At 39.6% G+C, this 238,223-nt stretch overlaps 10 protein-coding genes, 1 long non-coding RNA gene and 5 other non-coding genes across 18 annotated transcripts; 11 read left to right on the top strand and 5 right to left on the bottom strand.

Annotated features, from left to right (window-relative positions):
* The first annotated feature begins 19,028 nt into the window (after positions 1-19,028).
* LOC131226015 (uncharacterized) lies at positions 19,029-19,760 on the top strand. Its single transcript, XM_058221664.1, has one exon. The coding sequence runs from the start codon at positions 19,029-19,031 to the stop codon at positions 19,758-19,760; it is 732 nt and encodes a 243-aa protein (XP_058077647.1).
* Positions 19,761-22,138: 2,378 nt separating this feature from the next.
* Positions 22,139-26,949, top strand: LOC131225594 (uncharacterized). The gene is made up of 6 exons (XM_058221145.1): positions 22,139-22,585; positions 23,457-23,690; positions 23,781-23,954; positions 24,062-24,168; positions 25,079-25,383; positions 25,700-26,949. The coding sequence occupies exons 1-6, from the start codon at positions 22,394-22,396 to the stop codon at positions 26,305-26,307; spliced, it is 1,620 nt and encodes a 539-aa protein (XP_058077128.1). The 5' UTR covers positions 22,139-22,393; the 3' UTR covers positions 26,308-26,949.
* A 3,505-nt stretch (positions 26,950-30,454) lies between these two features.
* Positions 30,455-30,526, top strand: TRNAH-GUG (transfer RNA histidin (anticodon GUG)). The gene has a single exon. It is a non-coding gene; the product is annotated as a tRNA-His (tRNA).
* Positions 30,527-35,759: 5,233 nt separating this feature from the next.
* Positions 35,760-54,356, top strand: LOC131225329 (DNA replication licensing factor MCM7). The gene is made up of 15 exons (XM_058220852.1): positions 35,760-35,861; positions 35,953-36,020; positions 36,150-36,209; positions 36,293-36,519; positions 37,692-37,869; positions 39,578-39,700; positions 40,195-40,284; positions 41,043-41,185; positions 48,533-48,710; positions 49,269-49,460; positions 50,444-50,616; positions 51,279-51,482; positions 52,451-52,616; positions 53,030-53,251; positions 53,958-54,356. Exons 1-15 carry the CDS (start codon positions 35,831-35,833, stop codon positions 54,060-54,062), a joined length of 2,160 nt encoding a protein of 719 aa, XP_058076835.1. The 5' UTR covers positions 35,760-35,830; the 3' UTR covers positions 54,063-54,356.
* A 15,069-nt stretch (positions 54,357-69,425) lies between these two features.
* Positions 69,426-69,532, bottom strand: LOC131226470 (small nucleolar RNA R71). The gene has a single exon (XR_009161852.1). It is a non-coding gene; the product is annotated as a small nucleolar RNA R71 (small nucleolar RNA).
* Positions 69,533-93,081: 23,549 nt separating this feature from the next.
* Positions 93,082-148,276, top strand: LOC131225699 (uncharacterized). 2 transcript variants are annotated; one of them, XM_058221275.1, is made up of 25 exons: positions 93,082-93,374; positions 93,478-93,597; positions 97,037-97,406; positions 100,282-100,436; positions 100,693-100,932; positions 101,088-101,197; positions 101,297-101,374; positions 101,482-101,588; positions 103,418-103,512; positions 103,602-103,717; positions 103,843-103,946; positions 104,030-104,107; positions 104,310-104,388; positions 108,619-108,787; positions 114,410-114,480; positions 121,801-121,881; positions 121,971-122,041; positions 133,016-133,112; positions 133,748-133,807; positions 138,131-138,185; positions 138,695-139,077; positions 139,155-141,068; positions 141,686-142,252; positions 142,521-142,579; positions 147,745-148,276. In XM_058221275.1, the coding sequence occupies exons 3-25, from the start codon at positions 97,051-97,053 to the stop codon at positions 147,938-147,940; spliced, it is 5,241 nt and encodes a 1,746-aa protein (XP_058077258.1). In that variant the 5' UTR covers positions 93,082-93,374; positions 93,478-93,597; positions 97,037-97,050; the 3' UTR covers positions 147,941-148,276. The 2 variants fall into 2 exon arrangements, with proteins under 2 accessions (XP_058077258.1, XP_058077259.1); XM_058221276.1 differs by lacking the exons at positions 93,082-93,374; positions 93,478-93,597; positions 97,037-97,406; ... (1 more) ...; positions 100,693-100,932; positions 101,482-101,588.
* Positions 105,863-107,900, top strand: LOC131225700 (uncharacterized). The gene is made up of 2 exons (XR_009161490.1): positions 105,863-107,642; positions 107,687-107,900. It is a non-coding gene; the product is annotated as an uncharacterized LOC131225700 (long non-coding RNA).
* Positions 148,277-152,169: 3,893 nt separating the features above from the next.
* LOC131225443 (ribosomal RNA small subunit methyltransferase) lies at positions 152,170-154,546 on the top strand. Its single transcript, XM_058220976.1, has 2 exons — positions 152,170-152,589; positions 153,622-154,546. The coding sequence occupies exons 1-2, from the start codon at positions 152,260-152,262 to the stop codon at positions 154,387-154,389; spliced, it is 1,098 nt and encodes a 365-aa protein (XP_058076959.1). The 5' UTR covers positions 152,170-152,259; the 3' UTR covers positions 154,390-154,546.
* Positions 154,547-157,228: 2,682 nt separating this feature from the next.
* On the bottom strand, positions 157,229-175,675 carry LOC131225440 (peptide chain release factor PrfB2, chloroplastic-like). 2 transcript variants are annotated; one of them, XM_058220972.1, is made up of 7 exons: positions 175,114-175,675; positions 173,558-173,770; positions 171,628-171,729; positions 159,317-159,454; positions 158,716-159,020; positions 157,847-158,000; positions 157,229-157,746 (listed from the first exon to the last, which is right to left on the bottom strand). In XM_058220972.1, the coding sequence occupies exons 1-7, from the start codon at positions 175,519-175,521 to the stop codon at positions 157,612-157,614; spliced, it is 1,455 nt and encodes a 484-aa protein (XP_058076955.1). In that variant the 5' UTR covers positions 175,522-175,675; the 3' UTR covers positions 157,229-157,611. The 2 variants fall into 2 exon arrangements, with proteins under 2 accessions (XP_058076955.1, XP_058076956.1); XM_058220973.1 differs by lacking the exon at positions 171,628-171,729.
* A 95-nt stretch (positions 175,676-175,770) lies between these two features.
* LOC131225441 (RNA pseudouridine synthase 1-like) lies at positions 175,771-180,654 on the top strand. The gene is made up of 2 exons (XM_058220974.1): positions 175,771-176,755; positions 179,439-180,654. The coding sequence occupies exons 1-2, from the start codon at positions 176,323-176,325 to the stop codon at positions 180,137-180,139; spliced, it is 1,134 nt and encodes a 377-aa protein (XP_058076957.1). The 5' UTR covers positions 175,771-176,322; the 3' UTR covers positions 180,140-180,654.
* A 1,278-nt stretch (positions 180,655-181,932) lies between these two features.
* LOC131226568 (U2 spliceosomal RNA) lies at positions 181,933-182,125 on the bottom strand. The gene has a single exon (XR_009161941.1). It is a non-coding gene; the product is annotated as a U2 spliceosomal RNA (small nuclear RNA).
* Positions 182,126-190,548: 8,423 nt separating this feature from the next.
* On the bottom strand, positions 190,549-195,368 carry LOC131225445 (peptide chain release factor PrfB2, chloroplastic-like). The gene is made up of 3 exons (XM_058220977.1): positions 194,860-195,368; positions 193,302-193,514; positions 190,549-191,458 (listed from the first exon to the last, which is right to left on the bottom strand). The coding sequence occupies exons 1-3, from the start codon at positions 195,265-195,267 to the stop codon at positions 191,228-191,230; spliced, it is 852 nt and encodes a 283-aa protein (XP_058076960.1). The 5' UTR covers positions 195,268-195,368; the 3' UTR covers positions 190,549-191,227.
* A 531-nt stretch (positions 195,369-195,899) lies between these two features.
* LOC131225442 (RNA pseudouridine synthase 1-like) lies at positions 195,900-200,386 on the top strand. Its single transcript, XM_058220975.1, has 2 exons — positions 195,900-196,510; positions 199,209-200,386. The coding sequence occupies exons 1-2, from the start codon at positions 196,078-196,080 to the stop codon at positions 199,907-199,909; spliced, it is 1,134 nt and encodes a 377-aa protein (XP_058076958.1). The 5' UTR covers positions 195,900-196,077; the 3' UTR covers positions 199,910-200,386.
* A 1,302-nt stretch (positions 200,387-201,688) lies between these two features.
* LOC131226556 (U2 spliceosomal RNA) lies at positions 201,689-201,884 on the bottom strand. Its single transcript, XR_009161930.1, has one exon. It is a non-coding gene; the product is annotated as a U2 spliceosomal RNA (small nuclear RNA).
* A 16,962-nt stretch (positions 201,885-218,846) lies between these two features.
* Positions 218,847-230,007, top strand: LOC131225439 (pyrophosphate-energized vacuolar membrane proton pump-like). Its single transcript, XM_058220971.1, has 8 exons — positions 218,847-219,386; positions 224,551-225,125; positions 225,687-226,066; positions 226,192-226,278; positions 226,787-227,117; positions 227,592-228,002; positions 228,528-228,587; positions 229,590-230,007. Exons 1-8 carry the CDS (start codon positions 219,158-219,160, stop codon positions 229,794-229,796), a joined length of 2,280 nt encoding a protein of 759 aa, XP_058076954.1. The 5' UTR covers positions 218,847-219,157; the 3' UTR covers positions 229,797-230,007.
* Positions 230,008-234,461: 4,454 nt separating this feature from the next.
* On the top strand, positions 234,462-234,657 carry LOC131226544 (U2 spliceosomal RNA). The gene has a single exon (XR_009161919.1). It is a non-coding gene; the product is annotated as a U2 spliceosomal RNA (small nuclear RNA).
* Positions 234,658-238,223: the final 3,566 nt, after the last annotated feature.

A 238,223-nucleotide genomic window follows, 5' to 3' on the forward strand; every position in this document is an offset into this window, starting at 1 on the left:
CTTTGATATTCATTATCCTATAGATATTGAATACTTAAAATCACTGGCGCTTGAGAATATATGTCAATGGTGCAAATCCATTATTTTCTAATCTTTTTTATCATTTATTAAAATATTTAAACTATTTTATTTTCCGATTAGGATGACCATAGTGCTCAGATCCTAGTTGTGCTATCCAAGTCATCAGATCCTAGATAGGAGATGTTCTTAACATGTTATATTTCTTTGATATTCATTATCCTATAGATATTGAATACTTAAAATCACTGGTGCTTGAGAATATATGTCAATGATGTAAATCCATTATTTTCTAATCTTTTTTATCATTTATTAAAATATTTAAACTATTTTATTTTCCAATTAGGATGACCATAGTGCTCAGATCCTAGTTGTGTTATCCAAGTCATCATGATTTTGGAACATTAACCTATGTGTGAAACTTTGAAGCTTGGGTGTTATTTTTTTCAGTTGAATTACATCCATTCAAAAATCTCAAAATTAAATTATCAGATTAATTTTTATTACTTAGTTTGTTTTGCATTTGATTTTTTTCTTCTCATAATTCATCTCCCTGTGGGATCGACCCTGTATTCACAGGATACTACTTACGAACCTCTGCACTTGGAGGTAAGCAATCAACATGCAATGTAGTAGAAAGTAAAGTGAAATTCAATTCACAAAATAATTTGATATATAGACAACATCATTGTAGTAAAGGTCTCAACTCATGAACGATTATACCATAAAATGAGTTTTCGACTGAATGAAAAGGACACATAGTAATGAAATTTGGTAGAATCGTAACTATAGAATCTCAATCTTAGCCATGTTTCAAGCAGACATGGATCAATATGAAGCATGTTTCTTATATGCGTTGTCCATCTATTCTTTCACCTAATTTTATGGGATGAGCCTAAAATTAAAGCATATCCTAAGCTCAAGTGGACAACACCACAAGAAACAATGGGAATCGAATACCCACCATTGAAAAGTTTTCCCTTGATATTTGTGTTTTCCCTTTCATGCACATTTGTGTGACCTTATTAAAAGGTTGGATGACAAATAAACATCACTGTGGGCCCTAAAAAGGTTTCTACGATGGGTGTCATTACCCCCACTAATTCCTATGTCGTGGTCCACTCTAGCTTTGGATATGCTTCAATTTCGTGCTCATGCCCTAAAATGAGCTGGAAAAATGGATGGACAACATGAATAAAACAAATACATAATGGTGCGCCCCACAAAGCATAACATGTTGAGTTACTCCGTATGGAATCACTCTCGGTTTGTCACAAAGTTCATTATTACTTGAAATGATATACAATGCTTTTGATCCGTTTTATTTTGTTTTGTTTTTAGAGTTTTTAGAGCCATCTTTAATATATGCCCAATTAATTATATAGGAGAGATGCATAACAATCTTTTGAAAATTGAAAAGCAATTTCAACACCTGTAACAACTCATCCCCACATCTACGTCATATCTTCAAGTACAGAACACCAAAAAACGCTTATTCCTTGCAAGTCTGGTATTGATATGAGAGCATGATGAGGAGAGCATGATGAAAATTTGGAGAAGATGTTCGTGGTTAAAAAACAGAGAGAACAAGAATGTAGCGTGAATAACCTTGACAGCTCTGATACTATTAAACAATACGAGACTTGTGCTTCTTCCTCACACACATGCTAAGGTAGGATCAGTGTTCGAATTATCTCCGATTTTATTGAAATATCTCTGATATTATTTTTATCTCTAGCTTAGCGATACCGATAACACTAGTAGCGATACCGATAACGCTGGTAGTATCAGAAATTTCAGGTATTAGCAACGTATCGCTAAGTATCACCAATGTATCAATATCGCTAATGTAATCACCTATGTAAATTCTAAGTGTCACTCGAATTGCCAATGCATCAATATCGCCAATATTTTAGACTGCGTAAAGTCTAGGTAATGTTTGTATCATATCATAAGTGTATCGTCGATATTTCAATAATATCGCCAATATATTGATATCATCAAAATTTTGTGTATTAGAAAATTTTTTATTTCAATTTCTTTTCATAGGCACATGATTGTGTGTAGTGTGTAATTTGTTATTGATAATATTGATAATATTTCAATATTATTGATATCGAAACATGCACAATATTGAGACCGCAATCTTTCATTTCCTTTCCAACTGTTGATGATTTCTTGGTGAAATATCATGTGTTGTTGATATTTTGCAATATTGATTGATGTTTGAATAGAAGGTTAAATGGTTAAATAGGCCAGATGGGATGGTTGGACTGATTTCTTACAACAACACATGCTTTAAAGGCCCCTTTTGTATTTATTTATATATATATATATATATGGGAAAAGGTACTATGCGCTTGAGTTGACAAGACCGTCCCATGAGGTAGAGCTGTGTGGGCCCCATCGTGATGCGTTTCGAACATCTACCCCATCAGTCAGATGCACCATTCCATCGTGGGCCTAGGTCTCAAAAATCAAGTCAATCCGTGACTTGTGTGGGCCACACCACATACAGAAGTGGGGAGGGGCCGTGCACCATTAAAACATTCATAATCATTTTTTGGGCCCACCGAGTTGTGGTTTGCGAATCCAGCCCATCCATTATGTGTGTCCCACTTGTATGAGGGTTCAGACCAAGTTTCAGCAGCATTCAAAAACAGGTGGGCCCCACCAAGTGCTTTTATATGTTTTAACGGTGTCTTCACATGATTTTAGATGGTATGGCTTATCTGAGTTCCGTATACGGCTGATTTTTGGGATATCCCATAATTTAGAGGGGACCCATCAAACGCACAGTGTTGATGGTCGACACGCATGGATCTTATGTATATTTGGGATGTACGGCTGATTTTTGGGATATCCCATAATTTAGAGGGGACACACATTTTTGGGATATCCCATAATTTAGAGGGGATCTTATGTATATTTGGGGATTGGATTATTACAGGTGGTTTTTCAATTTTCTAAATATTTATGGTGAGAAGAAGATGAAAATTTGGGGAGGACATTTTCATGGTGGGTGAAGAGAGAGAGAGAGAGAGAGAGAGAGAGAGAGAGAGAGAGAGATAAATCTGATACCCAGAACTATAGAGTGAAAGTGCTTCTTTTGTACACACATGCTTCATTATGTAGGAGGTGTTCTATATTTATAGAGTTGCAAAAAATTGTTAAGTAAGATCTAAAGTACATGTGGGGATTGAGTTGTCCAATTAAAAAAAAAAAAAAATTGTTATGTTGTTATAAGAAATTTGTTATGCTGTTATAGACTGAGAATGGATATTAGAGTTCTTTTCAATTTTGGAAAAAATTGTTATGGTATTATAAGGATTTAAAGAGAAAATATGCTGATTAACAATGAGAGAAAGACGACGGAGGGAGAATATCCATATAGCCTCCTATTCACAGTACACATGGTAAGGTGATGTGGTAATTAGAACTGTACATCTGATAAGTGAGCCATCTCTATATGGGTGGTGGCAGAGTGATGTGTCAATCACAACTGTCCATCTGAGTCATCTCTCACAGTGTGGCAAGGTGATGTGTCAATCAGGACTACCATCTTATAGAAGAAATTAGAAAGGTGATGGGTATAGTCACTGAATAAGTGTGATTCTCGAAATCTAGATCGTCGATAATGAGGCCCAACAGATGGACAGTAAAGATTGACATCGCCATGCCACTTTTCATCTACAGAGATGGTTGTATCATGTTCGGGTACTCCCCGCTCTACCGTATCATCGGCGGATTGCCTATTGAGTAGCTACTGGACGGTTCTCTGTCGACCCACCATGATATATGTGTTTTATCCACGCCATTCATCCAATTTGCCAGATCATTTAAGTCATGGATCCAAAAAATGAGGTAGATCCAAATCATAAAGACCATAAAATGATCCTTTGGTCAATCCGAACTTGTGTTTCTACAGTCAACTAAGGTCTAGTTTAGTCGACCAAGAGACTCTCTTGAATGCTCCGTCAACCGAGGTGCGACCGGTGGATTTATGCAATTTTGCACAAAGCAGGGTATTTAAGTCTGTTTTAAGGTTAGTGCTTAGATATACACGATCAAAATTCAATATAAAGAAATTTGCTGGGAAGAACAACTTTAATTTGTGGTAGTAAAACGTCAAAGATATTCTAATTTCATAAGGGTTCAGGAAAGTGTTGTTAGAAACAAAACTGAAGAAGATGTCGAATGATGACATGAGCGATATATGAGAGAAAGCTTCGAGCACCATCTGTTTATGTCTATCGGATGAGGTTATGTATAACATCTTATATGAGGAATCTCTCCGGAATGTGAAAGAAGCTAAAAGACCTATATATGTCAAAGTTCCTAATGAATAAGTTATTTGTGAATAAACGACTTTTTGAGTTGAAATTAAAAGAATAATCAAATCTCCTGAAACATATGAATTTATTTACAAAGTCATGTTACAAATTGGTAAGGTTTAAAGAGACAATCAAGGAATAAGACAAAGCAGTGCTACTTTTAACATCCCTTCCCGCGTTATAAGACCATCTCGTTACTACTTTATTGTATATGAAAGAATACAATGAAGCTTGAAGAAATCAATACGGAGCTCATTTCCAACGAGATGAAGAAGTCAAGTGATGAGACTCTCAGGCAGAAGGACTAGTCACGAAAGGGGATTAGGGACGTGGGCGATCCATGGTACGATCATGGTTAAACAATAAGAAAAAATCAAGATCGAAATCGAAGGTAAAGACAGATACTTCTATTGTGGCATAAAAGAGATATTTTAAGAGAGACTGTCAGAAACAGAAAGATGGCATGAAAAACAACCAAAAAAAAGAAGAAGAAATGAAACAAAAGTGAATTAGCCAGTGTAGCAGAAAAGAGCTCGGAATGAGACCTCCTCTCGGTCTCATTCGGGGTAGGCTATCTCTCAGAAACATGGATTCTATATTTAGGATGTTCGTTTCACATGTTTCAGAATAGGACTTGGTTCAATTCCTATAAGTTATATAATGGTGCAAGTGTTTTGATGGGAGAATATTGCAGCATGCAAGGCCATCAAAATGCGGACCATTCAGGTAGGAATGTTGGACGAAGTCATTAAGACTATAAAATTGAAAAGGCGTATCTCATCCCTGAGATGGTTAGATTTGAAATTTAGGCTATTATAATCATTAGGCATATTAGTAACTTGAAATCAATTGATAATTGATGACTTGATTTACCATACATTTTTTAGTAATGCTATAAGCATATCTAAAACCTCAAGTGGCCTTCACAATCTTCATCATGGAGACAAAATTTCGACGGCCTGAAATTCCTACACGAGTGATGCATGAGTCAAAGAAAAGTTGTGACACACTGAAATTATTATGCTTAAAAGAACATTAGTCTCTTACTTTTAAGAGCTATTTGTTTTTTGAGTTACCACTATAAATGATGGTAAATAGTTAATAATGACTTTTGAAGGGTGTTTGAATGAGAGAAAAATACCTATATAATTAGGATTTAAAACAATATATAAATGAATGAAATCAGACAAGAATTGGGTACTATTAAAATTTGTGAGACCCACCATGATGTATGTGTGTGAATGATGTTGTCCATCCATTCTACCATATCATATGAGCCAAAAATGAGGCAAAATGGAAGTTCAAGTGGACCACACCTGCAATTTGGGATGTGTATCTATCATCCAACCCGTTCATCAGGTCACATTGGCATGTATGAGTGGTGTACGTCAGTATCGATTTGAAAATGAGTTGGAGGAGCGGTGTACATGTAACGTCCCGTCCAACCAGCACAGTGTCCTAGGGCGTCCACGTAGGATTTTCCGCAGGACCATTCGTTTAAGCCACTTGCGGTGGGGTACCACAAGCTAATTAACCTAGAATTAGCCCATTAGAATAAACCGGACGGGTCATGACAGGACCCGATGCGGGCCGTCAAGCCAGATGGCTCGTCTGCACTTAGCAACAGCCCGTACGGGCTATACCGCGACGCAGGAAGGTCGGAAAATTATAAAAATTTAGAGAAGCATAGATCTCACTGGGCTTGGGGACCATCGTGGACCACGGACCCGGTGGACACCCAGAAGTGGGATCTGGCACTGGCTAAATGCACCCCACCAATGCCAGGACCGGAGTCTGGCACTTGCAAATGAAACCGAGATTCCAGGCTATCCAGCCGTCGGATCTCTTCTATATTTTTCGTGAAGGTCTAATAAATTTTTCAACACTCATCCACAAACTCTGGGACCCGATCGAGGAACGGTGACCGCTGATCACAAATCGGACCGGTACGACCAAACCCCAGATCCGATCGTCCCCAAATTTTGCATGGCCCGTCATCGGGCCATGGAGTAGTTCTCCTATGAATTCCATGGCCAGAGGGCCACCAGAATCACTCCAATCACCAAAACCTTTGACTCAAACCCCATAACCGTTCATCCGTTTGTTCCCAAATTTTATATGGCCCCTCATTGGGCCATAAGGCGCCTACCCACCAAATTTGGTGGCCGAAGGAGTGTTAGGGCCGCCCCTACACCAATAGGGAGCCCTAGAGGGCCATTGTAGGCATTTAACAAAACTTAAGGCCAAAGGGCCCAAGTCTAGGAAATAAAACCCTAGCTCTCTCATAACTCCCTCCTTTACTACAACCACCAAGGAGTAGAGAGACAGAGAGAGAGAGAGAGCAAAGGAGAGAGAAGAGAGTGTGAAGGAGAGCTAGGAGGACCCTAAATCAAGGTGAGGCCTAACAAAATCAACCCCCACAACTCCCTACATCTTCTCCAAAAGGAACCCATCATCCTCGGCCACCCTTTTCACTCCGTTAATCATCTAGGTAAGACTCATCCCTCATTTTCATGAAACCCATGTAAATGAGAAGGGATTTGCTTGGGTTCTAACGTATAAATGTTGTTTCTAGGGATTCCGGCCGATCAACCCCCGAAATCCACCCTCCTAGGTCGATCCCATGCCTTCTACAAATTCGAAGGTATGGACTATTGTTCTTAGGTGGCCTAGCACCAATTTTAGTATGAACTTAATGATTTTGATTGCTTAGATGTTGTACTTGAAATTCTAGAGAAAATCCTAGGAATTATATGTTCGTTGGAATTGTATGGATGTGCATGCTTAGCTCTCAAATTTGGTGTTCATCTTGCCTCTTACATGATAGTATATATAGATGATAGTATGCTCATGTTTGCTTGATTCTTTTCTCTCATATGTGGTACTTCATTGTGTGTATGGTTTATTACCCTTGTGCTCATGATTTCTTAAGATGGAGGAAGTGCTTAACTTCCTCACAACCCCACATACTCACACGCACCTTGTTTATTGACAATGTTTGCTTGCTTAGTAGGAGTATTCGTTTTGTATGGTTGAGATGTATGAGAACATGTTGTTGATATGTTAGTGGATAACCTGGTTAGTTGGCAGGTTATGAACCACCCTCACGCTCTTGAGATTGGTCAGGAACATAAGGAGAGACGGTAGTCCCATCAGTAGGACTATGCCAGGGCTAGACCCGTGGGTTTGGGCAAATGTGTTCGGGTGGTTGTAGTTCGACTACATGGGTCCTTTGTGCCCGATGTCACTCGTCTCACGCTCGCCTGACTCATGCGGTCTAGCCTACTATCTGACTAACCTTGTTTGTTAACCCTGTTTGCTCACATATGTACGGAACTTGATCCACCCTACAACTGTTGTAGCCCATCAATAACCTACTTGAAATTGGTTCACAGCCTCGTGAGCTGGGCATGGTGGAATGAGACACTATGTCCGAGCTATCAGCCTATGATGGGATACCGCGCCTCCCCGTAGTGACCACGAGCGATCCCTTTCTCTCGGCACTCCTCATATGCTTGAAGTCGGGGATGAGGAACCCGACGGGATCACGGACCACGGGGTCTCGGCTTCACGCATTGGGGCGTTTTGGCCTCGTAACCAGTTTAGGGCATTAATACGTGGGGTATACCAAATTTTCCAACCTACTGGATGAATGGACTTAACTAATAACTCAGCTAACACGATCGCATTGCATCGCACTAGTTAGGGTGGCGACTCAGCAGTCGAGGTCGCTCTGAGGGAGTGTTGTCATACGTGATCGTTAGATGGAGTCGCTCGAGGGAGCGTCATGGCGAGGGCATGCATCATATTATCCTGCATACATGCGCATTAATAAGATTAGTTAGATGTTTATGATTGATTGTTTTTCATTAAGGTTATATTATAATTGATGTCTGTGATAACTTAAGATTAATAACACCTACTGAGTTGATCACTCCCACTGTGGGACGGTGTTTTAAAATACCAACCAGACCCGCTCATAGATGCAGGTGACTCAGGGCTGGAGGAGCCTGGCGAGGCGAGCTTCGACGAAGAGGATAAGCTATCTTATTTCCAATTGATGGACGGCTCTCCATCAGCTTGATGGGTAGGATTGGGATTGCTAAGCAGTGGGCTCAGCCCTATTATTCTTTTGGACATAGCATGCTTTTGTTGTTTTGGTTGGGCAACGTCTTGTGCGACCCATTTATATTTTTGGACTTGTATATATGATAGATTTCTTTCATTTCAATAAACTTTTGTGGTTGTGCTTCATATTCCAGGAAATTTCAGGTTGCGCATTTGAACCTAATTAAACGCATTAATGAAAGCGGTTATCAATGACACTCGGGAACTTGGGAGTTGAGTGTATGCACGACCCCCGATTTCCAGGGTGTTACAGTACACTGGCATGTATGAGCAGTGTACATCGGATCCTTACTCTTGCTCCGGTGGTAGACTCTCCATTTGCATTAGACTAGATTAGATGGGATGGAATTACATATAATGTCATCATAGCTACTGTCAGCGATTGTGTGGATTTAGAAAGGCAAAGATGTCACTTTATCTTGTTTGGGAACACATGGATTTATAGTGTAATGGTAAAGTTGCATAGTGGGCGTGTTTGATATACGGCCGTACTGGAGGGTCATGGATTAGCTACGGAGCAGTTATTCGCGGTACTCTACCACGTAAGTGACGTTGCCAAGTTCCGTGGGTCCCATCATGATGTATGTTTTATATCCACACCCATCATCCATTTGGAGAGATGATTTTAAGACATTATCCAAAGAATGAGTCCGATCTAAATCTCGAGTGGACCATACTATAGAGAACAGTGGAAAGAGTGACGCCCACCATTAAAAACTTTTAAGGGCCACAAAAGTTTTCGATCATGCTGATCTTTGTTTTTTCCCTTCTTTAGTTTCTGTGTTAACTTATGTACAGGTTGGATCTGCAAATAAACATCACGTTGGACCTTAGGAAGGTTTCAACGGTGGGCGAAACTCTAGACGGGTTTTGACGTGAGGGGGTGTTCTCAACCCACCGTCACCTGTAGTGTGATCCACCTGATGGTTCGATCGAACTAATTTTTGGTTTCGATTTCAGGAGTTAAAATGACTGGGATAAAGAGGTAGATGGTGTGGATCTAACGGATACCTCACGATGAGTCCCATGAGTGGAAACCCACTCCAAAACTCTACCCATGCAACGGAAAGAGTCGTTGACGCTGGAGCTTTCTAGTACTTGTACCTCACGCTGTGGCCCACTTGAGATGAGTATCGACTTTATTTTTGGTTTCGAAGGCTAAACTAGTGTGGAGAATCGGATGAATGGCTTGGATGAAACATATGCATCATGTTGGGATCCACAAGTGGAGGCCCCACCCTTCTGCTGTAACTCCCAAGGTGGGATTTGGAAAATCTTGGAGAGGGAAGTGAAATCTCACGGTTTAGGCACGAAACTCGAAATAATTTTGTATTTGATGTTCTTCCAAACATGCCAACACCATCTATCAGATACCATCTAATAAGGCTGGCCAAACAGGCCCTCAAAGAGTTTCAACACTCTCGTCAAGGGTTGAGTATCCATAGGTGGTGAAAATCCACTACGGCGTGAGTGTGTGGGGTGTGTGTGCGTGTGGTTTTTTTTTTTTTTTAGCATCAATTTAATTCAAACTTTTCTGCCCCAAGAAGATTTCAACATTAGGCGTTTAACTCCCATCATTTCTTGTGGGGTGGTCCACTTGAGCTCTGGAACTACCTTATTTTTATGCTCATCCCCTAAAATGAGTTGGAGGAACATTTGGACATTATAGATAAGATACATGAATCACACAATGTGACCATAGATTCGGATGGTCTGGATAGCTGCACACACGTGTCGCGCGTGAGCAGAATGAGTCACCACCACTTTAACAAGGATGATAAAATATTATCGAAGTTGCTCTCCAAAACAAAAATCTTTCTAGAAGGAATTGAGCTGTGCTAATATGCACGCAACTGCATAGAGCCTTATATGCATTTCCCTCCTCACAGCACAAGTCGAAGACATTACTGGTAATCAGGACCGTTGTTTTGGTAGACTTGCATTTTAATTGGACATGCACAAAAAATAATTACGATTGGACTGTGATAGCCATCTTTTTACTGACCTACAAAAATAATGGTTTGATCAGCAATCAACATGAAACCAGGAAAAATCATGACCGTTGGATGATTACAGATGTCTAATCACTAAAAAATCTTTAACCTACATGATTGATTGATTGCGGAAGCGGATTGGCTGGTGTACCACACACCAGCTATATAGCTGATGTATTGACGTCAGCAAGTTCTGTGGGTCCCATCATGAGGTATGTGTTATATCCAAACCGTCCATCCATTTTTTGAGCTCGTAGTAAGGATTGAGACGAAAAATAAGACATATCTAACTATCAATGGACCACACTGAAAAAGCAGTAGGGGATTAAACTTCTACCGTTGAAACCCTTTTTGGGGTCATATAAGTTTCCGATCAATATCAAATTTGTTTTTCCTCTTCATCCATGTATTTGTGACCTTATTAACAGATTGGATGGAAAATAAACGTTATGGTTATGGTGGACCCTACTAATTTTTTAACAGTGAAAATCATTATCCTCGCTGCTATTTTTGGTGTGGTCCATTTCAGCTCTGGATATGATTCATTTTTTGTCTAATGCTTTAAAATGATCTCAAAAAAGGTATGAACGGTGTGGATATAATAAATACATCGTTGTGGGACTATGTAACTTTGATCTCCTTTGAACCGTTAGTACAACTCGGAGCTGAAGGAGCGTCGCCGCTCGTCTTCGCACGACACGCATCTACACCATCTCTATAGCTGGCGGCTGGTGCACCAGCCAATCCGCTTCCATTGATTGCGTGTAGTGTGGGAAAGTAAGTGTACGAAACTTTCATTTTCCCGCGTACTCTGACTCCTTTGAAAAAAATATTTTTTCTCACTTCTCACCACGTGTTGAGTGGAACCCACCAACCATAACCCAGAATTAGTGGGACCCACAAAATCCACGCGTGATCTAGATGGCGACGTAAGCGAGTTGCCGGGCTGGCTGGCGGCTGTAGGTAAGAGCACGTGAGGCTGGCAACAGCCAATGTAAGTATGACACGTGGATGCTTGAGCTGGCACCGACCCTTGTGTTTGCAGGAAATAAGCCTCCTCGATTGCTGAGATAACTAACCGGGTTTTTTTATTCGGTTGTTAACAGTTCTAAAAATAAAATAAAATAAAATAAGCTGCATGCACCTGAACTCAGTGTACAAACTACTTCCAATTGATGTACGTGCCAATCGATCCAGACCATCCAACTCATGTCCCACGTCCTACATCCATCATAGATTTATAATCCCATTGGTCAGATGTTTCAACCATCTTTCTCAGCCGCTTATTTTTGCATTGATTTAACGACGGCTAGGATTACATAATTTAGTGCAATGCTTTTATACCTAAATTGCATTCAGTACCGAAATGAATCTGAGTCCACAAGCTGAGCCAGGCGGATCAGTGTAAGACCCACTTCAGGAGGTGGGCCACACCACACGCTGTTCTCTTTTCCGCACTAAAAATGGACTTGAAAACATTCATTTTAAACCGTTCAATAAATATCTACCAATACTATAGGTAAGAACAAAAACTAAGGTATTGTTTTTGGGTCACCTTACATCTAAATGGGAATCATGATTTGGACAGTTTAATTTAAATTATTTTTACAACTGTGCAATTTTGCAAGTGCATGTGTATTATCTATTGTACTCTACTGGAGTATCAATTTTTTTCTTCTGGAGAAGTAAAAAGAAAATTTTAGGACTGTAGACGTCTGTGTTTACATGTATTTTTTGTTTCCAACAGCCGCTAGTTTTTACCACCAAAGTAAATTTTTAAGGTGCAGAGATAAAATATCATACAAATATATCCCTAATTTCAAATAGTGCAGGGAAAAAAGAGGAGTAATTGCGTTCGAAAGTAGGTTGTCAGAACAACAGGAGTCTACTTTGGTATGGTATGTTTAGGGTCGGCTAAAAAAAGGGGGTAAGATAAAAGGTGGTGTGTATATTAAAAAATTACCGCACGCTTTCAAGATGGGTCATGCATACTGCCACACGTACTAGTATGGCCCATAGGTACGAGATCCAATCCATCCATCAGAGAGGCAACAGTTTATTCTGTCCTTGGCCCAAGAGTCAGATTGATCTATTTGTTAGGTGGACAACAATTTACAAAAATTACACCATCAGGCCAATTAGGTGGATGGGGATTGGATCTAGAACATATGATATTTAAATCATATATAGGTGTGTACATGAGATATCTTGTACATGCGTGTAGCCATTTAAGGGCTGGTTTATTTAAATCACAAGGAAACAAATAATATTTATTTATTCTTTAGAAAGTCTATTTTTCACATTATTATATTATTTTAAATAATAATGTAAATGATTTTAATATACAAATTAACGTGTGTATGAAAGTCATCATACCATTGACGGATGGCTTTCGTATCATCTAAGACGCCGCCAACCTTAGCAAAATTGATAGTTTTGATGTTGATGTTTGCCTAGTGTTCACGTTAGCAGTTATGATCAGCAAAACATGTGTAAAACCATCTGAACCGCCGATTGAGTGGACTAACAATTTTGGACTGTTTAAATAAAAACTTAGGTTCTTAAGTTGTTGAACGACTTAGATATAACTCTCAAATGTTTCTGGTTAATAGGCTGTTGAACGAAATCAGATACATGTCACAAACGTCACAAAAACAATTGGAGAGTGATTTATAAAAACATGAGAGTTGTGTAGGCCATCTGGTAGCTTTTTTGAAGGTGGTCCAACTTGTTAGGACATAGAAAAAAAATGAGGTTGATCTAAAATTCAAATAGGCCACATGACAGGAAAAGGTGGGTATAGGAAATGCTTATCATTGAAAACTCACTTAAGTTGACCGTAATGGTTATATGTCATCCATAGCATTCGTAAGATCATTTCTATTGAGTTGAATTGAAGACACAAAAATAATATCCCGACTCAAAACTTTTGTAACCGCACAAATGTTTCTACCATCAGCATTTAATCTTTTGACTTTTGAATCTGCCTCATTATTTATCCCATGATGTAATATGAACTGATAAAATGGATGTACTGGATACATTTCTCACAAACTAGCAGTCTCAAGCTGAAGCAGACTACCTACCATTCTTACAAGATGGAACACCAGTTGATATAGTCTTCAACTCATTAAGAGTACTACCTTCATGAATGGATGTGGTGGTAGACTGAGTAAAGATACCTTCAACAATGAGGTCTTGGTATTGATTCCTTAGTGGAGGTGGCTAACAGTGGGGTGTGTACCAACAAGCTAACCTAAATTTTTTTTAAAAGCATAGTTTCTCATCCTAAATAACCTCTCTGGTAGTAGAACACATTAGATATTTACCTTATTAGTAGATTCTTGAGCCAATCCCACATTGGAATTCACAACCAAATGTGCCTTTGTTACAACCATAGCGTAAGTCTCGTTACATGATAGGCTGTTTAAGTCGCTGGCTTAATCAACTCACAGTTTCATGTTATATTTGACTTTTCGTGAGGGTTCTTTTCACCTCTTCCTTGCGGTTAGAAATTTTTGTAGACATCAGGCAGTGACTTTTCACAACCAAATGTACCTTTGTTACTTCTCATGGTAGGCTTAAAAAATAAATTAGATCCAAGACTCAAGTAAGCCATGTAGCAGATTGGAATGCCCACCATTAAAAATATCTCGGGCCACCATAAATTTTTGACTGGCTGACATTTGTTTCTTCACTTCATCAATATCAATGTGACCTTTTAAGAGGTTGTATGGCAAATAAATATCACGGTAGGCCCTACGAATATTTCGACAGTTGGTGTCATTATCACACCTAATTCGTGTGGTGTGGTCCACTTGAGCCTTGATCTGTCTATTTTTTGACATATAGACTAAAATTATCTTTAAAAAAAGATGGACGGCATGGATAAGACCCATACATCACGTTGGGCCCATAGAGCCCATGTACCAATTTCGGTGCCGGATGTGGAGCAGGCAATCCGATTAAGTCGCAAGCAAACCGCGCATCGGATATTATGGGATGCAGTCCGGAACGTATGTGTTGAAGGTACGTGGAATTCTTGTTCGGTAACTTCTCATTGGTACAAGTCATGGCCGATCGTACCAGATCGCAAAACAACCAGATTTTCTCTCTTCCTGATAGATTTAGGTCCTACACAAAACAAATATTAACGTGGGAAAGTTCTGTTCGAACATGATTTATGCATTAGATCCACACCTTTCATAAATTTTTTAAGTTCATTCTAGAGGATAAATTCAAAAACATGAAGGTCAAATGTACCACACCACAGGAAGCAGAGGGAATAGAATGAACTACTGTTGATAATGATATGCATTAATTCCTACTACTTTGCGTGGTGTGGTTTACTTTAGCTTCCAATACGCCTTGTTTTTTAGCTAGTATTCTATAATGATATGAAAAAATGGACAAACAAACTGATCTAAGAAATAAATCATCTTTGGGCCTACGTAAATTTCCCACGCTAAGAAATTGAGTTGCTTGAGTGGAACACATTCCTAGGGAGAGAAGAAAACCGCACCATGTTTACAGGTGGAACTAAGTGTGTCCACTATGATGTATGTGTCAGATCCAGACTGTCCAGCTAATTTTCTATATCATTTTAGGGTACGAGCAAAAACTGAGGTAGATCTAATTAAGGCTCTAATGGGGCCATTATATGAACGGTGAGAATTGCAAAACTTTTTGTGCTAAAGAAAGCTACCATGATCAAGCTGATATTTATTTTTTTTCCAGCTTTATCTTAGTCTATGTAACCATATGAAAGGTAAGGCTAGTAAACCTCAAAGTGGACCTTACAACGTTTTAACTGTAGTCGTTTAACACCCTATATTTTCTGTGGTGTGTTCTACTTAAGCTTTAGATGTGCCTCATTTTTGGACTCATATTCTAAGTATAATCTTAAAATTTTAATGAAAGGTGTGGTTCTAACATACAAATCATGGTATAGCCTAGAGAAGTTTAATAAGTTATAAGTTGTGTTGTGTATTACCACAATTTGACAGAGAGAAAAATTAATGTTTACAATCTCAATTGTCTGCTTTTTTTTTTTTTTTTTTACACACGCACCGTGCACACCGTAGTGGGATTTCACCACCTGTGGGTTTCAAACCCAAGACATCGTGTTGAAACTCTTCAGAATCTACCACTCTGGCAAAGACTGGAACCCAATTGTCCGTTGGTTTCTCCAGGAATTGTTTGACCGCCTAGTGTCAATTATTATTAATAGAAAACTATTCATTACTACTTTGGGTGAATGTACTAGATTGGCATCCGGTAACCATCTTTATGTAAAAATATAATATAGTATGTTTTTTTTTTTACCTCTCTTATACTTGAGCTGCACTTGTTACTATATTGGCTTTATAAAGCTAACAATATCCATAACGTCCAACTATTTTGCTATATCATTTTAGAATGTAATATATTTAAATTTCAAGTAGACCACACCACAAGAAATGATGATCTATGTAGATCCCGGTGGTCCATATAGTCAGGGATCCTTCGACAACAGATCCACCGAAAGCGGCATCCGATATAATGTATGCCATAGAGTGCGGCTGTGCACGGGGTATACGGTCGTTAATCCAGACCATGCAATTTTTAAACCCCACCCCCAAAAATCAGGCCAGACGGTTGATCCTTACTTTCGATTGATGGACACTAGTTTATTGAACTTTGACTATTGACCGTCCATTTAACCGATTAGACAATTGAGATCCTAGCTCTCAGTTTGATCTAGTTTCCCTGAGCTGGGCACTTCAATGGCTTGGACTGTGGTGCATGTCTATGTTTAATTACATGCACGTACCATTAATACATTGCCAACTCATCACTACTAAAAAACTATTTTGCTCCCACACAAAGGTGCAGGAAATTAGTAAAACTAAATCAACTACGGGCAACAGTATCACAGCTTATGCTACTGACGTACTGTACTATTTTTCCAGCCAAAACATGCACTTGTGTGGGAAAACATTCTATGAGAATTACAAACATACCTTAAAGATTGCCCTTCTTGAAAATTAGGTTGAATCATTTACTTAGATTGTTGGGTCAGTTAGTTGAGTCCAACTATATCAATTGTCCATTTATTTCAAAATTTCAGCCATATGACCTCTATGGATGAAACCTCCTCTCTTCTCTCATAACAGATGTAAATGAATGAATGTTCAAATCAATTTCACAGTAGTAACCACTACAAATCTCAAAAGGATTATGATTGTAAGCTTTATAAATGAGGCAATCATGATAGACGTACACAAGAACACAAACAGAGAAAAGATCAAATAATTTACTGTGAAAAATCCTTTTATTGGTGATCCATTGCTTTATATGACCATAACTTCTTTCTCCGATCTCCTTTGCACAAGATCTTAGACATTCATCTTCATGGTGGGGCCTACATTTTCACGGCACTATTGTCATGCACAAGTAGCATGTAGGCAAGGAAGATGTTACAACAGCATAAGTTATGGATCCTTGCTTGTATGTTAGGTGACAGGTCTCTACTCTGAGTGGACTCACTAGAGTTTCAACATTTAGGTCATGGGTTCCAGTACCCATTGTGGTGTATATGGGTGTGAGGGTATGTATGTAAATTTTTTTTTATGTGATCAATTCTATTTTTATTTTATTTTTCATTTTTTAGTTTAATTTTCAAGATTGAAGAATTTAATTCAGTGTATACATTTTAATCAGAGGGCTGAAGAAACCATCTTTCTAATGCATACATTTTCGTGTTCTTCCGTATTTTTAAAATGCTATGAGATAATCTTTTTCAAATCATATTTAACCATTTTATTTGCGAAAATGCTTGTGTACCTAGCACATGAATTTATTAAGGTCACTTTTTCCTAACATGGAGGAAATGACTTTTTGTGCATAAAATCTATCTTATCTATCAAGTGCATTACCTTTTTTTTAGCATAGTTTCCAAAATCAGGCTAATTCAACACTCAGGTGGGCCACCCCATGAAATTATATCTAAAAGCTTTTAAATTGCATGGTATGCCTCTTGTAGCTTTGTAATATTACTGAAACTTCTGGGTAATTAATTCCCTCCTACTAATAATGGATGGCATATTATAAACAAAATGGTGCACCCTACATAAAATAATAATGGGTGTTTTATCATTACATTTTCGTAATGTGTGACTTACTTGAACTATAGAAGCTCATGATTTTTAGGTACACCAAAAAGGCGTATTTAAATTGACACAACAGAAATCTCTCATAAAAGGTATACTATGTTGACGACTTTCCCATTTAGTGACTTTGGCACTAGATGTTTCCAAAATAATAATATTGGGTCAGGTGAATTAGATAATAGATGTCTGTATGTGTTCCTCTCGTTCTCTTTTTAGAATCTATTTTGAAAGAGAATTCAATATTTAGTGGCCATGAATATCTAACTACAGTGGACCAGTTATCTATATTTTTAGTTAGACCAAAATAATTTGAATTAAGCTTAATCAAGTACCTACCAGACAACACCCTAATCCATAGCTCAAGTGGTAAACTGAGTGAAAGATACCTCATTTCAAAACTAAGGTCTTGGTATCGATTCCTATTGGGTGGCTAACAGTGATGTGTGAACTGACAGTGGGGTGTACTAATTAACAAGCTAACAGAAAGATTTAAAATAAATTTTTAAAAAAGCACCTAACCATGGGAAACAAGAAGATAATGACATGTATATTTTACGTGCATTAGAGTTGCCTCATTTTTGCAATTAGGCCTTAAAATGAGCAACTGATAAAATATATGGACAGCATGGACCAGAAACATAGATCATGGTGGACCCTACAAATTTTACCTATTTCTTTCTTTTACTCCATTTTAGCAAAACTATCATGTCTAAAATACCCATTGCAGTTTCATTAGCTCAGGTTAAGATGAGAAAAAATATTTTCTTTTTTAAATGATGTAGATCCAAAACCTAAGTGGGTCACATCACAACAAACGGTTGGGATGAAATAATTCCAGGGCTCATATCAACGATGGCCATTCAATCTCTACAGTTTGTTGCAGAGTGACCCATTACTTTTAAGCTCTCATCTTAACATGAGCAGGAAAATAACTGACGAACAGAGTGGATTACACACGCAAATATCGATCGACCCGCAAATCTTTGAGTTACCAGAACTTCTCTTCGATGCCTATCGAAGGAGAGTCATTTCCGCCGTTAAAAGGGGGCCGGGAAGCACCTGGATGCAGATTCTCTACAGACTCACTGGCTGACACTCTTTGGGCCCACCATGATTTGTGTGTTATATCAACACCATCCATCTATTTTCACGATCATTTTAGTGCAAGACCCAAAAATGAGTCAGATTAAGATCTCAAGTGGACCACACCACAGTAAAACAGTAGTGATAGAAGGTCCACCGTTAAATTTTTCTTAATGTCCATTATAATGTTTATACATATATATACATCTACACACACACGTGCTACCGTGTTACCGTGCTGCTCTGGGCACTTCAGCGTGCTGTTGTGCTGCTCTGAGCGTGCTAGCGTGCTACCGTGCTGCTGCCGTGCTGCCCTGGGCATGCCAGCGTGCTGCCGTGCTGCTCTGGGCGTGCCAGCGTGCTACCGTGCTGCCCTGGGCGTGCCAGCGTGCTACCGTGCTGCTCTGGGCGTGCCAGCGTGCTACCGTGCTGCCCTGGGCGTGCCAGCGTGCTACCGTGCTGCCCTGGGCGTGCCAGCGTGCTACCGTGCTGCCCTGGGCGTGCCAGCGTGCTACCGTGCTGCTGCCGTGCTGCCCTGGGCGTGCCAGCGTGCTGCCGTGCTGCCCTGGGCGTGCCAGCGTGCTACCGTGCTGCTGCCGTGCTGCCCTGGGCGTGCCAGCGTGCTGCCGTGCTGCCCTGGGCGTGCCAGCGTGCTACCGTGCTGCTGCCGTGCTGCCCTGGGCGTGCCAGCGTGCTACCGTGCTGCCCTGGGCGTGCCAGCGTGCTGCTGCTGCGCGCGCGGAGGCTGGCAGCGTGCTGCCGTGCTGCTCTGGGCGTGCCAGCGTGCTGCTGTGCTGCTGCCGTGCTGCCCTGGGCGTGCCAGCGTGCTACCGTGCTGCCCTGGGCGTGCCAGCGTGCTACCGTGCTGCCCTGGGCGTGCCAGCGTGCTGCCGTGCTGCCGCCGTGCTGCTCTGGGCGCTCCAGCGTGCTGCCGTGCTGCTCTGGGCGTGCCAGCGTGCTGCTGTGCTGCTGCTGCGCGCGCGGAGGCTGGCAGCGCTGCAGCGCTGCGGCCGCGTACGGGCCGCGTACGGGCCGAGGACCACAATATATAGCTGCAGAGACCTAAGGTAAATTTTTCTTTCCAGATAATGTCGTTAAAAGAGGTAATCTTATAAAGTTTAGATAAGAAAACATTTTTATATTAACAAGTCTGTTAAAGTCTGACATCTTAGGTTCATTAATTATTCTTTATTTTTCTCAGACATATCAATGCTAAATAATATTAATAAGAAGAGCAGTGATTTGGTCGGCTATTTCTCTTCTGTGCTCATCAAGGATTGAAGTTCCTCTTGCGTCAAGTTTGATGGCATTAAATATTTCATCACGCTGATTTTGAAAAAGATAATCTGTCCACCAACCGAATAGTTGGCCAGTAAATCCTTGGATTATGGTCATAGCTATGTGCAGGATTGAATAGTGATAGACAATACAAGCATCTTGGATGAAGAGGAAGAAGAATTGTTAGATTCTTGGCATGAAAAAAAAGAGAATGAACATTTGCAATTTTGTAATTTTTATTTAGAGAGATTTATGGATTAGATTTATTTCTCTAACTTTCCGTTTGGATTAGATTTATAACATCAATTTGCATAATGACTTGAAAGGCCACATTTATAACATCGATACTATTCTTTTTTGGTCTAATGACCTGAAATTAGTTCACAAAATGGATGGAAAGAGGGATTTTTCACAAAAGTCAGGGTGTCCAGAAGGAAAGCGGAGTAAACTCTATGAGGCCCACATTGATTTATGTAATTTATTAGTTCTGTCCATACATTTTCTCAAATAATTTTAGGGCTTTAGCCCAAAAATGTAGCATATATATACAATGTTCAAATGGACCACATCACAGGAACAGTTGAATTGAACTTCTAGGGTTGAAAATTTCATAGGGCTATAGAAGTTTTGGATCAAGCTTATATTTGTATTTTCTGTTCATCATGTCTTTATGAACTTATAAATAGTTTGGATGACAAATAAACATCACTGTGGGGCCTATCAAGGTTTCAATGGTGGAAATCATTATCCCCACTGTTTCTTGTGGTATGATCCAATTGATCTTTGGATATGCTTCAAATTTAGGCTCAACCCCTTAAATTTGATGGAAAAACGGATGAATTGCATGGATAGACCACATACATTTAAGGTGGGCCCAACTGAATTTACTCAGTACGATGGGAGCGCACTGATTAACTCAGCGGGCAATCTGATTTCTCTGACAAGGATTGGGAAGCAGATTTGGCTTGTGTATTGACGGCAGCAAGTTATGTGGTCCCATCCTGACGTATTTGTTATATTCAAACCTTCCATCCATTTTGCAAGCTCTCTTAAAGCTTTCCGGACTATTGCCAAAAGCAGCGGGAGATTGAATGTTTACCATTGAAACCTTTAGGGGATCACAGAAGTTTCTGGTCAATATAAATTTTTTTTTCCCCTCTTCATTTAGATATTTTTAACCTTATGAATAGATCAGATGGAAAATAAACGTTATAGTGGGCCCTGCAAATTTTTTAACAGTGAAAATCATTATCCCACTGCTATTTTTGGTGTGGTCCATTTAAGTTTTGGATATGATTCATTTTTTGGATAATGCTCTAAAATGATCTCAAAATTTTGATGAATGGTGCAGATATAATAAATACATCATTGAAGGGCCCATGTAACTTTGATCTCCTTTGAACGGATAGTAGAACTCAGAGCTCGAGTAGCGCCGGCGCTCGTCTTCGAGCGACAATCTACATCAGCTATATAGCTGGTGTGTTATACACCAGCCTTGGGACGCAGATTGCGTCCTACCCTCGCCCAGACGGTAATCCGTCCAGGCAGGGCCATGTGGGCCCACATTTGTGTAAGTGTTTTATCCAAGCCGTTTATCATTTTTCTCGTACCATTTTAATAGGTAATTTACTAAATGAAGCAGCTTCACAGCTTCAATGAACCACACCAAAGGATGCTGCAGTGATGATAATGAAATCCACCGTTGAAACCTTTCTAAGGGCCACGGTGACATTTTTTTTTTTACCATCCAACCTATTCATAAGGTCATGTAGACGTGGATGAAGTGAAAACACAAATATCATCTTGATCCGAAACTTCTCCAGCTCCCAAGAAGTTTTTAATGGTGGACGTTCAATCCCCACACTGTGGTCCGATTAATATATGGACCTGATTATTTTTTAGGGTCATACCTTAAATGATCTGAAAAAGTTGATGGGCGGTGTGGATCAAACACATAGATCATAGTGAGGCATAAAGAAGTTTCACCATTAAGCCAGACTCCTATCGCGGAAAGAATTCAATGAAAAATCACTGCTTTCCGACTTCAGCGTTAACAAACAACCCTGGATTTTCTAAATTCCGCGTTAAGTGCTTGTTTTAAGATTTAACAAACAGGCCCGCAGTTTTTAAGGTCAGCGACGCGGCGCCAGGATTAACACGTGGCAGAAGATGACGTCATGACAGCATTAACGTCCGTCGTCGTGGGAAAGGAGCTAGAAAACGGCTCTTGTTAATAAAGGAGGGATGATTGGGGCTGTCAAGCTGTTGGAATTCAAACACGTCACTGTGGAGGGTTTAAGGCGTCAAAATTCTTTTCGGTTTTCAGTTTCTGTTTTTCTTTTTTTGGGTTTTTTATGCTATCTTCTCTCTATTTTTCTTCTTCCAAGTTTGTTGGATTGAAGAAAAAATGGTTCGGAGTATTGGGTTTGTTGGGAATTCAGCTTTGAATGAGAATGATGGTGGGATGGAAGGGGATTCAAGTCCTCTGATTCCTCCTGGTTTTGGTTATGATGATTATGAGAGGGAGGATGGGTTTTGTGGGGTTTATGGATTTGGAGCTAATTGTAAAAGGATGAGAATGATGAGTTCGAATCAACAGGTTTGGGATTGAATTTTCAGTTGATTTGGGTTTTTTTTTTTTTTAAATCATGGGAGATTGGTTTTGTTGGGTTTCTGGTTTTGGGTGTTTTGAGTTTGATGGGAATATAAAGTTGCGTGTGTTTGTTGGTTGTTTTTTTATTGGATGAATGTTTTCTGCATGGTTTTGGGTTTTGGAGTTGTTTTGTGCATGATTTTAAGGTGTTTTTTGATGGGAATATAAAGTTGCGTGTTTGTTGGTTGTTTTTTTATTGGATGAATGTTTTCTGCATGGTTTTGGGTTTTGGAGTTGTTTTGTGTATGATTTTAAGGTGTTTTTTGATGGGAATATAAAGTTGCGTGTTTGTTGGTTGTTTTTTTATTGGATGAATGTTTTCTGCATGGTTTTGGGTTTTGGAGTTGTTTTGTGTTTGATTTTGAGGTGTTTTTTGATGGGTTTTAAGGAGTTTTTGTTGTGAATCTTTAATCAGTTTTTCGGTGGAATTTTGGGCTATTTGGGGAACGGAATTGTTTGTTTGTTTTGTTTGTTTGTTTTTTTTTTTTTTTTTTTTTTGTGTGTTTTTGGGTGTTTTTAGTTTGATTGGTATGCAAGATTTCATGAGTTCGTTTAGTTGGGATTTTTAAAAAAGAAGATTTTGGGTGATATTTATTGAATTTGGATTTTCAAGCTGTTTATTACATACAATCATGTCTCTTAGAATGTTTTTCTATAGACTATTTCACGGTTTTCCTCTCTCTCTCTCTCTCTCTCTCTCTCTTTCTATAGCTGGTTTTCTATTTTCTATTAATTTTATGTTCTTGCAGTAAAGAATTGCAGAATAAATTAATTTATTAGGATTCTTATACCTATTCTTCTTTTTATATTTTTGCAGACTGTAACTCCTCCAAATCCACCTGTGGATTCTAGTCCGCTTGGTTTAACACTGAGAAAAACGCCATCTTTTTTAGATCTCATTGAAATGAAACTCTCTCAAACCAGGAAGGTTTCTCCAATGCAACATTTCTATTCCAAGAAGGCAAAGGAAGATTTTGCTGCACAGCCCATTTCAGAAAAATTGAAAGCTTCTAATTTCTCTGTATTGGCACTCAGAATCGGCTCTTGGGAGGTACTGCTTTGAATTAATATATTTCCAGTGGATTGAAATCCCTTAATTGGAATTATCTTTTCTAAGTTTCTAGTGTTTTTGAATTTGAAGAGAGTTTCTCGATACGATGGAGACTTGGTAGGGAAATGCTACTATGCAAAGCGTAAATTAGTTTGGGAGGTTTTGGATTCTGGATTGAAGAGTAAAATTGAGATTCAATGGTCTGATATTTCCGGCATTAGGGCGAATTTTCGAGAAAACGAACCTGGAATTCTAGAAGTTGAGGTTTGTATTGATTCTTCGGTGTATTTTTTCAACAGAAGTGGGTTTTGATTCTAACAGGTTTTAAGATCAATTTCGATGTGGATAATGTTCTTGTTCTTTTGGTGCAGCTGAATCATGCGCCTCAATTCTCCCGTGAGACGAATCCCCAACCACGAAAACACACTCTCTGGCAAGCTACTTCTGATTTTACAGGAGGTCAAGCACTCATCTACAGGTAGGAGACAAACTCCATTTGCTCTGATCTGATTCCTTCTGAAAACACTGCACTTCCTACGTGCTTACTAATTGGATTGAAATTCAACTACATCTGATTATATTAGCATTTTGCTTAGTTAATTAGGAAGAGAAATGCTTAGGCGATTTGCACAGAAATGGACTAGATATTTGCAACGTGCATGCCGACATGAGATGGTTTGCCACAATTCAGGCCATTCATCAAGTGGGACCATTGATGTCCCAGTTCCGGCCAATAGTCTACCTTAAATTCACACATGTAGTCAGCTAATGAGTTGGACCAGCCAGAGATGGTGGGTCGCACACAAAGGATTGCCACAATCTCGCACATGGGTCACGTTGGCACGCATGTGGCAAAGATGGTCTTCTCACAAATCTCCTTAACAGGGCTCCATTGCAATTAGTTTTCAGAAACAAGCAAGTTGGATCCAATCCAAGTACTGAACATTGATAGAAATCCATATACAAATATCTAAATTCATATGGCCTGTTTGTTGTTGGTGGGTGCATCTGTATCGTTCAACACAGATGCAGACATGGGTCACTTTGACACAATTCAGTCCGTTCATCAGGTGGGAGCCATCAGTGTCCATGTTCCGTGCAATAGTCTACCTTAAATTCACACATGTGCCCAGCTAATGAGTTCGACCAGCCTGATATTTTAGGCCATGGCATGTTCAATAGTCTACCTTGAATTCACACATGCGTGTTAACAGGGCTCAATTGCAATTAGTTTTTAGAAACAGGCAAGTCAGATCCAATCCAAGTACTGAACATTGATAGAAATCCATATCCAAATATCTAAATTCATATGGTCTTTGTTGTTGGTGGATGCATCCATTTCCTTCCTAATTCAGCTTGATGATTGTGGTTGCATCGATGTTTTTTAGGCGACACTATCTTCAACTCCCCCAGGGAGCCCTTGAGAAGCATTATGAAAAGCTCTTGCAATATGACAGCCGGTTATATGAGCTGAGCCAGAGCCCATTCCCTACAATAAACTCTCCCTACTTCTACTCATGCGGTGGACCGGAATTTCCTCCTGTTTTTGATCGCACGTTCAAGAGCGGCTATCCATCTCGGTTTCCCCTACACGGCATAGCAGGGCCTGTTGGAGTCCCTCTTCAGCAAGTTCAGAAATTCAAACCTCCTACAAGAGCCATTGGAGCTAATGATTCGACTTCGCCATGCTCAGGTACCGCAATCTCATCTCTCTCTTTCTATTTGTATCTTTGGATGTGTTTGGATGCTTGAATCAAAATTCGAGAACCATTTCAACGGAGAGCACATCTGATCACACTCCATTCAAATTGCAATTGTCGTAGTTTCAAACCTAACTCGAAATGCATTGAATTGCAATTTGGGATTTGGGGATTTGGGTCATCGTTACGAGCGAGTATGGTTCAACCTGCCATGAACCAAACCAGACTGCAAATTAGTTCAATTGAGCATCCGAACACCCCACTCAAGAAAAGATTGTTGATTGATATCATTCTTCCATTCCAATTCAGTTATCGATTACGCTCCAATAGAAGCACATTGTGCCAGGGAACACACCAAGCATCAGAAGGCTTTGTTTTGGGGTGAAGGATTCCGAACTCAAGTAAACATTGGCAATGTGAATGGCAATCAGATTGAAGAACTGCCCTCGATTGCTTCCGCACATCAAACCATTCGTAGACAATTTTCATCTAATTTATGTTCTTCGATTTCTTCGAACGATTGGGATCTCAATAAGATTGCAACACACCTACTCAACGACCCGGTTGCAACCGGATGCTCCGACGACATCAAGATCCTTGAGAAAGTGAAGTCCATGTACTCCCTCCTCGATGCATCATCTAATTCAGAAACAGTAGCAGAAAGCATTAGTATGAAGCAGGAAGAGTATAGTGAGGAGATGAGTGTAACTGACTGGGTGAAGCTGGAAAGCTCCAAGCCGTCCGATGACGATGGCGGTCACCCGTTCCCGAATCCATTGAATTGGTGGCCCCCAACAAACCCAAATGAGAATTCATCGATCCATCTCCCTCGAATCCTATCATATCCATACTTGTTCTTAGACCAAATGAGGGATGACCCAGATGCATATGATCATATTCACATCAATGAAGAGTAATGTTGTTGTCCAGATTGCATAAACGTCAAGCCGAGCCGCTCGTCAAGTGGGCTGCGAGTGCATTGATTTGATCCATTAATCCCACCCCGATGAACGGTTCGGCCTGATTTTTGTACCAATGATCTTCAACTTGGGGCCAAAATTTTGGACGGCTTGGATGCCGTATACGCATGGCACACTGACCACACACAGCTGTGTGGTCATTCATCTGAGGTTGGATTGAAAGGAGATGATGCATGAGTAGTGTGACTGTAAATCTCCAATGCTGTGATTTTCATTTATTGGTAGGTAGAGTAGAAATTGAAGTTTCCTTGTGAAAAATCCAATGCTGTCAATAGATAGATGACTCAGATCATGGTTTTTAGACTCAGTGACTCAGATCAACTTGTTCGGTCTCAAGTCGTGACTCGCGACCCACCTGAGCCTGGGGGTTGCATTGGCCCGGCCGCCTGAGCCGAGTCAACTTGGGGTGCAACTCATGAATCGACTCGGTCGAGTCAAATCAATCTTGTCTGAGTCTTAAAACCATGATATTATAGATGTGCTTGTTTGATGAAAAATGTTCCAAGGGTTGTAAGTTATGTAGTGTTACTAGTTGCATTGGGTCATTTAAGTCCACTAATTCCAATCAATTGATCTCAACTGTCTATTTGTTTGGGGCCCATTTTTGGTTTGTATTGATCTGATGCTCCCACCCATGAATGAACATGTCCAAAAAGTTTCCCCAAATTGGAAGATCCCAGCCGTCCTTTTTTTTCCTTCATAAAATGAGGACTATTGGTGTTTTTCTTCTTAACCATAGGTTAGAGTTGAGCAAATTTGGAGATTGTCTACATATGTTTCATCCATGATGGGGGCCACCAGATCAATGGCTTGGATAAAGCAATTATGGGCCTCACATGTACCAAACAGGAGAGTTCCCTGTTCGGTAGGGGTCTAAATGGGCTGGGCCCAGCCCAAAATGAAAAGTTCAAAAGGGCCCACCTAGCCTCTTCATATTCCAGGCCCAAACTAGCCCAATGGTTCAGATTCCATGTGCATGTGCCCTGCCTGATGAATGGACAGGGATGAGTTTAGGATCAGGTCATCTACACGGTGGCCCACCAGGCCCATGGCTTGTGAGGGCAGTGTTGGGCTTCGTTGGCCCATTGTAGTAGGATCTTTAACCTCCCACAAAGCTTGAGTTTGGACACGTGGAATGCATCGGAATCCAACTTACAAATTACACCGGAATCATCATGTTTGGGAGCTCGTATAAAATGAGGAAATTCGAGGGCCTTGGGTGGGCCAGAAGAGTAAGGATCACAGATGAGAGACTCAGTGACGTCTATTAACCGTTCATTTAGATGGCTAATGTTTGAGCAGTTGGGGTCATTTTATCGATGTGATTAGTGTTGCAGCCGATCAGTGCCGCATGAATACTGGATTATTAGCCGGCAACATCTTTATTACCCATGTGACTCTCCTTCTTATATTTTAAAAATGAATTTTTCCATTGAGCCGCCTGCCTTTTTAGCTATGGACATTAAACCGCCTGCTGTTAAACTATTTCTTAAAACCGGGCTACTTATTTTATATACATCACGCAACCGTTTACAATAAAGGATGATATTTAACTGATCGGTACGCTGTTAGTATAATTTTAAGGTATGAACTAAAAAATGAGGCAGATTTAAGGCTCGATTGGACTACACAATGGGGATTAAAGTCTTACCGTTGAAAACTTCTTGTGGGCCACAAAAGCTTTGGATGAAGCCGATATTTGTGTTTTCTCTTCATACAAGTCTATGTAACTTTATGAATAGGTTGGATGGAAAATAAACATCAAAGCGGGCCCTAGAAAAGTTTCAACAATGAGAATCATTATCACTGCTGCTTCATATGGTGTGGTCCACTTGAGCCTTGGATCTGCATCATTTTTGGGTTTATTCTCTAAAATGATGTGAAAAATTGGATAGACAGTGTAGATAAAACCCACACATTGTCACTTAAAGCTGTTGGCCGTTCCCAACTGGGGACGAGTACCATCGATTGTATGAATGTCATTGCACGAGTACACATGAAAATAGGTGGGGGTAAACATTAACATCTCTGCATAGAGATAGTAGCAGCCCACCGAAATACTGCTTATTTATGCAGGTTTATGTTACCTAAAAAACAAGTTGGATGAAAAATAAACATTATAAAAACATTGCAATGGCCCCTAAGTTTTTAATGATGGCGCATTCAATCAACATTGTATCTTGCTACATGAGAATTGTATCCACTTCATTTTTCATTCGATGCGCTCAAATGATATGAAAAACAGATGGACAGTGTCGATGTAGAATATATGCTTAAAGGTGTGTAGCGCCTAATCCACTTTCCCCAAAAGGTGGACCTGAATTTTTATTTTTATTTTACACACGCACACACACCCCCACACACTGACGCAGTAGTGGACTTTCACCACCTATGGATACTTGAACCCTTGACTGGAGTGTTGAAACTCCTGAGAGTCTACCACCCGACCACGAGGAAGGATCTGAATCCCAAGTAAGCCACGTGATAGAAAAAAGTGAAATTGAATGACTACTGTTAAGATATCTTGGGGCCATTGCGAGGCTCATCTTTAGCTTATGATCTTTCTTATTTTTGAGTCCATGCCCTAAAATGAGCTGGAAAAACAGATGGACCGGGTGGATTTCCAAGACCATCAATAGTGGCCCACGCATAGTTGGAGAATGTTAGACTCACAGGCTTGGTGGACATTTAAGTCCAAAGGTAGCTTAACTTAGTTGGAGCCCAACATGATGTTTGCGACAAATCCACTGTCTATCTATTTTACCACATCATTTTATGGCATGGTCCAAAAATTATATTGATATAAATCTCAAGTATGCCAAACAAACATGAAAAAGTGAAAATTAAATGCTCCCCCTTAAAACAATAATGAAGCCACGTGATTTTTTTACAAATCTAACCGTCCATCTATTTTTTTTTTTCCAGATCATTTAATGACATGAACCCAAAAACTAAATCACTATCAAGATCCAGTGGCCTATATGACAAGAAATGTTGAGACGGAAGGGCACCTTTGAAACATCTTCTGGCCATACTGGCACCACTTTTAGCTTTTGATCAGCCTTAGTTTTAGACCCATTCACTAAAATGAGTTGAGAAAATAGATGGACAGATGGATTTCTAACAACATAAAAGTGGGCCCACGTACGGTCAGGGCTAGGTTTTCACAACATTAGATACATGGGTGAAAGTTGCTCCATCATTGGTGGGCCATAATAATGTTTGTGACAAATCCAATCTGTCCAACTGTTTTGCCACCTCATTTTAAGGCGCGGGATAAAAAATTAAGGCTAATCAAGAGCACAAGGGGTCCAAATTAACACGAGAGATTAAGAATTAAAATGCCTGCTATTGAAATATTGGTAGGGCGATGGAATGTTTGTGATAAATCCACCTTATCCATCAGTTTTTCCAAATCATTTTATAGAATAAGCCCAGGCCAATACCAAGCTCTAGTGAGCTAATTGACAGGAAACAATGGGGAATGAGAATCACCGTTGAAAATTCCTGGGGCCATCGAGGGCTACTTTGCAATTTTAATCTGCCTCTTTTTTGAGTCCGAAACTGAAGTGAACTGGAAAAATATTTGAACGGCGTGGATTTTCTAATAAACAATAAGGTAGGCCCCATGTAGAGTCGGGGGTTGGTGTATGTAAATCTAATGTAATGAGGAGAGATTGGAATTGAGGTAAAGCGAGGATAGTTTTGTTAATATAAAAATATAACATTCGTATAGGTAACTAATAGCGTGTGGTTTAATGTCCAACGGTGTAAATTATTATTGGTGGGTTTTAAGAAATAGTTTAAAGTGTGAGGTTTTTGGTCCATAGCAGAAAGAGTAGGCGGCCATATGGAAAAATCCCAAAATATCAAGGCACATCTGCCAACTCAGGGGGCTCGTGTCATCTGGGCCATTGGTGCAGGCCTTTACAATCTTCGCGTGGGCCATGTTTGCATGCTTGTATTCTTTAAAAAGAAACTATGACGAAGAGTACATTCAACGGCCAAGATCTTTTGGTTATTATATATTGGTACCAAAAATTATAAGTTAATAATATTATAAGTGTATATAATGTCAACATCAGTGGCTGTAGTTTAGTGGTAAGAATTCTACGTTGTGGCCGTAGAGACCTGGGCTCGAATCCCAGCAGCCACAGTTTTTTATTTATGATTTTTGTGGCTGGGACCCACCCCATAAGGTCCCGGATGGAAGATCGCAGCCGTACAAAGCTGTGACCCACCACCCCCTTTATCCGTCGAATGTGAACATTCGCTGCATCTCTCTCATTCCTCTGCTTGCGGGCTACCGATTGAAGGGTCAAGATCTACGGTGGGCGGACCACATCAAAACTATTATAGGGGGGAAGATCCCGGCCATTAAGCCAAATCATTCCATGCATCTGCAGGCTAGTCCTCGAATGATTGCCATTGTTCATTTGGGTATCATAGGACATGGCCCATCCATATTGGGCCTACTGCATCGACGGTCTGAATGGCCAAACATGGCCCCACCTGTATGAATAGAGGTTTACGGGGTACGTGCCTTCCACGTGACCCGTAAGAACAACACAAACACCCCTGTTTGACACCTTGGATCTGGTGATAGAAGTGCGTATTTCAAGTTCAAACAGCTTTTTTTTTTCCTTTGGGCCTCTTTGATTTGAAGGTAAATAAACACAGGCGTATTTCTGAGGGTGTACATCAGCTTGACTCGGCTCGAACACTGGCTGACCTCAGCTCAAACTCGGCTTGGCTTAGCTCAATCCTCGAGCTCGATTAGCCACCTCAGCTCGATTCGGTCAGCAACTCAGGCCAGCTCAGGCCAAGATTGAGCCGAGTTCACCATTGAGGCATTTCTACAAACACCTGAACTGTAACTTCAAAAACCCTCTGTTTTACAAACAGAGTTAATGGTTTTACAAGTGTTTTATCAAACACCTTTTAAGTAACATAATAAAAAAAAAAAAAATTAAAAAAAGAAAAGGAAAAAAAGATATTTGTTTAATGTACATAACTTTATTGCCACCAACCACATTTCGTTAAGTTATTTTATCAAACAGTTGGTAAGCAACATCAATGGCAAAGTAATCGAGTCACCAAACTAGTTTGATTCGAGCTGAATTCGATTCGATTCGAGTTGAGTCGAGCTGGGGCCTACTCGAACTCGGCTCGAATTAATTTTTGAGCTCAAAAATTCAGCTCAACTCGGCTCAAACTCAACTTCGAACTGAGTCGAATCGAGTTGAGCAAGCTAATAGAGCTAGCTCGGTTCGTGTACACTCTTAGGTATGCCAAATCTCTCTCTCTCTCTCTCTCTCTCTCTCTCTCTCCGCGCGTGTATGTGTGTGTGTGCATCAAAAGAAATGCATCTTTTTACTGCTTTTCAGAGGTATGAAAGCCGCACATATTATAATGGTGCCTCTAGGTTATTAATCTATTGAAAAATGATATGCTAATGATAACTTAAAATAATTCGATCATTAGCTACAATATTAAAATAGTATCAATAGGATGGTTTAAATAATCCAAATGTTGGACATTTAAAAGGATAATTAGAAAATGCCGATGAATTGCTTGTTTGTGATCTTTGCATTTGTGGTCCATGCAAAGCTTATGATTTCTTCTTTTATTGCCAATACATATTTTAATAGACTTATTACAATAATTCTATCAAATATCATATATATATATATATATATATATATATATATATAAAACACTAATTTGGAATATGAAAACTGATTTAATTAATTAAATTTAAATCATGTGATTATATCGGAGAATTCCAATGTCCTCCAAATACAAGCTTTCAAATGAAATATCTGCATTTCAGTGAATTTGAACCAAACATGAATGAGGATTTGGAATCCTAAATCCAAGCTCCCAAACAGGGATGTCAAAGAACCTAGCTTGGGTTTGTTTAGGCCCAGGTCCTCCTTAAGCTAGTCAGGCTAAGCTGAACAAAATGATTTTGCTTGGAGTGGGCTGGTCAATAACAGCTCCATGAGACCCTGGGCCATGGCTCCAAGTGGGTTTGCCTGGCCCGAACCACCTGCTCTTGTCATGTTTGGGCTGGTGGTAGATTCCCGAGCCTGACTCATAAACCCAAAACGAATGGGATGGGACGGTTGTTTACTCGTCTGGCTAGTTAATCTGATGGCCCACCATGGATGGGCCATGGTTCTGAAGTTTCCATAACAGGAAAAATCCTAGCCCTTGAATCCGTGGCTGAAAATGAAGAGTCAATAAAAAGATACGGTGGTCAAGACCTTGGATGGTTAGGATCTCCCGATCCCAGTGATTTCTGGGGCATGATCTATCTATGATGGGTTAGACAATTGAGTAGATCATCAAACCATTGGACAAGGCCGAAGACAGCAGTAGCTAGCATCAGATCGGAGACACAGAGTTTCTAGTCCTTATATGGGCCGATCAGGGAGTTAACGGCCCATATTCTAGGTCCAGCGTGGATGTGGATATGAAATACGGCCCATTGCCACCTTTAAGCTCATGGTACTGAACTGGATCATCCGAGTCTGAGTTGACTCGGAGGAGTAGAGCCGTACAGAAGTCGAGCTAGCCGTGGTCAGCTTTCTCAACTTGACTCGGAAATACTCGACTCACCTTGGCTCAAAATTGGATTCCGACCAAGTTAAGCTGGTTTTTGAAGCATAAAAAAAATATATAAAAATTCAAGCCAAGTTTGAGCTTGACCTAGCTCAACTCAACTCAGCTCGAACTTCAACTCAAATCGACTTGGATCAAATTGGCTCGGGGACTTGATTGTTTTTATCTTAGTGTTCCTTGTCGAGTGCTTGATGATATTTTTATCTATGTTCCTTGTCGAGTGCTTCATGAAATTATTCAACGTAATGTTGTTTCATGTGCATACATTCTCTACATAATTGGCTAGTAGTGAGGAAGGAATGGATATAAAACAAATCACTAACATAAAAAAAACCCTTACACCATAGACTACCGTTATACCTTGTTTTTTATGTTGCTCACTGTGAATTTGAAAAAATGTGTATAAAGTGTTGTTATTATTTTACATTATGTGAGATATTAAAATACTTTTTATATGTTTGAGAAAATATTACATAGGTTGTTGACCAAACTCAAACTAACGTGAGCTGTTGATTGAGCTAAGTTGAACTGGTCAATTAAGCTTGACGGCTGAGCTGAGCCGAGTTCAAGCTGTGGTTAGCTACTTGCCAAGCTGAGCTGTACCAAGCTTGACTCAGTTCAACTCGTGTACATCTCCAAGAAGAGTCAGATCCTTTTCATCCCGAGTAGGGTTTGGGCCCATCTATCACTGGGATTGGGTTTGTGCCTACTCTTTAGGCCCATCCGATCTCGGCCCAGAGACCTTCTACTCTTGAGCGGTGCTGGGCCCAACCTGGCCTACCCTAATCCTGGCCCATTGCTGGATCCACTTGTGATTGATATATATGGTGGAAAGTAAGGTGGGTCCGGGCCAGGCAATACCAATGTTTTACTAGGACCATCCTTGTAAAACTAACGGTCCTGATTATTCACTGCAAAAAAAGTGAAGTCGTGGATATAGGGTAGCTGTCGTCTCGGAGCCCATCTTCCTACCAACAAACCACATAGGCGCGAAGGTTCTGATCCACTAAGTGCAGTCGCGCGCGTGCTTCTTTTTTGCAAATTGCTCATACACGTGCCAATTTTTACAATCTATGCTGATCGCCGAGTGGACCAAAGCATGTATACACCTATCGTCAGAAACGAGGCCCATCCGATCATCAACGGTCCAAATGCTTGAAGGATAAAAATGGACGGTTAGAAGATATTGACCATCGGTCCACATCCACACAGAAGGCCTACCCCATCAGATGAGTAAGTAGACCTGATTCTTCTTTCAAAGAATGTACAAAGAGGGACCAATATGATCGGCTCGGGAATTTCACACGTACGATCGCTTGGCACGTGGAGGCAGCAAGTACGAAAAATACCCATCGCGCGAGGAACGCGGATTGGTCACGGACGCTGCCCTAGCCAGTCGCTTCTGGACGGCGCTCAATGGGACCCACCATAATGTATGAACTTTATCCACGCCGTCTATCCACTTTCAAAGATCATTTTATGCTACGAAATAGAAAACGAGGCCTCTAAATATCTCAGGTGGACCACACCACAGTAAAAATTGGTGATTGATTTCTTACCATTAAAAGATTCTTTGTGGCCACAAAAGTTTTAGATCAAACTTATATTTGTATTTCCCTTCATGCAGGTCTTTGTTACTTAATCAACAGGTTGGATGACAAATAAACATTACAGCGGGTTCTAGGAAGCTTTTAACGGTAAGCGTTCAATCACTACTTTTTTCTAGGGGTGCACACGGTTCGGTTTGGTCCGGTTTTGGGGTGAAACCGGAACCGAACCGTTCCTAACGGTTCCAGGAAATTTGGAACCGGAACCGAACCGTTGGCACCCTAGAACCGAACCGGAACCGAACCGTTAAAACCGGTTCGGTTCCGGATCGGTTCCACGGTTCTTGGCTTTTTATAATCCAACCCAATTGCAAGCCCATGTCCATCCATGTTGTGGTCCATTTGATGAATGGTTTAGACGTTGTATAAGGTGTTCAAAAATATATTTATAAAAATAATTATTCTAGAGAAAATAATTATAAAATATGCAAAAATACATCGGTTCGGTTCAAGGTTCGGTTCCACGGTTCGGTTATACGGATCGGATCCACGGTTTGGTTCTATGGATCGGTTCACGGTTCGGTTCGGTTCTACATACCCCCAAACCGAGAACCGAACCGTTGTCACCGGTTCTTTGATTTTTGGAACCGGAACCGGAACCGTTGCACTCTAGAACCGGACCAAACCGGACCGTTTGGTCGGTTCCGGTCCGGTTCTACGGTTCTACCGGTTAAATGTGCACCCCTACTTTTTCCTATGGTGTGGTCTACTTGAGAATGTTATCTTCCTAATTTTTTCATTTTTGACTAAAATGATATCTAGAAGTGGATGGACGGATTGGATAAAATTCTTACATCATGTTGGGGCCCATATAGCACCGACCAATAGCCACCTCGCTACTTGCAGCATCGTTTGGCAATCCGGGTCCTCGCGCGAGTGCACTTTGCATCTCTCAAAAGGCTCAAACCAGAGCGAGCCAGTCGGCTACCCTTCTCCCTTTTCCCGCCAAAAAACACCTCATTCCCGCCCCAAATCTCCCGGCAAATCCCACATTTCTCCTCTCTCTCTCTCTCTCTCTCTCTGCAACCTTCCCTCCCTCCGTCCTCTCTCTTTCTCTCTCTCTCTCTCTCTCTCTCTGCAACCTTCCCTCCCTCCGTCCTCCTCTCTCTCTCTCTCTCTCTCTCTCTGCAACCTTCCCTCCCTCCGTCCTCCTCTCTCTCTCTCTCTGCAGCAGATTCTCTCTCTCTCTCTCTCTCTCTCTCTCTCTCTCTCTCTCTCCAGCAGAAATGAAAGATCTCGACTTCGCAGCGGACAAAGGTAAGCCGTTCATCTCATCTCATCCGACGGTCTTCATCTCTTCCTATCTCTCTGTGATGAAATTGAGGACCCCACTTTCTTAATTTTGCAGCCCTCGCCAAAGATTTCCTTTCCAACTTCGCAGACGCGAACGGCGAAGCCAAATACCTCAACATCCTCGTAAGTTCCATTTCCTCCAGAAAAAAACAAAAAGAACAAAGAAAAACCCTAATCCCTTCCATTCTCTAACTCTCTCTCTCTCTCTCTCTCTCTCTCTCTCTCTCTCTCTCTCTCTCTCGTTAATCTCAGCAAGATGTCGCTAATCACAAGATCCGAGCCGTCCAGATCGACCTCGACGATCTCTTCAATGTAAATCCCTCTCAATCTCTGCTTATTTGCTGTTTTCCTTTTTCATCTTTGAGTTTTCCTTTGAAATTCTAGATTTCCTGCAGTACAAGGATCTCGATGAGGAATTCCTGCAAAGGGTTACGGAGAATACCCGCCGATATCTGGGTATTTTCGCGGACGCCATGGACGATCTCCTGCCAGAGCCCACAGAGGCGTTTCCAGTGGACGAGGACCATGACATTCTGATGACTCAGAGGTCGGAGGAAGGGACAGAGAACGCTGACGGTTCTGATCCGTTTCAGAAGATGCCTCCGGAGATTAAGCGGTTCTTGTATGTAAAACCTAAGAATTCTTCTTAATAAAAGCTCATCATTTTTCACATGACCATGCGTTCATCCCCGTGACTTCAGCTTTCTTTGGATGCCCGATTGAACTGAATTGCGAACATTCAGCTTAATCAAGAGCGAGTGACAAAAATTATTGATGTTACTTCGTGTTCATGATGATGGAAGGAGCTCTCTAATTGCAATTATCCAACTCAAAAGTAATGTGATTGCATTAGAGCTCTGTCTCTCTGTATGAAGCAGCCGGATCCACTACACAGCTTTGTAGGATAAACTTAACCTGTAAAAGTGATGTGTGGGGCCTGCCTTGATGCTTTCGTGACATCCAATTCATTTTGCAACCCCTAATGCCCTCCTTGGTAACCAAAAATCAGGCCGATCCAAAACTCAGGTGGGCTACACCACAGGGAATGGTTGGGATGGGGGCACCCACCATTAAAAATCTTCCGGGTTGTGTGTGGGACCTACTTTGTTTTTATATATGCAATTCAATTCAGAAGACGAGCATGACCGAGATGAATGGACATCTCAAATTTATCATCATCGTCATCATTTTTTATTGGTAAGCTGGGCTCAAACCTAAGACCTCAATGTTGAAACCCACCCCCTGTCTACAATCGAGCTGCGGAAAACCCATGGACACCCCAAAAATTAGTCCATTCCAAAACTCAGGTTGGCTACAAAATGTGATTTTAAGAGGTTTTAGGAATGATTTTACATGGTATTTCCCATCTAAGTTTTGTATTTAATTTTTGGGAGCCAAGGAGAATATGAGGGGGCGCATGTGATGGCCGGAGCGGATGTCATGAAAATATTGTGATTTGCCCTACACGACAGTTTGTAGGTAAAGCTTATCATACAAAGCTTTGTAATGGATCCAGCCTCCAGTATGAATGGAAGGAAACTATTGATTAGTTTTTTCATCTATACTAGGCTAATTTGATAGTCCTTCCAAATACATCCTTATCTCTTGCTTTTTCCTGTCACTCATCATCCTTGTTATTGACATTTTGAGAAGTAAATTTACGTGGTTGGGTTTCTGAGTCTTATCAGGCGATTATACGTGTGACTGTTTTTGGATATATCCAGCGTTGGATCTTCTTTTTTTCTCTGAATTGCAATTTCCTTCACTTTTACAAGCCTCATTTTTGAGTTGCAGTGAGGTCTATATAAAGGCGTTTTCCAAAGGGACGCCATTTACCATACGAGAGGTTAAAGCTTCTTATATTGGTCAGCTTGTGAAGATTTCCGGCATCATAACACGTTGTTCCGATGTTAAGCCCTTGATGCAGGTTGCTGTTTACACATGTGAAGAGTGTGGGTTTGAAATTTACCAGGTAATAATACAGTGTCTGCACCCACCCCCACCCCCACCCCCCCCCACTTGCACACACTAACTGGCCTTTATCTGAATTGTGTATGCATCTAGATCACATCATTTGGAAATTCACTTGATCCTTGCCAACATATTGAATCTCAAAAACACATTTGAGAACCGGCGTCATTTTTTTTTTCTTTTCAAACTAGTCCTCTTCTTTGGTATTTGGTGAAAAGGTCGATTGCTGTTCGTCTGTCTGTCTGTCTGTTTGTTTGTTTTTTTTTTTTTTCTTTTCGTTGTCCCCTGTGCAGAGTTGTAGTCGTTCACTCTATGTTTGTGTTGGTGAAGCCGGTTATGTCCTTTTCTCTTTCTTAATAAATCTTTGCCATCCATGAAAAAGAAATTAAGGTTGTCTCATGCAACTAATTGTCAGTGTTTTAAATAGCGGTAGTGTGTTGCGTAGCGTTCAACCCTTTGTAATGTGTAGCGAAAGTGCGTAGCATGTAGCGTAAGCTACACAATACTTCTATTTATTATTATTATATATATATAAAATAAATATTAAATAGCAGAATAAAAAACAATGCACACATACACACACCACAGTGGGCCCACCATAGAAAACAATGCAAATCCACCCCTTCACGCACCTCAATGGGCCCCATGTGGGCCACACCATAGAAAACAATGTACATCCACACATACGCACACCACAGTGGGCCACAACATAGAAAACAATGCAAATCCACCCCTTCACGCACCTTAGTGGGTCCCACGTGGGCCATACCATTGAAAACAATGCAAATCCATCCCTTCACGCACCTCAGTGGGCCCCATGTGGGCCATACCAAAAAAAAAAAATCTATATCTACAGAGATATTGAAAAAGAAATGAAAAAAATTATAAAGATAAAAAAACGCACAGTAACCGGCATTTTAAAAGGGAAAAAAATAAGAAAAACTCAAAATACCAAGTTATTTTCATTGTACATCGAAAGAAATTTAAAAAAAAGGAGCGTGCGTACCTATTTTTGTCTCAAGATGAGATTGAATTAATGAAATATGTAAAAGTTCAAGCTCCACAGCCGATCGCAACCGGAATAGGAGCAATCCGAATTCTCTGTCATTTTTTCTCCATTGTTGATGAAACTGCACCAAATGGAGCTCCTTGTAGTCTCCAACAATCGGCCAAAGAAGCCCCTTCGAAGGACCTTTCGATTGCAAGATTGAAGAGGGGGAGAGGAAGCAGTGTCGGGTTAGGGCCGGCTGTCAAATACTGTTCGAATAGAGTGTTTAAAAAAAAAAAAAAACAAAAAAACTTACTGCTGTGGTGTGAGTTCACCACCATTTACGACAGTGTAAAAACAAAAAAAATAAATCAAAACAGGTAGCGCACGCTACCTGCGATACACGCTACGCTTCCGTAGCATACGCTACGACCCCTGTAGCGTGCGCTACAGGGGATATACGCTACTGTACACGCCATGTAGCGTTTTTGGAGCGCTACGCTATGTAGCGAATGCTACCGAAAACACTGCTAATTGTTAATGTCACATGATCCTGCTTGCCTTTGGCTCTCTAAATATTTTATTAGGACCCCAAGTAACTTCACTCTATCAGGTGTATAATTGCTCAAGCCTTTTGGCTGTCCCCATTTCTCCTTTTGGCCAAAAAATATTATGCATTTATTTTTGCAATAATTGTTTTTATTTTATATGGGAAAATCAGGAAGTAACTGCTCGTGTGTTCATGCCCCTGTTTGAGTGCCCATCCGCACGCTGCAAGATAAACAAGGCAAAGGGAAACCTCATCCTTCAGCTCAGAGCTTCAAAGTTTTTGAAGTTTCAAGAGGTAAACTCTTCTTTAATCTTATTTTAGAGCTTTGATGTTTATCATAACATACATAAATACAAAATCTTCATAATATGAAGACAGCTCTGAGAACAATTCAGAATAGCTTTAATTCCCTTCAAGTTACAGGCTGCCTGCCTACATGTTCATTTTTCCTCAAGCACAAAATAGTTATTGATTTATGAAAAAAAAAAAGAAAAAAGTTTGTACTTTGTACTTTTATATGTTTTTGAGATTGAGATTCTCCTGCAAAGGTCCAATTTTTTAAGGTTCTTGGTTTCCCATTGCTTAGTTGCTATCAACATGCTGAAATCTAGCTCAATCAATGTGATTCGTGGCCCAAATGGTGGTATCAGTTTATCTACCGTCGACTTGATGCCGTCATCCCTAATGTCTACCCATGTCATTTGTTGTGATACGAACTGTTGTCATCACAATACCATAGAGATTTCTTTTTTCTTGAGCAATGATTCTATTAATTGGTTTTATTGCAGGCAAAGATCCAAGAATTAGCAGAACATGTTCCAAAAGGCCACATTCCACGAACAATGACTGTTCATCTGAGAGGAGAACTCACTAGGAAGGTGATTCATACTTCTATGGTTGTTTTTTAGTAAAATGTTTTTTTTTCCTTTTAAGGAAAATTATACGAAGTTACTCATGAGTTAACTCATCAGAAGCATGGTGAACTGGCTATATTGATTGCGCTGGCATTGAAAAAAGTTAAATATCCTAATTAGGCCTTGCAAATGGGCAGGCCTGGGGTCGGTTTAGGCTTGGAATTTGAACTGGTTGGGCTGAGCCTATTCAAAATACTAGTTTTGCTGGCCCAGGCCTAACCCATTTCTAGCTTTTCCTTATGGTAGTTTGCATCGAAGATGTTAAAGAGCCTCAAAATTTTGTTATGTTCTAGAATGAAAAATGTGCATCATTGTAAGCCAATCATTGTTAGATGCAGTTTAAAAGAGTTATCTCCAAGTATTTCCTTTCTTTTCTTTGCATCGAAGATTTTAAATTATTTCATGATTTCATTATGGTACTTGAATGACCAATGTATATTGTTGTAGACTGATCAATGTAGAGTGGAATCATGGCAACTTGTATACAACATAATCTGTTTACCTTTCTTTTTGCCAAAAGTGTCATATGTTTCATCAATTTGGCCGTGAAAATATATACGCAATGAGTTACTATTCCTAGTTCAAATTGCATAATCTATTAATTCAGATATTTGGCCTTTCTATTTCCAACATGGGAAGTTTCTATTTTGTTTTTCCTTGTTTGTTCAAGTTACACATTTATTTGTTTAACTTCTAATATTTTGTTTCTTGAGTTTGATCAGGTTGCTCCAGGTGATATTGTTGAGTTATCAGGGATTTTTCTCCCTATTCCCTACACAGGATTCAGAGCAATGCGTGCGGGCTTGGTTGCAGATACATTCTTAGAGGCCATGTCTGTTACCCACTTCAAGAAAAAATATGAGGAGTACGTCATGCATCCATTGCCCAATTGCAAAAGAGCCTTCTACATTCAAACATGATGCATGCTATTCTAACTTTACCACAGCAACCAACATCAACCACTTACCGTCTTTCTGTGAAAATGAAGGCATGGGATAAAGAAGTTTTCTATATAAGCTGTTATTTGGATGATTATCATTGAAACAATCAAAATCCGTAAGTTATCTATAAATGCTAGTAGGTGGGATATATTAGTTAATTATCAACAGAGGGAGTGATTGGTAATTTTTTTAATTTAATTATTAACTCCTTGAAATTAGTGGAAAACAAAATCTCATCATCCGGTATTGGGATTCCACCACATTTGATAATTTTTAAAGGCAGCATGTAAGCTTTCAACGGTCAAGGTGGCCTTTGGCCATTTTTGTTTGACAACGTTTGATTTCTTTATTTTGTCACTTTTAATACTTTCACCAACAGATGGTATAGTCTATTAGTTTATGTAATCAATAAAGGAAATTTTTTTTTTTTTTGAAGAGCAATAAATGAATATAAAGTTTCTAATAGTAGTATCTAGTGACCCATATCATGCATGATTAAGTTTCTAATATTAATTGAATCAAAACTTACAGCATTTTTTAAATTACTTTTTGAATAATATGAAACGTTTATTTTTGCTAGTAATTGTGCCTTTATGCCCCATTGCCATCACTCGTAAATTATTTGTGCAGTTACATAATATTTTCCATTTTCTTCTCATGTGTTATCATATTCATTTTTATGTGTGGTGCATTTCTTTTTTCATTTTTCATTTTTTTTTGAAGTCTTTGTTGATTGTCCTTAAGATTTTAATTCCTAGGAAATGATTATGCCATGCATTGAATGAAGTGCAAACATTCCAGCAATAACTTTGTAAGGAGCTACAATTGTTCTATTATTGGGCTAGAGGTTTGAGAAACTCTTCACATCTATGACTTATCTCTGTGTTCATTCTATACAAGATTACTTAGCTTGTGTCATCCTCAATTATGGTATTCAAAGAAACTACCACTGTTTTTATATCTTCCTCACCTTCTTTGCTTTCCTTATGCTGCTTGAATTTGGACAAATGGTCTCCAGGCAGCAAGGCAATTTTCACGAATTTGACTTTACTTGCTCTTGATTAGTTTGAAGGTTAGCAAAGATTGACCATGAAGAAGTTGAGGAAATGTAGAACCGTAGAATATTGTGTTCCTTTTCAGAATTTAGAAGAACACTAATAATAACTCCAGAAATCCTACAACGAAGCAAACCTTTAGGTACAAGAATAATGAGACACATGGCCACAATGCCCTGAAATACCTTGACGAACAAAGACACTTTAAGCTGAATAGAGTGGTGCTTCATATATCCGTGGGCCATCCCTATTGCCATCTCTTTGCCTCTTAAATATTTATGTGTGATTCAAAAGAGTAGTTGTTCAATATTTATTCATTCTAGTTCTATGAGTGAGTTCATGGGGGTGAGTTGGGAAGTTCATTACCTCAATATCCAGTTTGGAATTAATAAATTCTGTTTGAATATTAATGAATTATATCCAACTTCAATTATTATTATTATTATTATTATTATTATTTTTTTGGGGGGGGGTGGGTTCCGCAAATATGGAGATGACTATCTTCTTAGCAACTGTGCATGGGGATATTAGATTTTCACCATTGCAAGTTTGTTTGGACTTTGTGCATTAGCCTTTATTCTATAGTTATCAATTTCATGTCCCACCTTCAATGAGCTTCAAGCATATTCAAGGGAAATTGTATAAAATGATTTTGTGCAATAGTAGCTACACGAATGGGCAAAAGGATTGTAGGACCAGAAGCGAGAAATGTTTGTATATTTTCAAGAGGAAATGGATTCCCCGGTAGTTATGGTCCAGACTCAGAACGTTAGACCATTTTTATGGAGTTAACCTGGCATCCGTTGCTTTGAGATGGAATTTAGCTTGTGCAGACTTTCACTCAGACTGCTTTTGTAGGGATTCAGTTTGCTTGAAATGTTAGTAGAAAAAGATTTGATGAGGATAATGTGAAGAAGAGATGAGAATATTGAGAGAGAAGGAGGAGGAGAGTTTGGGAGAGATGATGTGTGTTAGGCTTGTATGCCCTAACACATAATATTTTATTATGAAAAAGCATATAGTACACTGCAGGGGAATAGGGAAGTGTGCACATGCACTTACACTAAAAGGACACTATAAATATAATACACTAGCATTCTCTATACTCCCCCTCAAGTTGGAGCATAGATGTTGATCATGCCCAACTTGTCACGAACACGATGAAGAGCATCTCGACTCAAGGATTTTGTAAGAACATCAGCAAGTTGATCCCCAGATCGAACAAAAGGAGTGACAATTTCCTTAGAAGCAACTTTCTCCCGAATAAAGTGACAGTCAACCTCAATATGCTTGGTTCGCTCGTGGAAAACTGGGTTACGAGCAATATGGACAGCCGCTTGATTGTCACAGTGAAGAGGAATAGGACCCGAAGGAGGATAGCCAAGTTCTTCAAGAAGATTGCGAAGCCACACAAGTTCACATGTCGCATGAGCCATAGCACGATATTCAGCTTCAGCTGAGGACCGGGCAACAACTGGCTGCTTTTTGCTCTTCCAGGTTATAAGATTGCCACCTAGGAAGGTACAGAAGCCGGATGTAGAGCGGCGATCAAAAGTACTACCTGCACAATCAGCATCGGAATAGCCAGAAAGATGAAGATGACCATGCAACTGAAAGTAGAGGCCAAGACCCGGGGCTGATTTTAAATACCGAAGTATGTGGTAGATAGCCGTGAGATGAGAAGTACAGGGAGCTTGCATGAATTGGCTAACAACCCCCACTGCAAATGAGAGATCTGGGCGAGTAATAGTCAGGTAAATAAGCCGGCCTACAAGTCGTCGATACATCTCGGGATCAGTAAGGAGATGACCATCATCTGGTCGAAGCTTCTGTGAAGTATCCATGGGAGTGGTAGCAGGCTTGCACCCTAACATGCCGGTCTCCATGAGAAGATCGAGCGCATATTTCCGTTGTGACAAGACCAATTTGGATGATGAGCGAGCAACTTCAATTCCGAGGAAGTAACGAAGAGGACCAAGATCCTTGATTTCAAACTTGGTCTTCAAAAAATCTTTGACCTCCCTCATTCCAGCAGAATCACTACCGGACAAAACAATATCATCCACATAGACAATGAGAACCATGATGCCGGTAGATCGACGACATATAAAGAGAGAATGATCAGCATGACTACGAACAAAGCCAAACTCCAAGAGAGCCTGACTAAATTTTTCGAACCGTGCACGTGGAGATTGTTTGAGTCCATAAAGAGCCTTCTTCAACCGACATACAAGTGCAGGGTTGTGAGAAGCAACAAAGCCAGGAGGTTGATGCATGTAAACTTCCTTTGTAAGATCCCCATGGAGAAATGCATTCTTAACATCAAGCTGAAACAAGGGCCATGATAAATTAACGGCCAAGGAGAGCACAACACGAATTGAATTAAGCTTAGCCACTGGAGAAAATGTCTCGAAGTAATCCACACCATGAGTCTGGGTGTAACCTTTAGCAACAAGACGGGCTTTATAGCGATCAATTGAGCCATCTGGAAGAAACTTGATTGTATAAACCCATCGACAGCCAACAGGCTTATGGCCTACAGGAAGTGGCACAAGATCCCAAGTATGATTCTTCTCAAGAGCAGACATTTCTTCCATCATCGCCTTTGTCCAATCAGGACTCTAAAGAGCATGTGAGAGAGATCTAGGAATAGTCTGTGATGAAAGGGAAGTTGCAAACGACTGAAAAGACGGTGAAAGATGATCATATGAAACGAAATTACTAATGGGGTGTTGAGTACAAGATCGTGACCCTTTGCGCAAGGCAATGGGAAGATCTAAACTCGAGTTAGGAGAGTCACCTGAACCAACATCCAAAGTAAGCGGAAGGGTAGATGACTGAGCGTGTGAAGATTTATCTCGACGCTGATACACCCGCAGAGGCTTAGGCTCAACCATATCACCAACAGGATGCTGAATAGAGGGGAGAGGAGTTTTTCCATGATCATTAGTGGAAAGAGGATAACAGTTATACTCCCCCTGACGCGCAAGAGGATCACAGAGGGATCTGCCTGGAGAGGAGAAAAAAGAAAGATCCTCAAAGAAGGTGACATCGGCAGAGACATATTTCTTGCGAGTCAATGGGTCAAAGCATTTATAACCTTTCTGACTCCGAGTATACCCTATAAAGACACATTTAATCGCCCTGGGACTAAGTTTATCATTACTCCCATCCAAAATTTGAACAAAGCATGTACAACCAAAAACTTTAGGTGGTAGAGGAAATGGGTTATCATGAGGATACAAAATAGTAAATGAAGATTTATAAGACAGAATACGTGAGGGTATACGATTAATAAGAAAAGTAGCAGTTAAAAGAGCATCACCCCAAAAATGTTTGGGTAGATGCATACCAAGTAGAAGGGTGCGAGCAACGTCAAGAAGATGGCGATTCTTTCGTTCTGCAATACCATTTTGTTGAGGAGTGCGAGCACATGATGTCCTAGATAAAATACCACGTTCCTGCAAGAAGGACAGAAAGGCAGTAGACATGTATTCCCCCCCATTATCAGAATGGAGGGATTTGATGGAACAATGAAATTGAGTGCACACTTCATGATAAAACACTTTAAATGCATCAAATACTTCACTTTTAGATTTCAAAAGATAAATCCAAGTTATGCGGGAATAATCATCAATAAAGGTAACAAAATATCTAAATTCAAAAGTCGAGGTAACCGGAGCTGGTCCCCAAACATCCGAGTGAACCAGAAGAAAAGGTTGAGATTTTCTCCCAGAAGAGCTAGGAGGAAACGTAGCACGATGATGTTTAGACAATTCACAAATATCACAGCATAATGGTTTAGTGACAGGTAAGGAGGGAAATAAAAGTCTCAATCTAGCAATGGATGGGTGGCCTAAGCGGCAATGCCACCGAGTCATGGACTCTTGATCTAGAGAAAGGGTACTAGAAGCGGCAACAGGTGTATCATCGAGAAGATAAACGCCTCCTCGCTCATGCCCCCCACCAATCACTCTCTTCGTCTGTAGGTCCTGAAACAAACAATAAGAAGGAAAGAAGGTGATGGAACAATTGAGTGATTTAGTAAGAGAGCTAACAGACAATAAGTTTAATGGAAAACGAGGCACATGCAATACGGAGGACAAAGACAAGGAAGAAGAGAGAGGGATGGAACCAATCCCAGAGATGGGAGATTGGGTTCCATCTGCGACTGTGACATACTGAGTGGGAGAAGAAGAAGAAGAATAAGAAGAAAAGAATTGCAACTTACCAGTCATATGGGAGGAAGCTCCAGAATCAATGACCCAGGAGGTAGGAGAGGATGACGCAAGAAGGGCGGTACCTGCACGCCCATTTGAGTTTAAAAACCTCTCAAATATTGATCTTAAGTAAAAAAATCCACCATGGATAGCTTGGGAGGAAGATTTCGGTCCATCTTGAGCAAAGAAACCGAAGAAAAGCTTACCGATTTGAGGTAGATCGAAGAAAAACGGAATCTGGAACCGATTTTCGAATTTCTCTATTTCGCCCAAAATACCATGAAATGAGGTCCAATAAATTCTGAAAAAATCATGACAAATCTTCTAAAATCAAGATTTATCAAACCCCTAAACTTTTAGCTCAAACAGAGCCCATGCGTCCGTACAACGCTGACGTCAGCAAGGTGACGTGTCGCCTCTCAACCTATTGGATGCGGAATGCCTTGAACTTGCTCTGATACCAAGTAGAAAAGGATTTGATGAGGATAATGTGAAGAAGAGATGAGAATATTGAGAGAGAAGGAGGAGGAGAGTTTGGGAGAGATGATGTGTGTTAGGCTTGCATGCCCTAACACATAATATTTTATTATGAAAAAGCATATAGTACACTGCAGGGGAATAGGGAAGTGTGCACATGCACTTACACTAAAAGGACACTATAAATATAATACACTAGCATTCTCTATAATGTTAGCTGATTGCCCGTGCATGGTTGTTTCTCTATGTTACATAAAGCTTTAGAAAATTTTCTGGCACCAGAAAAGGCAATCCTGGTGCAATTAGTTATACAGGGAATTATGCACAATATAGGCACTTCAGTTATGCTTTGCAACCCGATTAACATTTCTGATGCAATATGCACTATGGAACAATGGCACAGATATTGCCTTTCCAAACTACTACCTCATGAGCATCTTGTTTAATATCATTTTGGTTGGTTGAAAAGATTTTTCTTTGGAAACTGATGGCTGTTTTCAACAGAAACTACCATCTCTATTTCAGTCTGTATCCATCATTCCATCTCCAGTATTTTGAAATGGGCTTTGAGGCCACTGGTTTTTTGGTTAATAGGGGCCTAAGTGTCACAAGGTTATGTAGCGGCAATAATTTCCACCCTGACTGTGCCATTGTCCTGTTTATCGTCATGTGAATTTTCCTCATTTCTTTCTACATTCTCTTATTTTTTAATTAGCATTCCTTTTTATATGATAAAAAATAAAAGCAGCAGCAGTAACTAAGTTTGCACTGTATAAACCAAGTTTTCTTTATTGTTAATTATTAAAGCATTCAAAATGAATATCTGGATGTGTCCATAGAAAGATTTATGGGAGGCAACAATTAGTTGAAATTTGAAGAAAACAGACAATTCTTATGTATATGTATGTCTGTTTGTGTGTGGGGATTATACCATCTAACCATCTAATCAATAGCCTATAAAATGGATGGTCAAGATCATTTATATAAAATTTGGTACAATCAACAATTTGAGTAATCTATTTATCAGGGCTCATCAAGGATTGCTTATGATGCCAAAGCATCACTTTTACCAAGCAATCATAACCATCCCATCCATGTCTTGTAAAATGGATAGCTATAAGAAGGAGTTCTGCATGGACCGGATCATCCTCTTAGCATGACCATGGTCGTCCATATGCTAGAACTCATGGACTGTCAAAAGGTCCTGTTGCAACTATGAGCTCTACAACTTTAGAGTGCTCTAAGATTCTGCATGGACTGTATCATCCTCTTAGCATGACCATGGTCGTCCATATGCTAGAACTCATGGACTGTCAAAAGGTCCTGTTGCAACTATGAGCTCTACAACTTTAGAGTGCTCTAAGAGCACATGATCCTCCCTCTCTCTCTCTCTCTCTCCCTCTCTCTCTTCCTCTCTCTCTCTCTCTCTTGTGTGTTTGTGTGATGTTAACTAGTTGCTTTCTTGTGTATATATGAAAGGAGATGATATATCATATTAACTATTTACTTTCTTGTATAGATATGAACTTAAAGGAGATGAGCAAGAGCAAATTGAACGACTTTCTGAGGATGGTGATATTTATAATAAGCTGGCACAATCATTAGCACCTGAGATATTTGGTCACGAAGATGTAAAAAAGGCTCTACTTCTTCTCCTTGTTGGTGCTCCTCACCGGAAACTAAAAGATGGTATGAAGGTAAGTGCATCAAATGCATTTCTAGTGAGTATAGTGATGCTTGTTGGATTGAATTCGGCCAGCCTTTTCCAGGAAATTTCTATTCAATTCATAAATTATGCATGTTCCATGTATGGTGGTTTCTCATACCTTGTGGAGTCTTTACATCGTCTTCCCTATCCTTGTAAACCATGGTTACTTTTAACTTTTAAGAGAACCATAATGCCACTCCTTAATACAGGATCTGGAAATCCCGATTTACTTATAGTGGATACTATGAGCCTTGCTTATGGCAGTCATTTTAAATATTAAGGCTACTGGTGAAGAATCGAAAAAAGATGGGCATGTGATTTTCTTTCCTGTATATTTGGAGTTCGTTTTCGTCATTTCTCGTTCTGATTAATCTGACAGCAATGTTTTAACTTTTCTGTTTGAATTTATTATTATTATTTGACAACACAGGGTGTCCCTGCTCCTTTTGAATTTATTATTATTATTGTTTTGTTCATGCTACAAATGTTCTAATATTTCAGTTTGAATTGATTTAGATGATAATGGTTAAAGTTCTTGGAAGTGCAGATCAGAGGAGACCTGCATATTTGTCTGATGGGGGATCCTGGGGTTGCAAAAAGTCAGCTTCTTAAACACATAATCAATGTCGCACCAAGGGGAATGTATACAACAGGGAGAGGAAGCAGTGGTGTTGGTCTAACTGCTGCTGTCCAGAAGGATCCTGTCACAAATGAGTTTGTTCTTGAAGGGGGAGCTCTGGTAAGACTCATGACTATTTTTTGGGCATCTATTCATCCAATATGCACAGATACTTGATAGATGCAATTGCGCAGGGAACATACCCCATTTGTGTTCGTACGCAGCATTACATATGTGTATGCATGCGTGTCTGTGTGAAAGTTCATGCATAATACATTAAATGAAAACTTAAATAGTAGGTAATTATTTTTACGCATATGTACATTTTCTTCTGTAACTAACCTGTGGTTTAAGGCCACTAAAACAGAACTGTGCCACCAGTTATAGTACTGTTTTAACTCAAGTAGTGTTTCATGTAGGAATAGTGAGAAAACATGTACAAAGACATGCCAAGAATAAGCAATATAAATGAAATTCATAAAGTTTTGCTGTTAACCAAAATGCCCAATGATGATCCATGGGTAGACCTGCTTACTGTATTTGATTTTATCGGATACTGTAAAGGGTCAGCCTCTTTTCTGCTCTAGCTTATGCATGTAAGGTTATTTTCTTTGGATATTTGTATTCCTGCATGTGTTTGACCACTTGTGGAAGAATTAACACAGACATGCATTTTCTACCACTCATTGATACAGGCTAGGGATCACAGGGAAGGAAATAACCCACAAATTTTCAGTTTCCAGTGACCACACTATCACTAATCACTTCCGGCAGAAAAGAACTAACATTCAACTCCACTCAGATGAGAGTAATAGTTCAACTCACACACAAGTTCGAACAACTCCCCACAAGTAAACCAAAAAAGAAGAATAAATGAATAAATAAAGAAGAAAAGGATTGAAACTGTTTATGAGTTTTCTTTGTGTGAACAACAGCTCTGGCATTTTCAGATTCCTATGCAACAATCAAGAAAACCTATAAAGAAGAGTTGATCGTCATGCACACCATAAAGCTAGTAGGCTATTGTAAATTAAATGGAAAGAGCTCTAAGGGACTTTTCATGATTTTGGAGGCTTGTTCAGATGGATAAAATTGTCTTGTAGGTGCTTGCGGATATGGGAATATGCGCAATTGATGAATTTGACAAAATGGAGGAATCGGATCGTACTGCAATACATGAAGTGATGGAACAGCAGACTGTTAGCATTGCGAAGGCTGGAATTACCACTTCTCTCAATGCAAGAACTGCTGTTCTTGCAGCAGCAAATCCCGCCTGGTATGAACTGGAACCAACCACTCTTTATTTTTATAATAATTTGGTGCAACAAAATGCCCACTTTACCAAGTGGCAGGTGCTGAATTCTATTAATGAGCTTTTTCCAGTCATATCCATGGGCATGATGCATGTATTTTTGTTCAACGGCCAACGTATTTCAAGTTTTCAGTGGCTCCAGTGCTCTTTTCTTTATAATGATTCTCTATTTGTGAATTCTTCCTCCTAATTCAAATGTATGAAGTAAATTTTCCTTAATTTTTGTTGCTCGCTACTAAAACATCCAAAAATACAGTACCATTCGACCATTTTTGGTAGTACAAGTCAGCTTAGCATAGTGGCTGTTTCTTTAGATATCAGGACTGCCATATTAATTTTCCTGAAGCATGAAGGGGTCCTTTTGCTTTCTGAAGAATCAAATCAAGCAGTATTGCATATAAGATGATTCACAAGATCAATGTATCAATCTCAAGGAATAATGGCATTTTCTTTATATAAAAAAAACTGCATGGCCATGTTGGTGTATGCATCTGTCTGTTGGTAGAACCTGTACACACTTTCAGTTGTCTCGGTGTCCACATGCTTGCTATTATGTTTTGGGCCCACCTTTCAGCTTCTATGTTTACTGACAACATGTCACGTCTATATTTTATTTGTTTCCAAAGGGGACGATATGATCTTCGAAGAACTCCAGCTGAAAACATCAATCTGCCTCCCGCTCTGTTATCACGTTTTGACCTCCTTTGGTTGATCCTGGATCGTGCAGACATGGATAGTGACCTTGAAATGGCTAGGCATGTTGTCTACGTACACCAGAATTTGGAATGTCCTGCCCTTGGATTCACACCACTCGAACCATCTGTTCTTAGGTAAGTTTTCTCAATTTATTCCCTAAAAAGATTTTAAGTTCTTCCAGCATCTCTTTTGGGCAGGTGTACTCCAATCAATGGGTACAGGTACTTGCATTTTGTGATTTTTTGTACTCCATCCATGGTAGGGCCCAGGATATGAATGGTCCAGATCTTGTACACATGACATGCATACAGAGAGAGCCTTCATAATTAAAATATCAGCAAATGTCACTGAATATAGCCTTTTTTAAAAAATCATTTATGGACTTCCTAGATAGCAGAATAACAGTGGAAATTCAACAGGGTTTGTGGTTATCCAAATCGAGGAAAATGACAATATGTGTATGTGCAATGAGTTAGTTTGTGTGTATGCACTTGAATAGATGTACGCATTTACACGTGCTTTTGTTGGTTCATGAATCTCCATATACATCTACATTCTGTGTGCATTTACACAAGCATTTCATTTAATTAGCTATCTGTACATCAATATAATATCTTGAAACATGCAAAAGAATGACTATGGGTATTTACGACTCTTAAGTGCTGCTTTACATATTTCTTTTTTTTGACATTGGTGTCTCAATTGAATAACACATTTTCAAAGTACAGAAGTGCATGATCAAATGACTGAGGATCCAGAACAACTGCAGTCATTAGTGCAGTTGGGACTTGCCTGAGTTGGGGTTGACTCATGGTATCGAACTGTATCGGGTCCTATTGAGTCCGAATTGACTCGACGACAAGTCACATCAGACTCATTCGAATCTTGAAACAATGTGGATGCATTTGTACTGGCCCCTTGCACTTATGTATCAAATGCAACTTGGGTAACCTTGCTCGTACTCACAGAATATGTTTTGCACAAATCTAGCCCACCATACATGCATGTGTACATTTTCAGTAATCAAACTGACTTTGATTTCTCATTAAAAAAAAAAGACTTGGATCAATCTGATCATGTGAGCTTTTCTATTGGATACCAGAGCATATATTTCTGCTGCAAGGAGAACATTCCCTTCTGTTCCGAAGGAGCTGGAGGAGTATATTGCAGGCGCATATTCCAGCATTCGACAAGAGGAAGCCAAATCGAGTACACCCCATTCGTACACGACTGTGCGAACCCTTCTCAGCATCCTCCGTATATCCATTGTAGGTTACTGGTGTCCTCCATTTCCTTTCTCAGATACATGCTAGTACTTTGCAAATACCCTGTAAACCCCTATGCATCAAAATACAACTGTAAAATCCACTTGCCTTATTTACCTATGGGGGTGTTTGGATGTCCACTTTTTCTGCCAAAATTGATATCTGGGATATTTCAGGTCAAGAAAGGTGGAAAATGATATCCTCTCTGATGCAGTTCTCATCTTCTGTACACAGCTCAGCACCCAAGACAATTGAGAACCATCTTTTTACCAAAATATCAGTTCTGGCTGTGATTTGGTGTACATCCGAGCACGCTTTGGTCACATACCTTGTTGCAATTTATTGTTTGTATTATATATTACTAAAAACCATCTGGGGAAGCGGAAGTAAAAACTGATTGAGTTCTTTATTTGCAGGCACTGGCAAGGCTCCGGTTCTCAGAAACTGTGGCTCAGAGCGACGTTGATGAGGCCCTGAGGTTGATGCAGATGTCGAAATTCTCACTTTACTCAGAAGATCGCCAGAGATCTGGTTTGGATGCTATCTCTGACATCTATTCAATCCTGCGGGATGAAGCTGCAAGGACTAACAGCATGGATGTGAGATACGCTCATGCACTCAACTGGATCTCCAGAAAGGTCAGTACTTGAAGCTTGACTGTCTAGAGTTAGATGATAGAGATACCTGCACTTTGCTAGTCTGGGGCAAACCTTTCAATGTGAATGAATGAGGTAGTGGCCTACCTTTCAAGTTCAACTTGAAAGTAACATAACTGCAATTTGGAAACCAGTCCCTTCATATGAATACCCAGGAAATTACAATCTGATTAATCCCACTTCATCAGATCAGTGATTCCAAGTTAATTCCATAGTGTATCAAAACACTCTTTAAAGAGTAACAGTTGATCATAGGCCTAATACAACCACTAACATCAAAGTCAGCATCAGCCATCAAAGGCAAATTTGGAACAAGGGCTGGCATTCATTGTGCCAGTAAAATCATGGCTGTTCCGACATTCGAGAAAATGCAAAGAATCCTGTGCCCACTTGTGCAGGTGTTGCAGACGTGAGGTTGCAGCTGTTCATGTTGTGGGTAGCGCCAAATATTTACTGGCGCAATAATCAGGCCTGTCAAATTCATCTTGTCTGTACTTTAATCTTGGATGTGGATCTGTTTGTTTTTCCATGCATGTGTGGCCCACCTGATGAACGGGACTGGCCTTTTTGGGACCTTACTGGTGTTTTTTCGCCAATTTCTTTCCATCATGAAATTTCCAATAAATTTCTCAAAAGAAAAATGCAATTGTTATTCATGGTTTTTTTTTTTTCTCCTTGCCGTGGACAGGGATACAGCGAAGCTCAGTTGAAGGAGTGCTTAGAGGAGTATGCATCCCTGAATGTGTGGCAGATCCATCCCAACACCTTCGATATCCACTTTATTGACGCCTGATGTTTCTACCATGCTTTTAGAAATTTAACACATGCGGACTTCACCACATTGGATTTTTTGAATTTCTGGTTAAAGAGGAGGCTTGGAATCCTCCATGTGTTGTAATTATGTGATTCTTTTGAGCCTAATATCAATGTGGTTGGATATTCTTAGAAGTGTTTCTTTCACAATTTCCCAACATGTGTTTGTGACTTGTGACTCTGTGGAAGAGTTTTTTCAGTACTGATACTGTTAAGAACAGTTCTATATTGGTTGTCTATTTTGGAGTAGAAAAGCAAATTGAAGGTTCTTTTTTGGCCTCTCAAGGAGATCATGGGTACTTCTTAGATTGGATTTTTTTGCCTCTTTTCCTTTTTTTCTTTTTTTTTTTTTGTTCTTTTGAGGAATCGAAACATAGGGAGGGAGCTTTGAGCCTTTGACTGCTTAGGGAATGTTTGGATTGGTGGAATGAAAAAAGTATTTGAGGTAAGGAAATCGAGGCTTTCCCTCATTTCCAAATGACAAGAGGACTGCAGAAATCAATTTCCTTTTCTTTAAATTTCATGAGAAAAAGGCAATTTCCATTTCTTCTCTCAAACCTAAAGAAAAGAAAACCTGTTTCCTTTTGCTCATTTTTCTTTTTAAGATGTGATAATTTTCTTTCTTCAGTTACTTGATTCCCACCAATCCAAACAGGCCTGTTTAAATTGGTGGAAATAAAAAGGTAATCTGACAGAAGGAAATCGATTTCTACAGACATTACAGGTTTCCCTCCTGCAGAAAAGGGTAATTTCCTTTTCCTCTCTCATATCTGAAGGAAAAGAAATCCCTTTACTTTTCCACAGTTTTCTTCAGAAGTTGTCCTTTCACCTCACCTACTTTTTTATGAAGGTAGGCATGAAATGCTCAAGCTTTCAGTCTGTACCGGTTGGGCTCATGTTAGTCATCCAGGCCATTTGCCTTTGCTCTCAGATTGCAAATATCCTTAGCCACAAGTGATAATTATTTCTACCAAATGTGGAGTTACTCCTGATCGTTCTATGGAGATTTCTCCTGCTGGACCAGGATTTGCCTTTGAACTGGGCTTATTGGGCTGACCATAATGCAGTCATCCCAAGCCCAGCATGGTCTGTTTTTCTGGTCCTGAAATGCTGGGCCAGTCCAGCTTAACATAGGGTGGAACTGGACAACAGGCCTTATTGGGCTGTCTTTGAGAGGTGTGGCTACAAATCTTCTTGACTGGAGGAACCACTTTCGATGATTGACATCAAGGCAATGTGCTTTGTACCTAATCCCCATTCCGGCCACAAATTTAAAAGGGCATGTTGGCTATCAGATTTTTCTCAGTTTTGGCCAAAGCACATATTTCAATGGACTATTGCATATGCTAATTTGAAATATTAAAGCCGATTTAGTTAATCAAATTCAGATTTTTATGAATATATTATAGAATTTCATTGCATTCCAGTTCTGATTTGGGATTTCAATTTAGATCGATTCCATGGTAATTATAATTTAAATTTCAATTCATTCCAAATAGAAGCTCACAAACGAGCCCATTACCTATGATACAAGTAAATGTATGAGATCCCTTCCCTTGAAGGTTAAAAAAAGACACTAATAATGATGATGCTTCCTACCATTCCTTAGCCCTTCAAATTTCATCAGCATTCTTTCAGGGCAAGCTGAAAGTAATGCAATTGCAATTTGGAACCCAAACAGTCTTAATATGTTTACATATGGAATTGTAATTCGGTAGTTACCACTTTATTACACTAATATTTGTAGTTCAAGTATGTATCATCTTCAAGCCTTCTTTGGGATTCATCCAGCTTAACGCTTAAAGCTTAACCTACATATTGATTTGTGGGACCCACCGTGACCAGTGCATGGCATCCAATCTGGATGCATGTAAGCTTGAAGCCTGAAAATAAGGAGCGGATTAGGTATTACCCTTACTGTGGGCCCACCTTAATGATGTGTTGTACATCCATGCCGTCCAGCCGTTTCTCCAGCCCATTTTAGGACGTGTTCCCAAAAATTAAGTAGATCTAAATTTCAGGTGGACCACACCAAAGGAAACAATGGTGACTGAACACTCACCATTAAAAAACTTTATAGGGCCTACAATAATGGACACCGTAAAGTTTCTTTTCCATCCAACCCATTGATAACGTCAAACAGACCTAAGGCATGCATAACCATAACGGTGGGCCATGCAAATCGTGTCCTAAGGCATGCATAACCAACAAAGCTTTGAAGTGGATCCCCAGCCTCAATGCCCAAATGCAAAAAACGAGTACACGGTTCAGATGGAAACTGTAAATTGAACAAGTGAGGCTCATGGTTGACTGATCTAGACCATTGATGTGTTGGATCCACAGATGGATATGTCATGTACCAAGAATCTCGTCGACATGACAATCCTATCATTCTAATTTGTGGTTTTAATATATGGACGGGTAAGAAGAGCTATGTCATAGTGATCCACATTCATTTAGACGAAAAGTTTAAGATTAGCAGTGAGGATCTTCCGATATAGGATATCGGTGGGGGATAGTTAATTTATGGCAAGTTGTATGAGGCTAACGGTCTGGATCATGGAACTACTGGCCCTGCTTGTGAAAATAGAAAAATCCAAATAGACTGTAAGTTGGGTTGTTAATTTGGGCCGAGTCTGTTTTTGTTTGGGCCTCTTTTAGGCTAATTGGGCCAGCCCATTGATTGAGCCCATTGCATATAAAAGCTTCAGTCTGCCCTGTGTGCACCGAAAGATGGTGCGCACAGTACGTGGATTGCATACAGCAGTTACGATTTGCCACTGGACAGTGCTCTGTGGACCCCACCATGATCTATGTGTTTTATCCATGCCGTTTGTCCAGTTTGCCAGCTCATTTTAGGGAATGAGCCCAAAAACGAGGCAAGTCTAAATCTCAGGTGGACCACTCCACAGGAAAAAGTGGTGATTGGATGTCCACTGTTGAAAACTTCTTGCGAACCACAAAAGTTTTGGATCAGGCTGATATATATATATATTGGATATCAAAGTTGAATTAGTTAATTAAATATTAGTTTGTGAATATTATTCACAAAGAATTTCGATACCTTCCAAATATAAGCTCCCAAACTAAAGATTTGGATTCCACAGCATTTCAACCAAACACAAATAAAGATATGGAATCACCTTGATTCTGATGTAATTATAAATTGGATTACAAAACATTCCAAATCCAAGCTCCCAAACGAGCCCTAGTGTAATAAAAAGGAAATGTCTTTTTCTCTTTCTTTCTAAGGATATGAGAGTCACACATGTAACAAAGGTGTTTCTAAAATACTAAACCATTGGACATATGACACACTGATGATATCCCAGAACAATTCAATTATTTCCTATAGCAATAAAACCACATTAATAGAATGATATGAACCATCCAAACATTGGACATCTAAATGGACGATTTAAAAATGTTGCCAAGTCGTGTTTGTGATCATTGAATTAGTGGCCCACCAAGGCTTAGAATTTCCTCTTTCTAGGCCAAAGTATATATTTTAATGGGCTTATTATAATAGTTCTATAAAATAAAAAAAAAATCACATATATATGCTAATTTGGGATATGAATGTTGATTTAGTTAATCAAATCTAAGTCTTGCGAATATATAAGCTCCCAAATAAAAGATTTAGATTCCCGTGCATTTCAACCAAACACAAAAGAGGATTCAGAATCACCTTGATTCCAATGCATTCCAAATCCAAGCTCCCAAGCGGGCCTCAAAAGCATCAATTTCAATTGAGCTTTTTGAATTTTGAATTTTAAAATGCGCACTAGATTCCCACCAACCATTTATAATGTGAACAATATCTGAATCAATCATTAGATGTGGGTCATCTAATTCCGTCGAAGGATGGACAATTAAAAGAAGCGATTGTGTCCTGCCCCATGCAGGAACCAATAGTGATAAGGATGCCCACCATTGAAATAATCATATTCTTCTCATTTTTGGTCTGCATAAATGGACGGGTAACAAGAGGCATATTGTAGCAATTCATGCTCATTTGAATAAAAGCTTAGGATTTATGGAAAGGATCGTCTGATCTAAGAGATCAATGGGGGATGGTCAATCTATGGCAAGTTGCATGAGACCAACCACCTACATTATGGAACCATCTTGCTTGTACAAATAGCAAAAAATCTAAATAGATTTTATGTTGGGTTGTTAATTTGGATTGCGTCTGTTTTGGCATGGGCTGTTTTTAATACTAATTGGGCTAGCCCATTATTAGATCCGTATACTGAATTAGGAAATAATAATTTGCCACTAGATGGCTTTATGAGCCCCATCATGATCTATGTGTTTTATCAATATTGTCCATTCATTTTGCCTACTCATTTTAGGGCATTAACCTAAAAATAAGGTAGATCCAAATCTCATGTGGACCATACCACGGGAAAAAGTGGTGATCGAATGCTCACCATTAAAAACTTATTAGGAGGCACAAAAGTTTTGGATGAAGATGATATTTGTGTTTTTCCTTCATATAGGTCTGTGCAACCTTATGTACAAGTTGGATGGAAATTAAACATCACAACGGGCCTTAGGAAATTTTTTTAATGGTGGTTGTTTCATCACACTACCGTTTTCCTGTGGTGGGGTCCACCTGCGATTTGGATCTACCTCATTTTAGGCTCATGGCCTAAAATGATCTCAAAAATTAGATGGACAAAGTAGATTAAACACATATATCATGGTAAGGCCCACTAAGAACCATCTTGTTTACACCCATTTTTGGTGCCCTAATGTAGACCAATCAATATCCGCCACGTGTCGATACCACCCGATTGCAATTGGCACAAAGCATAGTCTTAGCTGAGAGTATCGTCATTCATGCTTCCTTTGATGATACGTATTATGTTATAAATGCGAAGGCATGAGCCCTTAGGTTTGCCATTATGGGTGCAAATCGCCGCACGCCACGTGACCATGATTATCGTGCCCATTTATGAGGAAATGTCTTAAACACATTTATAAAAGACTCGCTGAGGAACAATGTAACACCTCGGTTTCCGAAACCCAAGTACACTACTTGTTTTCTAAAAACCCGAGTGTTAACCTTTAGAGATGGCTCAAATTTCATGTACATTTTTTTTTCTTTATCAAAGTTAGTAATTTAATGGAATAAAAATAAATCAAGTATAAGAGGGAGTTCAAATATACATAATTAAAATTTCAAGTGGTTACCCGAAAACTTATACAAATCAATGTCTTAAGTTTTTATGTTATATGATGGTACAAATTAAATACAAATGAAATCAAGAATAAAGAGTTGCAAAATCATCTGACTCCTCGTATTCCACATAAACACCAACGTGCGCATCATCTGCATCTCCTGCACACTGAATACGATTTGATAGCGTCAATGGCTATCCCACTGAGGTATAACTCCCAAGATTTATCGTATCATCAAGATAATTAAGCATAGTTATTTTAGGAACGATATTTAACAAATATTTCACAATAACCATCATAGTAATCAGATAAGGTTCATCAGATATACATTCACAAAATAAATCTCATAAAGATATTCTTGTTTAAATACATGGATGCATGCACATGCTCACAGACCTGTAGATACACATCCAGCTGGCAAAAAGGTCGCCCAAGAAGAACTAACCACTCAAAAAAGACCATGCAACGAGGACACCTAAGGTGAACTAGTCTCCCGAAAAAGTGCAGAAAGGTACGCCCTAAGGAGGACTAAGCACTTGGAAAAGTCTTTGCAATAAGGATAACCTATAGCGGTTCGAATACACGCAATAATAATTTAGGATCACCTAGTAAAATATTCTATGGTATAACCCATAGTGATCCAAGAAAACCCCCGTATCTTACATTGACATCCCTGGTAAAATCCGCATGCCATGAAAATGCATGATTAGCTCAACCATTATTATTCCAATTTAAAACAATCATTTTAAGAAAGCTCAAAGGTTATTATGAGGGGCTCGTCACCTAGCATAGGCCGACAGCTCGGGCATAATGTCCCATACGGCCATCCCCGACTCATAAGACTCTAACAAATAGTATGTGTAAAGGTAACCTACTTAGTTAGTGACCAATTATAATTCTACAAGTGGAACTTACCATCGCAAGGTTAAACGAAAAAAATTCATTAAAGCCACATAGGGCAAATATTTCATCAAGCCATATATGGCAAACAATCAATCCTAAGAATGTGATAAAAGGGGATTATCTCAAAAGCCACTCAGGCAACAAATGATCCATAAGATGGTAAGTCCACCATATAATTTCTTTTATTATATAAATGACCACTAATTCGAGGACCTCTAAATACACTATTAAGTAATCACAAGTAGTGAAACAAGCCACGTACAATGTCAATAATACTTATCCATATAAGATATTTCATAGAGATATTTGCGATTCATAGTATGTTCGGATGCTTGAATATAAATACAATGACCAATCATTTATGAAGAATTCACTTAAGTATAAACTAGCATTTATCATCATTTTGACTGAATATTAAATTAAGCAATTGATGAAATAAATGAACTAAGATAATTATCATGATGTAGAAAAGCTTGAAACTAATCCTCACCTTTCAAGAATTGGTTCGTCTCCCAATGATGCTAGAGTTAATTGTACACGTCCTAGGATCAAAATCTAACAAATTTAGAATATTTGAGGGGTTAGATTTCAATGTTATTGAACTTGCACAATTAGGATCAAGGCTTAGGGTTTAGTTCATGCAAGTTTAGGGTTTCATTATGTAACTTAAATCTAATATTAGGTTTTAGAATTCGAATCCTAATTTTTGTGCAATGAATAAAATAGTATTCATATTAAAAGTATTGATTAATAATATTAATAATGATAATTCACGATATTAATATACCCACAATACTTAATATTATTTTAGCATAACTAACAGTCTAATAAGAAGTAATGCTAATAATCATATTAACAATGATAATGATAACCCATAATGGAAATAATAATGATAATATTGTTATTTTAAAAATATTAGTATACTGATACTTTAATAATAAAAATAATATAATAATTATTAATAACAAACCACTAACAGGCATAATAGAAAGAATTTGAGACGCGACTCACCTAGTTGTGAAACTCGATCCATGCTTGGCCCAACTCTTCTTGACACAGTGGGTCGACTCATTGAGTCAACTCGGCTTGACTTCCTTCTTCATTCTTTTCCTTATTTCCTTCTTCCTTCTCCCCTCTCTCTCTCTATGTTCTTCTCCTTTCCCTCTTTTCCTTTCTTTTTCTTTCTCTCCAACTCAACCAGAAAGATCTGGACCCAGTCCAGATCTGGACTGTGACTCGAACCGAGTCAAGGCAACCAAACTCAGCTCGATTCTCCTCCTCTCTCTCATCTTTTCTCTATTTCTTTCTCTCTGCTCTTTCTCACCTTCCTACCATCTTCCAGACTCAGGGTATCTCCAACAATAGATCTGGATAAACCAGCAAATCGACCCGGCCGAACTGAGTTGGCTCTGAGCGGCACTGCTCGAGTCGAGCTCTTTCTCTCTCTTTGATCTACTTCTTTCTGCTTCTCCTCTTGCTGGAAAGTCTAGCGGCATCTCTGTTGCGAACCAGACGTGGACAAAATTTAGCCAACGACTCGGCCCAGACGCCTCCGGTTCGAGTCGAGACTCGGCCTGACTCAACCGAAACTGAGCTGACTCAGAGTGGCATGGTCGAAGTCGATCTCTCTCTCTCTCCCTCATTTCCCGTCTCTCTCTCTCACTTCCCGTCTCTCTCTTCCTCTTTTTCTTTCTTCTCTACTTTCTCCCCATCTTCTCCCTTTGTTCCTCTCTGTTAGGGAGACTGGATGAAGTTCTGAACTTAGCCCGAACCTGCAGTGACTCGGAGTCGGCTCAGCTCGATGCGGCAGTCGAATGACGCAAACGGTCTCCTTTCTCTCTCTCTTTTCTCGCTTTCCTCTTTTGGAAAGTGTTGCCCTAAAAGGACGTCTTTTATAAGGCTTTATTAACTTATTTCTAGACGTTTCTTCTCAACTAATCGTTGGATTAGTTATAGTTTTAGTTCTTTAATCCACGATGTTTTGTAACAATGTAACCGACTCAAGCTTGCATGGCTAAAATCTAACATTGTAATGGGACTTCTGGCATTATGGTCCATTAGATGGACGACTTTGATCAGAAAATGGGACCCACTAGAGGAGATGGGTCATTTGGCTCAACGAGGGTGGATCATGTTCGGACTGTTGATCCTACCATCCTCTGCACCTGGACGGTGTGGATGTGTCCTCAGAACATAGTGGGACCCACATTTTGGGAGGACCACACAACGATCTCCGCCATACGAGAGATTTTGAGTCTCGAGCGGTATCTCGTGTGGCTATGAGATCTCATAACCAATTCTAAAAGGGGTTCTAGGAAGCCCTAAATCCGACGTCTAAGAAGTATTGTGCGGTTCCTAGAAGGGAGTGGACGGTTGAGATCATGCCAGTAAAAAGTTACCAGAGCAAGGGACGGACTCTAGAGGACCAATATTGAAGAATTTATACACAAGGGATCCGAGGAAATCAAGCCGTTCATGTTAAAGAGGCCCGGAACTGGTGAAGAATCCAAGATCACAGGGTTCCCGCCATCCGATTAGCTCGAAACATCATACATGGCTGGGGACCATAAATAAACCGTAAATATTAAATTCCAACCATTGGATATCTCTAGAAGTGAACCAACGGACAGATCATCCCATTAATCTCCAATTTTAGGCCCACCTACAATATGGATATGCTTCAAAACTGGCCTCGACGGTTTAAATAAGATGAGAAACAGGATGGACGGATTGGATTTCTGAAGAACATCACAGTGGATTCCATATGTACAGCGTGTGTACATAGTGTACACACGCCCGCCGAGCACCGGACCGAGTAAGGCGAGTCAGCAGGTGCTGACCTGCGTCTTCCTCTCAAGATGGCAGTTGACATTTTCGGCTTCCTGCGTAACGAACGGACGTTGTCCGTTTTGCGGAAGTCAGTGGGCCACCTCTATCATCCGTACGTATGATCCAAGTCGTCCATCTTGTAGAGGGCCTCGAAAGGATCAAACCCATAATAATCTCGGACATCCATGCACGCGCACGTGTTGATCATAGCAAGCACAAAAGGACCGTCTGCTGCCGTTGCATTAGGATTATTTCCCTGGGCCGCATCAAAGGACAACCAAAACAGTCCATATCCAGTCGAAATCTCGAGGCGAATATAATGGACGGAGTCGATTTCCTAGATAGCTCCGTTCATGGGCCCCACTGACGCCGAAAGGATCCGTTTTCGGATTCCTTACGCATTACGCACATCCGGAGAGACCCGGACGATCCGGGCTGTTATAAGATCTTGGCAAGGATCGGTCCGTCCATTTGGACTGTCCAAAATATTCCCAAGGTGGGACCAACCATGCTCAAGGAGACTGAACGGATCAGATCACGAAAACAGGTCGGCTATTTGTGCCGAACGCAAGTCGAACGCAGGTTTGCTGCGCATGATGCGAATTGCATTATCCACCGACTTCTCCACTCCACCGCCTCCAGACTGCTATAAAGAAGAAAGAGAGATATGTGGAGAGGGATCTATCTCGGTTGGAACGTGAGAGAGAGAGAAAGATAGTAGTGTTTTTTTTCTTTTCTTTTTCTTTTTATTTTGTTTTTGTTTAAGGGATCCAGCGCATTCATGTTGGGCTGAACCTCTTAGCTAGGGCTAAGAGGTGAAGCTTGTGGCATGATGGGGTTGATCCTACGGCTTGGATGCATGTGATGAACTATATTTGATTCTAGTTAGATGAAAGGATGCTTTAGTTTTTAATGGTTTATTGTGACTTACATTACAGTAGATCTGCGATGGCTTGAGTATTTCCTTTTCCTTTCTTGTGATTATGAAGCCAGGACGCCCTGTTGTTCACCATCGCCCCTTGGACATGGTGGAATGATGGAACTCTTCATGTCATTCATACATCACCCAGATTCACTGTGAATTAGTTTAATTCTGTTGTTTGCTTTGTCTCATGGGCATAGTTTTGTGATGGAATCCATTCTAATTTACACCCGTCTGATCACTTGAAAACTAGATTAAATGAAGTTTAGAATTGATTTTCAGGTTATATCTTCCAACTAGATGAAGATGGGACTCGAAGTCCAGTTGAGTTCATGAATCGACCGTAGATCTCCCTGATCTCTACAAGTGGATCCTCTGAATCTCTAGTTTTCTTCCTCTGAATTCTTTAAGTTTTAGATAATTATTTCATCAGTATTCCTCAAATTACACTTGATTTAGATTTCATCTTAGTCTAATTCTAGTTCTACTTAGTTTCAGATTACGTATAGGTTTCAGTTCCTTGGGATTCGACCTCAGTTTCACCGAGTTTATTACTACATCACAACCCTATACTTGGGGAGTGAACAAGTTTTTGGCGCCGTTGCTGGGGATTGGCGGTTACGTTTTTCTGAGATCAACTAGCTTTAGGATTAGTTTAAGATTAGGATTTTCTAATTTTAGGTTAGAATTTTTTACTGTTTTTATAAACTAATCTGTTTTCCTGTTTTGTAGGATCTTGACATAAACTTCTAACTTGGTAATCCCTTTCTAAATTCTCTACTTTTTCTAATTTCTATTTTTAGAATTAGGGTTTTATTTCTTTAGAGATTTTCTAATTCTAGGCTTTCTTTTTTTAGAAATTTTCTATTTTCTAATTTTAGATTTAGATTCTTCTTTTAAGTAACTTTCTATTTTCTAGTTTTAAAAATTTTTCCCTTTTTTTAGAAACTAACTTTCTATTTTTATTTTTAGTAACTTTCTAATTCTAGGATTTTCTTCCTTTTTAGAAACTAACTCATCTTCTTTGTTCTTTAGAAAATTTCTAATTTTAGATTTTCTGTTTTTAGAAATTAACTTGTTTTGTTTTCTTTTGCAGGATTCTAACATAGTAACTTCTAATTTGGTAACATCTTTCTAACTTCTCCTCTTACTTTCTGTACTGCTATAGGAATTTTTCTTTTATTTTCTTCTAGGATTAGAATCATAATTAAGGTTCACCATGGAAGCTTGGGTACGTGTCTATGCTGAGATGGATAAGCAGTTTTGGGGAATGCCTGAGGTTTTTGAAATTCAATGTATACATCAAGATTTTTCTTCATCGAGAACCGAAATTGAGAACCAACTAGAATGTTATGCTCCATCGGCTAATAGGTCTGTATACGATCATAATTATGGGAATAAGGATTATTATCAACCATCATATTCTCCCATGTATGATCAGTATGACTATAACCAGTGGAATCATCAAAACTGAGAAGATAAACCAACAACATATTGTAATGATTATTCTCTTGGATACCCTACCTTTGAGAACCAACCAGAAACGATCCAAGAGAATTCATTTCAGCATAACATTGAGTGTCTTGCTGAAATTAGAAAAGCAATGGAAGCACTCAATTTGCGCCTCGATAGGATAGAGGAAGTTCGCTCATCCCAACTACAATTCAATCCAGAAATACAATGCAAGGAAAGTGATCCTCACTCGCTTTTGAAGAAATCTGAAATTTGGAATGAGGAGTTGGATTCCATTAATGAGCACACGGTTCAATTCTCCGATGAGTCAATCTCAATGACTGTTCAAAAGAATGATGGAGATACATGGGTGTCCTTCAAATATAATGATGACGATATACTTCACTCACAGGATACACTAGATTTCAATGATGAGGGAGAGGTTGGTTTATGTGAACCTCAACCCAATCTGGGAATAGAATGCGAGGAAAGTGATCCCATCCCAAATGCACACTGCACTGAACTAGAATATTATGAGTATTAGGATAACGATCATGAATGTGCAACCCCAGTTCCCCTAGAATTAATCTCAAGTTTGGTCCAGGTCAATGATCAAGAAGTGCATGAAGTGAGCGGTCATAATGAGCTACTCCACTCACTTGACATATCTGATTTAAAAGTGGATGAGCTCATTACAACCAACCTTTCTATCTCTTGTGAGACATGTTTGGACCACTCTCTTGAATTACATGATGATATGATTCGGGAGATGGACGAGTCACTCTATACGACTCTGGAATTTAAAACCACCCAGTTGAGGCCACCATCTGAACTATTGAATTTTGACGATTCACTGCCTCTTCTGAATAGTATCAATAAACAGAGTTCACACATCAATACTTCGTCTACTGACCATCTATCTGTCTGTGCAAGGCTGGAGCAAGAGAGCATGCCTCCATCTACTTCAAAAGACGATGGAATCCTTGGGCTCATCATCACAGATTTCGATGCAGGAGACGAGTCACTCCCAGCTGACTTTCCCACATCTTTGAACTCATGCTTTCCCACATCTTTGAACTCATGCTTGGCACACCTTGTGGATTCCAACGACCTCATGATACAAGAAAAGGTGGACTCCTTGCATGACACTATCTCAGTGGTTGTTACGGACCAAGCACACCCTTACTCTAAAGCCCCTTCTTCCTTATATCTTAATTGTTTACCATTAAGGGCGGAAGAGATGAAAATTGAACCGAAGTCTGAAACTTGGGAATATATTGAGGCTACATCACTTCCTGAAATCTTTTTTGAATCCTAATTACTTGTAGTCTCTGATTCACCATGTGATACTAACTTTGAAACTTTTTCTGTCACAGATGAATCATATATTCTTTGGATACTGTTGAGACTCAAATATTGCATAATTTTTCTCATTTATATCTTAGTTTTATGAACATAAATCATCTTAATATTTTATTTTACTCATGTATGTGTTGCAAGGTGAATTTAAGAGCTTAGATTGAAAAATGGTGCTAAAAAGTAAGAATTTGATGCTCAAAAATCACCAAGGCAAAAGATGGATCTTAGGAAACCAAGATCGAAGAATTCACATGCTAAAGATCCAAGAAAACCAAGTGAGGAATGAAAAGAATCGAAGATTTGAAGTGAAGAATCCTGAAATCGTCCTGAAAAGTGTAATCTAAAGCTCTGAAGTCTATTTTGAAAAACTAACGCAGCAGGAAGTCTATTTTAAACGAACTATGCAGCGAGAAGTCTATTTTGGAAAAATATGTATATTTGAGGCGTTTTCTAGGGTTTTCAACTTGTACGAAAATTGGAGTTCCCTACTTATAAATAGGACCTCCTAGGGTATTCTTAAACATCATTAGAAGCATTCAAGAGCAATATTTAGGGTTTTTTTAAGAGTTTTTAGTTTTATTAAAGCTTTATAAGTTGTTTGTTTTATTTTAGATCTTTTCTATTTGCATTTTTTTCTTCTTTCTTTCTTGTTGCTTTTTATTTCTGCAATTTAATTATGTTTTTCTAAGTTCCCTCTAGCCCAAGCTAGAAGGGAAGCACATGGGTTTAATATTTCTTTAAGTTATGATGATTGATTGTTTTAATGATGAGAAGAATGGTGTATGCATGTTATCTATTATTTAGGTTTTATTTTTTATCCTCTTGTGAGATATATATGTTTCCATCATATGAGATCCACATTGATGGATAGGCTTACCCTAGATCAATCAGATTTCCTAAATAGGAGAGGTTCTCAACCTGTTATATTTCTTTGATATTCATTATCTTATAGATATTGAATACTTAAAATCACTGGCGTTTGAGAATATATGTTAATGGTGCAAATCCATTATTTTCTAATCTTTTGTATCATTTATTAAAATATTTAAACTGTTTTATTTTTCGATTAGGCTGATCATAGTGCTCAGATCCTAGTTGTGTTATCCAAGTCATCATGATTTTAGAACATTAACTTATGTGTGGAACTTTGAAGCTTGGGTGTTATTTTATTTAGTTGAATTACATCCATTCAAAAATCTCAAAATCAAATCATCAATTTAGTTTTTATTACTTAGTTTGTTTTGCATTTGATTTTTTCCTTCTCGCAATTCATCTCCCTGTGGGAGCGACCCTGTATTTACAGGATATTACTTACAAACCTCTGCACTTGGAGGCAAGTAATCAAGTTTTTGGCGCCGTTGCCGGGGAGAGACTGAGATAGATCAGATCTGTGCAAGATAGCTAAGGTAAGTTTTCTTTTAAACCCTCCAGATTTTCTTTAGATTTTTTTTTTTTTAATTCTTTTCTTTTCTTTTCTTTTTCTTTGAAAATAAATTCAGTTAGGTTTTTCAAGCACTAACTATGACATAAGGTTGCCCTGCTTGGGATTTTATCACCCAAGTGCTATGGTTGTCCTACAGTTGTTGTTTGATCACAAAGATCATTCGCTAAATCTATTTTCCAGATTAGCATAGTTTAATTTCTGCATTAGTTTTACTTTTATTTTTTTATTTTTTTATTTTTTTAATTTTTTTGTGGATTGAACCCTCATGGTCGGCTCTGCCACCTGGGTTGTTGATTTATTTTGCTTTGTGGACTGAACCCTCATGGTCGGCCCTGCCACCTGGGTTGTTGATTTATTTAGCTTTGTGGATTGAACCTTCATGGTCGGCTCTGCCACCTGGGTTGTTGATTTATTTTGCTTTGTGGACTGAACCCTTATGGTCGGCCCTGCCACCTGGGTTGTTGATTTATTTTGCTTTGTGGACTGATCGCTCATGGTTGGCTCTACCTCCTACGTTGTTGATTTATTTTACTTTGTGGACTGAACTCTCATGGTTGGCCCTGCCACCTGGGTTGTTGATTTAATTTTTATTTTTATTTTAAGTATCATACTTACGATTTGAATTAGTGGTATTTGTTGTGTGGTGTGGATGGTTTATGTCCCGTTGGAGTAGGGGTCAAAACAATCGACTCTCCTCTGAAGGGGGACTAGTTCCAGGCCTTTATTATTCACTTGGAAGAGGCACTCAACATCACTTGGATTTCATGGCAGACCCAGTTGATAATCCAAATCCAAATCTGTCAGATCCAACTATAAATCAAAATAGAGAAAATCAACATAATCCTCCTCTTGAGGATGAAAATGAAGTTCATAGGAATGTGTTAAACCAACCACGGACTTTACGTGAACATTTACACCCTGAGAGATCAACTTTACCATCTTGCATAGTGTTCCCTGCTCACACAGGGAACATTGATTTTAAACTAGGCGTGATTCAATTAATTCATAAATTTCATGGCTTGGATTCTGAAAGCCCCTACTTGCACCTCAAGGATTTTGAAGAAATAATTGCAACATTACAAGTAAACAATAGCAATAGGGATATACTTAAGCTTAGGTTCTTCTCATTTTCTCTAAAGGATCGGGCCAAAGCCTGGCTCAACTCTCTAAGACCTAATACCATCACTTCATAGCAAGCCTTAAGTAGAGAGTTTTTGAAAAAGTTCTTTCCCGAGCATAAAACAAATGCACTAAAACAAGAAATCATGTCATTCTCCCAAAAGGGGAATGAACTATTTTTTCAAGCTTGGGAGTGCTTCAAAGACATTCTAATTACTTGTCCACATCATGGTTATGAACCATGGCACGTGATTGATGCTTTCCGAAAGGGGCTCACCATGGATACCCGTCAGTTCATAGAGATGATGTGTGGTGGAACCTTTCTTGACAAAGATCATAATGAGGCTTGAAATTTTCTAGATTTGTTAGCAGAGAATACGCAGACATGGGATGTCTCTGCTAAATCAGACCAAACTAGACCCATTCCTAGAGAAAAAGCGGGAATGTATGTCCTAAGAGAGGAAGACGACCTTAATGCAAAATTTACTGCATTGGCTAGAAAGGTCGAAGCCTTATAAATTAGGAAGGTTGATATGGTTAAAGCAAACACTTCCTTAGGTAATTTTTGTAGCATTTGTGGTGGTACAAATCATGACACAAAGGATTGTCCAATAATCTCAATTGTACAAAATATCACGCATGAGCATGATCAAGCAAATGCTACAAATAATTACCAAAGGTCAGTTATGCAACCAATGGGAAACACGTATAATCCAAATTGGCATAACCATCATAATCTTAATTGGAGGAATGGACCACAAATTAATGCACCCAATACACCTCAAATGCCTCCACAAAATAACTTCTTTGGGGCACCTAACAATGCACTATATGTGCCCCCACCAAAGCGATCATCTGTGGAGGATGCATTGACCACATTCATGAACTCACAAGTTCAAATGAATCAGTCTCTAATCCAATCAAATCAGGAATTAAAGACAGCTGTGGCTAGGATTGAGACTCAACTAAATGCTAGGGAAAAAGGCACCCTTCCTTCTCAGCCTATGCCAAACCCTCGAAACACACATTTCATTGGAGACTCAAATCCAAGTGAACTACATCATGAACAAGCTAAGGCCATCATTACCTTGAGAAGTGAAAAAGAGGTCGATAACAAGATAATGCAACCGGTAGAAATACCAGAGGATGAACCATTGTCTCAAGAAAATGATGAACCGGCTATTGTTCAAGTGCCGCAACAGCAAAAGGATAAAGAGACTAAGTCATATGAGCCACCAGTTCCGTTCCCATCTAGACTTCGGAATCCAACTGTCCCCATGAAATATCAAGAGGTGTTGGATGTGCTCCAAAAGGTTACTGTCAATATTCCCCTGCTTGATGTCATTAGACAAATTCTATCATATGCTAAATATCTCAAGGACTTGTGCACTGTAAAGAGGAAATTAAATGTGCACAAAAAGGCATTCCTTACTGAGAAAGTGAGCGCTATCATTCAACAAAGGGTTGTACCCAAATACAAAGACCCGAGAAGTCCCACTATTCCTTGTATTATTGGAAATTTCTAAATTGAGCATGCTTTGCTAGATTTGGGTGCAAGTGTCAACTTAGTACCTTATTCGGTTTACAAACAAATGGGGTTATGCGAGCTTAAACCAACCACGATTACACTCCAACTCGCTGACTGCTCTATTAAGGTACCAAGGGGAATTTTAGAGGACGTGCTAGTCCAAGTGGAGAAATTCTACTTCCCCGTGGATTTTATTGTACTAGACACTGAACCATGTGTAAATGCTAGCGCTCAAGTTCCCATCATTTTAGGCCGCCCATTCCTAGCAACTTTAAATGTAATCATAAATTGCAGGAATGGAATGATGAACTTATCTTTTGGTAACATGACTCTAGAGCTAAATATTTTCAATCTATGTAAGCAGCCCATTGATAATAATGAAATCCATGAGCTGAATTTCATGGACTGCTTGATAGAAGAAGAGGAATTGGAACCTAGTCTGACTGAGGAATTGATTCAAGTCATTGGAGACTTGAAAATTTCTGATTTAGAAAAAATGCTTGCTGAAATTTCTGATGATAATGAAAGCACTACCACCCAGGACATTGGTATGTACCAATGGAGACCGCACACTCAAATCCTATCTATCGAGGACTTGCGACCTCTGCCATCACCAACCAATGTTCCAAAGCTTTATTTAAAACCACTACCAAATGAGCTTAAGTATGTATACTTAGGTGAAAATAAAACTTATCCTGTGGTGATTTCTTCATTTTTAGAGAAGGATCAAGAGATTAAATTGTTGAAAGTTTTAAGGGACCACAAAGGAGCCTTGGGCTGGACCATTTCTGACATCAAGGGTATAAACCCTTCTATATGCACTCATCGAATCCACCTCGATGAGGACGCCAAACCAATTAGACAACCTCAAAGGCATCTCAATCCAAACATGATGGAAGTTGTAAAAAATGAGGTGATCAAATTGTTGGATGTGGGAATCATCTATCCAATATTCGATAGTATTTGGGTAAGTCCAACTCAAGTAGTCCCAAAGAAATCCGGAATAACTATTATGCAGAATTCTAATAATGAACTCATACCAACACGTATCACCACTGGTTGGCATGTTTGCATTGACTATAGAAAATTGAATCAGGTCTCAAAGAATGACCATTTCCCTCTACCATTCATTGATCAAGTTTTAGAGAGGGTTGCAGGTCACTCATTTTATAGTTTTCTTGATGGATATTTTGGATATAACCAAATAAAGATAGCCCTTGAAGACCAAGAGAAAACCATGTTCACTTGTCCATTTGGCACGTTTGCTTTCAAACGGATGCCATTTGGATTGTGTAACGCCCCAGCAACTTTCTAACGGTGTATGTTAGGCATTTTTTCAAATATGGTTGGAAAGTTTCTTGAGGTTTTCATGGACGACTTCTCTGTATTTGGGAGTAGTTTTGAGGAATGCCTCAACAATTTATCTCTTGTCTTATTTAGGTGTGAAGAGAAACACATTGTCTTAAATTGGGAGAAATGTCATTTCATGGTTCAAAAGGGAATTGTTTTGGGCCATGTTATATCTAAAAATGGAATTGAGGTAGATCGCTCAAAACTCGACATTATAGTTAATCTACCTATCCTCCGAACTGTTAGAGATATTAGATCACTTATAGGGCATGCTGGTTTTTATAGAAGATTCATCAAGGACTTTAGTGCCATTACTATACCCTTGACTAATCTTCTTCAAAAGGATGTTCCATTTAAGTGGACAGATGAGTGTACAAGTGCCTTTAATAAAATTAAATCATCCCTTACCACTGCACCTATCATGCGTCCACCAAATTGGACACTTCCTTTTGAACTAATGTGCGATGCAAGTGATTATGTCATAGGGGCTGTTTTGGGCCAAAGAAAAGAAAAATAGCCCTACGTTATTCGCTATGCGAGTAAAACTCTAAACTCGGCCCAAGTGAACTACTCAACAACTGAAAAATAGTTACTTGCAGTAGTTTTTGCTTTGGATAAGTTTAGGTCCTACTTGCTGGGATCCAAAGTGGTCATTTTCACGGACCACTCGGCTTTGAAATATTTGCTATCTAAGAAGGATGCAAAGCCGAGACTTTTGAGATGGATTCTCCTACTCCAAGAATTTGACTTAGAGATAAAAGATAAGAAAGGAGTAGAAAACGTAGTGGCCGATCACCTTTCTAGATTGGTGTTAGATGATTCCATTGAGGAGATACATATCCAGGACACTTTCCCCGATGAATAATTATTTGCGATCTCCAAATTGCCTTGGTATGCGGATATAGTGAACTATCTTGTAACGGAAAAAATGTCATATCATTGGAAGTCACAAGATAGGAAGCGTTTTGAAACCGAGGTTAGGAACTTCTTCTTGGATGACCTGTATTTATATAAATATGGGACTGATCAAATTTTTAGACGTTGTGTCCCAAAGGATGAAGTTCAAAGTGTTATTTCTTTTTGTCACATGGAAGCATGTGGTGGCCATTTTTCTGCTAAGAAAACCACTGCAAAAATCCTGCAGTGTGGTTTTTACTGGCCCACCATGTTTAAAGACACCCATGCTTTCTGTGTTGCTTGTGATAGATGTCAAAGGTTGGGAAGAGTGTCCCGGCGTAACATGATGCCTTTATCCCCAATTTTACCATTGGAGATTTTTGATTGTTGGGGTATTGATTTTATGGGTCCATTTCCATCTTCTTTTAGTTTTCTTTATATATTGGTTGGTGTGGACTATGTTTCAAAGTGGATTGAGGCAGTTCCAAGTAGGACCAATGACAACAAAGTGGTCATACGATTCCTCAAGGAAAATATTTTTTGCTAGATTTGGAACTCCAAAGGCCATCATTAGTGATGGTGGGTCTCACTTTTGTAATATGACATTTGAGGCTTTGATGAAAAAATATAGCATCAAGCGTAAAGTGAGCACCCCATACCACCCACAAACGAGTGGGCAAGCTGAGATTTCTAATCGGAAAATCAAACACATTTTAGAGAAAACCATAAAGCCAGATAGGAAGGATTGGTCCCTCAGACTATCCGACACTTTATGGGCTTATAGGACTGCTTATAAGACTCCGATTGGAATGTCTCCATATAGATTGGTGTATGGAAAGGCTTGCCACTTGCCTGTGGAATTGGAACATAAAGCCTACTGGGCAATAAAGAAATTAAACTTTGATATGGATCAAGCAAGTGGACAAAGGAAATTAGAGTTGAATGAATTAGAAGAGCTGAGGAGAGACTCTTATGAAAATTCTAAAATCTACAAAGAGAGGACCAAAGCTTTTCATGACAAAAATATCATGAGAAAGAATTTTAAACCTCAACAAAAGGTCCTAGTGTACAATTCCCGTCTCCAGTTCTTTCCGGGAAAGTTAAGATCAAGATGAACAGAACCCTTCATTGTGAAGAATGTTTATACTCATGGGGCTGTTGAAATTGAGAATCCACGTAATGGCAATATGTACAAGGTTAATGGTCAGAGATTAAAGCCTTATGTGAAAAACTTTCATTTGGGAGAGGAGTCCGTCCCTCTTTATGAGCCAGAATATTCAGATTGATGCTGCTAGTCTGACGGAGCATTTGTGTAAGATTTGTATCATTTTCAATTTTTTTTAGTGTCACATAGCAGGTGAGTTTTTCATGGCAGGTATTATTCACCTTTTCTTTTATTTTTATTGTTCTCTACATTACATTATCATTACATTGGGGACAATGTAGATTTTAGGTTGGGGGGTGTGGATAGTCATCCATATGAATGTTTTTTTTTTAGGTTTCGGTTTATTTTATTATTTTTAGGTTTCAGTTAAGTTTAAGTTTTTTTTCTTTATTTTTTTTTTTAGGTTTATGGAAAAAAAAATTTCAACATTTTCAAAATAATATGTTTATATACAAGAATGTAAACATGATATTACGCGAATTCCAAAGGCAAAGTTAATATTTATTCTAGGATGATAGTAGTCAAAATTCTTACAATTGAAAATTATAAACTTGAGTTCAATTATCTAATCACTAGTTTAAAGTGAGTTGTAATTTGATGTACTGAATTCACAATACACCCTATCTAACTAAGTGAGGAATATGATATGTGAACTAGAATAACAACTTTTGATTCAAACAAGCTTGAATGAACCAGTACTATTGATATATGTTTAAAAGAGAGAATATTAAAGGAAAAAAAAAAGAGTGATGGAAGAAAGAATTTTTTATTATAAAGCATGAATGCAATGACCATAACAATCGTGTCAGTAATCCGGAGTAAGGATACCTAAGTGTCCATTACTGTTACCATTACAAGTACGATACCTTAGGTTATGAAGCAAACCCGGTAGGAATCTTCATCTAAGGGTGGTCAATAATAATGAGGATATGATAATAAAAGAAGAAATGACATGAAGAAAATGAGATAACTATAGATTTCATATTCTTGGGATGATTGAAAGGAGTTAGGATAGGGAACATGCATATTTATCAAAGTTAGACTAATGTCACGGAGCACCTAATGAGATTGGATCATAACTATTCTAAATTTTAATTAGGTCTCTGAACTCAAGGATGTAATGGATTAGAAAATTGAGATTCAAACTAACTTCAGACTTAGGTTAAGTATTATTTTGTTTTGGAATTCATATGATGAATGGGGGCGTAATTGTATAAATTTTTTAGCGTTGAAATATTTTTCTTGTTTTCAATATTTGTGGGTAACATTTTTGGAAACCCTCACGAGACTATAACTCGTCCACTAGGGGAAACCTAAGGGTTTAAAGGCTTATTGCATATGCTAAATGCAATCGAGATTACCTGTGAAAGTGGTGTAGTTAGAATTTTTTTTATTTTAATTTTTTTTTTTAAAATTTAATTTTTATTTTTATTTTTATTTTTCTTCACTTATTTTGCTCGGGACTAGCAAAATGCTAATTGGGGGGTGTGTTGAGACTCAAATATTGCATAATTTTCTCCATTTATATCTTAGTTTTATGAACATAAATTATCTTAATATTCTATTTTACTCATGTATGTGTTGCAAGGTGAATTTAAGAGCTTGAATTGAAAAGGGGTACTAAAAAGTAAGAATTTGATGCTCAAAAATCACCAAGGCAAGGGATGGATCTTAGGAAATCAAGATTGAAGAATTCACATGCCAAAGATCCAAGAAAACCTAGTGAGGAATGAAAAGAATCGAAGATTTGAAGTGAAGAATCTTGAAATTGTCCTGAAAAGTGTATTCTAAAGCTCTGAAGTCTATTTTGAAAAACTACGCAGCAGGAAGTCTGTTTTAAACGAACTATGCAGCGAGAAGTCTATTTTGAAAAAATACGTATATTTGAGGCGTTTTTTAGGGTTTTCAACTTTGTACGAAAATTGGAGTTCCCTACTTATAAATAGAGCCATCTAGGGCATTCTTAAACATCATTAGAAGCATTCAAGAGCAATATTTAGGATTTTTTAAGAGTTTTTAGTTTTATTAAAGCTTTATAAGTTTTTTTTTTTTTATTTTAGATCTTTTCTATTTGCATTTTTTCTTCTTTCTTTCTTATTGCTTTTTATTTCTGCAATTTAATTATGTTTTTCTAAGTTCTCTCTAACCCAAGCTAGAAGGGAAGCACATGGGTTTAATATTTCTTTAAGTTATGATGATTGATTGTTTTAATGATGAGAAGAATGGTGTATGCATATTATCTATTATTTAGGTTTTATTTTTTATCCTCTTGTGAGATCTATATGTTTCCATCATATGAGATCCACATTGATGGATAGGCTTACCCTAGATCAATCAGATTTTCTAAATATGAGAGGTTCTCAACCTGTTATATTTCTTTGATATTCATTATCGTATAGATATTGAATACTTAAAATCACTGACGCTTGAGAATATATGTCAATGGTGCAAATCCATTATTTTCTAATCTTTTATATCATTTATTAAAATATTTAAACTGTTTTATTTTTCGATTAGGCTGACCATAGTGCTTAGATCCTAGTTGTGTTATCCAAGTCATCATGATTTTGAAACATTAACCTATGTGTGGAACTTTGAAGCTTGGGTGTTATTTTATTCAGTTGAATTACATCCATTCAAAAATTCCAAAATCAAATTATCAATTTAGTTTTTATTACTTAGTTCGTTTTGCATTTGATTTTTTCCTTATCGCAATTCATTTCCCTGTGGGAGCGACCCTGTGTTCACAGGATATACTTACGAACCTCTACACTTGGAGGCAAGCAATCAGATACCTCAAGCGTTTCAACGAAATTTTCTTTATGAGGTACATAAGTTTCTCTGGAAAGTCATGCTCCAGGACGTCTAAGCCTATTGCAAAAAGGGCTTTTGGATGATCATGTTGAGGAACTTACTGAGAAACTTATTAAGATATTTGACGAAAGAGGAACCTTGCGGCATGATCGAGTAGTTTTTCCTTGCCTTCATAGGATTAGGGTAGTTTGCTTTATGCTGTTCTAGGATAGACAGTTTTATGCCATTAGGTTAGTTTGCTTCATGCATTGTTTTAGGATAATTTCTTTCATGTTTTCACTCTCGTGCTGACATGCTCTCACACTGCGATCTTTTGAAAAATTTCTCTCGTTCCTTCATTCAGGTATTATCTTCCTCTCACTTCTCATTTACTTTCGTCGTCCCATGTGCATTGCATGCTCATATCTTTTACATTGAGGACAATGTAGATTTTAGGTTGGGGGTGGGAGATTAGGTAACCTAATCAGTGTTTTCTTGGTCTTGAGCAAAAAATTGTGAAATTTTTTAAAATTTCGTGTGAATTCGAAGTGATTTTGACGGCCATATAGGGCACTTCGAATTTCAAGATACGTGATTTATGACTCTTGGATTCAGTATTTGTTAGATTTCACAGTTAAGTTTGAATTGTTAATCTAGAATTAGAAATTGTAAACATTGATTGAGTCATGATTTCACATGTCACATCTCGCTTTCACATTAAGGTTTCAGTTTGATATTGAAGGGTTAACTTGGTAATCACTAAGTATGTAAGGAACCAGCCTGGAACCTGAAAAATTTACCCGTCATGATCAATTGAAGAAAAAGAAAATACATAGCAAAAAAAAAAGAAGATACTTTTGGAAAGGGTTGGGCGAATAATCTTCACCTTAGGTTTGCTCCCTATAAGTGTAGATTTAATTTCCTATGGATGATATATGAAAAGGGTTGGGTGTACAGTCTTCACCATAGGTTTGCTCCCTATAAGTAAGGACTTGATTCCCCTCCTTGGAGTGATCTATGAGGCCCATCTTAGTTTAGGTTTTGGGTGTCCTGAATGCTCTTATTGGTTACCAATGATATTATGAAATAACAAATTAAATCTTAATGTTGATAAGCCGAAATTACACTATACACCCATGGATCTTACTGTGCGCTTGAGGCCAGGAGAAAATAATGCCCAACATTCATGAATCTTAGAATTCTCGTATCTGGATTATTTTGAAAAATTCACTCGAGCATATAGAAATTGTCCTGTAGTTCTTAACTTATTTTTCGCATACTTTGCTCGGGACTAGCAAAATGCTGGTACGGATTGCCAGGTTGGCAACTAAAAACGAAAATTTCTATTTTCGGCAAAATGTCGCACGCATAGCTCTACTTGTGCCAATTTTTGTGCGCACACTCATGCCTCGATTTGTATGAAACTTCCTAGAGTCTAGTCATCTTTGCCCATCCTATAAGATGGACGATTCGGATCAGCGCAACTGTCAGTGATGGTGGGCCAAAATTTAAATATACGGTCTTCGTCCGTTTGCTGGCGAGAAAGGAGGGAAAATCCTCCTTTTTCGATTTTTATTGGGTCAATGGCCGACCGACCCGCCTTCTGGTTCAGTGCACCTCCGGTGCACCACTTCAGATGTACACACACAATCGATGTGGGGCCCACAGTGATGCTTTATGAGATCTACTCCGTTCATCCCCTTAGCCCACTCATTTTGGGTTACGGGTTCAAGGATGGAGTTGATCTAAACACAGGTGGGCCACACCAAGTGCATATGGGTTTTAAGTGTCTATTAATATAATTTTAAGGGGCAGGTTGCTTTAGTAATTTGGTATACAAAGGTTCTTGGGACCTAGGACCCAATTTTAAGGTAGATGATGCGAGTAAGAGGGCCACACTACATGATTATAAATTTATTATGATTTATTATGGAATTTGTGGTTATATTTTTCTAGATTTGTTAATCTTTATAAAATTGATGGTTAGGTAGTTTCTAAGCCTAATCTAAAATGATCTTAGGGGTTCAATATTAATGATGGGTGGTTTGACTTGTCTATTAAGGTGATTGAAATCTTAAAAATAAGTTTCTTTAAGGATGTGATGGTCCATCTTAATATCAACTAGTGGATGGTTTGATTGATGGATGAAAAATGTTGTTGATGGTTAAATTGATGCATAATTGAGTTTATAGGTTGATCTCGAGGCGTTTAGGTATGATAGCACATGTCTCAGTGACTGAATTTAGATAGTGGGTTTACTAGTCAGTGATGTTGAAATCTTACGTTGTGAATTAAGGGGTCAGTCAAGGGCGAACCATAAGTAATCATGCGTGGTGTAAGTTATAGGTTACGTGTGCTTTGTCATGCGTTCATGTTAGATTAGATTTAAGTGGTAACACCCGAGTACTAAAAATTATGGGGTGTTAGAATCTACCCCCCCTTAAAGAGAATTTCGTCCCCGAAATTCCACACTCCTATTATTCCTAGGAACAAGAATATTCATTTTAATCTTTCTGCTTATTCACTACTTTTCTTTTGAATCATATTTGAGTGTACTAATTATCAAAATTTGAGGTTGTTACAAACAAAGCCACCACGAATCTAGAGATGATATCCTTAGCGAGGTTATCTCTTATAGTCATTATGGGAGATCTCCCTAGAGACGTTTGGAGAAGCAGTAGCAATCGAAAATGTTTCGAATATCAGGAGATCAAACATCTATCCAAGCCAATCTAGTTGGATCTAAACTTATGGGGATAGATTCTCATCGGATAATCCAAAGTTGTCCATTAATTGGGACAATGGTAATGGGAGAGCTGGATGAGAAGGCAAGATTTAGTCCACCCAACAATTTAGAGAGAGAGAGAGAGAGAGAGAGAGAGAGAGAGAGAGAGAGAGAGTACCCAGAGGCCCCTAGAGTCGCATCTCGATTAAGAGCCCGAGGGGTTAGGATGTCATGGATCCGGTCGATCCATCTCTCCCAGCATCCAAAACCACCCCACAATGAATGGTGAAAATGCTAGAGGAAGTCTGATCTAGACCATCCGACACAATCTAGTGACCTCTGGCCAAATCTATTCAACAGAATGTCATCAGAGACACAGAGTGGTCAAGATTGATTTGAATCTAGCCCTATATTTGGCTATCCTAATAAGAGAAATTTCAATAGATCTAGGCCGAATCCCTGATGGACCATGAACACCCCATGACAGATCAAGATCCAAGAAGCCAAGAAGTCTGAATTTAACCGTTGTCTTTTTTCCCAATTTAAGTCGCTAATCTCGGAAAGCCAACGATGTAAGCACGAAGGATCCAGAATAAGGAAACCCTAGTGATGATTTCACCACCTCAGTGATTTATTAAAGGAGCAATTTAAGAAGAGCTCGAGGCCCTACGCCAAACATATCAATTTATCTTTTATTTATATTTCTTTTATTTTTCTAGTATATCTTAGTTTAGTTTACAACTACTGCCTAGCAACTCCCACTACAATACCTTAGGAGTAGAGATAGTTTTTCTGCAACCTTAAGTTGTAGACTGTGATCATCTAAGTTCCAATTTGGTTGATCACACCCGCCCTGATTCGTCTATTCTGATAAGTGTTTTGGGTATTTATCCTTTTTTTAGTTTATTTATTTGGTTGTCTTGCAAGTTATCGATTGCATTAACATTATTTCACAATATTTAGTGAAATCGGCAACATTTTACCTTATTTAATTTGAATGTGTATCTTTCTTTATTTGGAAAGTGTTTTGAACTTAAAGTGTTAGCGAAAGAACAAGTCCTTGAGTCTGTGGACTCACTTCTATTGTCACAATGCAAAAAGAACTCATTCGTAAGAATTGGCCTCCTTTTCTTTCATTGGTCGCCTGAATTTTAGTGGTCGAGAGGACTCTAGATCTCCAATCCCACTCTCCAATTCATTTGTCCTAGAGAAAGGATCACCAACAATTCAATTAACCCTTCAGTCAAGCAGACTCAGGCATGCCCGTGCATCCTACTCACAAACAAATATGCACAATCTAGACCCTTGGTCATACGAGTGGTCCAATTTGATTGAATTGAGTACAACACATATAATAGGGACATCCTCATTGATAGTGTTAGTATGCAATGCGCATTCGTGCACACATATCTTTCAAATATAAGCATGCATTTCAAATTGATGTTTTTTAAATTTCAAATTTTCAAATACTTACGAGTGGTCCAATTTGATTGAATTGAGTACAACACATATAATAGCGACGTCCTCATTGATAGTGTTAGTATGCAATGCGCATTCGTGCACACATATCTTTCAAATATAAGCATGCATTTCAAATTGATGTTTTTTAAATTTCAAATTTTCAAATGCCGACGAGATTTCCACTAATCGTTTCTAATAATGCTTAATGAAGTAAGAGAAATGCTTATATCCAACTAGTCAGATAATAATTTACTATACAACTAGTGGATAAGTTTCAACCAATTATGAGTATGTGACATCCGACTCGTCCAATATGATAGCATTATTGTGACCATCACTTAGCGTTGGCCCGTTCATTAGTTTGGTCACACAATAGAAAAGAATAGTTTTGTATATAATAAGAAATATAATTTTGTCTCACGAAATTGGTAATTGAGACTTATTTTAGCTTAAGATGATCTTCATGGTGGGGCCAATGCTTTGGATGCGTCTTATTATATACAAACGTAACATGTTGGGAGGTACCTAATTTTGGAAGATAAATTGGCAGTTAAACTAGTTGGACGCATGCATGTCTTAAAATTCTACCCATTATAATCAAATTAATTGATTGGTATTTGCCAATTTCTTCCCTTAACTTATTAGTTGTTTCATTTCTGTACACTTGGCAAATGTGTACAACATCTGAATCAATCATCAAGTGGGCCATCCAATTCCTTTGGAGGATAGATAACCAAATGAAGTGGATTGCACTAAGATGAAAATCACTCCAAGCAAGGGCTTTATGGGGCACACCACGATGTATGAGATTATTCATGTAGTTCAACCATTTTTTCATGTCATTTTAGTTATCCATGTAGTTCAGCCATTTTTTTCATATCATTTTAGAGCATGAACCCAATAATGAGGTAAATTCAAGACTCAAGTGGATCACACAATAGGAAGTAGTGGTAATAATGTCGCCTATTGTTGAAATAATCCCATCATTCTAATTCGTGGTCTGCATATATAGATGGGTAAGAAGAGGCATACGGTAATGATCCATATTCATTTGGATGAAAGTTCAAGATTTGTGTCAAGGATCTTTTGAGATAGGAGATCAATTGAGGATCAGTGTGTGATTGAAAAACTACCATTAAAATTTTTTTGGGGACCACTATCCAAGTCCCTTGATATATATTGACATGCCATCCTCTAATGGCTCGAGCTTTTAGATTTAGTTGTTTGATATGGTATTAGAGTGGAAGGTCTTATGTTCGTATCTCGAGAATAGCATGTGTAGTAGTTGAGTTGGATGGAAACTAAACGATGTCACCACTAGTAGTGCCAATGTGCAATCCACGTTCGCCTGGGGCTCTGTGGGGCCCACAATGATGTACGGGTTTTATCCATGCAGTTCATTCATTTTCCATATCATTTTACAACTTGTGCTCTATATAAGTAGACAGGTAAGAAGATGTATACTGCAGTGATCCACATTTCCTTGGATAAAACCTAAGGATCTGCGGCAATGATCTTCCAATCTAGTAGATCAATGGGGGATGGCAATTTATGCTTAAGTTGCATGAGACCAATGACATATATCATGGAACCATAGGTGACAGGTCTTGCTTGTGGTAATTGAAAAATCCAAATAGATGTAGTCGGGTTGTTAATTTAGATCGGGTGACTTCTTTTTTTTAAATACTAACTAGGCCAACCCATTTATATAGCTCCATCTACAAATAAAAGTTTCCGTTCGCATAGTGTGCATTGAGAATTGGGGTGCATAGGATGCGACTCACCACTGGACAATGCTTTGTGGGCCCTAACATGATCTCTATGTTTTATCTATGTTGTCCATCCATTTTGCTAGCTCATTGTAGGGCATGAGCACAAAAAAAAAAAGGCATATCAAAATCTCGGGTGGACTGCATCGCAAAAAAATTGGCAATTAAATGTTTACCATTAAAACCTTAAAATTTTTATATCAAGTGATATTTTTGTTTTCCATTCATCCAGGTTTATGTAACCTTATGAACAGGAATGGGATGGAAACTAAACATTACAGTGAGCCCTACCAAGTTTTTAACAATGGTTGTTTAATCACACCATTGTTTTCAGGTGATGTGGTCTGGAGCGTTGGATATGCCTCATTTTGGGCTCATGCTCTGAAATGATCTCGAAAAATAGATGGCCAATGTAGATAAAATATATACATCATGGTGGGGCCCACTAAGCACCATCTAATAGCGATGTCTCCTAAACCAATGTATAAGTTTCAATCAGCTATGTGTATGTGACATCCAACTAATCTAATATAATAACCTTATCATAACCACCACCTAATGTAAGAACCAGTCTAACCTGCTCATTAGTTTGGCTACACAATAAAAAGAGTGGTTTCCATATATAAAATAAGAAATATAATTGTCCCACCAATTTGGTGAATATGGCTTGTTTTAGTTTAAGATGATTTTCATGGTGGGGTGAATGCTTTGAATGGGTCTCATTGTGCACACATATGACGTGTTAGGAATTATCCACTGTTGGATGACAAATTGGCAGTTCAATTAGCTGGACACAAGTATCTCTTTTGAAATTATACACAAGATAACTAAAGCTAGCAACAAAAACAAGCCTATCAACCGTCCATTATAAGGTTTGGCCCACTTAATTAACGGTCCTTAAAACGTGCTTGAATTTCGACCTGAAAAGGAATGAAGTTTCATGTATCCAATTTTAGTTTAAAACCATAACATTTACAAACGTTTGTAGAAAATAACTTATTCTACAGATCTACTTGTGGGCCCACCTTGCTTTGTGAAGGGAATCCATCCCATCCAATATGGCCCCCAAGAGAATGTAACATTTCAAAATTAAGGTTGATCCAACCATCATGTAGGCCATCAAGGGCGTGTTGGGTTGTGCGATTTACATCATGTGGGCCATCTAGGACCTGAGGTTGGTATTCAATCCCAAAAACATATATGGTGGTCCCTCTGAGAAGAGAGAGCTGATGTATGAGTGGCCACCGTATGAGTCTTATCCACTGTCCATCCATTATTATTATTATTATTATTATTATTATTTAATCATTTTAGAAAATAATACCAAAATTACCAAAATTGAGGAATATCCAAGGCTCAAGTGGACCACACCACAAGAAGAAGCAATGATAATGATTCTCACCGTTGAAACTTTTTTTAGGCCTACCGTGATGTTTATTTGCCATCCAACCTATTCATAAATTTAAATAGACCTATATGAAGAGAAAAAACAAATATCAGATCCATCCAGGCTCCCAAGAAGTTTTCAACGGTAAGAGTTTAATCTCCATTGTTTAGTCAAATTTAACTTTGGATCTGCCTCATTTTTTATATTATACCCTAAAATGATAAAAAATAAAAATAAAATGTATGGACGGAGTGGATAAGACCCATAAATCACGTTGGCCACTCAAAACTGCTGCCCATTCACAGCTGGTGACGCACCCAACCCGGTCTCCATGCATGGATTGCATATCCAGTCCGTTTATTTACTTTTCTAGCATCCAAAAATGAAACAGATTAAATTTTTCGGTGGACCACACCACAGTACGCTGTGGACGTTTAACGCCCACCATTAAAAAAAATTCCTAAGGTCCACCATCATGTTATTTATACCAACCAACCTATTGATAAGGTCACATGCATATGTGGATGAAAGGAAATAACGGTCAATAATCACTGTTTCCTATGATGCGGTCCATCTGAGGCAGCGAAGTCGGGACTGATCGTCTTGGAGTATGTTTCGTGTCTGTATCATCCACACCATCCATTTGACTAGTTCGATCCCTGGTCAGACCTCCCGTTATGTATCTGTTTATCTACACCATTCATTACTTTTCTCAGATCATGTTAAGATGTGGCTCCAAAAAATAGGCAGATCCAGCAGTCTAGTGGACCATACCATGCCTTCCGTCCCTCACAAAATCGGATTGCGTACTGAGTAAACTCAGTTAGGCCCACCGCAAATGCATGTGTTTTATCCACGCCGTCCATTCGTTTTTACAGATCATTTTATTGGTTCAACCCAAAATTGATGCATATACAAAGCTCAAGTGGACCATACCACTGGAAAAAGTGGAAGTATTGATTTCAACAGTTGAAAACTTTCTAAGGCCCCCAGTGATGTTTATTTGTCATCCAACCTGTTCATAAGATGAGAAAGACATGGATGAACGGAAAACAAAAATATCAGCTTGATCTAAAACTTTTGTTGCCCCCAAGAATTTTTCAATGGTTGATGTTCAATTCACACTTTTTTCAGGTGGTGTGGTCCATTTGAGGTTTGAATATACTCCATATTTGAGGTTTGAATATACTCCATTTTTGAGATAAATTTTTAAAATTATGTTTTAAAAAAGATGGACAGGGCGGATACAATGCATGAATGACACTAGGCCCACAGAGTTTACTCAGTACGCTTACCGTACTGAGTTACTCAGTACGCAATCGTTTCCCTCCCTCACACACATTTTTTTATAATTACTCCTTTTAAATTTTTTTCCATGGTTTGAAATTAAATTTTAATTTCAAAATTTAAATTTAAATTTAAAATGATATGGGAAAGAAGAAGAAGAGTTCGGATTAGAAGTGAAAACCTCTGCCTCATCTGAAATCTCATAATCCAAACATGTGTATTTGGAGAACTAATCACATACAGGTAGGTATCACAGCTTGTGGTACTTTCTTGCCAACATGCCATTTGAACACTAACAGCATGGAAACAGTCGGCCCCACCGTTAAGATTTCCTGGAACAAAAATCAGACCTGTATTCTATTCAGGTGGGCCACACTGATCATTGGGCAATTGAGGGTCTGACTCATTATAAAAGTGTGGCCCACTTAATGAATGGATCAGTTTGATTTTTGAGAATGGTGATCTTCATAAAGGGACCTATCATTTCAATGGTAGCGATTTTCTTCATAAGTAGCATGTTGGCAGAAAAGACGCTGCAGTACTGTAAGTTGGAGTACCGATGTTTGTATGCTGTCAACAGGCTGGGCTGGTCTTGGGCCTGACGGGCAGCCTTATTTAAAATTTTGATTTTGCTTGGCCCAAGCCCAGCCCATTTACAGCCCTAAATGATCAGTTATCAATTCATGCATTATATCATTAATTCCCAAAATACCCCTATATTAGATTGCAAGTTTGCAAATCTAAGTGCATCTAGTATTAATTAACTGCCATGCTCCAGTATACAAGATCTGGACCGTTGAATTGTGCCCGCTGAAAGAACCAACTGTGAGTAAAGGAATTTGGTCTGGTCATGATTCATCGGTTGAACTTTTTTTCTAATCTTACATTTTTTTCATCTAGAGTCCTCCAACTAGTGGCTAGGATCATCGAACTGTTCCAATATTTAGGACATGCCTCGGATATCATAGGGACCTCAAGTTGAACGGTCTGGATCTCTCATACATGTGTTCTGTTTTATGCATAGAGGCAGAGTGCAGGATAAATAATTCGGTGAAAGGAGAAACACCATATATATTTCCCAAATTGCCCAGCTAATAAAATTGCAATCTTTGCAACTTTGTCACTACTATGTATAATGAGATTGGAAATTACTACAAATGATGAGGAATTTTAATCAATTGAAAGGGCATTTAGGTAATTACGCAAAGCCACGTATTGTACAGTACATCATATGGTATTTTGGGCCCCTGGATATGGGGCCATGTCTGATAATCTAGACCACTGATCCAAAAAAAAAACACAGTTAGCATTGAAATATCCTAAACTTTCAATAAATGGCATACAAAACATTTTGAAGGATACTAAATATCTAAAATAATTATGTCTAGCATACAAGTTAGTTAAAACAAAATTGTAATGCCCCATTTAGATGACGGTCCATATATATATATATATATATATATATATATATTTCTGAAAATAAGTTTAATTGGAAATTATAATTTTGAGAATTGGTTCCTGACAAATAATTTTCAGTAAATTTTTTTTAAAAAAAAAAAAAAAACCCATGATAAGTCAAGTGACTCAGATCCGGTCGTTTTGAATTGGCGATGTCTGGTCCACTTGAAAAGGTTTCAATTCAATTAAGTTGAATTTCAGAACTATTTTAGAATCACTTTGGATTGTTAAAAAATAACCTAAAATTCAATGGTCCTATGCATTTTAATAATAACATCTTCCAAAAGAAATTTACTTTTTTTAATAATAATATCTTTTAAAATATATCTAATTTTGTGAAGCACTTCTCCTGATTTTCAGCGCACCTGCACCAATGTAACTGAAACTTTGAATAGACCCAGCTTAAGCTGTTCAAGTATGGCCAAAGAAAACTTCGGATCCGGCACACCAGTGGCCCTATTTCTCATTAGGGCTGTCAACAGGCTGGACCTGGGGTTGGTCGTGATCCGGATCTAGAAATGTTTTGGGCGGGGCCATCAAGCCGGCCCTATTCAAAATTCTGATTGATCATGCCTGAGCCTGCCCCATTGACACCCCTGCATACGATTCACTCTCTCACCCTACGTGCATTGGGCATGCCAATTTTGTTTGGTACTATTAGTGTCCATCACACACCAATTTAGCCTCTAATTTACAGTGTTCACTAAATGGGATGGAATTATATTTAGTCCTGTGCAAATTCCATCTAATGTTTGGAGAGGATGGAAGGGTTGGGATGATGTGAGATGGAATTGCATTTTATACCCCACGGTTTTTTCGTAGATTTTGAAATCAACTACATTGATACACGTGTTTTATTCATGTTGTTCATCCATAAACATACACACATGGCCAATCTCTTTTGTGAATTTGGTTTGTTGATTACAATTCCATGGTCCACTGGATAGTGTCCTGCTTAATGAGTGTTTTTCCATAGTAAGAATTTTATTCCAAACATTATGATTGGATGACTAAAATACCATAACATTCCTAAACATGCAATTATTGTGCAAGAATCATATTAATGCCTTCTAATACAAATCTATACCATTTAATCTTGTGGACTTAACATGTCCAACACTATTAGGAGTTATTTGATACTCTGGCAGCATATGACACTTGAGTCACATGTACTCACATGTTATCCATGTGGCATAGATGAACTCAAATTAAACCAACTAAATTTTAGAATTCACCATCATCAAGTTGCAGTCACCCAATCAGATTGGTCAAGCAATCATAACCTCTGATATGTGGACACTTTCTTCATTGAAATAGGACCATTGGATATTTTTCATTTTTACAAACTTTCCTATGATACATCTAAACTTGGACTTGTCGATGAGATGATTTAATCTGAATTACTCTTTTCCAGGCATGCAATTCCTAAATAAATTTCTGAATGCCTGAGTATCATCAATCACACTCAGCCAGAGTATCAAAGTTTTTCTGGGTGGAATTTATGAACTTTATAATTCTAATGGACTGTAATGAGGGAATATTTTGGGCTTTATGTGAAAGATTTCGGGTCCTTTTTAGTTAATCTCATCTGGGGCTATTTGTTATGACAATCAGACATGGGTTGTAATACATCACATCTCAGCCGTTGCATAAGACAATGGTCCCTCAAGGTGTGCATCTCCTGACCTGATAGGGTATGCTTACTGAAAAAATAGATTTCAAGTGCAGTTCCACAGTGGATCAGGACCGTCCATCCAATGGACCATATCATGGATGGCTCATGGTTCTAGAAACAGATTGTTTATACATTCCTACTGCTCACTTTTGACAATTTGTCTTTTCACCGTTCATTTGAAGACTGCCTATTAAATGGCCGTGATAATCTGATTTCTCTGATCATTTGAACCATGGTCCATCCACTTCAGTTCCAACTACATGGATGGTACTGATCGACTGTCCATCAGAGCAAGTAGGGTGGAAGGTAGGTTGAATGGTGGAGATGAATGTACTGAAACCGTTTCCCCACTGGAATACGATATTGTCAGATGTGGAAATTCAAATTTCCGTTATTTTTTCCCGGGGAGGCCCCAGGCAGGTTTATTGCCGCTTATCTTCTACTCTCATTCTAACGTGCTTCTGGTAGTATGTGATCGTACAGTACCCTTTAGGTCCTTGAATTCTATGAAGAGGAATTCGGTACACTGCGGGAGTGTGAAGATTCATACTGCACGGTGCTAATGTACACGTGGTATGCAAATACATTAATCCAAGCCGTCTAAAGTATGGGCCCCAGTTCACATAATGCACAACCCTGAAATGAGATGATTTGGACGGTTTCAAAAGGCAGATTTTTATTTTTTATTTTTTTTACACATGCACACAAGCAAGAGTAAGGATCCAAAACAGGCAGACGACTTGCACTTGTGTTTGTTGATTTTGGGTTGTGACCCTTCTTAAGTGGGAACCACCACCATTTGGGTGGGGTACATATATTGTTTTTCTAAAGCTTTTTTTTTTTTGTTTTTGGGTTAGCTTGCTCGTACACACCATGTCAGTACACACGCTCCATGTTAGCCACCCTCGCTAGGGATCGATACCAAGACCGCAAGTATTGAAACGAGTTATCTCCACTTAGTCTGCCAGTTGAGCTATGGATCTGGGTGTCCTTTCTTTCTTATTCATTTGCTTATTCATAAAGCACAGCTTCTCACGGTTACAAAATGTTATAATTCATATTTTATTAATGTTAATTTAAAAACTCAAAACATCAAAGAGAAATGAAAATTTAATGATACTTATCCTATGGTGTTATTAATTTGACTTAGAATCCATTCATTTGAGCTCTGGCCTGGTCTGAGCCACTGGTAATTCTTGTCTTAATTGCACTGGACCACAAACTTGGTGAGCAATCTCCTTGGGTCCATTTTTAGAACTACTTACGTTCATCGCACGTATGGCCTGGAATTAATTGAAGGTTGGTGGGCAGAGCATTGACAGGCCAGGCATTGGTTATATGTAGCATTGCGCACTGTTGCGCACTGTCGATGTGTATTTTTAGACAGAATCCTACCATAGCACATTTTTGCCGGTCGAAGCGCCATGTTGTGCACACGCCTGCCTGAGTGGGGCCCTTGATTAATGGGACATAACAATGCACTTAGTCAAGAAAATGGCACCCGTCATGGGCCATGAATTGCAAACAGCTCGGTCCCATTATTTCCACTAATGGAGAGCACCGACAAGTAATTAATTTGATAGCGTGACAAAGTGCAAGTGCATTTTTATACAGGAGGAATCCGCCATAAAAGAAATAATTTTCGATGAGCGAGTCGCACGACTAAGCGGCCATCTTTTTACCAGATTTTCAGGACACACATTACATGTGCAGCCAATTGACATATGTAATCTTTTTTTACCATATGGTTGAAATAATGGTGTGCTTGGCTGCACCAATTACACATTAATATAATTTCATGATATTTGGTGCAACCAAACATGCTTTTATAAGGAGTGCATAGAGTTTTTGGTTGCACCCAAATTCATGATAATCATGAAATTTCATAATATTTGGTGCAACCAAACGTGCTCTAATAGAAAGTGCATATAGCGTTTGGTTGCACAAAAATTCATAATGAGCATGGGTTTGTTTTTTTTTTTTTTTCATGATATTTGGTGCAACCAATCACATTCTAATAAAGAGTACATAGAGTTTTTGGTTGCACCCAAATTCATGATAATCATGAAATTTCATGATATTTTGGTGCAACCAAACACTCTAATAAAAAGTAGAGTATAGCCTTTGGTTGCATAAAAATTCATAATAAACATGAAATTTTTTTCATGATATCTAGTGCAACTAAACGTACTAATAATGAGTATATAAAGCTTCTAGCTGCAAATAAATTTATGATAATCATGAAATTTCATAATATTTGGTGCAACCAAACCCACCCCAATAAAGAGTATTTATAGCATTTGGTTGTACAAAAATTCAAAATAGACATGAAATTCTTTCATGATATTTGGTGCAACCAAAGACACTAATAAAGAGTACATAAAGCTTTTGGTTGTACGCAAATTCATAATAATTATGAAATATCATAATATTTGTTGCAACCAAACACACTCTAATAAAGAATATATATAGTGTTTAGTTGCATAAAAATCATACTAAACATGAATTTTTTCCATGTTATTTGGTGTGACCAAAAACACTCTAATAAGGAGTAGGTTGCATTCAAATTCATGATAATAGTGAAATTTCATAACTCCAGTGCAACCAAACACACCTTAATAAAGAGTACATATAGCATTTGGTTGCACCAAATTTAAAAATAAACATGAAATTTCATGATATTCGATGCAATAAAACACACCCCAATAGAAAGTAAATAGAGCCATGAGAAATCATCCAGCACTCTCACAGCACTATAAGTCATGGTTCTCTTAAATGCATTACCATAGCACATTTCATGGAATACTTTGAAAATCACACTTCTGGGATGATCTGACCCATTCATAATATAGATGAATCAAATGGTTGATAACATTAATTTTCCTTAGATGACCTTGACCATCAATTTTATATTGTGTCCGATCAAACGGCTAAAATCGTTCCATCAATGCGAATTGTACATGACATCACATAAAATCATTGCTGGACCTAACCAAAAACCATATACCAGCAGATTGGTCTATCCAAGTGCTAGGATGCAACACAGAGCACTGTTACTCTTAACGGTACGAGAGCAGTGGACCATTTCTCAGTATTTTTCAGCTGTCATTTTTTTTTCTCCAAAAGGTTAGGTAGCCGTTGAGTTTAAAAAATATAGCTTCCAGATAAATAACTTAAAACGTGTTTTCAAAATTTCCCACTATAAAAAAGTCACACCTCTTTTTGTACGTCCATCTCAACACGTGTGTATCTTCCCATTTTATTTCACACTCTCTTATACCTTTCTATTTTTTTTCCACGGTGGACCACCAAATCATTTTTAACAAACCAAAAACCAAAGTAAGAAGATTATAAAAAAAATGAAAATTCCAAATCCAATTTTCTCATTTTCATTTTTTTAATCTTTAAAAATCTGCTTGTTTTAATATGGTTCTGACACTTGGGCCCAGTTTGGCTGTCCATACTCACCAGACAACTACTTAGGCTGGTCCACTGAAGCCCTATTAGTGGGAATGATGGCCCACCATGCTGCTTATCTGGGACCCAAAAATAACACCAGATGGGCCCCACTATTTCCCACCAATAAAAACCCGAGGGAACACGTGAATTATGTGTCTCGCGGACTACCATACTCCTCCTCTATTCACGTCTCTGGTGATAGTCACATATCCAACTCGTGGTTAAGTAAGGTTAACGAGAGCACCTTTTAGCTTAACCTCGCCTCTACTCGTAATTTTACGGATACTCTACGGTATGCGGCGGCCACGGTTTGTTAAATCGTAGCAACCCAGCTACTGTGCACGTGGTATTCATGCATCGCAATCCAGACCAATCTAAATTGCAGGTGGGCCACATTGCAGATGAAGATCTTAACCCTTTGATTTTGCATGTTGAATGTAGACCACTAACCTTTGGCCTTATAACAATATCCACACAAAGACAACCGACCGGACATTATTTCCGGGCCATGATCATAGGCTCATCCATTACGTGAAAAATAAACCAAATGTCATCTTTCATATGATCTATGCCATCAGATCCCCAATGGAAGATGGTCCATCTGATGGACATCATACGAAAATATTGGATCATGAGATGTAGAGTTATTTACTTTTTTTAGTATATGGTCTTTATCAACCGGACCACACAACTTAGACGGTCTGGATCCTCATGTGTGTGAACGGGTTACGTAGATAATGTGTTGCAAACGCGCCCTATAGCCAACTGTATTTTTATTTTATTTCCTTCTTTTCTCTACGCCTTTAAAAGAAGGCGTGGGCTGTACAAAGCTTTAAAAAACGCTTCCTTCGATCTTCTGCGAAAAAACAAAACCAAAACCAAACTCTCTCTCTCTCTCTCTCTCTCAGATAAATCAAATCCCGACTCAAAAGAAAGAATCGCCGATCCTTTCGTCTCTCCATACCCTCAATCCCTCGACCTTCCCCATCTCTCTTCCCTCAACCGATATGGTACAGATTGGCTCTCCAAACCCATGGAAAAAGATTCTTTGTTTCTTCTCCTGGTTGTTTTCTCAGAAGAGAACGTAGCTTGAAAAATCTCCGTCGCTTTCTGCATGCTTGAGGTCGGATCTCAATTGGGTATTTCGTGGTTTGGATTTTCTGCGCGCCGTTCCTTGGGAATTTCAGAGTGCGGGAGAGACGATTTTCGGGTGTTTTGTTTTGCAGAGGAATGCAGTATGGATTTGGGGGTTTCCGGTTGTTGGAAGCGTAGAAGAGAGTTTCAGTTTTTGGGGAATTATCCATCCGGCTGAGTTGTTCCGAGCAATCGAACAGTTCGGATCGCATGTGAGTATATTTATTTATTTAGCAATTATTTTTATTTTTTTCTTGCAAATTTTTTTTTTTGCTATTGGAAATTGTTACATTTTTTTGGAACCTTTATCATGGTTTGGTTTGAGATACCAATTTGGTTTTTGTTGTTCGGGGTTGTTCCATGGAATCATTCCTGAACTTCGTTCATGCGTAGATTCAGTGCGACTGTGTTTGGTTGTTTCTAATGGATCTGATTTTGGTTTTAATTGAATACATGATGGGCATGGATTTGTTTTTTGTTTTGTTTTTTGACATTTGCATCTATGCCGTTCGATGGGATAAAAACTGTTGTTTATCGGTGAGGGGTTAGTTTGAGTTGTTGGGTCAAGTGCTTGTTGTTTGGTTGGTTTTCTAGAATGAAGATTTTGGTTCTGTACAGCTGGATGAATGGGTGTCCTTGGCCTTTGAAATCCCTTTGATTGGTCTTGACTCCAATTTGTTTTGTAGCAAGGGGAGGTGATGATGGGAACTTCATTTGCATCTCTCCTGGGTAGTGTGACTGTGTGAGGCAACAGAGTGAGGCTGAATTGGTGTCTTTGTGGTGAAGCGTAATAGAACGATTTTGGTTTTCTTTTTTGCTTTTACTTTGGATTGGTTTTGAAAGCAATGGAGGCTTTTTGGAGGGGCAACGGTTACATGCATGACCATGTGCCCTTCCCTTTAGAGTTGCGGGGAGATGAATAGCTGATTTTGGGTGCAGAAGTGTGGCCCATGGATGGTGGGTCTCAGTTAAGCAGCATGTCCTCAAGGAATACAGTTTTGGAAAGAGTCAGCAGTCGAAGGTCTTCTTCCATGCTAAGGAGTTAATTATGGCCTCAAATTCTTAGAAGCTTCCCATCTCTTTAGGGTAGAGAAATATTAGGAAACCAACATAAAAAATCCCCTTTCAAGCCAAATTTTATCCGTCTAGCTTTCTCTAGCTTTCCTATGTAAAATGATCTTTTCTAGTTCAGTCCTTCATGTATAGTCCATAAATAGAAGTCCTTTGCTCTTAGAATTGTGTTGAATCCTCATATTGAGATTATACCTGTAGATTCCTCAGCTAGGCTGCCTTCACAACTGTCTAAGTCATTTGGATGCCTGTAAAATACTTAAGTTGTGAATGGATTACAGGTAATTAAATTCATGGGCTGTTTGGATACTTGCATTATGATAAGAGAATATGACTACAGAATATACACAAAAATACAATGATTTGGTGGTTCAGTGTGAGTTATTTCATATGACATTGCATTTAGTTACTCGATACTACACCGGAATCAAGGTATGTAAAATCAGTTATGTAAACAGTGTGACCCGTTACGCGATATGGGGGCAAAACCTTGAAAAAACACACTGTAATAGATTGTTAAGGTGTTCCGTAACGGTAACGGTGGCCGTAACGGCCACCATTGTTACCTTTACGATATGGGGCATAGCGGCTGTTACGGCCCCATAACGGCCGTTACGTTCTCTCTTTTTTATTATTTTATTTATCGAAAAAACTCCCGAAAAACCTGTATCTGCCCCGTAATGTTGATTAAAAAGTATGAAAAACATGTATATGTCTCATAATATACCATCATGGGGCTATTATGGCCTTTATAAGGCATGTAACGTGCCGTTAACAGCAATTGCGGGTCATTTTTTTCCATAACGGCTGTTACGGCCATTACGACCCCGTAACGTGTAATGCTCGTTACCTTTACGTAACGGCCTTTACGGATGTTACAGAGGCGTAACGGACCATTACAACTTGCTATTGCAATCTAGTGAGGGTATGCCTCTATTGGATAGTTGAATGTGTCACTTTAACAAATTTCTTTTATGTGTTCCTAAATGATATTGGGCCCAAAATCTCCTGGTGCATGGATGGTAGTAGTGTCTTGATGCTACTAATACTTAAGTGGGGCTGGTCTCATCACATTGATGTAATTGGCCCTACTATGAGATGCTCCAAAAGTTTAGTTGCAGGATGCTTCTAACTAGTTGCTGTTCCCGCTTAGAACCGTGCTTCAGTCTCGCACTTACAATCCCACTTCCTAGCCGTTTATACTTGATAACATCTTGAAACAGACGCTTTCCTGCCCCCGCACCGGAATCTGCCTAGGCTTCACTCTTTGTGCAACTATACTAAAAAATCTTCCAGATTGGATGATCACAGCCAATCTTCCAGATTGGAACCATCAGTATTTTTCTTCATAATTGTCTATTTGTACTCCATTTATCAAAGGGTTGGATATTCAGTGATTTAAATATCGATAGTACCAGCCAATACTATCAAGGGGAGTTACTAAATTCCCCTGTATCGCACAAAATATCACAACGTATTGCCGATATATCACAATAAAAAAACCCTCACAAAAATCATTTTTTCTTCGAAATTTGTTTGGGGGGAATCTGTTTTCATACTAATTATATGAACTTATTTAGGATATTGCATCACTTCTATCAGACAAGGTATAGTTTAGGATCCTATATAAAGGAAACATGTTGTACATGCATTTGTTTTTTTTTTTTTTGTTGTTGTGATCTTTTGAGTTCTAAGTCTGTAATTATGTCTCTTTTAATATATCCTGAAGTTCTATTGAAATTTCGATAATTTTCCCAAAATTTCCCTCAAACAATAATACATTCCCTGATACATGCAATATTGCCCATGCAATACCGATATGTTTCTGTATCTGAACAGTGTGATAAGTGATCAATACTGATATTGAAATCACTGGGTATATCCTAATATGGGAGATTCAAGTGCCATATTGCATCACTTCTATCAAACAAGGCATAGTTTAGGATCCTATATAAAGGAAACATGTTGTGCATTTTTTTTTTGTGATCTTTTGAGTTCTAAGTCTGTAATCATGTCTCTTTTAATATATCCTGAAGTTCTATTGAAATTTCGATAAAATTTCCAAAATTTCCATCAAACAACAATACATTCCCTGATACATGCAATATTTTCCATGCAATACAGATATGTTTCTGTATCTGAACAGTGTGATATGTGATCAATACTGATATTGAAATCACTGGGTAGATTCCAATACGGGAGATTCGAGTGTTGTATCCTCTCCATAATGGGTTCCAAAACATCAACAGTCTGGATCACCGAACAATGGGCCGTACTTGTATGGATTGGCTCGTCAGGAAATTTGACATCCTGATCTGTCAGGAACCGATAATTCTACTTCCGAATGGCTTTTGTTGCTGCTCAGCTAAGGCATTGATCTGATTTCTTAAGTCAAATTTGGGAGTTGTAATTCCGAGCTACCAATCTTCTCTTTCTTCCTCAAAGAAGTGGTTAAGATTCCATTAATTCTTTACATTATTAGTCCCATGCTGTATTGATCATAGAAATCTGTAGGATGTGTCCTGGTTTTTGAACGAAGTATCTAATTTCATTTTTTTTTTTTTTTTTTCGGCTTCGCAGGTTTTATTTAAAACATGTCCCTAAGGAAGTGCATTCCATCAGCTGATGCATCCTCTCTTGGTATGGCGTCTTCAAAGTTCCCTGGAAAGGTGCATGATAAGTCTCAATTTGCGGAGCTGGAGTCAACCGCAGGTCGTCCTTTGGAAGCCGATGTGGATATCGACCTTCGAGAGGTTTACTTTCTGATCATGCATTTCCTATCAGCTGGGCCATGTCGGAGGACTTATGGGCAATTTTGGAATGAGCTTTTGGAACATCAACTTCTACCTAGGAGATATCATGCTTGGTATTCAAGGAGTGGGCTACATAGTGGTGATGAAAATGATAATGGCTTGTCCTTCCCCTTAAGCTACAATAATTTGGTGGAAAGGTATATGCTATGCTTCTCTTCTTGTTGTGGTCTCATTTATTATCCTTATCTTTCCATGTATATTCCAATGATAGACAAATTTAAATGGTCCTCTGAAAAGGGCTTGGAAGCATTTTCTTTGTTTCTTTTGCTGTCAGAAATGCTTTGTTGTGAAGAAAAAATCTGCTAATATGGACGAATACTATCCCTGCTTTGCAACTCGGAGTGGTGCTTGGAGGCAACAATTTCAATATTTTCTTCTCAATCAATGCAAAGTTTTGGTTCCCCAGATGTGCTCTTATTTTTATTGACCAAAACAGAAAAGAACCTTAAGTAGATTTTTCTTTCGCCTGTATGAATGTTTGAAGGATCTCTTGGTTCTTATTCTACTTAAGGCAATAAAATTGAAAATTTACACTCTTTGTTCATTCATTTGCTTTATCATTTACTTTGCATGCCGAGTAGCCAATGGAATCATGACATAGATTTTGTTAGTGATAACATTTCTTAGATTTCTCTATTCCCCAGAATGTGTATTTATTGTGGTGTGGATTTACTCTTGATATTGAAGTATTGGCCTGGTTAGGACAGTTATTGGGCTCTATTGAGTCAAGTGTCCGCAATCGGTTTGGGTTAGATTGGACAAGCTTAGAAGAGACTTCTTACTGGGGGCTTGGGTGATGGCCACAAGTTTCACCTCTCGAGATGGGATGAGGTCTTTAGGCTGGTTCCTGTAAGCGGTGCAGGAGTTCAAAGCTTGTCCACTATGAACATGGCTCTCCTTGGTAAATGGCTTTGGCGTTTTGGGACGGAAGAAAGTCATTTATGGCGTGAGATAATAGCTCCAAGTATGGCGTTAAGGAGGGAGGTTGGGAGGTGAAGGAGTCTCCTCTCTATCGGGCTTCTCGCATATGGAAATCAATATCGGGTTTGAGAGAAATTAAGGGAAGGCATATCTTTCTCTTTGGAGGACGGTGCTCGTATTAGATTTTGGAAGGATCCTTGGTGTGACGGCCACCTTGTAGATCTTGATTTTCCTAATCTTGCTAGTATTGCGACTTTCGAAGAGCTAAAAGTGGTAGAATGTTTCTCTTTTAAGGGTTCTTCAGTTAGCTAGATGCCCCCATGTAGGAGGAAAACTAATTGAAGGTGAGTTGGAAGAATATGTCTCCCTTCAAGATCACCTTGGCCTTGTGCTTCCTTCAGATGTGGCTGATTCGCTGATTTGGGCTAACCGTAGTTCAGGTCAGTTCACAGTTGCCTCCTTCTATACAATGCTATGTCTGGAGCCGTCAATTCTAGAGGGATCTTTTGCTCACCAGTCACCACTTTTGGTTCTATGGTGCGTCTCTTAAGGTGGCTGGGGCTGCCTTTTCTTGGTTGGTGGCTAGAAAGAAAGTGTTGACAATTGATGACCAGACCTTCAAAAGCGTGGGATGCCTATTCCGAACATGTGCTGCCTATGCAAGCAAGATGTCGAATTCATGTATCACCTTTTAATCTTATGCCCTTTCACCTTCAAAGTTTGGTTGCACTTCGTAGCTTTTTTTGGGACGTCTTGGGTTCTGCCAGGGTCAGTTGGTGATCTCCTTTGGTTGTGGCGTAGGGGAGGCATGGTCAAGAAAGCTAGGACTATATGGCAGCTGGTTTTGCCTGCCATCTGGTGGGCTATTTGGAGCAAGAGGAATAAACGCTGCTTCTGGAATATTGAAGGATCATGTGAAGCAGTGATAGCTCTTATTAAAGTGCTGGTTTCTGAGTGGGCTGTGGCCCTAAATGTGGAGCAGGATCTTATTGTGGCAGTCTTAGGGATGTAATCTTTTTGGTTTTTTCCCTGTATTCTTTTCCCGTTGTGCTTGCATGTGGGCCTTTAATAAAATTTCCATTATCCATTAAAAAAAAAAAAACTGGTCAAACAAACAGTGTTGTTATGTTTATATTGAGAGATCAAAATTGGCCACTTTTAAAGTTTCTTAAGGTATTTTTACAAGTGAAAAATGATAAAGTAGCATGTATAACAGTAAAATGAGTAAAAGCCATAAAATAACTTTCCACAGATTCCTTTTAGATGAAAACAAATGTTTGTTAGTATTGCATATTGGCACATGGGAATGAAAACGAGTGGATGGAAAATCACTACAACTCTCTCTCTCTTCCATATATAAATATTATAATAATAGCAAAAGGGATAAATGTTTCTCATTTGATGGTCATGGGACTTCTGTTGGAAACTTTATGTTCTGAGAGCTTTATGATCTTACAATCTGTTCTCAGCATATAGAATTCTTTGGATAGCAAAAGTTTCACTTGAATACTTCTCTTTTAGCCTTAACTGTGCTGTTAAAAAATTGGACTTTTTGGTGCTCTTGCTAGTACTGTTGGGGTTTTCTGATTCTGGTGTCCTTTGCTTTTGTTAAAACATCTGAAACCCATACCAATGCATGTGTAGAAAGGGAGCTTAGTCTGTTCTATGTAGATTTAGAGTATTCATCAAATTGATGGGGGGATTGCTACAGCCTGATATAATTGGTCACAGTATTCACATTGCATGATTCACCCCTATCTTCCAGGTGTTCTCATAACTAAGCTAGTTGTATGGGTTCTTGTTGAAGAATTTTGTTTTCATTGAATGTTTTTGCCCCTGACTATTCAAGTTAATGGACAAATTGGACCAACCATGGCTAAGAGACTCGGTGACTTGGATGAACTTGTTTGGTCCTGAGCCAAGTTACGTCTTGCCTAAGCGGGCGTGTCTGGGGGTGTTGCTCTTGATGTTGAACTGGATTGGATCCCATTGAGTTTTAGTCGCATTTGACTTGGACGAGTCTTAAAATGATATGACCAAAATGGACCAACATCTTTCTGCATGGACTTACTGATCGTTTTGTGCTATTAGGTACCCACACATTGAAAATGATCACTTGGTAAGGCTTCTGAAGCAATTGATCCTGAGCAGTGCCCCTCCATTGCATGGCATGGTTGGAGGAAGCATTCCAAGTGCAGCTGATGTTCCTACGCTCCTGGGATCTGGTTCTTTTTCACTTCTGGAACGTGAGTGATATCTTTTGTTGTTTTATTTTTGTCTTTGAACAGTGTTACCATGACATGAATTAGTTTGATGAATGGAAGTTAATCTTTGACTAATTGATAAATCAGTCATTTTTATGTGATGCTTGCATTCCTCCTGTTCATACATTCCACTTTTCACCCTCTTTTTTTTTTTTTTTCAGTTCTTCACTTGCTATGTTTTCTTAAAGTTCTATAATCCATTCTCTTCTAAGATCTTTGCGTTTTCTGTCCCTTGTAGCTGATAGAAATAGAGAAGACAAGAAAGCCGCTCAAGTGCCTGGGTACTTGCGTTGGCCTCACATGCAGGCTGATCAGGTCCGAGGGTTAAGTTTGAGGGAGATTGGAGGTGGTTTTACTAAACATCATCGTGCTCCCTCTATTCGTGCAGCATGTTATGCCATTGCTAAACCATCAACCATGGTGCAAAAGATGCAGATAATAAAGAAACTAAGGGGGCATCAGAATGCTGTCTATTGTGGTATGGTTGTTTCTACCATTGGAGTTTAAATCTGTGATTTGTATATGGTTTCTTTATGCTTTAGTCATTGTGGTTAATATCCATTCAAGACTCTAGAACAATGTGAAGTCGTGGAACACTTCAAATAACACCTGCTTGCTTGATATCTTTTGCAGCCATATTTGATCGCTCAGGGCGATATGTGATTACTGGTTCGGATGATCGCCTTGTAAAGATTTGGTCAATGGAAACTGCATTTTGCTTGTCCAGCTGCCGTGGACACGAAGTGAGTTGGGATGGTTCTTTAAGTTTATGTTCTACATGATGGTACCCACAGGTTTTTCTTTTTCCAATCTAGCTTAATTAATTTGTTTTGATACTGAAGGGCGACATTACTGACCTGGCTGTGAGTTCAAATAATGCTTTGGTGGCATCTGCTTCAAATGATTGCATCATTCGAGTTGTAAGCTCTCTATTTTCTACGCAATCTTTTATATACTGGCATGAATCTTCATTTCTTTGCCTTCATACTGCTTCAATGTTTTGATCTTTCTTTTGGGTCTCATACAGTGGCGTTTGCCTGATGGGCTGCCAATTTCAGTCTTGAGGGGACACACTGGAGCTGTTACTGCCATTGCATTTAGTCCAAGGCCAAGCGCCGTGTACCAGCTTTTATCGTAAGCCTTATCCCTCTAGCTATTGTTGCAATTGGTTGTTGACCTACAATTGCAGTATTTTGGTCTTTCTTGGACTATGTCATCCATGATTTTCAGAAGCTCGATAACATGCTGTGATTCTAATTTCTTTGAACATTTTATTATTCATCCCATATTCCCCTCTTCGCAACATTTTATCTGAAGCAGCCTATGAGTGGCACCAATAGGAGGGAAATGATGGAGAGCAGATTGAGATGGTTCCATGATGTGCTATCAAAACATAGATGGCCTTGGTAAGGAGGGAAATTTGATTAGGGTTGAAGGGCCTGAAAGTAGGAAGAGGGGAAGACCTGAATGGACTTGGATCAAGGTGGTGAGAAGGATATGCAAGTTTGTTCACTAAGTACAGAGCCTTAGATAGGAATGATTGGCGAAACAGGACTCATAAAGTCTACCCCAAAACCCTGGAATAAGGCTATGATGATGATGGTGATGGCATTTCACATTCCCCCTTTCATACCCAACTTAGCTGTTGTGGTTTCTATTTTCTTGGATAAGCTTCTTTTGTCATCTTTAAAAGGTTCATCCACTCTTTGCGCAAGAGATGGCCAAAGCTCAATGTGGAATATAACAAAGAATATCTTGGTATGAACAATATAAAGTCATAAACAACTAATGAACATGCCAAAGTTTCAAGATTCAGCAAAATATTTATGCTAATTTCTAGAGGATGAAATCTCCTAAGGCCATGCATTAAAAAATTTCAAAATGGTTTTCTCCCTATCAAAAATTATGTACGAAGAATTTGCTGCCCATCCCTAGCTGATATTTTAATCTTGCTTCCACTATGCATTAGTTCCTCTGGTTGTCTCAGGGCTGAGCTCCTTGGGGGTGGGATCTGTACCTCAAGTGATGTGCAGCTCCCTATAGATTCATCCACCATTGGTAATATTGGGTTCAGCTACTTAGGTGGTGTTTTGAATGATGCAAGTTGTCGTTCCTTGCTTGCTGTTTAATAATACTAGGGGTATGACACTAGTGAAGCACATTGAGCGAGAGGATGGAGAGAGAAAAGAGAGAGATTTGGAGGGGAGAAAAAAAAAAGGAGAGAGGCAGAGGGAAAGTTGGGGGCTACATGCAAGTGTATGCTACACATAAACATAGAGAAAAAGAGAAGGGAATGATGGGTGACCCATCCTCATAGTTTCTCTTGTTGTGGCCTACTTGAGTCCCCAATCCGCCTAATTTTTGGGCTCTCATCCTAACAGGAGTTGACATAACAGATGTATGGGGTACATGTCACAATCATCAAGGTGGGCTCCATAGAGCTTTTGTTGCACGTTTTCTCTAATCAGACACTTCGTGTGGGCTGTATGCAGAGAAGAGGAGAGACCAATGCAGGTTACATGTATTAAAAGAAGTGAAAGTAAGTGAGTTAGTTCTAAGCCATCAATGGCAACCTGTGCGGTAAAATCTAAACCTTACCTTGCCAAAGCAGCTACATTTTTTATTGATGGTTTTACCATCTTATAGCCAAAGTTCCTAAGACTAATTGCATGGACAATTTCCAAAACTATGGTGTTATATGTAGCATAGATGATTCTAGCATTCCACTGCAAGAAGTCTTACCTAGGTCATTGGTCCGAAAAAGGAAAGCCTTACCTATGGTCCTGTAAAATATTTCATTTTAGCATCTGCCTTTTGGCTACGATGAATACTAATTAAGTGAATTTTTCAGTATCGTTGTTGTCAATGAATAATATAATATCTAATTGCCTGTTTAGCAAACAAAGACTTCCTTATTTCTGTTTACTTTGCTGTTAATTCTATGCCATCACTATACTGTGCAGGTCATCTGATGATGGAACATGTCGGGTCTGGGATGCTCGGTACTCCCATTTCAGTCCACGAATTTACATCCCAAAGCCTTCAGATGCTGTTGCTGGTTAGTTAGCTGCTTTGCTATTGTAACCCAGTTGGATCATTTGGCACTGCCAATGAGACTTAACATGAAAAGTATGAAATTGACTGCAGGAAGAAGCAACGATCCCTCTCCAAGTACTGGACAACAGGCACATCAAATATTATGCTGTGCATACAATGCTAATGGAACCGTTTTTGCTACTGGTAGCTCGGACACTTACGCAAGGGTAGAACTGAATACTAATGCTTTTAACTCTATCTTCTGCTTGCATTATTCAATTATCTTCAGTTTGTGGACTGAAATAGTCCTAAATGTTGTTGGATTTCTTTATCAAGGGACAGTTGCTTGCAGGTGTGGAATGCTGTTAAGTGCAACCCAGAGGACTCCGAGCAACCAAATCATGAGATGGATGTGTTGTCTGGTCATGAAAATGATGTCAATTATGTACAATTCAGGTTACTTGGTTTCGTCTGACCTACAGATTCTTTCATTGAATTTGCACGTTCATCATAAACTGAGTTGCTGCCCTGTGATACAGTGGCTGTGCAGTGGCATCTAGATCCTCTTCAACTGACACTTCAAAGGAAGATAATTTTCCAAAGTTCAAAAATTCCTGGTACGTTTTACAAATACTTTTGTCTAATTCAAGTACCCCTGTATATTGGTCATATCCTTACCTGAATAATTCAAGTGTATTTTCTTTTATGGCCTTAAATCCTGGAAAATTGGCATGACTTTAGCTTGCCTTCTGAATGGACTTTAAAATGTCTGATGTGTGCATTTCCACTATTAATTCTTTCTGATATTATGTTTTGTAGGTTCACCCATGACAACATAGTCACCTGTTCTCGGGATGGCAGCGCCATCATTTGGATTCCAAGATCACGTAGATCTCATGTGAGCATTCCTGATCTGACAAATTGCCACTGAGATTTGCACTTTTATGGGTTTTTGGATGAAAAAAAATCATTAGTTTCATTAAGTTTCTCCGATGAGAGTTGCTTATGCTTTCTCCTTCCCCTCCAATATAATTTGTTTCATTGTAAAAATTTGCCACTCCTCAGGGACTTGGCCTAGGGATACATGAACCTTTATTTTGACTCATCTTGTGGGTTCCTTTTTGGCGGCCAAATGATGTCCAGATGGTACAAAATTGCGAGCATTGGATCATCTATCATATTATCTTTGCAACGGGTCCATGATTACATGATTTAGATTTGTGTTCAAGAAGTTTTGACCAAATTAGCAACGAGGGATAGCGTTATGAAGAAAGTTAGGGTTTTGTTAATGATATCATCTTGTACCGTATATTACCAAGGGTCATATTGGCTAATCCATAATTTATAAAAGATTTACATGGTGGGTCTTAGGGTTAGAAACTAAGCATGGTTGGACTAGTTGTTGGTCTAATCAAACTTAGTTAAAGATATAATTTTGAAGTTAGCTTAGGTTAATAATTCACACTTAGTGGGGAGGCCTTTAGTTAGATGCTTTAAGAAGCCAAAGAAAGTGGTTTGATTTTTGGGTTTAAAGTGACGGAAGTAGGGGTTCAAGTTAGTGATCTTCAGTAAGCAGATGATACGATCTCGTTTTGTGATGCAAAATTTACATTAGTTGATAATCTTCGAAAAATTGTTGTGTTTTGAAGAAATTTTGGGCCTAAATGTGAATGTCTCTAAAAGTGAAATGTTGGGAATTCACTTGGGGTGTGGAGAGTTAATGGAGTTGGCATATATATTTTGGTGCAAGAGTGGAGCCTTTCCTTCCACTTATCTTGGGTTACCTCTATGTATAGGAAAGCCGACGAAAACCTTTGGGACAAGGTGTTAGAAAGAGTGGAAGGGAGGTTATCAAGCTGGCATGGTCGGTATCTCTCTTTGGGAGGTCGTTTAGAACTCATCAAAGTGTCCCTTTCCAACATGCCTGTTTACTTCTTATCTCTCTTCAAGTGTCCAAAACCAATTGTGGATAGAATTGAGAAGATGAGAAGATATTTCTTGTGGAAGGGGCCGAGGACAAAACAAAGTTCTATCTTCTTAATTGGCATGAAGTTTGTAAGCCGATTAATGAGGGAGGAGCTAGCTTAAAGAATTTAAGTGTCATGAATATTGCTCTTCTCAGTAAGTGGCATTGGAGGTTCGAATCTGAGGTGGGTAAATTATGGAGGGAAATTCTTATCTCTAAGTATGACACTCAGGTGGGTGATTGGAGCATAGAATCCTCCTCTCTTTGTTGAGCTTCTTATGTGTGGAAGGCTATTGTTTCAACAAACTATTTGTTCCATGAAAGTGTTTCTTTTTTGTTGGGAAGGGGAAACCGTATATGCTTCTAGATAGGTGTGGTGTAGAGACCCCCTCTAAATGAGCTCTTTTCGAGAGTTGCTAATCTTGCCTCTGACCCATGTATCTCGTTGATCATTGTTACTCAATTGCTGGAGAAGTGATTTGGTTGCCCCCATGTCGGAGGAACCTTTTCGAAGAGGAGTTTATTAGATTGTTGGAGCACCTGATGCTTTACTTACCTTCCCCCCAAGAAGTCGATTCGGTGGTTTGGAAAGGTCATAGCTCGGGTGTTTTTTTGGCGTGTTCATTCTATAAAATTATCTCTAAACCAAATTCTTCGAAGTCTTATCCCTTTCTCCAGTGGTCTTATGGAGCTCCTCCTAGGGTTGCGACTTTTATTTGGTTGTTGGGGAGGAAGAAGGTGTTGACTATTGACAATTGACTATCTTCAAAAGAGATCCATCACCATCCCCAACATTTGCTTGATGTGTATGAGGGATGCTGAGTCAATCGGTCATCTTTTCATCCATCCATTGCCCATTCGCTTGCAAAATTTGGGATCATTTCTTCCGTTTGTTCCACGTATATTGGGTGCTGCTGAAGTCAGTTGACCTTCTCTTATGGGCTTCACATGGAGTCATAGGTAAACCTTGGAAGGCAGTGTGGAGGCTCGTTTTGATGGGTATCTTCTGGTTTATTTGGAAGGCAAGGAACAATTCAAGGCAAGAAACCTTCATCTGGAAGTGTCATTTACCTAGTGAAATGTGTTGTTTCTGAATGGGGCTCCTTATGTTCATGCAGCCAAGTCAGTTGATCTCTCTTTTATGCATCTGCTTTAGTGTGGGTTTGTATTCTTTTCCCTCTTTTTAGGGCTTTCTTAATAAATTTCAGTTACCTTAAAAAAAACACTTAGTTAAGAGCACTTAATTTGTTAGTATTATCGGTCAATGGTTTTTAATCTATTTCCAATTGGATTTGGTTGGTTTTAGGACACTTAGTTTCATACCAATTCTACACCAACGTGACTAATTTTTTTTGGGATGTAGTGGGTTTCGGAAAGTCCTTGTATGATAGTAGTTGAGAGTGTTTTAGACTAAGAAAATTGAGTTTTAGAGTTTTTAAGGTGGGTTATAAATGTACGACAATAAGGGGAATTATGAATTTTAGCATGAATTATATCAAATGAATCGAGGCTTTTTTAAACTTCTATGTCCAGAAGAGTGATTCTTCTACTTTTTCTCATAGTTTACTAATAGAAGGGAAAGGAGTTCTTGTGGCAGGGTTCAAAAGAAAAGAAAAAAAATTCCACTTGGTGAGTTGGAGGGAGGTGTGCAAGTCTTGTGCAGAAGAGTGGAGCTAGCATAAGAGACTTAGGGTTGATGAACCTTGCTCTTTCGGGAAAGTGGCTGTGGAGATTTGGCTTGAAGGAGGCACCCTATGGAGGGAAACTGTTGCAAACAAGTATGGGTGCCACGATGGGGGATGGGGTACTAGAGACTCATCTTTGTATAGAGCCTCGGCTATTTGTAAAGGTGTTGCGTGTGTGAATCCTATGTTCCTGGAAGGTGTCGGGTTCTCTCTTGGTAGTGGGGAGAAAATAAGGTTTTGGAAGGATGTGTGGGTTTCTGATTCATCCATACTAGAAGCTTTCCTGAGGATTGCCCATCTCGCCATGAACTGTAACATCAAGGTAAATAGGTGCTACTTGCTCGGAGGGGAGTCTAGTCTGTCATTTGGTCTCCCCCGTGTCGCAGGAACCTTCTTGACTATGAGGTGGAATAGTTCGTCTCACTCATGGGCTGAATTCAGCATTATTGCCCGATTGACAGGGAACAGGACAAGATGACTTGCAGGGAAGGATAGATAGAGGTGCTTCTCAGTTCAATCTTTTTATTCCGTGCTTCAATCTCAAGGTTAGGAAGGGGTGATCAGCTCAACTAGGCATGTGCGGTCGTACTCTGCCCCTCCCAGATTGCGGCATTTGGTTGGCTAGTTGGAAGGGAAACGGTGCTGACCGTGGATAACTTCCATAAGCAGTCAATGGTGCTCCCTAACGTGTGCTTAATGTGTACGGCTAATATAGAGTCTAGTCAACATTTTTTCATCCATTGCCTGTTTGCGAGTCAAGTTTCTACCGGGCTTTATATGGCCTGGCATGACGTGAGTTTGCTGAAGCAAGCTATTTGGAGGCTTTGTTTATTGGGAGGCATTTCAGCTATCTGGGGAGAAAGAAATGGGCGATGCTTTTCGAATGACAATAATAGAGTGGTGAGGGGAATTCATAGGGCTATGTTGTATGTTATGGAATGGTCTTCCTGTATAGATGCTTTGAAGGATTGTTCCTTACCTTTTTAGGCTTGTAGTTCTTGGTGCCACCTTGGCGTTCCCTATAATAAAAATTTTGTTGCCATTCAAAAAAAGAAGAAAAAAGAAGGCTATTGGAAAGATTTCCATAGCCCCTTTGGAGCTCTAGATTTCTATTGTAAGGTGTTTGAAGAATGTTTTTGGAATACAAATTTGGTACCTGTTTTGCATTGAAGAATCTCTTAATCTGGCTGCAACCTTTGCTTCACATATTGTCACCTAGATTTGGGTTAACTGGGTATGCCCTTGGTTCTATTTGGGTCAGTTGTTTGAGTATATCCTTTCATGTTATGCATTCAATGAAGTTCTTGGACTCTTGTCAGTTTTCTGTCTGTCAATGCATCCAATGCTAAATTGAGTGAGCTGTTTGTAACGATATTGGTTGACATGCTACTGACGCTTTTGTATAACGCTTTCTTGAACTAGATTTAGTACACGTTTTTGGTTTATTTATTTTTCTTTGTTGTAAACTTCTTTTTAGGGAAAGGTTGGGCGTTGGACACGAGCATATCATCTCAAAGTTCCACCTCCTCCAATGCCTCCTCAACCTCCTCGTGGAGGCCCACGCCAAAGATTCCTTCCAACTCCTCGTGGTGTTAATATGATTGTGTGGAGCTTGGATAACCGCTTTGTGCTTGCCACTATCATGGGTAAGTGTTGATTGTTTTTATTTGGACTTCTCTTTCGAAAATTAAATTAAGATAGCCTTTTATAACTTTATGTGAACTTTTTACCTTTTGCAAATAAAACTCTTATTTAAATCTTGATTCCAAAATGCTAATTTCAAGTTATGCAAACATCAAATAAGGAAACCAATTATAGTTTCGAAAATGCTAATTTCACTTGGTAGCGAGGGTCAGCCCATCCCCAGCCTAGATGAAGGAGGAGGATTGACGTTAGGTAGGTAGTCAGTCGTTGAAAATTTTCCAAGCATCATGAGAAACTCTCTAGCACACGTCTTCAATGATGATGATGGTTGAAGGTCTCCAAGCTTCAAAGGAAAAAAGACTACAAATTGCAACATCAATTATTAAGCAATTTGGGAATAAGATCTCCTTGATTTAGTGAAACAATAGAAGCCCCAAGATTGACAAGATGATTGGGTCCTCACCAGCATGATGTCTTGGTTCATGGGTCTTCATTGTTTGGCCTGTCATGTTTGTTAGTAGTCATGATTTTCCATTAGAGAACTCAACATTGTTCACTCAGTATTCGACTTCAACCTTTGTATTGTCTCTTTCATTGGAGATATATTGATGCAAACCCGAAAGGGAAAGCAAATAAATCAATAAGAAAAGAAAGAGATTGTGGGAAAGATACAACAATCCTCTAGCCAGATGCTAGAGATCACAAATGCAAGACTGTGAGCAAGCTCAACAGTCCTCTAGTCTAGAACTAGAGATCACTTACCCTTCCTTCAATAGCCACCGTAGAGAAAAGAAGAAAATTTCATAAAGAGAATATTGATCAACTTGTGTTATTCCACAGGACATAGGTCCTATTTATAATCAACCTTACAATTTGTAATAAAAGATTATAAAATCTAAAAATCTATGAAATAGGAAAGCACTTAAGTAACAAAGCATTCTATAATTAAGAAAATAACTAAAATAAGAAGATACTTAGATAAGAAAAAATTTAAGATTATTCCTTGCCTAAAAATAAAGATATGAAAGAAAGAGTAGATTTCCTAATTTAGAGATTAGAGAAAAATGGAAAGTGATGATGGCTAAAGAAGGAAGGTGGTCCTTTTCTTGTACACATGTGCGAAGCGTGCTCGTGTAAGATGCGGGCCTTTTCTTCAAATCCTGATCCATCGCCACGTGTGGCCATTTGGTTACATCATATATTGTTGTCTTTTGTTGCAGGACAAATTGGTTGATTCCCTCCAAGCATGCTTGTAGATGGTTCATCTGTTCCACCACCTTATGGAAGTCCCCTCTAGAGCCTTTCTCTGGAAGGCACGACTATGTAGTATTAGATAGTGTTCATAATATTAATACTATCGGCCGATGTTATCGTTATCGATGGCTGGCGATACGAAACCCCCAAGAAATCCCTTAGAAAAAAAAAAAAAAAAAATCAAGGAAACCCGTGTATCGTGCAATATATCGCACAAATATCATAAAATATCGTGTGATATTGCCGATATCGATGATATATCGGCATTTATCATGACTTTTCCTTTGATTGTATACACGATATTGTCGGAATATCTTCATGTAACCACCTACGACTCCACAAATTCGAAAAAAAATAAAGGAAAAAAATATATCTTACCTCAAATCTGCCTGAAGGGGTGGCCTTCAACTGGATTTGGTGGGCCAATCATCGACAACGCCGGATAAGTTTAAAGCCTTTTTTTTCCACTTCTGGAGAGAATCACTTTGAAAGAAATTAGATTTACGTCAAGATTTTTGGAATTTGGTAGGAATTTTGAAAAAAGAAAGAAAGAAAGAAATTAGAGCGAAAATTCTGGGATTTTGAATGGATTCAAAATAGCAGTGCTTGCAGGCTGCCCCTTTAATGGAGAAGAAGACGAGGGTTTCTTCTTTTGTTTTGATTAGAGTTTGTCCTGGATTTGGTGCGACTCTGGTTGCACTTAGGACGGTGCAACCCATACAGTGGGGCCCACCTTGATGTATATATTTTATATCCATTCCGTCCTTTTGTTTCTAGAAATCAATTTAGGTCATGGGAAAAATAACTATGCATATCCAAAGCTCAAGTGGACCCCATAATAGAAAACAGTGGGAATCGAACACATACCATTAAACACTTCCTGAGGGCCACAAAAGTTTTAGATCACGCTGATATTTGTTTTTTCGCATGGTCCATATCTCCATGAACTTATGAACAGGTTGGATCTCAAATAAACATTATGGTGTGTCCCATTGTAAGTTTTAAAATTTCAACAGTGGACGTCATTGTCCCCACTGTTTTTTGTAGTGGGGTCCACTTAAGCTTTGGATTGGCCTCATTATTTGGTTTATGCCTTAAAATTATCTCTCCAAATGGATGGATGGTGTGGATACAACACATACATCATGGTGGGGCCCATGGTCAGGGTCCCGCCCACTTCGTCATCGTGGACTGGGGAGTACCCAACTCGGGCGTGATTTTGGTGGATTCCCGAATCCACTTGGTGGATCCTTAACTGTAGGTCCCACTGTAATGTATAAGCCTTGCATCCATATCGTCCATCCATTTTGAAACCTCATTTTAGGGCATGATCCCAAAAATGAAGCAGATCCAAATCTTAGATGGACCAAATACAGTTAAAAGTGTGAAGTGACTGTTTACCGTTGAAAAATTCTTAGGCGCCATTGAAGTTTTCAATCAAGCTTATATTTGTTTTTTCCCTTCATCCAGATATGTGTGACCTTATGAATAGTTTGGATCTCAAATAAACATCATGGTGGGCCCTAGGAAGGTTTCAATGGTGGTCGTCATTGTCCCCACTGTTTTCTGTGGTTGGATCCACTTGAGCTTTGGATGGGTGTCATTCTTTGGCTTGTAACCTAGAATGATCTCTCAAAATGGATGGACGGTGTGGATACAACACATACATCATGGTGGGGCCCACAATCACGATCCCACCCACATTGTTGTTCCGCATGGATGGGGCATGGGACAAGGATTTCCCGTGAAAAAAGCCTTTCCTAGGAAGTTCATATGCTGGGATGCTAGGTGGGGCCCACCGTAGTTTTTGTGATAAATCCATACCGCCTGTCCATTTTGGGAGTTCATTTTAGGACATGCGACAAAAAATGAAGTGTCTCCAAAACTCAAGTGGGCCGCATGAGAGGAAACAGTGGGGATTCAGTGACCACCGTTTGAAACATTCATATGGCCACAAAGTTTCATATTAGGCTAAGTTTTTGGTGTTTTCACTTCATCTGAGTAGTAATGACCTTATAAACGGTTTGGATGGCATATAAACATCAAGGTAGATCCTAGGAAGGTTTCAACGGTAGGAAACTCTTTCCCCGATTTCTACTCTAGTTTGACCCACTTGAGTTTTGGATCTACCTCATTTTTGGTCGCATGTCCTAAAATGAGGTCACAAAATGGATGGACGGTTTTGATTTCTCACAAACATCACGACGGCCCCCACCTAACATCTCACCATAGGAACTTCCTGCAAAGTCACGAAATCTACGTACACGCGCAACTTGGGTAGATGTATTATACATCCATGCTGTTCATCTGTTTTTTCATATTATTTTAGGATATGATAAAAAAATGAAGCCGATAAAAGTTTCAGGTAGACCACACCACTAGAAAAAGTGATCATCGAACTTCCACCATTAAAAGCTTCCTAGCGTCCACAATAATGTTTATTGAACATCCAACCTATTGATAACGTCATATAGATCTGGGTGGAAAGAAAAAGCAATATCAGCTTGATCTAAAACTTTTGTCGCCTATAAAAGGTTTTCAATGGTCATTAACCACTATTTCCTATGGTGTGGTCCACCATTAAAAACGTCCTGGGGCCCACTGTTTCTTGTGGCGTGGTCCACCTGAGAATTGGATCTGCTTCATTTTTGGGCCCATATCCTAAAATGAATTGGCAAGAAGGATGGACAGTGTAAATATACCACGCACACATTGAGGTGTGGCCCACATTATAATAATTGTGTCTAATGATCTTATTTTAACAATTAAGTGTCCACTAATCATATGTTAGAATTTTTTTGCCATAATAATAATTGTGTTTTCATGCATGTCTTGATACATTTATAAATATTATTCATTTTATTTTAATATAGTTGTCTTAGTTCAATCAAACAACGCCTAGCTTATGATCCTATACAAGGAAACCCATTGTGTGCACTTTTTTTTTTGGCGATGTTATGATTTAAAAGTGTATTAAGATCTTTTTTGACAATCCCTAAAGTTTCATTGAAAAATTCAACCATTTTCACCATGTTTCCCAAAAAGTGCGATAAATTATGTGATACAAACGATATATCCTGTGTGATAACCGATTCGTATCTGTATCCCAAGGGTGCGATACATAGCACAATACCGATATTTCGAACACTGGTATTAGTGACTTATTTGAGGAGATAACGATGGTGTTAAGATTTGGATCATCTTGGTAGTGGGCAATTATGGTGTTAAGATTATCATGCAATAGTGGGCACTTTGCCTCACGGATCTGATGACTGATATGCTCCTATATCAGCCAATCGTTAATATGGTGGATCTGATAAAATGAGACTCACTGATCACTATGTTGATCAAGAAACTGGAATGTTGGGCATCAGGAAAAAATAGTTGCAATTTTTTGTGGAGGTCAAGACTCGAGCAAGGCATGCTTGCTTCTTTGAACATATTTTCACACATGGAGTAGATGAAGCCATCTTGGAGAAACCATCTATCCTTTTGAAATGTACTCATGAAAAGGAAAAAGAAAAGAAAAGAAAAAAAGAACATAACAAATGCTTCAAGAGTGGGCATAAGCATCAATGCTGACCTGCTTCAAGAGTGGGCATAAGCATCAATGTTGACCTGATCAACAACCAATTTTCAGCCCACATCGACAAAAATAAGAAAGGTATTTGAGTCCATGATGATAAAGGAAAAGGACGGTCTGGACATTTGAGCCCGCTTATCTCCAGTAAGTGATTGCTTTCTGAGGTATTTCAATTGTTCAATACATGAGGGGTTCGGGGTTGTTGCATGGATGATATTTGCTGGTTAGTTTCTTGGACACGCTGGATCTCATCCAGTTCAGTTCGAGCTAGGGTGTAGGATGCCTAAATTCCTAATTTCGCACAACTTACAGCTGGATTTCCATTATTGGCTTCACAATCTAGATGACATCTTCAAAGTGAAATCATATCATGATCTATTATGGCTTGAATTTGTTGGTCCGGAGGTCCCTATCTGTGTTTGAATCATGTTTTTGATGCTTTCTATTATTGTTGCCTTGGGCATCACTGTATCTTTATTTTTTGTTCTCATATGATGCTGCATTTATACCGTGTATTCTGCAAGTGTGCTTCTTAGAGGATCTATCATGGGAATTACCTTTAATTCAAATATTGGTCTCATATGTGCTAATCATAAGCTGTTAAAACTGTTAATTAGCTAATCCCACCAAACAAATGTCAAGGGATCTGTTGGCATCACATTTCAAAATTTCAAAGATCTTGGAATACCTTACTTGCCAACATAGACTATGGATTTTGATGTTTGTAAATGCTTTTCCATCGTCATTATCCACATTACATAATATTGTTTCAATTTCTTCTTTGCAGATTGCAGAATATGTGTTTGGAATGCTGTTGATGGCAGCTTAGTCCATTCATTGACTGGTCATACTGAATCTGTAAGCGTTCCAAGTATTTTTTTTTTCTTGACCTTGATTGTATACAGATTTATTGCAGTTCATAGTACTTCCTTTCTCTCCTCTTTAAAATCTCTGTTGGTATTTTCTTAAATTTATATACATGCTTTGCATATTAGGGATGCTGATGCATGTGTTTTCTGTGCGATCATACGTGTTTGTGCAGGGTGCACGTGCTCGTGTTCTGACAACTTCCGTTTAACTGCACGACTTATTTAATTTTCCAAAAAAAAAAACTACTTTGATCTTCAAAAGAGCAAAAAAAAAAACAAACTGCACGACTTCTTTCCTCCCTGTTGCCACAAGTCTTTCCTTGCTGAAATGTCGCTTTCCTTTATCTCAGAAAATTCTCTTCTTGGTTGTGTCCCTTTGCATGAAACCAAACCGTTGAGGTTTTTGATGACCTGAAAATTTTCCAACTTCACATTTGTAATTTGTATGTAATGTTGGGATCTTGTACGCATTTGTTATACCCTGTGAGTTATTATCCCAATCGGAATCATTTGGTTGGGTATTGCTGTTCCCCAGTAACCTCTCTCAGTTTCACTATTAGAGACTGAGTGCTACTGCAAGGATTGTCAGTAAAAGTATCTCTCTGTCCCATGCTTCCATACGCGACGTCAACATTCTACATGTGTACTTTTGTTTTAATTCTGTCAAGTTGTCGTTCTTGGTATCATGGTGACTAATCTTGTCCTTGGAAATTGCTCTGCTCAGGAATTTTTCGGGAGATTTCCAGATTTTGAGGTTTTTCTTGTAGCATTATTGGGAAAATTCCACCGAAGAGAAAAAATTTAAAATGTGATAAATTTGTAAATAATTCTAAAATTTTAACGTATAGGTATAAAATGGATTATTTTAACCTCTAAATTATTTGTATGTTAAAATTGGGATAATTTTACGATAAAATAGTGAAAATTAACTGAATGAGGTTTGGGCGAGCAGCCATCACTGTGGGTTTGCTCCCTACAGGTATGGGTTCAACTCCCCTCCTCGGCATTACCCGATACACGTGGTTGTGGGTGATTGCGTGTATCCGCAAGGAATAGTCTCGCCTCAAAAGGGGCGGGGATGCCCTGTGTCTTCAAAAACAAATTCATGAAAATTAAAAACTGCTGAGTTTTTTTAATATAATTTTTTATGTGAATCTGGCAATGTTAATACAATAATATCGTTTCAATAATTTTCCATGAAAAATATCATGAGATCAAAGATCTTGGCGACATTTGTTGCAACTCGCAATGCTTGGTTTTATTAAGAAAAAAAGAAATAAGCTAAATAAGCTAGTGTAAGTGAATTCCTGATAGCGAGAGCTTGATGACTTATACCCTCTTTGACTAATACATCAGCTATAGAATTTTGCCTCTCCTTACATGGGTAAATGAAATGTTAGTCCCAAAGGCAAGGGACTTGGTCTCGCTATAAACAAAATACAGATCCCACAACTCATCTCTAGCCCTTATCGCCCACTCAATTGAGTTGCCAAGTCACCTTCCATTATGACCTTCCCTTCAAACTTACTGTAAAAGAGTGCGAGGTGCTTTTCTAAGAGAAGACCTGTTGGTCACATGTGCCACACTCGAGTGAATAAGTCCTTGAATGTATCATGTTGATATCTCCTTTAACATTGCCAAGGACTTTCCATTACTAGAAGGGCCAAGATTACTGGTAGAAGCGTTCTTGAGATTCAATTTCCAAAACACCTAAGGGGTGGGTCCGTTTGAGCTACCGGTCTATCAATCCTCAGAGCACTAAAGGACACGGAGTCTGTCGGCCGCCTTCTCATTCATTGTCCCTTCACGAGTGAGGTCTGGAATAGAATCATCCTTTCCTTTGGTGTCAACTAGGTGAGGCCTAACATAATCGTGGATCTCTTCCATTCTTGGCATCAGGGGGGGGGGGGGGGGGGTCGCTCCTTGCATTTATCCAGTCCATCTAGGGAGAGGAATAATTGTTGCTTTAGAACAACAAGAGTTCTTCTTATAGGGGGTTATTGATATATATATTAAATGTATTAAGGATTGGGTACCTTAATTGGCAGTTACTGTTTTTGTTTTCCTCTTTTCTTTCCTTGTAATTCGTTTATCTTTTTGCCTTCTTGGCTTGAATAATATCAGTATCTTTCAAAAAATAAAATAAAATAAAATCCTTAGATCACTCAATGCAACAAACTCTCCATCCTTGCATAAATTTGAGACTTTAGTACCTTCGAAGATTGGGGTGTAATATGATTTTTTTTTTCCCTCTAGCAACTTCAATACGTGCGTCATCGCTTTGTTGAAAATTTGGTTGTTTCTTTCATTCCATAATTACCAACATAACACATAGGAAGCAACCTCCACAACACCTGTCTTGTTTCTTTGAATGACTAGTTTCCCCGATCACTGAGAACCTCTGCAAGCGTTTTTGTTGAGAAATCAAGAAATCCCAAAGAAATAAAAAAGTAATGCCACAAGAGCTCTTCTTATAGGGGATTGATATATATATATATATATATATATATATATATATATATATATATATATATATATATATTAAAGGATTGGGTACCTTAATCGGCAGTTACTGTTTTTGTTTTCCTCTTTTCTTTCCTTGAAATTTGTTTTTCTTTTTGCCTTCTTGGCTTGAATAATATTAGTATCTTTCAAAAAAAGGAAAAAAAAAAAAAAAAATCCTTAGATCACTCAATGCAACAAACTCTTCATCCTTGCATAAATTTGAGACTTTAGTACCTCCGAAGATTGGGGTGTAATATGATTGTTTTTTTTTTTTTTCCCCTCTAGCAACTTCAATACGTGCGTCATCGCTTCGTTGAAAATTTGGTTGTTTCTTTCATTCCATAATTACCAACATAACACATAGGAAGCAACCTCCACAACACCTGTCTTGTTTCTTTGAATGACCAGTTTCCTCGATCACTGATAACCTCTCCAAGCATTTTTGTTGAGAAATCAAGAAATCCCAAAGAAATAAAAAAGTAATGCCACAATGAACTTGCCACCAAACAAGAAGGAAGAGATGAGGCACATACACCTTTCTACACATACACCTCTTAGGAAAGTTGGTCCCGTATGTTTAAGATTATCTAGGGTAAGAAATTTGTCCTTCACCACTAACCATGTGAATGGAACATCACTTGTGGGAGCGTCAGAGACCCTAACTGAAGCTGATGAAGGAGAGGAGTCTTTCTCAGATAAAACTTCAAAGAACGATTTTCCCAAGAATCTACCATTGGCATTCTGTTTCCACACTTGGGTATCCTCCTTATTGACAACTGGGAAAACTGATGGAAGCTTGTCTCCCAGCACATGAGAATCTTCAACTTCATTGGCCTTTAGGTTTCTTCTAAAATTCAAGTTCCAGGCCACGCATCTACCTGGGATATTGAAATAGTCCATAAACACTTCTTTGAACAAGAGACTCTATGAAGGCTGGGAAACTTACAGCCAACTGGTTGTCCCCCAACTATTCATCCTCCTAGAATCGCACTTGTCACCCTGACCCATCTTTTTGTCCCCTCTTTTAAGTTTTTCTCCAAGCACTCCCATCATGCTATTCCCCTTCTAGATTTCTTTGGCCAAGGAAGGCGTGGACCCTGACTCTTAGAATTTTGGAGATGCTTGTCCATTGCCTTGTGGATAAGGTGTCCCTTTTCTTTGTTTCGTGAGATCTGTCATCTATTAGAAATGGATACCATTCTAGATTTTGGATCCATTACCGCATTCCACCATTCTTGGGTCCCACCCCCTATTTGAGAATCCGTACTTTTTGCTCACCATCCTGCTTCAAAGTACATCTTTCTCCTTCTTGAACATCCACCACCACTTTTTTAGGGGGGCTTCAATTTCTCTTCTTATCCACCCCAAATTGGTAGCATTCCTGCAATTGGGTAAACACCCTATGCTCACTCCTCCCCTTCCATTCACCATTGGAAAGCCATTGCAATGGTTATAAATAAAATAGCTTCTTGTTCTATTTAATGCTTCAGTAAGCGACTATGCAGTACTGTCACTATGATTTGGGACTGTTTCAGGACATTATTTTAGCCAAAACAAAAAACGATTTTTTTTTTAACAAATTGAAACCATGATAGAATACTCTGAACCATGCCAAAACTATGTCAATGCACATGAAGGAAAATGGTACCTGCACCCAGTGTTTAAATTGTCGACGATATTATCGAAATATCGCCAATAATATCGGTGTCGCTGCACTGGTGACACCGAAACCCCAAAGTTTCCTTTCTCTACGGAATATCGACGAAATATCAGCGAAATTTTCGTTATTGTCGATAATTTGGATTCTCGCCGAAAATATCGACTGTATTCTTGCGTAAATACGTAAAAATCGGAAAAAAGTTAACAAAAAAATAAGAACAGCCCCAGAAAATCGAAATATATATATATAAAAAAGGAAAACTTTCCAGAGTGCATTCGGTACCTGTAGAAGAGGGCCAATCGATCAAAGCAGTGCGCCGTTCGTAGGTAAGTGCGAAAAAATCTTCGATTCCCTTCAATTTCGGAGTGTATTTGAGAGAGATTTTTGGATTTAGGGTTCCGGGAAGGAAGAACCGGAACCCTCTCTGGTTTCAAAAAAAAGGGCTTCGGTTGCCATTTTCACGGACGCAGATTAGGGAAGAGGACCGATGTATTAACGTCAGCAAGTTCTGTGGGTCTGATCATGAGGTTTGTGTTATATCCAAACCGTCCATCCATTTGGCGAGCTCGTCTTAAGGCTTGAGACGAAAAATAAGACAGATCTAACTATCAAGTGGACCACACTGTAAAAAACAGTGGGGGATTGAACGTCTACCATTGAAACCCTTTTTGGGGTCACAGAAGTTTTGGATAAATATGAAATTTGTTTTTCCTCTTCATTCAGGTCTTTGTGACCTAATGAACAGATTGGATGGAAAATAAACGTTATGGTGGGCCCTATGAATTTTTTAACGGTGAAAATCATTATCTCCGCTGCTATTTGTGGTGTGGTCCAGATGATCTTTGGATATGATTCATTTTTTGGATAATGCTCTGAAATAATCTATAAAAATAGATGAACGTTGTAGATATAATAAATACATCACTGTGGGGACCATGTAACTTGGATCTCCTTTAAACCGTTCGTACAACTCAGAGCTCGAGGAGCATCAGTGCTTGTCTTCGCACAACACGTACCTACAACAGCTATATAGCTGGTGTGTGGTACACTAGCCAATCCGCTTTCGCGGATTAGCACCAGGACGCGAATTTCCTGGAAAGGTTCATGTGCTGTGATGCAAGGTGGGGCCTACAGTGATGTTGGTGATAAATCGAAACCGTCTATCCTTTGTGGGAGTTCATTTTAGTGCATGCGATAAAAAATGAGTTGGATCCAAGACTCAAGTGGGTCGGATGAGAGGGAAAACCAGGAAAAGAGTTTCCTACCGTTGAAAACTTCCTAACATCTTTCTTTATATTTATATGTCATCCAAACCGTTTATAAGTCATTCCCACTCGGATGAATTGAAAACACCAAAAATATTGCCTGATATGAATCTTTGTGGCCATACAAATGGTTTAAATGGTGGTTATTATTATTTCCTCTCGTACGGACCACTTGAGTTTTGGATAGATCTCATTTTTTGTATCATGCCCTAAAATGACCTCCCAAAATGGATTAACGGTGTGGATTTATAACAAACATCATGGTAGGCCCCACCTAGCATCCCAGTGCTGGAACATCCTACAAAGGCTTTCGCAGGAAATCTGCGTCCAACCACTGATCAGCGAGACTCCCTACTCCCTACCGAAGTTCCGTCACCAAGTTAAGTGGGCCCCACCATGATGTATGTGTTGTATCCACACTGTCCATACATTTGAAGAGATCATTTTAAAGCATGATACAAAGAATGATTCAGATCCAAAGTTCCAGTGGACCCCACCACAGAAAATAGTGGGGAGAGCGCCGCTCACCATTAAAGACTTCTAGTGGCTGCAAAAGTTTTAGATCAAGTTGATATTTGTTTTTTCCCTTATCGTGCCTGTGTTAACTTATGAAAGGGTTGGATCTCAAATAAACATCATGGTGGACCTTAGGAAAAACAGATGTGGTATGGTCCACCTGAAATTGTGACATGATCATAATCAACAAATTGTTTGTTTTAGTATGGTCCACCTAAAATTGCTTCTTCATTTATTAGACCACACTCTAAGTTAGGCTGGAAAAACAGATGAACGGCATGGATATACAATGCATGCATTAAGGTGGGCCCTATGGTCAGCGTCCCACTCACATTGATGTTCTGGGGTCGCACCCAAGCCGGCGCAGCTTTAATAGGTATGTATCCATTGAGGTGGGTGGAATCCCTGACCGTGGGGCCTACTGTGATGCATGTGCCTTATATCCACTCCGTCTATTTGTTTTGAAAACTCATTTTAGGGCATGCTCCAAAAAAACAAGCAGATCTTAATAGTAGGTGGACCATAATATGAGAAACAGTGGTAATCGACCAATAAAATTTATCATGGGCCATGAAAGTTTTGGATTATGCTGATATTTTTGTGGTCTCTTCATCCATGTCTTTGTGACCATATCAATAGATTGGATGGCAAATAAACATTCCGATGGACCCCATGAAGTTTTCAGTGGTGGTGATTTAATCACAATGGTTTGTTTCATGTGGTATGGTCCACTTAAGATTTGGATCTTGTTCATTTTTCTGATCATGCCTAAAAAGGAGCTGTCATATTTGATGGGCGGCGTGTGGATATAAGGCACATACATCACAGTGTGCCCTACAGTTATGTAATGCAAATTTTTTGTATTTTTTTTAATTATTTCTAAATATGCAAATATGTGTATTCAGGCTTGTCATGAAGTTTCACTAAAAAATTCCACCATTTTCCTCATGTTATTCCCTTTTTTCCCGAATTTCCAGTTATCGGCGATATTATCGGCGATAACGATATTATATCTTTATCTCTGGCCAGCGAAACTTGTAGCGACACCGACAACTCGAACACTGCTTGCACTGTGACTTACATGAGACTTTTGCTTCATGCACCATCTATTTCTTACATGTCTAGAGGTTTAGGCATCAGTTCATTACACCAATATGTTGGTGAAGGAAAATATGTATTTGTTTTCTATATCTTTACTGTTTCTCGCATTCATTTATTAATTGAAGGAAGTGGTGTAGTTTGTGTGTGTATCTCTTATTTTCTTACTTACATATTCTGCTTTCACATGAGTCAGTTCATGGCAATTTATTTGTAGGAAGTCCCTTGTCTCTAATATTGCTCCTTATTCTTGTGTTTTGAATAGACATATGTTTTGGATGTTCATCCTTTCAATCCACGAATAGCCATGAGTGCTGGGTATGACGGAAAAACCATAGTGTGGGATGTGAGTTTCTAGCTCTTGAAGACCCTTTATGATCTATTATTCTATTAATGCTCCTTTTGAATTGAATACCTTGATATTTTATATTTCAGATATGGGAGGGCACCCCAATTCGCATATACGAAACTGGACGCTTTAAATTGGTTGATGGGAAGTTCTCTCCGTAAGTTAACCACATAGAATGGCTTGCACTGATGAAGTTGACATTTTTTTCTTCATTATGTTTGATTATATTTTGAGAAATTTCCTTGTAGGAATTCTTTAATAGTGTCTTTTCTGAAGCATGAAATAGAGAGAAAAAGAAAAGATGATGCAAAATGAATGGTCTAGACTAATATGCAATAGCAAGATCATAAAACAATTCAACTCAAGCGATTAGAATATAAAAATCATGCTTTTCCCTCACAAATTTCAAAATTCAGATTTATACTACGACATGAATTCAGACCACAAACATCTCACAATGCACGTAACCATAAAATATGGTTAAGAAAGGCCCTATGGGAGGTAAAACTCCCACCTAGCTTAGGATTCACCCACATTCATATAAAAGACATGCATCAAGTTAAAGAATTTAAAGGTATAGGGCTGTCCGATTATTGGGGGTGGTTTTGGATGGATTGGGATAGGATTGGAGGGAATTAAGGTTTGGATGATTAAGTCTAGGAAGGATTGAATAAGGAAATTTGGCTTTTAGGGTTAGGATTCGAAATTGAGGTTGGGAAATTTGGGGGTTTTGATGTAGTATGGAGGAATTAGGGTTTTGGATAGCTAAGGGTTATGAATTTGAAAGATGGGAATTTACGGTTTGACAAATTGGGGCAAAATTGGAATCCTAGGGTTAGGGTTTTGAGAGGGGTTTTAAGGGATTAATGTAGGGGGTTTTAGAGAGGGGGATGAGGAAAGGAATCAAGGAATGGGAGGCCTGCACGTGGCTGTCCGTACAGACACACGTGTGTGTGTGGAAAAGGTGAGGGGAATGGATGGGTTGGGTTGGTTACTATAGGAAGAAGAAAGAAGGGAGAGGATGAGTGGAGAAGAAGAGATAAGAGAAAGAGGAGCTTATTACCTCGAATCAAAGATATTTGTGGAATCACTCCATGTGGGTCTCACACCCTCTCCAATCTTTGGAGATGCACGAGGCTTTCTCACAAAGCCATGAAAGAGTTCTTCCCTCCTTTCCAAATCTAGGAAGCAACGCCCCCCCCCCCAAAACTTTTATAAAATTGCCACTCCAGTTCAAATAAAGTCGTCCACCTAATATTAAGAAATCTAAAACACTAATAACCAATGCAAAATGTTTGACATGTCCAAAATAAATAACAAGCTAGAAAATGAAAAAAGGGACTCATAAAGTCCAAAATCTAGTGGTCTAAAAGACCCAATGGTCTGATCACCATGATCCGACTGTCCGATGGGCCAGCGGCCGAAATCCAATGATAAAAAACTCCAATAAAAGCAACCCACATGCATTTTCCTAGTATGGGGCCCCAGTCGGGGTCTTCCTCCTCCATTGGTAGACGTGATAGGATGATGCTCTGATGTCCTCATCAAAAGAAGAATGAGAGAAAAAGTGAGGAGGAAGAGAGTGGACAACAACACCCTCTCATGCACCCACATCCTTGTTTTATTACTAGGGCTTCACTCATTAAAAGCAAAACTACAAGTACGCCCCTTCACACTTAAGTTATTGCAGCCCATGGGCCTAAATCGTAACCCAACACATGTTTAAGCCCAAGAAACAAAGGAAACCACATGAGAAACCAAGCTGATCCACCGGACCACACGTGCCATGTGGGATCAATATGGGCCATCAACACTCTTACTCAAGCTAGAGAACATATATCACGAATACCCAGTTTGACAAAGTAGCGATCTGGATGATACAACTTAGAGCCTTCGTAAATGTATCTGCCAATTGATCTTGAGACTTGATGAATGACATTCATATTTCCTTGCTAGCCACTTTTTTCCTGATGAAGTGACAATTTACCTTCATGTGGTTGGTTCTCTCATGATAAACCGGGTTGTTGGCAATGTGAGAGGTAGCTTGATTATCACAATACAACCTAATGGGAATATCGACCATAAACCCGAGCTCTAACAGTAATGTCTTTAGCCAAATGGGGTCACATGTCGTGTGAGCCATTACCTTGTATTCTACTTTAGCACTTGAACGAGCAACTAAGCTTTGCTTCTTACTCAATGTAACGAGATTACCACCTACGAAGTTACAATAACTGGTAATAGATCGCCTGTTGGATGGAGAGCCAACCTAGTCTACATCTGAATACCCTTCAACTTGGAGATGGCCATTCCACTAATAGAGAATGTGACATCAACTGACATGTATCGGCTACGGTACTACCCAAGAAAGATACACTTGATCGCCCTTGGTTCAAACTTGTCATGAACATGATCAAGTTGATGCATGAATCACATGCAACCAAATATTTTTGGAAATTGGATTGCGTACTGAGTTACTCAGAACGCTCTTATCGTACTGAGTAAACTCTACTGGGCCCACCGGGAATGCATGTGGTTCATCCACGCCGTCTATCCGTTTTTCAAGCTCATTTTATGGGTTGAGACCAAAATTGAAGAATATGAAAAGCTAAAGTGGACCATGCCACATGAAACAATGGGAATAATGATTTCCACCATTGAAACCCTTCTAGGGACCACAATGATGTTTATTTGTCATCTAACCTGTGCATAAGATCACATAGACAAGGATGAAGGGAAAACACAAATATCAACTTGATCCAAAACTTCTATTGTCCCCAAGATTTCTTTCAACGGTAGACGATTCAATTCACATGTTTTTTGTGATTTGGTCTACTTAAGCTTTGGATATGCTTCATTTTTGGGTTCAACCCATAAAATTATATGGTAAAATGGATGGACGGAGTTGATAAAATACATAAATCATGGTGGGCCCTTCAGTGTTTACTCAGCACGCTTAGCGTACTGAGTTACTCAGTACGCATCCACTTCCATATTTTTGGGAGAATAGAAAATGTAAGAATGTGAGGACACAAGACAGAAAGAAGGGATTTTCCATCTAAGAAGATGAGGACATCCTATTTATTAGGTAGCATATAGTTAAGACTGTACGACTCTAAAATATGTTAGGAACCTTCATATTCAATAACAATGCCCTAGTAACCTCAAGTAAGTGATGATTCTTACATTCAGCTACCCAATTTTATTAGGGTGTGTAGAGGATGTTCAATGAATAATGTCATGAGAAGAATTATATGAGTTACAATCATGGATATATTCTTTAGCATTATCAAAACGTATAACACACATCTTAAGTATCATTTGATAAACTAAAAAATAAGATCTAAAAATTAATTTAGGTGCTGAATTGTAATTTTGAAATGATTTTACTTAAAAGTGAAAAGAAATTTTAATGCACCACCACTTTCAGCATTCATCATTAAGTGAACAGAGAGGAGCTGAAAAACAAACCCATAATTTTTTTATTTTTTATTTTAAAGGTAAACTATCAAGGATTGAACTTGGATCACTCACACACACTACATTGTCTCTACTAGCTCATCTAACGAATGGGAGACTTAGGCCATGTTTGTTAACGCTGAATTTTTGCACTTAACATGGAATGGGGAAAATATTCTGTGTTTAGTGGTGTTTGTTAATGCATCGTTAACGCGGAAGAAGGAAAGCGCTAAGAGGTTTTTCACTGAATTCTTTCCGTGATAGGAGTCTGGCTTAATGGTGAACGTGGAATGCGCTCAGTGAATTTTTCATTAAACAAAAATTTTTACTTCCAAAATTACCCCTTTCCAAGTTACTACGACAATTTTTTCTCTTTAAATTGTTTGTGCAATTCAAAATCAACTTTTAACCTATGAAACTTCATTATGCCCCACCATAATGCATGTGTTTCATCCATTCCATTCATCCATTTTTAAAGATCATTTAGGGCTTGATACCAAAAATGAGAGGAATATAAATCTCCAGTGGACCATACCACAAGAAAACAATAGTGATTGGATATCCACCATTAAAATTCTCCTAAGGCCCAATGTACTGTTTATTTGACACCCAATCTGTTGATTAGGTCATATAGACCTAGATGAATGGAAAAAACAAAGATTAGCTTGATCCAAAATTTTTATGGCCCCCCAAAACTTTTTAATGGTCGACGTTCATTCAAGACTGTTTTCCTGTAATGTGGTCCACTTGAGATTGGGATATACCTCATTTTTGGTCTCATACCATAAAATGATCTATAAACATAGATGGGCGGCATGGATGAAACACACATAATGGTGGGGCCCACAGAGCACCGACCATCAGCCATTGGCTGGTGGCAGGGGAGTAGCCAATCTGTTTCGGCGGACGTGGATTGGATACTGATAGGTTGAGTAGCGAGACTTGCCACCGAAGTTACATCACCAAGTTATGTGGGCCCCATCATGACGTATGTTTTGTATCCACGCCGTCCATCCATTTGGAAATATAATTTTAGGTAAAGATCCAAAGAATGAGTCAAATCCAAACCTCCAGTGTACCTCACCACAGAAAACAATGGGGAGAGTGACGCCCACCATTAAAAACTTAAATAGGCCACAAAAGTTTTTTATTAAGTTGATATTTGTTTTTCCCTTCTTTCATGTCTGTGTTAACTTGTGAACGGGTTGGATTTGGATTTCAAATAAAAATAATGGTGAGCATTAGGAAGGTTCCAACGGTAGGCATCAATCTCGCCACTGGGTCAACTACATATTTGGATCTAACTAAAATTAAATCTCCAAATAGATGGACGGTGTAGACAAAGCACATACATCATAGTGGGCCCATAGAACTTGATGATGTCACTTCGGTAACCAAATTCAACCTGTAAGTAGCTAATCCACATCCAAGTAGGATGCGAATTGGTTGGTGTACCTCACACCGGCTATATAGCTGTTGTATTGACGTTAGCAAGTTCTATGAGGTATTTGTTATATCCAAATCATCCATCCATTTGGCAAGCTCATATTAAAGCTTGAGACGAAAAATAAGTTGCAAAAAGCGACGTGGGATTGAACGTCTACCATTGAAACCCTTTTTGGGGTCACAGAAATTTTAGATCAATATGATTTATTTTTTTTTCGGTTTGGATAGCATATAAATATAAGACAGGCTTATTTGAAGGTTTTGTTGCTACTGGTGTTCAATCCTATAAAATCTTCCTGCTAAGAGGAATTGAGGGCCTTATGATGATTTTTAGTTTTTTATTAAGTATTTTAGTTTATTTAAATTAAATATAATGATTTTATTTTCATTTCATAAAAAATAATTTCTTTATAATGTAAAACATTACCAAATGAGAGATAAGGACAAATGTGTCAAATTAACATATTTCAAACATTTAAGATGTTTGTTAACAAACAGTTTGTTTAAGATTCAGTACTTAATTTTTAGACTTCAGCCATAATTATCAAACAAGTTTTTTTACTTCAAATTTCAGATTCAGGCTTCAGATTTCAGATTTGGTCTTTAGACTTCAGATTTAACAAATGGGGCCTTAATCTAAGGACTTAATAAGTTGGATTTGCCAAATGATCTGAATTAATGAAAATCACTTTAAAAATATCAAATTTCAGTGGTAAGTGCTGAAAATAAGTTTTGTCAAATGGACCCTTAGAATTGAATTATGTCCAAACTTCCATATGAAAATTTTTAAAGCAAGAAAACACTTTTGATTGATCTTTCATTAGATATAAGCATGATATCATAGAGTAATCATCCACAAAGATAACAAAATACTTGAAAGCAAATAAATTAGTAAGATGAACTAGATCTCAAATATCAAAATGTACTAAATAAAAAGGTTTAGCACTTCTTTTTTCCACACGAGGAAGGAATCACACCTTATGGTGCTTGCTCAACTCATAAGCCTCACACTCTAATGGGGAGATGTTTGTCTGTAGTGGCATTCCAATTATTCTACTGTCGCGATAATAAAGTCCATTCACTTCGTGCCCTTCACCAATCATCCTCCCTCTCTTTAAATTATGAAATTCACAGTAAGAATGATAAAACGTGATAGGACAATTTAGAGATTTGGTTAGCTTGTGCACTGACAACAAAATCAAAGGCAATGTAGGAATGTAAAGTATTGATGATAACGAAAGTGGGGGGGGGGGGGGGGGGGGGGTAGGGCTAGTAGTATTGAACCCAGAAACATGGGTTGAGTACTATTTACTAATGTGACAGAAAAAATGGATGATGACTTAATTAAACACTATAAGATGATGTAAGACATACCTTACCTGGCTCTGCAAAAGAGGTTGTAGAGGATGTGTAAATGGAACGATCCTTTAGAAGTCTAGCATTTCTTTTCTTGGATAATGTAATTATATCACTTGAAGTACTTGGTTCGAAAAAAGAGGAGAGGCTTGGAAACATAATCCTTGGTACCACTATTAGGAGAATGAACTTGATTTGCCTAAGCAGGTTTACTGACAAGATCCCAACAAGTATCAATCATGTGGTTACTAAGACTATAATGAATTCAATGTTGATGAGTATTACCACAACCTCTCTAATTATTTCTTTCTCCAAAGTACCCCCTTCGAATCTTTAGCACCACCAAAAGGGCCCCCACGGCCATGACCACGACTTCCCCCATCTCTTCTACTAGATGTAGAGACCAATGCTGAACAATCTGACAAAGACGAACTCTATATACTAATCATGTGCTAAACATGAGCAAATGTCTTAATGATAGAGGGAATTTCCCTATCTCCAAGAATTTGAGCTTGAACTCAAGATGAAGTCCAAAGAGGAATTTAACAACACAAAATGCCTCTATCTGTTATATCATAGTGTTATAGTCAATAAATAGAGGTTGGTGTGCATTTCATTGTTCTCGCATGCCTCCTAAGGTTGAATAATACTCTCTGACGCTCTTATCTCCTTGTTGAAGGCCGAAGATATTCTTAAGCAACTCATAAATCCGTGTTAAGTTTTTTTTTTTTTTTTCCACTCGAATATATTTTTTTCAGATTTACCTAATGCAGGACAATTAACCACTTGCTCTAAAAGCTTGAACTGATAGAGCATGGTGAATCAATCCCCTTATCTCATAGCCCAGGCCCCACATCACATGGGTTAGGACCTCGATCGAACCCCCCTCGTGGGCCCCACATCACATGGGTACCACCTCACACAAGCCACTCGCCTCACATAGGCCGCCCACCTCGAATGTGTCCCCGTATCCCACAAGCTACCTCACTCGAACCCGATGTGAAAATGCCCCTGCATTAATCACTCCCAGTGAGGAGTCTCGAACATGAGACTCCCTGCTCTGATACCACTTTGATGCAGGACAATTAACCACTCTCTAAAAGCTCGAACTAATAGAGCATAGCGAATCAATCCCTTTATCTCATAGCTCAGGCCCCACATTGCATGGGTTGGGACCTCGGCCAAACCTCCCTCATGGGCCCCGCATCACATGGGTACCGCCTCGCACGAGCCACCCACCTCACACGGGCTGCCCACCCCGAGTGTCCCCGCATCCCACAGGCTATCCCACTCGAGCTTGGTGTGAAAATGCCCCTACATTATTACTTGTACTTGTTTTTTTCTTTTTTGGAAGGTGAAGATTTATTTATTTAACAAAACATAAATAGAGAAATTACAAAGTTGACCAAAATTTTGGAAAAGAGAAACAATGGTCTACAAATTTTACAACAATGGCCCACCCTTGAACATACAACTTTGCCCTATTAAAGCAATCGGTAACCAAGCCATTTCGGTTTCCAGAACAACGTTCGTTCCCCCTCCCCCCCAAGTGGACCAAATTCCCACCAGCAAAGCCAACCTCTAGATGGATCTTCCTCTTTTGCCTATCCTCTTAAGATATTCCCATACTTCCTTTGCGGTCTTAAAAACGATAGCATTTGTACTAATTTGGGGATTAATACTATTCCATAGCAAAGCTCTAATCTGAGCATTCTTCGCCACCCAATCTTCATATTCTAATGAACCCAGTGTTCGTGTTGTTGACGATTTGTCGATATTATCGCCGATAATATCGGTGTCGATGCACTGGCGACACCGAAACCCTAAGTTTTCGTTTCTCTATAGAATATCGGCGAAAACCCATTTTTTGGAGATAAAAATGGGTTCTCGCCGAGAATATCGGCGTGGTGTGGCTGAAATAAAGAAAAAAAAAAAATTCAATTTCATGATTTTCGTACCTGATCGGAACTCGGAAGAACAAAATCCCTTTGGCCTCGATTGACAGCCTCGTTAGGTAAGAAAAACCTACAAATTTCCCCCTTTTTTCCGATTGGAATATCGATGTTGCAATTTCGGCGAAAAATATGAAAATTTGCCGGATTTCCCTTCGATTTGGGTCTGATCTAGGGTTTTGAAACCCTCGGTCAAAAACCCCTCGCCGAGAAATCCTCTCACTCTGATATTTTTGTGTTTAAAATAAATAATAAATAAAAACTTTGAGCCTCGGAAGTAGAAGCGGTTGCGTACCGAGGGAAGCGGAATGGCTGGTGTACCTCACACTAGCCATGTAGCTGTTGTAGGTACGTGTCGTGCGAAGACGAGCACTGACGCTCCTTGAGCTCCGAGTTGTACGAACGGTTCAAAGGAGATCAAAGTTACATGGGCCCCACAGTGATGTATTTATTATATCTACACCATTCATCTATTTTTAGATATCATTTTAGAGCATTATGCAAAAGATGAATCATATCCAAAGATCATCTATACCACACCATAAATAGCAGCGTAGATAATGATTTTCACCGTTAAACAATTTTTAGAGCCCACCGTAACGTTTATTTTACATCCAATCTGTTCATAAGGTCACAAATACCTGAATGAAGAGGAAAAACAAATTTCTTGTTCCAAAACTTCTGTGACCCTAAAAAGGGTTTCAATGGTAGACGTTCAATCCCCCACTGGTTTTTCCTGTGTGGTCCACTTGATAGTTAGATCTGTCTTATTTTTTGTCCCAAGCCTTAAGACGATCTCGCCAAATGGGTGGACGGTTTGGATATAACACATATATCGTGGTGGGCCCATGGAGCATTGACCAGTAGCCACCACTTTACTGGCGGCGTCAGTACAATCTGCATCCCCACGTATTGCCAAGGGAAGCGGATTGGGTACAGCCCCGGCAACACCTAGCTGTGGGGCCCACCGTAATGTATGATTTTTATCCACGCTGTCCATCCATTTTGAAAAATCATTTTATGTGATGAGCCCAAAAATGGGACAGATTGAATGCCCACGTGAACCACACCATAGGAAACAGTGGGCACTGACTGCCTAGCGCCAAAAACCTCTTGGGGGCCACAAAAGTTTTGGATCAAGGTCATGTGTATGTTTTTCTCACGGTGTGGTCCACTTGAGATTTGGATCTACTTCATTATTGGGCATGCACTCAAATGAGTTGGCAAAAAGGATGGACCATGTAGATATACGACTCATACATTGAGGTGGGCCCATGGTTAGGGTCCCACCCACATCCCTATCCTTGAAAAACTTGCTAGGGTCCACTGTATTGTTTTGTTGACCCTTCAAACCGTCAATGAGGTGTCATAAACTCAGAGGAACCTTTAAAAAAAAAAAAAAAACAAACAAACAAATTTCAGTTTGAACCAAAACTTATGTGGCCCACCATAAGTTTTCAATGGTCAATAACATTGTTTCCTATGGTATGGTCCACATAAGATTGGGATCAACTTCATTTGTGGGATTGTGCGTTAAAATGATCTAGAAAAATAGATGGACGGACATGGATATACAACACATTAAAATGGGCTCCATTAAATGAAAACTTATTATGTAATGCATTCTTTTTTGTAATTTTTTTATTCCTAAATATGCAAATATGTGTATTTAGGCATGCCCTGGAGTTTCACTGAAAAATTCCACTATTTTCTCCATGTTTCCCCCACGTTTTCGTGCATTTCTGGTTATCAGCAATATTATCGGCGATAACGATATAATATCGTTATCTCCGGCCAGCGAAACTTGTAGCGATACCGACAACTCGAACACTGAATGAACCTTCTTCAAGTTTGGTCAAAGTCTAAATTTTTAGTTTCCTTTTACCTATGGCCCATTGTAAGTAATTTGCTCAATTGAGTTCGGTCAATGTAATTGAAAGTTCATCGACTTGGATAGAGAGACAAAATACTAGACTTGGCTTCATTCTTAACATTTATGAATGCTGGAGAAAATAAACACCCAAGGGAAAAAGGTTTAACTTGAACTGACCCAACATGTATTCTAGAAATCGATGTAAGTCAATGAACACAATAATTTTGATGTCACTTCTTGTTTCACAACCTCCACATGTACATAGATTCTTTAACTCTTGTTATACACATGTTCAACACATACTGAGCTCCTCAAATCTGATTGTAAATCTGGCCACAAATGCAAGATGCTGCACTTTTGTCCATCAAGGTGGATTTATGTGAAAGTGGGCATCACCCACATTCATGGGACACGATTACATAACTCACCATATGGTGTTTGAGAGAGATTTGTGAAGGTCAGCCCCCAACAGCTTTAGGTTTCCATCTAAAAACAATAAAAAAGAAAGAAGAAGAAATGTTGAAGATGAAGGAGAAGACCGATGTTTGGATCAATCGTGCTCTGATACCATATGAACTAAATTGATAAGAAGAAGAGAGAGATGGGAGAGAGAGAAGTGCGGAGAAAGAAAAAGAGAAGGGGTTAGGGTTGGATGTCTCCACACGTCCACACCCCCTTTCTTTTATATAGAATTTTGTGAATAACGACAAGTATGTCCTTCAAATAAATAAGTAGTAAAAGCAAAATCACCCCCTATATTCTTAAGTAACAAACGCAAGAATTCCCAACATGTCCTACAACTAGAAATATAGAAAAGGGGAGCTGAAAAAGGAAGAGATGGGCCATAACAACTATAATAATCAAAATTTATTTTGTTCACGGACAATTTCATCCGGATAGCGCTCTTGAAACAAAGTAAATGTCAGTGCCTTAGCGCTCATTGGTCTTCTAGGGTTGTGCCATACCCATATTAAAATCTTGCTGTTCTTAGCTTATAATTTGACTTACGTTGTAGTTGCGATGAGAATTCCTTTTTCTGTCACAGGGATGGGACATCAATTGTTCTTTCTGATGAAGTTGGCCAAATATACGTATTAGCTTCAGGACAAGGGGAGTCCCAAAAGGATGCCAAATATGATCAGGTACTCTTTCTTCCTTTTAATTCCACATTTGAATCCCCCTTCGAGAATCCCATGGAACCTGTTGAGTCTTTACCTTCTTCAGGACTGGTGTCTTATTAAAAGAAAACGTAATCAACCAAACTTTATTGAAAAGAATAATGAGAAGGTCTGGAGTCCAACTGGTTGGACCATGATTTACTGTCCACCTAGAGAATATCTTCTAACCTATCATGTGCTTGCAACATCCAACCCTTCCAATAAGTTGGCCTCACCCTAAGGGTCACCTTGTGCAAAAATCAGCCCCATTCACTTATTAGTTGGGCCACACCATAGAAAAAAATGTACATCCATTGATAAATAACAAAATACAAGTGTGGTCCACTCAATGAATGGATGTTGCTGATTTTAGAGCAAGGTGATCCTCATGATGGGGCCAAACTATTGGATAGGTTGGATGTCACATGTACATGAAAGGTTGGAAGAAATCTGCTGGGTGGAGGGTAACTTCTGATTCAGCCGGTTGGACTGGAGACCTCAAGAATAATATGATCATGTATTCTCAAATTTCAGTTCTACTAGTTGTACATTTTCTAGCAATAGGAAATAAATGTTCAAAGCTATGTTCTGATGTATGTGTGCGATTGATGTTTCAACAGTTCTTCCTTGGTGATTATCGCCCCCTTATCCAAGATACCCATGGAAATGTTTTGGATCAGGTGAGTTGACCATTTTTTTTTCAATATTTTAATGACATTGAAATGACTGATGTGTCTGTTGATTTAGAAAAAGCATAAGCACATGTGTCAATATTACTTAAAACCTTCTGGCCTGATTATTATCTTAGGTCTGATATTTATGGTTTTGATTCTTAAGCTTCAAACCTGTATTTGCCCATATGAGGCAGATTTTCTCAAAACTATTATATAACTTTTTATTCTGTACATCTGAAATGTCTCAGTTCCTGTGTTTCTGTCATCTCTAGATTTCTAAACAATTTACATTGTTACTCCTTGCTGACCTGGACTTTTAAGGGCATGATTGGATATCACCAATTCCATGGAAATCAATGGAAATGGGAAGGGTTTTCCATTGATGTGACAGTTTGAGATGTTTGGGTGGCAAAGAAAAGAAAGGATTCCACAAAGCTATCATTGTACTTTCTTTGGCACAAGAAACTGGGGGACCATTGTCTCACAGTTCGAAGATTTCCACTTGCTATCGAAACAAGACCCTGAAAATGGAATCCATGTTTCAAAAGTGCTTAATGAAATAATCGTTGCCTAAAATCATCTTCTTTTTTTCCCTACATTTATCCAAACATGGTCTAATATCTCAGACAAGCCTAAGTCCATAACTGAGTGTACCTAGTGAGTCATGTTACTCAGTGTGGCGTGTGTGTTTTAGAACAATTTCTGGACTTGATGAGTGAAGGGGTGGAAGTGATAAACCAAATGGCATGATCAATAATATTTGAACATTCCAATTTGTGATTCTTAGCCAAAAATCTTCCCTTTCTCTTGATGAGAGAAGCATGCTTTTGAAGTTAAATTGGTTTCTCATATGGCATCTTGACACTTTCAGTGACTTTTTTTTATTGGTTGCTTCAAAATAGCCTAATGGCTTCAAGTTGGCTGAGTGAAGCCAGATTTTTCCTGGCACCAAAAGAATTAATTGAAGTGGAATATGATCTATTTTTCTGTTGGAAATGGTCAATTAATTGGGGAAGTAAGTTTTCTGTGGTGGAACTATTGACAAGATTGACTTCAATCTTGGATGTGGAGGAACCATCTCTTATTTAGTCCAATGTTCTAATATAGGTTGTATATGGCAAGGCAATTGAGACATACAAAAATCAACCTTAATTTGTCAACAAAGGCTAACCTAGGGTTGGACTTGGTTCGGTGACTTGGTATGGAAGATCATTTGCAAAATAGAAGATGTTACAAAGAAGCTGGAGAGAATCTTCCTCGAAAGTGTTAGTTTCAAGCTGGGGAAAGGGGTCTAAAGGGTGGGGGAGAAGAAATCTGCTGTTAAAGTTTCATGGCCTGCATAGATTAGCTATCCTTAATGAAGTGTCAGTAGAAGAGTGCAATGTGATTCCTAGTAACAAGCATGTTATCTGAATAATACGATTTAGATTGTATCCTAGGGGTGTACGACAAGTATGATCGGATTTTATGATCCAAATCACGAATCGCACGATTCAGTTGAATTGTAACAATTCGATAATATGCATAATTCTCCAGAAAAAAAAAATGGGTGAAATATTCTTCTTCTTCTTCTTCTTTTAATGGTTTTTTAAAGCCTTTTTGTTTTTAAATACCTGTTAGGCTCACCTATGTTAAAAATCCCCCTTTTGTTTCTTTTAAGAGAGAGAAGAGTTCCGGAGTTTTTGAGATTAAAAAAATTTAAAGGAAAGAATTCAACATATCTTTTGGTAAACAGATTTGAATGTGTTTTCTCCATTAAGATTCTACATCAAAATAAATACAAAAATACATAAAATACTTATAGATTCTTTTCTCTTCCCTTCGTTCCCTTTTTAAAGGTAAATAAGTTAAAAACATTCAATATTTTTGCCTTTCTATTTTTATTTTTATTTTCTTTACTTTAAGTTCTTTTGAATCTTAAAGATTTCTAGTCTTATTTTAAGGATACATAATTCTTTTTTTCCCTAATATTTTCCTTTTGATTTTGTTTTTGTAATTACTCTAAGATTGTGTTTATTGTTCTTGATGATTGTGAAGAAATCTAAGGCTAAGGCTAGAGGATAATGATTTCTATTCTTATTTTAAGGATACATAATTGTTTTTCCTAATATTTTCATTTTGATTTTGTTTTTGTATTTACTCTAGGATTTTGTTTATTGTTCTTCATGATTGTGAAAAAGTCTTAAGGCTAAGGCTACGGATAATGATCCTAAATGGATTATTGCTCAAAAGTGATGAAAACACTAACCTTCACCTAAAATACAACTTTTGTGGGAAGAGCTATTGGAGAGGTGTGTTTCAAATAAACCGTCACCTTGCTCAAACAAAGAATAATGTAGTAGCTTCTTCACAAGTAGGTGAGGATGTAGCAAAGAAGTTTAAGAAATTGTTGTAGACTAATTCTAGTGACAAGAAACAAGAAGCCATGTATGATGTTGGAAGAGTTCCAATCGTACATGACGTGGAGGAATTGCGTGATAGAGGAAAAAAGGAAGAGGACTATGGATGACTTTGTTGGAAGAGAGAGTAGGGGAAAAGGAAAGTATTAAGTTACTCTAAATAGAATTTGGAAAAAAAGAGAGAGAGATAGAGATCATGTTTTTCTTTCTATTGCTTGCTTCCTCTACTTGATTCTTTCTCCCAGTTTCACTTAAATATTAATTGTAGCCATAAATCCATGTCGATGCATGATAATTGTGTATAGACATGAATTTCCATTGCAATACATGCTGACATTTGGGGGGAAAAAAAAACGAAGTTTCTACGGATTTTTCATCACCATTGAGTTCTGGCCTGTCTTTGTTTTAAGTCAAGATTTCTCCCTAAATCCCAACTTTTATTCAATAAAAACCAAGAATGATCAAAATCACCTAAGGAAAAATTTCAAAAAAAAGAAGAAGAGAGATTTTTCGGTTTGTGGAAAATTTCCCAAAATTCTGTCAATTTTCACCTATTTATGGATATTTCCTTGATATCAGGGATATTATCATTGTTATCGCGGATACCAGGAAACTTTTATAGGGGATTCTTAACTTTTATGGGGGATTCATCTCAAACTATCACTGATATTAATAATATTCCCAAGTATGGTCAATATTATTGAAAATATCGATGATATTTGGAAATGTTTATACTTCTAGCAGTGTCAATATCGTTGACATGGCAATACGGATAACATCACCAATATTATCGATTATATTGCGAATATTTGGAACACTGATTTTGTTAAAGTGGAAGCAATGGCTTAATCAATATGAAGATCTTTGTTAGCTTGGTATTTGGTTGATTGTAGTGTCTTTTGGACCTCCATCCCAAGGTTTACATTATGTTTTCTTGAGTTCAAGGGCTGTTCTTGTCCCCACCACCAATAGGTGACTTTAACCCAATACCTCATTGTTAAAATGTCCACCATCTACCATTCATGGCTCAAATCCTTGTTGACAGGATCTTTTCCCCTTCCTCTTTTTTTTTTGGTTAGCATGAAAGGAAATTATCTCAATATTGGTAAACATCAAGTACCATAGAGAATCAATCTATCAACTAGAGTTGTTCAAAATCCAAAAATTACAACACTGCATATATGAAGGGGTACTTTGACAGTGTATGACATGATGTAAAGGCACTCAGGAATTGTATACGTGGCATGCACTATCTCCACTTAAACTTACTAAATTGTGGAAACCACTGTCTCTAAGTTACAATCCCAAAATCAGATTGGTTGAACAATCCTAACTTCTGATTTGTAGACATATATTTGTTGAAATAGGAGTAGGGCCATTGTATGCTTTTCATTTTAACTGTCCAATAATTGTCCATTAATGCATTAGTGAAATAGTTAAATGTGTAATTTTTGGTTCGCGATACAACTAAGCTGAGATCCATAATCTGCAGAGTTTATTTTGAATTAATTTTATGCACGTATGCAATATGTAAGTAATTTCTAAGTGCTTGCATATCACCAATCACACTCTGCCAGAGTATCAAAGTTTTGCTCTAATATGAATGCATTTGTATGTTCTCTACACAAAACACAGAGAGACGGTTGTAGGTCTATGCAGTGGTATATAAGGCCGTGCCATTAGCCACTATAATTCTGTCAAAAACACGCATGGCCATGCTTTATTGAGAATGGAACAAAAGAGAATGCTTTTGTGCATCCTTCATGACTTCGTCTCATGCAATGACTGCACTTAATGTTATTAGTTCTAGTCTAAATAGGATTATCATGTGTCACTACGAGCGAGCATTACTTTGTATTCGCCTGCTTCTCTTGTGATGAACTCTCATCAGAAATTTTTTTTTTTATGAGTTTGGATACATTTGATGCAGGAGACTCAGCTTGCTCCACATAGAAGGAACATTCAAGATCTCCTCTGTGATTCAAGTATGTGATGGAAGATTTTTTGAGCTTTTTCTGGATTTATGATTGAATCAAATTGTAGTCGTTAGTTCATTAAAGTTGAAATGACTAATTTGTAGTCACCTTCTCCAGTATTCATGTGAGAGATTCTTTGAGCTTTTTCTGGATTTATGATTGAATCAAATTGTGTTCATTAATTCATTAAAGTTGAAATGACTAAATTCTAGTTACCTTCTCCAGTATTCATGTGAGACATTGGGCTCCAAACTGCAACTATGTTACTTTCAGATTGGATTTGAAAGATGGTAGCTGCAATTTGGGGTGACTTTCTCATTACGAATACTGTGATACACCACTACAAGTTGGTCATTTCGCATTTGATTGGACTACATGCTGCAATTCAATTCAGCTGTGCATCCAAAATCCAAACACAGCCCTAGTCGATCAAAATATACATGTACTCGTTTCTACTAATATTCTCTTTAACTTGCCCCGTCTCATGATATAATATTGGTGTAATTGGGCAATGTCAGGCATGCTGCCATACCCTGAGCCTTATCAGAACATGTACCAACAACGGCGATTGGGTGCTCTAGGTATTGAGTGGCGTCCTCCTTCTGTAAAACTTGCTGTTGGGCCCCAAGATTATCAATTGCTGCCATTTGTGGACTTGGACCGATGGATTGAACCGTTACCAGAGTTTGTAGATGCCATGGACTGGGAACAAGAAAATGAAGTTCAAAGTGATGATAATGACTCTGAGTATAATGCTACTGAGGAGGATTCTAGTGAAGGAGAACAGGAATGCTTGAGTGGCAGTTCTGGCGATCCGGAATGCAGTGCAGAAGACAGTGAGGCCGACCATAGTAATACAGAAGGCCTTCGCAGATCTAAAAGAAGAAAACACAAGGCTGACGTAAGTTAAAATCTGTTCATCTCATTCAAAATTCTTGTTTGCTATTACTTGAGATTGATGCTTTTGTCCTTTGCCAGGTCGAGTTCACAACTTCTTCTGGTAGGCGTGTTAAGAGGAGAAACTTGGATGAGCATGATGGCACACTATCAAAGAGTACCAGAACAAAGAAATCAAGAAATGGTAGGGTGGCTTCGAGGAGAAGAAAATCTTCTACATCGAAGTCATCGCGACCTCAGAGACTTGCTGCGCGCAATGCTCTTAATTTGTTTTCTCGAATCAATGGTGCATCTACTGATGGAGAAGAAGACGAAGATGGCTCGGAAAGTGATTCATCAGAGAGTGAATCAATGCAACCTGATTCAAACAACCAGAGCGATGAATCTGATATGTCAACCCAGAAGGTGCAGCGAAAACACCCAAGGGAGAAAGAAGTTTCCTTACATGAGCGTGAAACTGCGGCCAACCCTTCTGAACTCCCTGAACCTCATGGCAAGGCTGGAAACAGGAGGAGATTGGTTTTGAAATTTGCAGTTCGTGATTCAAAGAAACATGCTCCAGAAAGCCCAACATCCGAATGCCAAGAGCAGGGCGATGAATCTCCTTCAGAGACTGCTGACCTGAATCGAGCTTGTTCAAGCTCTCAAGAGCAAAACATGGTTGAGGCTGTGTTGTCTGCAAGTTGCACGAATAGCAAAATTAGATGGGGGGAAGTAAAGGCGCGGACATCAAAGCGTCTGCGAGTAGGAGAGGCTCCAGCAACAGATACATGGGCTTCGATCAATGTCAATCTCGTTGACGGTCACAATGCAACTGAAGATAACATCAATGGACATCGGAAATCAGAAGATGAGCATGGAAATTCACCCCCTCCTGAAAGCCATACTCACGGAGATGAGCTAGACAGAAAGGATCAGAGGAATGAGCAACAGTTTAGAGCTAGGACATCAAGTGGGTTGGACAATGTGAAAGATGAAGAACTTGCTCCTGAATATGCACATTTGTCTTTACTAACCGAAGAGTGCTCCCAAAATGGGAATCGTCCAAAAAGAGGGGCATCCCCCATCATTTGCAATGGCAACGAATCTGAAACAAAATGGCATGTAGACAAGGGATACACAGATCATACTGGTACCCATGAATGCAGGGGTTATGGTGAACCCATAGGAAGAACTGGTGTGGTAACCGATAATAAGAAGAAATCTGTTGTTTGCTGTGAGAATGGTACTGACCACAGTCAAGAAGTTGAAGAAAGCACTCTGCCCATCGCTAGAAAGTTAAGGATTAGACCGAAAGGAATCATGAAGGGATCCCAAAGTCCATCTTTCAAGATTGGATGTGATCCAGAAGAGGATGAGGGTACCAGTGGGCCCAGTACGGATCATGAAGATTGGAATAATGAGTCAGATAAGTCAGAGTCTCAGGTTGATAAATCTGTTGCACAAGTTTCGAAGAGGCTGCCTTCATGTTCAAACAATAAGATGTATGATACTGTTTATAAAAGATCAAAGTCAGGCAGGGCTAGAACGTATTTGGAAGGTGATGTATGTGGCATGGAAGCAAGCACTTCAAATGGCAACAACCATAACGCAGATCTGAGAACAAACTTTCTGGAAATAATGACCAACGGTGTCCGCAAAACAAGATCCATGGGCACAAAGTCAACAGTGTGTGAGAAAAATCCTGCAATTGGTAATGTCAGGCTGAGGGAAGGTTATGGTTCTGCGGAGACGTCAAAACGTGCGGAGAAGTTCACCTTAAACGGACATGAGCAACTAATGTGTGAAGAATGGAAGTCGAGTTCGAGAGTAACTGTTGGATTAAGGTCTGCCAGAAACAGGAGAGAAAATTATCATGATACTGAATTGAGTCCTCTGGATAGGAGAAGGACACACCATTCGTTAAGGAAACCATCATGGTTGATGTTAACAGAACATGAGGAGAGCTATCGCTATATCCCACAGCTAGGTGATGAAGTTGCATACATAAGACAGGTAATGAAATTTTGTTAATTACTTTTTATTTCGGTTCATTACGAGTTGTTTCATTGAGTTCCATGGAGTGCGCATCAAAACATCACTATTGTACATGTGGCACATGTTTATGGTGATCAGCACCTTTGATTTTTTTGGGCCACCTTGAGGATGGGCCATTGCCCAAAAGCAAGGGGAACAGAGGCCTAAAATACAGATGATCAACTGAAAAGAATGAGCAAGGATCCACATTCAATGGGCGAAGCTCACAAAGGTTGGAGCATTAGAGTTGCCTATCACTACAATTTTAGGACTGGCAAATCCATGTGGTGGCTAGCCAGATCAACGGTCCCATCACAATACATGTTTTCCATGTGTATGGGATGACATTTCATAGAACTTCTATGAGGCTTGCATCATCATCATCATCATCTAAGTCTTGTTAATTATCCCAACTAATCAGGGGCGGCTACATGAATCCCATTTTGCCATTCAACTCTATCAAGGACCATAGCTTCTACAAACTTGCATCAGAACATTATTTCTTTGTTAATTTATCATTGCAGATCATTTACTAATTGGCATCATGTTTAAAATCATTAAAGGTCACTTATATGTGGGCTCAAACGTTTTTTCAGGGCCATCAAGAGTATATAGAATGGAGACATTCACATGAAATAGGTCCTTGGAGGTCAACTAAAGGAGACCTAAGAGTTGTAGAATTCTGCAAAGTTGAAGGACTTGACTATTCAACGCTTCCGGGATCTGGGGAGAGCTGCTGTAAACTCACCCTTGAGTTTATAGATCCCTCTTCCAACATTTTTGGTAAGACCTTCAAATTGACGCTGCCTGAGCTGATAGATTTTTCAGACTTCCTCGTTGAAAGAACAAGATACGATGCTGCCATCAAGAGAAATTGGACGCATAGAGATAAATGTCAGGTCTGGTGGAGGAATGCCAACGAGGAAGGGGGGAGTTGGTGGGACGGTCGGATACTGGCGGTAAAGCCTAAATCTCCCGAGTTCCTCGACAGCCCATGGGAAAGATGTGTTATTCAGTATAGAAGCGATAGCTCGGAGCACCATCGTCATAGTCCGTGGGAACTGCATGATCCGGATAGTCGATGGGAGCACCCCCATATTGATGAAAATAGCAGACAGAAGCTGCTCTCTCTTTTCAACAAGATAGAGCAGAATAGGAATCAGGTTAACCTTCTCTTTGTGGAACTCGAATTTACGTGATCTCTATTTACATCCCAGTTTATGCTGCATACAACCCTTTTCCTACTTGGTGCTCTAGATTAGTAATTTTTTTGGTATTGGAAAGTATTTTTGTTGCACCAAAGTAGAAAGATGAGAGTTCTATGCTGCAGCAAAACATTGAATGTAGATATCATTTTGCTAAAATCTTAATTGCCCTTGTTATGAAGACGGTCTTGGAGTTTGTGATTGATACTTTTTTGACACATTGCAGGCCTACTATGGGATTCAAAAATTGAAGCACGCCGGCCACAAGTCTGATTTTCTAAACAGGTATCCTAATCTTATGACATGATGCTCGACCAAACCCATGAACAGCAATTTTGGTTCATCCCGGGTTTTAAAAAAAGAACTGCACGTGTGGGCCTACCTTCCGAAACCCATATCATTCATCTGGCCAGCCCCATTACAGATGGGCAACACCCCAAACTCACCTCTGTTGGATGGTAGGGCTGTCAATAGGTACCTGGACCAGTGGTTATCCGATAGACCTGACCAATTTTTATGGGTCTGGGTCCAACATTTAGAAGAGCCGGGTTCAGATCCGCCACATTTTGGACCTGTAAAAGGGGTTCTAGTTGGGTCAATTCTAATAGTAACATTATGAAGTAAATATATATCAATTATTCTAGCAACGGTATGATGTTAGGCCACATGCATGTAAGAGTGCCCGTTTACATGATGCATGTGTTAAAGTGGCTCATGTGCTTGTGATCTGATCCATCCATTCACATACTTGTGGATCTGATCCATCCATTCATGCACTTGTGATCTAATCCATCCAGTCAGGTGGGCTCGACCAAGTAAATGGCCCCTGACATGTACCCAACCTGCATCTAACTCGATACCAAGGTCAAAAGACCCGATGAGGTACACGTACGGGTGTTTGAACCTGAACGGATCTAGGTTTGGGGACCTCAAAAATGAGACCCAAACCCCGGCAAGATCCGTACCTAATCAGCCAGGGTCTAGGAACTCTAGGAGCTTTACCCTGAACCCAACCTGTTGACAGCCCTATTGGATGGTCTGGCCAATTGGCAACCTGTGAATGGACCATTTAGTAGAAACTAGGACGTCCACAATCAATGATTCAATGAGAATCACATGGCCAGGATTTTCTAATGTGAGAGATTTTTGGGGCATGACTCATCTAGGATGGTCCACTAGATAAATGCCTTGATAACATACATGTGTGACCGAACTGGAAATCAACCTATGTTATAGTCTATTACATTGCCCCTGTGGGAATGTTGTGCTCTTATTGCCAGTCCCAAGCCTAGACAGAGGGATGCATTAAATTTGACAGCCGGTGTTAAACTTATGCCATAGCTCCAAAAAAAAAGGGAAAAAAGAAAAAAAAGAACTTTCATCGTGAATCCAAACAATATGACATTCCAAACTCACGCTAGAGCATTCCTTGTAGGCGACACGCTGCATTGAAACCCAAGTGCAGTGAGAAATGGGCAGGGGTTGGCGATGTTCTTGCGAAGCAACGTGTTGCAACAACACCTGGTTGCTGCGAGAAGTAGGCAAAGGTTCCCGCACCATTGTGGACATGCGCAGGTTAAGAAGTTAGTCCAGGTGAATAGGATTCATCTTGCCACATGGAATATAGGAACATTGACTGATTAGAGTATAGAGTTAATAGATACGACAAAACGAGGGAGAGTTAACATAGCTTGCATTCAGGAGACTAAGTGGAAAGGGACTAAAACTAGAGAAATTGATTGATATAAACTCTGGTATATATGAAAGGATTATAATAGAAATTGGGTGGTGCTAGTGGTAGATATTTAAAGAAAATTTTTTGTAGATGTCAGGAGAGCAAGTAATATGATTTTATTACTAACTTGTGTTAGGAGAGAAGATAATCAATGTTATTAGTGCATATATGCTGCAAGTAGAGTTAGATGATAGAATCAGGAGAATTTTGGGAGGATATGAATGGACTAATGCAAGAAATTCCGAATGGAGAGACGCCGTTTGTAGGAGGAGACTTAAATAGTCATATAGGAATGGAAAGCAAAGGATATGAGAGACTACATAGAGGATATGGTTTTAGGAGAATAAATAAGATAGGGATGCCATCTTTGGTTTCACTATGGCATACAATCTAGCTCTAGCAAACATATGCTTTAAAAAGAGAGATGAACATTAAATAACTTTCAAAAGTAGATCATATACATGCCAAATAACCTTTTTAAAAAAAATTATATACAAGCCAAGTAGATTTGCTTCTATGTAGGAAAACACATCGATTGATATGTAAGGATTGCAAGGTTATGCCAAGAGTCTTACTGTACAATATATGTTAATAGTTACAGATTGTTAAGAGATGGAAAAAATTAAGTGAAATTCATAGGCGTCCAAAAACTAGATGGGGGAATTTAAATGGAGAGAACGATGTTATTCATAAATAAATTGATGGAAGAAGGAGAGTGGAATGTCAAGGAAGAAGTAAATGCTTTCTTGAATGAGATGATTGAGTGCATTAGGAGAGTAGCAAAAGATGTTTTAGGAGTATTTAGAGGGGAAATCCGATCATATAAGGAAGCTTGGTGGTGGAATGGCGATGTGCAAAAAGCTATTTACGAGAAAACATTCTTGTTTCAGAGCCTGGCAAGGGACTAAAACGATGAAAATTATTAACAATATAGAAATGCTAAAGAGATCGCTAGGAAAGTAGTGAGGCTAAACGCAAGGAGAGTGGAATGTCGAGGAAGAAGTAAATGTTTTATGGAATGAGATGATTGAGTGCATTAGGAGAGTGCCAAAAGATGCTTTAGGAGTATTTAGAGGGGAAATCCGATCATATAAGGAAGCTTGGTGGTGGAATGACGATGTGCAGAAAGCTATTTACGAGAAACGCTCTTGTTTCAGAGCTTGGCAAGGGACTAAAACGATGAAAATTATTAACAATATAGAAATGCTAAAGAGATTGCTGAGAAGTAGGGAGGCTAAACGTAAGGCTTGTGATGATTTTTACAATAGATAGGGGACATGAGAAGGTGAGAATGATCGTCTTTACAATAGTATATGCAAGATGCAGAGTCGATTGACCATCTATTTATCCACTGCGCATTTGCTAGAGGGGTATGGGTTAATTTCTTTGAAGCGTCCGGAATCTCATGGGTGATGTCAAGTTCTATCGAAGGCCTTCTTCTAGCGTGGCATGGGGGCAGGGTTAAGAAAAAGGGGAGGGCGCTTTGGAGGTTCACCCGTTTGGCGGCATTCTAACCTTCACAATTGTATTTTGCCTTATAGTTTCCTCTTTGGCTTGTTTCTAATATTTAAAAAAAAATACCACCTTTTAGTGTGTGTGTGTGAGAGAGAGAGATGTCTTCAAACTTGCCAAGAATAAGATAAGAAGAGTAGGGACCTATATCACGTTGGATGCATTAAGAGAGATGACCACAAGGTACTAATAAAGGACAATGAGATCAATGAAAGATGAAGGTATTTTCAGAACCTGTTTAAATGATAATAACTCTGAAATCATGGGGATAGAAAGAACTATAAACTCAAATGACATTGGAGGCCATAGATACTTTTGTACGATTGGGATACCTGAAGTAACAAAAAAAAAAAAAAAAAGAAGCTTTGGGAAAGATGAAAACAGAAATGGCCCTCAGATGAGATGGTATACCAATAGAGGTTTTGGAGTGTACGCGAGAGAGAGAGAGAGAGAGAGAGAGAGAGAGAGAGAGAGAGAGAGATGTTGGGTTATTTTGATTGACAAAGTTGTTTAATAAGATTGTAAGATCGATGAAAATCCCAAGCGAATGTAGGAAAAATACTGTGTTACCTATTTATGAGAAAAAAGAGATATAAGAGCTGCACTAACTATCATCGATTAAACTTATGAGCCATTCTATGAAACTTTGTGAGAGAGTGACTGGGCAAAGATTGAGGCACGAGATAAATTTATTAAAAAAATCAATTTGGTTTCATGCCAGGGATGTCTACCACTAAAACTATTTTCCTTCGACAATTGATGGAGAAACGTAGGGAGAGGAGGATCTCCACATGGTCTTTATCATCTTTTAGAGAAAGCTAATGTAGAGAGTTAATTTGGTGGGTGTTAGGAAAGGAGTTTCACGAGGATATATTGACACAACACGGACACTTCAAACTGTAGGCTTGTACTAGGGGTTAGCATTGAGCCCACACGTTTCCACTTGGTTATGGACAAGTTTTATTTATTTATTATTATTATTATATTTGACAACATAGGGTGTCCCACCCCCATTGGTTATGTACAAGTTAATGAGACATTTGTAGGAAGAGATCCCATGGCATGTATTGTTTGCAGATGACATAGTTTTGATTAATAAAACGAGGGAGGGCATAAACACAAAGCTAGATTTATGTAGTGGTGCTTTAGAATAGAAAAGATTTAAAATTAATATAAGACTAAACAGATTATATGCAGTGCAATTTAGTAACAATAAGAGAGAACGAAGAATCAATTAAGATTTCTGACCAAGAGTTTCCCAAAATAACCACTTTCGATACCTTGGGTCAATAATTCATTAGTCGAGAGATTGAGAAGGATAAAGGATTTAAAATTAATAGGACTAAAACAGAGTATATGCAGTGCAATTTAGTAACAATAGAAGTGAAAACGAAGAATCAGTTAAGATTGCTGACAAAGAAGTTTCACGAAATGACCACTTTCAGTACCTTGGGTCAATAATTCATGAGTGGAGAGATTGAGAAGGATGTTGCCCATAGAATTCTAGCTAGATGGAAGAAATGGAAACATGCCTCTAGAGTTTTATGTGATCATCGTGTACCACTCAAATTGAAAGGGGAAATTTATAGGATAGCTTTATGGGACAATGTTGGGTCGTTAAGGAACAACATTCATAGGATGTGTGGCTGAAATGAGGATGTTGAGATGGATAAGTGGCGAGACGAGGAATGATAGAATTAGAAATGAATGCATTTGAGAGAACTTAGGAGTAGCTCCAAAAGGTAATAAGATGAAGGAATGCAGACTTACATGGTTTGGTCATGCGCAATGGAGACCAAGAACTGCACTGGTTAGGAGTGAGTTGGTATAAATAGGCTCTAAAGGTAGAAGGGAAAGACCCAAAAGGACGTGGATGGAGGTAATAGGAAAAAACTTGAGGACCAGGTATGGCCCCTGATTGAGAATGGGGGAACAAGATTCATATAGCCGACCCCAATTTGTTGGGATGAGGGTTGGATGATGATGATGACGACGACGATGATGATCTCATTGCATTTCTGGCACTTCAAACTCTCTAAAGATGCAACCTTCATTTCTTAAATCAAGTTCCCACCTCTGTAAAAACCCAAATAGGATTCTTTCCTAAAAGAATTTCATTGCTGATAAAAGAAAATAAAGATGAAGATTATTTTTTAAATAGGAGGAGAATCTGAACATAAGCTCTTTGGCCAAACTCCTGCAGGTTTCCTGTTCCACTCTCTCTTGAAGTCATCAAACGGAGATTAGAGAACAACTACTACCGTAGCTTGGAGTCCTTCAAGCACGACGTCATGGTGATGCTATCGAACGTGCAATCCTACTTTGGGAAGAATGCTGAGCTCGGCATAAAGATTCGGCGTTTGTCGGATTGGGTCACTCGGACTCTATCTTCACTGTAGAAGACGACCCCCAACCCCCCATGAAAGGAAAAAGAAAAAAGAAAAAAAAAAAAAAAAACAGTTTTGTAGAAGAATCAGTCTCTCTCTGACAAGGTTTGAGCCTGCTGGGGTATATTGTAGATATCCCTTTATTTTCTTACATTATACCATATACCTCCTCTTGCCCGATTTTTGGAAATTGGTTTTGTTTCCTTTGGGAGATTGTTTTTGCAGGCCCTCTCAAAGGAGGGGATTTCAGGAGCTGGTTGTGGAAAAATCACCCTGCCAGAATTCATTCATGTATAGAACCCATTTCCATCAATAAGAAAAAGAAAAAGAAAATCAAATTTCATTTCATATTTTTTACTTGTGGAAGTTATGGTAGTTGAAGAAGGAAAGTGCATTGCCTTCTTTTCATTTATATAGAATGGCCGTTTTCTCTGTTTTAGTGTAGCCGTGTTTGGATGCACTATTGGATTGAACTCAATAATCAGTTCCCACTTCTTGTAAAGAACCAAATTCAATTGCAGTTCTTTGTAGAGAAATGCTCACACACAACTAGCTGTACCTCCAACTAGTTCGCGTGTGGGGCCCTCCATCGTGTTTGTGTGACATCCTGTCCGTCCAGCAAGGTTGTCCCACTTGAAAATGGGATCCGCAAAAACCAGTTGATCCAAATTACGATTTGGGTACTCTCAATTTGGACCCCACAAGGAATGCAATTGCAATCTGAGGGCTATTACTCTGCTACCAATGCTAAAGAAGGAAAATTCAGGGGAGCATCCTAACACAATGTTATTATACACACAAATGGGGCACACATATATGGCCATCCAGACCGTCCAAATTGTCGGGCACATTATGGATGGTGCATAGCTCAAAAATCACAGTGATTGAGCAAACCTAATTGAAGTGGAGTTGGCTAAACACCTGTTTCATGCAGTGCGTAGAACACCAAAGCTCTGTTGGCCCATCTTGTTGTAGATGTAAAATCAACTCTGTTCATCAGGTGAGAAGATATGCTCACCTAACATACAAAAGATCAGCCTGATAGAAAACTTAGTTGGGCCACATGAATGATAATAATGTAAAATGGCTCCTAAAACCTCTGATCTGGCCCAGGTGAGTTTTGTGTCTAGCTGATTTTTTCATCTCTCTCTATTCTTACTGACTTACACCTGATTAATGGGTTTTATGAAGGATATCCACCCCACTCACAAACCTATGGTTGGCAGCCCATCCCAATCGTTCCCTATTGTGTGGCCCATCTGACTTGTGGATCTGGCTGACTTTTAGCCCAGGGGCCTAGAATCTGAGTATAGCTTTTGATGGATGGAGTGGATTACACACATACAGCATGTTGGGGCCCACAGACTTGGTTTTTATGAGCCACATGAAATAGGTGGCTGGATTATTTTTCTGGTCCATCCTGACCATCCTTTGTGGCAATTAAATGGATGGTAAAAGGTAAAATTGTGATTGGTCCAGATTCAACTACAAATTATATGGGATAAGGTATAGATGGTGATGATCTTAGTCATGCTTCATCCACAGTTGGGTCAGGATTTGGACAGGCTGGGTTGCTATACAACCGTACCATGCATATGGTGGATGAATCACCACCGTTCATGGAATGGTAGTGAAGTATCACAGGAGTCTCGCCCCCTATATGCAGGAAAACTTTGATTACTCTGGTGGGTGTGATTGTTGATACTCGGGCACTAAGAAATTGTCGATGTGGCATATAGGTAATTAAAAACAGACCTTCTAAATTGTGGGTCCCTATTTAGATGGCTCTTGAACCTAACAATGCAGGTGATTATTGGTGAACCTTTATTTGATGATTGGAATGAAAAATAGTGCTACAGGCCATGTGGACGTGGATGGTTTTATGGCCGTCTGATCAAAATGGTCATTCTCATTGTGGACGTTATAACTTTTAAGGTATGTGGCACGCCTGAGTCCTTGCTCACGGATCAGTGGTAGACTCACAAGAGTTTCAACACCAAGGTCATGGGTTTGATGGTGCCACCATTATCATGGGGCCCACCTTTATGTATGTATTTTATATTCATTTTTCCATTTCATTTTAGGGCATGAATCAAAAAATGAATCAAATCCAATTCTTAAGTGGACCATACCATAGGAAACAGTGGTTATTGCCCATTAATGAGCCCCACCCACAAGTTTTGTATCAAGCTGATATTTATTTTTCATTGTTCACCCGCCCCCCTTTGTTGTAGTATTGTCCACCACAGATTTGGATCTTCTTCAATTTTGAGCTATGTCCTTCCATGATTTGAAAATATGGATATTCAACAAAGATATAAAATAATACGTTGAGGTTAGCCCTATGGTAGATATATAGTACATATATCAATGTGAGCCACATGAATCGAATTCAAAATGATAATTTTATGAAAAAGTATAATAATTAGAAATTACAGTTATTATCTTGTGGACGCCCTTATTTTGATTTACAATTTCCATATTGGAATAGCGATGATAAAATTAAAATGCCATAATACTTTAATATCAAATCATAGAAAAAATACACGTAATAAGGAGTTTTCATTATAGTAAAGATTGTATGATACACCTTGGCGCGTGTGTCATCCAATCCATTCATCTGAATAAAGTCACCAGGATTAAGGGTAGACCCAAAAATCAAGGTATTCCAAAAATCTTATGTACCACACCATATGAATTTAGTTAATTTTAAGACATGATTTTAAACCGTTCTGTTGGTGTAGCCTACTTGAATTATCAACTTCGTTTTAGGATCCGGCATGAAAACGAGGCGGAGAACCTGATGGACGGGGTAGATCTGATGCACGTTCCTACCACATGCCCTCACGCTGACTAACGCAGTCTCTAATCCAAAACCGACCCTCCTATTTATTTACGGAAACGGATTGGCTACTCCCCCTGCCACCAGCCTGGTTGCTGATGGTCGGTGCTCTGTGGGCCCCACCATGATTTATATGTTTCATCCATTTCTTTAATCCATTTATAAAGATCATTTTAGATATTTGTAATAAAAACTAGAGGGTTATACATCTCAGGTTGACCACACCACAGGAAAACAATAGTGATTGGATATCCACCATTAAAATCCTCCTAAGGCCCACTGTACTGTTTATCTGACATCCAATCTGTTGATTAGGTCATAAAGGCCCAGATGAATGGAAAAAACAAAGATCCGATTGATCCAAAACTTTTATGGCCCCCAAAAAATTTTTAATGGTCGACGCTCATTCAACACTGTTTCCTGTAATGTGTTCCACTTGAGATTGTGATATAACTCATTTTTTGTCTCATATAATAAAACGATATGGAAAAATATATGGACGGAATGGATGAAACACTTACATCATGGTGGGCCCCACAGAGCAGGGGGAGTAGCCAATCCGTTCTCTTTATTTACTGGACAGTTATTTGATACTCTGACAGAGTAGGGCGCTTGATACGCAGGCACTCACAAATTGAACATATGAATATATTAACTCAAAATAAACCGTATAAACAATGGGAACTACTGTCTCTAAATTACATCCCAAAAAATAAGTTTGATTGGACCATAATAACTTATGATTCGTGGACACTTAGTTTATGGAAATAGTACCATTAGATGTTTTTCATCTAAAACCGTCCAATAACTATCCTCCAATCTGATAGTCAGATAATCAAATAACCTTAATTTTTGATCCATGATAGATCTAAACTAGGAAACTTAATTTTGACAGATTATTTTAATCTAACACATGCCACGTGTGCAATGTCTAAGTGATCGAGTATCAACCATCACACCCTGACAGTATTAAATTCCTGACTGTGAGGCCCAACAACTCATTTTATGGTGTGATCACAAAATGAAGGAGATCCAAATCTTAGGTGGACCACATCACAGGAAACAGTGGTGATTCAATATCCACCGTTAAAAACTTATTGGGGGCCACCAGAATGTTTATTTGCCATCCAAGCTGTTGATAAGGTCACAAAGATCTGGATGAAGGGACAACACAAATATCAGCATGATTTGTGGCCCACCAAAAATGTTTTTAATGGTCAATCACCACCGTTTTCTGTGGTACGGTCCACTAGAGATTTTGATCTGCTTCATTTTTTGTGTCATGCCCTAAGGTGAGCGTTCAAAACGGATGGACGGCATGGATGTAAGGTAAATACATCAAGGTGGGCCCCACAGTCTGGGATCCACCGAAGCCGCGCCCCTATTTCAAAACCCTAAAACCTCTCTGTCTGACACTCTCTACACATGCGATTTTTTAGTCCTATTTCAAAACCCTAAACACCTCTCTCAATCTCTCTCTCTTTGAGCCATGGCGGGTGGGAAGATCCAAAAGCCGAGAAAATCCCACCCTCCATCATCAGCAGGATCTGCGGCTGGGAATCACTACCAAGGTGGGGTCCCTTTCCACAAATCCAAGGGCCAACACATCTTGAAGAATCCGATGCTCGTTGATACCATCGTCCAGAAATCCGGCATCAAGACCACCGACGTCGTGCTCGAGATCGGGCCTGGTACTGGAAATCTCACCAAGAAGCTTCTAGAAGCTGCCAAGACTGTCATCGCCATCGAATTGGATCCTCGCATGGTTCTTGAACTTCAGCGTCGATTCCAAGGAACCCCTTTCTCCAACAAACTCAAGGTAATTTATTTTTTTTTTAAAATGGATTCATGGAAGAAAATAGAAGAATTTGATATTTTTACACTCCAACGGTGTTTGATTTTCATACACACATTTTAAATTATGAGAATTGGAACATATTTACGTAATTTAACCAATCAGCCCTCGTCTCTGACTAGTCTGGTCGAACGAATTCAACTGATTGGATACGCTAAATTTGATTGTGGGTTCGGAGATGATTCTGTTCAGTTCGTTAATACAGTCCATCTACTTTTTTTGCAAGGAAAGAGAAGAAGAGATGGACAATTGGACATCTAGCTCTTCATTTAGACTGTATTTCACTTTTGTTTTGGAGGAATATGACATGAAGAGAACCCAAAGTAATTACATTTTTTAGGAAAATTTGATACTCTGGCAGATCATGATGCCCAAAGGAATATACACAAGCACTAAGGAATTGCATGCGTTGCATTTTTGTAACTTAAATTAAACAGTTCAAATCATGGATCCCATCTCAGATGGCTCATAAGCTGAATATTATCCTGACTAAATTTCCTAACTGGTGTATTGGTGGACATTTACTAGACAATCGAAACAAAAGTAGTCGATAGTCAGAATTCAACAAACAGGTGCTCGTTAGTCAGAGGCGAGGGTTGTGTTAATCAATTAGACTTTTGGATGATGACAGATCGATATTGGGTCCTGCAGTTTGGACGCTTTCAATTTGAGTTGATGCATGGGATGTGTATAATTTTGGCTCCCAAACAGTATCAATGTCTTGCTTCGTGTGAACCCATTGATCAGAAGAATCATCAAGAAGGAAAAAAAAAAAAAAATCATTTATCAGATAAATAAACGATTAAATCTGGAATGAAGTGCCCCTGTGTAACACAGGATATATGATCCTTGATTGGATGTTTGCAATGTTGGCTGATTTTCAGTGTATACTTGTGTGTGCGCTGTTCGTGTGTAGTCTTTGTTTGTATTGAGAAATCTATTGTGTGTCGATGAACTTATTGAAGTTGAAATTTTCATGTTGTTGGGAGTTTACAGGTTATCCAAGGAGATGTGCTCAAATGCGACCTTCCCTATTTTGATATCTGCGTGGCCAACATTCCTTACCAAATCTCTTCTCCTCTAACCTTCAAGTTGCTGTCGCACCGTCCAGTCTTCAGGTGTGCGGTCATCATGTTCCAAAGAGAATTTGCCATGAGACTCGTCGCGAAGCCCGGCGACAACCTCTATTGTCGCTTATCAGTGAACACCCAACTCCTAGCCCGTGTTTTCCATCTCCTCAAAGTGGGAAGAAACAATTTCCGGCCCCCACCAAAGGTAGACTCCTCTGTTGTCCGAATCGAGCCGAGGAGGCCACTCCCTCCCGTGAGCTTCAAGGAATGGGACGGGTTGATCCGTCTCTGCTTCAATCGAAAGAACAAAACTCTAGGCTCCATCTTCAGGCAGAAAACTGTCCTTTCCTTACTTGAAAAGAACTACAAGACTCTGCAAGCTCTACAGCTCTCACAAAAGGGGTCATCAGAGGATTCGGAGATGACTGAAGAAGTGGCTGTTTTGGGGGATACCAGTGGGGACCCGAGTATGGAGATCGATGGTGGGAGAGAGGATGAGGAGATGGAGGTAGAGGATGGTGATGGTGGGGAAGGCGGAGAGGGTTCTGCTGATTTCAAAGAGAAGGTATTGGCAGTGTTGAGGCAGGGAGATTTCGAGGAGAAGAGGTCTTCAAAGCTCACACAAGTGGATTTCTTGTATCTGCTATCTTTGTTTAACAAGGCCGGTATACACTTCTCTTCATGTTCTAGCTAATGGAGTTCTCAAATATCTTATTCTTCTCAGAAGAATTACAATTTTGTTTTTGTTGTTTGGCTTTCAACATTGGAATCGGTTGTCAGTGATCCAAAAATTTAGTGTGTAGAACTGTTTTGAATCCATTTAAGGTGAGCAGAAGGTTCTTATTATTTCATTAAGGAATTTTATAAAAAGACTACCTACTTAATCTAGAATATACGTTCAGGTTACTTTTTCAAAAAGGATTTGATTGAGCTACCTCATTAATCTAAGCAATTATCATTAGAGTACCTTCTGTTAGATTTATTAACGTGTTTAGGTCAGCTGATGTGAGCAAAGGGTCCAGCGGCTCTGGTGGGCCCCACCACGATGTTTATGTGAAATCCACCTGAGCCATCATGTCAGTCAACCCATGTTGGGCTCAAGGCCCAAAGATCAGCCACTTCCATGATTCGGGTGGACCACATGATTGGAGACAGTCTACTGGGCAGCACTTCACCCTCTTAAAACTGTTTCCCGTGGTGTGGCCCAGTTGAATCATGGATGGGCTTATTTTTGGGCCCTAATCCTAAATTTTCGTGTGGCATCTAATGGTTGGAGTGGTTTTCATATAATGATCACAGTGGGCCCTGTAAAAATTAAGCGTGGACATCTGTCCCAACTGTTTCTGTTGGTGTGGCCCACTTAAATCACAGCTCAACCTGATTTTTTGGCCTGGGCCTAATGTTAGATTTCTCATCTCCTAGTCAATGTTGATCTCACATGCACATCATAGTAGGCCCGTCAAAATTCAAAGGTTGGCATTCCACAAAATTCCCTTTTTTTAATATATCAGCAGAAATCTCCCTTCTTTTTTGGAACGGTTAGGAGAAAGACACCCACCCTTGATTTTGACGGGGCCCACCGCGATGTGTACTTAAAACCCACTCCAACTGTTAGATATGTAATCATATGTTAGGCTCAGGTATTAAAAATAAAATAAAATAATCAGGCTGACCTATGATTCAGGTGCGCCACACCAAGGAAAACAGCTTGGAGGGTGAGTGTTTCCCAGTACACTGTTTTCAATCGTATGGTCCACCTAAATCATAGATGGAGCTGGGATTTGGGCCCTGGACCTAACAGGGGTAACATGATGGCTGGGGTGGATTTCATATAAACATCAGTGGGCCCACCTGAGCTGCTGAACGCTTTGCTTGAACAGCTGACCCTAGCCGTCATTAAGAAATCCAACAAAGGTAGTCTAATGATCATTGGTGAGATTAGATTAATGAGATAGCTTATTGAAACCCTTTCTGAAAAAGGCACTGGAATGTAAATTGTATATTAACTAGCGTAGTTTTCTGTAAAATTCCCATTTCATCAACTTTCTATGTTTTGTCATGGACATCTTGAATGTTGACCGGTTCCTGCGGTGGTTCTGCGTTTGATCATGGTGAAGGTCTGCTGCATTGGCGTTCACTTTAATGGGTGACTTTTGACTGGATGATCTCGACCACCTGATTGGAATTGAATTGGATGGTGGGAAACAAAATAAGTGGTAGAAGTTGAATTTGAAAAAATGGTTGGTTGGGAAAGTGTAGGTTGTCCTGTGGATTGATTTTGTAATTGAGGATTGAGGTTAACTAACTGCCAGACTGATGACTTGAATTTCCCCAACCATTTGGTTATGTGGGTCAATCTCAAGCAAATGAGAAACTATGATTTCCTTTTGTTTCAGTTGCTTTAGTCATCTGGGTCAATCTCATGCAAATGAGAAACTATGGCTTTCCTTTTGTTTCAGCTGCTGTGGGGACACCGTTGGATTGTGCAACTGCTGTGATTTTTCACATGGCAGTTCATCCATGAGGTGGTCCACCCTATGACGAGTGGAACGGTGGGGTCGGTCAATAACAAAATGGGTATTAATGTAGTGATGAGGTGGAACCACTGAATAATCAAAAAGAGGGTATTAGATAATGCTCAGCCAGAGCTTGTACCATTTCGGTTTCTATATCCAAAAGCTTGAAATTACGAGCCCCAAGGTGCGATGGCCCATGTACCGTTTTTTATTTATTTTTCCAATATGGAAACATCCCCAACCATGAATGGAGCAGCCTGAGGCGAGAAGATGCAGCTGTGAACTCATATACAACGAAGAAATGGTCAAATCTTGTACAGCTTTCATCTCCAAATCTAGGGTTTTGCCACTGAGCTATCCACCGTGAGGCCATGATATCAACGTTTGGGATCACAAACCATAAGCTGCACTTCATTCAAACTGAAAACCTGAATGTAAAGCAGGGGCTCCTGGTGCCAACTGCCCACTGTGTACCAATACAAGCATGCCAATTTGGAACAGCCAAAATGTGGGTCACATTCAGGATTGAACAGTCTGAAAATTTCACCGTTGGATGATCTTAAATTTACTGTATGACATTTTCCTTTTTGACCATTGTTTTGATGGTCATTTCCTTTTGACGGTCCTCAATTGAACAGTTTCTATTTGCGGCATCAAACGGACTATTCTGATCATGGTGGGTGATTTCTGACTGCAAATTTGCTAACCTTAAATCATCGTTAAACTGATTTGCATCTCCATTAACTGTTGACTTTGGCACATTTCTGAATGAATCTATTGAAAACTGCACCGCAAACCAAACGGACAGATTTCCTTACGGAATCCACAGTTCTCCATTTCGTTTCAACGGAAAACAAACACACCCAAAGCCCCATTTTTCAATGTGGAAAGATAGCAGCACTAGTGAGAACTTCCACTTCTCTTGATATACATTGCCAAAATTTTCAACTGGGGCAGGATATCAAGCAGCTGCTAAGAATAAATAAAATAAAAATAAAAATAAAAAAAGGTTCCAAGTTGTAAATAAAATCATATCAATTGACTAAAACATACAATTCAATACAGCAGCAATAACAGAGCATAACCCCATACTAACAATACATATGCAATTTTTGAAAACTGCTTTTGAACTCATAATTTCACTTAAAAATATTATTATCAGCTTCTTTTACGTCAAAACTAACTTTGAACTCATGATTTCTCCCTACTCTATTCTGAATCAATGCGTGGCCAATGTTGCTTGCCAACTTCACCGCCAAACTCCGAGTTTGACAGGTCATACTGCCCACATGGATGGCAATCCGACAAAATCAGCCAGCCACGTAATGAGAAAGATCGCCATGTTCAGCCGCACCTCTTATCAGTGGGGGGGTTTCAGGAAGGTGGTAGTCATTCTTGTTTCATATAACATCTTCATCTTTGTCCAAAGAAGCAGATAAGAAGCTCAAAATGAAGCCATCAAGATCACCTTCGAGAACAGAATCAGGGTCTGAAACTTCGTAGTTTGTTCGGAGATCCTTGACCATGCGATAGGGCTGCAGCAGAAATGGGGAGGAGAGAAAAAGGCATTTAGTGGGTTTTTTTAAAAAAAAAAAAATAAGGTAAGCCAAGTAATGCCAGCTATCTGAAGCATACATGCAGAACGTAAGTTCGAATCTGGTTGCCCCAACTGATATCGGTGAGGGATTGTGTATGTTGTGCATTCAACTGAGCCTGGCGGGCCATCTCAAGCTGATCCAGCCGAGACTGAAGCACAGCCATTGCCATTGCCTTGTTCATATGCTGTGACCTGTCAGTGCACAAATTGAAACTTGAAGATGTGAAGAAAGAAGTGTAGATAAAGGCGAAGGAGTAAGTATTTTGATGCCATACATAACAATGGCAACTCAGCAGCAATTAGGGCAGAAAATCCGTATAGTCAACTAGAATTCTCATGAAATTCATGTTGCGTGATTTCTAAATAATAATTTTTGCTTCCAAACAGTATCAATGGCTTAATTAATGTGGAGCCGTTGCTCAGAATAACCATCAAGGAAAAAATAAGCATTTATCCAATAAATAAACAAGTAAATCAAGAACAAAGTTCCCATGTATAACATAACACAGGCCACATGATCCTCAATCAGATGTCTGCAGTATTGACTCATTTTCAGTTTATACATGTGGGGTCATGGTTCGCTGATCCAGAGACCATTGATCTCATATCCCCACATGAATGAACCATTATGATGGAACCTCCCAGATTGGAAGATCCTTGCCTTTGGCCTCTTCCCACTTGAATGTCGACCATTGTTGTAATTTTTATCATGTCTCTTTGCAGACTAGCAACCAAATGGCTACCATTGTCCCATTGAGAGCTTTCTCGAAATGGTCTAGTCACTGTGAGGGCATCGTGTCAACAGTTTAGACCATGCAGCATAGGCCTCACTTGTTCAAACTGAGGACCCACATCCTCAGATCAAGGATCATGCATTAAGGGGAGACATCAGGGTCAATTTACATACCTTTCATTTTGACAAGTTGCAGTGACTCCTGTGGGAATGTGTACTATTCTCACTGCACTATCTGTCGTATTAGCATGCTGGCCCCCAGCACCTCCAGAACGAAACCGTTCAATTCGAAGATCAGATTCATTGATCTGAAACCGAGTAGAGACATCGCCCAAGATTGGTATTACAGCTACAGCAGCAAATGAAGTGTGCCGGCGCTTTCCGCTGTCAAAAGGTGAAATTCGCACCAATCTATGGACCCCAACTTCTGCTTTGGCATATCCAAATGCATACTCACCATCTACCTTGATGGTTGCCCGCTGAAAAACATATTGAGCTAAGATCAGATAAATAATGCCATTTTCCAATGCTCCAGAGTTCCAAAAAATTAGAAACATCCAAAAGAGAATTGTTGTTAGCATCTAATGAAGTCTCCTGCTCATTAGATGAGCTGGTAGAGAGTGTAGTGTGTGCAAGTGATCCAGGGTTCAATCCCTGGTAGTATTACCTTTTTTTAAAAAGGTTAGTATCTAATGAAATTAAATAAAAGCAATTATACCATACGTTTACAATTGTGTATATAAACACAAGTAGTTGCAAAGGTAAGAAAATGAACCTTGATTCCTGCAATCTCACCAGGCATTTCATCCACTATAGCGACTCCAAATCCACGGCGTTCAGCCCACATTTTGTACATATTCATAACCATGGCAGCCCAGTCCATGCTCTCTGTCCCCCCGGCTCCTGCTTGAACCTGCATCACATGCGCCAATACATTAAGGTAATAATAGCCATTAAGCTATCTAAAGGTTTAAAGAATCATCCCAGATTGGTACATGTCACCCGAGATGAAAAGGTTTCTTATAAACGATATAGATGTATTGGGCCAAAAAAAAAAAAGCCCAACACAGGACTGATGATGACATTCGAGCACCTTACATAGTATACTAGAGGAGGAGATCAACTCCAGTTTCACTATGGCTTGGTGACCACTACATGGGCCTAGGTGGGCCACATTGAAGACCCCATGTACATGATCGTGCATCTTCGAAGATCCTACGCTAAGAAGATGCATGTGGGTTGCTTATTGAAGATTTTGGACTGTTCAATTGTGAGGACACGTCAATCGGATGGTTGGATCTTGAGGATGCTTTGATCAGACGGTTGGATCATTGTAATCTTAGATCACATTGATTGTAGATTTTAGGATGTTTTAGATTTATTTATTTTATTTTATTGATTATTCATGTTGGATTTATTTTGATATTTTGTTGAGATTAGGGAGTTAGGAAAAAATGTTATTTCATTGAGTGTCTTTATGTGAGGATTTTCATTTGAGAGCATCTTTTTGTAAAAAGTCCCTCTTGAGACTATAAAAGGCTTGGGTGTCCAGCCCTATCCCATTATTGAACATTTTGAATTTTTATTTTTATTTTTTAAATCTCTCTTGTTTTGAGATTTAAAAAAAAATCTCTTGTGAATGGAGATAAATGGTGTGAAGCCTAATCTATCATCTTTGTTACTCTTTGAATATGTATTTTTCCCGTCTCTCTTCTTCTCAAATCCTTCTTTTCTTCTACTTTTCTTCTCCAAATCCTAAATCTATTTACTCTTTCCTTAACCTAAACCCATTACCCCAAACCCATCTTTTCTTATTCCTCACTCCACCAAACCCAACCTATCACCATCAGCACCTACACGTACGGACAGGGTCGTACAACCGTACAGTCAGCCCCTTCTCTCCATTTTCTTCCCTTTCTTCAATCCATCTTCCTATCCCTACCCTAGCCTAAAACCTTAACTCATATTCTACTACAAACCCTAATTCTTTCCCCAAGCCCTAATCCTCGGTTCCCTATGAAACCCTAATCCTCAATTCCATATAGAATCCTAAATTCCCAAATCCTTCAACCCTAATTCCTTTCAAATCCACAACCCTAGATTCTCATATCCCTAACCATAGAAAGACCAAATCAACCCCTTTGAATTAGACCTAAGCCTATGCTAAAGGGGAAGTTCTACCTTCCATTGATCCTTTGAAATTCATGTTTTATATGATTTAGTTCATTGTGGGATTATGATTTAGCTTGAAATCTGAATTTTTATTGTTTATTTGATTTCTTTTTCTGGTTTAGTTTATTGTGGGATTGTGATTTACATTGAAATCTGAATTTTATTGTTTATTTGATTTCTTATATTTGTGGTGGGTTCGTATATCTTATACTTTGAATTGCTCTTTAATCCCTTTATAATTTCTTTGCGTCATATTTAGTCTAGATTATGCATCCTGCATCAAGGGCAATATGTCTGGTTTTGGTGGTGATTGATACAGTACACACCAAAAACAATTTTCAATCCTTGATCTAAAGACTCCTGCTTGAAAATGTCTCACATGTGCTAACTGCCAATACATCAACCTATAATCGCCATCAAGCTATATAAAATTTCTCAACTCCTACAAGAAAATTGACTCACATGAACAAAGACATACACGTTAAGGTCATGATGGGGACCACCATGTTGTGAACATGCATCCAATCCACTCATCTTATTCACCCTACCAGGATGAAGGGACCCAAAAAAGCAGGCCTTTCCAAAACTCTGGCCATACCAAGTGAATTTAGCGGTTTTTGGTGTGATTTTACGCTATTCCCTGTATTATGGCCACATAGTTTTGGATTGTGATAATTGATAGGATGTATGGTGAACATGGGGATGCACGCTAGATGCACAATTTGGATTCCACATACCCATAATGGTGGACCCCACAACAGCTCAACCAATTCAGAACTTAACATAATGTCGACTCTATTGGATCATTCTCCTATATATAGTCTGCAGAAAAGCTACATCACAGAAAGGGTAATGTGTCAGCTAACACGGGATGCCATCCACAAAATACTCATGTCTCTGTCTTAAGTATCCCCACTATCAAGTTTCGACTATAGCATAGTCGCAACCTCATCTTCCAAGGTGGTGCTTTGGAATCTCAGTGCCCCGGGTGCTTCAGGCCCTAATTGGCTGACTTTTTACTTCAAGTCACAGCTTGACTCCCAAGCAAGCTAATTGGAGCCCAATATGTTTCGCAGTCCTGTTTTTTTTTTTTTTCCTTCTCTTCTTGTGCTGCTTTTTTCTCTTTTTAATAAAAAATCCTACTCTTAAAAAGAAAAAGTAATCCAAAATATCCGGTGGCCAAAAAAAAAAAGAGTCACAAATTGGCTCCAATGATGCTTGAAGTGGGTGATAATTAAGCTTAAGACCAATTTAGCTAACATTAGATGAACAGGGCTCCAATGCGGCTTGAAGTGGGTGCGAGGCTCGTCTCCACCTTGAATAGCGTATCCTACTCTAACTTACGACAAAAGGGCCTCGATCACCGCCCCTACCTCAGAGGGCCCCACCATGGGGGTTGAAAAGACTGTGGTTGCCAGAAGGGAGAAGACTCTGAGAACTCGAGAAGGGCGAATTTGAAGTAGCGAATCCGTTTGGATGTGTCCATCGCTTGCCCCAATCTGCCGATGTGACTAATGACATCCCTAATCCATCGCTTGCCCCAAACTATTGAGGCAAGGCCCCACGCACTCCCATCAAATAAGATTCCATTGTACCCTCTAATGCCTATCAAAGGACACCGAAGAACTTCGAATTTGAAGTAGAAGCCTATAATACATAACGTCCGGAGCCTCGGAGAGATCTCCCATTCATAGCAAAGCACCCACTTCGTTGTAGCCTTCCTCCATAGAAACCGGAACCAAGCAAGGCGAGGCTCCACCTTGAATAGTGTATTGATGCGGACACAGGTGCATTCAAGGTGTACCAACGAAGAAAGCGCCAACCACAAGTGCCGTCCTTGTGGATAGGCGAATATTGAGGAGCTGAAGACCTTTCACATGTGATTGGACATATAGAAGACCCCACTTAGGGAAGACACATGTGAAGGAAGATTGAAGAAAGAAGACTAAGCGCCCAAACTTTCCCATACTTATGTTATTTGCGCGTTTTTTGACTTAGTTAGGGGTCTTTTAGTAATCTTATATCTTTATTTGCTTATCCTAGGGGTATTTTAGTAATTTTATGTCTTTATTTGCTTATTTAAGTGGGGTAAAGCCCTAAACTCGAATTTCAACTATTGATTAATGAAAAGCAAACCCTTTGGTTGCCTCCTTCCTCTCTTCTCTCTAATGGTGCTTCTTCTCTCCCCTTGATCTTCTTCTTCTAATTTCTTCTTGTGCCCCTCCAACTTCTTCAAGGTAATAATTTTCTTCCTTCTATTTTCCAGTTTTGGCTAATCCTTCTTCGATCAAAATCTTGAGAACCGATCTAAATCCTAAATTCCCAAATTCTCAAATCCCTAATCCGAGAAACTTCTTGGTTCTTCGGACTAGTGATCTTCATTGATCGATTGGGTGTGACCATGCAAGATCGGGAGGTCTCATCCCTCGCCGGATCCAACCCAAGTAGTAATTGAATTCCATAACTCATGGTTGTAGTGATGGCCCGCTCCATTGCATGTTTCCTTTATGATTTTCTCAGTTATGATGATTACTGTTAGAATTTAGATCATTTATTCCTTTTATTTCCACTGTTTAATTGTGTCCATGAGCATACATCATAATTAGGGCTGTCCTGCGTCAAATTTGGTATCAAAGCCTAGGCTTGCATGGTTTTTGTCTAGATCGAGTTATCAAATTAGGGTTTTGATTTTTAGGTTTAACTTAGGAAAGTTTCAGGTTTAGAAAGTTTTCAATTTTAGAAACTTTCCAATTTTAGAAAGTTCCTAATCTGAAAAATTTTCAAATTTGAGTTGTTTCCTGTTTCAACTTAATTGTGTCAGTTCATAGTAGTCTTGCATTCATCGCATTCATCTTGAAAGTCATAACACCTAGTAGTCTAGTTAGGTAGAGTTTGGTTCAAGTCTTCATTGTATGCCCACGAGAAGAGGTAGAGGTTTCGGACTTCAACCTACCATGAATAATGAGCAGTTATCTGAGCAACTTGCTCAATTGATACAAAAGATAACCGCCCTAGAAGCGGGTCAAAGGCGTGAGTTTGCCCACCTTGAGAACCAAATTACCACTACCATGACTAAGGTGGAGCAACTAGAGGCGTCCCAAAAGGAAAACCCCGTTGTAGGGGAAGATGGGCACTCCCAAGTGGAAGGAATCATTGAAGAACGCGCTGCCACACGTGGTGGTAGTGATGATAGAGATCGTGGTAACGGTCGTGGTGTGGTGCGAGAGGCACGAGCCACATGTAGTCATCAAGACCGCTATGATCCAGATGAGCGTGCGATGAAGAGTGTGAGAGTTGAGGCCCCGAGTTTTGATGGGCGCTTGGATCCCACGACGTTCCTTGACTGGGTTGCTGACATGGACCACTACTTTGAGTGGTATGGCATGTCGGAAAACCGTCAAATGCGGTTTGTTAAGATGAAGCTTGTGGGTCAAGTCAAGCTCTTCTGGACCAACACCGAGCGTAGGATAGAGAGAGTTGGTAGAGCCCCTATCACACATTGGTATGAGATGTAAGAGAAGTTAAAGGAGAAGTACATTCCTCTCTCATACCGTCAGAAGCTCCTTGACCAATGGCAATCCTTACGCCAAGGGTCAATGCCTGCCGCTGACTACATCGCTAAATTTGAAGAGTATGTGATGCGATGTGACATCCGAGAAGACCCTCTAGTAACGCTCTCACATTTTAAGACGGGCCTTTGTGCTGATCTTCAGCACGAGCTTATTACTCGGCCCTTAACGGACTTAGATGAAGCATATCAAGTCGTGCAGGAGTTAGAGCAATATCTGAAGGCTCCTGTCGTTCGTCGTTTTGAGTCCCGAAACTTCAATGCTAGATCTAGTTCCCAAGGAACTAGACCTAATATTGGTAGTCAACCTAGGGCACAGGCGACCATTCTGCCTAGGCCTAGGGAGGACAAGGGCAAAGGGGTTCTTGGTGCCGGTCCTAGTAACATGAGCCAAGTGAGGTGCTATGAGTGTGGCAACCTTGGCCACATGTCTAATCAGTGTCCTACGAAGAGCCGTGGGAGAGCCTTAGTTATAGGTGAGCCCCACGAGGGTAGAGATGACCAAGGTGATTATGAAGTTGAAGAGTATCACCCTGAAGGAGGACTTACTGATGAAGAAGTGGATGGAGAAGCAACGCTTGCAGTAGTCAGGCGTGTGTTAGCTCAGTCTAGAAGTAGTGCTGACTGGTGTCGAAGCACTATCTTCTACACTATTGCCAAGTGTGGTGAAAAGAATTGTAAGGTGATAGTAGACAGTGGAAGTTGTCAGAATGTGATTTCCACTAGCACCTTAGATCGCTTAAAATTAAAATCCACACCTCATCCAGACCCGTATAAAGTTTCTTGGGTTGACAAGACATCCCTACCTGTCACCCAGCAATGTCTAGTCCCCATCGAGTTTGGGTCATACAAAGAGTCCCTGTGGTGTGATGTTTTACCTATGGATGTGGGACATGTTATCCTAAGTAGACCGTGGCTATTCGATAATGATGTCACGATCTTTGGCCGTTCGAATGCGTGTACTTTTATGTATAATGGTAAAAAGATCAAACTTAATCTCATGCCACCTGAGAATACACTAGGGAAGAAGAAGGATAAGAAGGCAAGTGAGGCTAGAGAAATGGGGAAATCCAAACCTAAGTCTTTACATATAATCAGCGCAAGAGAGTTTGAAAAACAGGCTAAGGAGGATTCTATGGTGTATGCCCTTGTGGCTAGAGAAATTACACCTGAGGTTCCATCAAAGTTGCCCTGTGAGGTGACCTCGGTCCTGAAGGAATACAGTGATGTATTTCCTGAAGACTTACCGAATGAGTTGCCACCTATGAGGGACATACAGCATGCCATTGATCTTGTCTCAGGGTCTACTCTACCGAACCTTCCTCACTACAGGATGAACCCTGCAGCGCATGCAGAGTTGAAGAAGCAAGTTGATGAGCTTCTGCAAAAGGGTTTCATCCAAGAGAGTATGAGCCCGTGTGCCGTGCCTGCATTGTTGACGCCAAAGAAAGACGGCACGTGGCGCATGTGTGTGGACAGCCGTGTCATAAACAAAATTACTGTCAAGTATAGGTTCCCTATACCTAGACTTGATGATATGCTTGACATGATGGTCAGGTCCACTATATTCTCTAAGATAGACCTCGAGTGGATATCACCAAATTCGTATACGCCCAGGAGATGAGTGGAAGACGGCGTTTAAAACGAAAGATGGGTTGTATGAGTGGTTGGTCATGCCCTTCGGCTTGACTAACGCACCCAGTACTTTCATGCGGGCGATGACACAAACTTTGAGGCCGTTCATGGAAAAATTCCTAGTGGTGTACTTTGACGATATTCTTATTTATAGTACCACTAAGGAATCACACCTTGAACATTTAAAGAAGGTCTATAGTGTCCTTAGGAAGGAAAAGTTGTATGCTAATCTTAAGAAATGTGCATTCATGTCTAACCAAGTTGTGTTCTTAGGATTTATAGTGTCATCTGAAGGGATGCGCGCAGACCCTGAAAAAGTCAGGGCCATAGTTGAGTGGCCAGAACCAAGGAACATTCATGAGGTGCGAAGTTTTCACGGCCTAGCAACTTTTTATCGTCGGTTCATTAGGGGTTTTAGCACGATCATGGCTCCCATTACCGAGTGTATGAAAAAGGGAGAGTTCGTGTAGTCTAAAGCCGCCGTCAAGGCTTTTAAAGAAATTAAGGGCAAGATGGTGGAAGCTCCCGTCATGCGTCTACCTGACTTTTCTACAGTCTTTGTAGTAGCGTGCAATGCGTCTGGTGTCGGTATAGGTGGAGTGTTGAGTCAAGAAGGACACCCAGTGGCCTATTTCAGTGAGAAACTGAATGAGGCAAAACAAAAATACTCCACTTACGACAAAGAATTTTATGCGGTAGTGTAATACCTGAGACATTGGCGACACTACCTCCTACCGCAAGAATTCGTTTTGTTTTCTGACCATGAGGCTTTGAGATATTTGTATTCTCAGAAGAAACTCAACCCAAGGCATGCCAAGTGGGTATCGTTTCTTCAGGAATATTCGTTTGTTTTGAAACACAAGGCCGGGGTTGAAAACAAACCAGCGGATGCCCTTAGTAGGAGAGTGGCGTTGCTCAACTCCTTGAGTGTAGAGGTAGTCAGATTTGAGCAACTGAAAGATGAATACCCCATATGTCCTGATTTTGGGGATACTTACGCGTCGCTCTCTAGTGACCAGCATATTATTGGTGAATATGTTCTTAAAGATGATTTTCTTTTCAAGGGAGACAGACTTTGTATTCCCCATATGTCCCTTCGTGAATTCCTCATCTGGGAGCTTCATTCAGGAGGGATAGCTGGCCATTTTGGTCGTGATAAGACCATTGCCCTCATGGAAGATCGTTTCTATTGGCCAAGCCTCAAGCGAGACGTAGTCAAAGTTTTAGGGCAGTGTCGAACATGTCAGCTGGCAAAGAAAAGAAAGCAAAATACCGGGCTGTACACGCCATTGCCAGTGCCACATGCTCCGTGGCAGGACATTAGTATGGACTTCGTGCTCGGGCTTCCCAAGACTATAAAAAAGCACGATTCCGTTTTTGTCGTTGTGGACCGTTTTTCTAAAATGGCGCATTTCCTCCCATGTTCGAAGACGTCAGATGCGTCTCATGTTGCTAGTCTTTTTTTTGATGGTGTGGTGCGTCTCCATGGGTTACCTAAAACCATAGTGTCTGATCGTGATGCTCGATTTACTAGCTATTTTTGGAAGACACTGTGGCACATTATGAGAACTCGTTTGCAATTTTCTACTGCTTACCACCCACAAACAGATGGTCAAACTGAAGTGGTAAACCGTAGCCTTGGAAATCTTCTACGTTGTCTAGTGGGTGAACATGTTAAGACTTGGGACCTAATTTTACCAACTCCTGAACTTGCTTATAATGGGTCAGTTAATAGATCTACAGGGTTGAGTCCTTTTGAAATTGTAAGTGGTTATAAACCTAAAATGCCCATAGATCTCTTACCTATGCCTGTTACCCAAAGGTCTTCTGAGTCAGCCGATGCATTCGCACACCATATTCATGATTTGCATACACATATTAGACAGCGGTTAAATAAGAGCAATGATGATTATAAAGTTTCAGCTGATTCTCATCGTAGAGTGCAAGAATTTCAAGAAGGAGACTATGTAATGGTGCGAATAAAGCCAGAGCGATTCTCTCAAGGATCTGCAAAGAAATTACAAGCGCGTAGTGCTGGACCATTCAAGATATTACAAAAGGTTGGGTCCAATGCGTATCGGGTTGACCTTCCACCTGAAATGAGCATTAATCCAACTTTGAATGTGGAAGATCTAGTCCGTGCCCATACTCCCATTGTTGATACATCGTCCCTTTCATGGCCTTTTTCTGAGTTTGCTACCCAACCCCTTCCACCCCCTCCTCCACCCATTACCCATAAAGAAGCAATTGAGGAAATCTTGGATGACGAAATAGTATCCACGAGATATGGGGGTTTCCAAAGGTATCTTGTCAGGTGGAAAAACAAACCATCGTCTGAATCTACGTGGCTGTCGGGCGACGCATTGCAGGGTATTGATCCAAATCTCCTCGAGCGCTACAAAAGTTTCAACTTGTCGGAGTCGAGTTTTTCTCACCCGAGGGGAATTGATGCGGACACAGGTGCATTCAAGGTGTACCAACGAAAAAAGCGCCAACCACAAGTGTCGTCCTTGTGGATAGGCGAATATTGAGGAGCTGAAGACCTTTCACATGTGATTGGACATATAGAAGACCCCACTTAGGGAAGACACATGTGAAGGAAGATTGGAGAAAGAAGACTGAGCGCCCAAACTTTCCCATACTTATGTTATTTGCGCGTTTTTTGACTTAGTTAGGGGTCTTTTAGTAATCTTATATCTTTATTTGCTTATCCTAGGGGTATTTTAGTAATTTTATGTCTTTATGTGCTTATTTAAGTGGGGTAAAGCCCTAAACACGAATTTCAACTATTGATGAATGAAAAGCAAACCCTTTGGTTGCCTCCTTCCTCTCTTCTCTCTAATGGTGCTTCTTCTCTCCCCTCGATCTTCTTCTTCTAATTTCTTCTTGTGCCCCTCCAACTTCTTCAAGGTAATAATTTTCTTCCTTCTATTTTCCAGTTTTGGCTAATCCTTCTTCGATCAAAATCTTGAGAACCGATCTAAACCCTAAATCCACAAATTCTCAAATCCCTAATCCGAGAAACTTCTTGGTTCTTCGGACTAGTGATCTTTATTGATCGATTGGGTGTGACCATGCAAGATCGGGAGGTCTCATCCCTCGCCGGATCCAACCCAAGTAGTAATTGAATTCCATAACCCATGGTTGTAGTGATGGCCCGCTCCATTGCATGTTTCCTTTATGATTTTCTCAGTTATGATGATTACTGTTAGAATTTTAGATCATTTATTCCTTTTATTTCCACTGTTTAATTGTGTCCATGAGCATGCATCATAATTAGGGTTGTCCTGCGTCATGTATCCTACTCTAACTTACGACACAAGGGCCTCAATCATTGTCCCTGCCTCAGAGGGCCCCACCATGGGGTTGAAAAAGACTGATCGCGGAAGGGGAGAAGGCTCTGAGAAGGCGAGAATGGAGAATTTGAAGTAGCAAACTCGTTTGGATATGTCCCCAGACGTGTGGGAGAATAAGTTGACTCCCACATGAGCAGAGAAAAGGGTTAAAGTCACTTAGAGCCTACAAGAGTGCCTCGCTCACCTCCACTTGAGCAAAGGACATGTATCAATGCAACCATTGACTTACTCGCATTAAGATCCCTTGAGCGTCATATATGTCAACACTCTCCACATCAAGATTGGCGTTGCTTAGGCCATGCATCACTTCCTCCTCGTCAGGCCTGCCACATGGCTCCCGAGCCTCCATCTCATGACACCACACCTCTTAAGCCTCATCTGAATCCATACCAGCCTTGGACCGAGCCGGGACAATTGGCAGGCTTTTGGGATCTCGACGCCATGAGAGTTAACAGATGACAATAGCCCACTACCTTCCACCTCACACCATGTGTCACCCTAAGCGAGATGCTAGTCCAGCCACCCACCTACATGCATCTCTCAGTTGAACATGTGATCTGGGTGGACTTTGGTACTCCATAAGAACACTGATCTCATACACCTTCCTCCGACATTGCACCCCCATATCCAATTAACTAGGTCGGGCCTCATCTGGGACCCCACAACCTCTCTAAGGTGGCCTTGCTCCCCTCAACCTCTTTCGGCATTACCTGAACAACACCTTCTTCTCAACAACAACTATCCAAATCCAAGCATGGATAGAGTTTGATCTCTTCCTTCTCAAGCATATACTCTTCTCGCCCTAAGCTTTGTTCACCCGTCGGATCAATGATGATGACGTCTCCGAAGCAAGAACCGATAATTGTAATAGCCTTCGGGAACCAAAGCTCCAGTGACATGTCCCAAAGATGGAGCCAACCATCCACCCAACCAAACTTTGATTTCTCCTTTCACCTGCAGACCAACCTTATTGGACCGTCCTTATACAGGTAGCCAAGGAAGATGATTTTATCAATGTTAGTGTCCTTCCATACTAAAATCCACACCTTTGGGCCACCAAGAGGCCTAATGATTCCATCGTCTTCCCCACCTCACAACACTGATTGAGCCAATCCCCAACCAGACACCAAAGCTCCTTTTGGAGTCGCACCAGACTCCATTGCAAAGCCCTCCACGCATTCTCCAACACCAGCGAATTGACCCTCACCTCCAAGCCAGTTGTTGTTCCCTCCTTCCACACCCACCTGTTAACAAACGCGAGGGGTTTGATGGCTTCACTGGTGTCGCCTTTCCCACACGCCCACCCTCCCCTTCAACTACTCCAACAAACTCGCAACAACCACTTCTCTGTATGACTTTCTAGCGACCATCATCTTTTTATCTACAAGCCTTCCCTCCACTTCCTTTTCCTTTCCTCTCGTTACCAAAGCCTTACCTTTCTCCTTTTTCTCGTCCTTGCTGCCAACAGAGCTATTCACCACCTTCGAACCAAAATGGGCTTTCTACACGGATATCTTTACCCGCCAAACCTCTTCCCTTTCAGATCCACGACCACTTGGCTAATCTCCTTCAAACTATCAAAATGGATGAAGGCAAACCCCCTAACTACAACCAACCCCCAAATCCTTGGAATACAAACTTCCCTCAACACTCCATACTTCTTGAAGACCCTCCTAAACTCATACTCCGAACACTCCGGGATCTACATAGAGAGTGGGAAGTTCCTGTAGGGGGCTTGTCCCCAATACGAAGGCCCTTTTTCCTCTTCTCCACCACTATCCACTCTTCACTACCACTATCACCATCTTCCTCTGGAGCTCCATCATCAGCAGTCACCTTCTTGCCTCCTCTTCCAGATAATGACAGTCGCCTTAATCCAGTACGATTGTTTCCCTGAGACCTACGTCCATCTCACTACAAGCTTCCTCCTCTATCCCTGCTCCTCTCTCAACTGTGCCAACTTGATCAGAACTGACTCCTTTCACAGTCCATTGCAACTCCTCCCTCAACTCTTGTCACTGGAGCAAGCGAATCCTACCTTCCTTTCACGATCACCATCTCCCAAATGAGAGAGAAACATCTCCATGTGATCATCAATCTAATCTAACCAAAGAAAGAAGATGACAACATATCTTATTTTCATTTGGCTATTGTGTACATCTTGGAGAGGATAGGAACAAGTATTGAGAAAGGTGACTGCTGACAAACATGTTATTAGAGAAAGGTTATATTTGCAGATGACTTGTTGAGAAAGTATGATATAAGAAACCAACTCTGAAATTGAGGGAAACTGACTTCAATCTGTTCCTTCCTGCATTTAAAAATGTTACAAAAACATGGGGAAAAATGAATAACCTCTATAAAGCAAGAACAAGAATCACGATCTCCAGCTAACAATGCCTCAAGTTCTTTCTCCTTCACAATTCTTCTCATCCTCAGTAAAGCTTTCATGGAGTCCTATAAAGAGTAAATAAATAAATGATGAGATGAATATAACAGAAACTATCAGTACTGCATGCTTCAAAATACACACAGTATAAAATCCATAATCAAGTCAACATTGTTTTTCTGAGAGATAATAACAAATTTATTAAGAAGCACACCGAAATGCAAGAAAAGAAAACAACCACAAACGAGTAAAACAAAATTAGACACACTAACAAAGAAACAGTCGAAGAATACTCAAACACAACTGATTAAAAGAATGACATAACATTGAGATGTTCTTTGCCTGATTTGCAAGATAATTTCAAAGTTTTCAGCAACACAATATACTTAGCGAATGGGTTCCACTCAAATTGAGAACCAATCCCGATTTGGCAGAATTTCCAGATGGCCCCTAAGCTCTTGATAGATGAAATCGCACACATATTTCCAAAAAGAGTGTGTTCAACAAAATTGTCCACATCTTCAACTACTTTAGAAGAGTGCATGAAGGTTGCAGAGGATAGAAGGAGATGAAGCAGAGTAGTTCAGTACTGAAGCTGCCTCCAGCCAAAATATTGAAGCTAAATTTTGATGGCAGTTCGCTTGTTAACCTAGGCCCGGCAGGAATTGCCAGCATGATTCTCAAGAAGGGGAGATTAATCAGGGTCTAACAGGGACCTATTAGGTAGGGATTATAGTTGCACAAAGCGTGAAGCAACACAGCAACAGATTCGGGTGCAAGATAGGAGAAATGTCTGTTTCAAAATGTCTTAGAGTATAAACAGGTAGGAAGCGGGAGCCAGAGCGCAAGTTCGAAGCACGATTCGAAGTGGGAGCTGCACCTAGTTAGAAGGATTGTGAAACTAAGGGAGAGGCAGAGAGAACGGCTTCATGGATGGGACCACGGAGGTTGCTTGATTGTCCTTCTATCCAATCATCATTGAAGGGGACTCCACAAACACAATAGAATATGCTTTCTCTTTTTATGGGACTAGAAGTTAGTGGGAAATTCTGAAGTGGATGCCATAACTACAGATGGAGTTGAGGGGCTGTGGAGGATAGAAGGAGAAGAAGCACAGGGAGTCCCTCAGTTTGAAAGCTGCCTCTGGCCGAGATGTTGAAGCTTAAATTTATAAAGCAGTTCATGTTGTAAGACTCCAATGAGTAGAGATAGGGGACAGGGGACAGACTCTGCCAATGTGATAAATGTGCTCACAGGTTTCCTCGAAGGACAGCTAATTAGTTTCAAGAGATTAGAAAGTTCATGGGGATGTTTCTTAACTTCTTCTCAGGCGCCTAGGGAAGGAAATTTTGCAGCAGATGCCTTAGTTTTGTGTTTTTTTTTTTTTACACACACACTCACGCTAGTGGAATTTCACCATCTATGGGTACTGGAACCCTTGACCGGGTGTTGAAACTCCTTAAAATCTACCACCGGAGCAAAAGTAAGGACCCCAGCAGATGCCTTAGTTGCAGATGGAGGTGAGAGGCTTTTCCTTTTGTTTGGAAATGGTCTGTTATTGTTTTAAAAGAAGATAGTAATTAATCATGAGAAGGGGGTATTTACTATTGCTCTCTCTTGTTTCGGATTGGGTTGAGAGCTTGGGTAGCTCTTTTTAGTTGTTTTTTGTTTTCCTTCGCTTGTATTTCGCACTACCTCAGCACTTGTTATTCAATGAAAGTTCTTGTTAATTTTCGCACGCATGCACGCACATCAAAATTTTTCACAAAGTGCAAATACGGCATTGATTTTTATACTCATTGGCAGCATTTGCTCCATTTTTCTGCCAAAACATAACGCCTGCTAAAACCTGAGATGGGAAGCAGACGAAATACATGCCTAGAAGTGAGTGCCCACCGATTCCAATTCTCTATCATTCTCTTCACGTGCAAGCTTCAGCATATCAATGTGCTCAAGCAGTGCTTGCTCGAATCTGTTCACCTCTTTCATCTTGCCCATATACATCCCATGCTCACGACTAACCCTGCCAGCATAAACAGGGTCATCCCAAAGGTCTGATTTGTTCAATTCTGCAGACAGCTGTTCCACTCTGAGTATCATCTTTCTCCACTGTTGACATATACATTTTAAATTAAAACCATGGATATAAGCCATGAAGATGCATAATACTCATGTGAAATGGAAACTTCCATAGATTTAATATAGACGCAGCAAATTCAATTTCAGGAAAATCGAAGGTAAAGATGATGATGTATGGTGAAATAGAAAATAAGTTTTTTCATCTGTGTGCTGCAGAAAAATACGAAGTGTCACGACAGTCATGTTCCCAGGTGGGCCCACCATGGATGAGCCACTATAAGAAAATGGAATGTTTTGACACTGTTCGCTATAATATAATAGGATGTGTTTATCTTCTAGACCAAACCTACCATATGATTGGTGGAATTTCTCTACCAATGCTAAATGTTTCCAATGTTCTTTCCTGCCATATTGATCTACAGGTCCCCGTTCAGATGGTTGAGGCTGTCCAACCATAAGAGTTTTCTGGAATGGATGATCCGCAGTGGGGCCTGCCATATCAGTAATTCTGATCACTGACTACTGTGCCATGTGCTAATTTTTGGTGCAAAGCAAAAGACCATTAAATCGGTGAGGTGGGCAGAGGTTTGATCCCCTCAAAATAAAAAAGGAAGCACCTTGTCGTGCTTGATTGAAAGGAACAGCAGCTATCTGTTCAAACAAGCAAAAGTGCCAGCAGTGCTCACATTTCTGTAAAACTGATGATATTAATCTGGCGAGAAACATCAGGGGACAAGCCATGCCCTGCTAACACCAATCAGCTGATCCTATCCATCCAATGGAAAATAGACAATTACATCCAATGATCAACATTTACTTGATGCCCACTTGTACGGTTATTAGGATCATCCAATGTAGCAAATTCTAGGGATATTGACATCCACCATGGGGCCCACCACATGATCAATTAGGATCAACAAAAGGTGCCCCCCGTATGATCAAACATCATACAACATATTCGCCTAAAATTATTATTTCTAAAAAAAAAAAAAAAGAAGGCAAATTCAAGAAATTCCATCGAACAGGTAGCGTGCACCGATATCATCATCTAATGTAGCAAATTCTTGGCATATTGCCATCCACCATGGGGCCCACCACGTGATCAATTAGGATTAACAAAAGGTGCCCGCCACATGATCAAACAGCATACAACATAAATGCCTAAAAATTGGTTTTTTTTTAAAAAAAAGGTAAATTCAAGAAATTCCATCGAACAGGTAGCGTGCACCTATATCCATATATAAATCCATACACGAACTCAAACTCATTTCCTTGAGAAGTAAATCATATTCATTTCATACCGATGACAGAATAACACAGATAAATGCCAGCAATGCAACAAAAAGAGAAACAAAAGCCTAGGATCGACAGACCTGCAACCGCTTCTTGATCAGCTGAATCGACTGAGCAATCGCGGCCGAGTGGCTCTTCCAATCGCTCTCGTTCTCATCGAGTATGGGCCATGACCGGGCCACGATGTCATCGACAGTCAGACCGTCGGATGTTCTGAGCTCGGAGATCACCTGGGAACCGAAGGAACGGACACCGGGGCCTTGATGATAAGAGCTTGGTATTTTCGTAATTTGGAGGGTTTTGGAGGGCGTCTGAGAAATGGTAAGGTCAGATTGGATTTTTCGGTGCGAGTCGGAATGCGGAGGTTGCGAGTACGAGTGTGGGGTGGAGAGAGGAGGAGAGGAGAAGGAGAGGATGGGGATTCTGAAGTTCCGAGGGAGAAATGAGGGTATCCTGGGAATTGATTTTCTGAGGAGGAAGAATCCCATTTCCAAGCGCAGTAGGGTTTTACTGGTTTTTTGTTCTTCTGCGGGGGCATTTTCAATATCGGAGGCTTAAAAGAAGGGCATTTTCGTCATTTGATTATTTTGGTATTCTTGTAATTTAGGGGGAACGGGTATCTTGGTCATTTTAGGAAGAAAGGCAGTCCATGCAGAAAAAGCTGTGGGGCCCACCGTGATGTTTTCATGAGATCCACTCCGGTCATCAATTGAGCTAGATCATGATAAGATTTCAGCCGAAGAATAAACCCTAGTGGGCCATACCACGGGGAAAAAATGGGCATGGGACACCAACCGTTGAAACCTTCTTGGAGCCCACCTCATTTTTGGATCAGGCTTATATTTGGATTTTACGTTAATCCTGGTGGGACTCACGTTATGAACGGGTTGGATGGAATGTAAGCATCACGGTGGGCCCCACGAAGGTTTCAATGGTGGGTATAGCCTCCCCACTGTTCCATGTGCTGTGGTCCACTTCAGTTTTGAATGGGCCTGATTTTCGGATTAACATTCTAACATAGGCTGTCGGAAATGATGGACGGATTGGATGTTACACACACGCATTATGCCGGGCCCCACATGGTTTTTTATTGCATGGGATGAGAGCTTCCGAACAGTTAGGATACTCCAACTAGCGCAATGAGTGTGAACGGTTTGGATCATAGTACTACACGACCTTGTGATCCTCAAAACATCTCGTCCGTCCACACATGAGTGTGAACCAAATGACGAAACTACCCTGCCTCATCTCATAAACTCCTCCCCAAACCCTTGAATTACTTCTACAAAATGACCAAAACACCCTTACCATTCCTCCTCTGCTCTCATCTCCTCCCTTATAATTCTCTCCTCCTCACTCCTTCCCCAAAGTCCATCAAATCGTCCGCCGTCCGATTCCTCTGCAGACCCTCGTCTCTCCCGACCATGGCAGAGAAAACCCAATTCGATTCTACCGAAATTGGCCCTCCAAACGCCTCCAAAACCCAAAATTTCCCCACCCCATTGTCCCCACCTCTGCCGCCGATATCGAAACAGATAGAACTGCAGAGAGCCATGACAGCATCTTCAAAATCCAGCCTTTTCTCTCTCTCCAGAAGCGGAATCGTCTTCGAGGACGAGTCGCTGATTGTCGTTAACAAGCCTTCAGGAATTTACTGCGAGAGCGTCTTGTCTTCGGCACGCCATTTTCTCAATGAATCTTCTTTGGGATCGACTGATGTCGGTGAGCTTCGATTTCACTTCTTCAGCTTCTTTTTGAAGTTTCAGATTCTACAAACTTGTGATTCGGCCTTGACTCGCCGAGTTTACTCTGTCAATCTGAGAGTAGTTTTTATTGGATCAAATCAGAAAATGTAGGAAGAACATAGAATGTGATTAAATTTTTATTTTTTTTAAAATAATAATAATAATAAATAATAAATAATAAATAATAAATAAAAATCCAAGTTGAAGGTAATGTAGAAAGCTCAATGTCTTGTTTGAGTGGACCGGACCCCACAAAAATTTTGGCGTAGGATGAATTCACTACCTTCCATTCTTGAGAAAGGATGGCTGTCATCAGCCTACAGCCACCAATCTCCAGAAGTTGAATGTGGGTAACTGATCTGCAAATTGCAATACAATCAATGTGGGGTGGATATGAAATTTATTAATCTTGTGAGGTTTGCTAGCCCCATATGCACCTCTTCATGTGGCTACACATGCCAATGACATACGAGCAAGCATCGGGGGTGGGATCCACCATGTAGATCATCCGGCCAACAACTCAGGCCTGTCAACAATCAAGTAGTCCACACATGAACAAAAACCATGGGTGGCGACAGACTTGCAAGTTTTTTTCTAGACCATACATTTTCTTCTTCATGTGTGGCCCATTTGATAGCAGTCCCGCATGAATTTTAGGCCAGATGATTTACATGGACAGCCTCAGTTACCATGCTTACAAGCCAAGTTGGCACATGTAGCTATCTCTAGAGGTGTGTGGATGGGAGCATTGGGTCATGGACCCAAATCCATTAGTATGGAACATTTTCTTTTCCGAGTGAAATCCCCTAATTCTTACAATTTTTACTAAATACATTTACTGTAAATTTTTATGGTATCTGATGAACAGTTGTGATTCCTAATTTTGGATTGTGAAATGCATGCATATGCAATTTTGTCAAATTAGAAAAACACCACAATCAGGAAGGAGTCAAGCACATACTGTGAACCATGATGATCAAATGATGCACAGCACACTTCTATGCTCCTGAGCTTGATGATGAAACGGCCTTGATCAACGGTCCGTGCCTCATAGGGTGCAAATGACTTATTCTCACCTTCCTCCCAATTCTCACTTTAGGTGTGTGCTAGAGATGGGTAGCCCCAGACGTTTTGAGCTTGCATGGGGGGGGGCTTTATAGGCGTTGGTTCTCCCCTACCATCATAGAAACCAACTCTCACTACGACTCTCTTTCTTTACTCACACTAACCTCTTTCATGATAGATTTCCCAACATTATAAGGCTTTGATGACCAAGTGGCCGAATTTTCCTAAACACCAAGGAACCCTTGTGCAGGCAGGCCATCATGATCTGGGTAAGCTAACACTTGCAGCACTAAATTGAGTGTTGTATGTGGCTTTTCCCATGTTGCTGGTGAACGACTTGGATATCATGTCTCCTTTTGATATCAAAATTGCGAACATTGGTATGGTTGTGGATCCTATTTCGAGTGTTTGGGTGACATGATTTTTATCTAATCGGTTTCATAAATAATGAGATAAAAATGCCTTCTTATATACTTTGTGAGTTGTGACAAAAGATAAATGAGATATCCTCTCGTGATTGTTTACGAGTTTTGGAAACTTGGGTGCTCTGGTTTTCAACTTTTCCAATACACGGCTTGCTTGAATAGATCCCGACATAATGCAGTGTGATACCTTGAAACTTTCTCCATTGGAATTGGGTTTTTTTTCTTTTCAATGACCCAAACTGTTTGTGTGACAAGGCTCGCCTTAGATGGGGACTACCAAAAAATTTATCAAATCAAATCACTCAACTCTTTGATTACACAAAGGTTATGGTGACAGTCCATTTTCAAAGCAAGAGACCCAAATTTCAAATAGCTGAAATAATCCAATTTAAAGATTATATGCGTTGCCTATCCACCATACAAGTTGGGGCTCATCATATAAATGGTTTGGATCATGGAAAGACAATCCAGATTCAAAGGCTAAATTCCCGACATATCACATTGCAGCATGCAGATGTATTTGAGCAAACGTCTTCCAATACTCGATCAGTTTTATCATCAGCCAGTTGAGTTTTCATATCATCAAGAATTTTTTCATTGATATTCCCCAATTTGGAAGATATCTATTTCGGATGAGTAGAGCCAATGAATAAAACAAAAAGAGTTCTGCACCATGAACTTCGTACTGCACACATCACTTAGATGGGCCCCAGCTTGGTACAGGACATTTCCATCAGCGGGTGGGTTAGCATCTATAGTTCCCTTTGTCGAGGGAAGTTAAGCCGGTCCTGAGGCTCTGAATAGACCAAGTTATCACTTTTCTTATTTTTTTAACACACGCACACACACCCCACACACTCACGCTGGTGGAATTTCACCACCTATGGGTACTCGAACCCTTGACCAGGAGTTGAAACTCCTGAGAGTCTACCACCCGGGCAAGAGTAAGGACCCAGACCAAGTTATCACTTAAGTCACCTGAGCCACGTTCAGATCTAGTTGACTCAGTGAGTTTTTTGAGTATTCAAGGCCCAAACTGCTACCATATTTGAGCCATCTCTGAGTTCCTGGTTTAATGTAAACTGTTCAACAATAATGATATAGTGCTGTACCATAATGTAGTCCTGATTTTTTTCTTTTTTCTTTTTTTTTCATTTTTGTAAATTGCAGGAATAGAAATCACTCCACTAGAGCTTCATCTTGCAAACAGGCTTGATCGTGACACAAGCGGCCTAATGATTATAACCAAATCACATAAAGTGGCAGCCAAACTAGTTAAGGCGTTCACAGATCACAGAGTGAAGAAAACATACCTTGCTCTGTGCGTTGGGCCCACTCCCAAATGGGACAAGATCAACATAAAATCAGGCCATGGGAGATCGAAATTTGGTGTATGGCGTGTGTACGCATCGTCAGACATTGGCCGATCACTTCCAGGTGGCTCAGTAGTCAGAGACATGGCAACTTCCTTTGAAATCATATCAGTAAATAGGCAAGGAAGCTTCAAAGAGCCGACCAAGTTCTCAACAGATGAAAATCCTGGAATGGAATCAGTGGTTGTTGAAGATCAAGGGACGACAAGGATCGAAGTGGGTGATGAAAACAGTGGTGAGATTTTGATTAGAGCCTATCCCAAGAGTGGACGAACACATCAGATTCGCTTGCACTGTCAATATCTTGGAATACCCATAAGGGGTGATGTGAAGTATGAAGGTGTTTATGAATGGAGGGGGAATGCATATGAAACTCATGCCCTCCATGCCGAGAGCTTGGAATTCTATCACCCCGTTACCGGCATTCCCATTGAATTCCGTGCACCTCTCCCCATATGGGCAAGCGAGGCATGCCAAGAGATGGTACAAGGCACATGACATGTTACTCATGTTGGAGATTTCGACCTTGTTGGGCACAAGGCATCCAATGGTTTCGTTCATTTCCTTCTTTGACTAAAGAGCTGGATTCTGCACCTGGAGGCATCACTGCCTGACTGCTGCATCTTTGAGCATTGATTGGTGAGAGAAATTAGTTCTGAGACTTTTATTCAGTACATATAGACCATGGTTCAGTGATTTGGACTGTTGAGCTGATGAGCTCTGCCGTGGACCACCTATTTTTGGCCTCCTATGAATTGGGTTATAGGCAGTTCTAAAAGAAATACAGCAATGCTCCATGTTTGAAGGATGGAAGGCGAAAGATGGAAGCCTGGGATCTCCAAATATGGGAGATGGGGCATCTCCTATCCGTGGGCCCATGTTCCAAAATTAGAGTTGACCTATATTTCATCTTGCTAATTGAAATTTGCTTGGTAGAACATTCAAAGGGCTTATTTATGAGCACTTCAGAGAATCGTCGAGAGCTTCGTGCTGCCATGCATGGATTGCCAGTAGCAGATTGCTATGCATGTCTCTTTTCCAAAGGAATGGGATTTCACTGCCCATGGATACTCGAACCCTTGACCGGGTGTTGAAACTCCCAAGATTCTACCACCCATGCAAGAGCAAGGATCCTATTTAGACACACTTAGATGCATTTAAATGCACTAAGGTGCACTTAAACGCACTTAAAAACACTTAGACAGTACCATACAAAGCTTTCTTATGGATTCAGCCTCCATTTTTCTTTTTTCATGGAGTGGTACGTTGTGAATGAGGAACTGTGGTTGAGAAGACTTCCACAGTAAGAAATCTAATGAAATAAAATCTCATTGCAGCTTAGATTATATTTGATACGCTTTTGTAATTTGGTTGACCACGTACCCTTTTTTTTCCTACCGTTGCTTTGGCGCCCACCATTCCTATTTGATGTGCTTATGTCATACCATTTGTCCTACCGTCGGTGTCGTCTCCCATTCACCAGACATCCACATTGGAGGTGCAACAGTGGTTTTAAACCATCCATTCTTTTCACACAGTGGCCCACCTGATGAGTTTACACTCTCTCAAGAGTGGTGTGCGACCGGCACTACTCAAGTTTCCAAGTCATGTGGCACGCTTGTTGTGTAGATGAGAAGGATCTACGTTGAGCTATCAAAGCTCATGAATAAAATTGGGGAGTAGCCATGAGCTTCGTGTACACCAGGCCAGTAACACTCAAGACCTGATCCCAAAAATTGGTTTTGCCAGATGAAAATAGACCAGATCCTTATTAACCAGATGGATCCCTGGATAGGGATCAGGTGGGCCATACATGCACAAATAAATGGTCATTTAGGTAAACTGAAAACTAAGGTCTCCCTGCAAAGCGCATGTGTTGCCTACCAGATGATTGGACCAGCATGTGTAGAGGTTAGAACACAAGTACAAATGCAGTCGGCCGGGTTGGGTCAGGGCTAAAAGGACCCGTATCAGCTCAGCCCAAAAGCCTATCTGGCCTCGAGTACGTTGGGATGATCTAAAGTCTATCTGGCCTTGAGTACGTTGGGATGATCTCATTGACGCTAGCAAAAATAGACGATTTCCATGAAATCAGATGCCCATGATTTGTTTGAAACAAGAAAGAGCTCTGGGATATTACTTCCCTGTGGTAGAGGACCACCACTCCTAAGCAAAATGCTGATTTTCCTTCTTTGGGCATACAAGCTAAATGCTGTTTTCCTTCATTGGGCATTCTATATCAAATCAGAAATTAAGTGGACCACACCATTCAAATTTTAGTTTCGTTTTGGGAGGGGTGCGCCTAGCCCATGTTATAGTGCAACACATGGGCGACACTTGAGAGCCCCAGCAGCAAGCTACTGTGATGGGCCCTCCCCCATAAGAAATTAATTTAATATCATGTGACCCGATGGGCCACGTATCAGATATTAAACTGATAACAGATACTACACTTGATCTTAGCCAAAAGGCCGAGAAAGGTATGCTTTCTATATTCACTTCATTCCCCTCTTGTATTGCTTCTTATCCCTTGCAAGTCCTTTCCTCAGTCGATGTGGGATCTTATAGCTCTCTCTTTACTTCCTTCTCCACCGAAAGCATCCATGTAGCCGGCCCACTCGATTGTACGGTGAATATAAACGCGCCGGTCATCTCTTTTGGCCGTTGCCCGCCTGATGATCCAGACAGCTGATTTTTGTGGGCCTCACCATTTTCACGTTGAGAATCTTGGGACCCACCTGATGACTGCCCCAAATATCACACACATGTGCCATGTTGGTGTGCGTGCCATATATCATTTTTCCCAGTCTCTCCTCATTTAAAACATTGCTTCGTGATCCAAGCCTCCCAAATGGTGGGCCTCTTTAATTCCAGCGGCATCGAGCAATGTTGCAGAGATATGCATGTATTCACCTCTAATAACAGTATTGCATTGAGTTCTTTCACGCTGCACGTGTACGATTGATAGAATATCTTTTTTTAAGCCATACATTTTATGGGCCAGCAATCCCTTGGCGAGGATTATCTAAAAAGCAGGAGTTTGCTTGAAACAGCCGTAGTGGGGCCCACAGACTGAGGATGGTTTTGGTCACTGAGGGTTAAGGCCCACCAACAGAAAAGCTCTTCACTATACGCCCAACTCCCACGCCTAAAAAAACAGAAAAGGACAGTTATGAGGCCCACCTTGTTGTATATATAAATCCACCTGCTTTTTACGCATGCTCTGTGGGACCACTATGTTGTTTGTATTAAATCCACTCCGTCCATCATGTGAGAAGCTTTATTTGAACCATACATTAAAAAAATAAAAAATAAAAAATAACTGGGCCTAAAAGCTTAAATGAGCTACACAAATGGGATTTTTGCTTAGCCCAGCTGACTTTTGAACGAGGGGATTTTTGCTTCGGTTTTTTTGGATTCATTTCATCCCAGTGAGTTGCACCTGATCAACGGGTATGATGAAAATACAACCATTGTGTAAAAAAAAATTTGTTGGAATCTCATCTCCATCCTTCCCTGACGTGTGGCCCACTCAAGTTGTGAATCTCCTTCATTTCCTCAGTACTTTAGAACGGAGGATAGAAACTGATAGGCGGAGTTGATGTTACATATATAACATGGTAAGTCTGAGAGCACCTGCATGTTTGGCCGGATGGATCTCATGGGATGAGGAGGGATGGGATGATAAAATCCCGGGATATGCCAAATGAGTCAAACAGACCTGATGAGCTTGTCCCACGATATAGCATACCCATGGATCATCAGCATCATTACTTTAAAATTGATCCCATCTCTCTTAATCCGTCCAATCATACCTAGGACTGGAAGGGATTGAAAAGTTAAATCTCAGGATATGGAAGGCGTGCCAAACAGGTGAACTTGTCCCGGAAGATAGCAATCATGGATCTTAAACTAATTTACTGACACCACCAACATTACCTTAAAATCCATCCCATCCCTCCCAGTCCCTCTTAATCCGCCCGGCCAAACAGGCCCTAAAACAGGTGTTGAAAGGATCGGGTCCGAACTCATGGGATTGGACAGACTCCCTACCTTGAAGGGCGTGCTAAAGGGCGAGGGAGCTTTAATACTCTGGCAAAGCGCGGTGCTTATACGCAGGCACCAAACACTTGCCATAAAATTAATTCAATCGAGACCATTCAATTGTGGCTTGGACTATAAACCAGAGTCATACCGATTTAATAACCATGCTGGCCAATTGACGGACATTCAATGGACGGTTAAAATTAAGAAAAAACAATCCAATGGTTAATTGTTTTAGGTTACAATTACTGCGCCAGCCTGTGGTGACCACGATTCTCGATGGGTTAACACGTTTAATTTTTTGAATGCCTGCGTATCAACATAATCAGCCAGAGTATTAACCAACTCGCGCAAAAAACGAAACGAAACAATAACGGACGCGGATTTCCTGCTAAAGCCCTTTGCATAGAGTTTCTGCTCTGAGAACTATGGGGCCCACTGTGCTGTTTGTGGGAAATTCACTCCGTCCATATGTTTTGTGAGCTCATTTTAGTACATGAGGCTGAAAATGAACCGGATCCAATACTTAAGTGAACCGAAAACGTGAGAATGGAATGTCTTTGGATGAAATATTTGTGGGGCCACATAAGTTTTGAATCATTCTAATATTTGTACTTTCAGTTCATCCCAATAGGAACAACGTTATGAACGGTATGCATGGCCAGTAAACATCACTGGACCTAGGAAAGTTTTAACTGTAGAAATTTCCTTAAACACATTTTCCTTTAGTACGAACCACCTGATTCTTGGATCATGTTTACTTTTGGTCTGGCATACTAAAATGGGCTCATAAAACGGATGAACGGTATGGATTTCTCACAAACATCACGTTGGCCCCACCTAGCTTTTGCAGTAAATCCACGTCCAACAATATAACAGCCCCGGCCCACCGTAAAGCACGTCGGCGCATCACAGTACGTCGCATCGAACAACAAGCGAACGAAAGAGGGACAACTGAGTAAAACTCTGTGGGCCCACCGTGGATGTATGGGTCTTATCCACGCCGTTCATCCATTTTTGCAGTTCATGTTAGATCATAAATCCAAAATCGAAGCATATCCAAAGCTAAAGGAGACCACACCACAAGATACAGTAGGGATAATGATGTCCGTCCACGTAAGCTTTGGATGTTTTGAGATGTGGGTCCACTCAACGGACTATGATTTCGGTGCCCGGTGCTAACTCGCACCGTGTGGACCGCATCTTTAGGTGGCGTTGGGAGTTGGGAGGTTTGGTCTGATTTGAATAAGCTCGGCCATCGATGCAGTATGCTGAAAAGAAGCAATGTTGACGTCATCTTCTCGTCTATGGCATGACACGTATGATCTACCTGACTCATCGGACGCGTGCCCTCATCAGATAACGCCACGTCAGATCCTCGTCTCCGCACATCAAGTTTATCTCCTTATCCACTCCTCTTTTCTGATCTGATTTTCGGGCTTTTGCAGACTTTCCATCGAATCCTCTACACCAGTCGTAGATAGAATTTTGTGGAGCTAGCCGGGTACGGAACCTGCCGTAGAGTTTCATGTCATCCAAACCGTTCATCAGTGTCATCCTGTCATTAAAAGGAGATTTATAAAAAAACAGCCCTATCTGATAATCATATGAGCAGTAAAGTATAAAAAAAATAGAAAACCACTCAAAAACTTGAAAATGAAAATTCGATAAATGGATCTGCCTGATTTCTATAATGTACAATTTTCAAGCTGTGCAGACCCTTATTAACGGATTCGATTTCATAAATGGGCACCGGTGGGTCCCACAGGCTGCTATTTGAACGAAATTCTCCACTGCGACTGTTGCAGAGGTGGCCACTGCGACTGTTGCAGAGGAGCCACTCTCCTATGGACGAACGATTCAGTTTCCAAGGATTTATTTGATAAGAACTCGGCAGAATGTGATTCTTCCTACTCATGCACTTAAAATCATGCTCCTGGTATCCGTATGACTCAAATTGAACCGTCCAAATCATGGAGCCCTTTATGTGTTGGTCCAATCAATAAAAATGAGATTGATTGAATGATCTTAGGCTATGATGAAGAAAAGTTCACATGCTCAATCTGGACCATTGATGCTTTGCGTTTTCACCATCATTAGATAACGATCGTCGGCCAGTCATTACAGTACTTTTTATTTTTAAACAATTGACACATTTGAAGTATGTCCCAGATCAACGCGTGCATTTTCTGCTGCATGCGTGCAAAGCATCGGACTCTTTGTCCGAAATCCTATCCCAATCACAAATGTGAGGCAACTCATCCACCGTACCGCATGCCTTTACCGTACCGACCTGGCTGGTGTGTTACGTGTCGTGCAAAGACGATCGGTGACGCTACTCAACTCCACGATAATGTATTTATTATATCCACACCTTTCATTCATTTGTCGAGATCATTTTAAAGCATTAACCAAAAAATGTATCGTATCCAAAGCTTAAGTGGACCACACCACAAATAGTTGAGACAATGATACTCACTGATAAAAGATTCATGAGGGTGCACCGTAGCATTTAGTTTACAAGGCCACACAGAGCTAGATGAAGAGAAAATTTAATTATTATACGGATTCAAAACTTACGTGGCCCCAAACGTATTTCAATGGTAGACATTTAATTTCCCATTTTTTTTTTTTTGTAGTAGGGTCCACTTGATCTTCATGTCTGTCCTATTCACCTTACAACGAGCTCATAAAATGATAGTACGAACTGATGTAATCCATATCTTATGGTGAGACTAATAGAACTTGGTGACATCAACATACCGTTTAAGTGGGCCGTGTGTGTGGTACAACAGCTAATCCCCTTCGAGACAATTATTACTGTCAGTTTAACACGATGAAATAAAATTATTATTATTTTTTCTATAGGATTTGTTTAGTTAGTTGTAAATAAATATAAATAGTAATAAATAAGTAATGATAAATTTAGTATTTGATAATATTGGTGCTACGGTGTTAAGAATTTGGCTATACATGAGCCAAGTTAGCTTGAAAAGTTAGCTCGACTTGGCTTGATGACCCATCTCATTTTGAAGACAAGTCGAGTTCAAACATAGTAAAGCTTAACTCAGTGTCTGGCCGACTTGTCTCAGTCGTACACCGTACACTTGCCCAAGCTCTCTCTCTCTCTCTCTCTCTCTCTCAGCATCGACAAGAAGGTACCCTCTATGACTCTATTTGATTATATATATAATATTAATTAATTAATTAATTGAATATTTGATTTATTGGGTTAAGTCAGGTGCGGGTTGATCAGGTTGGGAGTAGACTCGACTCGATTCGAGATAAGCTCACCTCAACTTGAACCACTAGCTCACTTCAAGCTCGTCTCGAAAGGTTCGGTAAAAATGGTAAGCTCCGATGGTAAGCTTGAGGCCGAGCTCGAGCTCAAACTCGAACTCAAAGAGAGCACGAATGAACCAAACCAAGCTTGACCCACATCGACCTGACTCGGCTCAATATACAGCCCTAGTTAAGAAATATGTCAGGGATTGCTCAAATAAATTTAATGGGCCTTATCATAATGCATATGTTTCATTTATGTTGTATTTATTTTGTTGTATCTTTTAAGGCATGAGCCAAATAAATGAGTTAGACCTAAAATTTTTATATCCCACAAAAAGTTTTCAAAGGAAAGTGCTCAATCCTATGGTGGTGCAGCCCACCAAAGCTTTGGATTTGTTTTATCTTTAGACTAGCTCATGTCTTAAAATGATTTTAAAAAATGAATGAACGAAATGAATATAACATATACATCATATTAGGGTCCACTTGTTATAGGGTTGAGTTTTGCTCAAATTTTAAGGTAAAATTTTCTCATCATGCACTTGTTATGATTACTTACTCACAATCCATTAGAGCCTAACTTTAATGTCAGACAATCATATTTATAGACTGAGGTGTGTGTTTAAATTCGAAATTTATGTGAATGTAATACAAAATTGTAATGATTACAAATTCATTTTTTTACCTCTAAAAATATCTACATTTAATCATTGATTCACATCTTAAGTATTATAAAATTATAATGATGGTGTTTTATATTACATTATTGGGACAATGTATAATCCAAACAGGACTTAAATATATCAATTTTCTAACATAAATCTAATAAAAATAAAAATCATTGGTTGGATTCAACCTATCCAATACCATTAGATAGCACTTGATTATCCTGTAATAGTTTTTTATATTTTAGTTATGGGAACTTTGTGAGCTCATTGCCGGTTTCTTATTTGAATAAAGAAGGGCTATGCTATGTTGGCAATCGCCTGTACCATAACTTTAAACAATATGACAAAGGCCAAGGAAAAGGCTAAAAGGACTTATATATACTGAGAAAAGACCGAATGACTTATTATCTAATGAAAAAAGTAACTTTTCATTGAGTAGAATAATAAAATAGGATTCATATGGCCAACTTGGATTAATTAGGATGAGGCTAAAATGGTGATGATAATAAATTGAAAAATAAAAGGTTATATTTTCTATCACAAAGACATTCATGGTTTTTAAATATTTTTACAGGATTGAAACTAAGAACTCTAACAATCAAAATAATAATAATCAAGCTAAAAGACACACCACATCATGATTAAAGTATGAAAATGAAATTTACTGAATTAAAATTAATTGTTGTAGAGGCACTAGTTACATTTTTTAGTATTTTGCAAATTAAAAGTTGTAATTATTATTATTAATTATTCATTGATTGGAATATAACACCTTGCCTAATTATTAATCGGGCTCAATTTAACATCCGAATCCACACCCACATTCATCAAACCCATATCCACGATTGTGTGTTGAGTAAACTATGTAGCGCCACCATGATGTATGTGTCATTATCCACGTCGTCCATTTGATTTTTCCAGTTTATTTCAGGGCATGAGCAGAATTTTGAAGCATATACAAAGCTCGAGTGAACCACACCCCAGGAGACCGTGGGATAATGACATCCACCGTTGAAACTTGTCTAGAGCCCAGAGTGATGTTAATTTGTCATCCAACCCGATAGACATAGATGAAAGTAAAACACAAATATCAACTTGATCCAAATGGCCCCCAAGAAGCTTTCAATGGTAGGCATTCAATTCTCACTATTTCATGTAGTGTGGTCCACTTAACCTTTGGATATGCTTCAATTTTGGACTCGTGCCCTAATATGAGCTAGAAAAATGGATGGACGGTGTAGATACAATACACGCACATCAGGGTGAACCCCCCCAGATGCAATCCACATCTGGGGCTCAAGTGCCCGGTGGGCGTATCCAGCCTATTGCCACCCTAACTGATACATATGCACGGCATTGAATCAAATCATATCATGATGCATGAGGTGGTATTGGCTTATTTTACTTTTACGTAGCGTGATGAATCATGACTGGAATGAGATTGCTTAAGAGCTAAGCAGAACCTTTGAATTCAAGGAAAGTCACAAAGTAGAGGTGGGGTATAGCTTACGCTTCTAGAACTCTGCCCATGCACACCAAAGCACGCGTGTGAGATCCATCAGGTGGGCCAGCTGTTTATTAAATCATCTACTCTAATTACATTCACTTCTCAGGTGGGCTTCAATGTAGAAAAAAATGGATGGTTTGTAATAGGTTTTTGTAAGTGGTACTTTTGTTTTGTGGCAGTGAAGTGACCTGATTTTTGAGCCAGAAGATCTAACTATTGTGGCCCACCTGATATAAAGCTCAGATCTACCGTACGAGTTTCATGCTGGCAGATGGTCTAGTATGGAGATGAGTGGCTATACACGCGTGTTAGCTTAGAAAGCTACAGCCTCACGAGTATTGGTAGATACGGTACCCGTGCACGCGCCTTTATCCGTATCGCACGTGCCTCCGTGACATCAGGTGGGCCCGGGCGCAAGATGAGCAAATGGGAAGCGAATTGCGTGGTGACCCAACACCACACAGCTACGCCATGTGAGGACTCTGTGGGGCCCGCTGTGATGTATGTGTTTTATTCATGCCGTCCATCCATTCTGCGGAACCATTTCAAGATGTGATTCCAAAATTGAAGTAGATCCAACGCTCAAGTAAAGCTGATATTTGTCTTTCCCGTGTATCCAGGACTGTCTGACCTCACAAACAGGTTTGGATGACAAATAAGCATTACTATGGGCCCTAGCTTCAGCTGTGGGTCACTGTTTCCTGTGGTGTGGTCTACTTAAAAGCTTGGGATACACTTCAATTTTGAGACTCATGTTCTAAAATTAGCTGGCAAAATGGATGGACGGCTCAGATAAAACACATGGATCACTATAGGCCCCACAGTGTTGAGGTTGCCACGCAATTGACACGGTTTGTTAATTCCACGTGTATAGAGCGGTACGAATCTACAACCGGGCACACGTGCAAATATGAAATCGTGCGTTCCAAATGGAGCTGTACACGAGTCCAACTTTGGCTCGGCCACTAGCTGACTAGCTTGAACTTCGCTTGCTCCAGTCATTGAGCTTGACTGGCCATCTCGACTTGGTTCAATTAGCAACTCGGCCTATTTTGAGTCAAAATTGAACTTGTGCGGCATTTTCTCAAATACATGGAGTGCACTTTTAAATTCTGGTGGTATGTAAAACAACAATAATGATTTGCATGTATTTCATCAAATACTTAATAAATAACATCAAAATAAAGATACAAGGGTATTTGTTTTATATCCATACTTTTCTCACTACTAATTGACACTTAATTGAGTCCTTTCATCAAATACTTGTGAGCAACGTCAATATGAAATTAATTGAGTCCTTAAACCAGATCATTCTGAGTTCAATTCAAGTTAGGGTCCGATCTGAGTCGAGCCAAAATGGGCTTTCTACACGAATATGTTTCCCGCCAAACCTCTTCCCTTTCATATCCATGACCACTTGGCTAATCTCCTTCAAACTATCAAAACGGATGAACCCCCTTACTACAGCGGACCCCTAAACCCTTGGAATACAAACTTCCCTCACCACTCCATACTTCTTGAAGACCCTCCTAAACTCATACTCCGAACACTCCGGGATCTACTTGGGAAGTTCCTGTAGGGGGGCTTGTCCCTCATACAAAGGCCATTTTTCCTCTTCTCCACCACTCTGCACTGCCACTATCATCGTCTTCCTCTGGAGCTCCAACATCAGCATTCACCTTCTTGCCTCCTCTTCCAGATGATGACAGTCAGCTTCCTCCAGTACGATTTTTTCCCTGAGACCTGAATCCATCTCACTACAAGCTTCCTCCTCTATCCCTGCCCCTTTCTCAACTGTGCCGACTTGATCAGAACTTACTCCTTTCATGGTCACGACTTCACAATCCATCGCAACTCCTCCCTTGACTCTTGTTGCTGGAGCAAGAGAATCCTACCTTCCTTACACGATCACCATCTCCCGAACAAGAGAGAAACATCTCCATGTGATCATCAATCTAATCTAACCAAAGAAAGAAGATGACAGCATATCTTATTTTCATTTGGCTATCATGTACATCTTGGAGAGTATAGGAACAAGTACTGAGAAAGGTGACTGCTGACAAACATGTTATTAGACAAAGGTCATATTTGCAGATGACTCGTTGAGAAAGTACAATATAAGAACCAACTCTGAAATTGAGGGAAACTGACTTCAATCTGTTCCTTCCTGCATTTAAATAGGTTACAACAACATGGAGAAAAAGAAATAACCTCTATAAAGCAAGAACAAGAATCACGATCTCCAGCTAACAATGCCTCAAGTTCTTTCTCCTTCACAATTCTTCTCATCCTCAGTAAAGCTTTCATGGAGTCCTATAAAGAGTAAATAAATAAATGATGAGATGAATATAACAGAAACTATCAGTACGGCATGCTTCAAAATATGCACAATATAAAATCCATAATCAAGTAAATATTTTTTTATGAGAGATAACAACAAATTTTTTAAGAAGCACACCGAAAGGCAAGAAAAGAAAACAACCCGACACAAGTAAAACAAAATTAGACAAACTAACAAAGAAAACAGTGGAAGAATACTCAAACACAATTGATTAAAAGAATGACATAAAATTGAGATGTTCTTTGCCTGATTTGCAAGATAATTTCAAAGTTTTCAGCAACACGATATACTTAGCAAATAGGTTCCACTCAAATTAAGTAACCAATCCTGATTTGGCAGAACTTCCGGATGGACCCTAAGCTCATGATAGATGAAATCACATGCTTATTTCCAAAAAGAGTGTGTTCAACAAAATTGTCCACATCTTCATCTACTTTAGAAGAGAGATGGTGCATGAAGATTGCAGAGGATAGAAGGAGATGAAGCAGAGTAGTTCAGTACTGAAGACGCCTCCAGCCAAAATATTGAAGCTAAATTTTGATGGCAGTTCGCTTGTTAACCTAGGCCCTGCAGGAATTTCCGGCAGGATTCTCAAGAAGGCGAGATTAATCAGGGTCTAACAGGAACCTATTAGGTAGGGATTATAGTTGCACAAAGCGTGAAGCAATACAGAAACAGATTCGGATGCGAGATAGGAAAAATGTCTGTTTCAAAATGTTTTAGGGTATAAACAGGTAGGAAGCGGGAGCCAGAGCACAAGTTTGAAGCACGATTCGAAGTGAGAGGCGCTCCTAGTTTGAAGGATTGAGAAACTAAGGGAGAGGCAGAGAGAAGGGCTCTGTGGATGGGACCACAGAGGTTGCTTGATTGTCCTTCTATCCAATCGTCATCGAAGGGGACTCCACAAACACAATAGAATATGCTCTCTTTTTTTATGGGACTAGAAGTTAGTTGGAAATTCTGAAGTGGATGCCATAGCTAAAGATGGAGTTGAGGGGCTGTGGAGGATAGAAGGAGAAGAAACACGGAGTCCCTCAGTTTGAAAGGTGGCTCTGGCTGAGATGTTGAAGCTTAAATTTAGAAAGCAGTTTGTGTTGTAAGACTCCAATGAGTAGAGATAGGGGGCAGGGGACAGACTCTGCCAATGTGATAAATGTGCTCACAGGTTTCCTCGAAGGACAGCTAATTAGTTTCAAGAGATTAGGAAGCTCGTGGGGATGTTTCTTATCTTCTTCTCAGGCGCCTAAGGAAGGAAATTTTGCAGCAGATGCCTTAATGTTTTTTTTTTTTTTTTTTACACACACCCCACACACTCACGCTAGTGGAATTTCACCACCTATGGGTACTCGAACCCTTGACCGGGTGTTGAAACTCCTTAAAATCTACCACCAGAGCAAAAGTAAGGACCCCAGCAGATGCCTTAGTTGCAGATGGAGGTGAGAGGCCTTTCCTTTTGTTTGGAAATGGTCTGTTATTGTTTTAAAAGAAGCTAGTAATTAATCATGAGGAGAGGGTATTTACTATTGCTCTCTCTTGTTTCGGATTGGGTTGAGAGCTTGGGTAGCTCTTTTTAGTTGTTTTTTGTTTTCCTTCGCTTGTATTTGGCACTACCTCAGCACTTTTTATTCAATGAAAGTTCTTGTTAATTTTCGCACGCATGCACGCACATCAAAATTTTTCACAAAGTGCAAATACGGCATTGATTTTTACTCATTGTCAGCATTTGCTCCATTTTTCTGCCAAAACATAACACCTGCTAAAACCTGAGATGGGAAGCAGACGAAATACATGCCTAGAATAGAAGTGAGTGCCCACCGATTCCAGTTCTCTATCATTCTCTTCACGTGCAAGCTTCAGCATATCAATGTGGTCAAGCAGTTCTTGCTCGAATCCATTCACCTCTTTCATCTTGCCCATATACATCCCATGCTCACGACTAACCCTCCCAGCATAAACAGGGTCATCCCAAAGGTCTGATTTGTTCAACTGTGCAGACAGCTGTTCCACCCTGAGTATCATCTTTCTCCACTGTTGACATAAAAATATACATTTTAAATTAAAACCATGGACATGAGCCATGAAGATGCATAATACTCATGTGAAATGGAAACTTCCATGGATTTAAGATAGATGCAGCGAATTCAATTTCAGGAAAATTGAAGGTAAAGATGGTGGTGCATGGTGAAATAGAAAATAAGTTTTCTCATATGCGTGCTGCAGAAAAATAGGAAGTTTCACCACAGTCATGTTCCCAGGTGGGCCCACCATGGATGACCCACTATCAGAAAACGGAATGTTTTGACACTGACCACTATAATATAATAGGATGTGTTTATCTTCTAGACCAAACCTACCATATGATTGGTGGACTTTTCTCTACCAATGCTAAATGTTTCCAATATTCTTTCCTGCCATATTGATCTACAGGTCCCCGTTCAGATGGTTGAGGCTGTCCAACCATAAGAGTTTTCTGGAATGGACGATCCGCAGTGGGGCCTGCCATATCAGTAATTCTGATCACCGACTACTGTGCCATATGCCAATTTTTTGTGCAAAGCAAAAGACCATTAAATTGGTGAGTTGGGTGGAGGTTTGATTCCCTCAAAAAAAAAAGAAAAAGGAAGCACCTTGTTGTGCTTGATTGAAAGGAACGGCAACCATCTGTTCAAACAAGCAAAAATGCCAGCAGTGCTCACATTTCTGTAAAACTGATGATATTAATCTGGCGAGAAACATCAGGGGACAAGCCATGCCCCACTAACACCAATCAGCTGATCCTATCCATCCAATGGAAAATAGACAATTACATCCAATGATCAACATTTACTTGATGCACGCTTGTATGGTTATTAGGATCATCTAACGTAGCAAATTCCAGGGATATTTCCATCCACCATGGGGCCCACCACGTCATCAATTAGGATCAACAAAAGGTGCCCCCCATATGATCAAACATCATACAACATAATCGCCTAAATTTTATTTTATTTTTTTAAAGGTAAATTCAAGAATTCCATCGAACAGGTAGCATGCACTAATATCATCATCTAATGTAACATATTCTAGGGATATTTCCATCCACCATGGGGCCCACCACGTGATCGATTAGGATCAACAAAAGGTGCCTACCACATGATCAAACATCATACATTATAATCGCCTAAAAATTGGTTATAAAAAAGGTAAATTCAAGAAATTACATAGAACAGGTAGCGTGCAGTGCACCAATATCCATATATAAATCCATACACGACCTCAAAACTCATTTCCTTGAGAAGTAAATCATACTCATTTCATACCGATGACGGAATAACACAAAGATAAATGCCAGCAATGCAACAAAGAAAGAAACAAAAGCCTATGATCGACGGACCTGCAACCGCTTCTTGATCAGCTGAATCGACTGAGCAATCGCGGCCGAGTGGCTCTTCCAATCGCTCTCGTTCTCATCGAGTATGGGCCATGACCGGGCCACGATGTCATCGACAGTCAGACCGTCGGATGTTCTGAGCTCGGAGATCGCCTGGGAACCGAAGGAACGGATACCGGGGCTTTGATGAGAAGAGCTTGGTATTTTCCTAATTTGGAGGGTTTTGGAGGGCGTCTGAGAAATGGTAACGTCAGATTGGATTTTTCGGTGCGAGTCGGAATGCGGAGGTTGCGAGTACGAGTGTGGTGTGGAGAGAGGAGGAGAGGAGAGGAAGAGGATGGGGATTCTGAAGTTCCGAGGGAGAAATGAGGGTATTCTGGGAATTGATTTTCTGAGGAGGAAGAATCCCATTTCCAAGCGTGGTAGGGTTTTACTGGTTTTTTGTTCTTCTGCGGGGGCATTTTCAACATCGGAGGCTTAAAAGAAGGGCATTTTCGTCATTTGATTATTTTGGTATTCTTGTAATTTAGGGGGAACGGGTATCTTGGTCATTTTAGGAAGAAAAGCAGTCCACGCTGAAAAAGCTGTGGGGCCCACCGTGATGTTTTCATAAGATCCACTCCGGTCATCAATTGAGCTAGATCATACTAAGATTTCAGCCGAAGAATAAACCCTAGTGGGCCATATCACGGGGAAAAAATGGGCATGGGAGACCTACCGTTGAAACCTTCTTGGAGCCCACCTCATTTTTGGATCAGGCTTATATTTGGATTTTACCTTCATCCTGGTGGGACTCACGTTATGAACGGGTTGGATGGAATGTAAGCATCACAGTGGGCCCCTGGAAGGTTTCAATGGTGGGTATAGCCTCCCCACTGTTCCATGTGCTGTGGTCCACTTCAGTTTTGAATGGGCCTGATTTTCGGGTTTACAATCTAACATAGGCTTTCGGAAATGATGGACGGATTGGATGTTACACACACGCATTACGCGGGGCCCCACATGGTTTTTTGTGGCACGAGATGAGAGGTTCCGAACAGTTAGGATACTCCAACTAGCGCAATGAGTGTGAACGGTTTGGATCATAGTACTACCCCACCTTTCAAATCTTGTGATCCTCAAAACATCTCGTCCGTCCACACGTGAGTGTGAACCAAATGACGAAACTACCCTACCTCATCTCATAAACTCCTCTTCAAACCCTTGATTTACTTCTACAAAATGACCAAAACACCCTTACCATTCCCCCTCTGCTCTCATCTCCTCCCTTATAATTGTCTCCTCCTCACTCCTTCCCCAACGTCCATCAAATCGTCCGCCGTCCGATTCCTCTGCAGACCCTCGTCTCTCCCGATCATGGCAGAGAAAACCCAATTCGATTCTACCGAAATTGGCCCTCCAAACGCCTCCAAAACCCAAAATTTCCCCACCCCGTTGTCCCCGCCTCTGCCGCCGATATCGAAACAGATAGAACTGCAGAGAGCCATGACAGCATCTTCAAAATCCAGCCTTTTCTCTCTCTCCAGAAGCGGAATCGTCTTCGAGGACGAGTCGCTGATTGTCGTTAACAAGCCTTCAGGAATTTACTGCGAGAGCGTCTTGTCTTCGGCCCGCCAATTTCTCAATGAATCTTCTTTGGGATCGACTGATGTCGGTGAGCTTCGACTTCACTTCTTCAGCTTCTTTTTGAAGTTTCGGATTCTACAAACTTGTGATTCGGCCTTGACTCACCGAGTTTACTCTGTCAATCTGAGAGTAGTTTTTATTGGATCAAATCAGAAAATGTAGGAAGAACATAGAATGTGATTTAAATTTTTTTTTAAAATAATAATAATAATAATAAATAAAAATCCAATTTGATGGTAATGTAGAAAGCTCAATGTCTTGTTTGAGTGGACCGGACCCCACAAAAATGTTGGCGTAGGATGAAATCACTACCTTCCATTCTTGAGAAAGGATGGCTGTCGTCAGTGTACAGCCACCAATCTCTAGAAGTTGAATGTGGGTAACTGATCTGCAAAATTGCAATACAATCAGTGTGGGGTGGATATGAAATTCATTAATCTTTTGAGGTTTGCTAGCCCCAAATGCACCTCTTCATGTGGCTACAGGTGCCAATGACATACGAGCCAGCATCGGGGGCGGTAGCCACCATGTAGATCATCCGGCTAACAACTCAGGCCAGTCAACCATCGAGTAGTCCACACATGAACAAAAACAATGGGTCGTGACAGACTTGCAAGTTTTTTTCCAGACCATACATTGTCTTCTTCATGTGTGGCCCATTTGATAGCAGTCCTGCATGAATTTTAGGCCAGATGATTTACATGGACAGCCTTGGGTGCCATGCTTACATGCCAGGTTGGCACACGTAGCTATCTCTAGAGGTGTGTGGATGGGAACATTGGGTCATGGAGCCAAATCCGTTGGTATGGAATATTTTCTTTTCCAAGTGAAATCCCCTAATTCTTACAATTTTTACTAAATACTTTTACTGTAAATTTTTATGGTATCTGATGAACAGTTATTATTCCTAATTTTGGATTGTGAAATGCATACATATGCAATATTGTCAAACAGAAAAACACCACAATCAAGGAAGGAGTCAAGCACGTACTGTGAACCATGATGATCCAATGATGCACAGCACACTTCTATGCTCCTGAGCTTGATGATGAACGGCCTTGATCAACAGTCCATGCCTCATAGGGTGCAAATGACTTAGGCTCACCTTCTTCCCAATTCTCACTTTTGGTGTGTGCTAGAGATGGGTAGCTCCAGACGTTTTGAGCTGGCGTGGGGAGGGCCAAGAGTGTTTCTTATTTATAGGCGTTGGTTGTCCCCTACCATCATAGAAACCAACTCTCACTACGACTCTCTTTCTTTACTCACACTAACCTCTTTCATGATAGATTTCCCAACATTATAAGGCTTTGATGACCAAGTGGCCAAATTTTCCTAAACACCAAGGAACCCATGTGCAGGCAGGCCATCATGATCTGGGTAAGCTAACACTTGCAGCACTAAATTGAGTGTTGTATGTGGCTTTTCCCATGTTGCTGGTGAACGACTTGGATATCATGTCTCCTTTTGATATCAAAATTGCGAACATTGGTATGGTTGTGGATCCTATTTCGAGTGTTTGGGTGACATGATTTTTATCTAATCGGTTTCATAAATAATGAGATAAAAATGCCTTCTTATATACTTTGTGAGTTGTGACAAAAGATAAATGAGATATCCTCTCGTGATTGTTTATGAGTTTTGGAAACTTGGGTGCTCTGGTTTTCAACTTTTCCAATACACGGCTTGCTTGAATAGATCCCAACATAATGCAGTGTGATACCTTGAAACTTTATCCATTGGAATTAGTTTTTTTTTCTTTTCAATGACCCAAACTGTTTGTGTGACAAGGCTCGCCTTAGATGGGGATTACCAAAAAATTTGTCAAATCAAATCATTCAACTCTTTGATTACACGAAGGTTATGGTGACACTCCATTTTCAAAGCAAAAGACCCAAATTTCAAATAGCTCAAATAATCCAATTTAAAGATTATATGTGTTGCCTATCCACCATACAAGTTGGGGCTCATCATATAAATGGTTTGGATCATGGAAAGACAATCCAGATTCAAAGGCTAAATTCCCGACATATCACATTGCAACATGCAGATGTATTTGAGCAGACATCTTCCAATACTTGATCAGTTTTATCATCGGCCAGTTGAGTTTTCTAGGCACTCTATTGAGTTTTCATATCATCAAGAATTTTTTCATTGATATTCGCCAATTTGGAAGATATCTATTTCGGATGAGTAGAGCCAATGAATAAAACAAAGAGTTCTTCACCATGAACTTTGTACCGCACACATCACTTATATGGGCCCCAGCTTGGTACAGGACACTTCCATCAGCGGGTGGGTTAGCATCTATAATTCCCTTTGTCGAGGGAAGTTAAGCCGGTCCTGAGGCTCTGAATAGACCAAGTTATCACTTCTTCTTTTTTCTTTTTTTTTTACAGACACACACACACCCCACACACTCACGCTGGTGGAATTTCACCACCTATGGGTACTCGAACCCTTGACCAGGAGTTGAAACTCCTGAGAGTCTACCACCCGGGCAAGATTAAGGACCCAGACCAAGTTATCACTTGAGTCACCTGAGCCACGTTCAGATCTAGTTGACTCAGTGAGTTTTTCGAGTATTCAAGGCCCAAACTGCTACCATATTTGAGCCATCTCTGAGTTCCTGGTTTAATGTAAACTGTTCAACAATAATGATATAGTGCTGTACCATCATGTAGTCCTGATTTTTTTCATTTTTTTTTTTTCATTTTTGTAAATTGCAGGAATAGAAATCACTCCACTAGAGCTTCATCTTGCAAACAGGCTTGATCGTGACACAAGCGGCCTAATGATTATAACCAAATCACATAAAGTGGCAGCCAAACTTGTTAAGGCATTCACAGATCACAGTGTGAAGAAAACATACCTTGCTCTGTGCGTTGGGCCCACTCCCAAATGGGACAAGATCAACATAAAATCAGGCCATGGGAGATCGAAATTTGGTGTATGGCGTGTGTACACATCGTCAGACGTTGGCCGATCACTTCCAGGTGGCTTAGTAGTCAAAGACATGGCAACTTCCTTTGAAATCATATCAGTAAATAGGCAAGGAAGCTTCAAAGAGCCGACCAAGTTCTCAACAGATGAAAATCCTGGAATGGAATCAGTGGTTGTTGAAGATCAAGGGACGACAAGGATCGAAGTGGGTGATGAAAACAATGGTGAGATTTTGATTAGAGCCTATCCCAAGAGTGGACGAACACATCAGATTCGCTTGCACTGTCAATACCTTGGAATACCCATAAGGGGTGATGTGAAGTATGAAGGTGTTTATGAATGGAGGGGGAATGCATATGACACTCATGCCCTCCATGCCGAGAGCTTGGAATTCGATCACCCCATTACCGGCGTTCCCGTTGAATTCCGTGCACCTATCCCCATATGGGCAAGCGAGGCATGCCAAGGGATGGTACAAGGCACATGACATGTTACTCATGTTGGAGATTTGGACCTTGTTGGGCACAAGGCATCCAATGGTTTCTTTCATTTCCTTCTTTGACTAAAGAGCTGGATTCTGCACCTGGAGGCATCACTGCCTGATTGCTGCATCTTTGAGCATTGATCGGTGAGAGAAATTAGTTCTGAGACTTTTATTCAGTACATACAGACCATGGTTCAGTGATTTGGACAGTTGAGCTGATGAGCTCTGCCGTGGACCACCTATTTTTGGCGTCCTATGAATTGGATTATAGGCAGTTCTAAAAGAAATACAGCAGTGCTCCATGTTTGAAGGATGGAAGGCCAAAGAAGTCTGGGATCTCCAAATATGGGAGATGGGGCAGCTCCTATCCATCGGCCCATGTTCCAAAATTAGAGTTGACCTATATTTCATCTTGCTAATTGAAATTTGCTTGGTAGAACATTCAAAGGGCTTATTTACGAGCACTTCAGAGAATCTTCAAGAGCTTCATGCTGCCATGCATGGATTGCCAGTAGCAGATTGCTATGCACGTCTCTTTTCCAAAGGAATGGGATTTCACTGCCCATGGATACTCGAACCCTTGACCGGGTGTTGAAACTCCCAAGATTCTACCACCCATGCAAGAGCAAGGATCCTATTTAGACACACTTAGATGCATTTAAATGCACTAAGATGCACTTAAACGCACTTCAAAACACTTAGTATCATACAAAGCTTTCTTATGAATTCAGCCTCCATTTTTCTCTTTTCATGGAGTGGTACGTTGTGAATGAGGAACTATGGTTGAGAAGGCTTCCACAGTAAGAAATCTAATGAAATAAAATCTCATTGCAGCTTAGATTATATTTGATACGCTTTTGTAATTTGGTTGACCACGTACCCTTTTTTTTCCTACCGTTGCTTTGTCGCACACCATTCCTATTTGATTTGGGTATGTCATACCATTTGTCTTACTGTCAGTGTCGTCTACCATTTGCCAGACATCCACATTGGAAGTGCAACAGTGGTTTTAAACCATCCATTCTTTTCACACAGTGGCCCACCTGATGAGTTTACACTATCTCTTAAGAGTGGTGTGCGACCGGCACTATTCAAGTTTCCAAGTCATGTGGCACGCTTGTTTTGTAGATGAGAAGGATCTACGTTGAGCTATCAAAGCTCATGAATAAAATTGGGGAGTAGCCATGAGCTTCGTGTACACCAGGCCAGTAACACTCAAGACCTGATCCCAAAAATTGGTTTTGCCAGATGAAAATAGACCAGATCCTTATTAACCAGATGGATCCCTGGATAGGGATCAGGTGGGCCATACATGCACAAATAAATGGTCATTTAGGTAAACTGAAAACTAAGGTCTCCCTGCAAAGCGCATGTGTTGCCTACCAGATGATTGGACCAGCATGTGTAGAGATTAGAACATAAGTACAAATGCAGTCGGCCGGGTTGGGTCAGGGCTAAAAGGACCCGTATCAGCTCAGCCCAAAAGCCTATCTGGCCTCGAGTACGTTGGGATGATCTAAAGTCTATCTGGCCTTGAGTACGTTGGAATGATCTCATTGACGCTAGCAAAAATAGACGATTTCCATAAAATCAGATGCCCATGATTTGTTTGAAACATGATAGAACTCTGGGACATTTCTTCCTGTGGTAAAGGACCACTATTCCCAATTTATATTTTATCGGCAATGGGAGACTAGCAAAATGCTGATTTTTCTTCATCGGGCATTCTATATCTGATCAGAAATTAAGTGAGCCACCATTCAAATTTTAGATTTGTTTTGGGAGGGGTGCGCCTGGCCCATGTCATAGTGCAACACATGGGCGATGCTTGAGAGCCCCAGCAGCAAGCTACTGTGGTGGGCCCTCCCCCACAAGAAATTAATTTAATATCATGTGACCCGATGGGCCACGTATCAGATATTAAACTGATAAGAACAGATACTACACTTGATCTTAGCCAAAAGGCCGAGAAAGGTATGCTTTCTTTATTCACTTCATTCCCTTCTTGTATTGCTTCTCATCCCTTGCAAGTCCTTCTCTCAGTCGATGTGGGATCTTATAGCTCTCTCTTTACTTCCTTCTCCACGGAAAGCATCCATGTAGCTGGCCCACTCGATTGTACGGTGAAGATAAACGCGCCGGTTATCTCTTTTGGCCGTTGCCCGCCCGATGATCCAGACAGCTGATTTTTGTGGGCCTCACCATTTTCAAGTTGAGAATCTTGGGACCCACCTGATGACTGCCCCAAATATCACACACCTGTGCCATGTTGGTGTGCGTGCCATATATCATTTTTCCCACTCTCTCCTCATTTAAAACATTGCTTCGTGATCATAGCCTCCCAAATGGTGGGCCTCTTTAATTCCAGCGGCATCGAGCAATGTTGCAGAGATATGCATGTATTCACCTCTAATAACAGTATTGCATTGAGTTCTTTCACGCTGCACGTGTACGATTGATAGAATATCTTTTTTTAAGCTATACATTTTATGGGCCAGCAATCCCTTGGCGAGGATTATCTAAAAAACAGGAGTTTGCTTGAAACAGCCGTAGTGGGGCCCACAGACTGAGGTTGGTTTTGGTCACTAAGGGTTAAGGCCCACCAACAGAAAAGCTCTTCACTATACGCCCAACTCCCACGCCTAAAAAAAAGAAAAGGACAGTTATGTGGCCCACCTTGTTGTATATATAAATCCACCTGCTTTTTACGCATGCTCTGTGGGACCACTATGTTGTTTGTATTAAATCCACTCCGTCCATCATGTGAGAAGCGTTATTTGAACCATACATTAAAAAATAAAAATAAAAATTAAAAAAATAAAAAACACTGGGCCTAAAAGCTTAAATGAGCTACACAAACGGGACTTTTGCTTAGCCCGGCTGACTTTTGAACGAGGGGATTTTTGCTTCTTTTTTTTTGGATTCAATTCATTTCATCCCAGTGAGTTGCACCTGATCAACGGGTATGATGAAAATACAACCATTGTGTAAAAAAAAAATTGTTGGAATCTCATCTCCATCCTTCCCTGACGTGTGGCCCACTCAAGTTGTGAATCTCCTTCATTTCCTCCGTTCAAGATAGAAACTGATTGACGGAGTGGATGGTAAGTCTTAGAGCGCTTGCATGTTTGGCCGGACGGATCCCATGGGATGAGGAGGGATGGGATGATAAAATCTCAGGATATGCCAAATGAGTCAAACAGACCTGATGAGCTTGTCGCACGATATAGCAAACCCATGGATCATCACCATCATTACTTTAAAATTGATCTCATCTCTCTTAGTTCCGTCCAATCATACCTAGGGCATGTTTGGTTGGACGGATTGGATGGGATTGAAAAGTAAAATCTCGGTATATGGCGGGCGTGCGAAACAGGTGAACTTGTCCCGGGATATAGCAACCATGGATCTTAAACCAATTTACCGAAACCACCATCATTACCTTAAAACGCATCCCATCCCTCCTAGTCCCTCTTCATCCGCCCGGCCAAACAGGCCCTAAAACAGGTGTTGAAAGGATCGGGTCCGAACTCATGGGATTGGACATATTCCCTACTTTGAAGGGCGTGCTAAAGGGGGAGGGAGCTTTAATACTCTGGCAAAGCGCGGTGCTTATACGCAGGCACTAAACACTTGCCATAAAATTAACTCAATCTAGACCATTCAATTTGTGGCTTGGACTATAAACCAGAGTCATACCGTTTTAACAACTATGCTGGCCTATTGACGGACATTCAATGGACGGTTGAAATTAAGAAAAAACAATCCAATGGTTAATTTTTTTTGGTTACAATTACTGCACCAGCCTGTGGTGACCACCATTCTCGATGGGTTAACTCGTTCAATTTTTTGAATGCCAGCGTATCAACATATTCAGCCAGAGTATTAACCAACTCACGCAAAAAACGAAACGAAACAATAACGGACCCGGATTTCCTGCTAAAGCCCCTTGCATAAAGTTCCTGCTCTGAGAACTTATGGGGCCCACTGTGCTGTTTGTGGGAAATCCACTCCGTCCATCTGTTTTGTTAGCTCATTTTAGGATACGACGCTAAAAATGAGCCGGATCCAATACTTAAGTGAGCCGAAAACGTGAGAATTGAATGTCCTTAGATGAAATATTTGTGGGGCCACATAAGTTTTGAATCATTCTAATATTTGTGCTTTCAGTTCATCCCAATAGGGACAACGTTATGAACGGTATGAATGGCAAGTAAACATCACTGTGGACCTAGGAAAGTTTTAACGGTAGAAATTTCCTTAACCACATTTTCCTTTAGTACGAACCACCTGATTCTTGGATCATGTTTACTTTTGGTCTGGCATACTAAAATGGGCTCATAAAACGGATGAACGGTATGGATTTCTCACAAACATCACGTTGGCCCCACCTAGCTTTTGCAGTAAATCCACGTCCAACAATATAACAGCCCCGGCCCACCGTAAAGCACGTCGGCGCATCACAGTACGTCGCATCGAACAACAAGCGAACGAAAGAGGGAGAACTGAGTAAAACTCTGTGGGCCCACCGTGGATGTATGGGTCTTATCCACGCCGTTCATCCATTTTTGCAGTTCATGTTAGATCATAAATCCAAAATCGAAGCATATCCAAAGCTAAAGGAGACCACACCACAAGATACAGTAGGGATAATGATGTCCGTCCACGTAAGCTTTGGATGTTTTGAGATGTGGGTCCACTCAACGGACTATGATTTCGGTGCCCGGTGCTAACTTGCGCCGTGTGGACCGCATCTTTAGGTGGCGTTGGGAGTTGGGAGGTTTGGTCTGATTTGAATAAGCTCGGCCATCGATGCAGTATGCTTAAAAGAAGCAATGTTGACGTCATCTTCTCGTTTATGGCATGACACGTATGATCTACCTGGCTCATCGGACGCGTGCCCTCATCAGATAACGCCACGTCAGATCCTCCTCTCCGCACATCAAGTTTATCTCCTTATCCACGCCCCTTTTCTGATCTGATTTTCGGGCTTTTGCAGACTTTCCATCGAATCCTCTACACCAGTCGTAGATAGAATTTTGTGCAGCTAGCCGGGTACGGAGCCTGCCGTAGAGTTTCATGTCATCCAAACCGTTCATCAGTGTCATCCTGTCATTAAAAGGAGATTTATAAAAAAATAGCCCTATCTGATAATCATATGAGCAGTAAAGTATAAAAAAAATAGAAAACCACTCAAAAACTTGAAAATGAAAATTCGATAAATGGATCTGCCTGATTTCTATAATGTACAATTTTCAAGCTGTGCAGACCCTTATTAACGGATTCGATTTCATAAATGGGCAACGGTGGGTCCCACAGGCTGCTATTTGAACGAAATTCTCCACTGCGACTGTTGCAGAGGTGGCCACTGCGACTGTTGCAGAGGAGCCACTCTCCTATGGACGAACGATTCAGTTTCCAAGGATTTATTTGATAAGAACTCGGCAGAATGTGATTCTTCCTACTCATGCACTTAAAATCATGCTCCTGGTATCCGTATGACTCAAATTGAACCGTCCAAATCATGGAGCCCTTTATGTGTTGGTCCAATCAATAAAAATGAGATTGATTGAATGATCTTAGGCTATGATGAAGAAAAGTTCACATGCTCAATCTGGACCATTGATGCTTTGCGTTTTCACCATCATTAGATAACGATCGTCGGCCAGTCATTACAGTACTTTTTATTTTTAAACAATTGACACATTTGAAGTATGTCCCAGATCAACGCGTGCATTTTCTGCTGCATGCGTGCAAAGCATCGGACTCTTTGTCCGAAATCCTATCCCAATCACAAATGTGAGGCAACTCATCCACCGTACCGCATGCATTTACCGTACCGACCTGGCTGGTGTGTTACGTGTCGTGCAAAGACGATCGGTGACGCTACTCAACTCCACGATAATGTATTTATTATATCCACACCTTTCATCCATTTGTCGAGATCATTTTAAAGCATTAACCAAAAAATGTATCGTATCCAAAGCTTAAGTGGACCACACCACAAATAGTTGAGACAATGATACTCACTGATAAAAGATTCATGAGGGTGCACCGTAGCATTTAGTTTACAAGGCCACACAGAGCTAGATGAAGAGAAAATTTAATTATTATACGGATTCAAAACTTACGTGGCCCCAAACGTATTTCAATGGTAGACATTTAATTTCCCATTTTTTTTTTTTTGTAGTAGGGTCCACTTGATCTTCATGTCTGTCCTATTCACCTTACAACGAGCTCATAAAATGATAGTACGAACTGATGTAATCCATATCTAATGGTGAGACTAATAGAACTTGGTGACATCAACATACCGTTTAAGTGGGCCGTGTGTGTGGTACAACAGCTAATCCCCTTCGAGACAATTATTACTGTCAGTTTAACACGATGAAATAAAATTATTATTATTTTTTCTATAGGATTTGTTTAGTTAGTTGTAAATAAATATAAATAGTAATAAATAAGTAATGATAAATTTAGTATTTGATAATATTGGTGCTACGGTGTTAAGAATTTGGCTATACATGAGCCAAGTTAGCTTGAAAAGTTAGCTCGACTTGGCTGACCCATCTCATTTTGAAGACAAGTCGCGTTCAAACATAGTAAAGCTTAACTCAGTGTCTGGCCGACTTGTCTCAGTCGTACCCCGTACACTTGCCCGAGCTCTCTCTCTCTCTCTCTCTCTCTCTCTCTCTCTCTCTCTCTCAGCATCGACAAGAAGGTACCCTCTATGACTCTATTTGATTATATATATAATATTAATTAATTAATTAATTGAATATTTGATTTATTGGGTTGAGTCAGGTGCGGGTTGATCAGGTTGGGAGTAGACTCGACTCGATTCGAGATAAGCTCACCTCAACTTGAACCACTAGCTCACTTCAAGCTCGTCTCGAAAGGTTCGGTAAAAATGGTAAGCTCCGATGGTAAGCTTGAGGCCGAGCTCGAGCTCAAACTCGAACTCAAAGAGAGCACGAATGAACCAAACCAAGCTTGACCCACCTCGACCTGACTCGGCTCAATATACAGCCCTAGTTAAGAAATATGTCAGGGATTGCTCAAATAAATTTAATGGGCCTTATCATAATGCATATGTTTCATTTATGTTGTATTTATTTTGTTGTATCTTTTAAGGCATGAGCCAAATAAATGAGTTAGACCTAAAATTTTTATATCCCACAAAAAGTTTTCAAAGGAAAGTGCTCAATCCTATGGTGGTGCAGCCCACCAAAGCTTTGGATTTGTTTTATCTTTAGACTAGCTCATGTCTTAAAATGATTTTAAAAAATGAATGAACGAAATGAATATAACATATACATCATATTAGGGTCCACTTGTTATAGGGTTGAGTTTTGCTCAAATTTTAAGGTAAAATTTTCTCATCATGCACTTGTTATGATTACTTACTCACAATCCATTAGAGCCTAACTTTAATGTCAGACAATCATATTTATAGACTGAGGTGTGTGTTTAAATTCAAAATTTATGTGAATGTAATACAAAATTGTAATGATTACAAATTCATTTTTTTACCTCTAAAAATATCTATATTTAATCATTGATTCACATCTTAAGTATTATAAAATTATAATGATGGTGTTTTATATTACATTATTGGGACAATGTATAATCCAAACAGGACTTAAATATATCAATTTTCTAACATAAATCTAATAAAAATAAAAATCATTGGTTGGATTCAACCTATCCAATACCATTAGATAGCACTTGATTATCTTGTAATAGTTTTTTATATTTTAGTTATGGGAACTTTGTGAGCTCATTGCCGGTTTCTTATTTGAATAAAGAAGGGCTATGCTATGTTGGCAATCGCCTGTACCATAACTTTAAACAATATGACAAAGGACCGGGAAAAGGCTAAAAGGACTTATATATAGTGAGAAAAGACTGAATGACTTATGATCTAATGAAAAAAGTAACTTTTAATTGATTAGAATAATAAAATAGGATTCATATGGCCAACTTGGATTAATTAGGATAAGGCTAAAATGGTGATGATAATAAATTGAAAAATTAAAGGTTATATTTTCTATCACAAAGACATTCATGGTTTTTAAATATTTTCACAGGATTGAAACTAAGAACTGTAACAATCAAAATAATAATAATCAAGCTAAAAGACACACCACATCATGATTAAAGTATGAAAATGAAATTTACAGAAATAAAATTAAGTGTTGTAGAGGCACAAATCACATTTTTTAGTATTTTGCAAATTAAAAGTCGTAATTATTATTATTCTTAATTATTCATTGATTGGAATATAACACCTTGCCTAATTATTAATCGGGCTCGATTTACCATCCAAATCCACACCCACATTCATCAAACCCATGTCCACGATTGTGTGTTGAGTAAACTATGTAGGGCCACCATGATGTATGTGTCATTATCCACGTCGTCCATTTGATTTTTCCAGTTTATTTCAGGGCATGAGTCGAAATTTGAAGCATATACAAAGCTCGAGTGAACCACACCCCAGGAGACCGTGGGATAATGACATCCACCGTTGAAACTTGTCTAGAGCCCAGAGTGATGATAATTTGTCATCCAACCCGATAGACATAGATGAAAGGAAAACACAAATATCAACTTGATCCAAATGGCCCCCAAGAAGCTTTCAATGGTAGGCATTCAATTCTCACTATTTCATGTGGTGTGGTCCACTTAACATTTGGATATGCTTCAATTTTGGACTCGTACCCTAATATGAGCTAGAAAAATGGATGGACGGTGTAGATGCAATACACGCACATCAGGGTGAACCCCCCCAGATGCAATCCACATCCGGGGCTCAAGTGCCCGGTGGGCGTATCCAGCCCATTGCCACCCTAACTGATACATATGCACGGCATTGAATCAAACCATATCATGATGCATGAGGTGGTATTGGCTTATTTTACTTTTACGTAGCGTGATGAATCATGACTGGAATGAGATTGCTTAAGAGCTAAGCAGAACCTTTGAATTCAAGGAAAGTCACAAAGTAGAGGTGGGGTATAGCTTACGCTTCTAGAAGTCTGCCCATGGACACCAAAGCACGCGTGTGAGATCCATCAGGTGGGCCAGCTGTTTATTAAATCATCCAATCTAAGTACATTCACTCCTCAGGTGGGCTACAATGTAGAAAAAAATGGATGGTTTGTAATAGGTTTTTGTAAGTGGTACTTTTGTTTTGTGGCAGTGAAGTGACCTGATTTTTGAGCCAGAAGATCTAAGTATTGTGGCCCACTTGATATAAAGCTCAGATCTAGCGTACGAGTTTCATGCTGGCAGATGGTCTAGTATGGAGATGAGTGGTTATACACGCGTGTTAGCTTAGAAAGCTACAGCCTCACGAGTATTGGCAGATAAGGTACCCGTGCACGCGCCTTTATCCGTATCGCACGTGCCTCCGTGACATGAGGTGGGCCCGGGCGCAAGATGAGCAAATGGAAAGCGAATTGCGTGGCGACCCAACCCCACACAGCTACGCGAGGTGAGGACTCTGTGGGACCCGCTGTGATGTTTGTGTTTTATCCATGCCGCCCATCCATTTTGCGGAATCATTTGATTCCAAAATTGAAGTAGATCCAACGCTCAAGTGGACCACTTCGCAAGGAACAGTGGGAAAGATGATATTTGTCTTTCCCGTGTATCCAGGTCTGTCTGACCTTACAAACAGGTTTGGATGACAAATAAACATTACTATGGGCCCTAGGTTCAGCTGTGGGTCACTGTTTCCTGTCCTGTGGTCCACTCAAAAGCTTGGGATACACTTCAATTTTGAGACTCATGTTCTAAAATTAGCTGGCAAAATGGATGGATGGCTCAGATAAAACACATAGCTCACTATAGGCCCCACACTATTGAGGTTGCCACGCAATTGACATGGTTTGTTAATTCCTCGTGTATAGAGCGGTACAAATCTACGGCCAGGCACACGTGCAAATATGAAATCATGCGTTCCAAATGGAGCTGTACACGAGTCCAACTTCAGCTCGAGCACTAGCTGACCCAACTTGTACTTGGCTCGGTCTGGTCATTGAGCTTGGCTGGCCATCTCGGCTTGTTTCAATTAGCAACTCAGCCCAATTTTAGTCAAAATTGAACTTGTGCGGCATTTTCTCAAACACATGGAGTGCACTTTTAAATTCTGTATGTAAAACAATAATAATGATTTGCATGTATTTCATCAAATGCTCAATAGATAACATCAAAATAAAGATACAAGGGTATTTACTTCATATCCATACTTTCCTCACTACCAACTGACACTTCGTTTAGTCATTTTATCAAATACTTGTGAGCAATGTCAATATGAAATTAATTGAGTCCTTAAACCAGTTCGTTCTGAGTTCGATTCAAGTTAGGGTTCAATCTAAGTCAAGTCAAGCTCCTCAAATAAATTTTGAGCTCAAAAACTCAGCCAACTAGAATTCAATTTCAAACTGAGTACAATCAAGCTTTTTCGAGACGAGTTGAGGAAATTAACCATGCTAACTCAGTTCATGTACCGCTCTAGTTGCATATCTAAGCTTTCCACAAATTTGAAAAAAAAAAAAAACTAAATAACAAGACAATTTAACTCTTTAGGCAGGTCACCGTTAAAATTACGGTTAAAAAACTTTTTTAGCCATTCATATATTTTGATAAGGTATGGAAAAAAGGAAGTGTTAAATGGCCTGATTTTGAAGTCAGAAGACCTAGACAGTGTATCTCAGCTGATGGAAAGCTCAGCTCTCACACACGCGTCACATCATGACAAATGCGCCATAGATAAGCTCATACATGCTTGTGGAATTAACAAATCCGTGTCCTTTTTAACTTAAACTAACCATTGTTTCTTGAATGACCCATCTGTATCAATGGACCAGCGTGACTTTCGAAGTTCGCACATGTGCGTGTGTAAAGATGCACGTGTGGAGGAGGTTACGTGTGACGCAAGCAAACCTCTTTTTTCTTCTTCTTTTTTTTTTTGTTGTCTTTTTAAGACCGTCCTTTTGAAGTTCATGGATTTGAATCGGAACGCGGACTGCGCGACCCCAGACGGTAACGTTCGTGGTTTTAAAAAACGTATTTTCTAAGTACACGGGTTTGAATCGTTCGGAAGCTAAGTGGGGCCCACCTTGAATTTTTTTAAAAAATCCACTTCGTCCATCCATTTTTAAAGCTCATGTTGCGACATTCGTTAAAAAATTAAGCAGATAAAAATCACAAATGTGCCACACGACAGGAAAAGTTGTAATGGAAATGACTATCGTTGAAACATTTCTAGGGTTTAGGGAGACGTTCATATGCCATCCAAACCGTTCATAAGGTCCTTCCCACTGAGATGAACTGAAAATATAAAATCATAGCCTGATTCAAAACTTCTGTGACCCACTAATGTTTCAACGGTGCGAGATCAATCTCCACCATTTCCAGTGGTGTCGCGGATTTGAGTTTCGAATCTACCTATACAAGCTGGAAAAACGGATGGAAGTGGTGGATTTCTCACAAACATAGCTGTGGCCCACCTAGCTTCTGACCAATCTTTAGAAACTTCCTACGGTTGACGTCGCACGGAAGCCGCGTACAATCTTCGAGTCGTTTGAACATTTTGCCAACATTGGAAAGCGTGGGAAAACCACATTGTGCATGATCACGCACGAAGGACACCAAACGTCTTTGCGATCTTTGCGATCCTGAGCACGAGTATACAGATAGTTCACTCGTGTTGTCATTCTGGACCAGTAGGACCCACGGTTAATGATCAGTACCGTCCATCTGATGCACCCTGCATTGGATGGACCATGTCAAACAAATCTCCTCAATTGAATAATCACAGCCATGGAATTGGTGGGATGCAGATGGACGTTAAGAAGACAAATCCAACGACGGTCTACGGAGTTCTAACATTCAAGCTAGATCCATTAAACGGGACGTCCGTTATGAGGCCTAATACGACAGTGGTTTGACCTTTGCTCGGCAAGCGTATTTTAGTAGAGGTTTACCACAACAAGTCTCGATGCGTTGCAATAATATATTGGATTTAAACGGTTCAATTGAATAATTTCAATACTTTGATTATACAAATGTTACGCTGACCGTTCAAATTCAAAGTAAAAGAGCCGATTAGCCAAAGGATTAAAAAAATCTAACTAAGATCTTTCGTGCTTTTGACTTTCCACCCTACAAAGTGAGTGGCTTCATATAAACGGCCTGGATCATTGGAGATGACCACGTTAAGACACATATATATAATATATTTCAATAAATCAGGATGCATACCAAGAGAGTTGAACATTTTCGAGTCGTTGAACATTTTGCCTACATTGGAAAGCGTGGGAATACGTTAAGGTCTAAGCTTCCAAACTGTATATTAATTTCTACTTAGGGGTGGTTGGACGCTTGTAAGTGGTAGATTATTTAGACATGTAAAGAATTTCATAAGAAAGTTGTTTATGTGATATTTTATTTGGGTGAGTTGTAAAGGTTTTTAGGGGTGGTTTTAATTTTTGTAAAATTTTCCTTTATGTGTTTGGTTGATGTGTCCATCACTGCTTGGAAATGGTTATCTAAGGGGGTATTTGAATGGTGGGAATATATGGCATTAGGTGGGATGAGTTTTTAAAAATATAATAATGGGCTTTGTCAGGAAATTATCTTACAATGCCAATGCCGTGAGTTTTGTAATTTCATGGGATCTCATGCTATAGTGTTTGGATGACATGGAATGGAAGAGTTCCAATAACTCTCGGTCGGTGCTCTGTGGGCCTCACCATGATGTATGTGTTTCATCCATGTCGTCCACCCATTCTTCCATGTCATTTTATGGTATGAGCTCAAAAATGAGTTTGATCCAAATCTTGAATGGACTGCACAGTTGGCCGTAGGAGGTTTTTATTGGTATAATTCAATCACTACTGTTTTCCTATGGTGTGGTCCACCTGAGATTTGTATCTACCTCATTTTTGGGATCAAGCATAAAATTATATTTTAAAATGAATGGACGACATAGATAAAACACATATATTATGGTGAGGGTTTACCTAGCACCGATTGCTAGCCACACAAAATCCAAAGCAGACCGGTGCTGCTTCCAAGAAGACCCTACAAACCCACTTTCAACATCAGTCCCAAACAAACCTAAGTTAAAATTCATGGGTTTCACAAAGTCACTTTTACCTACTCGCATCTATTTTCACTATCCAAACACTCCCTAAGCTATTAGAGTGTATTTGTCGAGTAAAAAGGGCTACCTAGATAAGTAGAGTGTTACTGTTACATCATGAAAGATGACTACTTTGAATGGAAGTATGAGTAAGTGTCGCCGCAGAGTGGGCCACCGTGAACATTGGTTGCAAAGTGTGGTGGAATGTTATGTTGGTACGTGTGCATGCACACGTGTGGCTGATATGGCCAAGTGGCTGTAACTTCCTGCTAATAAGTCATTGCATTGGATAAATATTCAGCCAGCAATGTGTATCTGATTTCTCAAGGATGCGACGGCGGTTTATTTGGCTGTTGGAGTTGATAAATCCAAATGTTGTTGGATGTATTAATGCTTATGGAATGATGATATACAATTATGAGAAAATTAAGAAAGGCGCGTCCATACATTTATGCTTGTTTAGAAATCCTTGTCCATTAGCAATCCATAGCTTATTGGCATCTCCCTCTCCCTTATCTCCATGAAGATTCACTGAGCATGTGACAATTGCCATATCTGCACCCATCCAAAGCTTTGTTTTACCTGTTATGATTACAATACTTTAGAGAGCTTAACTAGCACATTCTATTAGCTTGGGAGCTTTTGGTGCATTGATTAGGTTCCTAAAAACATGTAAAATATTTAGTAAATAGAAACTAGGCATTCATCCTAGGGAGAGCTCAAAACAATAGTAAATTTTGTTATTATTTCAAAATCATGTATGAAAACTTGATATAAGATATAACATTGGGTTGGGCTCATTTTTATAAAATCTTTAGCTGATCTTTCAGCTAAATTGATCATCAAGTGGACCATAAAAGTAAGCACATTAATAAAATGAAAGTTGAGCACCACAAAAATATGCCTAAAATTATCAGTTGGGCCATAAGGAAAAGGAGGGGGATTCTTGAAAAGAGAGAGCAACTTGATGGATCTTGAAAGTTGAGTACTACTCTTTAATAAAGAGGTATTCAAAAATAAATTGAAATGCAACTTTTAAAAAGAAACAAAAGTATTTTTGGTGTGAATCATTTACAGTATATGTACATTTTTTTACAACTAGGGAATCTTTCAAGTACCCAAATGGCTCCTTATTTTTACAATATTAAACATGATTATAAATCTTCATACATAGGCAAGGTAAACTCTTACACCCATGCACGCCGTAGTTGGATTTCACCACCTATGGGTATCGAACCCAAGACCTCTTGAAAATCCTCAAGAGTCTACCACTGAGGCAAGGACTGGAACCCTAGCAAGGCATACTTGTATCCGTCCAAATCACTGACCTACTGTAAACCAAGCTAATCAAAAATTGCACTTCAAAGGTAGTGTTAACTGTCTGATATTATTATTATTATTATTATTTTGCTTGGATTTAAACCAAGCAATATACTTTTTAGCCATTCATCCATTAAGACAGCCATAGATGGCTGTGATTGCTTGATCATTGTGATCTTAACAATGTGTTCCATCAACAAAAGGCGTTATAGTTTGGCTGGTCTTGATAGATGTACATCAATGCTACATGTGAGGAGGGTAAGTCACAAGCACATGCTTGATGATATAAAACCCAAATGCTATGAATTGAGCTTCTTTCGCTTAAATGGATTATAATACTTTCTAAAGGCACATTTGGATGATAAGTTTCTTTCAATAAGTTACTTATGCCTCAAATAGCTTATCTTGGGCTACTTAATATGTAGATAAGCATGTTTGATTAATATATATTTTTTAAAACACCTTGTCCAAAAAAAACACATCAAACACATTGGATTACTGAAACACCCAATCTAGCAATGTCGTGACAGTAGGACCTACCATATATAATATATGTGTTATACATTTACCGTTCATTCATTTTGCTAGTTCATTTTAAGGTATTGATCCAAAAATGGGCTAGATCCAAATCGAAGGTGGACCACACTACAACAAATGCTGGTCATTGAACACCCATGATTAAAAACTTCCTAAGGCCTACTGTAATGTTTATTTGCCATCCAACCTATTGATAAGGCTACAGACCGAGATGAAGGGAAAGCACAAATATTGGCTTGATCCAAAACTTTTGTGGCCCCTAGGAAGTTTTTAATGGCGAGTGTTCAATGATCATGTGTCCCTATGGTGTGGTCCACCTGAGATTTGGTTGGGCTTTATTTTTAGGCTCGTATCCTAAAATGAGATGGCAAAAAAAAACAACAACATGGACATACAATGCATACATCAAAGTGCGTCCGACATCATCACTTGACTGAAAACGTTGTTAGCCTAACCTTTGCTCAAGGTGGATCCCAACTCCACCTACCTAGGCCGTTCGTAATGTTTCTTAGAAATCCACACCATCCATCCATTTCACCGTATCATGTTACAAGGTGGGCCCAAAAACAAAATAGATCCAAAGCTTAAGTGAACCACATTTAAGGAGACAATAGACATTAAATGACCACCATTGAAATCTTCCTAAGGCCCATTGTGATGATTATATGCCATCCAAACCGGGTCACAATGTCATTCCTACCCATAAGATCATATGAAGAAACAGGGGGACAGGTAGATATTTCAAAAGTAATAAATGCGGGCCTTATGACTATTTCAATGGTGGAGGTTCAATTTCATTGTTTCAAGTAGTGTGGTATATCTGATTGTTGGATGTACCTTATATTTGGGCCCATGACTAAAATAATCCAATGAAAATGGTAGTCAGGATTTCTCAAAAACGTCATAGAATATATTTCCAAACATGGCCCATCCATTCATCAACTCAACAGTATAGGTTAAGTTGAAAAGTAAAAAATAAAAATAAGCAAATTATCAAAATAAGTTACTTTTTATTATAAGTTCCTTAAGTTTAATAATCAAACTAACTTAAGTTCAAAAGGTAACTTATTAAATTAACATGAATTAAAAAGTTACTTATTGGGCGGTATCCAAATATATAGGCCCTAAGCAAGCCCGAATGCAAGTAAAACTTTACTCTGATTGATCTCTGAATCAGCAGTAGGTTTGCACTTGGACATTTCCAGACTCCAAGTTATAAGTACAACAACAAAATGCAAAAGAAGAAGAAGAAGGAGATTGAGATGCTACACTAGGATACATTGTAGATGACTAGTCGATTTTGATGGATTATATAACCATTGTGGACATTTAGGACACTTATGTGGTAATGAATGAGTTGCTTGTGCTTTATTTCATTATTTTGACATTTTTAATTAGCATCATTAACCATTTAGAAGGGTAGAGATATGTTTATGCATTCCCCATGATTTAGAAGACAGTTATAATTACATGTTGTAAAGCATGTGTTGTTGTAGAGCGTTGTAGAGGCCGTCGCAAATGGGCTATTAGGGGCAACATTCTCTGCATGACATGCCCCATGCCACGGGTTCTATGATGTCGTGGCATGTCCAAAAATGCTTGATTTTTTACTCTTTTTCGTTCTTTAAATGATGACTTAATGTGTAGGTGTCCTTTTAAACCTTTCAGATGGGCCATGAGTTTTATTGAAAATAGATTGGAGAGCTTATCTTCTGCGCTATATATATTATTAATTATTAATGCATATGGCTAAGTAGATGGTTTTAGTATTTTCACAAAGCAGGATGGAGAGGAAACGTTTGTCAATCATTTCATTTTTCTTTATAAACTTTCCATGTGAATCCAAATGTTCTAGTAAGAATTGCAAGGAACATAAGAAGAAACCAAATGCAAAATGGCCCACTTGATCATTTTGAAATACGACAATCCATTTTTGAGCCACTTGCCCATGGTTAATCCAATCCATCTAATTCATTGCTCGATCAGGGAATGCCATGTGTGGTCCACAAAATTCCAACAAATATCAGAAAAAAATTTGTAGATAATTGTATGTGTTCATCTAAACAAGGGGGGCATGATCTAAGTTATGACTCGTCATATCCTCCATAACATTTGTCAAGCATGCTCGAAGGTTGTAACGCCTTATTTGGACGGCCAGCCCTTCTTGTTCCTCGGCGTCTTTGCATGGTCACCTGTCCTAAACTCAATGCCACGCAGTCGCAACACCATCACCTCATTATCCTTATTGATTACCCCATGCATCCATTCGCCTTTGGCCTGCGGGTGCCACGCTTCTCTAATCCTTTTCGGCACACATTACAAGCACTTATACTGCATTCAATCTATATCCAAACTTAGCAAAACAAGACTTTTACCATTAATATTCCATCTATGTGTTTAGAAAAAACTCAAAATAACAAGCTCATGAAATTCTAGAAGCAATTGAGTGGTGGACCATCAATGGTGTTTAATATTCAATTAGTCCATAAAGCATGACAAGGACTGTTTTGTCATTTTCTAGCACGGCCATGGGCTAGATTCATATGTTAGTTTAGTACCATTTATAAAATGATGGCTACTCATCCTCCCTCCCATGTGGAAATAATGCGCTACTTTCTAGACATGAACCGGATTTCAATCCCTAATGGGAGGCTTTATGAGCAAAAGCCCCCGTCATAGTGAATCCAAAAATGTTATGTAAATGACAAAAATACCCTTTTATAGGAATTTATTTTGATAGTGTGTGGAACCCATTGCCATTTATAAATGGTATGGAACTTGTTTATTAAAGTCCCTCAATCATAAATATTGGACACCCATAAAATTTTACTAATCCTATAATAAAGTGAGCCACACTATAAAAAATGATAAAGATGACGACCCAAGAACCTCCAAATTCACATAGTGGCCCACTTGATGATTAGATCATCCTAAGTTTTGGCTCATCTCAATTTTATGGTAGAGTAACCATGCTGAAATTTTGGATGACAAATATGCACTATGGTAGGCCCTGTTATCTACAACTAATTGCCTTTGAAACAGGTGTGAAAGTGTCAATTGATCACCTCTACCTACACACATGGTAGACGAGTATGCAAGCTTTTTTAGGATCATCGCTATCAGCCTTCAAGTAATTAGGACAAGCTACATGAATGATGTTTTGTCACTGCACTCTATTATAGCTATAACTTTATTTAGACCATAGATTATTAAATATACATAGTTTTTTACTAACTCTACATATGTCCCATCGTCATGTTATCATATTGCTTAGATTCATTTTGAAAGTTACAGCATAAGTTTGACACAAATTACTAGGGCTGGCAAAGGATAAGCTTGGGGTGGGTGTTAGCTCGGCTTTTGAATTATTTTAGGTTGGGCCATCAAGCCAAGCTAATTCAAAATTTAGATTTTTCTAAGTTCGAGCCTGACTCATTGACACCTATAGTAATTATCAATTTGATACTGTTATTTTTCTTTATTTAAATTTAGGACCGACAATAAAAACACAAAATTCTCACAAATATAATATGATAGACTATTACATAAATTGATAACAATTAGGTACTAACTAAATAACAGACCTAGTAGGTGTTCCTCATCATACATGATATACGACAAAAATGCCCTTGAAACATTAGCCAAGCGCAAGCTGGGCTAAGGGCTCCTAAACATAGATTGATGTTGGTCCAATTAATAAATGAACTTAATAGCTCCTGGACATGGACTGATATTGGTCAATTAATAGATGAGCTTAAATTTGGATACCTGGTTTTCCAGCCAAAATACTGGCCTAAGCGGGCCAAGCCCGGAAGCCCATGGGCGAGCCGCCCTTACTCCCAAGTCAATGTGTTGTGGCCGGTACTCTCGAGGTGTACGATAAAAATTGATTCCATTCTCTTTTTATCTTCCTGGAACAAGAAAAGACTAGATCAAAGATAATGATCATGGAATGTTGGTAATCACCAACCGTTAACCACAATCCAAGGGTGGTTAATAAAAGAGGGAAGCGTGTGATAGAAACTCTTGCGGGAGATTTCATTCACTGTTGATAGAGAGAGAGAGAGAGAGGTGGTTTCTCATTGCAGAGTCAATGATCAAGGCCACTAGATAAAACCCAAATCACAAACCTCAAGAAGCTCATAACCCATTTCCAGTTTTTCCTTTTGTTTGGTCCTTTCAGAGAGAGAGAGAGAGAGAGAGAGAGAGAGAGAGAGAGTTTTTGAGAAGAAGGCTAAATGGGGTTGATGGGTGAGACAGTGACAGAGATTGTGATACCAGTGGCTGCAGTGATAGGGATTGGGTTTGCTTTGGTGCAATGGTTTCTGGTATCAAAGGTGAGGGTTTCAATCGATTCTGGTGTGAAGAATGGATACAATGACAGGCTGATTGAGGATGAAGAAGAGAATGTTGACTCTCAAGAAGTGGTTGTCAAATGTGCTGAAATTCAGAGTGCAATCTCTGTTGGTGAGTTTTTTTTTTTTTACAATTGTCTTTGTTGTTTTGGTGAATGGTGTGTTTTTGTTTTGTGTTGGTTTTGTTTGTGATTGGTGGGGTTTGGTTGTTTTAATGGTTGGATTAGTGGGTTTTGATTTTATTTTTTTTTCTTTGTGTTTTTTGTAACTTTAATTTTTGTTCTTTGTTTATTTTCGTGTGGTTTTTGGGTTATGTGGATTGTGTTTGTGTCTGATGACAAGCATTTGATTAGTGGGATTCATGGTTTTAATGGTGGGATTAGTGGGTTTTTTTTTTCCCTGTTTTTATGTATGTATTTTGTTGGATTTTTAGTGAGGATGATTGGGTATTTAGGTTGAGTTGATAATGTTTGTGATTTGTAGGTTGTGATGATTTTAAAAGTTGGAATTTGTATTAGTGCGATTTATTTATTAAGTTTTTTTTTTTTTTTTTGTGTGTGATTTTGTTCTTTTTCATTTTCTTATCTGTGTTGATTTTTTATTTTTATTTTATTATTATTATTTTTTGGAGGGGGATGGGTTTTTGGTGTGGGTATTTTAAGTAAGGATGATGGTTTTGGGTGGGTCCGATTTTTCTTTCTTTTGATTGTGTTCTTTCTGTTCTTACTTTTTTTTAGACTGCTCTTTGTTTACTTTATTTTATTTTTGTGGAGATGGGTTTTGGGGTATTCTTCTTCTTCTTCTTCTTCTTCTTCATTTTTAATTTTTATTATTATTATAGATTTTTGGGTTGAATGGTTTGATTAGTGTATGGAACCTTCCATTTTTTTCCAGATAAACTTTGTTTTTATATCTATACTTTTTGTTGGGTGTTATTTTAGTGATGATAAGGATGAGTTTTGGCTCGAATTGTTCATGTCTGAGATTCTGGTTTCAAAGGTTTCAATTTCATGGTTTTTTTTTTTTTTAATTATTTTGTTCAATTTGTGTTTTTTAATCCGTAGTTGGGTTTGTTTCTGGTTTCTGTTTCACATCACTGATCTTAAAGGTTTAAATGTTTTCTTTTTTCTCCTGCTGGGTTTGTTTGCCATTTATTTATTTATTTTTTGGATCTTTACTGTTGGTACTGTAGTGGGAGATGATAAGTTATTATTTGGTTGAATGGATTTTTCGCATGGTTGAGTGCTTATTCTTTATCTTGCTTCTTCTTCTTCTGCATAGTTTATCAGATCGAACCTTTAAAAGAAAAATAAATAAATTCAGTACATGTCTTAACAGAAAAAAGCATTTTGATAGTGTGATTAAAATAAAAAACTTCTTTTTTGTTAGGTTGTTTTCTTTTTTAACATTTTCTCCTGTATTATGAAGGTTGTTGGGTTTTGGGGCTAATATTGTTCCAGAACACTGGTTTTTGATGGTTGAGATGATTTTTAAATTCTTTGCTATCTGTTTCTTCATTTCATCTCTGGTTGGTTTTATGTGATTAGATGTGCAAGTCTCTGGCTTTTTAATTTGAACATGCGTTGAAGGAAATATATGGTTGTTCAAGGAGTGTTGGATTTCTTCCTTCCAGGCGTTGTTTGATTTCTGGGTCCCATGTTACTTATTTATTTCAAAATCCTAAATGCCCAGTTCTTCAGATCTAGAAAAGTTGCATACTTTGGATTTTAATCACGCTCTCTCCAAAATTCAACCCAGGGTAGTGGAAATGGTTCACAGCTTTGAATCATTTTATGTGATTTCTGAATGGTTCACGAATTAGTTTATTGTTCTTTGTCATCAGCATTGCCTTTATGTTTCAATGCTTACTGTCTGTTGATCCTATGTACTGGTCTGATGCCATCACCACAATATTGTAGATTTAACATGTAGACATTTTCCTTTTTAGCACTTACAATCTAGGGATGATATCGTTTTAACATTAAATTTGAACTTCATTTATGTTTTCCAATATTCTTTTTCCTGGGTCTTTTAAAAGTATCTTTCAAATAATTCATTTTTCAAGGAGTCCACAACTTCTCTAGCGTCTTGAGTTTTATTTTAGTGTATGTTAATCGTTAAATAATTTTTAGATTTCAATTTCAAGAACACTGGTTCCTAGGGGTGCAACATGGGTGAATTGGGTTGGGTTGAGTGCTAACTCGAGCTCATCCCAATCTCAAGAGGACCCAACCCGGGGTGCCTAACCCAAACCCAACCTGACTTAAATACATGTGATTATTCCCAACTTGACCGAACCCAACCCAAACCCAAGTCGCAGCCTTGCTAGTTCCTCTGATATTTAATAGTGGGTGATGGGTTTCTTCTTTGATGTGAACTGCTTGTGCACATTTGTTATGCTTTTTCATAGGATTTTGGTCTCTGGACTTTGATTCCCTTTAAAATAATAATAAAATTTTTTTTATTAGAACACCCATCATCAATCATTTGGTGAGAGAGTTTTTTTTTTTTTTTTAATTTTTATTGAAAGGTAATGGTAATTTATTAAGCAAGCGCCAAAAAGGCAACAAAGAATACAAAGATAGCACAACCATCAAACCCCACCATTACAAAGACAAATCTGCAACCCGTCAAATTACATTGGCATAGACCATCCACTCTCCCCACCATTGCACATACCCCATTCCGAAACAAAACACTTAATCTTCACTCTTATGCATTCAAAACTGTGTCTAACGTTGTGGAAGCATCTCCAATTTCTCTCCTCCCAGTTTGCCCATAGCCCCGCCATCAAACATAAATTGTGTTGATTCTTTTGAGTAATATATCTGAAAGTGCCCCGTGATTCTTTATTGAAATCATTTTGGACACAACTGGTACATTGCAAAATAACTATTCCTCTGACATCGCCACAGAGGCCAACTGAATTCGGTGTTACCCAAGACACATCAAAAGCGGTGAAAACTCCATTCCACACCTTAAGAGCAAAGGGGTAATGAAGGAACTAGTGGTTAACCGATTTGAGGTTATCACCACACCTCAAGTAGATGTTGGTTAAGATCATCCCCCGCTTTTGAAGATTATCAACAGTTAAAGAGGTTTTGTTTTGGAAGCTTATTTGTGAGGGATCCATTTTTTTAAAATTTTATTTATTTATTTATTATTTTTTTAATGCAGCATCATCTTGTATTGTTGTGTGGCTGTGAAAGGTTATCCATGGAATTATTCCTCATCTCTCGTCCTATGCTGGAAAGGATTATGATATCCGTAGCTGACTCATTGTTCCAGAAATGGTCCTGATAAATCGTAGAAAAGTACAAACTTGTATGGAATCTAAATTTTCTAATCTTTATCCAAGTTCGAAAATATATGGTGTTTTCACTAGTCACTACCTTGCAGTTCAGGTGGGGTCATCTGCATTTATATCTTGCTTCAAATTAGTTTGAATTTTTTCAGACAATCAGGTGGGTCACAGGAATCTGAGGATATTTTGCTTCCTCTGATTTGAGATGTCATTTTGTTTTATGCTAGGGATTTCCTGGACTCTTACTTTCTGTAGCAAAGAATTTTTGTGATGTCTGTTTCACCTCATATTTTGGAAGTTCGGATGACTATTGGATGTCTCCTTCCACCTGACCCCACCGTGGAGCCATATCATGTGATTTGAATCGATCAAACAACCGTAGATCTCCAATCAGTGGACCACAAACAGATGATGAGAAGAAAAAGAGCAGCAGTATCTACCCAATGGCAGAAGTCCTCAGATCGCATGGTTAGGATCATTAGATTGGAGCAACTTTTGCGCTACGAGCCTACTGAATGAATAGCCTCTATCAGGTTGATGTTGTGCTAAAGATTCAAATGGGTCAGCTCAACCTGACAGGTTATTTGACCCACTAAATGCTTCTGGATCTGAAATCGGACCCATTGGTCAGGTCTGGGTCCAAAATACCTCTCCAACTATCAAATTGGTCAGGTTTGGAACCTTGCAAAGTTGGCCTGATGTGAACTGCCCCAGACCTGGCTTTTAAATGAGTCATATTTGGACCATTCAAAAAAAGACCTGACCTGAACTTGATCTAGCATCAACCCTAATTTAGGAAATTAAGGCAAATGACAGAAATGTAAAACCCAGCTAAATAAAATGTATAGTTGGGTGCTTAACAGGCAGACTATATTAAATAGGGAATTATTAATTAGACCAACCCTCTGTGGATCCCACCCAAACGGGATCCAATGTTAAATGGGTCAGGTAGAATCCTTTATTCTGGACCCAAGCCAGGCCCAATCAAGACCCGATTTATTTCGCCAGGGACCTCAACCAACGTGGTTCATATACTAATGAATTGGGGCCTGGGCTGAAATCTAGACCTGATTATTAGAAGGTCGTGTCTGGAACTCCTCTCAACCCAACCCGAACTGATCCATTTGCACCCCTATGTGTGGACGGGGATCAATCACCTACTTCTGATGGAAGTTTCCATAAGTGGCTTCTTGTAGCATCTTTTCACATTTAATATTTTTATATTTTTATTGTGCATTTCATTTTAAATACTCTTTATTAAATATAAATATTCAGGCATTGCTATACCATACCCAAGACAAATACATACATATGCATACCCATGTTGTAGATGTATGGATGCGGGTGCCTTGGGGTATTTGAAGGATCCAGGTTTCACAGACTGAAATAAGCTTATAAAAAAGGCAACTGGTAGATGAATCCAACAGGCCATGGTGAGCCTTTAGGTTTTGCAAACGGGTCCACGGCCACCCTTATTTAGATATAGAAATTAATTTGCTAGTGATCTGATTTTGCCATTCTTTGGATTTGAGCATTTCCAATAACCATTACATTCAAGTATGCAGTAAATATTTTGTTGAAAATATGCTCTAATCTGTCAGAAATAGAGACACCTTGTTTATATTTATGCGTGTGTGCATGTGGGTGGATGGGTATTGGCATGCGTACACGTGTGTGCACCAGAGCACGTGTCTGTGGGTGCAGGCACACATGAACACACACACACACACACACACACACATCTGTATGCATTGCTTTTGCATGCATGTATGTGTAATTGATTTCGTATTTATGCATGTAAATATGTGCATCTGGTGAATGTCCATGTGGATCATTTTGGTAATGATTGAAATTCAGGTCTTTTACTGTTGATAATTCTGCCACCTTCAGAAATATGTGAATTCTTATTATCTTGAAAACATGGATTTATTACGATCTTCTCAATCTCATTTCAATCGATTCATGTTTCTAGGTGCAACTTCATTTCTATTTACCGAATACAAGTATCTTGGCGTTTTCACAGTCGTCTTTGGTGTGATTATATTTCTCTTCCTTGGTTCGGTGAAGGGTTTTAGCACGGCAAGTGAACCTTGCACCTATAATAAGGAGAAGCTCTGTAAACCCGCCTTGGCAAACGCGCTTTTTACAACTATTGCATTTCTACTTGGCGCTGTAACCTCCGTTCTCTCGGGTTTCCTCGGGATGAAGATTGCAACTTACGCAAATGCGAGAACAACGCTGGAAGCCAGGAAGGGTGTTGGAAAGGCATTCATTACTGCTTTTCGTTCCGGTGCAGTGATGGGTTTCCTTCTGGCTGCCAATGGGCTTTTGGTTCTTTACATTTCCATCAATCTCTTCGGATTGTATTATGGAGATGACTGGGAGGGTCTCTATGAATCAATTACTGGCTATGGCCTTGGAGGTTCCTCAATGGCACTCTTTGGAAGAGTTGGAGGAGGTATATACACAAAAGCAGCTGATGTCGGCGCTGATCTTGTTGGAAAAGTTGAAAGGAATATCCCTGAAGACGATCCGCGAAACCCTGCTGTATAATCTCCTATATAAATTGCACATTTTTCCCCTTTTCAATTTTTCTTCTGTTTGTCATTCAATAGCTTCTGATATGTACAATATCCTGAGGTCATGGTTGGCTTGTGCAGATTGTTCATCTGTTGGGCCCATGGTGAATAGGCCATGACAAAAAAATCTTCTCCTTCGGAAAATCCCAGCCATTCAGTTTGTGGCCTGCAAATAGCAGGTTAGGGAAAAGAAAACAACAAAAATGGTCCTTACTCAACTGAAAAGGAGCCAAAGATTGGTTAGTTAGGACCTTCCCAATCTAGGAATGGTCCATCCATGCTGGGGCCCACTTCTACAAACTGAAAGCTGAGGATACTATTCATGTCATCAATAACAGATCATACAATCCCTCTCTGAAGCATATCTTCTAGTGGATTGATTTTTGTTTAGGGTGTCTGATTGGACCAAATATAATTCGGTACAAATAAATCTTGAAACTCCATGATATTTGGTGCAGCCAAACATACCTTTTTAAAAAATTAAAAAATAGTGATATAAAATTTCTGACCATTTCTATTTATTTTGCAGGTTATTGCAGATAATGTGGGTGATAATGTGGGCGATATTGCTGGGATGGGCTCTGATCTGTTTGGGTCTTATGCCGAATCTTCCTGTGCAGCACTGTTTGTAGCATCAATTTCCTCCTTTGGAATCACCCACGACCTCTCTGCAATGTTATATCCTCTGATTATAAGCTCAATGGGGATTATTGTTTGCCTAATCACCACGCTTTTTGCAACCGATATCTTTGAGATTAAGAGTGTAAGCCAGATTGAACCCGCTTTGAAGCGGCAACTTCTCATCTCCACGATCCTGATGACCATTGGCATTGCAATCATCACCTTCATTGCTCTGCCATCCAAATTCACTATCTTCGACTTTGGAGCGGAAAAGACCGTGAAAAATTGGTACAATTGGGATTTTTTGTACCTTGATTTCCTCCTGTCCAAAAAAATAAAATTAAAAATCCTCCTGTCTTTGTAAGAATTTATATATTCCAGTGCCAATTTCATTTTCTTTTTCTGTTACACAGGCACCTCTTCTTCTGTGTTTCGATTGGCTTGTGGGCGGGACTCGTCATTGGGTATATTACCGAGTATTATACTAGCAATGCTTACAGGTGAGGCCCGCTCTTTCATGCTACTAAGTGAGATAGCTATTATATTATTATGTGATTCTCAATCTACATGAACTGCATTGCTTTTTGTTTGACCCAGCAATGGTACAGGTTGGGTCACTCTTAATAACCTAATCCGTTGATTTGGTTTGCTCCATTATGGGATGGGCCATGCTCTAATCTCTTCCCTATCAGATGATCCTAGCCATCCTATGGATATGGCCAATTAGTACGAATGGTGTGCCTTTAGTGGGGGTCTGATTGGATGGTTAGGACCATCCAATGGGGAAGGTTTTGGGTTATCTCTCCCATCCACCATGGGACCTGGATGATTTAGACCCCTGAAATGGTGTATCCTACATGTGCAGTTTATTGGGCCGGTCAAATGCTCAATTGAGCATCATATATCTTAACTAATTTCCTGGCATGTTTGACTATCACCCTTTGTGTAGCAGATCTGATTCTCAATAAGAAACAATGATTATGAGTTGAAATTTGGTGAATCGTGCAGTCCGGTGCAGGATGTGGCTGATTCTTGCAGGACGGGTGCTGCAACAAATGTTATTTTTGGGCTGGCTTTGGGATACAAATCTGTCATAATTCCCATTTTCGCCATTGCTATAGCCATCTACGTGAGCTTCAGCTTGGCTGCCATGTATGGAATTGCAGTGGCTGCTCTAGGAATGCTTAGTACGATTGCGACTGGACTTGCAATCGATGCCTATGGACCCATCAGTGACAATGCTGGCGGGATTGCGGAGATGGCTGGAATGAGTCACAAGATCCGTGAGAGAACAGATGCCCTTGATGCCGCTGGAAACACCACTGCTGCCATCGGAAAGGTAATGCTTTCACATGCCAGTTTCATCCTTGTCTGGGCGGGAAAGAGCCACATGTGCGACCTCTCCACAGCTCTACTTGTCGCTGCATGTGCCGCCGTTGTATTTGTGTAGGACATCCAGCAGTGCATCAGGTTGGCTCCACTATTTTGATTACCCTGCCCAAAAATCAAGCCAATCAAGCCATCAAGTGGGCGGCAGGCATACAAAAGTGAATGGCAGTTTAGAAGAGTTGCCAAAGGTCACTCAATGTACACGTCGGGTCCTGATGAGTGGGTCATGCATTCTTTGGGTGGGATTATTTAAATGGTGGGCCCACCCATCTGGTGCATGTATCCATCATAACATGCTCCATTGTCATATAAGCATGTGCATGGAGGTGCATGTTTTGGATTTAAACTGAACTTTGATTGTAAGATATACTAATTTCTATTCTCGATTTCCTAGAATCTTGACATGTTCTGGTTTTTCGTCAAGGGTTTCGCAATTGGTTCAGCCGCCCTTGTATCACTTGCTTTGTTCGGCGCCTTTGTGAGCAGAGCTGGACTCAAGACCGTTGATGTGTTAACTCCCAAGGTTTTCGTTGGATTGATCGTGGGTGCCATGCTTCCATACTGGTTTTCTGCCATGACAATGAAGAGCGTGGGCAGTGCAGCCCTGAAGATGGTGGAAGAGGTCCGCAGGCAGTTCAACACAATCCCAGGGCTCATGGAAGGAACAACGAAACCAGATTATGCAAATTGCGTGAAGATCTCTACTGATGCTTCGTTGAAGGAGATGATTCCTCCTGGTGCACTGGTTATGCTCACGCCTTTGATTGCTGGGACCTTCTTCGGGGTGGAGACGCTGGCCGGGGTTCTTGCTGGTTCGCTTGTTTCTGGCGTGCAGGTTCTGTCACTTCCCTTTGCTTGTATGCATATTACTTAATGGGTTTCCTAAGATCTCAACCTCCACCCATGCAGTCACACATATCAATGTCATTGTGAAATGACTCGGTGACTCAGATCGACTCATTCAATCTCCAGTCAAGTCAGCGGTGAATCACTCCGAATCGACTCAGATGAGTCACACGACACTCATCCAAGTCTAAAAACCATGGTCCACGTGGCACACATGTCCAAGAACCTAGCTGCCCAGCATGTAGGACTAGTTGTTATGTTCCTTGGCTTAAAAATCAGGCTGGTTCAAATCTCCAAAAAGAGTTGGCCAACGGTCCACTTTCAGCATGCATGTATGGCGCACCTGATGACTAGAGATGAGCCCGATTCCTGCTCCAGGGCACATACACAATGGGCAGCTTGGGTGTGGCATGCATGGTTGACTACAAGGGATGGGACTGACGTGTGTGGATAATTAGTAAATGTATGAATCTTTCATGGGTTGTTAATAACTTGTAGAATCCTGTTTTCGCAGGTCGCCATCTCAGCCTCTAACACAGGTGGTGCTTGGGATAATGCTAAAAAGTATATAGAGGTAATAATCTCTCTCCCTCTCTCTCCCCTCGATGAAAATCTCCAATATGACATCGAGTGACAGTTCTTGCTTGAAAAGTGCTGTCGATTTTTCTTCATTCCCCAATTTCATTTTATTGAAGAGGCTAAATACATCGGCAACCGTTTTTGATGCACCTGTTGCCGTGCCTCAGTGGTAAACTCTTTGGAGTTTCAACACGAGGTCACGGGTTCAAGCATCCCTTGTGGTGCGAGTGCATGTGTAGGTGGAAAAAAAAGACAGAAGCAACCGTTTTTGATAGAGGTCGATTTGTGGCCATCATGACCATATGCTTTTGTGCCTCCCCATCTGATCTTCTTGCTGAAGCTCAACCAATTTGTCTTTTGGTTTGAGAACTGCTAGGGAAGCTTGCATGAAGGCAGATTGAAGAGGAGATTCATGAGATTGGAGCCATTCATCAGCTCTTGGCCCATTGTTAACATTTTCTGCCTAAAACCAGGCTAGTCAACTGATCATGTGGGCCATGCATGTACATTGAAAGTTGAATCTCTTTTCTGCCAACCATCCATTTTTTCTCACACATGCTTGCTTGATGAGTTAACTGGCTGACTTTTGTATTGTTGGATATTCATGGTGGCCCCACCTGATGAATGGGCAGGATCATGTTTGCCTTGAATCTTTTCTTCCGTCCGTCCACCCGTGGACTTTTTTTTTTTTTTTCACATGCACACGCACCCCACACACGCACGCCATATTGGAATTTCACCACCTATGGGTACTCGAACCCTTGACCCGGTGTTGAAACTCCTGAGAGTCTACCACCCGAGTAAGAGTAAGGACCCGTGGACTTGCCTTAGCAGTTGTTCTTTACTTTTGCTTGTCTTTACGATTAATATTCTATATAGTTGTTGGGAGTAGAGATGACATTCGAGTCGAGCTGGGAGGCCTTAACTGTATTTCATTGTCATTTTGTTGATCTATCATTGGCCGGGATTCTGATTTTGGATATGATCTTCTATGCAGGCGGGTGCTTCTGACCATGCACGGACATTGGGTCCAAAGGGCTCCGACCCACACAAGGCAGCCGTGATTGGGGACACCATCGGTGATCCCCTCAAGGACACTTCTGGACCATCCCTCAACATCTTGATCAAGCTCATGGCAGTGGAATCTTTGGTGTTTGCTCCTTTCTTCGCAACTCACGGCGGATTGATTTTCAAATGGCTCTGAAATGGAATTATGAACAGTCAGGTTTAGCTCAATGTTGCAACATTGTTAGCCTCAGTTTTGTTTCAGCTCGTAGTTGAATGTAGACTGGCCTGTGTTCAATGATCCAAGTTATATATAAAAAAAAAGGCGGTACAAAGGTATGGTTTTGCCACTGTATCGTTGTTTGTATTTCCATTTCTCTAATGAATCAAAATAACATAGTTACCATCAATAGGCTTTTATTTTTCCCTCCAAATAGATAATGTGGCCCCCACAAACATGCATGTTCTATTGGTGGGTCACCCTGCATGAAAAGAATGGATGGTTTGAAAGAAAATTGATAATGGTTCGCATTTGACCTACATGGGTGGCCTGCTTGATTTATGATTAGAAATAGAATGCCTTTCCTAATGAAGGAAAATCAGCATTTTGCTACTCTCCCATCCCTGATATAATATAAATTGGGAAAAGTGGTTTCCTACCACGAGAAGAAATGTCCCCTCTTGTTTCAAACAAATCATGGGCCTTTGTGATACTGATTTTATGGAAATCGTCTATTTTTGCTAGTGTCAATGAGATCATCCCAACGTACTCAAGGCCAGATAGACTTCTGGGTTGAGCTTTGATTCTACCAAGATAAGTTGAAATGGCCCACTAATGGATGGTTACCATGAGAGGGCCAATGATAGATCCACATCTATAATCATGTGCCCACATCTTTACTCTACCAAACGGTTTTATATATATATATATATAGCAGAAATGACATGTGAACACCTGCACAATGGCTTTTTTTGAAGCTGGCTTAGCTGAAAAGCCCCTATCATGTGACAGTCCCCTGGACCAAGGCAATTAATAATTGGGCTAATTGGGTTGGGTGTCATTTTCCAATCAACTAACTAATAATTAATAATTATTAGTAATAATTACAAGTTTTTTAGTTTACAAACTAATGAAAAAAGTGGTCTTGTTCCTCTAGAATGCTTTAATCATGCAAATTTTATTTTCATATTTCAATCATGATGTGGTGTGTTTTTTTTAGCTTTGAATAATTTCGTTTTTCATTGTGGTTTTTCGTTTTTGATCTTGTAATGAATAGAAAAAAAAATGTCTTTGTGATAGAAAAACTATTCTTTCATTTTTTATTCCATAATCATTATGTAAAGCTTTATCCCAATTAATTTGGGTTGGCTATATGAATCCTATTTTGCCATTATGGTTAAACCTTTTGTTAGATCTGTTTTTTTTTTTTTTTTTATAAAAATTATTTATTTATTATTATCTCCATTTGTCTTTTATCGCCTTCCTTTTTTCATTTGTTGTATTCTAATTCATGATGAAAGTCATGCCATAACCCTCATTTATTTAGGCTAGAGATCGATGATGAGAGCACAAAAGTTTTCTAAGCGCATTGTAAAAGATGGTATTTACATAGGTTGAATACAATTAATGGGTTTTATTTTTAATCTTTTTGTTTAAGTTATAAATTTAATATTTTAATTCAATTATTTAAAACTTCAAATTATATATGGGCATCCAATTCTCTAATGACTAATACTATAATGAAATAGAGATACCCAGCTATCACTTTTTACTTAAAAGTGTTTGGTAATTTCATTTTCTTCTCACAATTTATTCCAACCAACACTTGCTTTATGCATATTTCCCTTGGCCTTTTCCATTCATATAGTATATTCATTCCCCTTGCCTTTTCCATTCATATAGTATATTCATTCCCCTTGATTTTTCCATATAGTGGTTGGAATTGATGTTGAGAGCTTGGTCTTCGCAATACCAGTCATGGTCTTTTATCTATTTTTATTTTTTCCCTTTCTACTTTGATTAGTTATGTTGACTTTAAGCATATGGTTCTCATAATCCAAATTTTGAATATAGTTATACTTTCTAAATTAACTCTTAAAAAATTATAAAAAAATCTCATAAAATAGTGATTATATATTTGTTCAAGTGGAAAAGGATACCTAACTCATTTCTCTTTCATTACCGAATCCTTTGCTCAAAATCTTTGAACATGCTCGAACTGTAGGAGTCGCATAGGGTTGGAGAGTCTTGCAATTCCCAAAATAATAAACGATTTTACCGAGTTTAGTGAACCATAAATTCAGAACTTTCATTTAACTAGTGACAACTCCAATTAAGATATATTATTCTTTAGTTAACACCATGCCCTCTATGCACAACAAAAATAGAAAATGTGAGGGGTTTGTTGCTGCTCCTGCGGAAAGCGTTCACACTACGACACATATTAGCGAAAGAGTTTGGAAATCATTGGCTATTGAGTGGACCCACATCTATAGCTCCCCTTAATGTACTATGATGCTTAACGCACATACGTTGATGGTGTTTTCATCTAGGATCGGGCTATTTTTTATTTGGTTTGTTTTTTGCAGGATTTATTTGGTTAATACTCCAACAGGGTGTGATGATCATGGTGTAGTGTAAAGAACTTTATACAGCCATAAAGGTCATTACATAAAGGTAATAGTGGAGTGGCAACTGTTACACGTTACGGGGTCGTAAAGGTTGTTAATGAAAAATGACCTGTAAAAACCATTACATCCCCATAATAACCCGTTACACCTTCCATAAAAGCTATATATGCCTTGTAACTGGGTGGATACATGTTTTTTGAGTTTTTTTTCTAATAGAAAATAAGAGACCACAACAGCTATTACACGGCTGTCATAGCTCGTATCAAAAGAGTAACGATGGTAGCCATTATAGCCACCATTACTATTACAGAATACCTCATTGATAACATACGTATTAAAAAAATTGGTCATGTTGACCCACTAAGAATGGTCATCACCACAAGCTGGTGCAATAATTTTAACTTCAAAAATTAACCATTGATTTTTTTTATTTTAAATATTAATTTCAACTGACGATTGGATGTCCACCAAAATTAAATCAGTGCTACGTTGGTTTATAGTCCAACCACAAATTGAATGGTCGAGTCTGAGTTAATTTTAGGGCAAGTGTTTACTGCCTGTGTATCAAGCATCACACTTTGCCGGAGTATTAAAGCTCCCCTTGCTTTGCCGGAGTATTAAAGCTAGAGAATCTGTCTTTACACGGTCTAGTACCATGAGCTCGGACCGGATCCTTGCGTTTCAGCGCGCAAACACTCAGGCGCTCTCGGACCCACCGTGTTGTATATTTAACATCCAGTCCGTCCTTTTTTTTTTTTCTTGGGCCACCATTGTGTGTATTTTCATCAAACCCGTCAATCGGGTGTAATTCTCTGGGATGAAATGGGTATGTAGAAATCCCCTCTTCTGAAACTCAGGCGCGCTAAGCAGCACAAACTTAGAGATTTTAGTTTGTTTAATTTGTGTAGCTCATTTAAGTTCTCTATTAGGCCCAATCTTTTTTATGTGCCGTTGAAATAAGGGTTCTCACCTGATGGACGGACTGGATTTAATACAATATAACATAGTGCGCCCACGGAGCATAGAGAAAAAGCAGGTGGATTTATATACACAACATGGTGGACCATCGAACTGCCCTTTTCTGTTTTTTAGGGGCGGAAGCTGAGACGTATATTAAGGAAAGGAAACAGATTGGCTACTTCCCCTGCCACGAGCTCGGTGGCTGATGGTCAGTGCTCTGTGGGCCCCACCATGATGTATGTGTTTCATCCATGCCGTTCATCCAATTTTACAGATCATTTTAGGATCGATCCTGAAAATGAGTGTGATATAAAATTCAAATGGACCACACCACAGGAAAACAATAGTGATTGGATATCCACCGTTAAAATCCTCCTAAGGCCCACTGTACTGTTTATTTGACATCCAATCTGTTGATCAGGTCATATAGACCTAGATGAAGTAAAAAAACAAATATCATCTTAATCCAAAACTTTTATGCCCCCAAAATAGTTTTTAATGTTCGACCTTCATATGACACTGTTTCCTATAATGTGGTCCAATTGAGATTGGGATATACCTCATTTTTTGTCTCATATCCTAAAATGATCTAGAAAAATAAATGGACGGCATGGATGAAACACACACATCATGCTGGCCATTGGCCAGTGACAGGGGGAGTAGCCAATCCGTTTCCATGTATTAAAGAGCTTTTCCGTTGGCGGGTCTTATACCTTGGTGATCCAAACCATTAGTGGGCCCCAATACGGATGCTGCGAACAAACTCATGGTTTTTAGATAATCCTCGCCACTGGATTGCTGGCCATCAAATGTATGGTGTAAAAAAGAAACTCTAATCGTACTCCATCCAATACTGCCAGAGGTGAATCCTACGTTAGATTCATCTCTACAACATTGCTTACTGCCGCGGGAACATTGGATCGGGAAGTAATGATTTAAATGAGGAGAGAGTGGGAAAAATGATATATGGCACGCACACCAGCATGGCAGATGTGTGTGATATTTGGGACAGTCATCAGGTGGGTCCCAAGATTCTCAACGTGAAAATGGTGAGGCCCACAAAAATCAGCTGTCTGGATCATCAGGCGGGCAACGGCCAAAAGAGATGACCAGCACGTTTATCTTCACCGTACAATCGAGTGGGCCAGCTACATGGTTGCTTTCCGTGGAGAAGTAAGTAAAGAGAGAGCTGTATGATCCCACATCGACTGAGGGGAACACTTGCAAGGGATGAGAAGCAATACAAGACGGGAATGAAGTGAACGAAGAAAGCATACCTTTCTCGGCCTTTTGGCTAAGATCAAGTGTAGTATCTGTTCTTATCAGTTTAATATCTGATACGTGGCCCATCGGGTCACATGATATTAAATTAATTTCTTGTGGGGGAGGGCCCACCACAGTAGCTTGCTGCTGGGGCTCTCAAGCGTCACCCATGTGTTGCACTATAACATGGGCCTGGCGCACCCCTCCCAAAACATATCTAAGCTTTGACTGATGGCATACTTAATTTATGATCAGAAATTTAGCATTTTGTCTTCCATTGCTGATATTATATATAATGGGAAAAGTAGTCCCCCACAATAGGAAGAAGTGTCCCGCATACCATCTTGTTTCAAACAAACTATCAAATCATGGGCCTCAGTGATACTGATATTATGGAAATCGTCTATTTTTGCTAGTGTTAATGAGATATTCCCAAAACAAATCTAAATTTTAGCTGATCGACCTAGGGCTAGGGCTATGTGCCTTTTGGATATGATGGTGATGATCCTTTTTAATTTATAAATGGAATCTATGTTTCAGTCGTTCAAAGAGTTGATGGATCTTTACACATTCATAAACTGATACAAAAATTGCCCCGGATGCTCGGATACATTTCCTTAAATTAGTTTGGTGATTAAACTAAACAACAATCAATTATTTTTTATGGATGGAAAGATACTGTTCTTAAATTAGTCTGGTTGTAAAACTAAACTATTAACTCTAAAAAATTTCTTCATTTTTTGGTTTTCCAGAAGTAATTTATTTTCTTCAATGAAAACACAAATTACAAACTTATTGACACAACAACAGAACATGCCCAGTCATGAACTCCTTCCAAGTTTATGACACTGGAAAATCATCCAATTAATGAGTATGAATGAATAAATGAATCTAGTGGGCCCCATATGATGGACGATCCAGATCAAAGATCCACCCCTAATGATAAATGGCTCACATAGAAAGTCAGCCCTGCTCGATGGGCAACCCACATTGAGGGCGAGGGGCGAGGTTTGCCTATTGAGGGAGAAGTGCGAGGTCCACTTGATGGGCAGGTGGGCCTGATATTGATGGATGATCCATGTCAAGGTGGGCCACATGATGGTCAGTCCACCTCAAAGGTCGACGTAATGATGGATGGGCAATTAATAATGGTGGGCCTGATATTGAAGGATGATCCATGTCAAGGTGGGCCACATGATGGTCAGTCCACATCAAAGGTTGACGTAATGATGAGTGATCCATATCGAAGGCGGGTCTCGCATGGACGGCCCATATTGAAGGTGGGCCCATATAATGGGCGGTCCACATCAAAGGTGGGCCCCACATGATGGGCAATGGATATTGAAGATGGACTACACAGACAATGACATTGATGGTAGAGCCCACATGATGGATGAATAACATCAAAGGTGGGCCCTATCTAATGAACTACGCACATGGGCCATGCATGATGGATGGGCCACATCAAAGTTGGGGCTCACATAATGAACGATCCACATTAAAGGTTGGCCCCACATGATGGACGGTTGATTTGAGGGATGAGACCAAACAAACTTTTCATATAATTACTTATGATGTTGAAAACCAAATATGCTTTTTTACTTTTTGAACGATAAGTACACTGTTTACACAAACACAAGTAGCTTATCTAAAATAACTTATGTTCTGCAAGGGCGTTTGGGGGAGTAGATTAGTTACAGCTCCTACGGTGGGCCCACCTGAATGTCGGCTATGAGCATAAAAATGAAAAAGATCCTCACCACCGTTTTGTATGGTTTAGATTTGCCTCATTTTAGGGCTCGTCCTAAAAGTATGTGGCAAAACCAATGGACTGCGTGGATGCAAATTACATATACCAAGGTGGGCCACAACATCTTGGTTCTTGGGTGATGCCAGGCCACACCTAATCCGTTCCCAACAAATAAAAGCAACAGCTCTCGTTCAATCAAGAAAAGGCTAAACTTCCCATGGCTGTGATCTTTTAATCAGAGGAATTTTGTCCATTTTGACCATCCACGGATGGAACCATCATACCAACGGTCTGGATCACTGAATCGTGAGCAATTCCCACCAATCGAAAGACAAAATGTCCAGTATTCTCCCGACACTGTTCGAAGGCCACCAGCCGGACTGACTAGTATTGACACGTGGAGGAATCGTCGGTGCAAAATTCATCCCCAGTGGGCCCCACCCTTCCAACGGTTTGATTTTACTGAACCATATCTATCGGAACAGACAATGCCCCTGTGAAGGAAATAAAAGAATCGAGTTGTAGCCTGCAACTGCTTGCAGGCTGTCATTCCTGGGTATATGATCACAGCCGTGGCTACCTTTTCAGTCCAAGTGCGTAGTGATTCTGGACAGTCCGAACAGTAGGCAACTTTCATATGTGGCCCAATCATGACCGCTCAATCACTGGCCCAACCAAGAAATCCATCCGTGTCAGCAAATGGGCCATAAGGTATTGGGGAATGATCGTGTGCATGTGGTATCACCATCCGTTAAAAGAGTTGTGCGAGGATCGCTCGTAATTACCATCCGTTCGTGGGATGTGGATTGCGTGGTGAACTGCCCACCGTTGATATATATGTTTTATGTTGCCTAATGTCTTAAATTCGTCTGTAACAGGGTTTGTTGATGACTAATCGATCTCGTGTCGATGCCATCGATAAATGCTCAATTCCAAATTCAAAAAAATCCTTATTGATTGTTGGACAGTTTTGAAAAAACCCTTATCGATTGTTGGACAGTTTAGGAAATTGCAGCATTCCGAGTAAAAACTCCTCAAACCGGAGTTCACCTGAGGAAGCAGGGGCTGCGGTAGCTGCCGAATCTTCTACTGGTACATGGACAACCGTGAGGGAAGGATAGACCCATCAAAATCACGGGCAATTTTACATAATTACACAATTTGTTTCCTAAACCAATTGAGTAGTATATACACCACGTGTAATTAGATACAGGGCTTTCTAAGTTGTTCTAAAGAGTTCAAGGGCATAACTAGAGTTTCAAATAAGATTCAAAGTTCGTTGGAATCAAAAAAATCTAATCTCTCTTGTAGTATTGCTCTCACGGTGCATTACTTATCAACACAATGCCATGGTTGTTTTTTCCAAAAGATTTTTTCCACATAAAGTTCAGATTGACTTCTTGTTTGGATTTGTTTGTGCAGAGTCCCAACATTTTAACCACGCTAAGCATCCATTTTGCATACTCATTTGAACACATGAGCCCACAATTGAAGCATATCCAAAGCTCAAGTGGACCACACACAGTAAGGATAATGATATCCATTGTCCACAGTTGAAACTTTAGTGATGTTTATTTGTCATCCAACCCCTGCTTGTAAGGTCGGACGGATATGAATGAAGGGAAAACACAAATATCAGCTTGATCCAAAGTCTTGTGACCCCTAATAAGTTTTCAAGCAGTAGGCATTCAATCCTCACTATTTCCTCTGGTGTGGTCCACTTGAGCTTTGAATTCACACTGTTTCCTTTGGTGTGGTCCACTTGAGCTTTGAACATGCTTCATTTTTTTTAGTTCATGCCCTAAAATGACCTGGCAAAACGGATGGACAATGGATAAAACACACACAACAGTGGGCCCCATGGATTCCTTAACACCACATAGATACGTGGTGTTGGGTTCACCACGCAATCGCCGTCCCAGTTAGTGCTGTGTGAGGCCTATTCTGCCCATCCAACCCGTCCATCAGATGGGATCCCAATGTTCCACCCAAAACCCTGCCTCATCCCTCAGGTGGGGTAGA

Source organism: Magnolia sinica, chromosome 14 (assembly GCF_029962835.1).
Source record: "Magnolia sinica isolate HGM2019 chromosome 14, MsV1, whole genome shotgun sequence".
NCBI lineage: Eukaryota > Viridiplantae > Streptophyta > Magnoliopsida > Magnoliales > Magnoliaceae > Magnolia > Magnolia sinica.

Coding starts and splice junctions, on each gene's coding strand:
- LOC131225699 (XM_058221275.1), top strand. CDS start 97,051: ATGTCCCTAAGGAAGTGCATTCCATCAGCTGATGCATCCTCTCTTGGT. Junction 101,589..103,417: donor GCCGTGTACCAGCTTTTATC/GTAAGCCTTATC, acceptor TATACTGTGCAG/GTCATCTGATGATGGAACAT. Junction 141,069..141,685: donor AAGTTGCATACATAAGACAG/GTAATGAAATTT, acceptor ACGTTTTTTCAG/GGCCATCAAGAGTATATAGA.
- LOC131225439 (XM_058220971.1), top strand. CDS start 219,158: ATGGGGTTGATGGGTGAGACAGTGACAGAGATTGTGATACCAGTGGCT. Junction 226,279..226,786: donor TATACTAGCAATGCTTACAG/GTGAGGCCCGCT, acceptor TGAATCGTGCAG/TCCGGTGCAGGATGTGGCTG. Junction 228,588..229,589: donor ATGCTAAAAAGTATATAGAG/GTAATAATCTCT, acceptor TCTTCTATGCAG/GCGGGTGCTTCTGACCATGC.
- LOC131225445 (XM_058220977.1), bottom strand. CDS start 195,267: ATGGGATTCTTCCTCCTCAGAAAATCAATTCCCAGAATACCCTCATTT. Junction 193,515..194,859: donor TGATCAAGAAGCGGTTGCAG/GTCCGTCGATCA, acceptor TTATGTCAACAG/TGGAGAAAGATGATACTCAG. Junction 191,459..193,301: donor ATGATAGAGAACTGGAATCG/GTGGGCACTCAC, acceptor TACTCTTTATAG/GACTCCATGAAAGCTTTACT.
- LOC131226015 (XM_058221664.1), top strand. CDS start 19,029: ATGCCAGCGTGCTGCCGTGCTGCTCTGGGCGTGCCAGCGTGCTACCGT.
- LOC131225443 (XM_058220976.1), top strand. CDS start 152,260: ATGGCGGGTGGGAAGATCCAAAAGCCGAGAAAATCCCACCCTCCATCA. Junction 152,590..153,621: donor CTTTCTCCAACAAACTCAAG/GTAATTTATTTT, acceptor GGGAGTTTACAG/GTTATCCAAGGAGATGTGCT.
- LOC131225594 (XM_058221145.1), top strand. CDS start 22,394: ATGGTTCGGAGTATTGGGTTTGTTGGGAATTCAGCTTTGAATGAGAAT. Junction 23,955..24,061: donor CTGGAATTCTAGAAGTTGAG/GTTTGTATTGAT, acceptor CTTTTGGTGCAG/CTGAATCATGCGCCTCAATT. Junction 25,384..25,699: donor TTCGACTTCGCCATGCTCAG/GTACCGCAATCT, acceptor ATTCCAATTCAG/TTATCGATTACGCTCCAATA.
- LOC131225441 (XM_058220974.1), top strand. CDS start 176,323: ATGACCAAAACACCCTTACCATTCCTCCTCTGCTCTCATCTCCTCCCT. Junction 176,756..179,438: donor TTTGGGATCGACTGATGTCG/GTGAGCTTCGAT, acceptor TGTAAATTGCAG/GAATAGAAATCACTCCACTA.
- LOC131225329 (XM_058220852.1), top strand. CDS start 35,831: ATGAAAGATCTCGACTTCGCAGCGGACAAAG. Junction 36,210..36,292: donor ACCTCGACGATCTCTTCAAT/GTAAATCCCTCT, acceptor GATTTCCTGCAG/TACAAGGATCTCGATGAGGA. Junction 53,252..53,957: donor TCAACTGGATCTCCAGAAAG/GTCAGTACTTGA, acceptor TGCCGTGGACAG/GGATACAGCGAAGCTCAGTT.
- LOC131225442 (XM_058220975.1), top strand. CDS start 196,078: ATGACCAAAACACCCTTACCATTCCCCCTCTGCTCTCATCTCCTCCCT. Junction 196,511..199,208: donor TTTGGGATCGACTGATGTCG/GTGAGCTTCGAC, acceptor TGTAAATTGCAG/GAATAGAAATCACTCCACTA.
- LOC131225440 (XM_058220972.1), bottom strand. CDS start 175,521: ATGGGATTCTTCCTCCTCAGAAAATCAATTCCCAGGATACCCTCATTT. Junction 171,730..173,557: donor ATGATAGAGAATTGGAATCG/GTGGGCACTCAC, acceptor TACTCTTTATAG/GACTCCATGAAAGCTTTACT. Junction 159,455..171,627: donor CTTGTTCTTGCTTTATAGAG/GTTATTCATTTT, acceptor CATGTGATGCAG/GTTCAAGCAGGAGCCGGGGG.